The sequence below is a fragment of the Corvus moneduloides genome, chromosome 6 (assembly GCF_009650955.1).
Source record: "Corvus moneduloides isolate bCorMon1 chromosome 6, bCorMon1.pri, whole genome shotgun sequence".
Classification (NCBI taxonomy): Eukaryota; Metazoa; Chordata; class Aves; order Passeriformes; family Corvidae; genus Corvus; species Corvus moneduloides.
Window position 1 is genome coordinate 10219309 of NC_045481.1, and position 236866 is coordinate 10456174.

General features: G+C 44.4%; 3 protein-coding genes across 21 annotated transcripts; 1 reads left to right on the forward strand and 2 right to left on the reverse strand.

The window, feature by feature from the left end:
• Positions 1-41941: 41941 nt before the first annotated feature.
• On the reverse strand, positions 41942-64523 carry LBHD2 (LBH domain containing 2). Its single transcript, XM_032112280.1, has 5 exons — positions 64380-64523; positions 55040-55142; positions 50300-50390; positions 46335-46536; positions 41942-45215 (listed from the first exon to the last, which is right to left on the reverse strand). Exons 3-5 carry the CDS (start codon positions 50387-50389, stop codon positions 45139-45141), a joined length of 369 nt encoding a protein of 122 aa, XP_031968171.1. The 5' UTR covers position 50390; positions 55040-55142; positions 64380-64523; the 3' UTR covers positions 41942-45138.
• Positions 64524-110979: 46456 nt separating this feature from the next.
• Positions 110980-202549, forward strand: CDC42BPB (CDC42 binding protein kinase beta). Of its 18 annotated transcripts, none has more exons than XM_032113484.1 (40): positions 110980-111405; positions 139721-139812; positions 152129-152212; positions 155765-155860; positions 160198-160346; positions 162312-162405; positions 163731-163931; positions 165786-166034; positions 166995-167074; positions 168048-168214; positions 168304-168423; positions 170223-170356; positions 172052-172294; positions 173861-173971; positions 174431-174675; positions 174858-174963; positions 175473-175597; positions 176331-176436; positions 178027-178175; positions 178799-178893; positions 178982-179061; positions 180517-180567; positions 181661-181750; positions 182177-182266; positions 182665-182770; positions 185151-185287; positions 185866-186005; positions 187187-187210; positions 187547-187628; positions 190877-191093; positions 191492-191554; positions 194317-194913; positions 197879-197976; positions 198088-198172; positions 198319-198439; positions 198532-198649; positions 199580-199618; positions 199748-199856; positions 199948-200018; positions 202050-202549. In XM_032113484.1, the coding sequence occupies exons 1-40, from the start codon at positions 111228-111230 to the stop codon at positions 202179-202181; spliced, it is 5274 nt and encodes a 1757-aa protein (XP_031969375.1). In that variant the 5' UTR covers positions 110980-111227; the 3' UTR covers positions 202182-202549. The 18 variants fall into 18 exon arrangements, with proteins under 18 accessions (XP_031969375.1, XP_031969376.1, XP_031969377.1 ...); XM_032113485.1 differs by having other exon boundaries at positions 111228-111405; positions 198322-198439; XM_032113486.1 differs by having other exon boundaries at positions 111228-111405; positions 182192-182266.
• AMN (amnion associated transmembrane protein) lies at positions 197889-231454 on the reverse strand. Of its 2 annotated transcripts, XM_032113504.1 has the most exons (13): positions 231275-231454; positions 229112-229230; positions 228953-228997; positions 219126-219213; positions 217402-217637; positions 215699-215836; positions 215510-215618; positions 214415-214497; positions 213264-213450; positions 212343-212517; positions 210195-210297; positions 209881-209928; positions 197889-200161 (listed from the first exon to the last, which is right to left on the reverse strand). In XM_032113504.1, exons 1-13 carry the CDS (start codon positions 231333-231335, stop codon positions 200123-200125), a joined length of 1431 nt encoding a protein of 476 aa, XP_031969395.1. In that variant the 5' UTR covers positions 231336-231454; the 3' UTR covers positions 197889-200122. The 2 variants fall into 2 exon arrangements, with proteins under 2 accessions (XP_031969395.1, XP_031969394.1); XM_032113503.1 differs by lacking the exon at positions 197889-200161 and having other exon boundaries at positions 202774-209928; positions 231275-231450.
• Between the last annotated feature and the right edge of the window lie 5412 nt (positions 231455-236866).

Here is a 236866-nt window from a genome sequence, read left to right on the forward strand (position 1 = left end):
TGTGCCTCAACACACCAATCCTACACTGGTTCCCAAAGAAGTGTAGGAAGCTGGCGGTCACATCCTGCCCCCAACCTGCTCCCTGCAGCCCCTCTCTTTTCATACATCCTCCATCACTGGATTTTCCCTGGGAGAGGCTTACAGCACCTATGCCTCTTGGAATTGAGCGGGTTTTAATCCCAAGATAGAAAGCAAAGTGCACTAAATTTAGGGAGACTTTTGGCTCTGCCTCCAGGAAGATTTAACACACCAGGCCTGTTAGGCAAAGGTTTTCTTGTGTTCAGGCTGAACCAGTGCGTATTTGAAATTGTTACTGGTATGGACAGCTAATTACCTGCTTCCCAGAAGCACACTGGTGGCCCCTACCTCTGCTCCCCTGGAGCATCCATGCTCTGCAAGAGGCCCCTAGAGATGATGGAGGGCAGAAAAGGCAGCAGCGAGTGGGGAGAAGAGACAGGAATATAATACATTTTGTGAAGCAAAACAAGTAAAGACAACAGAGGAAAAAAAATGAAAATAGCTGTCAGAAATAAAAATGCTTTCAGCAGAGGAAAGAAGACAGATGGGAAGGCAGAGAGAAACAGTGAACAAAGAAAGAAATGCAGAGAAGTCAAGGAGAGGTTGGGGGATAGGCTGTGCAATCATTTGGCACCAGCTCCTTGCATTAGTTCCCTGAAAATTGTGTGAAGCGGGGGTAGAGAACTGAGGATTACTGGAGTGCAGCACCACAATATCGTGGGCTGGCCACTAAATTACCATTCAGAGAGTCTCTTCGCTTAGCCTCGCTGCTGCCATGAGAAGGAGCGGGATGTAAGCTGAAAAACAGATCTATGGAAAATAGGGTTGAGGCTAGAAATTCCATTATATTCTTGGCACTTTGACATTTTTCCTCCCCTTTTGTGAAATCTCAAGGGAGTGCTGCCTACTCTTGCAATAATAATAATTAAAAAAAAAGGTAGCATATGAGTTGGCATGGTAACTTCATCTGCTAAGTAACTAACATGTAGGATTTGCTTTTTGATCTAGAATAATAATGTCAACAGCCCCCAGGAAGATGCTTCCTTTTGACTGACTGCCTATTGTCACCTGGATTTCATGCTTCACTCATGCTCGGTGGCCTTGATGAGACTCACTGTGGTGTAGGGGCAGACCTGTGCTACTTTGACACACATTTGCTGGCTTCCTTTGTTGCACCCTTCAGGCCTGCAGTATTTGGACATGTCCAGATGCTGGTTTACTTTTAATCACTGTTTGACTTTCCTGAAAGGTCAAAGTGTTTCAAATGTGCCCATACTGGGAGCATTGGGCTGCTGCCCAACATGGCCAGCAGCCCCAGCAACTCCTTCTCCTGAGCCTTCCCTGCCCATGGGAACAGGCTGGGAGGCTCCAGTGCTCCTGCTGAGCCTGCCTGGGCAGGACAGACCTCCTCAGAGCGATGCTGGCCAAGCAATGCTCTGTTTAATGCCTCCAAATGGGGCATGTGCATTGCTACCTTGGAGCGCCCAGGCGTGGAGAGCTCAGTGGAAGCAGCAGCAACACAGGGAACAGAAGACGTGGGAATTACTTCTTGTTGCCAGTTTCAAAAGATGGGGAAAAAAAAAAAAAGAAGCAGCCTGATACTTTATTTTGCCCATGTTTGTGGCTGAGGATTATCTGTATGGTTGGACTCCACACACCTGTGCCCCTCTGCTCATCCACCCAGGGCAGGCACTCCAAGAGAAACAAGTACAAAATGCCCAGTGCAAAGAAAAAGGGTTGCCTGTGAGGAGCACCAGGGAGTGGTGAGACCCTGGACCAAAATGGAATTGCTCCTTTTCTATCTGTATTTTTATGTCCCTGCAGATGGCTTTCCTTCTGGGGCTGGTGAGGGGACTGTGACCATCCTGGTCCAGGAGCTTGTGAGCTGCAGTTGTCCTCATCAGGGCCCAGGGATGCAAGGTAAGGGCCAGGGCATCATCCAGAGAAAACTCTGCATTCTGTAGCATGGCTGCTCCTGGAACCTGGCTTCTCTTCTCACTTCTTATTTTAGATTCCTGCATCCCTCAGCTCTTCCTTTTCATGGGTCCCACGTAGTTTATTTTTGTCCCAATGTACAGACACTGCCATGCCGGTGTAAAGATAACTTGGATCAGGGTGGCTTGCTTTAAAAGACCACAGGTCTGGCAATACCAGTCCTGGCCATAGGTCCATTCAGCCCAGCACCCTGTCTCTGAAGGCATCATAAATGGATGCGCAGAGAAAAGTAGGAAGAAAACAGATACATCAGATACTCCTCCAGCCGCCAACCATTTTCGTCTCAGGGGCTTTCTGAGCTAAATGTGGTTTGCAGCATGCATGTAGCAACATTCTGTAGGTTCCTTTTCCAGGAACTTCTCCAGCTTCCTCCTGAATGCATGCAGACTTTTAGCATCCAAAACATCATCATCAAGGGGTCTCATAAGGCCATCTGCTCTCTGAAGAGCAACTTGCTTTTGCTTGCTTAGAAGCTGGGCTTCACTTCAAGGAAGGCTTCAATTTCTGCCCCTAATTCCTGTACTGCTAGACACAGAGAATATTTCCTTCAATGTACAGGACAAAACGGTTTCAAACGACACTATTAATTACTGTGTGGCCTGAACAGTGAGCTATACTGCCCCAGTGACTTTGATTTCAATTCAGTGCAGCTAAGCAGCACCAAGCAGGTCACATGCCAGCCCTGTGTGCTCTACACAGCCTCTGGAGGCTCCATCCTTGATGATAAATTAACATAACTGCAAAAAAAGACAAGTTGTAGGGTATCCAAACCCTTTCTGGACTAGAGTTTGTCCAGTTCTTCCAATATCAGCTGTTACAATATAAGACACAGCTTCCTGCACTCCTTACCTCACTTGCAGCCTGGGTCTGCCACTGCCTTAGCACAACTGCATGTTACCAACAGTGTGCTGGCTTTGCAGTCCCAAAGAGAGCATGGTGAGTGCAGAGATACTTGAATGAGTTTTGAATGGGTGAACTCTGCTCCTGTTAGAGAGGCCAGCAGCTAACCCCACCAGGCTGCAGTATCCTTGAGCCACCATATTTCTGCCTGGCACAGCATCCAGTGCACCTGGGTTGGGGAGCTGCTTCCCCCAGCCGGCCCTGGAGGATTCCACTGATGCCCAGCTCTGCTCTGCCCTTTCAGGGCTGGCCCAGATCCAGTGGGTCCTGGTCCACATGCCAGCACTGAGGATCTGCTGCAGGATAATTCAGCCTCAGCCTTCTGTTGGGGAGGGTGGCTTCATCCATGAGGGTGTGTAGTGTTTTCCAAACGCTGGTCCTTGCCTCTCTGCAGGCATCTTTTAAATGTGAGCGATATCTGGTTTTAAAGATTTTTGTAGCACACAAAGCTATTTAAAACAGCTGAGTGCTAACCTCCTCAAAGGAAGATTTATAAATATTTGCATCCAGCTCCCACTGGTACAATAAAAATATATTGTACTTTAGGTAAATGCTTTACCCAGAGGAGTCCCAATAAAATCAATGATCCTTTTTTTTTTGTTTGCTTTAAGTGACCAACAGGCTCTAAGGCCCTTTATTTCCTTCACTGATCAGTGACTTAGAAATATTCCTCAGTGCAATCCCTTCCCTATAGAGCTCCCTTTATTTTTTCTGTGCTGGAGAAACAGGCTATCAAAAGCCAAAAGCAGATACTGCACAAACATTTTTCTTACTTTTTATAGTCTCTAAAGAGTGAGGCATACAGGATTTTCTGAGAGTTGTTTCAGGGTTTCCAGATGAGCTTTGTAAATGCAGGATGATGAGGCTGTGTCTATACCTTGTGTGGGTGGCAAACTCTGATACCTGACTCCTCACCAGAGGGGTCTGTGAGGTGGTCCTGTCCTGTGATCCCCCAGCACCCCCCTGCTGGGCAGCAGTCACACACGCACAGCAGAGCAAGGGTCCAGCAGCATCCCTGTGGGAAGTGGTGAGCAGAAGTGGGCAACAGCCTTGGGACACTGCTGGCAGAATGGGTGATGGCGTGGATTTGGTAACCTGGAGGAAAACGTGGGCTTGAAACAGAGAGGTGGAGAGCGTGCTTTATGTTTCTTTTGTGAGGATCACGTTGTAATGCAAGGGAAACAATCATGATTTGTGTGCGTGGTGCCTCCTCCTGCCACTCCTGTGCAATCTCTGCTCTGACTGCGGTGCTGGGGCTCGGTGTGTCACCACAGGCACCACGCACCCTCCTCTGGTGACTCAGGGATGGTGGGGGAGGCAAACAAAAGGAAGTTCGACTCTATTCCGTAGTTTTTTTTCCTTCCACGAGACAGGAAAGAGGCTACAGGCAACCAGGCTGTGCCCAAAGCCCCACCACTGATGAGGGAGGGGGTGAGGGAGGTGTCAGGCCTTGGGGGTGGAGATGGGCTGCTGATGAAGTGTAGGTAACCTGTGAAACAGCTCTGCCAAGAGACTTTACATCTCGTTCTGTCTGAGCAAGAAGTCATCCTTCTCTTTGCATGGGGTATCTGTAAAAACCCAGAGTATAACTGACTGTGGGTAGCAAAGGGCCCCACTGAAGAGGAGTCATTAAACCCACATTATTTTTGGAAGGTGTGAAGTGATACAAAACAGGTGAAATCCCTTCACAACTTTTCTTTTTGTGTGTCCCTAAGAGCTTCTTAGGGTTATTATTTAATTGGTGCTAATGATAAGTAAATACTACTGATCAGCTGGTGGTTTACAGCTGAAATATGTGAGCCAACAAAACTCCTTAACAATGGTGGATGGTAGCACTGCTGTTTTCTCTACAGCTATGTGCAGTATTAGTAAAGTAAACCAAGCAAGAGGCATCTCTGATGCCTTGATTTTGTGCTTTATAATAGTGTTAGAGTGAGGTGAGCTATGATGCTGCTTGAACTTTCTGGAGACCAGGGTGATTCTTCTCTGACCCTCTGGAAGAGCAGGAGGAGCCAGAGGGAAGGAGAACTGAAGCTAAATGCTGGTGTGTACATGTACAAAGATGCTGAAAGCTCTGGTGTGAAAGGGCAGCTGGAACAGAGGACCTTAGGGTGAGAAAACAAGACTTTCTGTTTTGCTTTGTATTAGGAGCATGAGGATGTTGAAATGTCAGGTTGTGGACATTTTGGTGCCTGTGCCTCTACGTGAAAACGAATTTGCTGTAGAATTTTGCTTACTGCTGCCTATATACTTACTTTGGAGTTTATTTCAGAGTGACTACTTCTTCTCTTCCTCAAGCCAAATGTTTTGCCGAAGATGCTCAGAATGTTCTGTGAATGAGCCTAAGGAACAGATTTCCTGGCTGATGGAAACTGGCAAGGCTCCTCCAAAGTCAGGCAATATTGGGAGACAATAATTTTGGACTGCTATTAAAAAGCTTACGAATATGTAAATGATTGCACAAAGTTGTCTAGCAATATTATTTTGAGAAGTTATATAAGTTTGCTATAGAAAATATTTTAAAAATTGGCTCTCTTTGCTTTCCTAATGCTGTACCAGGAGACAGAAGTCAAAGTAACATCAATGCTCCAATTCAAAGGCAAAAAGGTGGGGGGTTTTAGGATTATATTTAACACTATGTAGACAGATAAAATCAGGTCTTTTCTTTGGCCTTATGAACAGCTGAGACCCTTTTTATTGCAATGTCATTAACACTGAGTGTCGTGAGATTGGACTCATAATTGAGGCATCTCAAAGCCCAAAAGCTGTAATAAGGAGGCTACAGCAATCCAGAAAGTTCATCCTTGCTGATACTGCAGGGAGTGTCTTGAGATCAGTTTGGTTCTCATGCTCCTGCTGAGCTCCAATCCACCACCCTGGTCATCCTGACACATATCTTACCTGCCAGGTGCAGGGTGCAGAGCTTCTCCCTGCCAGGCAGTCCTACAATGGACAAATGCTTTTTATTTTCTCAACGTGTTCCAGTATAAAATCACTGATGTCTTTGCTTTTATATTGCTGCGATGACACTAGGCTGATTTTCACTTGGGGTTTGCCTGTAACAGGCTTTGTTCAGAGACCCTTTTGCCCAAGTTTTGTAGGACTCACCCAAGACAATTCTTCCCTCCCCTGCTGCTCGTACAGCTGTGTGTGGATTTGTGCACTGTAAGATCTGAGCAGTTTTCATTGTGCCTGGCCACTTTATTCTGAACATCTGCTGCAGGCATTCATGATAAAAGCTCCTTCACTGCTGTTAGCTGGATTTGCCTTTCCTCTAACACTCTGACCTATGCTTAGTGCACTACTGCTGAAGAGCTGCAGCTTGGTTTTGGAATTCCACTACTGATGGGGGGGGGGGGGGAAACCCCAAAAAGTGCTATCTGCAGTGGATGAAGATACTAGATTTAGGAGAGCTGCTGCAAAGCTAAGTAAATGCATAAAAAAATCTCAAGAATCCTGTTTCTAGGAGATCCTTTGAGGACAAACTGACTTTTTTCCCCCTCTGATTTTAAGATTTTGTTTGCTGCTGGCTCGTTCAAACTAGGCTGTTGGTATGCTGTTGCATCCTGTTTATCACTCAGGACATAAATGTTGTTAGATAAGCCCAGATCACTGACTATGCTGTCCAAACCTGGAATTATAGTTGCCATGAGAAAGGCCAATCCCTTCCAAGGAGTGAGTATTGGTTCCAGCACAGAGAAGGAGAAGCATTTGGTCTTGTTACACAGTGGTAGCACTGAGCTTTTCTTGGTGTCTGGATGGTTCCTCTAGACTTAGGTAACTAAATATTTCTAGCTTATCACAAACCTTCAGCCTGAAAGAGAGAAACAGGGGTAATAAAGGAGAGGCCTGTGAAATCATAGGAGGCAATGGGAGAGTTGAATCTATGATGGTCATACCCTTTCTCTTGTCAGTATGAGAACTGAAGATCATCAAGTGTAATTAACAGGAGGTTGCCTCAAAATGTAAAACAGCTTAATTTTTTCCACACAGCTGATCTGTGAATTGCGTTGCCAGGGGATGTAGATGACAGAATTTTACGAGGACTCAAAAAGAGTAGGTAGTCAAGGAAAATTAAAATCCACTGAAAGCAATTAAATACGAGGGTGGTTTTCTGGCTCATTAAAACCTTAAATCATAGGTGTTTGAGGTGGGAAATGAGAGTAGTACACCTTGGGGGTAGATTCCTTTCCCAGGTTCAGATGAGGAGATATCTTGGTTTCAAAGATTTCTTTACAGAGCTGCTGAGAAAAAGTGTCAGGAATATTATGGTGTGTTGCTCCCTAAGTCTCTGCTTTGTTTGCAATCAGTTTGAAATCCTCTAAGGTGATATTTGCTCATGATTAATATAAAATTCTACCTTTATGATGATAAAAGTGAATTTTGATTCAAGTAATATCTATTCAACATAATGAATTAAAAGGTCTACTTAAAATATTCTTTGTCCTTCATAAATAGAGAGATTATCTCCATGTCAGTGGTGATTGAGTCACTGTGGTTGCAACTTATAGGTCTCTGAGGTTTGGGAGGGATATCACACACTCCTTTGTGCTTGACACCTCATGTTCCTGGGCAAAGCTGTCAATAACTTTTAGCTTTTTCTCTAGATGATTTTTTGCAGCTTCAATCTAGAACATACTTTTCATTAGTCTTTTTCTTCTCTCTATTAATAATGATGGCATCCAGAGCAGCCTGTTTATTTTTATGAGGACTTCTCCTATGGTATTTTGACATGACTTTTGCCTTTTATCTCCTATCCTCAGGAAATCACAAAACTCTGCAATATTCACATGTGTGTGCCTGGCATACGTTATTGAGAACTGGGTCCCATGTGGATAAGTTATTTGAGGGCTGGAATTCAAGTTTTCTTGTGCATCTTAGGAGTTTTATTTACTTGCTTTTTACACAGTTACTTGGGAGGCAGAAGAAGCATTTGGATTTCTAGCAATACTGTCCAGAGCTGCCTTGCGAGCTCTTCGTAATGGTGAGAAAATTTTTCTGTTAATACATATTTCACTTTTAATTTTTCTCAGGGAGAAAAGTGAGAAGTTACAGTGATTTGTTGGCAAAGTTCCCGTCTTTATTTCTAATGTATGAAACAGTTCCCTGTTGTTGATGCCCACTGTTGTTACTTAGTTCATTGTTATCTTTTTGCTCGTGCAGCCACCTTATCTGTGGAAGGTTTGCTATTGGAACCTCGCTGTAACAGCGGCTCTGATGACACGACAGTGCCTGTCTCCATTTTCTGTCTGCGCCCTTCTTGTTTAGGGGTACTGCTGGATGATTTCCAGCAGCATAGTCCACATCAAGGGTCTTGCACCTATTGCTGGTCTTTGTGTCTCAGTGTCACTCAGAGGCAGGGCAGTGTCCCATCTTCCTCCAGCCGGGGTGTCTCAGAGATTCATCACTTCTTTGTTCTTCAGTTTGGTGCAATCTGCTCCTGCCTGTCTGTGCTCCCTGGTGTTGAGCAGGTCACTTCTCTCTCCACCATGCCGATGACTTGAGCTGGATTTCCAGCTGGTGCTCCTGAAGGTACATAGTGGAAACTGATCTGCAATTGGTCTGTTTCTCCAGGCTTGCTCTTCAGCATACTGCCTTCTGTTCAGGATCAGTCAGTAGGGGACCACTAACTGGTTCAAGGGTCGTAAGTAGCCATCAGAATGCTTTTTTCTCCATCTAAGAGATACCTTCTGACAGGCCGAGTTGTCAGCCTTGTCCTCCATCTAGAGTCTTCAATCATCATCTGCATTTCTAGGCCTGAGAAATCAGTTTTGCCCTGCCTGTATACTTGTACTTCCTAAACCCCTGCCACTGTGAGGTCAGAAATCCCCCTGGTCCTGTGCACTGGGAGCACACTGAGAAGAGGCTGAGGCATCTTGTACTGCAATGGGTTGAAGTGTAAGTCCCATGGGCTCCTTTCTCTTACGGTAAGACAAGTAGCAAAGAATATGCAGAGTTAAGGAAAAATGGGCACTCAGTCATCCTCTTTGTGAAGATGGTATGAAACTTGGTTTTTTTCTTGTTTTTACATTAGCAATTCAGGTCTTGTCTACCCTGTTTGTTTTTTCTTCACTGGAGAATTAATAGTATTATGACAGTGCAAGTAAAAGCTGATGAATTTCAACTCAAATTGCTTTTCCTACAAAATGTTTTAAGCAATCTGTATTTAGCTAACATTTATCTAACTCCACTTCCAACCAACAGTTGGAAGAAAAAAAATCTTTGCAGTTCAACACCTCCTCCTCTCCCCATTTCACTAGAAGCTGCAAAACCTCCCACTCTACTTCTCTAGATCTTCCGAGGAGACCTCTGGCAAAACACAACTTGATGTTGGATTTATTTTTTTTTAAGTATAAAAAGCAGAAAACAAAACACTTCCAGCTTCTCATACACAAAGAATTAGAACAGGGCATGAGTCCAACTTGTTTCCCTTCCTATATTTCCTCAATGTGTACTCTCACAGAGGCAACCAAGGCGCTCTGCTACAGCTCTATCCTCCAGCCTTGCTATGGCTCTCTATATCAAGCTGTCTCCAGTGTGACCCTATTCTTCGGGGTGGGCATTAAAACAGGGACTTTCCCAGGCTTCTGAATGCTTGGCACAAAGGAGATACTGTCTTTGTGAGCCTGAGACAAACTCCTCAGTGATGGCACCAGCCTACAGTGAAGACTCTGGTTCTTCCTCGTGGGCATTGTTTCCAGAGGCATTAACCATTTCTCATGCAATTTGTGGGTGTAGAGAGGTTTTTTGAAGTAGAGTATGGACAGGCTTCCTGAGGCTTTCCCAGGAGGTGGCAGGCAGGGAGCATCTGCCCCACAATCTCCTGACAGGATCAGGGAGAGGCTGTACTGGAGTGAAATGGGCTGTGCCCAGGGCTTGGGAACAGGCCTCCTGTTCCACTGTGGGTAAAGTCTGCGTGAAGGAAATGGAAGAGGCTCCCAGCCTGGGCTCCAGGCCAGCCGGTGGGTGAGGTCCCAGTTGGGACAATTGAACAAGCCCTGAGTAATCACTCTGGCTGGTGTGGGATGATGCCTGTGCCAGGTCACTGGGCAGTCTGCAGGGCAGCAGCCTGTGCATGCCAGGTCAGAGCCAGCATAGGAAACTGGGATAGTAGTCTTTTTTAAAGAGGTTCTTTTTCCTGTCTAGAAACTCTTTTCCTTAAAACCTGCTGATCAGTTGGGAAGCTTCACTGGAGGCTCCTAATCCCTAACAGCAGCCAAGCTGTTTATTTTCCTACCATGCATGAGAAGTTAGCGAAGCCTATTCCCATTGACATGTAGACAACATCAGCTCCAAGAAGACCTTAAAAAGCTCTTTTTTTGTCCACAAGTTTCTTTACCTATAAGGCCACAGCTTCCAAGAAAGCTCTTACCTCTTTCCAGACTTTACCTGCCACAAGGGAGCAATAGCTCTGGCGTCTCACTCACATTGCACAACTTGTCTCTGCTCAGCCAAAGATGCAGGTACAGTCTGGGACAACTCAAAGCAGATTTGTCTGGGAGGTGGGCTCACCCCTACCTTGTTTCCAGTCTCTAGACATCCTGAAGGATGTCATAGGATGCCTTCTTGCATGAGAAATCTGATATACTCCTATGAATTGGCTTTACAGACTCACTGTATTGCTACTGTTGCCTCACAGGGCAGCTGCAACCATAGTTTGACTGATGGTCAAGAAATACCAATATTTCCAGTTAGCTCTTAACAAAATGGTGTGAATTCATCAGTCTCTCATGAGACACTCATCAGGTGCTGCAAGGTAAAATGAAATCTTCAGTATCTGGTAAGCAGGGCAATGCAGTCCTGGTGCATCTCTGAATTCAGCATGCCAAATTCAATGGAAACTGAAATGTCAGTACCCCCTGCTCTTCCAATTTCTCCTCAAATACCCTTTGATCCCACTACATGAAACCTGCTTCAAGCTTGACTTCTTTTGCAGCCTTTCCACAAGCAATAGTGCGACCTGACAAACATCCCACATCACCCAAACCTGTCCCAGGACAACTCAGATAACACTCTAATGCCTCCAGGCTAAACACACAAATCTGTACAGAAATTTCATTACTTTAGGAAGCATAAGTGAAAAATCCCCCTGTCACTGATAGCTTAAACCAGTGGTGGGACCTTTCTTCCCCATCACAAAGGCTGTACAAAGAGCCCCTCTCCAGAAATGCTTTCTGTGAGTTTGCAGGTTTGAGGTGCTGGCTGCTGCCTTCCTGAGTTGATTGTTCTCTGGAAATCGTGTTGGTAACTATGTTAGAATGACAGTCCTGGAGACCTGTCCCTTCTGATTAGCTTGGAGAATAAAACTTGACAGCTTGCAGGTTAGATGCTGGGTTTCCTGATCTATCCTGCCTGCTGGGAAATGGAGGGAGAGATAGGAGACTGAGCCTTGTGCATGGCCTCAGATCATCCTGCCTAATATTAGGCACCAAACCATGGTGTTGAAGGTAGGAGCAGGAGTCCTTGTATAGTTGGTTAGGAGAGAGGGGGTCCTCCTGTGCTCAGCCCTAAGGCATAACTCTGGCTGTGGTGCCCTGCTCAGCTCCCATCCCAAAGCACTCGAAGCAGTTAAGGGAAGACAGCATCTCTCTGCACATCCGCCTTCCCCGGGAGCAGGCTGGAGGTGATGGATGAGTGTGTGACTGCATCTCTCCACTGCAGTGCCCGTGGTGTGCTGTGAATCGAATTGCCATTAACCTCTGCACTGTTAACTGCTGCTCGTTTGTCTTAATTACACGCACAAGAGATGATGGTGCCTTACAGAATTGTACACAGCAGTGACGGAGCACAGGGCTGATGTGCACTTCATCCAGCCTGAAACCAGAGGGGAAAGGTGATTCCCTTCTGAAACAAAATCAAGCCCTTTAAAAGCAGAGGAGACTAGAAAGCTCTGAGAGTAACCAAGCTCTCTGGCTTTGATGGAAGATTTTGTCTGGACTGAAGGAGACACTTCATCATGAATTTTAATAATCCCCAGCAGCAGTGGAGCATTTGCTAGGAAGATGGTGTTCCATGAACACATTATGTGCTTTATCAGGTTTTGGTTGTTTAAATTTAGTGTTCTATTGGATAACTCATATTCTCCCCTCTTGTACCTTTAGGGTGATGTACTGTGGAGATTGCATGATATGGAGACAGATGGAGGGAGGGAAACTTCTGTCTGACCATGTGGTTCTTCACCCCTCGATGTTCTCTTATCAAAAAAAAAAAAATTCGGTTTAAAACAAAAAATGCTGTTTAGTGGTTTTTGTCAAAAATGCCAGTGTGAAACCTTGTTCTTTTTTAAAATGTCTTGTCAGCTGGAATTGTTGTCTTGAACTGACTGGAGTCAGGTGGGTGGGTCCCAGGCTTTGCTTCAGGCCAGGTTTGGGCACCTGTGAGTGTCAATGGAGGTGGGTGATGTCTCCAGAGGTGACAGAGGTCTATGCTGAGACTGCCCTGTGCTCCAGTCTAAGGCAAGTGTGAAAAGGGGTCAGGACTGCAAAGCACTGGGGCAGGCAATAGGCGTGTAAAGCCAGGCTGTACAGAGGAAGTAACTCAGAGATAATTAACCTTACGCAATGAGGCTGAAAGCCAGTACACATAAAACTGCTGAAGGGAGAGAGTCTTTCCCTGGTGTGTTGGTTGGGGAAATTATTGTCTCAGTGCTGTGGGGGGCAAGTCTGAGAGCTGAGAAGGAAGGTTTCTGCCCCTTATCCCAGCTGCAGGGGCCAGGTTCGGGCTAGATGACAGGGGAATCCATCTGAAAGCACTTTTATTTTCTTCTACACACTAGAGAATACATAACCGATGTTGAATTCGAAAGGTTTCCACACAAGTTGCTCTCACTGAGGCACAACTGAGATTCAATTGCAGTTGTAGGAAGGCGGTTTCCTGGGATTTGCTGGTAAGTTTAGTAGTCACTGGTACAGCAGACCTAAGCAGTGCTGATGTGTGGCTGACCTCGGGCAGGCCGGGTACCCACACCTCCTGGCACATTGTTACACCGCCACATGCTCGGCTCTGTCCCTGTCCTGCTGGCCTGGAGGAGCTTAAGGGCGATGCTCCCTCCCATGCTGACATTTCAGCTGGGTGCAGATGGCATGAAGTCGTCCTCTGTTTAGTAGGGAAGGTCATGTCTGGGCACTGTTTCAGGCTCTCTGCAATTCCCAGTTGCTTTAGCAAATGGAACAGCTTGAGGATGATATTTCCATTACAACTTGGGCTGCTAAAATAGCTGTCTCCTGCTGGCCAATGGAGGCAGGGCAGCAGGTTGGGGATTAATCCACAGGATTTGGGAGGATTTCATTTTAAATTTTTAAAAATTATTTTACATTTTACGCTATTTAAGTCTTTTTTCTGCAGTCTCCTGACATTGTGTACTTGCTTTTACAGGAATATGAAAGAGCTTTTAAATATTAATGGCAGACTTGGAATGGAGCTGTATGACTGGATATGGCTCGTGCACAGGCAAAGCTGGTTCAAAAAACTCCAGAGGTAAATCAAGCATGTGAAATTCGAGATTCTATAAAAAATTTGGCTGAGTTTGCAAACAGTATATCTAGCTCTAAAAAGACTTAAGGGTTTTTTTGGTTGTCAAAATAGCACAACCAGATGGCAATAGGCTATTTTTGAACTTCAGTTACATAATTTTGCTAAATATTTTTCCTTTCCCCTCCAATTCAAAATTATCTGTAACTCAGACTGTACTGGTGCTGTGTATGGCAGTCTCCTGACAGAAGGGCATTCCTAATGTGCTTCCTGTGTTAGGGCCAGGCCGCCTGTGAGGGGAGTGGAGATAGGAGCAGAGATAGCCCCAAGTGGGATGTGCCTTCCCCAACATGGTCCCCAAGCACCAAAAGGAGGGACAAGTGGTTGTGGGATCCACGGGCAGTCCTAAACACAGCAACACCAATGAGCCAGGCCAGGCAGAGTGTGGATGTGGGTTCCAGGTGAGGAAATTAAGGGCCAGGAAGGAGATTTAGTGCTCAGGAAGAAGGTTCATGGACATTTCAAGATATCTGAGGGGAACAGCAATGCTTGGGAGAAAAGAAGGTGATGGATATGCAATTAAAAAGAGCCCTGAGGGGTTCAATAAATGTAACCAATGCAGAGGGACACTGCTTTAGGGGAAGGCATGAAGCTGTTTGTGCTCCTCACACCATTCTCCTGCACCAGCGTATGATGGTTTTTGGAAGAAAAAATATTTTTTCTCCTAGTTTTAACCATCCATTGCCACAACTTGAATGATGAGAAGGGGAGAAACTGCCCTTTTTCAGTGTCGAAGTGACAGGATTGCAAAGCTCCAACTGGAGCAAGCCTTGCCTCAGAGCATAAGGGCCTGCTGACAAGGTAGAAATCACACTTCCCTGAAAACAATGTAAATAGCTTTTATAGAGCTTTTTTCCTCTTTGAGTTTTCACTTTGAAGTCTCTCAATTACATTTTAAAGGAGAAGCTTAAAACAAGTTTTAATAAATACCAGTTAAAGACCGCCTTCTGAATTTTGCTTTAATAATGTTAAAAAAAAAAAAAAATCAGGTTGCCAGCATCCTATTACTCCATAAAAATAACCAGAACTCATGATAAAACAAACAAAATTTGTAACTGTTTCTCCCTCTTCCTAGAAATATTTTCCTGTGGACTTGGTCATATGCATGCATTTGTAATGGGTTCCCAGTTCATCATAGAGAGTACCAAATAACTCCTAGCACTAGAGCAAGTTGGAAAAAGTACTAATAGATTATTTCCCACCAGAAAAATGAAATCTTCTGCAGGAAAAAAAATTTTAATGCCTATATTTTGATAATCTAACTGATATTACTTGGATGAAATTGCTGAGGATGGAAAACAGGTCAGAAAACCTTTGTTCTCTAATGTGGCTTTTATATCAAAACAGATGCCCTAAAATTCTTTAAGAATTTGACTCAAATTTTTGATTGAAGTCTGGTCTGTTCTTGAGATTTTTAAATAGGATGTTTGCTATAAAGCAGAATTTTTGTTTCCTACCCAGCAACTGACAAGCTCTCCTCCTCAGATGCCTCAATTCTGACTTTTTCGCAGCAGTGCTCCTGTATAATCACCCTGTGATGGCTCCTGGGTCATGGCAGTACAAACCCCATTGGTCTTTGGATGAGTGAGACAAGGGGCTCCTTTAAAGCATGGGTTCAGTCTTGATTTCTCCCTCTCTCTGAACTCCCTACAAAGTTGCCATTACCTTCTGTGTGCTTGTGACTTTAGCCCTGGCTTGAGTGCTCCCGACCCTGATCTGCACCACGGTAACATCTTGATAGGGCCGAGAGCCCCAGCACACCAACCACTTGCTGTGAAGAGCTCAGGGAGGGAAGTCTCCTGAAGTTATTTCCAGCAGGGGGGAAGACAGCCCTCTCTTTTCTTTATTTCTTTTATTTTTTTTTCCTTTTTCTTCAAGTGAACCAAAATAAGTGCTTCTATACATAAATATTTCTGCAGTATCACCGTACAGAAGGAGAGGGATGGGTGGCTCAAACCAGCCTACTTAGCCCAAAAGAATAACAATTTTTTTTCAGGTTGTTCTGATTTCTTAAAATATTTTGATTTGGGATTAAAGCCAAAAAACCTCAGCTATTTTCACAGCCCTAATTTGAGCTCTCAGGAGTAAGGTGTTGCCTAAGTCTACTGGAAAGAGAGATGATTCATCAACCTACAGAAGTCTCATTGCTCAAATCTCCTCAAAACATGTCTCTGCTGTCACCCGCGGTGTAACATTACCCCACACCACACATCGTGTGTGGATCTGCCAGTCTCTCAAGGTCTTCTGCCTTCTTCCTGTCTGTGGGACTACTGGCCCTGTGCATGTTGGGCAGCCTTTATGTTTGCATCTCGGGCACCTCGTGAGAGCTGAGGGCATGGCAAGGGGACTGTGCAGCTGTGAAAGTCCTGTCTGGATCTCTGGGTCTGTCCTCTCCCCCCTTCCATCATAGTCTGTAGTTTCACGGCTGTGCTAACTGCTGGCACACATCTCCTGGGAGCAAAAATGCAGACCCCCTGGAGCTGCCTTGGGTCCAAAAGTTGCCCCAAGTCAATGGCAGCCACATGTGCAGGGATGTCTCACTAGAAGGGAGATGGTTACCCCTGGTCCCACTGCTGGCACAGTACAGCTGCAGAACCAGCTGAAGCAAAGTGGCTTTGCTGCTTTCCCCGCTCTCCTGGCTCTTTGAACCAGCTGGAACGTGAACCAGCTATAGGAGTTGCCTGTAGACAATGTCCCTAGGCTATAATTCAGAAGGTCCAGGATGTTTAAAATAATTGAATAACCCACTTGTCTGAGCCTTGACAAGGTGGGAATTGCTAATTACTGTGAGGAGAGAGTGCTCAGAAGTGCACTGGCTGTGAGCTAACAGGGTGCAGAACCGTTCTCCTTCAGGCCGACAAAGTTTCTTCAGTCTCATGGATATGGGCTGGATCTCCTGACACCTCACAAATGTGCCATTTTCTGAGGTCACTGGTATGCTCAGAGCTGGTCTGGAGTTACCAAGGAATAGCTTTTTCCATAGCAGTTACCTGTTTTTATGCATGAAACATTTTATTCTATGTTGAATGTCCTGTTCTGCTTCAGCATAACACACTTGCAATGAGTTGAGATATTTAAGAACGGGGACTGCACTTACAAGTAACATCCTACTCGAATCTGATTTGTCTTTCAAGTATAGGCATGGCCCAAAAGTCAGGCCAGGAGCCAGCAGGGATGGTTGCCCCAGAGGGAAGCCTTTGCTGTAGCAGGACTGAGCTGTGCTGAGGGGGTTGATCAGTGGTGTTTGGTGTCAGAGGGAGAAACAGAGGGTTTCATTCACAGCGGTGGTAAAGGAGAAGTCTTTCACCAGCTTCAGGGCTATGCCATTTTTTTTCAGAAGCCAGTATTTCTTTTTAGATGTGTCAGGGTGTCCTGATGAGGAGATGAGCTCAGTGCAGTGATTTACTGAAGCAGTTACAGGTAGAGCATGGCTGGTTGCTCCTGGTCCCAAAGTCCATCACCCAGGTGTCCCCAGGCAGTGACAAACCTGTGTTAGACCTGGTCTGAAATGAAACTGATGCAGCTGGAGAGCTGTTCTGGCCCTGTACCTACGAATTGGGAATGCAATTCCCCTGGCACAGACAGACACACAGTTTTGGGCTGGTAGATGACTTTTCTATTTTTATCATGGGGAGGCTCTTAATTATTTTTTGTGGGTGTGTTTAAACCTCTAGGTGAGAAGAGAAGACTACTTATTTTTCAGCTGTGAGAAGTGGAATACCTTCTATTTGGTGAGGATGAGCATGTGGCAGCAGCAATCTACATCTGTCTCTGTCAGGTCAGCAGCAAAACAGCAAGAGGCCAAGCTGTGCCGTGGAGATGATGGCTGGAAAGGTGCTTAGACTGAACGTCTGTCGCCTGTCCCCTCCCAAGCACAGGGGCAGTCAGTCAGTCCTTTGATGCTTACTGGCCATCCTTCTCCTCAGAGATTTGCAGTCCTGGGAAGCGACAGGGCAGAGGAGAGACTGAGGATCAATATTAATTGTGGCCCCAGGTGGTTGCTGGGTCCTCATTAGAGCAAGTGCTGATAATGTTCTCATCCTTATGGTGATGTCTGTTCTTTCATTCCCCCATCAGCAACACCTCCCACACCACCTGAGCTCAGTGTCCTGGAGAAGGGAGTGCTTAAAGGTGAGGTCAAGGTAATTTCAAGAGGTGCTAAAAGAAAAAGTGAGGGCAGGCTGGCAGCCAGGAAAGGAAAATTAGCCCCATTGTTAAAGGAAGAAAAGAACATCAGAGAGCTTTTAAAATGTCAGGAATGGAGTATTGCTGTGTGCTCTTTACTTATTGAGTAGAGTTGGAGGGACATTTGCCTTAAATATGCCTTCCATAAAAATACGCAGAAACATGCTTTTTAGTGTACTTTAAACATAAGTTATAATAGTCTCTGGATAAAAAGGCAGTCATTATTTCTTCGAGCACACTCTCTACTGACGAGCAAATGTTCCAGTGTGGCAGGATGGTGGCTTTAAAAATAGCTGTTCACTCCCAAGGCTCTGAGCGTGGCTGGGAGGTAAATTAAATGTTTAACTGTGAGCAGTCATTGATGTGGTCCAAGAGCTGCAGCCAGCAAATCCTCGTTTCACTGAAGCCAGTGGAAATACGAGGCAGTGGGAAAAGCTTGCAGAGAGAAGGTTTGGGTGTCTTCAGGAAGCTCCAAGTCTTTTGGGGGCTGTTTTAAAAATCATTACTTGCTGAACTGTTAAAAATCACAGAAAACTGGGTGGAAGGGCACTGACAAGATGCCATCTTGGATGCCATACCTGTGCCATTTCTTGAAGTACTTGTCCAATCTCTTGTTAAATATCCAGAGACAGAGACCCCATGTGCCTCTGCTCAGCAGCTCCAGCTGCACCAACCCAAAGTTCTGCCCGGTTTTGTCTGAATCTCCCCTGCTGTAACTTGAGCACATTATTTTTGTCCTACCCACAGTTGTAATGGGGAAAAATGTACTTTTTTTCTTTTCTTTACATCCTTTGAATTATTCCTCTCTTCTCCAGGAAGAACATACTCACCTCTTCTGACCTTGCCAAGGTCAAGTTCCAGTTTTGGGTCCTTGCTTACCGTAGCTGTTGTCTCCTCTGAACTCCCTTCAGTGAATTCAAGACCTTAAAATGCCTCCCAGCTGAATGCAGTAGCTGAAGTAACTGATGTTAAACAGACTTGAATTACTTCATGTGTCTTATCAGCAGCAATCCTGTTTGTATGTCACAGTACACTATCTGACTTCTTTACAACAGCAATGTTGATTTGCAGTCAAGTTGTGACCCACTCAAACCTTCAGCTCCTTTCCTACCCAGCTGATACCAAAGCAGCTTCTTATCTCCCATAAGCAGGAAAGCCTATTCCTTCCTGTAGCTGAGTGCTTGAATTTGTCCTAATTGAATTTCATCCTGCTTTTTTTTCAGGATACTTCTCTGATTTTTTGGGGTAACTTTACACTCACTTATGACCCCGCACAGATTTGCCTGTCCCATGCTGGAGCTATTTGCAAATATAATAAGCATCTTTTCTATCCCAGCTCTACACTGCACCCACCCCGTGCCCTGGGCACGGTGCTCCAGCATTAGTTTGTTTTTCATCCCAGATTTGATACACATATATTTTCCAATGGAAATATACTTAACTGTGACAAGAGGGAGGGGCCTCATTGGAAAGTTTCATTTTTGGCAAAACTGCAATTTCATGAGAAATTTCAGGAAATGTGAAAATATTGATTTTTGTCTCCACTTGTCAATTTTCAAAATAAAAAGTCTTTTTTTTACTTTCAGTCAAGTTGTTCTTTTCCACTCCCTACCCTCATCACCACCTCCCCTCAACTTTTCCTCCATCTGTTTGCCAGGGAAAGTACAATGTTCAGACATTTTTTCCAAATCTTCCTTTTTCCACTGTCTAACATTTCAAAACTTCAATTTGGAAAAGTTAAAGAATGGAAAAAAAAAAAAACCCCTTGTGTAAACAAAAATTGCTGATTTTTCTAGGACATGTGTGGAGCCACTCTTGTGCAGGGACAGAAGTAGGAGAGTCCTAGTTAAGGAAAATTAACATTATTGTCATTCAGTGGCCAAGAGCAAGCAACAGGGAAGAACAGAAAGCAATGCTAAAGTAAAATGCATTAAAAGGCTCGAAAAGAGGAGGTGTTCTGCTCTGACTTGGCAATGCTTAAACATCATTTGAAAAGGGTTGATAATCTCCCTTCTCCCTGCCTTCCTTTGCCCTGAGCAGGTTCTTCTTCTCCTCAGTCTGGTTCTGCTTCCCATGGGGGTGTCTGTGACAGAGGCAGGTCTGAGGCACTCTGTAGCTTTCTGTCCCATCTCTGTGGGATTAGTTACATCATTTTCATACCATGGCAGCAGTAAGCATTTTCAGTGACCATACCACAGAATTCTTTTTGTTTTTCCCTTAACATTTCATGCAAAGAAACAAGAAAGAACTGATTACAAAAGTACCAGGGATAAACTCTTCCATAAATTTAAAAAACAGCACTATTACTTTTGGAGAGGGCACAAGCTGTGACTCAGAGCAGGACTGCTGACTGGAGTTCAGCTGGCCCATGTGTCATCCCTGAAAGCAGCAAGGCTGCTAACCTCATGTGCTGGATAATCCCACTGCCTGCTGAAGGCCATAATTAAGGGCCATGTTTTCAGGAGCCCTGCAAAAATAGGCTTGTTCGACTGCAGGAACTAGACAAACTGCAGCATATGTAGATAGCACCATGGCACAAGTACTGATTTTCCACGTGCACCCAGTGACACCGAGGACTTATGCTGGGTGACCTGTTGGAGATGTGGCTGAAGCTGCCTGTCTGCCCTGCACTAAAGGCTGCAGCTGTACCTACAGCCCTCATCCACAAGGACAACTCACTTCCCTGGCTGAAAGGACAGCTGTAGGGGGTGGTGGGATTTCAGGACCCCTCGTCACATTGAAACAGGAAGAAATTAATTACACTGAGCGTGATGAGGCACTGGCACAGGTTTCCCAGAGAAGCAGAGAAGCTTCCATCCCTGGAAGTGTTCAAGGCCAACCTGGACGGGCCTTGGAGCAACCTGGCCTACTGGAAGGCATCCCTGGCTATGGCAGGGGATTGAAACAAGATGATCTTTAAGACCTCTTCCAACCCAACCTATTCTGTGATTCTTCATGTCTTGAACACAAGGCAGCTCTTTCTTCCTACTTTCCCATGAGTTCAGCCTTGACTGTGGCTGAACACCAGAAGAGATTGCTCAGGGACATGGTGCTGTTTCCATCCTTGAAGATATTCAGAACCTGAGTGGCCCTGAGCAACACGCTGTCAGTGTTCTGGCTGTGGCTGTTGCCCTGCTGAAGGCTCGCTGCCAGCTCTGTGGCTGTGCCTAGGGCTTATCAGAGAGGGAAGAGCATAAGCTCTGGGTTTTTCTGACAATAAACAACTTGAGTTTCCACCACCTTTTTTCAAACAAACTGATGGATTTTATGATGACTGTTGATAAACTGCACTTATTTCAGAGTTGTTGGAAATGCCCTGGTGAGTTTTTTTTTCATGTCCCTGTTAGAAATCTTTTGTTTTCCTTTTCTAGGTAAGCAAGCAAAAACATGACTCCCCCATCTCTGTCTTCAGATTTGGAACAATTGAGTTAATTACCGACATTCTTTATGACACTTGCTAATTTCAGCCTGAAGACATTCTGAACTTGATGGCTCTGAACACACAGGGATAGTGGAGAGGCTGATCCATTCTCATCTAGACTGAGGTGAAGGCACAGTAAAAAATGAAAACTTTAAATATTCTGCTTCATTTAACTATCTCAACAACCATCTGTTTACCACACAGAAAACATTTTGTAGGGTTTCTTAAATGTTTGTCCAATGTTTTGGGCATCTTTTTTTTCTTGTCAAATGAAGACCTCATCCTCTCACCTCTCAATCTGATGGAGCTGGAGATTTGGGATAGATATAAATTGTGCAAGACAACATTTACTAAATAACCTGCAGCAGAGAGGTAAGTGATTGCAGACATTTTTATCGTCTACTATTAATTGGCATACCTGTTGCACAGACCTGTTGGTACCATGGGATGTAACAGTGAAAGATGAAATCATGGTAATTGCAATCTCCCTGCAAGCTATAATTTAATTTACATTTTAATTAATTTATGTTGAAGCAATTAAAGGCATGAAGGAAAGAACATGCCAGTGTCAGTTAAGGACTGTGAGCCAAAGAGAAGAGTTTGGTTCAATACAAAGTTCATGTGAAAAATAATGCTTTGTAATTTACAGTTCTGTCTATGTGACTTTTCTAAGTTCTTTGGAAACTTGAATAAAAGAAAACAAAGTTTCAGAGTCTTGGCCATTTTGACTGGCTTCCTTAGTTTTCAGATGGGGAAACTGAAGCAGGGAGTATTTTAACATCAGCTCTTTGAGCCCAAGGAGAAAAACCACAGCAGAGCTGGAAATAAGATCCTGAGCTGTAGAGCAATCCAGGTAAGTATCTTCCTTACAAGAGCATTCTTCCAACTGGCACTCAAAAAGGAATTATGAAAGACGTGTTTTTGTGAGTAGGGTGATGTCTTTGCTACACAGACCCCATAACCTGGCCTTTGGCTGCCCAGCCATTCAGCGTTCTCAGAAAATGGCTGTTACTAATGAGAGTGTTGATAGGTCTTGTGATCTTAATATTTACTGTTTTCTTTAAATCTCAGATCCTAGATGCAGAAGCTTCATTTCTTTTTAAATGAAATTTAAAAGAACTTAAATCTTTGAATCACACCCAGTGTGGCACACCTCGACTTTTCCAAGACACCACCTCAATTCTGAAGGACAGATTTGGGACTTTCAGTGTTGCTGCTGTTGCACATCAGATGGGAATGAGCCTGGAGGTGCTGAGCTGCTCTGAGTAGTTGGCTAGAAGTGGCTGCCCCTTAAACAGGGAGACAGCAATACTGACTTCATCTTTTTGGACAACAAATTGGTTCAGCTCTAAGTTCCAAAGTGGGGAAAGAAAGGAGCTGGGTTTGCTATCATGGGAAATGCAAACATCAGAGAATCAGGTGGTTTCAAAGCAGCAGCAAACACAGGAAACTGCTTACACTGGTGAGGAGGAGGTATCAGGCTAAATCTGTGCTGAGATGCAGCAAAGATATGACAGGAGATGTATGGTGTTTTCAAAGGGAATTGTCTGTTCCCCTGTTATATTCCTATAAATTGTATAAGGGAGGACACAGAGCAGAAAGCTTTCTCTTCGTTGGATACAGACAGGAATAGCACACACCCCAGCCTAGGAGGTGATGAAGAGAGAGAGCTGGCCCCAGAAAGCACTGGTCTCCATGATGCAGGAAGACACACTGGGCTGGGAAAATGCTGGGAGAAAAATCATCTTTGCAGCAGCAGTCTGAACTGAAAACATAATTTACTTCTATTCTGACTAATTTTGATTATTTTCTACACCAAAGGTGTTTCTGTTCTCTTCTGCTCACAAAATGTGGCTTTCAAATTTTGTGTATTTGTAGAGCTCAGGGTGGGCGAAAGGGCCAGGCGGGTCTCTTCATGATTTGTCTGACTCATGACTATTGTGAGAGGCACTGACACCAGTGGAGACAGGTCTGACATGGATGGCCGGGAGCCCTGTGAGTAACCAGGCTGCAAGGACACTTCTACCAGCAGCATGGACATGGTCAGAGCTGACTTGCACACCCTGTGTGTGCTTGTCTGGACACAGCTCCAGTCCAGCAGCATGTTCGTGCTCTCACAGGGGGCTGTCAGAGCCATTGGTGTAGGAGCTAGCCCACTTTTTCTGGTTTTCCTCCCTGCACTGTACCTACAGGGAGCACGTCTCCATCGTTCCCTGCTGCTCCTTGGCCAGGGCAGGCTGCAGGTCGCTTCACCAGAGTTTGCTCCCTGCCTCCTCCCAGAGCCCTAGGGATGCTGTCTCGCTGCCCAGCCACTGCCTGGATGGGGCTGCTCTGGCTGCTGTGAACCTCCAGTTCATGAGCATTTTCACACCGTTACAGCCAGTGAGATGTGGGCTTCCCGAACCAGTCCTGGGCTGGGGAGAGGCTGTTCTTTACCTTCACAGCACGGCGATGCAGAAAGCTGCTAAAACCAGGAGACTCGTGGCTGGGGAGGGATGGGAACAGGCGGGAGCTTCCTGCCGGGTTTCAGGTTGTGTCCCACGGCTGGTGGCAGCGCTGAAAGCAGGGGCCGTGGTGGCTCCGGTGGGGACACATGCGTGGCACCAGCTGCTGAGGGGACAGCGAGGGCAACTGCAAGGAGCAGCCAGGGACACGATTATCTTTGTCCTGGAGGGAGGAGGTCGGGTGGAAAAAACCATGAGAGAAGGGATGAAAACCAGTGAGGAGAGCAAGGTCCGTGGGCCAAATCTGCCGCAGCTGCCAATGTCATCAACGGCAGGGCTGGCGGGAGCCACCCTTTCCAAACACGGCAGAGGACGTTGGATGCTCTCCCAGAAGCAGGGCTGCAAACCCACCCAGAATGTACATGACACAGGCAAAGAGAAATATTATTCTCATATTTTAAAAATAAAAAGTCTGATAAGGTATCAAGAAAGTGGTGCCAGCTCAGCCCTGCTCTCACTCCTGGGGGATCCAGCACGTTACCCCAGTTTGGGGACAGAGACACAGATGTTGCCCTGTGTGTGGCAGTGCAGGTGCCCAGGGAATAAAGGGATGCTCTCTGCCAGGGAGCTGCTGTGGGAGTGAAGGCAGAGTGGGATGCATGGGGCCTCTCAGATCCTCCCCCTGCAGAAACAGAGCTGCGGCTTGGCCTCACTGCAGTGACCATGAGCTGCCAGCTGCCTGCTGCACCTCCCTTCTGACGTGGCTCACGTCCTCACCCTGTCCCTGTGAGACAGCCCCAGGACACTCTGCGAGGTGGAAGTTGAGCTCCCAAGTCAAGCCGGATGCAGGGACTGAGTGTCTGCTTGCATGACCCCTCAGTTCACCCCTGGATTTTAAGCCACAAAAAGCCCTGCACTGCCAGGCCGTGAGCTGTAGAAGATATTCCCAGACTTTCCTCCTCTGCCCCTGCTCCCATGCTATCCTGCCCATCACCTTCCCAGCTGCCTGTGGAGGGATCCCTTGCATTTTCCAAGCTCCAGATGTTGCAAGCACTGACACTTGTTCAAATCTATCTCTGCAGATCATTAACATGGGAGAGCAGTTTAGTGAGGAGAGGTGAAAATTTTATTAACATTCTTTTCATGTGGAAATTATACTTCTTCTCCATAGGCTGAGTGATGAAAGAGAACAGCTGTGTCAATAGTCCATAATGGGAGAGAAAAAGAGTTGTTTACAGCCATATTGGCTCTTAGAGAATGTTCACAGGCTTTGTTTGAAGCTGTGTGCAGCTCCAGCATTAAAGTATTGAGGGGGTGGGGGGTACAGGTGTGCTCAGAGCATCCCTCAGCCACTGTAAGGCACATGTAAAACTGAGAAGCAGGAAAGACCTAAAAGGTGAGGCCAAACTGTCGATGAAGATCAGAGCTCAGATGCCAACCAAGATTTCCTGACTGGGACTTATGGAATGCAAAAGGTGCTCATCCATGCTGCTGAGAAAGTGCTCCTTATGGGGGAAAAGGAGCAGATCAGAGCAGATGTCACTGAAGGAAGAAAGACAAATGTCTGGGGAAATCTCATGCATGAGGTTTATCCTTGTGCTAGCCAGAAGGTTTCGGACCATAGGTACCACAGCAGAGGTAAAGAGCAGTGACCGCTTGGTCCTGCAGGGAATACAGCGGGCAAAAGGGTGCTGAACTCATATCTCCTGCAACCAATTTGTGCAAGTTGAGGAGGATTTTGAAAAGAACTGATTTATTTTTCCTTTCAGATTTTTCAGCTCCATATCTACCCATTTTTCCCTCAAATGCTTATTACCCTTGCAATAGATATTCCTTTTTATTGACTCGTACAATTCCAGGGTAATAAGAATTGCTTACATTAGAGTTCAGTTGTTTCTTCACTGCTTTCTTGAGCTGACAAACCTTAGAAGCACTTCTGTAGATAAAATACTGAAGCTTCACATTTTTGGTAAGTTGACAAGTGTTGCAGAAAGTTTTATTCTGAAATGTAGTGACATCAAATTAAAAACATCATCTTTCTGTCATCTAAATGAATGCTTTTCCATGTGTACTAGTTTGAAAACAAACCAGTGGGAGGCACTAAGTCAGAATAACAATTTAATGGCAATTAAAGAAAAGGGAAAAAAAAAAAAAAAAAAAAGGTAAAAGAAAACACTGTCAAAGTGACAGAGTCAAGGTACAACCTGACACCCTGTTAGGCAGGGTGGTGGTAGCAGTCTGGTAGAATGGTGGCTGCAGTCCTCTGAAGCAGTGATCCTGTAGTAAAACAGTCTGCTCTTCCTCAGGAAGTCCAATGGTGGCTGTGTAGCTCCTGTCCTCTGGAAATCCAGTGGGAAGCCGGTGTCTCTGGTGTTCAGCCTCAGATTATATCCACGCTGGGATGCTTGGTTCCTCCCTCTGGGTGGAGCATCTCACAATGGGGTAACAAGTCATGAGGCAGAGTGTTGATTAGGCTCATTAACAGAAGATAGTCCGGAGGGAGTTATCTCTGAGTCAGGTGGCAGGACAATGATGAGCCATTAACAGAAAGATAGTCTGGGGGGAGGAGGCAAGGAAACACTGCCCCACCTGATTTTAACAGCTGATGGGGATGGTAATAGAATACACTGCAACCCAGGACACCATGCAATACCCAATGTGATTATGCCAGAGAGGGTAGAGAGAAAATATTTCTATGTTCTTTTCAGTTTTTTTGGAAATCCCTCAAGACCCCGATGTCACAAGTTTTGTATTTAGTTTTCTTCATATCTTATGCAGTGAGACTCTTTGTTTATCTTAATTTTAAACACCCAAAATCTCAAAAATTAAATGGATCTTCCTCTAAAAACATCTGTTTTTCTCCACTGACTTCAAAGAGAATAGCCTGGTGTCACCTGGCACATCACCATGGGTCAGGGAGCGAGCAAACAAGGTGGAAGGAAGCCCTCCCTGCCCACAGGTACATCTGAAAAGTTTGGTTTGTGTGTCCTGTCTATTTCATGGAGCAACTTGGAGGTGCACAGTTATTTGTTGTGATAGTTAAGCTGTTCGATGCTCCTTTAGGCAAATGCACACCACTTCTCCATGGTCTGGGAGAAAGGCGGGAGCCTTTCAGAACAAAATGGCAGAAATTAAGAAGCTCATCAAAAATGGCACTTGATTAGCGACCCTGTTCATGCCCTATCCTCTGCATTTGATGTGGGCAATCAAGAGAAGGTGTTGCCAAGGCTACGAGATCTTGTCAGTCTGCCTTCCAGGTCCTCTGTGGCTTCTCTTCTCCCCTTAATTGTGCCCACACGTTCTGTTTAAATACCATCTGCCTTAGCTGCAATTTGCACAAGTGAATCAGAGGGCTTTGCTCTTGATTTTCCGATAATCTGCCCTTTGTATGCTAACCCTCTACAAGATGGTCTTGTTACAGGGAAAATGCACTTGTCTTTGAAGAATGGTAAAATAAGGATGTGAAGTTACAAAAGACAAGCAGGTCAAATCTGAGATCAATGTTGCCTGAGCCAGATTCCCTTGCAGATAATTCATGTAAACAACTTATGAGCAAGCAGCAAAGCAAGAATTTGTCATAACCACTGAAAGGGTTAATAGAAGACCCAGTCTGTATTGAAGACCTATCTGCTGCCCATTACTGTTTATATTCTACAAGTGAAACCCTGACTGGTATCAGCAGGATGGTCAGATGGCAAGTAACAACTTTGCACAGTGATCCACAGCAGCAATGTGGATCAAAGCAGGTTTGAAACTGGCTGAGTTTCACAGGTTAGATGCTGAACTCTGTCTGCTTTCAGCCTCTCTTTCCACAAGTTTTGTCTATTTTACATAAAAATAAATTTGAGGTGGGCTAGTGGGTTTGGTGCTGACATGTAACATCCCTTATACACCCAGTCTGATCCCAACACCATTAGAAAACTATTTAAATTAGGCATAGTCCCTTCCCAGCAGGTACACAGTAACATATTTTTCAGTGTCTAACCAGTACCTGTGCATTTCTTGTAGAATACAGGAAGAGTGTATAATAACCAAATCAGTAGACTTCATTAATAATTTCAGGTTCCTCCTTCTTGCTCTTGTACTCCTACAGCAGGTTTAGGAATACTTTTGCTGAGAGCATTGTCTTTGGTAAGGCCCACAAGCATTCTGCTCTGGGCTATCCTGCTAAGGCTACCTTTTATTCAACCTGCTTGGCTGAAACTTCTAATTAGAAGACCCTTTTTTTTTGTTTGTTTCATTTGCAGTCTTTCCTGTTTGGGCCAAAATGTAACATTAAGAGCATTAAGAACCTTCTGGCTAGCGCAAGAATAAACCTCGTGCATGAGATTTCCCCAGATATTTGTCTTTCTTCCTTCAGTGACATCTGCTCTGATCTGCTCCTTTTCCCCCATAAGGAGCACTTTCTCAGCAGCATGGATGAGCACCTTTTGCATTCCGTAAGTCCCAGTCAGGAAATCTTGGTTGGCATCTGAGCTCTGATCTTCATCGACAGTTTGGCCTCACCTTTTAGGTCTTTCCTGCTTCTCAGTTTTACATGTGCCTTACAGTGGCTGAGGGATGCTCTGACTGAGACAGGTCAGAATATATTTACTGTACACCTAAAAATGTCAGCTTAAAGTAGGAGTTTCCAAGAGTAAAGTATAAGAAAGCATAAAGTTTTGCCCATTTTGTGAAAGAATGGCAGGAGTGATTTGAAATTTGATGGCTGTCTTGCAACAAGATGGTATTACTCTGTAAAAAAATTCCCCCAAATGAAGCCAAATGAGTGAACTTTCAAATATTCACAGTCTGCACAGGAAAAGCTTTCAGGAATTTCACAAGTGATTTCTTCAAGCCTCTCCTTTCCACAAGCTCTGTGCACTGCAGGGAAGGCTGCCTCAAAACTCAAAGCAGTGTTGCAGTCTCAGTTCTTCACAATCACTTCTGCACATCACCAGAGCTCTGGGTCCAGTCTGGAGCTTCCCTTACGATCCATCAGGAGCAGAATTTTTCTTCAAATGGAGCCAGCAAAGAGATTTTTCACTTCATGCCTTGTGATGATGTCTTATATCACTTTGTATCCTGCAAACCAAGTGCTGTGCTTTGTGTCAAGTTAAGGAAGTGTGGTTAGGGAAAAACTGGAGCTGCAAGGATTCTCTTCTGAGTTTGACTCTGTCAGCCTGGCAGAGTCTTCCCTGCCTCTTGGACTTTCCCACTGGTGATTCCAGGGGTCTCTTCCAAGGCAGCAACAAACCCCTGGAAAAGGAGCCCATCTCCCCTTATCTCTGGGGAATGCCTTTACTTGCTCTCGATGTCTCTGCACATTCAGCTGTGTACCTGATTCATCAGGTGCCTTCATTCCTGCATGCCCTGGGATTTTTCTCTCAGCTAAGAAGATGGGAGAATGGTGAGAAGGAGCAATAATGGACAGAAGGCACTGTGAGAAGGAATAGAGATGAGCAGGAGTCAACTCTCTCAGAGTCATCTGCATGGCTGAGGAGAAGACGGTGTGAGATCTGTGCAGGAATTTCCAAAGTCCTTGCCCTTTTGTGTGGGACTGTAGGTTCAGAGTGAGACAGAGGATAAAATGGTCTTTGATCATGGGAGGCTCTTAAACCACAGGAAAAAGAAGAGTTAGAGAGTTGGTTATACAGGAATAAAAGAGTTGCAGGGACCAGGGTTTCATGGGCCTTTGACTGACACCTTTAATGAACACACTTTGCCCCTTCAGGGATGTTAAGTGTTTATCAGTGCATTGGTCAGCAAAGTCTTGAGCTGGGTGGAGAAGTGCAAACCAGGGAGGAAAAGGGGGCATACAGGGCAGAAAGCTGGACACCCTGCCTGAGCACAACCAGGAATAGTCTCCTGACTTCCATCTGGAGTCCAGGTCCAGATCTGTCTCTGTGTGTGGAGGGGGAAACTGTTCAAAACACATTTAGAGGTGTGATCGGCTCTGGGTTCCCTAAAGCTGTCACAGAAATGGGGCAGGTCGTGGTGTGCTCTTACAGACCGCTCTCCTCCTGGAAGACTGGACAGACTGGAGCTGACACCTCTCTCCCCTTCAGCACATGACACAAGAGGACTGAAAGGAAATGGGACTGGACCCGAGTGACCCAAGCTTAGTAGAAGTCAAATGCTGGAGAGATGAGTAGAGGGTGGTTTGCTTGCACACCCAGAGCACAGGGATTTCTGTGCTGGCGGATTCTGCTGGGTGTGCTGAAAGGTCAGCAGTGTTTCAAGCCTACCAGCCAATAGCTATTTTTGGCTTCCATTTTGCAAACACTGCATCAGAAACAAAGAGTTATTTTGGTCCATCGGGATTGCTCTGATAACTTTGCTCAGTACAATGTTAAATAACCAAACCCCACAGGAATAACAGCACTGTTTTATAATCCCATATTATCAGATATATAGAGGCACACAGGGGTGGGTGGGTGGAGGGGAGAGCTTAAATCTTTTAACAATTACAAAGGAAGATTTATGTTATTCATATCATCACAGTCCACATATTACAATGATTTGGAGTATTGTAGGTGTGCACAGAGGTGGGGATTTTTAAACAAGGAGGTACTTGTCCCAACAGGAGAAAACAGCAATAGCTATTGTCATCCACCACTTTTTAGCAATGCCAGTGCACAGTGTGGCAGTGTGACAAGGAGCAGCTGAGGCACCTGTGGAGCCCCCCTCCCACACACACTGTCAGCATGGCTTCCTCCACATCTGTGCTGTGGAAACACCTCCTGTACCCATGAACATTCTGGTGGAAGTGTATCGATTTGTGAGTCACTGGTAGCACAGCTACAGCAACAACCACCTGCTTTCTTTCTATGGTTTATGTCACAGAAGACGCAAACAGAATCAGAGTTGCCATTTGCTGAACATTGTATGGACTCAGGAAAGACAGCCCATACACAAAGACCTTGAAAATGTCCCTGCAGAAGACAGATAAAGGGAAGAGAAAAGGTTTTATATTGTCTAGTTTATGACTGGAGGGGTTAAGCACAGAGAGCTCACAGACCTTACTCCGCACTTATCAGATCCAGTGCATTTTTTAAAAAATTTCTATTTAGGTGTCAAAGAAACACCTGCATTTTCAAGCACAATCTTCATGGCAGATGATCACCACATGGAAAAAAACTACTCCAAAATGTCCAGATGGAAGCAGTGAGAAACCAACCTCCTCTAGTAACACAAAGGGGTTCCTCTGAGAGCTGGACACTTTGGAGCCACGTTCCTCTGATTACCTGCCAACAGTGTCAGGGAGGATGGTGCTGGGTAAATCACTAAGCCAAGATATCCTGAGCACCAGGCTGGGACAATCTTTTTGTTAAGCCCACCTTTCCACCCCTCAGAAGGCTAAAGGGAGATCTCCCTTCTGTCTCGTCTTGTCTAATCAGCAGTGGATGGTTATGGAGAAGAGGCAAACTCTTCTCAGGTGTGTGCAGTGAAATGGCACAAGGTAACAATCACGTTGTACAAAGGGATGGGACATAAGGAAGAAAGACATCCTCATGTGGTAATTCTGTCCTTTAAGGTGTTCTAGATTCAATGGGACACAGCCATGAGCAGCCTGCTCTACCACCAAAGGTAGCCATGCTTGGAGCAGGGTTGGACCAAATAAAGTCTATAGACTTTATCTATAGATGCCTCCCAATCTAAATTATTCTGCAGTTCTTCTGAGTTGAAAAAGGTCACTGGCATGCTCCCCATCCTGCCTGAGTGGCTCAGATGCCCCAGGAGGCAGCATCAGGATGAAGCCATTGCTTTCAGACCCAGGGGCTCAGCTGTCTGGTGCACACACTGGAATGTGAGGAAGCCTCAGGAGTTTTCATGTCTGCCTGACGGATTTGACCACATTACCTGCCTCAGATTGCTCTGTAAACCACTAGGGAGTTGCAAGGCTGCAGATTATTTTCTATATGTTAAAAAGCAAAAAACCTGCTACACTTTGCATGCAACAACAAACAGCTGTTCATCTGCGAAAGGAAAAGAAAGACCCCAAATGCTGCTGCTCAGGGCAGCCAGCCGGCAGGTAGATGTGAATTAAAATACATTTTGGAGTGAGGATTCACTATAGCAAGGGTTGAAATCCTGGAGTCTCTTTTCCCCTTGTCCCCACATCTCCCCAGACTGCAGTCCCTGAGCTTTGTGTTTTCCAGCTGACCTGGTGGAGGGGAGGCCCTGGGATTCCTTTCCCTGCAGGACTGTCCCGTGTCAAGTTGGGAAGTGGGGAAGGCTGAGGCAGCCCCAAGAAGGCTCCTGGCCGCAAGAGCTGAGCAGAAGCAAACACCCCTTGACACCAGTGTAAGTCATGGGGAGAGCTTAGACTAGAACCACCTCTTTCCTCAGGATTTCCTGTAGCACAACTTGAGCTTCCTGGTGTGTATGAGGCTGGCGGTGCTGAGTCCTGGTCCCAGGCACTGCATCTTCCCCTGTGCCTCCTGGGGAGCTGCTGTGAGCCCTCTGGTGAGTCTGCAGGATGCGCAGGAGTCTGGTCCCGAGGCTGATGTCCTTGTGTTGGTTTAGCACAGAGGCACTCAGAGACTGGCCCAGCATGACAGAGTCAGCCTGAAACAGTGACAGACCATGAGTTTCCAAGGCAGTATCACCAATTAGGGCTTTTTGCTCTCTAGATCACATTAGCTCTCTGGAAATCTAGCAGCTGGAGTCATGACACATGATCAGAGGGTCACAATTTGGGGATTTTCTAAAGGTAGTTTTCAGCCCTTTGTGCAGTAATGACTGAATATGCAGTACCTCTCCTGTTCCCCTGCTGTAAAAAGCAGTTAGGGAGCCCAGATCAATTTGTTTTAAATTTTGCACTTTTAAGCCAAAATTATAGAACTTTTGAACACCTGGATTTGACAATCCTACAGCCCAGAGGTCCTTGTGCCTAGACCACCCAGCATTTGCAAATATCTGCACAGATACAGGTGTCTTCAATTTGGAATGTATTTTGCAAAATCTGTTCCAATTTCTTGAAACAGGCACTTGTTAACTTGAACATTCACATTCCTGAGCGCTGGCCCCTGTTGAAGTATTCATGTGCTTTTTGTCTGTGTGATGGAGAGGCTGCTGTCACTCGGTCAGAAGGAAGATAATATATGCAGTTGCATATTTGGGCTGTTCATCTTCTGGAGTGTTGAACAGACTTCCTAAATGATGCTTCTATCCTTTGTTCAACTTTCAAAATGAATATCCCGAAGAGGTCTGCATTTTCTGGCTCAGAAAGGCTTTCAAAAACAATGAATCAAAAAGGGCATGATTTTCAAAGAACTTGCATGGGGAATTTACAGCTTTGCTTCTTCCAAGATGAAAATCCTGATGTAGTCTATAAATTTGTTTAGATGCTTGCCTCTAAAACTTAGCTTGTGACTTCTCATGGGAAACAGAGGATGGGTAGGTATAAATCAACCTGTACTAAATGGAATGAGTAAGACTTCAGGAAGATAAATCCAAAGGACATGCTCTTAGTGGTAGAGCTAAGCTGCGCTCAAACCTAGTGTTACCATTTCACTCATCTGTGCACACAAAACCCTCTGGCATGAGTTCGATGGCACTTCCAGCCAGATGAGCTGGCATGAGTAGGAGCAGAGTCAGCCTGCAGAGAAGAGTCAGGCTCATAAACCTTCCTTGGACCACTCCTAGAATTTTCCACCTGTGCCAAGAAAGACAGAGGTTTTCCCAGGACTGTTCGAGGGAAAGAGCAGGGTACATTGATTTGGGGCAGCACAAGAGGCTCATTACCTCATGACTCACACCCAGCCTTGGCTACCCCACATGCAGTGATGGACATCCAGTGTAGATGATGTGAAAGCAAATCCTGAACAACTCTGCTGGGACAGAGAGAGGAAAAAAAATTTGAACTGCTACTGAGAAAGTGCCGTGTATATTCCTGATTCGTTTACATGGCTGCTGACAGGTTATTTTGGAGGAAAGGGCAAGAGCTCATTGTGTCCCTCACTCTGCTCTCCACTCCACATGGGTGGAGTGTCACTGCAATCAGCTGGAGCCCTTCCACATACAGCAAACGGCAGGATTAGCAGTGATGTTTTGCAAATATTCTTCTCACTCAAATAACTTATTAACTAAAATGCTCCATTGGGCTGTAATCACTAGTAGGATTGTTTTAGTTTACAGTTTCTATGGTGAGTAGTGTGTTTCTGGAAGCTGAGCTGGGTACATTTTTTTTCCTCCAGTTGGAAACCTTGTGTTGAAGAAAGTGGAGATTGTTAGATGTTTTGAAACGTGTTCTTCTGCAAAAAAAAATTCCCTTTTGAATGAGTGATAATAAAAATTAATCTGCATGATGCTACAGGCTGCAGGCTAAATTGCATGGCTGAGTGGTTGTTTAGGAAGATACAGAGTTGCTAAAACTAGATTCAAGTTCAGAAACAATCTGGCATTGCCCCAGTTTGCAGATCAATGAGTGATCACAGAGCAGAGGAATGCAGGAGCTGGTGGTACCACGCAGGATGCTAGGCAGTGGTGGGACTGAATGCCATACGATGCAAATGCTGGTATTAAGCACAGAATCATAGAACAACCAGAGCTGGAAGGGACTCATAAGGATCATCAAGTCCAGCTCCTGGTTCTGCACAGAACAGCCCCAAGAATCACACCATGTGCCTGGGAGAGTTGCCCAAAAGCTTCTTAAAACTGTGAGGCTTGGGGCCATGACCACTTCTCTGGGCCACCTGTTCCAGTGCCCAACCACCCTCTGGGTGAAGAACCTTTTCCTAATATCCAACCTAAACCTCTCCTGACACAGCTTCCGGCCATTCCCTCGGGTCCTGTCACTGGTCACCAAAAAGAAGAAATCTGTGCCTGCCTCTCTGCTCTCCCGTGCAAGGAAGCTGTAGACCATGGTGAGGTACATGTGGGCAGAAAAAGGCCAATAATTCAGCTTGAAGGTGTAGGTTTGGTGGCACTCAGGGAGGGCTGAGCACTGGCATCTGCTCCAGGCAGGCAGCAAGGTTATTGCCAGAGCAGGTCGTGGCTGACCATCGCTGTAGCAGCAGGTTTGGCCTGTCAACACTCCAGCTCTTCATGTCCAACAGAGGCAGCTGTGTCCCAGAGAGGAGAGAAGGGCGTGTAGCAACATCAGGCGACTGCTGATCGGAATGTAGAACATTTGAGCTATTTCACTCTTTGTGTATAAAGCTCAGTGTCAACACCACAAAAGCAAACGTCAAAAGGAGAAGAGTCAAGAACTGAAGAGTAACAGTTCTGGTAACTACATGCATGTTTCTCTACCATCTAGTTTGGAGATGTAATCCCTAAATCATGCCATCCTCACCAGTATGTTTTATGCAAACTGTTGCAGTCTCCAGGAGCTGCAAGAGAAAACACTGTTGTTAAACACATATTCTTACATCATGTGTGATTCTTGTCCAATTTGCTAAGCAGCAGTGTACAGTATCACATTGTGTGGGCATTATTTGGTAGTCTTTTGTGATTTTTAACATTTCTGAAATTCTAGGCATATAAATTGCTGCTTTTTTTGTTTGGAATGAAAGGGGAAAAAACAATAGGCATGCCACTTTAACCATCATGTCATCTCAGCACTATGCTCTTAGCAGGGAACACTTAAAAACTGATCAGCAACCTTCCTCCTGCCCCAAGAAGAGGCAGCCAGAACCTACCTGTCTGTGAGGGCACTGTCTCCTGGACAGACCCCACTGATGAGAAAGTTTGTCAATCCCACAGGTGTAAGCAGTTGTGGATGTCAGGTGTAAAAACGCAGAACACTACTGAGGAAAGGTGGATACTCTCGTGACAGTAAAGATGGAGGTTTTCAAAATCTGGGGTCTGACTGTATAAATCTTGTGTAACTCCAGCTCAGACAGATAAAGTGGCTATGCCTGTGTTTGTGGTGGAACAGGAACCAGAACAGAGGTCTAGGGTCTCCTACAACCCGGCAAGAGACACTTCTCCCTCTTGGTTAATCCATCTTCTTCTAAATCATTTATGGATGTTTTGAGGCTGCTTATGAAGTTCAGAGGCATTAGGCTGAAGAAGAAAGTGCAGAGAGGCATTGCATGTGCTGTCAGCCCCCTGGGGTGCGTCCATCTGCTCTCGTGCGCTAACGAAGACCTGCTGCGTGATGCCTTTCAGGAAGCTCCAGTCTGCAGGGTCTTTTGCATTAATCTTTTATATGCACTCGGTATTCTAATCATATAGGAATTCAGACAGAAACTAGGTTGCTTAGCAAAGATGGGGCATATTAGCTGACTTCTTCTCCAGGCTGTGGGCCAAATCCACCAGCCTCTGGTGCAGGAGGCCAGCTTGGGTTAACATTCCCTTTTGCAATATTGTCTGTTTTCCAAAATGGAGAAGGAAACATGTCAGCACTGTAAGGGATCCCATTCTGTGTTTTTTAATCCTTCCTTTGGCTGAGCTACCTGATCTCTCAAAGAAGACACTTGAGGAAAGTCCTCAGTGGAGGGCCAGCAAAGCTGCCAAGAAATGCACACCAGATGAACAGGGCCACAGTCACTTCAAAAGTAAGATCCAGTTACAGTCCAAATATCCAAATTCAGTGTATTACTCATGTAGAATCAGGTCTACAAAGTGACTAGAATTACCTTTGTACATACCTGATCTTTGCAGAACATCAGGTTCGAGGTTCATGAGCACAACTTCACCACACCTAGCCCAGCAGCATGGGCACTGCTGGGGCTGGTTTGGGCCCTTGTGATAAAAGTTGAGTATGTGTTAGCTGTTTTCACATTAGACACTGGAGATTCCTGCTCTGTCCTGTACACTGTATGCAGGGCATTTTGCTTTGAGTTGGTAGCAAACCATAACTCAGAGGATAATGGTATCCTCTGAAGCAGAGCTGATGGTCACCCTAGGAAAGTTTAGTATTTGATTTTGGCACCATGTGCTCTGTGGCAGTATGTCTCATTCATTTTGTGTGTGCTTAATGTGTGTAAATTCACTACTCTGCAGTGGTACAGTATTTACAAACCTACCTAGTGTGAGACAACCCCTACAGCATATGCTGCTACAGAAGCTCTGCTGCTTGTGAACACTCCACACGGTCACACTACAGTGAGAGCTCTATTCTGCTCTGGTGTAAAGCATGGGCCTTACCCTGCCATCTGCAGTCATGCATCTGCTAAGGGCTCACATCATCTCATGTTAATGGCACAAAATCATCGCCTGTTGTGGATTTTTCTTTCTAAGTTAAGAGTAGTTCCACAAGCAGGAATATTTTGCTAAAATATAGAAGCATCTGGTTCTCATTTTGGGAATCAGCCATTTTTCCAATTTTCTATGAGTAAGACTCAAGAGGTCAGATGACTTCAGGCACAGAGCTGGTGGATCAGGTTGATTTACATCTCAAGATGCTCTTCATTCTCTCCTTTGGCTACCAGATGTTACAGAACAAGACAAGACAGAGTTTCCAGCACTGAGGCAGTATTGCCTGTCTCTTCTCATGTAACCTATAACCACCAATGCATTAAGACTCTGTAAGATCCCATCATGGTGTTTTCCCAAGTGTGTAGATGTTTTCTGATTAGGTATGTATGCTGGATTTAGCCAAATCCCCACTTAAGTGCTGCACTCTATGTAACTAGGTCATTTGCACAACATCTTTATTGTAAATCTGGAATAACAAGCACAGCTCTTGGCAGAGTTCTGCATGGCAGAAACACTTTATGTCTTTGAATAAATACATGGGAGCTTTCCTGGACAGAAAGAAACAAAACAAAACAAAACAAAACAAAACAAAAGAACAAACTGGTTAATTTGTCTATAGTTTTTCTGGCAACTCAAGAGTAAGCAGGAGAGAGAACTGGAGAGACTCTGAGCTGTCGCTGTTACTCTACTTTTAGGCAAAAGTGTTGTGCAGTTCTTGCACCATTTCACCTGCCTCCTCTTGTGCCAGCCCTCTCTTGGTTTGGCCCTGGGCACCTGCAGTGGTGAATGCAGCAAAACCCTGCTGGGTTTGTTCTTGCCAGAGCCAGCTCACCCACACCACTGTGCTCCCTGGGTGGGCTGTCGAGGGGAGCAGGGCTGGTGGCAGAGGGGAGAGGGGAAGTATCCAAAAGGCACCCAAAGGGAGGCAGGCTCGAGCCTCAGGCAGGGTATGGACCAGGCACATCTGTGAAGGGAAAACGCTGCAGGCAACTCCTCCTGGTTTCCCCCCAACCCTTGTGCTTGCAGAGCAGAACCCACTGCCAAAGACACTGCACTCCTGAGGTATCTCCAGCACAAAACAACCAAAAGGTAGTTGCTACCCTTAAAGAGGTTAAAGTCAAATCACTTGGAAGGAAAGCTTTGGCTTGGTTACATTAGTGCTTATCATGACCCAAGCTAGATGCCAGGTTGTGACAAAATCACCTCTTGCGAAAACAGGGTAATTACACGTTTGGGCTATTTGCGAGTTGAATCAGTTCTTTCCTATTTGCTGGAATGAGTTGCAACCACCTAAGCAATGTAGTTTGCTGGGTTGTTCACAGAGTGAGGCATGGCCAGCAGCACTCCTGCCCAAACATGCTGAGGCTCTGCACGTGAGAAGGGCACACATCACTGTTAGAAGCCTGAAAATCTTTGGAGAATGCAATAAAAAGTGAACTGACTCAGCAAGCTGGCCTTGCTTGGGACAGCAGCTTAGCATGATAAGCACCATCTCTCGTTCTGTTTATTTCAATAAATTACTGAGCATTTCTATAAAGCAGGGGTTTAAAATACCTTCATTTTATTCCATCTTTTTTGATTCATCCCCTTGACACCCAAACTCATCCCTCAGCTGCAGTGAACCTTAAGCAATGCCAGCAAATTGAAAGGATTACTACCAGTGGATCTTCAAGCAGGGTTTGTACCCACACACCAAAATTTACATTTTTTAATAGCTTCTTTTTCACAAAATGCATATGAAAACCATACAGATGCTTTCTAGCAGGACAGTGGTACATGCTGAGCCAGCAAATAATTCCCTAGTCTTATTTTGAATCAATCTTGGAACAAGTTTTAGCTCTGCATGTACAAACTGGGCCAAAACAAAATGGGTGGGAAAAAGACACAAGGCCCTTTGTCCTCTCTGGAATTTGTTTAAAACCTCAGGGATGAATAAGGCACTTTATTTAACCCATCTGGCTATAAATAGGCAGCAGCACCTCAGCCTCTGTGTGAACCAGGGAAGTCAGATGTGCCTCCTCAGTTGCACTTGAGGGCACAGCTTCAGCCTCAGATGTGTTCCTGCACTAAAGGGTCATTAAAGGCAACTGAGGGCAGCGGGTGTGGTCCAAAGGGAGACCTTGAGCTAGAAGGAAGGTGCTGAGGCCAGCAGGAGTCAAATGGCTGCTTTGCTTTTGCTCAGGTTTTCTGGTTGCTTGGTGCTTTAAGCACCAAGTCTTCCTGCCATTTAGCATCCCAAAACCCATCTTCATTTTTTTTCTTTTTCCTACTGGAGCAAAACTGGTTTCAGCACTGTGGGAGTGAATGTTCATCCCTGTGGTATCATCCCTCAAGGGTTTCATGATGGAAAAAGCACCGAGAGTTGCTCTTCCCCCTCTGCAGACCTTTCACAGGAATGGGAGTAGCTCCCACCCTGCCAAGGGATGCCGTCCCAGCACCTCCACGTCACACCTCGGGGCCACATTAACCAAAACCAGGATGGAGAGACACACCTGAGATTTAGAGAAACCTCTCTGCAGCAGATCCTAGCCCCTGGGCTCATGAGGAGGGGCCACATGTGTGTCCTGCTGTGGGATAGGAGTGCTGGTGTCTGTTCACAGCCACTGAGAATCACAGAAACAACCATGGTGCTTCCAGAGCCAGTGCACCCCAGAGCTGCGTGGACACCTTCACTGTGTCCAGTTCACTTTGTCCTGCTTCAGCTGTAAATTTTGGGGGAAAAAAGCTAATTGCTTCCCATCACACTTCTGAGCTAAGCTTTATAGAACAGTACCAGTGACATAGCAGCTGAATTGCTTGCTTTCACACCAGGCTCAGTTTATGTTGTTCCATCTCTGTATTTTTGGTTGCAGTTCTGTATTTGCCAGATTTCACCAGCCTGAAGGTGGATGTACAAGGCTGCCACAGGAAGGCTGAGGTGATGAGAAAGGTGCCTGTGCTGTTTCTTCTTGTTCAAGTCATCATCAGTGAATAGCTGACAGTAACAATAGGTTATTCTTAGATTTCCAGCGCCGGAAATCTGGAGCTTTCTCCAGATCCTGAGTCTGGCTGTATGTCCCAACAGCATCCCATCCCCAAGGGTTTTCATGGCTTCATCTCCTACTGAATAGTAATGCGTGGGGTACAGTTGTCAGGGCTATGGAGAACACGTGGATATGTGACAATATCCAACCTATGTTTCACAAATGAAATGACTAATTCATAAAGACAATTTGTCACACTCCAGGAGCCACGCTGAAGCTGAATGCTGGCTTGATTGCAAACATCCATTTAATGGCTGGACTCACTGCAATCATGGGCATTTTAAACAGATTTTCTTCGGTGTGTGGGCACAAATCCTCAGGCAGGATGAAAAGATCCTTGTCCTTCCTGGGGTAAGATCTGGGGTCTGAAAGCTGAGTGTGAGCCCCTGGTCCCTGTCCCCACCTCCCTGGAGACCCCTGCTCCTCCACTCCTGCCCACCAGGCTCAGGGAGGGTCTCTGGGAGGGCGGCCTGCTAAGGTTAGATGTGAAGTTTTTGGGCTCTTCATGGCAGAAATATTGGAGAAAATGAAGGAAAATATTTTACCAGTGTTTTTAGAGGAAAACTTTTTAATGTTTCAAATTTATTTTTCCCATTTTTTTTAAGAGGGGAAAACAAAAAAAAAAATTGTTAAAAGTCCTAATTTTCCAGAACTGAGTGGATTTAAGCTATGGAGAGTTACTGTCTCTGAAATGAAAGCCATCTGTTTTAAAAGACAGAGGGAAGAAGGGTGTCTTGCTTTAATTTGTGGTGGAAGGAGTGCATATGACATAAGCTTTTGTAACATGAAAGTGAGGGATCTGCTGTTTGTTATGGGAGTCATGGCCCTCTGTGGCTGTCAGGCATCACCTGTCTCCCAAAAGGATTCACAGAAATACTGGAATTTAAAAAAACTAAAAAAGAAAAAAAAAAAAAAAAGGTAAAACCACGAATTATGCTTGATTTAATTTAGATGTTACATTTTTCAGTTTAACATGATTTAAAAAGTCAGTTTTCATCTCTTACTACTAGTTTAAATAAAAGCTAATTCCACTGAAAATGTTACTTGCTTCTTTAGACAGAAGTGTCAAGCAGAACACATCTAAAAGAAAAACACTGAGCAGATGTCTGATTAAAAAGAAATGAAAATGTCTCACGTCAATGGAATAATGTGCAGATCCAGTGGACATAAGTTTAAAATACAAATGTTAGAAGCAAGACAACAGTGTTCCCACACTCATCCTATTTAATTAATTACAGATAAACTCCTCCTGCCTTCAGAGTAAAGGAAAGAAAACTGCCAGGACTCCGCAAAGATCTCACAGCAACATTAAGATCGGCACCAGTTGAAATTGCATCCCCATCAGGTAGCACCTGCTGCATCCTTATGTGGCTGAACACCATGCAGGAAAACCCCAGATGGAAGAGACAGCTCCTAGGGAGGTGAGGAGACAGCGGTGTCAGTCCCTCTGCCATCCCACCCTCAGAGTAATGTATGCCTGGACATGAGATTTTCCATGCATGGTGCATGGAAACTCCAGTACTGAGTGACATTAAGCATCAGGTTTGCAAGCGGTGTCGAAGCTGACTCACTGCCCCAGCCTGGGACACAACAAATTCCCCTTGCCATGCCACCACTGCCCAGAAGGCACAGCCATGCAGTGGCAGGGAACTGGCTTTGACCCCGAGCAATGCCTCTGTCATGCTGATTTATCCATCTCAGAGAGCAGCAGCTGCTTTTGAGCTGGGTTAAGTAAGATGCAGCTTCACCCTCCAGTTATCTGGTCCTTTGCTTTTTTGGCAACTCAACATTTTGGGAAAAAATTGGTTGTTCACTGGCAGACCATCTCTGCCTCTCATCTCCTCTGCCACATGACCCTGCTCTCTCTGCACAGGGTGTAGGTTTCCAGTAATGTGAGTTCCTGCTGGGCTCCACAACTGCCTTTCCAGAAAACGTTAAAAATGTGCATTGCATTAAAAGGGGAATGAAGATGAGCCAACGGGCTCTGGTAGCACAGCAAGGCAGGGCACCAGCGGGGCGAGCAGGGCAGAGAGGAAATCCCAAAACAGAAGCAGGGAGTGTTGAGCTGCCTGGTCAAGGAAGGGCTGGAAGGAAAGAGATGGCAATGGCAGCTGTTACTGATGTAAATCTGAATTTATCTGTGTGGGAGCATGTAGTTTGGAGGGCCTGGGTGAGGATTTGCGTGGAGCAAAGGCAGCCTTAGAGTGGGCTGCATTCCCTGTATTAGTGGTAGGACGCACACCACCACATATAACCCTTTCCATGTTTAAACAAAGACACTGTGGATACACTGCTTCTTCCAATCAGTTCAGTATAGGCATTTAATAGGCTAAATGGTGTAATACATCTACAGGACATACATTAGTCGAGTCTTATGTACAGGTGGCATTTTACAAAATTAGAAAGAACTGAAATAGAGCAAAATTCAACAATGTCTTACTCCATAAAACTTCCTTTCTGCACTACATGAAATATTCTACAAGCTAGACTAGAAAAATATGACTGAATGTCTTTTTTTCTTTTTAGTTTCTACAAAGCTTTTAATCCAGAAAAAAATACAAAACAACTATTGAGTTTATTAGAGAGACAATGATTGCACACAGACAAAGTAAGTGGACATTCATAGACCTGCAAGTTGAATAAATAGGGCTTGTTTGTATAAAACAATTTTCTCTCTATCTTGCTCTCCTGTTTTAGGGCCTCTGGCCCATGGTCAGAAAAATAAAAATGGGAGGAGGAGTTTGGCTTCGCACGGTTGTTAAACTGAGGCCACACAGCTTTAGGAGAAAGCTTTAGTTTGAAGCAACCATTTGCTTCAGGTAAAATACTTCAGGGGAGCAGGGCAAAAGAGGAGAAATGAAAGAGAGGAGTAATTAGGCTGGAAGAAGGAAATCTGGGATTTCTATACCAGCTGCAGCTTTACGTACAAGGATGAAAAAAAGTAGTGGTGCTAGCGTGGCATTTTTTCAGGGTGTATGTAGAATTTAGTTGTTTCTTTGGGAAACATGTTTAGGGAAGTGCTATTGACCTCAGGTGGAAATAGGATAAGGGCCATCCAGAGCAGGAAGGGAGGGAGCGTCTGAAAGCAGATAGAGAGCACAGAAAATTGGGGGAAGTGTTTCAAACAACTGTTTTTCCTTTTATAAAGCAAAAAGCAAATTAAGTGATACATCTAACGTCATTCCTCACAGAGCTGGGCAGATGCAGATTGGAAGGAAATCACACAGCTAAAAATATGTCGTCACTGCTGTTTTCTCCCCAGAGCTTTGTAAAACTTCTTGACAGTCGATGCAAAAGCAGCATTTAAAGAGCACCTCCCATCAGCCCAGCTGCCTCTCCAGCACAGCTCTCCTCCTGCCACGCTGGGTCCAAGCTGGGGACCTCCCTCCCCTCACTGTTCGAGTGCCAACACATAGCTCCAGCTTGTTCTTGTTTCACTGGCTTTACCAGAAAAATGTCACCAGTGAAGGGGGTGACAGGGACAGCAGCCAGATTTAGGAGGTGCTCCTGAAACCTTCAGCTACTCTGGTGAAATTCGGTGCTCTGACCAGAATCCCACTTCACGAAGAAATTCTAACAGTGTAGGCAATAAAGTCTACATCAAGAAGGCAAAACAGATTGTTATATAGATTGAGAGAGCAAAGTATAACTTAAGTATCACATTATACTGTACTACACTGCTTATAAAAAGGGTCCTAGATCCCAAACACCCCAAATAATGAGCTATAGTTTTGTACATAAATTAATGTTGCTTTGAAGTAAAATAGTCTCTTTCCTTTGTAATAAACATTCATTGCACAGAATTCTTTGTAAGTAAATATATTAAATTTGGTTGCTAAGAAGGTATAAACTTATTAATACATCTGGCCAGTAAATTTTATCGACCATCACACAATTAAAAGTTGTTGTTAGCGAAAATTATTACTGGAGAAAAGCAAGCACTTAGAAGTCAACTTAGGAGTTAATGCTTGAAGAAATCCTGTTATTTTGTTCCACCTACAGCGAGCAGCTTCTTCTGGATGCAACATTAATTGGAAGTACAGACCCCATCCAGCCCTGCAGAGAGGGAGAAAGCCAGCTTTGCAGCTTACAGGACACTCGTCACTGACACAGTCAAACCCCTCTGAGTACAGGCAGCATCCACCCCACCAGCCCATCCAACGGGTCGTGGTTTGGGCTGAGATCGGTGCTTCTTCTGGGACAGTGGGAGGGAGTCTCTGGGAGGTCCCTGTGCAGGAAGGGATTCACTCCTGTCAAAATGACCCCAAATTCCCAAGGAAAATCCACTGGACGGCAGAGGTGTCTAGAGACAGCTTGTCCCACCATGAGCTCTGGGCTCCAGGAGGTGACACTGCAACCAAAGCGGAGGGGGCCGTGCTGCAGGCGAGGAGGGCACCCCTTGGCACATGTGTTCCTGCCAGCAGTGCCAACATGGGCGGGAGGGAGGCAGGTGTCTGTCCTTCCACCATGGCTCTCCTGCACACCCCTCTTACTGCAGGTGGCTCAGTGGAGCCAGGCAAAACGGAGGACAGGTCTGGGATGTGCTGTGGAGCTCCTGCCACCTACCCCCTACCACCACCCAGCTCAGGGCAAGGGAGGAGCAGCTGTGCCTCCGCACCTACGTTACACACCAAACATACCAAAGAAGTAATGTCACAACAATCTCTATTAACAAGGTGGGACAAAGCCAGCCCTGGGGGAAGCAGGAGCCATCTCACTGGCTTTAGGGGTGAGAAATGCACCCCACACTATGGCCGGACCTGGTCTGCAGAGTGCACCAACAGCATGATCCAACCAACCAAGCCCAACACAGCCAGCCTCACTCCACAAACGCCAGCGACCAGCTCATCTCTTCGTCAAGGTACAGCAAGAAAGCGCTTCCAAAAGGCATCAGCCTTGATGAAAAGGCAGCTAAGGAAAGGCTGGTTCGTCCAAATACGCGCAGGTTAGCCAAAGGGAGAGAACTGCTCTGGGCTGCCCCAGGGTGGCAGCCTGGAGGCAAACCTTGCCCTTGCGTCTCTATACATAAAGTTACAAAATCAACTGGTGACATTATATTACATCTATTGTCCATAATATCACAGTGCTAGTTTTAAATGGCTAAAAAAAGAAATTTTTAGATTTAAGACATTCCTCCTGTAGAAACGCAACCCCTTTGTCCTGCTGTTGTTACCTGAAAGCAGCCTTTCTTGAAAAAGATAAAACCAATGAAATGCACTAATTAAAATTAGGAGCATCTTTTCCTTGACAGCTTTATATTTCCTAACACATCCCATTGTTTCCCAAGGGGAAATTAAACAAATAATATGAATCCCAGCCTGAAAATCAAAATGTTAGAAGAACAGTTCTAAAGCCCAGATGCTTCTTACCAGGTACTAACTAAATAAAACCCTTGCAGATTGAAATACAGATTACTTTGACATGTCTTCAAAGTGTGTTAGCTTTCCAACAACATTCACAATGAAGTTTCACTTCTGAGGCCATCGAGTTCCTACTCATTCTCTTCAGTTCTGCTTTCCAGAGTATCTGTACTGTCTTCCACTTCTTGAGCCGGGTGTGCTAAGGTATCTGCAAAGAAACAACTCATCAGTATTTATTTCCCCATATAGATGCAGCCCTTGATTCCCTGCTCCACCTGGCAGTTCATCTGGTAAGGTGATCAGACCTGATACAAGAAATCTTCTCTGCTTGCAAACCAGTAGTTAAACCTGGAGTAGGGAATTCTGAGTGCATCACAGTCTGACTTTACAGGGAACCTGAGACCTCAGGTAAGATATTACTGAGATGAGGTGATCCCTATGGACAGCCACTGTCATGGGAAGGGTACCTGGTCTCTGAAATCTGCTTAAGCTGTCAGGCCTGAAGACATAATGAGTCTAAATCAAGGCACAAAACCAACATGGAAATCACAATATATAACCTGGAAGTCAGGAAACAGATTTGGCTCATATTTCTTCTTAAATGATCAAACCCTTGGTTGTCACCACCCAGAAATGCCAACTGGAATAGCAGGTGATTTTACACTTCAAGACCATTTGTCATCACCCCTTTGAAGGGAAGGGGAGGTGCATCTTGCACCCTGTCCTGGCTGCTGTGTCTGGGCGTTTGGGTGGCAAATTCTGGTGCACTGAAATGGAAACTGGGTCACTCTATGAGAGAAAAGGACAGCACTGAAATGAAATAAAGGAAATAAATAGACCAGTTTCCTACTGGAGCACTTCCTGTGCAAGCTACACTTAGACAAGGTCTTACCTTTAACCGTATTTACCCCACAGTGACACTGCTACTCGGGTATGTATTTGTGAGCTCCTGCTGCACTAATACACTCCTGAGACACCAGGACGCTTTGAAAACGTGCAGCTCTCAAAAACACTTCACTTCTAGGCTAGGAGACAGGGTGATATACAATACATGCTATTGACCAGGATTACTGTTCCCAAGAGTGAACTGCTAATGTGCAGTGCACTGGCTGCCTGTTGGCCATGCAAGTGGCTGATGTGGATGAAAACACCATTGCTCAAAAGCTACAAGGAAATTTTCAGTCCACAGGACTCCTCCAGTGCAGATGTTTTCTGGGCACCTTCAAGTGCCTACAGCTGTTCGGCTCACTGTTAACTTCAGTGCACAGTATGGTATGAAACAGCTACTTTCCTATGGAGAACAAGGATGAAAATTACTCATTCAGACCTTCCAGATCCATCTCCTGCTGCTGTTGCTGGACACAGACTCTTTGGTCACCATGAAGACCCTTGTCCTCTGCTGACTTGAGGTCTTCAGGAGGCCAGCGCAGCTCTCCGCTCTCCACCTCCCCAGATTCAGTCGGCTCCACCACAATCGAAGGCAGTCTTTTGGACAGCTTGGGGTACTTCTCACGTGAGTCTGGGAAGGCCTGGTGAGACATTTGGGGAATGTACATCAAAGCTTTGTGCAGGGATGTATATTTGGAGCAAGCAGAGTATGTCCTTTCTACATGTGACATGCACTCGCATGTCCATAAAAAAATTCTCATCCAACTGGTGCAGAACAACAGCCCTGCACAGGGAGGATTTCAAAAGCAGCTGAACCCAGCTCCTTGCCAGCCAAGCATGGTGCAGAGGGGCTGTAGGTCTCAGCACACTCTCCCCTGCACGTGCTGTCCCTTCCTGAGCAAAGAACCCACTTTTCTTCCCGGTGTGTTGAGGAGATGATTGCCTTAACTTGTGTGATCTGACATGAGCAGTGAAAATGGAAACTTGGGAGACAAAATCTGTTATGCTGCCAAACACTCATGTTTCAGTTCTGGTGGGGTTTTGGGACACATAAGTCATTGCTGTAAGGCTAAGCTAAATGGCTGCTGCAGCCCTTCTGGCTGCTGTCCTTTGTCTCTGATATGATATTCATGTTTTCTTGCAGTGACAGTTTATTAAGAAGCCACCATTATGCAGAGATACTTTCTGCAATGTGAAACACTGCATTTTATGATGCATTCATGCAAAACAGGTAGCCCCAGAGAACATCTTTACACAGAGGATGGTGCCAGCTATTTATTTTCATTTGTCACATTGAAGTTGCAGGTCAAACACTACACAGTGGTTAGAAATTGAAGCTGAACTAGGGCTTTTTAGTGAAGGATATTGTAATACGTAAAAGTGCTTTCCTGTTTTCAACATAGCTGGATCATTTAAATCTCTCAGGGTACTTTGTTTTGAATAGTTTTATTTTTGGTTTGGTTTTTTTTGGTTTTTTTTTGGAGGAAAAATCATTCCAGCTCCTCCAGAACATTACCATAAGAAACTCTGTTGTTGCTTCACTGAAAGCTTTTCTCCTGGATTCTCCAACTTCCATACACCTGCATTAACAAGCTACAAATCTCTCCATGCTAGCTGTGTTTTATCTTTATTTTATTTCATCACATTTCATTTCTAACAATAAAATCAAGGTGCATGTGAGAGGGCTGAACCAGGACTTGAGAGCAAGAATGATCCCAGTTTAAGTTCAGACGTTGCCACAGGTTTGCTGTGTGCTGGTGGGAACCTCCCCACACATCTGCACCATGGTCACCACTGAATCAGGGTCTCTGCTTGCCCAAGCCCTGCTGGTTATGTGAGCCAGTCTCAGCACAGCTCCTGCTGTGAGCACGGGCAGAAATACACAGATACTCCCTAACCACCATAAAGGTGGGCACAACCCCCAGGACACTGACAGTGTTTGCTCCGTGGCTTTTGAAACCTTCCTTCATCTCAGCAGCTGCACTCCCTAAGAGCTGAGGGTTCAGCTGTCCCACTTGGCTCAGAGCTGGTATGGGGAGGCAAGAGCTCAGGAAGGGCTGTGCATTTAGGAAGCAGCAGGCACATTTTAAACAGTGCTGTGATGCCAGTACCTGACTTCTCATGATAGGAAAGGACAATAACCCTCATCCTCACACCCTTGCTCCCCATGGCAGTGTCACAGGGATTCAATACATTTTGCAAATCTTACAAAGGTGAGAAAGACTGCATACTGTTGTTAGTGTTATGAGATACAATTAGGAAAAAATTTCTTTTGTGAGAAAGCCCCTTTAGTACAATTAGACCAAGTGAATCACTGAAGGCAAACCTTTCTGATGCCACCCTGAGCTGCACCCACAGTTTATAACTCATCCTGACCGAGCAATGCTGCTTATGCTGCTGATCAGAAAAGAGCCGCCCAACTTCCCATTACACAGACTTCTCCTGAGCTGCTCATAATTTGGAAAGACATTTCTATGGCAGCTGTCTTGACTAGGAGGAATTTTTAAGAAGTGGCTAATATAATCCTGCTACTTGGAAACCAAATATGAGACAAGGTCTCCTTGGGCAGGACAGGTCCACTGACCCCCTGAGCAGCAGTGCCCTCCTCTGCAGACCCACAGTGGAGCCCAGCTCCCTGAGCCTCACGGCTCAGCTGGCAGAAAATAGCCGTAAAATTGTGGGCAAATTGCTGCATTTTCTCCCATGGCTGCACAGGCAGGTGACAGTGACTTCTTCCCTGGCTGGTGTGCAGCCTGCTGGGGTGGCACAGGGCTGCACAACAGCCACCCCATCCCCAAGCCTGCTGGCAACCCCTGGATGGGCGATGCAACGCAACAAAAATTCTGCTTTTTCATCTGCTTTCTGAAGTCCGAGGAAATGACACAGAGAGATCTAAAAATGTGCTGAGAGACGATTATTACAGCTGCAAGAAAATTTAGGAAAGGCACCTGTGTGGCCTCAGCTGTGACTATTTTTGTTTGTGTCATTCTCATATGGTCTTTTCTCACACCAACCACATAATTTTTTTTTCCACAGAGCCCAGTATTTACCATGTCCCTCCAGGAATGAGTCAGGACTGGCAGGAAGCAGAGCTGCCTGTTGGGCCTTGCTGTGTTTTTCTGCAGAAGCTGGAGCGTGTGATGAGTGGGCAGGAGACTGCAGGAAGAGAAGGACCAGTCTCCTGGACAGAGTACTTGGAAGTTGCTGGAAGAAACCTAGTTTTCCCACTGAGTCACTGAGTTTGTGCTACATCTCATTTCTGTTTGACTTTTTTTTGCTTCAGGTGGCCATCACTAAAACGTGGATGGTAGCACCTTCTCCCAGAGGGAAAGGTAAAGGAGCTGGGGGAAGAACTCTGGAGCATATGATCAGAGATACCATAGAACAGCCCTAAATACACAGGTGGAGTTGGGGCTGGGACACAGTTTGGGCAGCATACACCAACATTGAAAACCCAGAACTCAGGGAAGAAGAAGAAAAAGAATATTGAAAATCTGCTCCTTGAGTGAACAGCATCCATCCTGCGCAGTCTCTGAGGCATGGGAAAGCCCATGGTATGCTCTCTAAATGCACAGTGCCTTTCATTACATGTACAAGTGATTCAAAAGGAATTTGCAAAATTTCTGTTCTGACTTCCCTGGCTTCCAAATGCTTGATTTTCACCTGCAACAGGCTGCTCCTAGGGTAGCTCTCTGAGTCTGCTTCCCATGTTATACATTGTGCTGAGAGGCAGCTCAGGTCCACCAGGACACATTAGGTGGCTTGTCCTCGGCAGTGACACAGAGTCATGAGCACAACCCCAGAGTGCGAACCGCGATGTGGGGGCTGCCACAAGCGGGGCTTGGGACATCGTGATCCCTCCTGCTGGAATGCGCACCACGGGTGGGCTTTTGAGTGGGTGTGTGGAACTGCCTGGGGACAGAAAATGCTCTTGCACCTGCCAGCAAATGGCCCTGACCAGTGGTGCTGCTATGATGTCACAGCCATTTCTGTGAATTACCCAATCATTTCAAATGGTCTCTGCTCTAAATAGGGAACTCCCTCTGAGCCTAAGGAAACTCAGTTCATTTCAAGGGTGGCTGTATAAAAGCTTGGCACAGTACCGGCTGGATGTCTTCATCGCACAGTAGTTGCTCAGATCTGAACCCTTGGTGACAAACAGCATCCCTGCAGGATCTGGGCACTGCTGTCACTGTGCCCTGCAGACCTGGCACCCCACAAAACACTTTAGCCAAACTCTTAACTTTTAATAACAAAACCCAAGTAGGATCAAACGTATTTCAGTGGTTGTTCTTCTGGCAGCAGTGCTCTGCAATTCAGTATCTACCCTAAGGACAGTTATGGGTTGCATTAAATTGCTTTTGAGAAGCAACTCAGGACATTTCTCAGTTCTGCTGAAGTTACCTGGCTTGAAGGGCCTCCTTCTTCCTCAGGAGTCTGGCTGAGTGCGAATTCCTCCATCACCGGTTCTCGGGTGTTCATCACCTCTGTCATGCTGTGAATATTAAAACAGAATGGGACACCTCAGCTCTGAGCTTTGGCCCCACAGCTAATTTAACAAAAGATATTGGCTTTTCATATTGGTTAAAATAATTGTGTTACACTGTCCTTCCTAAACAGTCCATGAAATGTTTCCTTGGCCTCCAAGCCAACTGTTACTGCTGCATGTTGTGATGCTGAGCAGGGCATTGATCCCAGCTGCCCCTGGAACAGCAGAGAGGACCCCCACAGAGTCCCAGAGCCATCAGCTGGAAATTGGAGTCCTCCAATGTTATCAGCAATCAGTTTATTACTGGTATATGAGCTCAGAAATTGCATCTGTTGACCAAAAAAAGTTACTGGTGAAAAGATCAGCCTTGAATGAAATCCTTATTCTGATTCTTCGTAATGCCTTCAATATTTGCTCTTCCAGATGTCTCTTCCATTTAGTAATGAGCCAGCACTTCTTTTTAAGCTCTTAATTCCAGACACACCAGCTGTATTGGTGTCTAAGGACCAGATTTTCAGTAGTCTTTACTTGCCTGAGTGTTCGGGGAGGTGTTGAGTGGGACTTTCAAATGCATCAGGGACTGTTTGGCACCTAAATCTCATTTAAATCAGGGACTTAGGAACCTAAGCTGCTAATGTGCCCAGTAAGCATCACGCTGTGCCATTTGGCACCAGAGGCACTCCAGTGCTGGCCCTGGAGCTGGCCTGGTTCTGCCGGGCATTGCAGCACTCCAGAGCAGAGAGACGGAGCCGGCTGCAGCCCTTGCTGTGTAGCTCAGCCCAGCCCGCGGCCGGGCAGCTGCACGTCTCTGTGGCCTTGGGATTTTCCTCACATCTGCCATTTATAGATACAGCATTCCACTGAAAAATCTGAGGATGCCTGAAATCTCCAGAATGCATATGAAGAGTGTAGGAGCAAACAGAGCCTGACCCACTCTGAGCTGAAGGGGCCATTTTAATGTTAATACATCAGCCCTGGAGAGATTTGGCATGGGGCTTTCACTCTCTTTAGCTGGCATTCATCAGGTAGTGCAGATAGTGGCTGCTGGAGCTTCCTGCAGCACGCAGAATGTAGGCATCATCCATTAGGCTGCCCTGCCACCTGCCACAGCAAACACTCCTTTAGGCACGACTAAATGCTGCCATTAATTCTGGCCCTGCTGCACACACAAAAGCCTTCTTTGTAAAGGCTGCACCTACTGAGAAATGCCAACTAAAACATCTTAAGGATAGCTTGTTTCAGGTTTATATTACCAATTACCCCACAGAACTAAATTTTACAGTATCTGCAATTACTACGAAACCCTTCACAATGACTTTAATTAGCTGTAGCATGGAGCAGCATGACAGTGCAGAGACTTTCACTCCCACTGCATCATATTGAAGAAAAAGCATGGCAGAATCATGGGACACTTGAGCTCAGCTGTGGACCAGGACCCAAGCCTGTAGGCATCTGTCAGCTTACAGAAAAGCCCTGAAGGGTCAGCCTTTGACCCAACCAACACTAAATTAATTCACATGCTTCCTGGTACGTACACAGAACAGGAGAGCAGAACCAGGCTCTGAAACTCAGCAAAAGGCTGAAGTAAACCCCCAATCTGAGGGGAGAATCCTCAGAGAGCCATGGCACAGTAGAAGAGGGACAGATTCTGCCTGCTAGGAGGAGTATTTTGAGCTCCCAGACTATTACTGTCCCTGCCCAGCTCCGTGGGGTCCCGTGTGCACCCACAGAAGCACGGGTGGGTTCAGTGCTACAGTCGGTAGCAAAGAGTCGAGAAGGGCATTTGCGTGCGTTCTGGCAGGAGCATTTATTGCTGCTACACTGTCAAAGGTTGCAGAGGCAAATACCAACATGATCCTGAAACTCACAGTTTTATCTGGGGGAGGGGCAAAGGCAGGACCAGAGAACAGGGACCAATGGGGAACTCTGGGGGAGTGATGAGGGGTAGAGGCTGACAGCCAACCGGGGAATCCAAACAGGGATAGATTAACATAACAGAACACGCATCCTGGGAGAAGCCTTTCTGGACACTTTAACATAAAGTGGGTTCTTGTGGTACTAGGGACTTGTCTTACTGAGAACTCTGTCCCTTGTAATGTATGCTCACCGGCCACCACACTGGACCTTGCTTGGACCTGTGTCACTCCCTAGGGACAGCACAAACCACTTAATCAGTAACATACATAGATATTCTGGACACATGCTTTTATTCCTGCAGCATCCAGCAGGCCATACCACTGGGCACCTGTGGACAACAGCACTGAGGGAGCGGTGACCTGGAAATGGGAGACCCCTTCCACGAGTGGTGACTGTGAGCCCTGCTCTGCCAGCTGCTCCTGCCACCTGAGACAGCACTTAAAAGAAAAGAGATGTGCCCCTGGACCAAAAGGAAAGTAGCACTCCCTCTGATATCTCCTCCCTCTGATCACCCCTGGTGCTCATTCCATTGTTGCCTTTTTTCCCCACTCTGGTCCCAGTCTCTTCCTTGTTCCCAGAGGGATCCTTTTCACCCCTCCTGCTGCCCCTCTGGGGCATGACCACACCAGGCAATAGCAGGACCATGCTCTCCCAGCCCAACTCTTCGGGAAGAGTTGTTTTGCAGGGCTTTCACACCCTGTGTTAGCCAGACCCAGCTGTGAGCCTGGAGGAGCACACTGGGCCCACCACTCTGAGCATGTCCAAGATGAACATCTTTCTTTTGACATCCTTTTTGGGGTTCAGCGCCCCATGCCTGGATTGCAGGGAAAAGGAAATGAGAAAGTGTGTGTCTAGATGGAAATAATCTTGGAGGCTTTGTGTGGGGCTGGTATTTATGAAGTCTTGGTCTTGGCAACCACAGATAAGCCATGCCCCACCGCTGTGTGTCCTGGGGGTGGGTCCCTGCTAGCGAGCAGCAGACTCCTGCAATCACTTATAGCTGGCTGGTTTATTTTAGCAGCTATTCAATACACAGCAAACACTTAAAATATTTCTCTGTCCTTGTTCCATGGGAAATTAGAGATATACATCCACACATGCACTGTCAAACATGTCATATGAGCTCCAAGATGTTAAGACCTCATGAAATTCTATTATTGAGCAATAATGGGCTCCGTGCTTCCCTAAGACCACATTATACCCTGCAGATTATTTGTAAATGACAAAGACAAATGATTCGGGCTAGAAAAATGGTGACAGTCCTGCCAGTGTTACAGCAGATGCCTCAGTGAATCGGCTCCCAAGCTGTTGAAGCCCAGGCCATTTCAGAAAATCTGTGCAACTTAAGGCTTTAACTGAATAGGATGGCAGAAGTGATTGTACTTGATGTGTTTCAGAACAGAACGGGGGGCCATGCAATTGGCAAAATAATTAGACTTTAACTGGAATAGATTAATTATTCCCAGTCTCCACTTCGAAACAGTGAAGGAAAGCAGAAGAATCTATATGGGCTGTGAAAGCAGTGATGTTTCTAACAAGCTTAACTAGGTCTTTAACACAAAAAATAACTAGATGTAAAATAATTGAGAATGCCACTGGAAATCAGTTCACTGAAACTTCAAAATCACCTGTAGGACATCACTGAGTTGTTTATAAAGCCATATAATCTGAATAATGGGCTTGGTGGTGCTGCTTAGGGCTTTTTAAACTGTGGTAAGATTTATGCGCAGGAGAATTTTTCACTTTTCAGCCAGTGTTGACGGAAAATATTAAGCCACTTTTAGTGTTGCTTTTATGAGCTATACTGACATACAACAGAAAAGTGGCTGACACAAACAATTTTAAGAACTACAGCTCTTTAATTCAGTCTTGCATTCATTTTATGTACGGTAGATGTTGGTATCACCAATGACATACAGTAGCCATAGTGATGCAAAACAAGGCAATAAATAGCATTTACAAACAAAGGATAAATTCTGTTCTGGTGGATGAGTCATCTACTCTGAACCTTAAAATTCTCGAATCAGTGAATTAAGAGATACATTACTTCCCCTAGGTTTAATTAAGCACAAATGTAACAAGGCGGGGGGGGGGGGGGGAGAAAGCAAAATGTGTTCTTGCATTTCTGTGAGAAAGCTACATTTAGAGAAGATTATCTTAAATTCAGTGCTGAAGTGCTACAGTCGCAGGATCACACTGTGCTGATCTTTTTCCAGAGGCATGGAGCAAAAGCTCAGATCACTTTCTGCTGCTCGTGATGGCACTAACAAGGTCAGTAACATACAGAGCAATATATAGCCTGACAAGTGCTAAACCACCTCCCATGAGAAAGGCCTCAGAAACAATGCACACATTTTTATTCTAGGTTTTGAACGAGGGCAAAACTGACCTGTGAAATTCACGGGGGAAAAACAGTATCTGAATGAAGACTAGCTTCAGGACTCAAAAATGTGCAGCACTTATGGAAAATAGGCACGTTGTGTGATGCAAGCAAGTATTTCCTTAAGGACAGGGGCACAAACATGTTTTATGGGACAAGCTGAGCCATGGTTAGGAGGAGCTGTTACCTGAAGCAAGGATCAGTCTGGGGGATTCTCAGACATGCACTGAACTGAGGCATGGTCCTGCTCTCACTTCCCCAGCCAGGACAGGCAGCAAAGGGGACACCGGGCCAGAGCATGAGGCTCTGTGGAGGATAAGCAGCAAGTACAGGGCAATGACAGAAGAGAGCACGTTACCTTCAATCACATCAACGGGTGTCACTTCCAAAAACTGTCCTTGCTGCAGGCGTCTGCGTTGCTGATGAAGTGTCGTGCAAACTCAGTCAAATCCTAGAAGTGCCTGGAAGAGACAATACAGCACAGTCAGAGCTCGTGACCAAAGGGACAACGCTGGCAGGCACTGGTGTCAGAGAGTTCTGCCGAAAGCTTGCTGCAGAAACTCCCACTGTGAAGGTCTGTATCATTTCCTGTGCAAGACGGGATTTGATCTCACTAAGAACCAAGCTCACAGAGCACCTTCTGAATTACTGAGGCAATTAATGTACCAAAGCCGCCTAAAGCTCTCAGCTGAAACACCTCACAATCCAACTCTTTGTGATGAACCTTACTCCTTTGTGTGAATTACACAAGAACTGCTGAAACTGGGACACTCTGAAATCCTCCTGTACAGAAATTGTATCGATAGTCAGAAAATTGGAAAATAAAAATGTATTCCCTTATTTGGCAGGATCAGTTTGTTTAGTGAGACACAGTTCTACTGATCAAGATGCAAAGAAAACAACATACGCTCAAGGAAGGATCCGTTAACACTGCATTACTGCACGGTTCTTTCAGAAGTCACAGGGGAAGTGATTTTTTGAAAGATCTACTCCAATTTGAAGGTAATACTTTGACTGGTATTAGGACAGGGAGCCTGCTGAGCAGAGGTGAGGATCCCACCATTTCAAAGTGTGAATCACTGATTTCTGATGACTTCTCTGTCAGAAAGCCTTAGCTGATGAGCCTCAGGAGTTACAGTGCATAAATATAGTCAGTATCTAGGCCAGAGATGATTTTCTGAGAAATTTGTTTAGCCCTACAGCTTTCCAAATATATATTCATGCCAGCCACAGCTATTGCCTTGGATGGGAAAAAGGTGTTTTCAGTGAAGTGAATGGCACTAGTGTATATATTTATATCCTCCAGCAGTCTGGAGTCCAGCCCAAATGATTAAACAAATCTACCTGCTCTGGAAGCCTTCCTACCAAGATTTATAACACTGGATTAACTGCACACTGATTTTATTCAAAAATAGTGACAGAGGAAAAACTGTGTATTGCATTCTGGAGTTTCTTCTCATGCCATAGGCCACACTTATTAAAAATTAGGGAAGCAGGAAATCACTTCTCCATCCCCAGGATTCAATTCAGAAGGTTTAATTCTTGTCTGGCAATTTTTCTTCCTAACCAATGACCAACTTCAGAGAGGCTAATGTTTTGTCCCTTAAAAATTCATGACTAGACTCAATGCTTGTCTCTTATAAAAACAAGGGAGCATCTGATACCATGCGATCCAATGCTCTGGGAAGAAGATTTTTATCCCACTACCCATTACAAAGCCGCTGTTATTAAACCTATGAAAATTCAGCTCGAACTTTTCTACCTTCAATGTCTCCTTCAGAAAAGACTGGATGTAATAAGAACAATTATTACACTGAGTCACCTGTCAACGAGAGACAAAAGGGTGTAAGAGATAAGGAACCAGGCACCACATGGTCACTGGCTGGAATCCAAGCCAGGCCACTTTCTATTTTCTTCAGATGACTGGTTACTGGTATACAAGGATCCAAGCAGTACTGAATTAATTAAACCCACATCCATTGCTTTCCAGTCTCAGCAAAGGACTTCTGGATGTAACTGACCCAAGCCCAATCCCCACTCTGGTGTTTTGGGCAACTCTGTCCTATGGTGCATGCAGTGTTGGACAGGGGATGTCAGCCCCTGGTGCTTGGCTACTTGAAACCTGTAATAAAAAATGAAAATCACTTCAGGACTGCAGCATGGAAAACGTCCCTTCTCTCAGTACCACAGCCACATTTAAAACCAGAAAAACTTCCTTCCAGTCAGGACTGTTGTAGAGTTCAGTGTTTCCAGTGTACAGAACTACCAGAATGAATTTACTCTCTGAAGAGAAAATACTCACTTTACCTACCAATAGATGTGATTACCTTCTTTGGCTGACCACAGAGGAAACATAAACTAAACCCCTTCCTTCTGTGATACTGCTTTATCTTTTAAAAATAAGGCACAGATACTGAGACCACGCAAAGAGCTTTTACTGCTCTGAAACTGCAATGGAAACCATCTGGAAATCACCCAAGTAAAGCCTTTCTCTGGGTATCTCTTCTTGTCCCTTTTTATTTTTACCCACCTTTGCTGCTTTCCAGCCTGAAGCCCATTTGCTCAATGCACCCTCTTCCAACCCACCCATTTTCTGCTGCCAAAATAATTTTCCCTCCTTTGCCTCAGCTTGATAACCAGCTTCTTCTCTGGCTGCAGCAGCACCAACACAGCTGTACTGTCACGAAAAGGAGTCAAGTCAAGTCTCAAGTCTCAGAGACCAGTGGTACTGCCTGGCCAACCCTCATCTGGGCTTGCAGAGCCTGGCTACAGATCCTAGCAAAGAACATTTAATTTAGGGAGTACTCCAATGAACTGGTCATGTCTTCCCTCTTCAGGAGCCATAGCATCAAGCAAGGGAATCCTAAGATTTTAGAAGTTTTCACCAGTGAGACCAAGGAATGTTTCAGTGGTGGCCCCTTTGCCCAGACCAAGGGCCCTCAGCTCACGCAAGGGGATGAACTTCCACCTGTGCTGGTGGCATGGGTCACAAGCCCAGGCACTGAAAGGTGCTTTCTGGGCTTCTCTCCCACTTTGGAAAGCATCTGGAACACACTGCATATTTGGAGCTTCTCCAACCTGAGGACACAGCCTGTCCCAGTGGGGTGGTCTCACCACCCACGGGAGAACTAGCACTGGAGCAGAAGCGGGATATTGGGCAGCAGCTCTGGTCAGCTGGGGTGTATGGGAAGCCCAGCCTGGCTGTCTCACCTGACTCTGCTCTCCATGTGGAGAGAGGACTCCACAGGCACAGCTGCAGAGGCCTCTCCTTGGGATAAATCCACTGTGAATTGCAAAGTAGATGTTTTTAAAGCAAGTGTGCTTTATCAGGCAAAACAGAAATAGGAGCTGGCCACAGGTTTCAATCCTAGCAGCCCACAGATCATCCACTTGATAAAGGAGCATGTTTCAGAGGCTCCAAGTCCCAAGCTCTTCCCCAGCAGGCAGCAGCACCTCCAAAATCTGGGAACTTCTATTTAGAGATTCCTCCTACTCTGAAAACATCACCCCTTCTCCCTGAGCTGCCCCAGTGCTGGGGACAACTGGGTAGCAAAATGAGACCTGACCTCAGGATGCCAGGGCTGCTGCTACATTAGCAGAGGCTGCAGGACACCCTCTTCCCTTCCCAGGCTTTCCAAAGTAATCATTTCCCACTGAGCACTCATGGAAATATTATGATAACAGCCTAACAATACCACATTGAAGGTGCACCTTCTAACAAAGTGTAGATAGGAGGCAGAAACCAGCCTTGAACCACTGCTACACTTGCAAATCCATCATTCTTCTGGCACGGCAGAAACAGGAGCCCTCTCCGCCTCATTTCAGCGGGACAATCCCAAGGGCTTTTCCAGCCCTGTGGTTAGATTGTGCTGGACAGATGCCCCCCACATGGCCCTGCTGGCCCAGCCTCGTGCGCAGGAGCGCCGCAGGGAGAGCTCCGGGTGCTGCCCGCGCAATCGCAGCACACACGCGGCTCCCACCGATTCAGACACCGCCACAAACAATCCGGGAGCTCAGCCTTGGGCACCCGGGCCCCACCTCACCCCACCACAGCCCCTGGATAAATGCAAACTTTTCTTCATTCAAGGAGTTGAGTCTTTGTGTGTGCTACAAAAAGAAACCCCTGCTATTGATTACAAGGAAAATTGGGACAGGGCGTGAATAAGAATGGCATTAGGTGGGAGAAGCAATGGTCAGCTGCTTGCATTTTGCAGAGTGGAAAATTTCAATGGGTCACAGGAAACCCTGCTCAGCAAGTCCCAATAAACAAACAGGTCAAAGGAGGTTTTTCCACCCAGAAGAAGAAAGGGTGCCTTATTCGGGCCACTCTGCTGCAGCAGAGCAGGCTGTCAGTTCAGCCAGGGTGGAGGAGTGGGCAATCTACAGCAGAGCTACAGTTGTGGTGGCGGATGAAGCCATGAAGGGGCTCCTCATACAGTAGAAGAAGGTGCATATGCCTGCAAGAAATGTCAGCTGGCCTTTTCCATGGCCAGGTGCTTCTGTGGATCCAACTCTTCTGTGTCTCAGTCTTCTGTTAGTCCTAGGAGGATGGAACTATGGCTGAGAGCCACACAGGTGGCCTGGGCCACCCACAGGCAGGACTGCGCCTAGTACTCTGCTGAAGGTGGGGAATAACTTCAGCATCTTGGCACAACCCAAAACAAGCACTTACCTCAGTGACACCCCACAGCCTCCAGTTTCCCTGACTGCTACTCAGCTCAGCTTTTGCACAATGCAGGTAGGAACTTGGACAGGGTCTTTGTTTTCCCTGGTTGCACGTTTGTAATGGATGCCCTTTATGAAGCGTTGTGGATTCCATGGGACTAGAAAATGTAAATCACTGTATGGACCACAGAAGATAAATGTATGAACTCCTTTTTAAACCTCCCACTTCTTTTTGGATGCAAATCTCTTTCCTAAGCAACTGAGAAAAGTGCGATATGTGTCAGAGTCTGGAGATTAGAGATCTGTTCTGTTCCCTCGTTTCAGAAGCTCCGGTCTTCGGCCACCCACGCAGTACTTGAGTTCTGCTCTCGACGGGCCAAAGCTGCCTTCCTCTCCTCGGCAGCGTGTGCTCCAGAGAAGATGTCGATCTCTCTCTCAGGAAGCAGCGAGATGAAACGACTCTCAAAGTGGAGGAGCTGAGGCATTTCAGCATGAGACACAGCACGTAGTTTGGGAGAGTGAAAAGGGGTAGGAGGCTGCTATTTCCAGACCGCGCTGCCTCTCACCGCTAACTTCGCGGTGAGCTGCAGTTTTTACTGTTCCTGCTCCAAAGAAGCTACTGGGGTAAATATCACCCTGGGGAATTTCTCAGACGCTCATCTGCGGACACCCAACACTACAAAACACAGGCTTGCAAAGGGCCAGTGCTGGCAGATGTCTCTAACTCAGCCTCCTCGACTCCTGGTGTTGCACAATGAGCCACTAGGGAGCCACTGTTCTTAAACCCCAGATCCTGGAGAACCGTGCCTACATATAAACCTCAACTTCCAGTTTGCTGTAGTTGTACAAGCTCCTACTGGCCTTCTTGGCAAAAAGGAGCTAAAAACTAGATTCATAAATGGTCAAAGAAGTAAAAAGAACTAAAATGTGCCTGTGGTTAACTACCACAATTCTTAAAGCAATCTCATGATTTGGGGGTGATTCAACTCAAAGCTTTCTCAAATGATATTTGCAATGCTGCTTCCTATGGGTGCTTCCTTGGTGGAGTCTTCCTTTTGCTTTTTCTTTTCTCCTGGGTGCTTTAAAGCAGCTCATTTTTTTCAGCTCTTTGATCTCAGCACTAAACTACCTGAGCTTCCTCACGGAAGGTGCCACAAGGGATAGGTACGGCAGGAGGGGGGGGGGGACAGCCAGACAGGATGCTTGGAGATAGGGAAGGGGAGCAGACAGCCAGGAAGCATGTGTAGAGCAGCGGAGGGAGGAAGAAGTAGAGCAGATGGGAAGAATGACTAAGCCAGCTCCTCTGAATGCTGGTAGACCTCGATATCATGGAAATCTCCACAGAGCACTCATGGAACCATTTGCCAGGAGAAAGTTTGGATTTATTTTAAACATCAGAATCGACAACTAATTGATGTGAGAGGAACTCATTACGGAAAACACCCCATCAAAATTAGTGATAAGCCTCAACAAGCTGTTAAATGTTTTAGAGGTATCTCTTCTGGTATATGCTGTGCAAATGCTGTCTCATCTGAGAGCTTGCTTTTGGGATCAGAAACACCTGTGCTGAGCAGAGTAATTCTGCATAGGCTTTAATTTCCCTTAACAACCTTATGAAGCCGGCACCTTACAAATAACTATATTGTTCCTTTTAACTCAGAGCAACCCTTACTAAAGGCTTTTAGAAAGAAATGGTTTTGTTTCTGGGATCTTCTCTGGAAGACGATGATTCTCTCATGCCTAGTATTTCACGCCACAACTGTCGCTCACCTTGCAGCACCCGTGGGAATCAGCAACAGATTAAAATTGGCTTCCTGTGCTTCTTTCTACTATTCCCTAGGTATTTTTGGATAGTCCTGAATTCAAACCACAGTCCCACAAGTAGGGGAGTGGGGAAAAAACATCTTAGAGCATCAACATAGAGTACATGATTCTCAGATGGAAATGTCATGGGAAATGGGTTGCAAAACGTTTGATGTCTTTCTGGCACCATGAAAGAATACTCTGGATAGTCTATAACTCATTTCTAGGTAACAGAGTAGGGTAAGAGATTATGTGCAGTCAGAGAGAACAGTATTTACTTAAAAGACATATTAGTTATTTCCTTGTAACTTTGGGGAAATGAGAATACAATGCTATCAGTATTGTAATGCGATACAATATTCAGCTTTTAGCAGAGAATTTAGTAAGGCAAATGAAGCAAAAGTGTAGTAAAAGTGAAGTAAAAGATTTTTTAAAACCAAGCAAACAAGAACCCTCCTAAGAGACACTCCTAAGAGAACAAAGACAATGAAATGGCTATTAATATTCCTTCTTGGCAATTAACAGCACAACCACAGGTGTCACAATATCACAACCTAACACCAGAGATGCAGCTGGTTTTCTCCAGGAATTAAAACTCCGTCACCTCAACTGAATTTCCAAGCATGGGAAGGTGCCCTAGTCCAAGATGGAGGATACGAGAACACTGTCTCCTACCATAGCAGGAATGGAGAAGATGGAGGGTAAGGAAAACACAGCTAGAAATTAAGAAACCACTTAAAAAATAATAAAAAAAAAACACCACGAAAATTCAGTGTGCTTTTTTTTAAATGAGTCATTAACACTGAAACCAGATATGCATTAACAAGGCTGTGAGTCTTCCTGCCAACCAATTAACATTCACCTTCTGGATCTAGAGGTCTACTAAGTATTTGCACAGAGGCAGTCTACATGTGTGCATGTCAGAGACTGAACTCAGCTGAAAATTCAGGTTACATCTTACACAAGCTGCAGTAGTCTCAGCGGAGGAGCTGGACTTGGACTATTTTCTCCTAATCCTATGGGGACATGGGCACTACAGGGTAAAACCCTGTGGGATCAGTCAATGCACGCTGATGAGAGAAGGAGATTGTCCTGCTGGACCACAGCTTCTTCCAGCACTGGTATCTGCTCCGCAGGGGACTGGTAATGCTCTCTCCAAACCATGAAGGAGAGGTGGCCCCAGACCGCAAGGACTTGCAATCAAAGAAGGACAAAGACTGAGATGAGATTTTAAGGACCTGTTGGTATCAATCAGTCTACTTCAGTCTAGCTGGATATTATTGGTTGGCAGCTTTCCTGGGGTTTGCAATAAAGCCTTCCCTTGAAGACTGAAAATTCAGAAACTTGATTATTTTACAGAATTTTCCAGAGAATGTGCGTATTTGACAAGCAAATGGAAGGGCTGTTGCTGAGGCAGGTACTGGTCTCCTTGAAGTCCTGGCAGAGCACTTCCTGCCTTGAACGACATAGGATCAAGGCAGGAAGCTTCTCTGACCAACCTCTCCAAAACAGGACGTTAAATGGGCTCAAACACAGGGGCATAATTTCAGAAATGAGAAAGAAGGAGCAATTTCAGCCTGTGACACTCTGGGGCTGGTACCTGATCTACGCAAAAGCCTGTTGCTTAATACAAAGAGATCATTGTGAGAAGGGAAGGAAAGTAGTAACTATGTTTGTATATTATTTCTTCTACTAAAGTAATGTACCAAAGACGTTGGAGGAAATTCCACCTGATTGACAAATTGTCAGGCTAGAATGGGAAAGTGACAAAAGTGGGTCAAGTCATCCCCTGTTTGCTTGTTTTCTCTTTGTAATCATAATGTTGACTCTGAAAACATGTTTTTTAAATGGTGTATTAATTATTGAAATCCTGAGCTGTGAGCTGGATTCTTTTCTGGGCAAAAAAATTGTTGCTCATTAAAACTAAGAGAAGGAAAACACTGGCTTGAGCCCGGTTGTGCGTAGGCAGAATTTCCCTGCTTCGCCTTCCTTTACAGGCTACTCATAAGGAGGCATTGTGCCGTGAGCCAGGCAGGCTACAGGGCAGGTGTGAACACCAGCTCTGGATCCTTCTGTAAGATGTGAACCTATAGCCAGGAGGGCTTCCATTGCTGTACTGACTGTACAACTGCAGTAAAGATCTCAGTCAGGAAAAGACTAATGGAAACAAATTTCCCTCTGTGTATTGCTTATTGTGGCTGGAGGAGTTAATGCTACATCCAGGCTAACCCAACTCCCCTCCACGACTGTAGCCATATTCAGAGATGCACAAACACAGCTCTGTCCCAGATGAAAAGAAAATTTTTGTGGTATGTTCATCTGGCAGATGGAAAATACTCACACCCCTTGCTCAGAGTGAAACATAGTCCTCATTTACAGAGCAAAGTAGGTTCTTTCATTCTGTAAAAGAAATCGTATGTGTGGCATTTGCTACCTGATGGGAGACGCAGCATTTCAGTGTTCAGTTCAGCTCGGCTGCAAGCAAGAGCATCACTGTCTTAAACTTGCGCTTTGTTAGTCGCTCTCTCGCCTCAAAAGTTGTCTTGGAAAAAAAAAAATGTATAAACGAATAGCTGAGGCGATCACAGCCCAGAAACCAACAACTCCCTCAGCGCTGTACTCATTCATCAGGATTCCTTCACACAGCCCTTTCGGCTGCCGAACGAGTTGGGTGGTGTTTTTTTAAACAAAAACCCTTTTTCTCAGTGAATTCTCCTCAACACCCCTTACTCGAACAACCAACCATGTGGAGAAACAAGCGGCGGCGGCGGCAGAGGCGCGCGTTCTGCCTCTCCCTCTTCCCCCGTTACTCCGCAGCCGGCCGTGGGACTGGAGCGCTTCTCCCCGCTCCGCGCTCCCCGCTGCCGACCCGCCCCGCACGGCCCCGCAGCGCCCGACCCGCGGCACCGCGCTCGGGGGCCTCCCGTGCCCCGTGCACACCCGACCCGACCCGACCCGACCCGACCCGCACCGCGCCGCACGGCGCTGACCCGACCTGATCCGCGCTGACCCGACCTGATCCGCACCGCACTGACCCGACCCTCCGCCCCTGCGCCCAGCTCCGGCCGCCGGCTCCGCCACAGGCGCGCTGCCCGGGCCCCGGGGAGCTGCTCCCGGCCGCCGCGGGGCTGCGAGCGGGGCACTCACAGGTGGCAGCTCTTCCCCTCTCCGCACCCCGCCCCGCCATCCGCACCCCCCGAGCCCGGCGGAGACCCCACGGCCCGGCTCACCGGCGGGGCAGGCAAGGCGAGGCGAGGCGAGGCGGCAGCCGCCCGCCGCCCATGCACGGCGGCAGAGGGGAGCCGGCAGCTCCGTCAGCGCGTCCGCATCCTCCCGGGCCGGGCGCTGGCACCGCCGCCGCGGCACCTCCCCGCCCGCAGACCGGCCCCGCCGCCGCCAGTGCGGGGAAACCACTCCCCCGGCAGCGCCGGCGGGGCGGCGCGCAGACACGGCCCGGCCCGGCACAGCCCGGCCCGGCCCGGTCGCCCCGCGGGGAGGGGGCACTTTCCGTGGACACGTGTGGGACCGCACGCCCTCACCCAGCCCCGACCCCCGCATGGTGCCGGTGTCACACAGCGCACCGGGGGCGGGACGAAGATCCCGGAGGGGTCACTCTCCCGGAGCAGTTCCCCCTCTCCCCGTGCTTTGCTCATGGGTGTCCCGAGCCCGCCCTGCAGCACTCCTTGCTGAGAAAATGTCGAATGCGGGAGGGACAAACTTTTTGGGGTTCTTTTTGGAGGGGTTCTTTTTTTGCGGGGGGCGAGTGCTCCACTCCGGGGCGAGTTTCTCGGCTCCATCCCCAGCCCGCGGCAGGGACACGCTCTGCCGTGCGCAGTATCGCACCAGCGTGTCCCGAGGGGCTGCAGAGCTGGGGCTGGCAGGCAGTCTCTGCCAGGGCTGTGATAAGGGGCTCCCCCCTGCCAGGGGCCCACTGGAGACAGGCTGTCAGGAGGCAGCTGCAGCTCTGCATGTACTGGTGGTGCTGGTGATGGAGGCAGAAAACACACACAGTGGCAAAAGTCACACTGGTGGCAGCAGCCTGAGGAGCAGTGGTGGAGAAATGTGGATGTACAAAGCAGCATGGTCCTCCCCACTACTGAGCATCCCCCCAGGAAGCAGCTCAAACTCGGGTGCTAAGGGATGCGAGGGGGGCCGCACATCCAGCAATGGGAGCTGTGGCTTCAGCCTGCAGACCTGCAGCCCTTGGGGTCTCCTCTTTGCCAGGCTCAAAGGAGGGACACGCACCATGGCTGCTGGAACAGGCCTTTCCTTTAGATCCTTTCCTGAGAGTGGTACTTCCAGCACAAGCACACAAGAGCACGATGGAGCAGCAGGAACATTGAAAGTGAGATGGGTGTCAACCAGGGGAGACCCTTCCAGCATTTGTTTTGTGTGACGTCCTGTAAAACGAATGCCAGCATGCATGGATGGCACAGGGTGCACGGAACATCCAGGGGAGACACAGCTGCAGGTGAAGAGGAAGCAATGTGTAACCTCTGCTTCAGTCTCCTCTGCTCCATCGAACATTGAGTTGTCAGGAAATAAGGAGCTCGGCCTCCATTTCAGGGGTGATTCATGCTTGGCTGGTGGGGGTGAAAATGTCAGCTGCTGTTGATTTAAGGGAAGAGACTGCCTGTTTCCGTGGGTAATGGTGGAAGGTAATTCAATTAGGGCAGTGGGACAGTGCTGGCACAGCTGCAGTCAGCTCTTCATGCACCCAGGATAGTGGATGAGAGGAATCTGTGCCCATGCCCAGTAAGCCCATTTTGGGAGTGAAAGCAGCTCCTTCTAAAGGATATATATAGATATATGTACACTCTCTACACAGTGAGTGTGTCTACTGGGATTTTTCCAGTGCTGGGGTTATGGGTATGAGTTCCAACCCAACAGCCACCCAAGAACCAGTTTGTAGGCTCTCCTTTGGGAGCTGCTCTTGAACTGTGAGCTTTTATGCACTTTGTGCTTTTTACAGACTCCTTCTTGTAAAAGTGTGTATAAAACATAGCTATTTACTATGTGGTTTAATCCTATATATTCAATGTACAGCTTTACTGTATAGCTCAGTGTTCTGAGAATGAACCCCACGTGGCAATGGGCTGGCCAATTGTTTCTGACAGTTTTGTTCCCAGACTCCTGGGTTATTCTTGCCTGAGGACAGAACAACTGCAAGGGGAGATTTATCCTGTGGATGCTAAAACCAACTTCCCAATAACATGATGCCTTTTCCTGGTCTTAAAATCAAGAGTCAAACATGGTTAGAAGGGAAAAAGGGATTTTACCTTGGTATTTATTTTAAGGATCCTTAGGTGCACTATGTCCAGGTGGAATGCACCTCAATGCACACCACAATGCTTCCCAAAAGATCTGGTCTAACATGATAGGTCTTACTAATTAGCATATCTATCAAAAATTCCCCAATGAGAGGCTTGAATGAGCCCCCCTCCCCAAGGAACCTTCCCCTGGATGGTTCTATCTTAGTTTACAGAATATGTTCTGGAGAGGACCTTGGGGTCTGGGGCACACTGATCCCTAGCTAGGAAGCTTCTCAAATGTTTAGTCTCTTAGCTTGACAAACAAGTCCAAGAATGTAGGCAAAAAGCACTAAGAATACGGAAGTTGTAAAAAGGTATAAAAGGGGTATAAAAGAAAAGGCAAAAAATCATCATGGCATCAACATCGGGTTTGCAGGAAATCTTTAAGAAGAAGGTGTCCCTGGGACCAGCAGCCCAGGGAGATATTAGGGTGCATGTGTACCCTATCAGGGAGGTATCCTATCGGGGAAATACCTCTTGTGCAGTGCAGGTGCTGGGTGGGACAGGGCAGCATCTGGACATGGGGCTGGATAAGCTGTTCCACTGTGTCAAACAGAGAATCTGCTGCTACTGCTTCTGCCACCTGTATTTAAGGGCACCAGAATCTTGCAGGGAGGTCGGTGGGGAGAGTGCAATTCCTCCAAGGGACTTTTCCCCCTCCTTTCACTTCTACTCTCCATGAGCAAGTTCCTGCCTGTGCATTTTCCCAAGCTGCTTCACCAGGAGCTGCAAAAGGCAAGGTGAAGAGCAGAGACAGGCAGTGACTACTGTAAGGGAAAACAATGGTTTAAAGCTATTTTGAGCTCTGTGGAAACAACAATTTATTTTGGTTTTGTGGCCCCAAGGAAGAGAAGAGCAAGCTTCTGTCTCCACCACAGATCTGTTTAGTCCTGGGTGGCAGATAGGCCTCAGTGGCACACAAAGGCTGCACCCAGCCCAGTGGGCACTGTGGGACATTCTGTCTTCTGTCAGCCCCCACAGTGACCTGCAGAGTGTCTGTGGCAGCTAGAGAAAACATTCAGAATCAACTAACGTCTGCCTGGTGCTCTCTAAGAGAACTTTGGAGTTGTGTTTCCAACCCTTGAGGTCTCGAGTGAGGAATTTGCTTTGCTCCATGGGCAAGTTCATCAGATCCCAGTTGGGAAAGTAGAGGATATGGGTGGGATATCCTCTGTGTGGGCTCCTGGAAGTCCTGTACTGGTAGTTTCTGAAGCCCACTGCAGTTTCTAAAAATAGGCTGTATGCAAAGACTCTCTTGATGATGAACAGGGTAAGTGCCAGTCAACCAATGTTATTCCTGTGTAACCGATCTGAACACTACACAGACTGAATTTAATTTCATGATTAATTATGCCAGGAGACCACAAGTATTGGATAGGTGCCTTTGTTAAATGAATCTCATGGAAATAATTATTGGCTCCAAGAGAAGGGGGTTGCATTTTCAGATCCAGATAAGACTGGTGTGGGAAGGACACTCATCCTGCACACCAAATCCAGATGAAAGCCCATGGCCAAGATGCTTGGTGAGAATTGCCAGTGCTGAGGCCAAGGGTGGCACCCCATGCACATGCCATCTCTGAAATCTTGGGAAAAGGATCTGTGCAAGCCCCCATGTGCCAGCACTGTTGCATAAGAGGTGCCCCTGTCTTGAGCCTCAGCCAAAATCTGACTTGTTATTATGGCCAAAGACACCCAGGTTGGACATGCAATTTCCAGAGCTGGACGTCTGCAGCAGCACTTGCACACAGGTGTGTCCATTCTCCGTACCTGCCCGTAGAGCTGTGTGCAAGAGATGCAGCTCTCACCTTGCTTCTTCATGGCGTGTCCTGCTGTTTCCACATGCCTTCACAAGTCAGTGCATCAGCTGAGCAGAGGCAACTACCCATCTACACAGCATCTGTACAATATGCATCTCTTACCATAAACCTTTTTTGCTATAGATTAAAAGGAACCAAATCCTTTTGCCTCTGTTGGAGGGAAACATCAGAAGCAGGGACAGCTGGCTCAGCTGAAGTGAAGGAGTCGGATGAACGTTGCACGTTGCTAAGGCATTATTAACCTTGTGAATTTAATGTCGTAAATTTGAGCTTTCTTCTCCCACCTCTCCCCCCCTTTGTGGCTCGCTGTCCCTCCTGGACACACCTCTTGTGAATTGTGAGACGTCACACCTTTTTGTTCGCTGTGCAAGTCACCACGTGAGTGCTCCGAGACAATTAATCACTCCAGTCCTGATTGAAAATTCTCAGTCCTTCAGTTTTCTGGATGCATTCGACTGAGTAATGCCCTTGCAGAGACAGGGAAAAGAGTTTCCAATTCATTTGCAGATCTTTGATTATTTTAAAAGCTGGTTTTGTGAAGCACCTCATAGTACATAAGGTTTTATGCCTCCATATCCTGCAGGAAAACCCAGGCAGCACAGCTCCTCAGTCTAAACAGGCGTAAACAAGCTGGCCAATGACAGGCTCAGCTCTCACACAAATCAGGCAGCAGCTAAAGGAATCAATTCTCACCTGATACAAGGGCGTTTGGGTCAGAAAATCTGGTCACGCTGTGGTTCTGTTTGAAGCAGGGGAGGTGAGGTGTATTAACCTGCACCAAGCATGGGAATCGCAGAGGCTTCAGGTGCCAGGGCTCTTTGGGCTTCAGGCTGGAGAAATAATAAAGAATCACACAAAGCATGCTGATATTAAACAGCAAAACCTTACTGGGAGGAGAAGAGTTACTTTTTATTAAAACACATGCTGTTCCTTGGCTGTAGAGCTCCTACTTTACATGCTTTCCCCATCCTCAAGCTTCACTCCCTGATACACTTTCGAGGCCACACATCTTCATTCCTTGCTGCTGTGCAGGAAATGTGGCCCTGCCTACCCCAATGTGGGTGCGCAGCACTGCAGGGGCTGTTGGTGGGATAAGATCTGCGGAGATTGCTGTAACAGGAGGCCTCCTCCCCCTACAAAACCAAATGTCCATTTAAATTTTTATGCTAAATGTTGACTATCATAATGAGCTACTATGTTTTACAGTTTTGGCTTAATTTCCTTCTCTGAATTTGGTCCCTTCTGGTGCTGCAGCAAGGTTTTATCTGTCTGAATCACTGCATCATCATCAGATGTGGCCTATAGGCACCGGACTGTGCTCCAACAGCCCATCTCCTCTCCTGGAGGCTGTGGTCGGGGGTATGGTTGCCATCGTGGTGCCAAGACAATTAAAATGGCTTTATATTCAGCTGAAGGTATTGACTGTTTCCAGGATACTATATATCCTAATCAATCTCAGCTCCAACAGACCTTGGGGCAAAGCCAGATCCAATGGTGGCAGTTGGTGGTGTTTAATTTTTTTCTTTCTCCTCCAGCCCCCCAGGGTTAGCTTTCCTGCATGGTTTGTAGCTGCAGTTCAAGGTGAAAAAACCTACACCCTTTCTTGGTTGTGGTATCTTTCATTCTGCATCCTTAATTTGAGCCACGCAGCACACAAAATGTGTGAAGTTACCACCATTCCTCTGACCTCCTGACCTGCCAGAAGCTGAACTGGCTTCTTTGCGTCGCCTGATGTGGGTGCTGCCCTTGTGATGAGTGCAGGGAATAAGGGATCTCTTTGTGGAAGGCTCCTCCTAACAGGCTGTGCTTCTCCCCTTGCCAGGCCATTCCCCGTGGGTGGTGGGGGCTGGAAGCAATATGTTGGAAGTCACACTGTATCCCAACAGCTTGGGATTCAGAGCTGTCAAGCAGTGGCTCATTGTTAGTACAACTTCTTCCAGAACGCCAGAAAAAGAAAAGGAGACTTGAAACTTTTTATGACCTGCTGACACATGAGTCTGGTAGGAAACTCACTGTGAATCAGGAGTAGCGGAGGGGTTTGGAAATTTGCTGCTGCTGCTCATTACAGGGTTGTTTTTTCCTACAGGTAGCAATGTGAGCCAGAGGGCTCCTCCGATTTACATCTGGTTGTTCCAGCTGGCTTACATGGATCTACTTTGTGGTGTAGGTGCTGCCCTGTGCTTGGTCAGCACTTCGCAAGAGTGTGTAGTATTTCTTTTTGTATTTTTGCCATGATTCAAGAGCAGCTGAATTCCCATTTTAGAGAGTTTATGACCTACATGAGCCCTGAGGTGACTGTATAGTCCCAGGCAGGAGGCTGGGCCAGCTGTGTCCTGCAAGTCTGGATGAGTTTGCAATGTGAGACTACAGGATGGCACAAAATGCAACTCCTGATTGCTACTACTAAGAAAACTTAACTCAGGGCTGCTCTGGCACTGGGCACTTCCCCAGTGCAGGTGCTACAGTGGGTTTCAATTTCAGGGCTATTCTGCATTTTGTGGTGACACTGTCTAGCTCAGTGTTCTTTAATTTTTCTTGTATCCTCCTGTACAAGCAGAATGCTTAAAGCATCAACAACTATCAGCATTAAAATAAAATTAACTTTAACATTACTTAGGTTTATGGCCCTGCTTAAGCCTTCTAGAGTTGTGAACCCTGCTTTGGAGGCTGCTATGTCTTTGCAATCAGTCAATCAATCAGTCAATCAATCAATCCCATGCCATCAACCACTGTAACGCTTTTGCTTTAGATAATCAGATCTTGCACAAATCTCCCGAATTTTTAGCATGCCCATAGATTTGCTAGCTCTTCACTCTCTGTTGGGATTTACCTGATCCCTCAGCTGGAAGCATCTGCTAACAGCCTCCACTTCACAGACGGAGCCCTCCACCCGGGCCAATGCTCCTGGCATCTGCTGAAACAACAGATCTGGAAGCATTAGCCTGCTCCATTAAGCTCCAGGTTAAAGGGTCAGTGAAAGTCCCCAAGGTATGCCAAAAACCTTGTCTGGAGACTCTTTCTCCCTTAAGGAGCCTGCTACCTTCAACACTTAATCAGGGACCAAAGACAACAGCTTGAAAAAGCCCCAATTTCCAAAGATAAGTAATTTAGCTATGTAAATGAAAAGTTGCGGGTTTCTTTAAAGGCTCTATTTGAACATATTTTTTCCATGACTCCCCCTTGACACCATTAGGTATTTCTGGCAGCTCATTTTGGATGATTTTGTCTCAAAATATGTTTAGAAGCTTAGGTTCTAACGAAGGATAATAATTACCCAAGTAACAATGAACTTAACCAACCACCCGAGGAGCTGGAATGATTTACAGCTTTCAAAGGAGCTGATGCTAGCTTGCCTTTTGTCTTTCCACTTAATGCCTCTCTAATATTCTTCTCCGGACACAATGCCTTTATGAACTGTTTTTTCTCCATTTTTTTTCCTTCAATAGAATGCCAAGTCCCTCCACCACCTAATTCTCTGCATACAAAAGAAGATTTAATATCCTCTAAATGACTCTAAAGAACAAACCTACCAGATGGCAGTCTTCATTGCTCAAGGGGGATGCAGGCTGCTTCTCTTGGAGAAGCATTTCAATGTGGTTTTGAAAGAGAGAGTCATTAGGTGTATTCATATTTTCCTTAGTGAGGTGCTGTGATATAACTCAGGAAAGGTGCAAGAAGAGGGAAATACATTTTGTGATCCAACAGAGGAAACAAATAGAGCTGCATGAGATGCCTTTTTTGCTAATTTCTTGAATCTCTCTGAGAAACGTGTTGACTGTGACCTTGAGCATCTCTGCAGAAGTTTTGAGATGTAGTGTCTTGATGCTATGTATGATTTTACAAACTCGAAGAAAGGTTTAAGAAAGTTACTAGCATTCAAAGACTTCTCCTCCAGATTTAAAACAAGGATGTTGCTGACATATAATCAATGCTTCTCTGGAAGAAACTGTTCTGCTTCATTCTCTTTCCATTTTTCCTATGTCAGAAGCTGACAAGATTAGTTGATTAAAAGGATTTCTTTAAGAACAAATGTTTGCATCTCACTTATTTTCCAAGTATTTGGCTGAATAATTCATCTGACACATAGCTAAATCATTCATCTTTGTAGATTATCTGAGAAGAGATCACAATATTTATGTATGGACTTATTGCTCAGATTTATTTGCTAAATAATTTATTGGAATAATCTGTGCTTTGTGTCTCATTTGTGGCCAGTTCTTTGGGAGATGTTGATATTCTGATGATGTGATGTGTTTCTGTTCCCGAGTGGGTGAGTGTAACTTTCTGGAATTATTTTGTGATGTAAGTGGCTGTTATTATGAGTCTGAAATGTGTTTTCACGCTAAATTCACACTTGGTGAGTATTCCTTCCAGAAAATGTGTTCCCTAGGATAACTGTGGAAAGCAAACACAAAAAAAAAGGAAGGAACACAGTCAAAGCAAATCCATAAAAAGATTCAGATGCACAGAAATGTGTTTGCAGGACACACTTATCTCTGCTGTGAAGCAATGTGATAAAGGAGACCTCAGATTTACAAGGCAGAGATGGTTATATGCCAACCAGCTACATATCCTATGTGGACAACTGGAATGATGATCTGCAGCCAGACCTGCTACCAAACAAATATGACCCACAGTCACTTGTGTTCTCCTTGGGATGTAGGTTACACAGCAAAGTACCAAGCAAAGCAAAGTGTAGCATTACATATCAAGTGAAAGAGAAAAGATAAAAAGGGCGTATTAATGGGACGGCAACAATCTTGGTATTAAGGGTGAAGAAAATAGGGTATTTTATGTGTCTCCAAAATGACACAGTAGCCTGTCGTAATGGCCACTACCTGGTACCTTGAAAGCAAGAGAAAAATTTCCATCATGATTTAGTGATCAGCTTTCACGCTGAATTTGGAGATCTGATCTCCTTATCTTTGCAAGTGCTACTGGGAGACCTGCTTGGTAACAAGAAAAGAATTCAACCTAACAACAGCCCATTCATCCTGGTGCTGTGTCAGGCAAAATCCAAGCATTTATCTAGAATATTAATTCTCTACGGACCTTTGCTTCAAATCGTGTTTGCTGTGCAGCAGAATATATTTTAACAGAGCCAAAGAGAGGCCTTACTCTCACAGAAATTCAATCAAACTATGTTTCTCCCCACAATGAAAAAGTAGAGTCAAATAATATACCTGTCACAATATAGTCATATAGCTCCATGGGGAAAAACAACTATTTCATGGATTTAATCCCAGCTACCAGTCGGGAAGACAGGTTGCAGTTTTTTCTCCCTCTGGTACTCACATATATGTCTAGATTTTTAAGGATGTCTTTGGGCCATCTATAGAAAAGACACTGGCTTTTTAGAGCTTTGGCCATGTCCATGCAGGGATGGTATTTTTCAGTGCATAAATATACACACTGTACACTCTACATCAAACTCCCTGGTGCACCCTGCTAATTTGTCATAGTCTAAGGTGGTTCTTTTGACAATCCTTGTGCATATGCTATTTTCTCAGTACTTGGGAGATATCCTGAGGTTCAGAGGTCCCTTCCTCTATTCTGTACTCTACAAATTTACTGGCAGTAATTTGTAGGAGGCCTTTCCAAAACTACAGGAATACTGGTCTGGAGGCGTAAGTGTATTAAACCGCCAAACTCCCGTGATTCACATCCTTTCCTGACACTCATTAATGTTCCTGGCACCATTTTCAAATTACTATTTGGCAGATGGAGGACATGCTGCTAAGTGCTATGATTATGAGATTCATTAATATGGAGGGAATTATGCACATGCATTTGTAGTTGGGCAGGCAGAAGAATTTACATCTGAGGTTTCCAAAGACACTGGATACTGAGGTGATAGAGCTGTAGGAAAGGATACCATAGGAAGATGAGACAAAATTTTGTGGAGAAGTTGCATGAAGCAGTTTTACTTGCTGAAATTTTTGTTTCAGGGCTCACCTAGGCAGCAACAACTGGTGAGAACAGGTAGTGGTTCAGAACTGGATGGTCACTGCCACTGGCAAAGCTTTTGGATGGCAAAGACCAATTAGATCTGTGAGCAGAGCCTAGAGCTGCAAGAGAAGAGCATGAATGTGCCCATCTAAGTGGGCAGCCATATCACCATTACCTCTGGCATCTTGCTGCTGATCAGGAGCTCACCAGCTGGGCTTGGGAGAGCAGCTACAGCAAATGCCACAGGGATTTGAAATGGGGAGGTTTCTGCTCTGTCAAAAGCTTGGAAATGTGCAAGAGTTGGAGCTGGTTTTAAGGGTTGTAAATGACAGACACATACCTGGTCTTTTCCAGCAGGACCAGCTATTTTCTGTGGGTTTTCAGAGGCTGACTGATCACTATAAAATATTCACTGAGAGTAATAGGAAGTGGAAAGGTTTGCGATACTGTGTTGTTGCAAAAAACAGGTCTTGGTGCTGGAATGGAGTGGGACTATTTGCTTCTAGAGATATGAACCTTATGGTTCCTCTCCTTGTTCTGGGCACCTGGATTCAGTGTATGCTCTGTTTCTCTGGCCAAGGAGGCTCTTTGTTGGTGGTTTCAGTATGAAGGAAGAATTATTTAGCTTTGTGCAAAGTGGTTGCAGATGATCACTGGCATGTACTTCAGGAAGATGGATAGGAGGGAGGTGGTACTTCATGAGAAGGGTGGGTGTTTCTCATCATGATGTGCTTCATGTGATAAGTGCCTGCAGTTTTTTTTGCACATCCATAAGAAGATTTCCTGAAGGAAATATTGGAGGAGGAATGTGAGTGGGAGCAGGAGGAAGGAATTTAATGTTTTAGGCAGATGAGGAAAGCAAAATGACCAAAATAATCATGACCACAACATACTGGATGTTTGGTGTGCTGAGGACAGAGAGTGATTTTTGGCCTGTGAATGCATTGTAACCAAGGAAATGTCTTGCTCTTTGGAGTATTGATAGTGTGTGGGCATGATCTGTCATTTAGGGGTTGAGCTGGATCTACATGACCTTTTCCAGTCAAATGCACCAATATGAATTTGAGTAATGAAAGTAATACATGATGTGTTGAATAAAACCTCCGAGACTGCAGTGAGGAAGCACACAAACAGAACAGCTGCGACTGAGATGCCTGGTTGGACTAAGGACATACAGGGTCACAGAAAGGTGCCAAAATGGGGCTGGAAGTACTGAGAGCCCCAGGATGGCACGTACCCATGAGTTCCATGGGATTCTCCATGCCAAATCCTGTCTCCCCAGGTGTTTGGCTCTGCACTGCCCATCCTTCCAGGGCACCTCATTCCCATTCTTTGGGAGCACCTCAGGAAGTGCCATCTCCCTGCTGTCTCTGCAGCCCCACTACCGAGATGCACTCAGCTGGGATGCCCTGGCACAGAATCTGTCATGATTTTTTTCCCATTCAGGTACCTGTCAGCCTCCCTGTACAGGATAATGCTTCTCTTCACACAGGTTCTGTGCTACAAGTGCTAAGGGACATGATAAAACATCTAAGTGCTTATTGTCCATTCCCAGTTTCCATGGCAACCACGATAAAACGTTTCTTTTCCCACGATTCAGGAATGCCATTCACCTCCTTGCTTCCCACTCCTCAGTTCCCTTCAGGAGGAGGCAATGCTCCCTCTGCTTCCTCAAGGACAGACCGCTGTGGCAAAGGCTCAGTGCTGCCCACACCTCCAGGACAGATGTTACAGGGCATGGGGCAGCACTGGGTAGCTGGTACATCACCTTGTTCCAAACACCCAAGACCCAAACTGGTCTTGCCTGAAGATGCAATGGTCACTCCAGGACTACACCAGGAGCCAGCTCTCTCCCAGAGGAGTATCTTTGCCTTGCAGAAGTGTGCTGTGCCATCTGGGCTTTGATTTCCCTTACACAGGACCTACAGAGTAGCACAAGTGCACTGCAAATTAACTGAGTTTCCCAGAGGTCTTTCTAAGCACCCTAAAATCGTCCTGCACCTTGGTCAGCCTTGGGAGCTCGGCTGCAGGAACTCAGTGCTGACAGCTCATCTTCTTGATCAGCTGAGTGAAATAATGAGTTGGAGAATCTTTCCTAGAGAGTTTTTCTGCCCGGGATGTATTACTGTTATACACATACTGGGTTTGCAGTGTGCTTAATTATTTAATCAATGTGTTGTTGGTCACTGAACCCTGCATTGTGTGAGCTGCTGCAGGTGTACAGAGCTGAGCAAACTGCTAGCAACATGGGAATGGGATGGATAACAACTGCAGGGTGGTGATGGGAGGCAGAAAACCTCTAAGTCTTGGGTGACTTCATTTTGAGTTGTGCAATGCATTTGGTGTCTTCTTCCAGGTAACAAGTGACAGGACAAGAGGAAATGGCCTTAAATTGCATGAGGAAGAGGTTTAGATTGGATATTAGGAAACATTTTTTCACTGAAAGGGTGGTCAAGCACTGGAACAGGCTGCCCAGCAAAGTGGTGGAGTCAACATCCCTGGAAGTGTTCAAAAAACATGGGATGTGGTACTTGGAGACATGGCTTAGTGGTAAACACAGCGGTGATGGGTTAATGGTAGGACTTGATAATCCTGCAGGTCTTTTCCTGCAAGATCTTAATGATTTTGGGATTCTCTGTACGGGAAGAAAGAGGGTTGAATGTGAAACAAATAAAGAGTCAATACCTGGAGAACAGAGGTTTTATATATTATCTTAATATTTTAATATATATTTTATAGTTTACATGTATTTATACTTACCTGCTACTGGAGGCTGTCTCTGTACTGTGTTTGATGAAGCTCAAGGCATTTGAGTGCATTGCTCAAATCTGGTAGGTCTCTGCCCATCACTGGCTTCCTCTGCCAATGTCCACCTTGGCAGACCCTGGGGCACTTCTAAGGTGAAAAAAACCAAGATGCTGGAGGTTAATTTTGCCTTGTTCCTCATTGGCAACACGGTGGTTCTGGGAAAAGAGTCTGTCTCTCCACTGTCCTGTCTGGGAGCATAATCTGTTCAGCACACTGATAATGCCGGGGAAGTTACCTGCAGAAATATAGTCCAGCACCCCATAAGCTGAATCAAGAGTGGGACCACTGCCTGCCTGCCTGCCAGAGTGGTCTTGCCTTCCTGCAGCACTGCACTGGCTCCAAGAGAGCCACCCCTTCTCTGTGGCTCTCCTTGTCCTGGTGGTGCTTCTCCAGGTGGAGACAGAATGTGCAGCTCTGGGGAGGAAGCCTCGGCAGGCCCCTGCAGGGTGCACAGGGCAGCTGTGCAGTGCTGCTAAACCAACATGCTGCTCCTTAAGCACTGGGAAATGACAGCCCCAGAGAGCTGGCACCTAGTCAAGGTGTCGCTGGAGCTGTGGTGTGCTCACATGGTACCAAGGAGGTCAGTCCTGATAAGGAGCAATCACCTGGCTAACGTTTGGAAACGAACATGAATGGCAATGTTAGGACCAGAGCTGGCTGAAGATCAGGAATTCCAGTTCACTAAAAGGAACATTTTTCTTGCCTCCCCCTCCTCTGAGTTTCAGGAAATTGGGGCCAGACCCTTAACCTCAAGGCTTCTTAGCCCAGGAAAAGACTTTCCAAATACATCTCTCTGATTCCCCAGTTTGCAGTACCCCCAGCCCAGGGATGTTAGGGATCCAGAGGAAGGCACCCCAAAGCCTTGACCAAACCTAACTCATTCTATATGAGATATTCAAGTCCTGAAGAAAGCAGCTGTTGCCCTGTAACTTTGCTGGAAAGTTTCCAGCGAACCACAGTTTGAAATTAGCCTTCAGGAGCCCTAGACACCAAATGGCTTCACTGGGAAGTCAACCAGCACCTGTTCATGGAGGTTTCTTATGGATCTTTTAGCATGAGCAAACAAAATGCCCCAGGTGCTGGCCATCATTTATACTCTTTAATCATTGTCTTGCTTCCTGGCCTGGTGCCAGCTGGTGCCCTGACATGGCATGGAGGGCAGTATGCACTGAGGACTGTTCCCAAATAAGAGGTAGGGAGGGATAGACTGTACCAGTTTCAGTACTATCCTCCCCACACAGTGCCATTCTTTTTCCATAGCCCTGTTTTCACAGAAATAAAATATCACCCTGCTCCACTGCAATACTATTTCAGACACTTAGAAGTGGGTGAAAAAAACTAAATAAGAAGATAATTCTAAGAATACTGTATTAAGGCCATAGGTACAGCACAGGGGTTCAGGTGAGACCCAGAATCAGATATACTATGGACTGGAAATGGCTAATCTGTGCCATTTGACTTCAGAGACAGAGAATGGTCCCTGTTTTGATTTCTTTCTTTATTTTAGACCTAGACTAGCCAGCAAATTTGGTATGGAAGTGAGCAGCTTGAGTACATCAGGCACTTTTTGTGCAGACTAAGTTAGTCCCGCTGGTGTAAATCTCCTTAATGAAGGTTTTGTGGAAGCAACAGGAGGTACAGATGTGTTGTTTTGCTTGCATAACAGGCTCTTAAGAGTGCTCAGGATGAAGTATGCTGCATTAGAGGCTCTTCAAATTGCCAGAATCCTGAGGGGTGCCCAGCTCTTCTGTACATATTGGTGGTCATTTCAGTGGTAGTGTTACAGATGGTCCATAATTTGCCTGCTTTCTCACAGACTTTTTGTGGGACAGTTACTACATGGATTTATCCCCTAGATGGTCAGTGTACAGAATGGGGAATGGGAGTGATCCAAGGCTGGAGGACATAAACTAACTTTAGTTTGGATTTTCACTCCTCTAGTGGTTCTTTGGAAATCAGCCTGGGATCCCTAAGTCTGTTGAAAGAAAGGTATTTGAAAAAAGACTACAAGAAAAGGGCTAAAGAAGGGATTGGTTACACAACTGATCCCACATCACAGCCACGAGCATCTAATCTATCTCCCAGCCATTCCTATTCCATCTAAATAGACCTGTTGTAGTGAAGCACTGAGAGGTGAAAGAGGGGGTTAATGTACTATTCTGTTACTGCTGAAGGTATCATTTACAATTTGGTGGAGGTCACACTGGAAATTAAGTGTGGTTGTCTCAGTTGATTCTTCAGGGCATGTCCGATGCCTAATTTTCCTGAAATCTGCAGGTTTTGCATTTGTTAAAAATCTGTATATGTGATGTTGAGAGAGGAGATTGTAACGAACCTGTTATGCAGGCAAAACAACACATCTGTACCTCTTGCTTTTATTTAACGCTGTATCCTTATTACTTGGGGTTTACCCTTCTGGTGTAATCTGTTTCCTCCCTCTCAGATAAAGCAAAGTAATAGCTACCTAGGGCCTTGTGAAATATATTAATTGTGGTAAGTTGGAAAGGGCAGCCCTACAGATATGCTGGACTGGGCCAACAAACAAGGTGAGCAGATTAAGCTAAATAAATATTTAAAGAGCTGTAATTAGGACTAACATGGCCTCGCTCCCAAGGTTCATTATTATACATGCACAGGGCAGAAAAGCAACTAATCATGATCTTTCTCCACTTGCTTTTTCTTACATTTTTAACAGTGTTTTTCACTCCCTATGGTGTTCCTGGCTGGCACCGCCTCCCTGAGAGAGGACAGGAGATTTGTCATGGCTTTCTGTGAGACCAGGAAAAAATCTCAGAAAACTTTCATAAAGAAGCAAGGGGGAGATGTTTTCTCTCACCCAGGCACCACCCTGTGCTGCTGGGATCTGGGGCAAGGGAGCAGAGATTTCCTTGCATGGTTATAGGTCTCATCCAAAGCCCAGCAGGACTTGAGGAGCCCTTGCTGAGGGCACCAAGTGTCCCAGTGTCACAGTCACACAAACACCCTCCTCCTGTTGGGATGACTCCAGCTCATCCTTGGCTTATATTTGTGGCTCCAAGGCTCAGCTGTTACAACTCTCCTCGAGGCGTACAATCTCACAAGCTGAGAACACTCATGTTGATACAAAGCACAATATCCTCTTTGCTTAGCAACACACATTTCCATGAACACCTCACAACATGAGGCTTGCTGCTGCCTCAATGGTCTTTAACTGAGCCTGATGCCAAGTCTCTTCCCAGGATGGAGGTAAGTGACACAAGGGCCAGTGAGACAGCCCATGGGCTGGGCCACCAGGGCAGCTATCCTGGGTTTTATGCTCCTTGCAGTGCAGCAGGAGCTCACCACCTTGGTGCCACGACCTCTTGGCAGGGAGAGCACAGCAGGCCAGTCACTGAAGGAGAGTTGCCTTCTCCTTCAGGAGAGCACTGAGCTGTCTTCCCCAGGAGAAGAGGGTGAATGAGGGCCAGAGGTTTTCCAGATTGCCCATGAACAGACCCTGATGCTGGATGGGAACAGACCCATAAATTCTGTCTGCAGCATCCCATGCAGGGTTGCTTTTGGTGGGGACCAGCCCCTTCAGGGCTGGTGGTGTGGGTCAGGGCTAAAAGCATACATACACAGCACATTTTTAGGCCTCCATCTTTTCCAGACATAGCATTTTAATTATCTGTTTGTGCCCCTTCCTACCATGCACACAGCTCAGTTTGGATGGCATTTCCATTGAGAAAGACTTTCTGGTCATCTGACCCAAGAGAAAGACAGAAAGAAGGAGGCAGAGTGGAAGGGAACATGTTCCTAGAGAGTCGGGAAGCTGGTGAGCACACCTGGGCAGCACTGGCCAGCAGCCTGCACCCAGACACACTTCCCTGGAAGTGGCCACAGAACAACAAAATTCACATACAAGCACAGGGGAAAAAGAAAAAGAAAAGAAAAAAAAAAAAGAAAAATGAAAACAAGAAAGGAAAAAGGGTTGTTTGCTGCCCTACTCTTCCCTGCAGCTTAATTAATTGGGTCTTACTCCTGCCGTCTGTATGCCGGCAGTACTCCCACAGCACCGACTTTAATAGGAGTGCAGATTGCAGGATCAGGCCCACAGTGTCTTGGAAAAAATGAATAATAATCACTACGTGGAGAAATACTGCAGTTTGCAACTCAAAGAACACTTTAAATCTGCTTAGCAATTTGTAACGCCCACAGTAGCACACTGTGTAAAGCTGCAGTTATGAGACAAATCACTTTTCCATTAAGCACAGCTCCAGGACGTGCCTTATGGCTGCACACAGGGAGCAGGGAGAGATGGAGGGGAGGGGAATGCTGTGCATGAGGTGGTGCAAGAAGCCAAGAGGTTTGCTTTTTCCAGCAGCAGCTGTGTTATCCCTTTACGGTTATTTTCTGGGCTCGCAGCAATTAATCCCCGTACAGCCTGACTCCAATGTCCATCCATCTGTGGACCGTCGTGCCGCCTCTCACATCTAACCATCTCTCAGTACTGATTACTTTCCTTCAACAGCGAGCCTGGGAAAAGCAAATTATATGAATTTTTTCAAATTACAGTATTTTTCCCAAGTCCAGATCTCAGTGTTTTTTGATGAAGTCTGACCTGGCCACCCAATGTTCTGCCAGCAGTTATCTGACCTCACCTCTGCCCGAAACATCACTCTGCCATGCCAAAACACAACAGTGGGGCTATAAAAGGTCGTTTTAAGGGCCTTCCTCTTTCTTGCTTAAGCATTTGATATCCTGCTGATCTTCTGGAGGCAGAGAATATCTCCAGATGCAATGTGTCCTCGTTTGACTTGGGGCTGTTTGACACTAGCAGAAGGCATTGAGCTGCTCAGGGCAGGAGTAAGTGGCAGGTCCCAGTCTCAGCCACCATGAACTGGTTTAACTGGTGGATTTAACCCACCCTTGCCAGCTTTGACCCTTTTGTCCCCAGACTCCCCCACACTATCCGGTTATAATTTGATGGGTACCAGATGATGACAAAAAGCACCAGCAGAGACAACACCTAAACCACAAGCATCAGTGGCAGGAGGCCACTTGCAACAAATTCTTCACCGAAGGCTTGGGCAAGGTGACCTAGCTCTGGAGTGCCATGACAGCAGAGTGGCCTGCTGAGCACAGATCACTACTGAGAAAAAGGAAGACCTTGGACACACTGGAAATTAAAGTGTGGTTTGAAATGCAGGGAGAAGGAGGACAGTGAGCTATCTTGAAGCATCTACACAAAAGTACAATGACATTTAAGCCTGTCGAGGCCAGTGAGGAAATCCAGGCAGACTGGGGAATTAGACAAAGCAGCCAGGGTCTGAGTGCAAGCTTTTATCTCATTCTTAGAGAAGGTGTTTGGAGACCTTGAATGAGAAAAAAGGGTAGCAAGATAAACAGAGCAGGCAGCTGAATCCCTCAAGATTTTAAAACAATGATCAAAGGAAAATGCAAATGAGAAACCTGCCCCCAGAAAGTCAGAAGAAAAAGACTCATAGCCCAGTGGTGGGAATCAGGTATTAGAAGAGGTATTTCAGCTCCTCCAGGGAATCCAGCCTGTCCCACACCAGGAAAGCACGTGTGCGCTGTAGGGAGAACATGGGCAAGGCTTAACAGATAGGCCAAACTTCTTTCTGCCTAGGTTATGGGAAATGCTGCAGGTCCCAAGTGTTGGATCTAGGATGGCATGGAAGGATATGTGGAAAATAAGATATTCTATGTAAAGGAAAAATTATTTGTGGCACAGATGGTTAAATGATGAAACAGAAGTCAAACTTCCCCAGTTTTCTCTCAGACAGGGGTCTGTGCTGCCATTGTGAATTAGGGATTCTACCAGCCAGCATTTCCACTGGGCAGTGAACCTCCACTTCCAACAGAGGAAAAGAATATCTCTACTTCTTGCAAGCAGTCAGATATTTTTACCTTACATCCCAACGCAAGACAAGTTTTACTGCTGGTTTTGGGTAGTGATGGGGGAGAAGCAAGAACATACCATACCTCAAGGTCTCTTTGCAGACTTCATCCTGCCAGCCTCAGGAGACAGTGTTTGGCTATAATGTGTTTCAAGAGTAAGCCCTAGGTCATGAACCGTGTTGCCCTGACTCAGAGCAGAAGCTAGGGAAATAAAAATTAAAATAAACCCAAAAAATAAAAGTGGAAAAGAAAAATCCCATGACACAGGCTAGTCCTCAGTGACACCAGTGGCAACATTTGATTTCAAGCTGGTCGTGCCTTGCTTAATGGAGCATGGCCAGGGTGCCTTACCTTGCAGCTGTCAGTCACTCAGGGCTGAATACCCCAAACAGATCACATTTGATCATTATTTCTTCAGAAATACCTTAAGGTTTCCCTATAGGACAAAGAGCCTACAGAACCAAATATCATGTACACAAAATATACCCCACTCCTCCTCCATCATCATAGTGAAATTTCCCATCTCTTTTCTCCCTCAACCCACATTTTTGTAGCAGAGCAGGTGCTTTTAAATGAAAGAAAGAAAATGAGGAGCAGCTGTTTGATGGCTACTGAACGGCCTGGGATGGCAGTAGCAGCCCGGGCTGAGAAGGATTAATGGGCAGCATGTACATGAGGAGGTCAGAGGTGGCAAATAAATGCAGTTTATCAGAGAGCTACAGAAATAAAGGAATGAATCACATTGCTCGCATCACTATAGATGAGGCATAAATAGAGTTAATCAGCACTGAAAGCATATTAACTCAAGGAGAATTATTCATGCACTGCAGGTGTTTTCCCAGTCTCTGTCCATGAAGTAATGAGTGAGAGCAGTAATTGGTGTCCAGCCCATCTCTAGGCAGCAGCTATTGCCCCTTCTGGACTGAATAAAACTTCCAAATTGCTATGCTGCTTTACAACACATATTTCAACATAATGATCTTTTACTTATTATTATTTTTGGTAGCTTGTGAGTTATAGAGATTGATAGCATCCTTTGCAAAAGAAATAATGAACCCAAGGGGAACTGATAATTCATTGAACTTTTGAACTGCCTCCAAGTCACCACTCTGGGACTTGAAAATTGTAATGTATTATTTATTCAGCCCTGACTGTGCCTCTTTCAGTGTGGTAGGAAGCTTTGGGAGAGTAATAACACAGGCCCTGTACACTTTCCCTCAACACTTGCTAGAGAGAGCCTGCTACTAATTTGCTTTTCAATAGGGGCTGCATTTTACCTTTGTAGCCACCTTTTAAAATACCATTTCTATGTGTCAGTTTATCAGTGCAGCCTCAAGAGTTTCCCTCACTCTGGTCAGCTGAGCTGCTGCTTCCTAGCTGCGGCACAGGAGGTGTTTCAGAGCTCTCACGGGGAGGTTCACAGGCACTGCTGACCTCCTTGCTCCCTGGGCCAACACCACCTCTTCCCACAGACTTCAGCAATACAAGAACAGATCCCCAGATAAGTGGATGTACCTCCTCTGGGTCCAGATCCCCCCCGCAAGGTGCTCAGCTCTGTAACCAGACTCAGAAAAGTGCTTAAACTGAGGCTTAACACAAGCATGTGCTCACCTTCCTCGGGAGCTTAGAGCTCAAAGGATCATCCCTGCGCAAGTCCAAGCCCCGTTTATTTCCCAGTGAAGTGATAAGGTGAAGACTTCAGTGGGTGCTGAGAAAGCAGCTTTCATCCACACCACCAGCGCTGAGTTTTCTCACCCTCTCCTCCTCATCCTCCCTCCACGGTGTCGGGGAAGATGCTGGCTTTAGGGCGGCTGACGGGACCATCCCCAGCCCTTTGGCCCCTGCACTGGGAGCGGGGCCATGACGACGGGGCTGAGGTGACACCGCTTTGCGATGGCAAAAGCCCACTTCCCCGAACACCTGAAGCAGAGCAGCAGGAGGAAGAGGGGCGAGCACCAGAGGCGTCCACCCGTGCCCCTTGAGTCAGGTTTAGCCTTTGACAGCAAAGGTTACTACAGAATCTCTCCGGCGGGTCTTCACCTGTGTAAATGAGTTGTTAACCCTTCGGGAGCCAACGCCAGCTGCGCAGGTCGTGCCTGGCGCGGGGTGCGAGGGTCCGGGTACCCCGCGGCGCCCCCGCGCATCCTCCCCGCGCACGCCGGCGGGACACGGGGCTCCGCGGCGGAGGAGACGCCGTTCCTTTTCTCCTGGCTCCCTCTCGTGGACCTTCCCAAGCAGCACAACTCGGGCCGCCTCGCAGCCCCTGCCTCGGGGACTCCCCGGCCCGGGAGCCCGCGGCCCTGCGGTCGTCCTGCAGGCCCGGCTGGATGGGATACACAACTGGAGCTCGGGCTGCGGCACCTGGCTGCCAGGCAAAAGGCAGTAGTTTGAGTTTTCCAGAGTGTGTTGGTTTCACAGCTGTGTTCACGTCCCCAGCAAGAGGGGTTCCTCATTTAATGCTTCTGCCTTCACGCCTTAACACCAGATTTAGAGACAGATGTGCTTTCTCCCAAGCAAAAAGATCATTCATAGGTGTCGCTTCTCTGCCCTTTCCTGCATTTCCTTAAGCTGAAGTCTTGCAGTAGCTGTGTTGCTGCAATTCCTTTCACTGCTGCTACCCTCTGTCCCATGGGATTGAGCCTGCTTGTCCTTGTGGGGTCCTCCATCTACCCTACAACCTGGTTTAAATCTTCATCTAAGTCTTCAGCTTGCAGAACTTCCAGAGAGCTGTTGCCTTCCTCCTTGTTCCCAGCCTGTCTGCAAGCTCTTCTTCCCCTTCTTCACCCACTTCACCCCAGCTTTCACCTCCCTTTTCACCAGCCATGACCCTACACCTCCTTGACAGCCCTTTTCCCCTCTCTTGCTCCTCTCTAGACACCTTCCAAACTGTTCTCTGCCAGGGCACTGTCAGCACTGCCGTCTGCTTCTGTCAGCTGACCTCTTCCTTTCATCCCCGTGAAGCTGAAACACCTGCAGATGTGTTCATTGTCCTTCACTCCCCTCTATTATTTTTTCCCCTCATGTTTTCATGTTTCAGTTCCAGCTGTATCCCTCACTCCAGCCATAACTCATTCTGAGACACAAAGAGTGACATGCCATGCCACCCAAAGCTGTGCTGGTGATTACCAAGATGTGCCTGCAGCTGCAGGGCTGTGAACTAGGGTCTGATGCTTTGCTGCATGAACTCAGGCAGGTAACTGAACCTTCCCATGCCTGTCTTTCCCCCTTTCATCTGTTCTCTGTATTTCAAACATAAGCTGCCCACTGCAGGACAATTTCTTAATCTCTTGTGGTAAGGTGTCAAATTCAAAGAGGTCCTATTTTTGTAAAATTGAAATCTAAGGCCTGATAACAACACAAATAATGAGAGAGCATATAGCACTTGTGAAATAATCCTTTGCAAATGAATATCTTGGAACTGAAGTGATGCTTTCTAATCTTTTACACATTAAACACCCACAAGCCTGCAGCTGCCTCCAGGCCAATTTATTTCAATTCTACCTCATTTTCCTGTGAGATACTCCATGAGATTTAGTGACAGAATGTGACAAAGGAGCTAGAAAACGTTTTGGTGTAGAACAGTCACTGAGCCATCCAATATGCTTGATGTGCTTATTCAGAGACATAAGTCACTAGGTACTGAAAATTTATGGAGAATTATACCATTTGGTGATGTGTCTGCCTTTCCCTTCTCACTGGTTGGGTTTCTTTGGGCTTACTGGAGCATTTAGCAGGGAGGAGCACACCCTGCCAATTGATCCAAGAGCTCCTCTGCCTCACGGTACAAAGGGTGTTAGTGAAGTGGAAAGCACATGTTCTTTCTCTGTGAGAATCGTTGTTTACATGTCACTTTCTCGGAAAATTTTGCAAGGATTATGTGTGTTAGAAATGTATGAAGACTTTGGAAAACAAAGCAAAACTATTTTGAAATGGTATCATTCAGACTGGAGGGTTTCCCCATCAAGATGGAACTTCACTAGTAGATAGCAAGGTAGTTCACAGCTGACAGGGAGAATAAAGTTTGGTGTCCCTTTGGTCTGGTCATCCAGGTCTCAGCAACATCAACTGCACATGAGCCGTCCTGGGATCATGCAGTATTTTGGGTAGGAAGGGACTGTTAAAGGCCATCCTTTATGGATGAAATGATCAGGGACATTTTCAACTAGATCCGGTTGCTCAGAGCCCTGTCCAACCCGACCTTGAATGTTTCCAGGGACGGGGCATCTTCCACCTCTCTGGGCAACCAGTTCAAGTGTTTCACCAACCTCACTGTAAAAAAGGAGACAATACAAGGTACTGGACTGAGGGCAGCATGTCTTTCCAACCACCCCAATGAACAATCAAAGAAGTGCAGGAGGTAAGAGAGGTGAACAGAAAGATTCAGCTTTCTTTCATAGTCCCTTGGTGCTAGGCACCACAGATCCTTCCAAAGGATCTGCTAGGCACAGATCCTTCCAAAGCACCACTGGCACCACAGAGGACAGCTGACCCCAGGCAGCACAGCACCAGCCACTGCCCACTGCCCAGCCACTGCCATGTGCAAACCCTTTCCACTTGAAGCAGAGATGGGATGCCTCCCATTGTTGCTGCCTGTTCTGAGCTTCCCCTCCCCCCTCCCAAAGACATGTGCTCATAGCTCCTTTGTTCCAAGCGCGGGCAAAGCCAAATGTAACTCAGACTCTTCAGCAGTGTCTGATTGGCCGCTCACCCCGGGTCCGCCCCCAGTCCTCCCCCTTTCCCCTTCTCCTAATAAAAGATGGTCGAGGGGAGGCAAACGCCCTCTCTCAGCTCAGCTACTTTCCTGTAAACATCTCTGGTCGTCTGTCTCATTTGAAGGCTTCTAACTGCAGGGAATTGAGCGAGCAGGGAGCTATATTTCTCCCTCTTTGCTTCTGCTGATGGTATTTGCTCTGCAGCTGATTCGGGTACCGATTTTAGAGCTACTAAAGTGCTAGATTGCCTGTGCTACCTCTCAAGGCTGCTCGAGGCTTTCTAAGGCATTGAAATACAAGCGCTAGCCGGTATAAAGCTGAAAAGATACCTTCCGCCTCCCATCTCTCATGAGATGCCCTCATGAGGTGGGGAAGAAGACTCTGCTCCTGCTGCCAGTGCCACCTGTGTGAGACGTGCTCTCAGTGCTGATGGCATGGGGTCCAGCACAGAGCTGGCCACATCAGGTGGCCAGGCTACTACCTTAAAGCATCGGCTTGGCTCCCATGGAGTCCAGCTGCCAGATTCCCACTGCAGTCTGCAGACACTGGATTTGACCCTTGATGGAACAAATGCCCTGAGGCACAGGCCCTTGCAAGACCACCAGCAGCCAAACCCCTTTCCTTGCCCTTGTTCCTGATGCTGACCATCCTCCATCACAGAGCCCTGTGTGGCTCAGACATAGGGGAAGGTGTGTGACATTTGTTTGCCATTGTTTTCCAGAGAGAGCAGTCACTCATGTCGCTGCCACCTCCATCCTGGCAGTCTGCAAGCCACTTCCCAACACATTCTTGTATCAGAGGGATAAATGCTGGCCAGTGGCATGGCCGCTCAGTGCAGTTAAAGTTGGGGATGTGCTGCTAAATGAAGCAGCATGTGTTCTCTGTCTGCCACTCTCCATCTCCTTTGTCTTCAGCAGGAATTATTTACTGCTCAGGAGCAGCCATGAGGGGCTGGGAGTTGGTCTCCCAGCTGGAGAAAGGCCGGTGCCTAGGCTGAGCTTTGCCTTTTGATTCCTTTGCTGTTGGATTTATTTTTATTCCAGATGAGCAGATATTCTCTTGATGTATAATAGAAATGAGTGAAGACATAGTTCTTACCCCAGAATCAGTCTCTATGAATTCAGGTTTTTGATCAGCAGACAAAGAGGCAGACAGCAGGGGAAGAAGGGGACATCACAGGACCATAAGAGTCCTGAGGAAGCCTTGCCCAGCTTTGTGCTGTTTCCATCAGCACAGGAAGGGGCAAAGATTTTGATTCTCCACATCAAAGGTGAAGGCAAGTAAATGAAGTTCATTCACTTCTCATTTGGGCAGAAAGTTTACTCATTCCCCACCAGGTACCTGGAGCCCTAGGCAGGGTAAAGCACTGACTTTTATTCACAGCTCTAGCACTGATCCTGGTTCAAAGACAGATAACTTAGGTTTTTTCTATTTAGTTTTCAACTTAATATTACGTAAAATGGCTGAACAAAGTCCTCTCTAGCCTGTGCCCTGGAGAGGAAACCAGCTGTACTTAGGGGAGACAGAAGCACATGCTTTCCTTGCCCTGCAGCTGCAGGACTTCATCTATGGCTGTGCACTGAGACCCCCTTGGTGGCACCTATGAACCTACTGGGTGTGCATGCCACCCTCACTGCACCTTGGGGGGCTCCTTGGTGAGTCATGGGGGTGAGGTGCTGTGCAAACACCCTCCCAGAGACAGTCCCCTGCCACCCCAGGGTCTTCATGCCAAGATGCAACAAAGCAGAGGGCAGCAGCAAAACCAGCCCCTTTGCTGCCCATTGTTAAACTCCTCTCCGTTTGTCCTCATTCACCACAAAACCTCTGTTAGAAAATTTTGGAGATGACTTAAGAGAGACCTCTGCAGTCAACAGGCAGATTTGGGAAGGGATTCCAAGTAGCTGCTGAGTGGGGAAAACAAAAGTGTAACCACAAGCAGCAGAAGATCACAAATCAGCCATCAATATTGCCTACCCAGGGGAAGCAAAGTGGCCAAGAGGGGACAAGGCAGCATGAATGACTTCAAGACAGAGCCTGAGGTATGGTTGTAGGAAGGCTTCCGAGCTGAGAGGGAAAATGGCATGACCTTGGTGTTATGCCAATCTTATGATGCAACACAAAAGTTACCTTTCCTTCCTTTTTATACTTACTTTTTGTTTATAATTTGCAAGGGGAAGGTGGGGAAAGGGAACTGTTTTGGCCTACATGTGGCATGCTGCAAAGCTGAACCATTAAATCTATGAATGCAGGGCTACTTAGGGGAGTCGGTGGCTGCGAGCTGGATGCCCTGCTCATCCCCACGCCCAGGCTTGTGCTCACACGTCGGCTCACACGAAACCAGGAGTGGCACCATGACTTGGTCTGCAGCAAACCTGAGTGCTGGAAGCTCTGACACTCCCCAGGGACTCAGGGCTGCTGACTTAGAGGAGCATTTGATGTTAATCAGACTGGAGAAGTCCAGTCACAGGCCGCAATGTGGCATCTTATTGCTCAGTTAATTCATCTTATTTGCTAACTGTTACAGGGGAAGAGACACCCTGGAAGGACATAGCCTCTGACAGGCAGGGAGCAGGCAGAAGCCCTGCCAACACAGTTGCTGCTGCTGCAGCTACAACGCAGGGCTGTGGTTAACATCCCCATCACAGTTAGAGGGCATGGTTATGGTCTTCTGCTGCAGCAAGCAGGATCTTCAGCACTAAAATTGGATTTAAGGGTGGGGAAAACGACACTTTGGAAAGAGGGTTCTGGCTGGAAATGATGGAGAAATACTATCACAAGCTCCTGTCCCCTCCCTGGGCTGCTGCTGCCAGGGTGATTTATGAGCTGGTTTATGGACTGAGACATGCAGGAGTGATTGCCTGTTCCTCTGCAGTGCAACACAGGCTGCAGATAGCATCAGCTGAAGGGGGGAAAGCGCTGCTGTGCAGTCCCCACGGCTGGGAAGAGACAGGCCCCCACTCCTGACTACCAAGAGACCCACCCTGGGGTCCTCCTTCCCAATAACATCCAGCCCAGTAGTCACGGCAGTCATGCCCTGGCTTCTCACAGGTAGTCAGGGTTTGAAAAATCATATTCACAAGACATCTGCAACATTCAAGGGGTCAGAACTGCAAGGATGCTCCTTTATAAATCAAGTGCAGCTACTAGCTACATCTTCCCAATCAGAGTTCCCAGGGACAAAAAAAGGCTTTTTGTCTGGAATTAATGTTTGAGAGTTTGCTTTATAGTTCTAAGTCAATATCTTTAAATGCTTTGCAAAAGAGCAATGGAAGAGAAAAGCTCTGCAAACTGGCCATGCATATTAAAAGCCTCATCCTTCAGCAGTCTAAAGCCAAGTAATAATCCACTCAGCTCTCAGTTATTTTGAGCTTGCTTTTAAAACAAAATCATCAGAATATTTGGAGGCACTAGACAGTCCAGTATCTCTGACTGAACAGGTCACAACCTGCAAACCTTCCCAATGACCCGTGTGTGGTTGATGTGAACACCCCCCACCTCCTGTCACTGTGCAGGGCTGTGTGTTGGGATTGCAGCCTACTTGGGCCAAGGACAGCTTATGGGATCAGCTCAGTGGCATTTTGTTCTTATCTTGCTTTGCCACAATAAACACAATCATTACAATCAGCATTATCACCCTAGCTATTTATTACTGTTATTTGACTTACAATGATAATTTGCATTATTGCATGAGAGCTTCTTTCTATTCCAAGCAGCCACATTGGATTAGGAAGATATACTGGCAGTCGGGCTGCCCATTTGAACTGACTCCCTCTTCCTAGCAATGGCAGTGCCGGTCCAGCTGGCACGTGGAGTGAAGGCCTGCCTGATGAGGACACCAGCAATTTCCTCAGCTGAGTGTTTCCTCATTTCACTTATCCAGTAAATGGATTTTCACCAGGAAGCTGAGGAACAGGTAGGCGCCCACCCGAGCCTGCAGCAGTTGCACAAATGTGGATGGAGAGACACACCAAAGCCACAATAAAAAACACGGAGTTGCCTGGGACAGGTACAGTCCCCAGGCAGGGGAGAGCTGGAGGAACAGAGATTTCACCCTGGCTGTGTGCAGGGCTGAAGGGAGGGAGGGAGGGAGAGAAGCCTGGCACAGGGCAGTGGGCTTTGGCCCAGAGCCCTGCTGGTGTGGGAGCAAGGGGAGAGGGCTGAGGTAAGATGTCACCATCCCCTCGTTTACCTCATTTACTTGAAAGGTCAGCTGATGACAGAACTGCGAGGAACATTTGTCTGTGACTTTATCACTGGTTTCCATGGAAAATATCGTGTCACAGGGTAGTTTATGAATTCAAGGCAGGAAAAAGCTGAAGAACCAGAGAATCTGGGTAACAGGATTGGGAAAAGGCACGTCATGGACTATGCCTGTACCTTACCAGTGGGCTTTGTACATGGTCAGCGTGCTCGTACGCTCATACCCGAGGCTGCACGGCTGCCACAAACAGGGTTTTCAGCAGGCTACAATAACAAGGCCACGGGTTATTTTTACAAATCCTCACACTTTCAAAGGTCTTTCCCCCAAATCACCCCTCGAGGCCCCTCCGGGCTCCCAGCACGCCCCTCGGGCAGACCCCGTGCCCAGCAGCCCGGCACGGCTCCGGTGCTGTGTCACTAGAGGGCACTCGGGTTATTTTTTCCCTCAGGCCTCGAGCATTAATATTCATTGCATGCGCCGCGCTCTAGGGGCGCGTTGGCAGTATTCTCTCACGGCAGCAGAGGGGTTTTTTTCAGCTGTTTTGCAGGGCGCGGGAGCGATCACAAAAGCAGCTCCTGTGTTCCGAGGGGATGCCACAGGGGCTGCCGGCAGCGCCGGGAATGGTGCATGCCCGGCGTGGGCTGCTGCGGCCGCCACGCGTGGGACCGCGTCCTGCTGCACTTCCACGTGGTGCCGGGGGACGAGATGGGTCCTGGCCCCGCAGGGTGTTCAATAAAGTGTGCACTCCCAGCCTTCCGGAGCTCCACATGAAGTAAGAACACTGACACATCTGAAGCTAGATGCCCAGTGAAGGATGAACTAGCAGCGTGAGCTTTTGTTTTCTGCCTCTGCAGCAGATTGGTAACGCAGCAGTGAATACACTTCTGTAGGGGCCTAGAAAGGATCCTTCAGAAAGAGATGTGAGTGGTGATCTGCCTGGACCGAGGGGTTGTGCTGCGTGCCTTGCTTGGATGGGCTTTTTTCCTCTGTTTTGACCTGACACTAAAGCTCCTGGTGTCCTGTCCTGACTCTGGTGTCCTCAGCGGAGCAGAGGATCCAGCCACTGCCCAAACACTGTCCTGAGCCGGAGCAGCAGCAGCAGCTTCCCCAGCTCGGCACCGTGCCCTACACTTCCCCAGCTGCAGGATGCCCCACGCCACACCCTCCCCACCCTGTCCTGCCCACAGGTGTCTGTGTGCACTCACACACACCAGCACACAGGACACCATTGGCACATGCCCCAGGAGCAGCCAGCAGCTGGCATGGGGTACAGCTCCAGGGAGCAAGGCTGTGAGAGAGGGGCATGGAGGGTCACAGCTCCTGGGTTCCCCCAGCTGGTCGGATCCTCCCTGACCCAAGGGATACACAACCTGTGGCAGATTCCCTGGTGCCTCCTCCACCAACGGCTGGAAGCAAAGCCTTTGTGCCTTCCCACCAGGTGCTGGAGCTGGCACACTGCTGTCACAGGATGGTTGGTCTCACTGTGACCCTTGAGCCTTGGCCAGCAGCGAAGCACATGCCTCTCCTCTGATGAAGCACATTTCTCTCTCACAAACCACATCTCATTAACTGTAATTCTTTCTAAGCTGTAACTGGTATTCAAATCGAAGTGGAGTATTTTCCCTTATTTATTGCCACTTTATTTGTGCTGGAGTAGCAGCTAGAGGCTCTGATTGGGACCCCCTCATGCAAGATATAATGAAAAGATGGTCCCTGCCCCAAAGAGCTTCCGGTTTAATTACAGAATGAGCGACAACAGATGGATGCCCCATACAGACAGGGAGGAGCACAAGGTAACAGGGAGACAATTATGATTAGCTTAATAACCCACGGTCACAGTACAGCAGCTGCCTGCCATTGTCACTAATTGTCACTCCAATTGCTACAAAAGAACTATTTCAGTTTAATCCCAAATTGTTCTCTGTCTCCCAGGGGCAGAAAACTCAGATATTTTCCAACACCTCACCTCTCTATGAAACTGTCCCACCAAGCCTGAGAATGAAGGACACGTTGCCCCAGCAGTGGTGCTTTTTCAGGTCCCCCCCTGCCCCTCTTTGCTTCCCACATGGCCCTGAGACATGACAGCTGTTTCTGTCCCCTCCACTCCTGTCCCTGCCTGGTCTTACCATAAAATCGATGGAGGAGCTACAAATACCCATGCTAGCAGGAGTGCAGAGACAGAGCACCATGCACCCAGCTCACACAGGAGCGAGTAGCAGGAGGAAGTCTTGCTGCTGGAGGTCTGGCACTGTACAACCACAGCCTGAGGATCTAGCCCACCTTTCTATTTTTTTCTGCCTTTCTCACTGCTGTGACTCAGCTGCACGTAAGTCCTCACTCCCAGCATCCCTCCTGTGCTCTGACACTATGACTGTTGCAGTGTAAGACCAAATTGCCCTTTTGTGATTCAAGTAACCATCACAATTTAAGTGGTATTTAATTGAAAACTACTCCCCTCTGTATCTTTCTTGACTAGGTATTTTCTATGTATTTCTGTATATTTTTTTTTGATGTGTTTTTATGTCTACTTCCAAATGTCCTGCCTGTAAAAGCCATTTTCACTGCTTGGATTCATGTTTGAAATATTTCCAGGAATCTGGCTTGTCCATGTCACACACAAATACACATGCACGTATTGCAGGACCTCTCCCTGCCCAGAGAGGAGGAGAAGTAGGGGGCACATCTGGCCACCCAAATAGGATTTCTGCTCTGACTGAGCCCCAGTCAAGCAGAGGGAGTCTCAGGAGACTGAGCCTGCTGGTCTTAAGTCCAGGCCCCATCAGGCACAGCTGTCCTGCCTCCTCCATTTCTACAGGCACCAGCTGTCATCGCTTTGTGTGCACAGGCACAAGTCGTGGCAAGGTGAGGTGGCCATGAGGTGACTTGGATCATCCCACCTCCTTTCTCTACATCTGCCCATCTTACCTCAGACTGGAAAAAATGGCCTGTAGTGCCTGCTGGGTTATCCCAGCAGGATCCCTCAAGGATCTCCACTGGAGTGGAGTCATGAACTCATGTGACCATGCCAGCTCTTGGTACTGTCTTCTAGGAAGGAGCAGAGCTGTGAGCATTGCCCTTGCTGGCTGCGGTGGTCACTGTGTTACAGAGACCTCAACCCACACTCTCTCCCTTCCAGGGGCTTGTTTTAAGCTTTGGTTTCCTTTGCTGGCTCCTCAAGCTGAAGTAAAAGACACCTGTGTAGAAAGCATGGGCTAGGGAGGGAGGATGCACTGGTCTGCACCACAGAGGGCATGGCCCTGAGCTCTCCAGTGCTCAGGGGATTCCTGCAGCACCAAACCTGCTGCTGCAGCGTGGCAAAGAGACAGCCAGCGATGAGGAACAGAGGCTGGGCTGGCGTCTCCTGCTTGTGCTCAGAGGCTTCTCCAAAGCAGGACCAGAAGGCTCCTTCAGCCACCACAGCCCACAGGGAGCCAGGAGAGGCTCTGGTGGCCGGGCCAGGTGAGCAGTGGGCTGCAGCACACCCCTGCATGCTGGCACAGTGTGGCAGCCACACACACCAAAATTGCTGGCTGCCAGCACTCTGCTGTGGCATGCAGTGCCAGAGGCCTGGAGAGAAGGGGATTGACAATTTACCAGGTACAGTGGAGCCTGGCCAGCTTTGAGGGAACTAAGTGGGAGCGCTCGCACCAAAGCAAAGGTTAAGCTCATGAGTGCTATGGGCAGCTGCTGGGCAGGCCTGGCTGTGTCCTGCCTGTAAAAGCCATTTCAAGGTACTCCATCCACTTTGTAGTCTTCTAAAAGCAAGAAATAAGTTGCTTGAGCCTTGCAGCTCAGATCACTCTGCGTCCTTGGATACTCACATCAGGTCAAACTTGAATAAATTGTACTTGCTGCTTTCCTAGATATATTGCTTTTGTTGGAACAGCAAACTGGCAGGTTTACTAGCAAGCTGAAGAAAATCTCCTGGGTTTGGTTTATATTTTTTTCCTGAGCATTAATAACTTGTTATTTATTCCACTATTATTAAAAAAATATATTAAAATACGCAAAGATTTTATGGCAGCTACTGCTGAGTCATTTCAAAGTGGACAAACTCTCGCAGTAAAAATTAGCCCATGACATTTGTTAGCTAGGTTATCTGGGGTTGCATTTCTTTCCTTTTCCTACCTGGTAACTATTGACATGACAAGTACAAGCAAGGTATGAAATAAAGAGTAAACGTAAATTTAAAATAAAGCCTTCTGTGCTGAAAGGTGGGAACTATATTGCAATCGATCTGCTGCTACTGTTTTCCTTCTGCTGAAGTGCATATAAGTCAGGAAAAAGGAGGGTGCCACAGAATGTGGCGATGTGCTTGCCGCAGCCCAGGCTGCTGAACGAGGTATCTTGCGGCCTTAAAGACCATGAGAGTTGAAACTGATTTGCTGGCTCATATTTTGCACCATATGTCCCAGCAGTTGAAGTACCTACAAAGTGTGCTTAAGCAATGATATGCTGCCAGGACGAAGGAAGGCTGGTGTTCCTCAGCCTTTCAGCAGCTCTGCTGAGGGAAATGATTACAGAACCTGCAGAATCTGTTGATTTTTTTTTTATGTTGGGAATGCTGAGCTGATTGAACTTGCCATCCAGCCCGGCAAAAAATGGTGAAAGGCATCAGAGACAATAAAAGGCAAGTCAGTGTAGAACTTGCAGAGTTCAAAAATACTTGAACCAATCCTGTCAGTGAGACAATATTCCCAAAAGAAAATGCATTCAAATAGAATGGGGGTGGGGAAAACCCAACATAAACATGTATTAGGAAGAAAATACTGTTATTTCTGAAGGATGCAGTAATCTGTTTGAGACAGGTCTTGGTAAATCAGTGCTTCAGTGCCTTATTTGCAAAGATGAGACAGATGATGTGAAATGATAAGAAGTCTTGCATAACTAATTCACCGCAATATTTCAGAGCTGTTAGTGGGATGATAGTAAGAGAAAATAGAGAAGACATTTTGTGCCAAGATTTTTAAAAGCACTTCATAAAGAGAAAAGTTAAAGATTAATTGACTACTGGCTGTGGTATGATAATGCAGTAAAGCATTGAGTTAGACAACTGGCTTAAAAATAGCTTATGATGGGAGGCTAGGACGTGAGCACCAGCAAGCATTTGATTTGAAGACTTTAATTATCTGTAATGTCTTGTATTTTTAAATGACTAGGTAGGGATATTGACATATTAGTTACCAAAATTTGCAGGTTAAGACAACAGCTGGATTTAATAAGCAGGAAGGGCTGGTATGTGTGCAATACAACTCTGCTCTGAAAGGTGACTGTGAAAATTACATACTGGAATTTTTTTAACATGGTTATATTTCATGATAGTTTCATAACCACCTGCCCTGCAAACTGAATGGGAGATCCTTGAACGTCAGTGGGAATATTTGCAGATTTGGGTGCTTCTCAAAGTGAATCAGGGCATCAGTCTCTGACCCGAAGCCAATAAAGGAGAGATGGGGTTTAAAGTTGACGACTAATGTGAAACAATAAATCAGGGAGAAGTGCCAAGCTGCAAATAGCACTGTCATGCAATACACTGCCAAGAATTTCTGAGTCCTATTCAGGAAAGTTTTGAGCTCATCAGCATTGTATGTCACTGCAATAAAACTGGGAGAAATAATGCTGTTGCTGGGGGTACAGAATGCAGAATCGGTGCCATATGGCCTGTGGTAGGTGCATTTTGCTGAGACTACAGCACAAAACAAATGCAGTAGTTCCACAAGTGCTGGTTTAGGACTGTGTTAAATCTCATGAGCTATGGTAGGTTTCGACTCTGCTTTTCCATTTAAGGGATCTTTAAGATGCAGTAAACATAGGCTTCATATAGGGGAGGCTGCTCAGGAATTCAGCTGTTCTGGGTTGCATGGTTTTGTCTGGGTAGTGTTTGAGGCTGAGTGACAAGTGTTGAGAGGCAGAAAAGAAACTCACAGGCCATCCAGAAACAGACACAAGAAGATGTATTAAAAGCACAGTCTCAGCAGTCGGGGAGAGAGTACTTGCCTTGTGTGTCCCTATGTCTGTCCAGCCTGAATCCAGAGAGCTGCTCATTCAGATCAGGGCACTGACTGAAAGGCCTTCAGGGATGTCAGCAGCAAGATTGACTTAGACTGTCTTGAGTTCTGTGTTTGGGAAAGCCTGGCTAGCACCCTGGCATGAGGGGTCTGACTCTCTTGAGCATCACAGCTATATTTTACAAGCCTTAAAGAGCAGCTTCTGATGTTCCCACAGTCTTGTTTTCCTCCCTTCTCCAAACTGGGCATGCAATTCAGGTCACAGTCAACCCTTCCATTATTGTTTCAATCCCCCAAGCCAGGAAAAATAGCTTGTAAAGGCTTTCATGTTATCTCTACCAGCCATTTTTTAGTAATTCTGCAGGAACACTCTGCACCCTGCTCCCTTGTTGGGCCTGAGCCTTCCAAGTGTCTTTTGCATCTTTTCTTTTTTTCTTTTTTTTTTATTTTTTTCAAAATCCTGCTGCAAACAGCTCAGCTATCTGGGAAATGGCCACTTACTCTTCACCTTTGCCCACTCCTCTCTTAAGAACCTCATTAAAGTGTTCTTCTGCCTTCCTGCAGTTGAATTCTTTACAACTAAAAGCTTCCATTTTTCTTCTTTATCGTACTCACTCCCACTTGCTATCTTCCCTTCACTGCCACTTTTGTAAAATGCTCACATGCTGTTAGGACTCCTACTCTGCCCCATCATGTCCAGAAATCCACAAAAGAAAGATCTTTTGCTTCATCCTGTCAACTTTTTGTACCCACTTTCAGCAATATCATATGGCTCTGCAAGAAGTTGAGTTGGATTTTGAATGCAAACAATCAGTCACACAGGACATTAATCCTCAGCTGCTTTTGTGTCATCCTCCCCACGTTGGGTATATCTTGTAGATACCAGGATCTTTCACAACTCTCATCCAGCACTCTATCAAACCCTCAAATTCTTAGCATTTCTGTGATGTCCCTTTCTAGATTTCGGTTTCTCAAAGCCTCTGGGGTATTTCTATGGCTGTTCTGCATCTACTTCTTCATCATGCAGGTATTTATGCTATCGGCATTCTTACAAGTCACAGTCAGAACTCCTCAGGAGCCTGGTGTTCTGGGTTTCTGATTTCCTTAGCATCTGTCTCCTGATTATGGGTCTGGTGCTCTCCCTGCACCTGTACCTATGGAACCTGATTTCTACCGAATTTGGCAAAAGCAAAGATGTTGTTGTCCTGCAAGTTCTGTGTAAATGGGTGATTTAATAGAGGAGAGAGAGCAGCTGGACTTTTACCCTCCCAGAGAGAAAGGCAAGACTGCCTCTAGGCCTTACCTACCAGGTCTGGCAACCAGCACAGCCAGGATCCTTGTGGCACCCGGCTGGGAGCCCACAAGAGGTAGGTGAGAAACAGAAAGGGAGCTGGAAATACTGGCATTAATCAGAAGGAAGTGGTAAATTCTTTGGCATACTGCAGGGCTGGAGGACAGAGCCATGGGAAGCACGGGTGGGAAACGCAGGTACTGGATTGAGTGCTGGACACAGAGCAGTTCTGGGGGTGCTGCTATGGAAATGACACAGAGAATGAGTAGAAGAATGATGGTTAGTGCACAGGGCACAGATCCGCTGGAAAAAGGTTCCTTAGTTCTTCAGCTCATGAACACTCTCCATCCTGGGTCACTATTGACAAACGGATTGACATGACAAACAGTGACCTGATCTCTGGAGTTCTGCATCATATCTCTAGGTGTGGCACACTTAGCAGATCTCATTCCCTTGTAACTACTCACAGCCCAAGGACTCTTTTAACATGTGATTGGTTTCTTCCTGTATTTTAGCACTTAGTTCTCTTGCCCATTTCTTATGACAAACTTGAGAAAACCAGCATGTATCTGTACAGTTCTTCATGAACTGTTCCTGTTTTTCATCACTCACTTCTGCAGTGACTACTGACAAAGCAGATACCATACTCCCTTTTTTATCCTGAAACAGCAAATTTATTCACTGAGGGCTTCCAAACTGGTGACTGCTAATAACCCAGGCTCATCATAATACACGCTCACACTGCATATCCAGCTGGCTTGCTTCTGCCACAAAACTGCGGCTTTGTGCATTTTTAAATGAGAGTATTCCAGCTCTCTCAACTTTTCCATGGCTGTGATACTCCTCTGGTTTCAATGTTGTATTTTTGGGGATGTCTTAACTGCATAGGATCAAAACATCCCACATTCCAAGATCCACGTGAACGTATTGTTGTTGGGTGATTTCCCAAGGTGTATTTGAGTTTCACACAAATCAGGGCTTTTATAGGAGAAATGTTCAGCATATGCCCAGCCTGCAGTCTAAAGAACCAGGCTTCTTCACCTGGACACTCTCATTCAGTGTGATGAGGAAAGGAGCCTGCAAACAAAAACTACTGAAGGAGTAGGTGTGTGCCCGTGGGAATACTAAAGCCCTTCTGCAGGGTCATACACTAGCTAGAAAGGGCAATTAAAACACCATTAAAGCTCATGCTTTGTGCTGAATGAGGCCCACAGCCCTGCCTCGGGGTAATGAAATTGATGCAAACCTTCACTGGAGCCTCAGGACTTATTCTCAAGGGGAAAGGTGGAAGAGGTGCAGGCAGAACAGGATAAGCTGTAAACTTGCAGTACATCTGGGTCTAACCTGAGCTGCAGACTGGTGACTGCATGCCAACTGCATTAAAATCACAGAAGGATTTAGGCTGGAAAAGATCTTTCAGTTCATCAAGTCCAGCTGTAAACCTAACACTGCCAAGTCCACCACCAATGTCACGGCCTGTCCCACAGAGACAGGACAGCTACTCACAGCTAGAAGGGAGATGGCCACTGACCAGGCTGTGTCTGACCAGTCAGGCACCTTAGACATGAGCCTCCCTAATTGCCATCAGGGACAAAATCCTGGAATGGCTGTCCACCCAGGGCTCAGCATGGCTCAGACCTTGGGTTGCTGCCCCACATTCCTGTGTGTGCCTCTAGCCAATGCCATCCTCTTGCTTTGCTAGGGGTCCAGGAGGACCCCACAACAGGAGCTGCACATCACTTTGCTCAGTAGGCTTTTGCAGTAGTAACACACCAGATGGTTTTGGGGCAAGATAGATGAGTGGACATGACTAGTGAGGACCTGAACAGTTAAATCCATTGGTTAGCTTAGTGCACTCTTTGTCATGTTCAGAGGAGAGACTCTGTCAGCCCTGCTGAGCACTGTCTCTGCAGGTTCCCTACCTGTGAGGCCTGGCTCCAGGGGTGATGTCATCTCACTCCTGCCCAAAGCCCATTTGCCCTAGAAAAAAAGGCAATTACATGAATCAGCAATGCTTCCCTGTGGCACAGAAGGCCAAAGGTATTCTGGGCTGTGTTGGGAGGAATGTTGCCAGCAGGGAGAGGGAGGTGATCCCCTCCTCTCATCCCTGGTGAGGCCCAACCTGGAGCACTGTGTCCAGCTCTAGGCTCCTCAGTACAAGGCAGACACGGGCATAGTGGAGAGAGTCCAGTGAGGGAAAACTAAAACAATTAAGAGACTAGACCATCTCCCTTATGAGGAAAGGCTGAGAGCCTGTTCAGCCTGGAAAAGAGAATGCTCAAGGGGATCTTACCAATGTGTAATAAAATAAATACCTGAAGTGAGAGTGTAAAGAGAATGGAGCCAGACTGTTTTCAGTGGTGCCCAGTGATAGGACAAGAGGCAGTGGGCAGTGGAAAACCTGGAACTTTCCATCTGAACATCCAGAAATACTTTTTCTCCCTGAGGGTGACTGAGAATGGGCACTGGTTGCCCAGGGAGACTGGGGAGTCTCCACTCCTAGACATATTCTCTCACCCCTATAGATATTGCCCCCTGCCCTGGGCAACTGGCTCTGTGCAGCCCTGCTTGAGCAGGGGGAGTGGGACCAGATGACTTCCAGAGGTCCCTTCCAACCCCAACAGAAACAGAACAGTAACAGAAATACTGAGGATCATGTGTAACACCTGGACTTCTAAAAAAGGTGACTTCAACTTTCTACTATGACAATGAGTGATTACATTTGGAAGCTGTCTCTGAGATTCTGCTTGAGCTGAAGCCTGCTGTGAGTACTTTGCATTTACTCTTAGAAACTACACCCAGGTGGATGGTTCAGAGAGCAAATGTATTTAAATTAGGCATGTGGATTTGCACCCTAATCATGTTATCATGATTAAGTAGTACCTCAGCATTACCTGAGGCAACCATAGACTACACACCTAACCGAAACCTGAAATAGTCAAAGCCCTTCTGCTTTACATATGTCAGTGCAGATTTTCACATCTGCAGGGCAAATCACAGATTGGTAAGCAGCATTTTAATGATTGAAAGAGACAGCCTTGTCCAGGACAGGCCCCAATTAACTGCAGTAACGATGAATGCTTTGAAATAATATATCCTGTTCCTGGACCATCACAAAATTAAATTTAGGTCTTGTCCTACTCCTAACATAATCAATAACAAAACCTCGGGGTCAGATGGACATCAGTGGATTTCAATGAAGTTATGACTGATTCTATAAGCCCTGGGGAGTTTAGTTATTGACAGAGTGAGTCTCTGCAATTTGCTCTTGACTCCAATGAAGTCATGGCAATTTACTGTAGCTGAGGACCTACCACCCCCCACCTCCTGCGTAACATCAAGAACAAAAGCAGTATCCATTTAGAATAGAATAGAATATTTCAGTCTATTAGGAAGGGACCTATATTGATCATGCAGTCCAAGCCTGTTCCAGTGTTTGACCACCCCCTCAGTAAAGAAATGCTTCCTAATGTCCAGTCTAAACCTCCCTGATGTAGCTTTGAACCACGTGTTAGGTCACTGGATCTCAAAGAGAAGAGACCAGCATCTCCCTCTCTACTTCCCCTTCTCAGGAAACTGTGGAAAGCAATGAGATCACCCCACAGCCTCCTTTTCTGCAAACTAGACAGGTTCAAAGTTCTTAGCCACTCCTCACAGGACATTCCTTCCAGCCCTTTCACCAGCTTTGTTCCCCTCCTCTGGATGCATTCAAGGACCTCACACCCTTCTTAAATTGTGGGGACTAGAATGGCACACAATATTCAAGAAGATCCTCTCAGAAAGAGAGATCACTTCATGCTCTCCTGTATCGCACCCACACTTGCCACATGGTGTTTGGTCTTGTCTGGGAGGCTGAAATCCCGAGGCAGTTCATAATAGATCGAATTTTCAGAACTTTAGGTTGCTCTAAAATGTGTGGAACATTTCAATACTATGTGGAGAAAGCTAAAAAGAGAACAAGATAAAAGAGCTGGGGCTGCAGATAACTTTATATTGCCAGGAGTGGTTCAGGGCTGGCAGTTACAGAGCTGGCTGGAGACCTGTGTGGGACCAGCAGTTGTCCTTTCCTTCTTCACTGGAGCTGGAGAGCAAGCCTTGCTGCTACTCCCTCCGAAGCCAGGTGAATGCCCTACTAGGGACATTGCCAGTCACCATACAGCCCCCATCCCAAAATTAGCAGGTGCATGTGCAGCTCTTCAGGATCCTCCCTGGCTGTTCATCTGCCCTTCTCCTTGATTCCTGCAGACAGTATGATCTCCACAGACCTCTGAAAAGTCCAGGTGTGTGCCACTGGAGGATGAGTAATTCATCACTCTTCCCAAAAAGAAAGGGATTTACATGGGGAATGACAGAGAGCCAGCCCTCAGCAGAGAGTTGGGAAGTGGGGGGATCAAATATTTCTGGTGGGTGGTGGACTGGCAGTGTCTGGGAGCAGGGGAGTCAGGCAGGGGTAGTACTCACCCTTGCCTGCAGTGCCATGAAGTTCAGGTCTCTTCTGAAGTGCTGTCAATGTTGTTACAAATCTTTGTAATTGCTAGCGTGTGAGATGAGACGGAGGGCTTTGGCACAGCTCTCTGATCTGGCGGGATAAGTCTGCAAATCCAGCCTGAGTGCCTCTGGATGTGCAATGGTGCAGTCAAGATCAGCCTGAAGCTTGGCTGAAATCTTTATTCAGAGCAAATGAATAGGAGCAAAATGTCTTTTTTGCACATTGTCAGAAAAATCACTTTGTTTTTGAAGAGGTTTTAGCGAACAGAAAAGTGAGAATTATCAGGAGCAGTCTTTCAGGATATTTGATGCTGGTGCTGGTACAGTTATTTTTTCACTGTCCCAGGATGCTGTGAATTGAAGTCATTTTGGTCCCACCTCTGCCTTTCTGAACAGTGCTCAGAAATTTATAATAAAGAACCATCAGCTGGGAATGGCTTGCCAGGTCATCATTACTGAAGAAGTAAAAGCATTTTTCTGCACAGTGTCTCCTGATGCTTTTAGGGCAGTGTACAACTGCATTTCTCCTGCATGCTATTTATGCTCTGCCTGTATCTTAGAAAGGGACTGGAATATTTTCTGATTTCAACTTCTCATTACCACAAAATTATTATCTATGGATTGTCCATTGTGGAGAGGGAACCAGGGAAGAGAGTACCATAGAAGTTGCTCTTTATTTTGATTACACATTTTCTGAAAAATCAAAGAGCACTTTGTCAGAGAAGAATAAAGTATGTATTAAAGAAACATTACTTAAAATGCAAAAATATTTCATTCAAAGCAGATTAGTCCTATTCCTTTTAGAGAGACTTAGTTGTGCTTATCTCCATGGGAACACTACTATTAAAGTCAGTGACAGATTTTTAAAGGTTCAAGAGAGAAGACTGAAGAAGTTTTATTTTTCATCTCCTGTCATTCCTCTCAAGACATAAAAAAAAATTAATAAAATGCAGTATTAATTTAAAATGCAGTATGAATAACACCGCTACTCTCAGCCACCCAGGAGGACTAATCCTACAGATTAGCTAAGAAAAAGGAACACATTTCCTATCTATTTATTGCACATATCACCTAAAACTCTCTTATTCTCTGCAATGAACAGTACGACTGTCAGCTTGGCTGAACCACAGTGCCAGAGTATCTAGCAAAAAAATAAAAAAACCCCACAAAACAAAATCAGATAATCTTAGTCTAGCGTCAACCCAAGCGCAAAAAATCGCCTCCAGCAACATGATGCTTTTCACACTTCGTACAAAGATTGATCAGACCGAGTCTGGCAGGTGCGAAGTTGCAGTAACACAACACTATTAAATGACAAAATGGCAGCTGTACAGAGAGCAAGACATGGTACTGTGACTTGTAAGATGTCATAATTGTTGACAAGTATTTGGGGTTTTTAACATCATCTCTGTACCACTGCCTCCACCTTCTTGGAAGATCCATGAAGAAGTATGAACCTAAGGAGGATTTTATGTTTTGTTTTGTAACTCTTTCAACGCTGCCATGTGCCTAAACAGATTGGGTCATTGAGCCAATGTTTTCCTTAGGATTCTGTGGACTTGAAATCAGAACTGAAATAAAAATGAGCTGTTGTCTTGCCTAAATGTGGTGATGACATTCTGTTCCAGATGTCCATGACAATGACCTCATATAAACCCCTACTTCCCTACACTTCAGTCTTTTTCAGACAAATACTGTGGGGGAAAAAAGAAAAAAAAAAACAAGAAAGAAAAGAACAAGTGATCTTATAATGATTTTGATGAAAGAAGCTGCCCACTTCAGTTAATGCTGCACTCAAAGCGTGAATGGAATGGGAAGCCTTTTAATTTGATGGGATCCATTTCAGGCTCCTGATATTAAACTGCCCGTAATCAGGAAACACATAGATCAGTAAGACTGACAGCTTCCTGAAACAGCAGCAGGGAGGCAAGATCCCTTCTTTCAGGTGAATTTATATGGGCATAAATTATTGAGTAAGACAACTATATGAGTATGAAAAAATGCTGAGGGATAAAATGATGTGTTTGGGAATCTGCTGCAGCTAGACTGGAAGAAGTGAGGAATTAGCATGGTTCCTTTGCTTATTAAGGCACCCTGCTCGCTAAATCCTGCAAACCAAACCAGTCAGAAGTGACAGTATCCCTAGAAGTCTCTACTAATACACCTAATAAATTTTTGCTTCTTTTTTTTTTTGTTCTCTTTAAGAAAGCATACAGCAAGTACAAAATCTTTTCATATCCTAGTTTGCTTCACCTTCAGTTCAAAATGTTGGGTTATACCATCACTAAAGTCTAGATGCTTACAAGAGCAAAACAGAAGCACTGCCAACAAATGCACCAAATGGCAGAAAGTACTCATCAGGAGGCAACCTGCCAAACTGTTTTGTTGCTCTCTTTTTTCTTTTTAATTATTGTTATGGGAAAGCATTTTAGTGAAAATTGGAAATGACCAGACTCTCAGCCTTTCCCAGCACTTTCCTGTGAACAACTGTCCGTTCTTTCCTCCCACTTCACTCATCATCATGTGCAAAGGCAAGAGAATTAGTGAAACTCCCTTGCTCAGAGAGTGCATTACCAGAGAGCTGAAGCAGACAGAGCTCCCTGGAAGCTGAAGCACAGTTCTAGCATTCACCAACAAAAGAGCAGACTTTGTCTCCTTTGAGAAATTTCCTATGTACCCTCCCACCATGGCTAACAAGCCAGTGGTGACTTTGCTGTTGTTGTTTTTAATATTGACTGCATTAGCTCAATGTTCAGGCTTACATGGTGCAATGTCATCAAAGACAGCCCCCATTGATAGATTATTTTTGGTTCCCAGTATAGATGACAGCTGTGTATTTACTCTGCCTTTGGCAAGAAGGGATTTCTTAGAATATTGCCAAACACAAACAGAGCTGGAAAGGTGACAGTTTCCTAAAAAATAATTCCAGGAAGGAAAGTCCATGATAACAAGAAGATACAAAGCAGTCGTGTGACTTTTAGGCATGTTTAACTCTTTTTTGTATTCTACCTTTGGAACTCATTACTATGAGCTTTCTCTGATTTCAATTTAATTATATTTTGCATTCTGGATCCTTAGAAAACTCCTCCCTTGCTGCACATTAGTCATCTTCTCTCTCAGTTAAAAATTTCTTCTAATTTCCTTAATGAATAGAATATATTTAGGTCTTCTAGCTAGGTTTTCTAGCTCTTTAGACTCTCCCCTTTGCTTATTACTATAAAAATCATTAAAGCAAAAAGCAAATAAAATATTGCAACTTGATGCTTTTTTCCTCTTTTTCTAGAATTATCTGTCTGAATGTATCAAAGGAGATATTTGCAACTTCTTCACTTTTTATTTTTAGCATGGTGTTTTCCTTGTTAATGAGCTACGCTTGCAATTTCTATCCGTAGTCTTTATATTTCTTTATTTTCCTCAATTCCGAAATGATCTGTGGGTGGATTTTCCTGAAGTCATAAAGCAGTGACACAGCTATTTCCTGTTGCCATCAAAATTCTGTAACAGAATTTCTTCCTCTACAAGTTACTAAGGTACTTGGAGTACAGCCAAAACCAAAAAATGAAAAAAAATAAAAAAGAGAAACACCCCCCCCCCCCCCCCCCAAACTTAAGTTGATTGAGTTGATTGGATCCATAAAAACTTTTCAGTAGCCACATGGACTTTGTGCCTTCAGTTCTGCAGATCTCTAATGATTTCAGGTAAGTGAGATAGCTAAGAACCTGTCCACTTGCCAAAAAAAAAAAAAAAAGAAACCTTAAAAAATTTAAAATCGGATCTGTTCCAGAAAAAGGGGCTGTATTTTTCCACTTAAATATGCCATAGGAAAAATGAACTGGTAAGATGGCTCATTTAATTCATTTTAGCCAGATCACATTTATTTTTAGCCTATGGAATTGGCACAGATGAGTAACAGAAGCAGAATACCTTCAGCTACATTTCCAAGCTTACATACAATTCCTAGTAGGAATACCAAATGTCACCTTTCAGCTCAGTAGGGTTTTTTTGTAGCCGAAACCCTTGCTGTAAAAACCCAGAATTATTTACAATGCACAAGGCTTTTAACTCTTTGCAAGGGTTTGTATTGTTTTGGGTTTTTTTAATAAAATTTCAACTAATTCTGGAATGCCTACAGTATTGCTCATAAATAATCCTGCACGTGCTGGTCTGATGTACTAAACCTTCCATAGCTGTTAAAGCCGGATTCAATATCATCTGTCACCCATCTGTCGTTTTCCCAGCACTGGACCCGGTTTTCCCTGCTACTGGAGTAAGTCAGGAATAGCTCCTGAAACCCCTGAATTCTGCTAATGTAAAACAGATTGAGGAGACTGGAAACAAGAGGGCGATTGGTAGGCAGAGATGGCTATTTCTTCACCAAGCTGCAGTCTCCTTTATCTCTTCCTTGCTGAAGAAGGCGATGATAATCACCACCTGCAGGAACAGATAAGAAGAGCAAAGACAGATATTGTAACACTATCTTTAAAACTCTGTTCTCCCCGGCCATTACTGTGATCAACTGCCCGAAAATGACTCTCCAAAGTGGTAATAAGCTGAAAATGTTAGGCTCTCCTTTTAAATAAAGCAACAGCACCAGAAGAACAATTGTGATTGTTAAAATACCAAGGATCCTCTAAATGAATGTATCTGTGATATGTCACAGTATGAGGTCAGATGAAACAACTGTAACCAAGGAGGAACACTGCGAGAGAACAATGAAAACTTCGAGATCTGCTGTGAAATATATTTTTTTTCCAAGTGGATATTTGCAGAAGGAAGTACAAAGAGATAGAAGTTATTCAGGAAAAACAAAACTATTTTAGTCTACTGTGGGTTTTCTTTGTTTTAAAATTATAGGTTCTCTGTATGATTCACAGGATCTTCTATCGACTTGCATTTTTTAGAATTAACAGGTTCCAACATGCCTGCATCTTCTTGATCCAGGTACTAGGTCCAAATGCACAGGATGGCATTATTATGAACTGAATAGCTTTCAAATGTAACAGATACCTGGTGTCAAAGAGATATCAAACATGCCTGACGGCTGAGGGCTCCAAGAAGCAAGTGTTTCTGTAATGATCTGCTGGACCTCTGTGTCACATGGGAAGCAATACTTTCTGCTCCACAATACGCCATCACTCTGCCTGGGTATGCTCCTGACCCTTGGGAAAGGGCAGGTCCCTATGTGCAGCACCGGTTGGGTTTGGCCTTGCCATAGGCCCTGGAGGTGACAGATGGGAACGTTCAGGTCTTCCAGCAGTGACTGACATGGCACGTCTGACCATGAACAAACCCCAGACTGGCTCCTGCTGCCAGAGGCAGGGTGTTCCCAGCCCAGACAGAACCAGCACTTGGCTGCTTCTTTTCCGGTGTGATGGTTTTGAGTGCACAGCGCTCCAACTACCTGCCGGGGGAGACAAGCAAGGAAACAGCATCCTTGCCAGTTCAGCTTTGCATCAGGACCTGAATAGCTGCATTCCTACAGAAGTAAACTCCCATCCCAAGCTACTCAGCATCTTGCCTTGAGGTGCTGCAGCCTCCAGAGAGAACAGTTCTCAGAATAAGTTGTGATGGGAAAAAAGCAGCGCTGCACAAAGTTTTGAGTGCCTTACACCCAGCTCCCTTCTCCTTCAAGGGATCAAGGACAGCAGCTGTGAACACACAGGGCTCTTTTTGCCTGGGCTACCTGCTGCTGGGAAAAAAAGTCCTGTCACCAGGGAGGTTCTGAAAGGCATAAAAAGCCACAGCTTCCAGACACCACATCCTGCTGCAAAGACACGCTACCCAGCCAGCCCTGTGCCTGTTGCCACTGAGCCAAGTCATGGAGCAGGGAATCATGACCAAAGCTGGGAAAGAGAAGGCCCTGCTCCAGGTGTGGTTGGAGAAGTCTCCCAATGGCCACAGTGTCCGGTGAAGACCGGTGGGGATGGTGGCCCTGGGGTCACCTCATCCTTCATGAGAAGCCATGGCCAGGTGTGGGGCTGGGTGGCTCACGCAGGAGCTGGGTGGCTTGGGCAAGCTGCCCGGTCCGCAGTGCACCTGCCTGACCAGTGGGGAGGGACTTTGCCCTGGAGCCCTGTCAGGATGGCACAGGCCAGGGCACGCACACACACTGGACACACATGAAATGGGATTCATTACCTGGTGTGCAAATAGCCAAGAATTGCACACTCGAGAGAGACATTAATTATTTATTTCAGAGTTGTGCAAGCCTGGATGTTCAGTGATATTCCACAAATCAAGTACAAGCCACCAGAGTTTCTGCACCATTATTCTTAAACAGACATTCAGAGATAGCAACTTCCCAGGCTCAGCCCCTCTATTAGGATTGGTTAGTCATTTCCATACAAGTTACATAACCCCAGCTAACTCCTACAAGTGCTCAGAGAAAGGGTCTTCATCTGGGCAGGGGTCTTTTTGACCTGTAGGTGTGATCTTTAGTATTATGCTTAAGATAGTTCAGAAGTAGAATACATGGACCTTGAGTATTTTGCCAAAGTTAGCAATGTATAGAGAGACATGGAGCCCTTGGAGCAGGTCCAGTGGAGGACAGCAGGGATGACTGGGGGACTGGAGCATCTCACGAGGAAAGGCTGAGGGAGTTATGCCTGTCCAGCCTCCAGAAAAGACAGCTGGGAGAGGATCCCATCAATGTCTACATGTGTCTGACTGGAGGGTGGCAAGAGGATGGAACCAGGCTCTTCCTGGCGGTGCTGAGCAATAGGACAAGAGGCAACAGGTAGAAACTGATGCCCAGCAAGTTCCACCTGAACATGAGGAAGAGTTTCTTTATTGTGCAGTGACCATACACTGGAATAGGTTGCCCGGAGAGGGTGTGGAGCCTCCCCCACTGGAAATACCCAAGAGCCCTCTGGATGCAATTCCTATGCCATGTGCTCTGGGGTGACCCTGCTCGAGCAGGGAGGCTGGACAAGATGCCCCGTTGTGGTGCCGGACCCATTTTGTGAGCCTGTGATTGTGTGCACGTAGACAGACGCGAACATCGCGATGTACTGCGTGCTCGAAGCTTGTTAGTGCCAGCACGTCCGTGAGTGAGGGATGCTGGCTGCTGCCTGTTCCACTGACTAGGGCTCCTCTGTCGTGCTTGAAAGCACATACAGACCTTACACCAAAGAACCTGCTGATGATCACACACACAGACACAGACATACACACAGACGAAAGTGCGGACGCGGACACGCAACCGCGCCGCCCCTCGGCCCCTCCGCGGCGAATCTGCTGCTACGGGGCGCCGCCCAGCCCAACCTTCCTGTGCGGCTTCGCACGGCCCTGCCCACGTCGGAGCGCGCGGGCGCCGGGCGGTGGGCGTGGCCGGAGCCGCTCCGAGGGACGCGCCGGGCCCGGGGAGGAGGAGCGGGATCGGGAGTGGGATCGGCCCTTCCCCGCCGCCGGGGCGAGGCCGGAGCGGAGCGGAGCGGGGCGGGGGGTGGCTGGCCGGGTCCGGCCCATGGACCGTCCGTGCCCGAGGCGGAGCCCGTGGAAGGAGCCGCTCGGCCGCGGGAGGCGGCGCGGGGCGGCTGAGCGCGGCTGAGCCCCGGGGCCTTCGCTTCGCCCCGTCCCGTCCGTGCCCCGCGCCCGCCGCCCGAGCGGCACCATGTCGGCCAAGGTGCGGCTGAAGCGGCTGGAGCAGCTGGTGCTGGACGGGCCGCAGCGGCACGACAGCGTGCTGAGCGTGGAGACCCTGCTCGACCTCCTGGTCGGCGTCTACGCCGAGTGCAGCCGCGACTCGCCGCTCCGCCGCGACCGATACGTGTCCGACTTCCTCGAGTGGGGTGAGCCCGGGCGGGGGCCGCGGGGCCGGGTGGCGGGGGCTGTGCGTGGTGCCCGGGTGAGGGGCGGCGGAGCGGTCGGGGGTGGCCCGGCCCCGCCGTGCGCTCCCACCGCCGCTCCCAGCAGCGGCCGGAGACGCCGCCCCTGGATGCGGCGCCTCCCTGGGGAACACCCCCGTCGCCAGTCGGGCCTTGACCCTCCAGGTCTCCTCCCTCGGTCTCAGGCGAACCGCTTGGCAGCCGGCAGCAGGAACCGCACCGGAGTGTCCTTGGCCTGAAACCCTGCTCGGCTTAGCCCGAAATGTCAGGCTAATCCGGAGCTCCTCGGAGGGTTTCCTACCTGGGGGAGGGGAGGAGGGGAGAGCACCAGGCTCAGGCTTTGAATGTTGCTCTGGTGCCGGCTCGTTGCTTTAGAAAGGGCGTGTGTGTGGCTCGAAGAAACAACAGTTGCCGTTCATCCTACAGTCTTTTTTAATTTGGGCATGCCCCCCAAGGACAGAGTATTTCTAGGCAGCTTTTCTAAGAAAGAGCTTTGTTTAATGGTTCCCTACTGTTAAGCAGCCTGATAACGAGAGACCTCCAATAGTCCGGAGCGTGCTTACAAAAGAAAATGTGGATACTTTTGATAGCACTTAGGATAAAAGTTTTCTGTTAATGTTGTTTAGTTAAGGCTATTGACTAGAGGTATGTGGAGAGCAGAGATCCTTGCCTGCCGCATGTCTAAATGAATTTATGTTAAAACGGCCATGGTGGCTGACTGGTTTATTCAGCTGAGTAAGTTATGAATAATAATGTATGACGAAGGTGACTTAACTTCTCCATGGAATAAGAATTGAAGGGGAGGGAGGAGAGATCATTGGTCACGAGTATATTGTCCCGTTTATCAGCTGTTCTATGCATGTACAGTTAATTAGGCTTTAAAAGAGCACTCTTAAAAAATAAAAAAAACCCACCCCTAAAAACTGAAAAAACCCAACCAACAAAACAAAGGATTTCCTAAGGGAGAGGGAGGGGCAGATTTACTTCAGTAAATGCAAATGTGTGTCTTTAGCACTAGAGACCAGAGCACTAACATGAAGGGACAGCTGGTTCTCCTTAATTTCTGTGGGGACCACCACTCTTTGTCATACACTAGCAAACTAAGAGGATTCACTTCCTGGACTCTTCTATTGACGTCAGTAATGCGATTGCCAACTGAATAATTAACCACTTTATCACATCTGCCCCGCAAGGCTGCAGCCTGGGGAACATTGATTATTTGTTTTGTCATGGGAGCTTTGTATGTCTTCTGCAAAGAGCATTCAAGGTGTTTTGTTTTTAAGCTGATGGCTTGAACGAGTGAGCACCAGCAAGCTGTTAAGTATGATAGATCAGACTACAACATACTTTGAAAACTGAAGTTGGAAGTATTTGAGGCAGGCCAGAGAATGATATGCTTTTTCTATAGCACTGCTGGTGGTTGTGTCTTACCGATTGATCCCAGCGTTGTCATTTTCTGTGTGATGGAGAGGCTGATTATCCAATTGTTTATAAAATCGCTTCTTTTAATTCTATTTATTGTGTTCACTGAATGTGAAAAGGTTACTGACTTGATGAAAAGTATAGCTTGCAATAAAAACAGTGTGTAGTTTTTACTGCAGTGTGGGATTACCCTGGTATAACAAAGTGCCTATTCAATAAATAATTGAAATGTATGTGAGCTACCATCTGGTGCTGCAGAGTAGGGATAAAAGTTTATAATCCAGGCTCTTGATGGTAAGGGGGTGGGCCTAAATCTGGACTGCTGTATATTTGTGTTCCATCAACAAGGGATACCCTTAAAACCAATTACAGTTGATACTGTGTGTTCCTTCCTTTCCTTCAAGCTGTTAAAAACAAATAAGTGCCAGGAATGAGACACCTTTTATCTGTGTCCTAATGCCCTCACAGTGTGTTTCCACTGACAAGGAACTTGTTTCTGCTTCCAGCTAATAAGGAAAATATCATGCCAAACATGCTAATCTTCCTCATGTCATGATGTGTCTTAATTACAGCCTGATTTGCTGTTAGAAGATATTCTGGATTAATGTGCACAAGTTTTCTGTGCTGTTATGTGTCTGTAGAAGCATCAGAGTGTAGTTAAATACCTGGGATATACTTTGAAGATCAGTGTTTCTTTAGCAACTGGAGACAGAAGGAATTTCGTTTTGACAAAATGGAGACTCATCACTGGCAATGGAAATAAGCTGCACAGGTGTTAAGTTTGAATTAAGCTGAGCTATATAACAAGCATTTTTTTACAATTTTGATTTTTAAACTGGGTGTGAGGTGTCACATGTAAATTCCCTTGAAATGATTCAACGTGGCTAATGGACTTGCTAGCCTTCTTAATTGCCAGGGGAAAATAGACTTCAGGTGTGGTAGTTGAGGCAGGGGTTTTTTTCCTGACTGTTGGGTGCAGAGGAGGTTTTGAGTTGTGTGGTGTAGTTGCTGGTTATGGATATCTCTGCTTTCTGACAGAGCTTGGTGCTGCTTATATTCTGTAGCTGGTGGATGCTGGAGAAATTGGGAGTCCAGAAAATCAAGTCCCATGTTCCTCTTGTGAGACTTATGCCACCTCCTCTCTATTCAACCTCTGTGGAAGCCTTGCACCTTACCTGTCGAGGGTGATAAAGTCCAAATGGTGGATCCCATTGCTTCTGTCTTATTAATTCCTCTGCTGCTTCCTGGCAGTCCTGCCACAGGTTTATTTCTTCAAAATCATCTTCCTATTTGCTAACCGTGGAAGAGCGGAGGGTGTGGTCCTTTGCCTTGAGGCAGCTTGTGGCTTCCATTGCTTTACAAATCTTGTAAGAATCTGCCATTTTAACCTTAGCAATTATAGCTTTCCCATGGTGAGTGGAGCTTTCAAACACACTGTTTATTCCCTGTAGTGGATGTATAATACACATATCTTTATGCCAAGTGTCTTTGGAGAAGAGCTAGCTGAACTGCAAGTGAGGAGTCAAAGTCCTTTTCTTCTAGTTATTTTTATTTATAACTTCTGTTGAATAAGCTCTCATAACCCAGTTGGTTATCACTGTTACATTGTTTATATAATAGATATTGAAATAATGCTCAGTATTCTTAGTGGGAATTAAATCCAAATGTGTTAGATGACAGACCCATGTCTACACGTTCAGAAAGAACTTCCCAAATCTGTGCTTAGCGTCTTTTAAACTGTTGCTGCATCTGCTGCTCTTAGAGTGAGAAATAGTTAGGAGTCCTGTTTATTCTAATGGGTTTTGCTCATTCCTCTCTGAAAGTGAGACAACCTAAAGCTATCAGCAGGCACAGAGGAGGCTGCATGAACTTTGGACTTAGCTGATAGACATGAGTGCTGTGGTGTGGTGTTGTCCATGCACTGCAGACGGACCTCCCAAGAGACTCTTCCTGCAAAAAATGCTGTCCCTTGTTTAACTTGACAAGGAGAGAAGTGCAGGAGTGCTGGAGCAGCACAGCTGCAGCTCAGGTGTCTGTGTACCACCTGTCCTTTAGCTTTCAGGTACAGCGTGTTCCTCCCTATGGAGCCTCTTGTTCTGTCATACTGAAGCATCTGAGTCTTGCATAATCCTATGCTAGAGTGGCTGCTTGCAGGGCACCTTGCTGGCTGGCATTACTCCTGTGCTGGTTTGACATCACCTCGTTTTCCAGGAGTTATCTTAGTTGGCTGTGGCTGGTGCTCACTGCCCCTTCCTTCCAGTCAGCAGGGACTGGCGCAACTGGCTGCTCCGTTTTGGACAGCTACTTGTCGCAGTTTGCAGCCAGTAGTCAAACATGTTCAGAGGAGAGTCTCACAGGAATGGGCCTTATTTGTATTCAAAATTATCTTGGTGCTGCACAGCCTCTCTTACTCCAGCCTTTGTTTCCTCTGACTCTGTTTCATACTGCTGGCCTGCTACAGAGGGCAAGATGGCACCTGTCCCCATACACTTCATTCAGTGTTGTCTCACTCCCAGACTGGGTACTGGCTGGTTCTCTCTGTGGGAACACCTCAAAACCTATGTCAGAGTAGTTTAGACTGATCTGTGTTTGTTTTAAGCAGGCGTATGAGTTACTTCTGTGGACTGTTTCTCCTCAGTTGTTAGGAGCTGTCTGTTTGAATGCTGACTTACCTTCTGTGTTCTCAGTTTGTGCAAGGTCTGCTACCCAGCTAGGGTGGTGTTCTGCTTTTGGATGGTGGTGGTGGGGTTTTTTGTGTCTGTGTTTGTTTTTGTTTTTTCCTGAGAGGAACTTTAAGGATGCTGAAGCTGTGGGGAAAATGAAGAAGATGCAGATGATTAGCACAAGTAGGCCAGCCTGGCACCTGCTGCTGAGCTCTTGAAGACAGTCTGGCATAATAGACAGTGGATGCTGTTGTAGTAATATCAATATATTCCCAGTCTGAACTAAAGGAGAGAAAAAATGTACACACAGAGTGCTCAAAGCAACCTCTAGCCTATTCGTGAACTGCCACTTTTGGGTATATATTTATTACACTTGAATCTGGACCATACATGGAAAAAATCACTCTCAGAACATTCACTGGGAAGGGCTGCTGTCCTGGTGCAGTGATTCACAACTTTAGGTCACTGTCGGGACTGGTGCTTCAAGTTTGGATCTTGCTGTTTGGAGGGGCTCTGTGAGCTTTGCAAATTGACTCTCAGGCCCACTCTTTTCTCCTTCCAGTTCTGCTTAAAGAGGCACCGTAACCTTTCAGATAAAAAAATGCTTACTTAGGGAAGGGATAACCTTTCAGGGTGGCCTTTCTTTCAGGACAGTGTAGAGCCTGTTCTCTCAGCCTGAGAGCAGCTGTGTTCAGAAGTGTACATGTGAGCCTGACGAAGGGTCTTTCCAGCCTGCATTAGAGCATATTCTAAACTAGCTGCAGGGTTGACCTAGTCCTCTGCCACAGCAACTGCTATACTAGAAAAAGTACTAGGTAAGGGCAGGGGCACAGTGTGTGGTGAGTGTGCTGCTAGTATAAGAGGCAGAAACTATCCTTAGGTATTTTTGAGATGACCTCAGAGTTGATGGACTTTCAGGGTTGCTTATGAGGATCTGTTGGTCTTTTGGGGTTACACCAGGTAAAACTGTTGCTTGGTAACACATCATATCTCTTGACTTGAGGGCTTAAATTCCTCTCTTCATTCCCTTTGGCGCTTCTCCCTCCTCCTCCCTTGCAGAAATACACATAAAAAGCCAGGAGGGGACCTGAGGTTCTGCCAGCTCTTGTAATGTCCTTCTCTGTGCAGGCAGAAGCTGTGCAGTGAGTGATAAGCCTGTTAGGCATGTGTATGAAGTGACAGTAGTTGGCTAATGAAGGCAGCTAATGAACAAGAAACTGAATTTCACATTTTGGCTGAGTTTCCTCTATGTCATCCTCTCTCCACCAAAGCCTGTTATGATCCATTACACCAGAGCTAGTGGCAGGAGGGCCCACTGGGGCAGGGTACAGCTACAGGTGCCTTGCAGGTGTTCTGGAAAGGTGAGTGGTGGTAGTGACCGTGGGTTTTTTTGTGCAGTGTGGATGCAGCCAGAACTCTTCCCTGCTCCTGAAGGCTTTCCTGTGGTCAGAGACGGGGTACCATAGCTTGGATCACCCTCAGTAACAAGGTCTTTGATGGTCATCTGGCAGAATAGTGTGACCATGGCTGCATGGAATCCCAGTTTCCTGCATTCTCTGCTTCCATTAAACTGGTTTTGTTCTTTTCAAAAATGTATGTTAGGATTAATTAATGTTGAAGTAGCCCAAACTGCCATGTTAGCTTTGACAGCATTGTAGTCTAGGCTAGTGACATGAGGGCATGTGGTTAAAACCCTGCTGCTGTATGATGGTGGACTCTCTACAGGACATCTGTTTTAATCTGTTATTTTTAGAGTGAGGCAGTATCTTTTAATGACTTTTTCTGTAAAACTTCATGCTGTGAAGCACTGGCACTGAATGCTGCAGTCATGTTTTAGTAGTGGCAAAGTAACAGGGTCTGGAGGATGAGAGGCCCATTGGCATTTGCTGTTAAAGTGACAGATGTCCTGGGTGAAGATTGTCTTTTGTCCCATAGAAGGAAGTCAGTATCCCTTTTCTCCTGTGGATAAAGGGGCTAATAAATAGCACCTGTCTTTATTTAGGGCTTGAGGAATTATGTGGTATATTAAAGGCTGTGATCTATATTTTGCATTTAAATTTTGTTTATCTACGAAAACTCAGAAGGGGGTAAATAAGTCACTGATAAGTTTGTCTTCATTCAGGAAAATGTGTGCACCTAGTAGTTTCTCACTGATGGCATATGGTAAGGTGTAGAATGCAGAAGTAAGATTTCATAAGCATCCATAATCTAACTCTTTTCTGTCTTGTTTCACTTGCAAATCTAAATTATTTTCATATTGATTTTTCACAGATAATATTAAGATATAATACTTTGCAAAAAAAAATTACTTAATTTGCATCCTTAAAACTTCATGGTCGGCAGAGTTATGCATTATTAGTGGAAATGGCTTGAAAGTCAGTTTAGATCCAGTACAATTCATTTTTTTTATCAAATTAGATTGAACTAACCTATTTTTGCAAACAATTAATGCGTGGGAATGAGTCATTTTATTCCACACCTACTAGAACAAATGATTTTAACTGTGTGAATCAGAACTGAAGAGACTTGTTTCATTAGCTTTTTTTAGGAAGTTACTTCTACTTTATGGTTATATATTAATGTTTTAGGTTTTAGGAATGTTGATCTGTAGTTGAGATTAGCTGGGAATGTTAAACTACAGATTCTTTAAATTTATAAAAATTACATTTTATCTCTTGCATGTAATTTGAGGCAATTCATGCAAGCTAGTTTAAAATGGGTATTACAAAAAGGAAGAATTATAATACTTAACAATTGCAAATTTATCTGAGCCATTATCAGAATGTAATGCCTAGGATTATGGGTTCATCTTTTTCATTACGAATGTCTGAAAAGATTAATAGGGTGATGTACCATAAGCAAACTGCTTAGAAAAATAGAAGGGACTTGTTAAATCTTTTTACTGTATTTTTGCCTTTGATAGTACTTTAAATAGAGTTGATGTTTGTTTCCTAAGTCTTTCATAAGGCACACTTGAGAGTTCCAATGTGTTCTTGATGTTACCAAAGGGCTTGTATTATGCTCACTGTTACAGCCAACCGAAGTGCTATGGGGTTGTGTATTTTACCTTTTTTTAATTTTTTTTTTTTTTTTTTTTAAGAAAAGAGATTTAATTTAAAAAATTCTCCAGGTCTGAGAATTTTTATGTATGTTTGCTCTGTGGTTCAATGCGATCTGTTCATTTTTTAGCTGTCTCCTAACACTAAAAGCTTCCAGCCTATTTTTCTCATCAGCATATGCAGATTACCAGAATGCAGGCTTTCATTTATAAAGATCTTGTTCACTATAATGAATGTAGCTTTCTTCAGTAGGAAACTACACACTGTTTTCTTAAGCCCTGATTTTGCATAGACCTCAGTAATCATGTCTGTAGATATACTTAGAGTGCATTCAGATTAAGTGTGTGCATCCATCATTTCCAGCTGAGGCCTTAGGCATCCTGAAGTGCCTGAGATCTTAATTTCTATCATTCATGTCATCAGGGTCTTAACACTGAAACGTGTTATTACTTAACCATGGCCTAAAGCTTCAAATGTGATTAGTACCTCTGGATACCCAACCTGAGACCTCTATAAAGGAGTCTGAGCTTTAGAAAATGCATTAAATCATTGAAAATGTGTGGAATTTATTAATCAGATGTGCATTAGCATAGTCTGAGGTATAGTTCTTAATTTGCTTAAGTGCACTACTGTTGAGGGGTGAATATGTATATAGCTGCCTTTCTCCAAAAGGCCAAGAAGAGAAAAGATCAGAAGCAGCACCAATTTCAAATATATCTCAAATTCTTTTTATAATTTGTAATTGTTCTCCAACATAAAAATAAACATGGATAATTGCTTTGTGAAGTCCTGTTTGGAATGTGTTTATGCCAGTTTAGTGAGATGTGCATGCTCAGGGTTTTGGAAAAGTCAATACCAAGTTCTGTCTGGGCTTTTAATTCAGCTTAAACCTGACTTGCATTGTTCTAATTGTCATCAAAAGATTTGGTGAAAGATGAAGTAACAAGTAAGAAGACACCTGTTTTAAACTCGCTTGAGTAGGTATATGGAAGTCAGTGTTAAAGAGGTGTTGCAGCTATTCTGGCAATACTGTACTTTTATTTGGGACTGTGTAGTTCATGGGATGTGGAGTCATTCTTTTTACAGGAGGTATGATTTTACCCAAAGCATAGCAACCACTACAGTTGTATGGGAGGTTGTGTCTTATGATTTCCTTGCCAGTAATGGTCCCTTAGCCTAAGAACTGAACTGTATGCTTATGAAATCTCTGGCCTCATCTGAGGAAGGACATGGTTTCTAGTAATTGCATGGTAATAATTATGGGGCATCTGAAATTTTTTTCCCACTCTTGAGGAATTCCTCTGTCCCTGGTTCCCCCACTACTTCTTACAGAGATTTCACGTGCACCTTGGGGGTGGATGGGGATTGTCTCCATTGCTTTGCACACCTTTGGATTTCTGCTGTTGTTACAGTATGGCTTCTATGATCTTCATTTTGCACATCCTTCCTGAAAAGTTGGCTTCTTCATGGAGCTTTTTTGTGTGCTGCCGGCCTTATTGCTGCCCGCGTGACTTGGATTATCAGTACAGGAAGCTGGAGTGTTCAGAGTGCCTTTTATTTTACTGTAATTAAGGCAGAGTAGAAACAGCAGGAGGGTGACTTCAGGCATGAAGATCCTATTATATCATTTTGAAATATGTTCCCAAAGGTTTGCTTTTTAAGATGCATGTTTAGTCTTTAGATTTAGCTCTTTTTCTGACCGGATTAGTTAGGTTGTCATGTGTTGTTGTTCTCTCCACCTCCATTTCAGTGTATCATGGCGGTGTGGCTGTTGTCTGTCTCTTATTAGCCCTGAGAGATGGACACCCAGTGTGCAAGCCCTGCAGGCTTTGTTCTCCAGGCTTCTGGCCATTCTTGGACTCTGGATATGAAAGAGATTTAGCAATTTTTTTCTATAGTTAGGTGTTTTTCTTATATTTAGGTGTACTTGAGTAAGAAGTTCATATTGAAATTTTTAAATTAACGGTTCAGGTTTCTGTGTGTAGTCTGTGATTGTTTGCATTATGTCAGCATGAAATGGGAATGTAGTATCTGACCACATTTTCTTTCTTTTTGTTTGTGTGCTCTTTAAGCCAAGGAGGGAATCTCACTGTGTTTTCCCTATCAGTGGTTCCTTTTAGGGTGGCATCGTTGCCATGGAATAATCCCTAGTTACACACCTTAAAGGAAATGACATTTTTTGTATTTCAGAACCATGGGACTTCCTCCAAGAGGCTGTGAGAAGAAAAGTTTTACATGTACAAGAGGCTAAAAATGATCTAGTGGTCCTAGTGGAGTAACTGGTAGATGTTGGGTTTAAGTGCAGAGTGAAGGCTGGAGTCTGTGGTATTTAATATTTCTGCCTTTAATGGGTAATAGGTATTTTTCCTAAACTTGCAACACTTCACCTGTCAGAGCAGACTCTTGCAGGTTAGCTGTGTCGCAGGGAAGAAGCACAAACATTTTCCTTCCGGGCCAGTTTGAACTAGTTGTAGTAAAACGCCTGAGGTCATGTGGCATCATATCACTGCTTGGAGGAGTTAAGTTTGACTGCGTTAACTTACTCTGTTACGTAACTGAAGATTTCCATTACCACTTAGTGTTCAGCCTTTGGTTTCCTGAACAGTTGATATTTAAGTTGTGAATAATGTCAATATACACACAGCTGTTTTTAAACTGTGGTTCTTCTGGCCTGGTACTCCAGATAACATGGGACAACATAGTGTGGGGATGCCTTACTGGAGACTGTATCAGGCCCACAGACTGTCTTTGTCTTACCCCTAGAGGTATTTACTGGTCATTAAGGCAACTGAACTCTGGTTATCAGTCTGTGTTTGTGATTGTGGGCTAGCAGGATTTACTGGATTGGATGTAGTGCTGTACCAACAAGGCTACACTGGGCAGGCTTGACCCTGTCAGGCACGACCCAGTCAGGTTTACATCCATGGCTAGAAATAACCAATCCTTCTGCATCTTGAAATTGACTCTGATGTGAATTGTAAACATAAAAGACCTGACATTTTGGGAAGGAGGGAAGTGGGAGATTTTTAATTAAGAAAATGAAAAGTTATTCACGGAGAAGCTTTTACTGCCCTTAGGAAAGGGCTTTGCAGTAATTTTCATCGGCATTAAAGGTATGAATGCATTTGAGTGGTTCAGACCAGGAGAAGTTGCCCTGCTTGATCCTGACAGAACCAAAGGTGTAGGTTGTCTAGGTGTACACTTCCTGTTCTTGTGGGTAGTGTTAAACATTATAAAGATTGTGTTTAGTGTTTTCAGGCATGTTTTGAGGGTGGGGATAGCAGATACTACATTCCATCCTGTACCTTTTGTATACAGCATTATACTTCCTTCACACTGTGAAACATCACAAAATTCAGCATGACAAGTGCAAAGTCTTGCACTGTGCATCTGTGAAAGCTGGGGAAGGACCATCTAGACAGCAGCCTTACAGAAAAGGATTTGAGGATCCTGGTAAACAATTGTAGAAATGGAAGCTGCCTGTGTACATGACTGCATCTGGAGAGTGTAGCCAGCAGGCTGAGGGAAGTGGTTGTTATTCTCTTTACACCACTCTTCCGAGTCCATTTCTTTAGTACTGTGTCTAGTTTAGGGCTTCCTGGTATAGAAAAACCCCTGGGAAACTGAAGTGAGTCTAGCAGTAAGCCACTGATGTGGTTGAGGGCCTGAAGTACGTGATACGCGACAAAAGCCTGAGATACCTGAATCTGGTCAGCCTGGAGAAGGGAATCTCATCGTTATCCTCAACTGCCACATGTGTGCTTAGGGAGAACACAGAGGCAGATGCTTCCTGGTTGCACTGCCAAGAAGGACATACAGCGGAGACAGGCTATGGCAAGGAGGATTCTGATTCTTTGTGAGAGAAAAATAAAAGTACTCCTCCTAAGAATGGTCTCAGACTGGACAAGTCACCCAGGAGGGTGATAGGCTCTTTATCCTGGGGACAAACCTCAGCTGGACAAGGCCTTCGTCACCTGATTGAACTTTGATGTTATCTCAGATTTGAGTAGTTGGGTGGACTCTGATATCCAGAAGTCCCTTCCAACCTGAATTGACTCTGTGGTTCAGTATATTTTTTTCCTGTGTCCACAAATGTATTTAACGTCATCGGTGCTCTAATAAAAAACAGTTGTTCTTCCTACTTCTCAGAATGAAAAGCAATATGTGAAATAGCATCTTCTTCTTGTTGTAGATAAAGTAGTTCACACAACTTATTTTTTTGATAGTCTTAGGTGGTTACCTTGATTGGCTGGCATTTTACCACAGTCTGAACATAAGTATTGACAAGCTTGTAACTAGGCTTGTAAATGAAGGGAAACTAAATTCTCTTCATGTTGTTCTTCCATGTATTTAAAGAAAGCACCAGTTTCCTTGTTCCTGGCAGTGAATTGCCAGAACAGGTTTTAAGAACTTTGCACCTATGTTTTCTGTCTAATGCTATTTCTCAAGTGTTTCCTTATGTCTAGTTAGCCTTGATAGCACTTGGAGTATTTTAAAGCATTCCTGCGTGGGGCTGTCAGAAGAGCCTGCCATCCCTGCATGACTGCGAGCCTGAATCATCCTTTATGAAAAATACAGGTTTAGTTGTTCCACTAGATATGTTCTCGTATCACAAGGGATCTCTATCTAGTAGGGTTCCTAATATGCTTATATCTGACACTGTAAGGTGTCTGGCTAAGCAGTTGCTACCAACAGGGTGAAAGAAATCTTCCTCCTAAGAGCAAGATCTAATGGGAGATACTAGCTGGGTTTTTTTATTTCCTCTGTAAACTAAGAACTCATATGACTTACATGAAGTTGGATTCACAACATGGTTTTAATGCTGATATTCTTGATTGATGATAGTGGACTCAGCTAACCAAAATGCACAACAAGTTCAGTGTTTCAAAATCATATCGGTATATGGAAGTGCTGTCAGTGATGAGGATAACAATTTACAAATGGGACAAAATGTAAGAAATGAATCCTTTATAAGTGGTGTTTTGTACTTAGATGGTATCCAAAGTGGCGCTTGACTTTCCTTACAATGAATTTGTATCTGTGTCTTTGAGTATTTTGCTTACAGCAAAACCCTTAGAAAATAAGATTCTTCAAAATTCTTATATTCCTAAATGCCTGGAAGTCTGGTAGATCCCCTTCTCGGAGAATATATATTGTCAGCTATGTCATGAAGGCATTCATTGACAGCACCATATAATGTAATGGTCCACTGCCCTTCTGGGGCAAGGATTGTCTGTGAGCAGTTTATAATGTGTGTTCATTTTTCAGAAGAAACTTTTCTCAAAGTGTTGTGTACTTGTTTCAGATGCTCTGGTACCTGCACACTGTGCAGGTACCTTGGGACAAAAAGCAGATAGTGAAGTAATGGCAATAACTTTCTTGCAGACTGAGTCTTGCTGCTTAAAACTACGGAGAAATATCACTTTCATCCTCTTATGCCCTAATTTCCTCTTTCAGTTAATTATTCAGACTCTTCACTTTTCATTTCTTATTTGTATTTAGAGAAGGCACTTTGCAGTGATGTCTTTAAAACAGCAGTGCTCACTTGTGCACACGTAGCAGCAATGATCTTTTGTGTCAGTGGCTGTAATATGTTGTATTGCACATTGGTAAAGATAGTTCTTTCTTCAAGTATATGGTTGGTAACTACAGAATAAATAATACAGGGACTTCACTGGAAAATGTGCTCCAGTAATTCACCTTCAGAGCTCTGTGGGTGACAGCTGGTGAAAGATAATGGATTATCTTTCTGCAAGAGGAAAGCATGGGCAAGACCTACTTCTTACTTCAATCTCCTTGCCCTCGTCTCTTCCTCCCCCCTCATGTCCCATATAACACTTAAGAACCTGTCCTCTCCATTTTCTGAGGGACTTGGGTGGAGACTGCTTGTTATCACTTCTGTGTTTAAAAAAATAAAACTAATTGGCAAGGAAATAAATTTAGCTGTGCGTAACAATTCATGGAAGAGGAAATCAACACTGTCTGCTTGTAATCTTTTAACACATATCCAGAAATAGATTGTTGGAGAGTCATGGTATTTGTTTTAAAATTTGTAGTATTGGAATAAAAAATAAGCAGGTCTGTGAATTAGAAAGCAGTGGAAAAAACATCATTTAAAGTCCAAAATATTGGTCAATATACTACAAACATTGGTCAGGCCAGATGTCTTTACCTGGTGCTTCCAGAAGCTTCTGTACTTTAAGGTAAACTTTATGTTGAGCATTTTTACTGAAATGTCTGTTAAGAAAAATTTTGAAGGAGAGATGGAACTGGTGGTAATTAAAGAAAAACTTCTCACATGAGATAACAAAGATTCTTACTAGACCTTGGGGGTTTTGATCTGTTCAAGTACGTTCACGTAAGAAAGGTGAAACTCCAAAGTGACGTTTTGGTTCCTTGAAAATGGATTCCTCAGAGAGTGGCTCTTCAGAAGAGTAATTCCTTAAATTTTGATTTCATATAATACAGTTGTAAATGCTTCTGGTTTCTTTCCTTTCTTTAAAATATAGCTGAATAGTCAGGAGTGAGCTTTTGCCAACAACTGCACAAACTACTCTCCTATTGTAAAATTTCTTAAAATAATTAGGTACATTTTTGTTCCTATGTAAGAGTAATGACTGGTGTAGTCTGAGCATAGTTAATAGACATAGTGACAAAGTGACCCTTGCTGCTCATGCAGGTAAATACAGTGGAATAGTTTTAGCATACGACTGTTCCTTCTCTTTTATGATGACTGATACTTGTTTTGAAAGATTTTGTGGAGCTAGATTTTTGTTTTTAATGATCCTTCTGTGGACTTGGTTTTAAAATTCGAATTATGTAAGAAACAAGAGTTAAGCTTCAAGAAATTATTATAAAAGTGAAATTTTGTGGCTGTTAAGGTATAATCAGTAGGACTCTTGCCAGAAGCGAAGCCTTCAAGGCTTTTAACTCCTATACAGACAATTTGATCAACAAAGAAGCAAGTTCTATAAGCAGAGTCATCCTTCCCCTCAATGCTGTGGGGCATTTGTGTCCTGCAGATGATTGTCACAGACCTGTGTTGTGTGTGTACCTGCTCATGAGAACCAGAATGAAGCTGTATGTTAAAGACTGTGAAACTACCAAGAGATTAAAAACATTTTTGGTAAATGTCATGTCCTTGCTTGATTCATAGTGGCAGTCCAAAGATGGAATAGTGTATTACTGAACAAGCACTCCTGAGCACCTTTGTCACAAGGCTGGGGGGGGGGGGGGGGAAAGGAGCCCTAAGTGACATATATATTGAGTATCTTATGTAAAGTAAGGGGAAAAAAATCGACAACTCTTCCAGACTTTTCTGTTAGAGAATCCCAAGGAAGTTTATGGAACAAAAGGATTACATAGCCTCAGCTCCACAATACTGGTATCAAAAATGAACCTAGCTTGCTTGAACTACAGTATCAAGGATGAAGAGTTTGACAGTCTTTATAAGACTGTGGTTTGGGACTGAATGTGTTTTTAAAGTGAGTCCATGCAAGTGGAAAATATTACTTAAGAGCTAAAACAATCATGAAATGGGCAAAGTACTCAAGATTTACTTAGACGACACTGGAGGCAAATTAGTAAAGGAAAATATTAAATTCTGTATGGAAAAAGAAAAGGGAACGGGATATAACTAAAATGACATGTAAAAAAGTAGAAGGGCAACCATTTGGCTTTTCTCTGTGTAAATATTGGCTCAATATCTATACTAGTTTGCAGTTGCATTGAAGTAGATTAAAGCATTTCGTAGATTGACTGAAATTCCTTGGTTTTCTGTTTGTGGTCACCTCTTCTGCTTGTGGTCTCCTCAGAGGCCGAGTACTATGTCAGAAGATTTCTGGAAAGAAGTTAATGTGTCTTTACTGGTTCCTACTCTGGAAATGAGAAGCTGTAAAAGCACATCTACACCAGCAGGGTTTTCCAGCTGCATCTGTACTGGCATGCAGGTGCTCACCCTGGTGTTGCAAAGGAGCTTCCAAATGTTTGGTTGTTATTTCCAAGTATGAATAAAGAAAAAGGTTGGAAGCCAACAGAATGGAGCCTGAGGTATAGATGAAGATTTGAGATTGCCGGCCTACTACAAGCTTGTTCTGAATGTCCTAGTACTTGATTTTCTGTTTTGAAATCAACACACCTGTCTAGATGGGCTGTAAATGAGGAAGAAAAAAAAGGAATTCTCTGCTTAAATGCATGGAAATAAATCTTAAAGCAAAAGGATCATGGTTGTAGTGTTTATTAAACAAAGATGGCATGTGGATAATGTTACACTTTAAGTAAAGAGGAGTGTACAAAACGGAAAACTTGTGTTTAAAATGACAATCTTAAAAGCAGAATGTTCTATCGGATACTGCATCTGATATAAAAACTTTCTGGGATGATCCTCACTTGCTATGTCTACCTTGAAAAGCTGAGGAACAAGACCTAGAGGTGTGACGTGGTATTTACAGTTGTGAGTATAGCGATGGAACAGGTTTTTGTTCCCTACTGCTTCTGGTTTTAAGAATATGTGAGAAAGAGGGAGCGTCTAGAACCCAGGGATCTTGGACTGCTGCTCGTCATGCTGGAGTATGCAGTAACAGGAGGTATGTTCTGGATTGGAATGGTAGTGTGGAGGATATAAGATTCCAGGAGCCTACAAGAGGTTTGGGAATGCCTAGAAGCATGTCCATTAAACAGCATGTCATGTGGGCTGGCAATCTGTTGAGAGCTTTCCTAAAATCATGGTCCAGAAACTGGATTTAAGAATTTCTGAAAGGTGCCATGGCGAAGATGCTAGGAAGAGATGGGCTATAAGTACTAAACAAAACTGAAACTGTTCTTTGATACACAAAATACTGAGATAAGGGGAAAGCACTTATTCAGTGTAATGTACATAAATTAGCAAAAATTTGGATAGGAAAGCATGATAAAAATACAGAATGAGGGGGAGAGAAGGAGGAAGAACTTCATCCTGCATGTACAAGAGAAAGCTGAATTTATAATGCTTGGAGACTTGGAAATGTCTCTAGGAAGAGGCATGGTGTTCTATTTTTAGATTCTTATTCTGTATGCTTTGCATATACATGTGATGTTAAAGCTCTTTAGTCATGCTCTAAATCAGTTAGATTTTAAAAATTCACTCTTAAGTGTTCCAAGATTTGCCTCCCCTGAGAATGATTTTTTGATTTGAAGGAAAGTTTAAAAATATGAACCTGTATAAACTGTCATGTGTCTAAGATTCTAGATTATCATATATCCAAAATGTTTTGTTTCGTGGGTATTCACTGTGTGTTAGAAAACCAAACCCTGCTTTAAATGGATTTTTGTTCTTATTTAACAGCAGATAATTATGGTCCTGGTCAGTTTGAAACTTCAGAATGATTAGCTGATGTTAGCAAGCTGATGGCTTAAGTGGGCAATATTCTAAAACAGAATTCTGCAGGCTTCTTGGTTTATTTCAGTGGTAATTAAAATTTTTGGCTTTTTTTTTTTTTTTTTTTTTTTTAGCCGTGAGCACTTTAAAAAAAACTGTACTGCTAATGATCTGTTATCATACAGTTTGACTCCCATTTTTTGAAAGCTACATCTAAGGCCAGGGGTAGGATTTTCTCAGTTTTCCAGTAGATTCTCCCCACCCCCCACTCCTGGTAGAAATTTAGACATTTCTTACCCATTTTAAATTTTAACTGTATTACATGGAAAGCCTGGGAATAGATACAGACAAATTTGGAAATACACTGAGTCAGTGTCAGACATTAAGGAAAAGTTGCACAGTGAAATTAGAAGCATGTTGTCTTACCCGGGTAAAGTTTTCATCACGCCTTGGAAGGCTGAGAGATGTATTCCTCTTCCATTTTGACTCTCTTTACCTCTCCTCTAAGCAAGTAATTGTCAGGAAGCATCCCTCTGGAGATGTGTTTACCTTCTGAATATCCCAGACCCCAGCGATTTTTGTGTAACAGGCAGCTGGCCATGCTCCTGATGCCCTGCTTGCTCTGAGTTTTGTTGGTAGTGACTTTTAGCACTTTGAGTTAATGAAAATAGTGCTGCTGTATGTAAATGGTGTTCCTCTTCCTTGTTGCCAGCCAGTGGTATTGGAATGAGTAGCGCAAGACAAAATAGCTTTGGCTCTAGATCCCTGGTCTAGAGAGGGAACTGAAGAAGTGAGAGTATTTTTAATAATAAAAAAGCCATTCTGAGCCATCCACTATAATGTGTAGCAAATCTAAGCGTGGGACTTGTTAGTATTCTCTGCAGATTTAAAGACAATGCTCCTCTTCTCTGCTTCTGAGTGTAACTTGAGCTACTGCAAAGATTCTTGTGCCTGGTTACGGTAATTGCTTGTCGCATGTCTTCGTGGCCTTTTCCTACGGCAAAAATCTGACTTTCAGTGACCTTTTAATTAGATCTCAAGCTCCAGGCAAGTTTTGAAACAGGGTGAGTAATGTCTGAGAAAATGTCCTCCTGCCCGCTGCCATTTAGAAGGAAGTGAAGAGAAAGATGTGCCACACCTGTTCTTAAAGTGGCTGTTGCTACCTGAACTATTGAAAAATAGCTCAGGGTATTTATGTGTGGTGTTGCAGCCTTGAGCCATCAAAAAAAAAAAAAAAAAAAAAAGTCAGGTGCAGTTCTGTAGCACTGTAAGCTCACCTAATTATCCCATCCCCTTAGTCTTGTATTTCCTAGTTTAAGGTGTTGATCTGGTTGGGAACTGAAGCATCAGGCAAAAGGTAATTGTCGTTTGGCTGTGCTTCCTTATCCAGCTTTCCGTGGAGCTCCCTGTGTGTTAGCAGCCAGGCAGGCCACCTCTGCAGGAGCTGGACGCGCTGCAGGCCGGTGCGTGGGCAGCTCATCACACCCTGTGCCACTTAACAGTGGCTTCTGAAGAAATGCTCCGCTCCTTTACCCTCCTTGCTTGTGCTGGCGTAGCAGCCTCTCCCGACCCTTCAATGATGATGATTCAGTTTGTTCAGCTACAGGGTGATAGCTGTGTTATGTGTCTTGGTAGCTTGGGATCCTGCTGGTTTCGTGAGGAGAATCAGGTCAGTGAGGTGAGACCAGCTGGATTTGTTGGAGCTGACAGAAGGAAGAGAGTAGATCTATGGAACTGCCTGTCTGGTCACAGCGATCTGCTACAGTTGTGTCATTGAACTACTTTACTTCACTCTAAATTTATAAGCAGAGAAAAAGGATGCATCCTAAGGTGGATTTCACTCCTGTCACTGTAAGTACATTTGTGTAGGATGTCTTGGCAAGAACAACTTACTGGAAACCTCTAAGCTGTAAAAATGAAGGAGGTGATGTGGTAAATACGGCACCAGTGTAATGTGTAAATTGTTCTGTTACACAATGCACGTATTATGTTGATAGTAACTTGAGAGAAAATCTTGTCTATATTGGGGGGAAAAAAGTGCATTTACTGTAAGTGATTGAGAAAACAGCTATGCTGCTTTCTTAAGTTTTACTTCTAAGATGAAATAAAGCATGCAGTCAGGAACTAGAGCTTTGCTCATACATCGATGATGTAAGTGGTGGCTTAATTAATGTAAGCGTGTGTATGCTTATATCAGCATAGTGTGGTCATCAGATTGGAATTGTTTTACTTCTTAGGAGGTGCAAGAGGTGCTGGGTCTGATGAAATTTAATTTCATCCTATGTTATTGAAATTTGGGTGAGCTCAAATTTGAGATTTTCTTAATCTCTTCTTTGAAACCATCTGAAAAATACGATTTTTTTTCCTGAACAATTGTAATTCTCAGGCTATTCTACAAAAAATTATTAACTATGCTTTTAAGATTATTCATCATGCAGTAAAATAAGTGGATTTCAGCAATATTTGGAATGTTGTTATGGAATAAAAGAAATGCAATCATTGAGATTTTACTGTTTGGAACTAGTGATTCATGCAAACCCCCTGAAACAATTTTTCCATTACTGATGTGTTTCGATATATGATTACCATTTGCTGTGGCGTAAATGGCCTCTCTAACACCTGCAAAATCTGGCCCTGAAGTAGGAGTACAGAAAAACTGAGATACAAATAAAGCTAAATTAAACAGGTACTGCATTCTGTGGTGTTTCTTACAGTGTTTTGACGTGTTTTGGAAGAGCCTATCCTCGTTTGGTGTGGGTTGACTAGAAACAGGCTCCGGTGTAGCCACTTCCATGGTTGCTGCACTCCATGCCACGTGATCCTCAATTCCAAAAGCCTTTTTGCCCTTCTCCAGCCTCATCCTGGTTCCTGCATTGGGCTGGGGCTCCAGTGCTGGACCTGTATGGGAGTCACATTGGGTGAATGGTTTGGTGGGAGGGGGTGCAATTGGATAGACAAGTTAGCTTTTGCCTGGAAATGTTTTCTGGTTTGACATACCTCATGAAGGATGATGATGTAGACAGTAGAGTGGAGTGTGGTGGGAAGGAACAAGGAGGAACTCCTTCAGCAGTAGGATGAATTTCCTGGATTGAAGTGCTTGTGTACCTTCCTACTCAGTTGTCTCAAATTCTGGGATGTAGACAGTCCCAAGGAAAATCTGTAAATGGCTTAATGTACATGTGTCTTCCAGGCTGGGTATTATCATCTTGAGGAAAATTAAAGGACTGAAGATGAAGCTTATGAAGGCATTAGATATCCACAGTTATAAAAGAGCAGAAGAGTTTATTGTGAAATAGTAATCTTTTCTTTGCATTTTTTTAGCAAGACTTAAGGGAAGGTATCATTGAAAACCTTGTGAAATTTGAGTAGAAGCAAGATTCATTTGTTTTGGTCTCTGCAGAAAGTGTCAGCTTGCAGACATTGTTGGACTTCTGCTCAGTATTTTAGTCAGTGAAGGTTCTAAGGCTGAAGAGGCTGATGGACCACCAGGGAATCCGTGGTTGGTACATGGTCTGATGAAAGAGCTGGGAATCTTAGGGAAAACCTCAGGAAAAGGTTAGAGAAGCATGGCAGCTTTCCCTCTCCCAAACAAATGTGGCAAGTTGGAAAGAGATATGAAAAACTGGACTACTAAGTGCAGTCAGGAGCACTGTTTCTCTAGGGGCTTTCTTCATTCTCCCATGAGAGTGGGGCTAGAGTTTAATCTCAAACTGCTGTTTTTTTAAATGCCCTTATGAATACATATAAAGGTGCAGGTTTTCTTGTCCAGTCTTTCTTCCTGCTTAAAAAAGTCTGTGTCCTGACAGCAGTATCTTGAAATACTACATTTTGTGAAGCTTCACCAGGTTTGTGTGCATAGTAAGTCACTTCTGGCTTTTTCAAAGTAAATGCTATTTACAGTCACATTTTTCTTCAGTGTTAGTACTAACAGTCCCATCTTCCAAGATCAACTTCAGTATTAATAAATAAATAAGACAAACCCTGCCTGGACTGGCTCTAGAAACCAAGTCGTAATTCCCTAAATTTGGATCATTCAGTGACAGTAACATGAGTAAAATAAGAAATTGGGCAGTGAGCTTCACCCTCTATTTGTTACAGATGTAAGCTTCCTCTCCTTGTACTTGCATCCCTTGTTGTACTAGCACATGCCATGGTCTGACTGGCATGTGGTTTTTATTTTATCTGTTATTTTTCCTTTGGTAAATGAAGGTCTTGCATATATGAGTACAGCAAATAGTCATTTGGTGTGTTTCTTTGGATGTGTGAGCCAACACTTACTTCCTCTCACCTGTTAGAACTCTGTTGCTGTTTAGTTCTCAAAGACACACAGTGGCCTTGGCAGGAGTTAAATTGGCAATGTAATTTGTCACTTGGACTACTGGAAACCATCTGGTGTTCCTCAGTACTTGTCTGTACAAACCTTGAGTATCATCTTTGATGTCCTTTCATTGTAAGCATGGAAAGCAGTGAATGGGCCAGGCAGGCAGATAGCCAGCTATTAAGTGTTTGTGGTAACATTCATCAGCGAGCTGGCATATTGCTGCTGATTGAGTCCTTCTGTGTGGCACTTGCTTTTGGGGCTTGCCACACAAAAAGAATAACAGTGAGCACAGATGATGTTTCAAGGTAAATGCCTTGCTCTTCTGCTGGCAAATTTAGCAACACTAATAGGATCAACATCAGAACTACCACTCAATATTTTTCTTCAAAGCATTTCCCAATGCCATTAGCCTTTAGCTTAGTGATAAATTTTTCATGCAGTTACTGCAGATTAGTGTACAAATTCCAACTGCCACAATCAGTTCTTCTGTAACTGATAAAGCCAGTTATGGAGCAAGATGCCAAAGCTATGAGCACTCAGTCCTGGTTTATGCCTAAAATTAATGATGTTTTTATCCTTTTAAATGTTTGAGGAGTTTTGCATGTAATTATCTGATCCAATTGTTATCCAAAGTCATAGTTCTGTTAAGTATCAGCAAGGTGTCTGATCGAAGGTGCTCAGATACTCTTTTACATATGTCAGAAGACTTTCATAAAATGAAGCAAAATCCATAACTGGCAGCAAATGGATGCCTTTGTACAATAGTTGTTCAGAAAGCTTGAAGTTTTTTAAAGCATTTATATACCAAATAAAGACTAACAACTTGATATTTAAATAATTAGTTACCACCTTCTGTCTTGAAAAATCAGCCTCAAGAAGACTCAGACTTTCTTGCTATTGTGTTCGTGTATATGTCTGTTTCTACTGGCATTTTATTTCAGATTAATACTGTTAGAAGAGAACATGTTAGAGTTAGGAAATACTGAGTACCAGCCACTGTAAACCTGGATGGCAGTGCTTAGGGAATAATGACTCTTGACAGCTTGTGAAGCAGTGTTGTAGCAAGAGGCTGTTCTGCAAGTTCTGTAGGCACTTCGCAAGAGGTAACCGGGTTATGCTTCTGTGGGTTTAAAGGCAGTAGAGTTTGTGTCATTGTAGTGATAACCAAGAGCCTTGCACCACTGCATTGGTCCAATGGATGCTGATGAATGATGAAGAATTGGATCATTGAGCAAGAGGCAGAGTAAGTGAAGTGTGTGTTTGTACGTCATAGAAACAGGAGGGAGGGCATGGCAGAAGTCAAAGGCCCAGGAGAAAATGTGTCAGAGAACACAGAATGTGTCGCCTTTGACTGTAAACAGCAGAACTTTGGTGAAGTTTGTCTTCCTTGAGAATTTGTATTTATCTCCTTTACTAGGCTCAGTGGAATAACGCCCTGCCCTTCCCACTGCGTGACCTTCCCTTTTCTGCTGCACACTTCCTTTCTTCCCTCTTCTGTGCAGTATTGTCCCACTGTCCCTGCATGACTATGGACAGTGAGGTATGTCTGCTTTGCACATGGGTGTGTGCTGGCTGAGCAGGTGACTGCTGTATTTCTGCTGCCACCTTTCCCTTAGTGGAGGTGATACCGTGAGTGTCTCCTATTCACTGCCGTTTTTTAAATAAAACTTGTAGGAACTTGGTATCTTCCAACAGCTTCAGTGAAATTTGGTAAAGGGGATGTGTAGGGTCTTTATTGGGATCAAAAGGTACTGGGTGAGAGGAGTGGCCTCAGAATGCCCAGCAATGTGATCACACATACCTTATTTCCTTAGGAAACAAGACTGAAAAAAAAAGCATTCACAGAGGTAGACAGTAAGAGGAAACAGGCCAGCACAGGAAAAGGGAAGCAAGGGTCTATTGGAAAAATTAAAACTCAGTCAGCATAGGATGGAAGAATAAAAAAACTTGCATTTCTAAAATACAGAGAAAATTTCACAATCTGATACAAGAGGATTGTACTTCTTTAAAACTCAAGTGTGGGTTGTAACAGGTATTTATCACCTTAGTAAGCAGGTTGGGGCTACCTGGGTGTGGGTATCTCTCAAGACATGTATACAAGCACTAACTTGTTAAACCTGCCAGCCTGCTGTTTTAGTAGCAATATCATCGGAACACTGTTTCTTTGAAAAGGGTGCACAAAGGACACACAACTTACTTGATTTCTAGAATATAAGTTAAGAGGGATGGCTGAGGGAAATGGTAAAATTTGCTGCTCTTTCATGTTCTTTCTCCAAAGAAAACATCTTAAATAAAGTACTGGACCTGCCTGGTGGGAGTATGGGTCCACAGACAGTTATCTGTGTCATTTTGTTTTTCCCGGACATTAATATTTTGCAATTCACATAGTTTCCTACCACAATGTTTTGTAGAGGGGATGAGGAGATAAAGGGAGCATGGTGGCAGATGAATTTCTGTCTGACCAGACAGTTTGGACATACCTTCAGGCCAGATCCACCTGAATGTTATCATGTTATATTATGACTTAAACCCCAAATCACTTACAGGATCAGTTCTGAACTGTGAAACTCTCTGGTGTAGTCAGTCTAGTATATGAATAGGTTGTCCCATGGAGTCTTCATCCTTGGAAGGTTTTGAAACCTAATCAGGCAGAACCATAAATAACCTGGTTAATATTGACTGTGATTTGAGCAGGTGATTGGATTAGAGACCAGCTAGTCCCTTTCAACCTGAATTGTGAGTCTGTGTATTATTTTCTTGCAGTTGTCACATTTACTTAAAACTTAGAGCTGCCAATGATACAAAACATCAGATGTTCTTGAACATTTGGCTTCTTCAGCTAAGTGATTTTTTAAAATTTCTGGAAACTTGTACTGCCTGACAAAATATGGAGGAGTCCTCCAGTGAGAGTCCTGGGCTAACTCCACCACTGAAGCAGCAGTCATCATAACCCAGTGGATTGTCTTTTGCCCACTGCAGCGTAAGGATGTTAGCTTTTGTGATTCCACATGGTAAATTACTGACATAAATGGAATGATCCAGAATATGAAAAGAGAGTAAAAATTTGAAACATACCTTGACTCTTCTCATTTTTAACTACATTCTAGGTGGGAAAAGTTGACCTATTATTTTTTGAGGGTGATGTTGACAATACTGCCATCCTTCCCTGACTTGCTTTCAGAAATGAGAAGACATCTGACATATGAGGCCAGTGTGCACCCATTCCTGGGGTAGCAGTGCTGAGTGCCCAGTCTGCTGTGTCAGATCATCTCTGCTGGCGTTTCCTGCAGCTTTCAGTCATTTTGAAACTGCCTCCAAGTATTTTCTATCAGGTGCCATAATACAGATTGACTGCAGTGTAGATGGCACCAGCTCTCAAACCTAAATCACAAACCTATTTACCTGTGACTGTGTTTAAATTATGTTTTCAAATTATTCAAATTGATGTTTTCTTTTTGTGTAAACAAAATATCCTAATCCCATCTATCTGTGGAAGAGGAATATATGATCAGAATAGAATTTGTATATGGAGAATTATGTCTTTCATATGCACCCTGCTATTCAATGAAGAAATAAATGCTGGCATTTCACTTTCCATTATGAATCAAAACATCAACTGTTACTGTTTTGTATTATTTTCTTGAGAGCATACATTACTTGGCTTCTTAAAATTTTTTGTTTGGATTTGGTTTTTTTATTCCTTGTCTGGCGTTACAGAAAACACCCTTCTTCCAAACAAAAATAAGTACAATAATGCAAAATCAGCTTGAGAGAAAAGGCAATGATGCATACAAAGATATTGCACATAGAGTGTCTATCCCACATTCTGATTACATCCTCACAGTTGTGAATAAACAAACTCTTGCAATTATTCTCAGCTAATGTTACCCTGACAACAGTGTGTATATATAACAAAATTCAGTAATCACTGCCAACAAAACCCCCACTACAGCTAATGCTTCTGTTTGCCAGGATGAAATACTTTCATTAAGGATTAAATCAACTCCAGATCATAAGTTCTGTCTTCAATATTAGGATCAAAAGTAATTATTCATTCCAGTTTATGGAGATAAGTTTGCTTTGAGTTCCCTGTTCATCAAATAGTTATATTTAAAAGGAGAAGCTGTAGCTCTTTTTACCAGTTAGGTAGTGATAAATCACTTGGAATTGTTCTGGCAAGCACAGTGGACACTGTCTCTGATGCTTTTTGGTGCAAGTTTCTCCTCACTCAGTTTTGCCAGTTCTGTGCATGCTACTGATACGCATATTTGCAGATTGAGGAACAGCAGCCTCCTGGGACAACTGCAGGAAAGCGAATTGGAAATAGTTTTTGATTTAACTTATTAAGAGAGAGAAATTGTGAAATCCAGTATTTAAATGCAGCAGGTCACATCCTGGTGTAAACAGGGTTCTACTTCAAAATGCCAATAAAGTTTATATTGGTTTAAATAAATTACTGGTCTGTTGCCTCCTCTGTGCTCTAATCTGCTCTGTAACGGCTGTTGTAGTCTCTGTGGTCATGAGATTCTATTGACATTCAGTTTAATTTTCAAGTTATATTTACTTTTAAGGCATCTTAGATACATTGAGAAATACTTGGAATTTTTCCAGTTCAGGGGAGGTCCTGCAAAATTTAAACTTTTTCTGTACATTCAAGTGTTTGTGTTCGGTGCTTTCAAAGCAGAGACCACTGAAGCTGCTGTGTTTCCGAACATGATCACCTGCTAAGTACTAAAAGCAAACATTAGTGAAGTGCACAAATGGCTTGTAAAAATAGTAACTTCCTTCTAGGAGTGAATATTTCTTTTAATTTACATATATTAAACTAGTTGATTGTATTGACTAGTACTTCAGTTGACCAATTGAGATGGAAAAAGCAGGACCAACCCAGGACTCTTGTAGATTTTAACAGGAATGGTGGTCAGGAAAATGAGGGCTGCTCATCCTTCCTTCTTCAAGGATACAATTTCTTGAAAGATAGCAGTAATGCCCTTCCCTCCAGGCTCCATTTCTTCTGTGTACTGAAACTTAAGTATGTGCTCTGCTTGATATATAATATTTATTAATATTAAAATACAAAACGAATCAAATTAACTTGCTTTTATACAACTTTATGCATTTTTAAACTGAATTTCAGTTTTAGTGGTGTGAAGCTTGATACACTTCCAAGCAGGAAAATTTGTAGATGAAATAATAAAACATTTTGTCATCAGTCAGCAGAAATGTAAGATAAAAGGGGGTTTTTCTGAGTGTACAGGACAGCTTGAACTTTAGTAGATTTGTCTCTTCTGGCTTTGAAAGTTGCTTGTGACCAATTTACAGCAGGAGGGCTTTTTATACTTAAACCAATTGTTTCTTTTGCCCAGAGAAGTTGTGGATGCTCCATCCCTGGAAGTGTTCAAGGCCAGGCTGGATGGGACTCTGAACAACCTGGTCTAGTGGAAGGTGTCCCCGCCCATAGCAGGGGCTTGGAACGAGATGATCTTAAAGGTCCCTTCCAACCCAAATCATTCTATGATTTTCTGATTTTGACATTTTGTTTACTTAGTAGAATTTTTGCTAAAATGTGCTATTTACTTAAAACAAAAGTTATTATTGGGTTAGTGTCCTCTAGAAATAAATACTAGATTTTATTTCCCCTTGAGTTTTAATAACAGAAGCTGGTTGTTTTGCGAAATTAGTTCAACAACCAGCATTCTGTAGTAGCAAACCCATACTTAATAAGGGAACTTTCATGTTTATTTCTTGTCTGCAGTTGTGTTTCCTCAATCTGTTTTAATTTGATGGGAAGGAGGTGAGAGAACCTTGCAAAATAGTTGATAGTACCACTGCTGATGGCTGTGGTATATTACTTGTACAGGTGTCTGATTGGACTGGTATAGGTCTCTAACTGGTTGGAGATGGTGGTGCTGGGGAACTTCGGTGGAAACAATTTTGAGTTTGAGGTGATAGTCTCAGTGACCTTGTGGTGAGGGAAAGTGTGGTAGGCATTTCTGCCCAGCTGAAGTAGGGAGTCTAGCAGAAAATGTAGTAGAGTCTCATTCTTTAAATTTCATACTTTGGATAGACAAGAAACTCTCAGTGAAAGGGGTATTACTTCTGGAGGAAGCCTTTTCAGTAGCACCCTCCTAAGTACAAGGAAGCAACATGACTGTTCTTCAGTACAGCTGTTTCTTCATTATTTTAGCAGTTACGTTTTTTTGCTGAGAGGTTTTCAGGCATTCTTGGTTAGACTTCATAATGAAATTTTCAGTCTCCAGTTCAGACTTCTGTGTCTCTGTGTGGTTATAAGGTTTAGTTTGTTTGTCTTAACATCTGAAATACACCGTCAAGGCAGTGATCCCTCTTGTAGGAATTCTGTTTGGCTTATAACTTACTAGCTTAATCGTAATGTAAGGTGAGGTAAACAGGAGTCTGGGCTGAATTACAAGTAGTAGTTCTATGATGTTTTATTCAGTTGCAGATGGGAAAAAAATACATGTGTTTGAAAACTTTGGTCTTTTTAGTCTAATAGTGTTTGTGATGAGGTGAAGAGCAGCAATCTTTTTGTGCCTAGTTTGAAGAGTAGACTGCTGCTGTGCTTGTGCAAACTCATCCTTGTGCAGTTTGCTTGCACTTGGCACCACTGTTTTTCCTTATTGAGCTGGTCTTCAGAGTAGAGTCTTGTAATAAACGTTCTATCTAAATAGTAATCCACATGCTGTGATATGCTAGAAATAAAGTATTCTTAATGGGATCTGGAGAGGAGAAAACTGATGGATCTGCAGGTATAGTGGAATTTATCCACCAAATATTTTGAGAAATGTGGGACCACCAGAACAAAGTAAGTGTAAGTTAGTTAATTGCTGGACCTCTTTTTAGATTGCAGCCCTTCAGTACTTGGTCTAATTGAGATCTGGTGAATGTTGCTTAACAGAAAAGATAGTTCAAAGTAAAAAGCTTAAATTAGCCACAGATCTTGTGGGAAATGGTTTCACTGCTGTGGAGTAGAGACAGCTATCTCTTGAGATTGGCTTGTTAAAGCCTTAGCTGGTACTAGCTGAAATAATAAAAAGTAAAGCTGCACTCCACTTAAGAAGAGACTTAATCTAGTGCCTGCAGGGTAGGACAGATTTTCCATAGGGTTTACCAATAATGAATGAGCTCTCCCTTTCACATGGTCCTTCACTGATTCACAAAACCCTAAAGAAAGGAGGGGGAAAATCCTTCTGAAAGACCACTTTGCTCTATATTCTTACTATCAGCAAGACAGAACCATTCATGCGATTGAACTTTTTAAAAAGTGTTAATTGTTAATTAAATAGTGTAATTAGCTTTTTGTCCTTCTGTAGTTTTAGTAGTTGAAAATCTGCTATTGCTCTGGGTATGCAGTGAGTATTTTTGACCTCCAGTTTATGGGTTGGCTTGTGATGTTTCTCTTTATAATTGAATTTTCTTTTTTCTTTTTTTTGTTAAACAGCAAAACCATTTACAAAATTGGTAAAGGAAATGCAACTCCACCGAGATGACTTTGAAATTATAAAAGTGATCGGAAGAGGTGCATTTGGAGAGGTAAGGGATTTTTTACTTTCAGTTGTAGTAATAAAACTTTCATTGTTTGTGCATCTGATTTCTTGTTACAGTTGACCTGAGGACGAAAGGTTCACATAGGTGTATTAAAATACTTCCAAATGTGGGATGTAGCTAGGTACCTGGTGCAAGGTCCCTTTGAAGCAGGAGATTCGGTGTCCAGGTGTGCCGTTTCTGTGGCTGGCTCTTTCTGACTTCAGTGTAGCCAAACAAGTGTCTCTTGGATGTGCGTATGGATGGGGTGGTCCCACCTAGCAGCTGCACAGCTGAATTTGGGATCTCTTCTCCCACTTGCCATATGTGCTGCTCGGTGCTGCTCTAATTTAACACAGAGCTGGGCTGCTTCTATGGTAGGAGCGAGGAGGCTGCTCCGCCCATCTGCCTGTCTCTGTAGCAATCTGGTAATGCAGAAAGACGCATTTGGCTGCCTCAAAGGCTGTTCCCTGTCATCTTTGAAGATCAAAGGCTGCTGGATCTGTTTTTTGGACAGCAAGTCGAGTCATGCTGCGATGATAGGAACGCCTTGTGTTTTGAGGACTCGTCAGTCCCAGGACCCTGCACTGAAGCTTTACTTAATATGTTTGTTGAAAGTCTCATCAATTACACAAGCCCGATAGGGGTTGCCACTGACAAAAGCCGTCATGGACAACAGGCATTAGATAACTGAGAACCTCAAAGACAACCTTTTCAGCATTTAAGAACAGGTAAAGTCATAGATGTCAGCAAAAAAGGTTATTAACTAGAGAACTTCTAGAAGTAATAAAACCGTTATATTTCTTTCCGGAAACTTCTTCGAAGTAGTGCCACACTAAAGTGAAATGCAGAGACTGCCATTAGTGGCTCACTTCAGCCCATTAGCACCTGGTTGCAGCTTTTGCTGCCGGTGGCTAAGGATAAGCTTCCTGATCCCCATGTCCTGTTGTCTCCACAGAGCAGAGAGCAGGGCTGTCTGCTGTGCTAGGCATTCCTTCCAAGTGTGGTGTGCCCTGGACAGCTCAAACTCTTTCACATAGGGTTTGATTGTGGGACAGGGGTAGCACAGGCCAACCAGAAACTCAGCTAAAGAAACACCAAGACCCTACTTGACCTGGGTTCAGAAAGCAACGAGGTTTCTATGTGCATATGCACTTGGTAATGGGTGAAGTAATGACTTCATATCCATGTGATTTTAAGCTGCTTCAGAAACTGCTTTTGAGAAAAGTGGACACCTAAGACAGAAGTTAATGTTTCAAGAATATCTCTTCATCTCTACCATCATCTAGTGATGTGATGAGGTAACATGTGGTTCACATTTAATCATCATGAACACAGCTGCTGAAGGAACTGGAGCATTTTAATAAAATGTCCAGATAAGCAATAACATCTTGCCCTATAAGACAAAAGTTCACTTTCTAGTGGATGTTGAACTTGATGAGTGCATCACTTGTTACAAAAAAGGAAGTGTTATCTTAGAATAGTGGAAATACTACATGAAAATCAGTTCTTTCACTTGAGTGATTCACTTGAGTACTATTTGAACATGAGTTTTAAAGAAAAAAGGTCACTGTAAAAAGTTTGTCAGAAAAAAGCAAAAATTGAAAAAAAATTGGTAAGTCTAAGGAAGGACTGAGAGCTACAAACTTAGTCCAGAAAAGAAGTCTAAGAAGGGAGGTTTATAAGTAGATAAAAGGCCTAAAGAATCAAGACAGTAGTAGTTACCTGTCTGCCTCTTTGTTAGGGTCTTGGTTCAAAGCAGCGGCACACTTTTGAAGACAATGCCCCCACGTACTGCGTAAGGATTTTACTCTGCAGGAGCTGGGTTTCTTCTGGAGGAAACTAACCAGAACCTCCATTCCAGGTGTGGACCAAATGGCCTTTTGGATTCAAGGAGTGCGCAAGAATCAATCACTGGGTTTGACTCTCCTAACAGCTTCAAAGCATGTTTGGTCCAGGAAACCAGGCTAGATACAGTGTGAAATTAAATTCCTGAACTGCATACAATATAGATGGGAAAGCTCAGCACAGGATACTTTGATGTTGTTCTGGTCTTGCTGTGCCAAATGACTTGCTATAGTGGCTGTCACCACTGATATCTAAAGAATTTCAGATTAGTATTTTGGCAGTTTGTGTTTTGGCAGGATTAGAAGTGGTTTCTGGATCTTTTCAGAACTAGACTTGTGAATGCTATAGCTATCAAAAATGGGAACCCTTTATAGTGACTTCAGATGGAGTCAGTGTTGGGAATGCCTTCCCACAGTATAATATTCAAGGAAGGCCTGTTTTCCATAGTATTTTTTCTGTTCTTTTTTCAAAAGATGCTCTACTTCACCTATGGAACTTACCAATTGGAAATCTCAGTACAACAGCAGATGAAGTATTTATATGCACTTCAAGAGACTTTAGTTTATATTTGCGAGGGCGTTTAGGATGGTCTTCCTTAGCTGTTAATGAAAAGTCTTAAGGTGCATAAAAGATACAAATTCTAGGTGGAAACTTGTGTTAATAGTGCTTGGAGTGCCAGAACCAACAATGTGTTTGATACTCTTTTCATTTGGAAAAGCATGGAACTTCGCAAAAGCAGTTCACACATTCCATCCCCTCCAGTGGAAAGGAAATTTCACAGAAGTGAAATGAGAAAGTATCTTAGTTTCATCCTTCTGTTAGAGTTGTGAGTGCTCACAGAGTTAGTGGTGTCAGTTACCTGTCAATATCACATCTTGTTAATCTCTTACCTAGAAAAGTTTTAGTTTATAGTTGCAGCAGCTTGAAACTTTTGATCAGTTTAAATTATACAGGAATCATTGATTTTAAGTTCACTGTACTTTAATCCCTCTTGCCACAGAGTATTTTGTGTTTTTTGCTTATGAAAGAATCCTTTGACCTTTGTGTATACCACACTGCTATAGCTGCCAGATTTTATAGTTACTATCAAGTAGTATGTAAAGGTTGACCTTCCATAATAAGAAAATGAAACATAATTTCTTGAAAGGAGCTTGTGGCATCTGACTTGTATAAAACAACACTTAAGAAAACTGAATGGAGGAGCTGTGATTAATTTTTCCATAGTACTTTCATACATACATGGGACCTATGTTGGAAACTACTTGATGAGCTTAATCTGCTAAAAATACATTTTAAAAATACCTATAAAGTACTTGTTTAAATGTATAAAGAAATTAATCAGAATTAAACTAAACATATTCCTATTAGAATTAAGTAGCTTAATTTAAACTGAACAGCTAAACAAGGTAGATTTTAAAAAGGATGAAAATTATATTGCATTCTTCTCAGTTTAGCTTCTTTGGATTTTTTGGAGAATGCCAGGGGCTTTATTCTTACCAAACAACTTTTGCATAAATCAGTAGCTTTGAAGAAATATAGTTTAAACAAAATAAAAGCATGATATTAGTTATTAGTCAGGATCAGTGATCAGTTTTTGCCAGGAAACAATGTAATCCAAGGAAATGTGGTATTTGACCAAAGAGGATTGAGACCACATACGAATTTATCCCTGTGAATACAACTGCAAAATCAGTATCTAAGACGGATTGATACAATCACCAGTACACATCTGTACTGGCATGTCAGTACCTTTCTCTTTCTTTCTCCTTTGCGGACCAACAGAACTCACCTTGGTGTTCTTTACATTTTTTCCAGCAATATGAGAACTACACCCAATGCAAAAAAACCACCTGTATGAAACTTCTTGTAGCATGGGATGTCTGAGAAAGCAAGAGGAAAAATGTTTCTTAAATTCTCGTTACTATGCTAGGAGAGAAACAGCCTAACTTAGAGCCTAGAGATTTCTTCCCTAGCCGCCTGGACTTCTCCTTTCACATAAAGGAAGCCAGCCACTTTGCAAGAAGTGTGAATTGAATGTCTGAATATCCCTTACACCAGCATGTAAGGCTCTGACTCAGGAAGTCACTGCCTTGAGAACATAATTTATTTTTTTCAGAAGTTTCATAGTAAGGAAGGAAAGTTTGAAATGCTACTTGAGTGCATGACAGTTAGAATAGCTTATAATTTGAAATGCTAGCTGGAAGGAGGATAAACTACTCACGGTTCTTCCTCATCACCTAGGCTGTATTCACCTGGCTATATACCCAGCTGGGTGGAGCATTTTCATGAGTGCCCCAGTGTTAATTTCAGTCTTTCATTTCCCAGGTCATACAGGCAGGTAGTTCATGTATGGAGGGACAACCTCCACAAGGGAATAAAACTAATAATAAGTGAAAAGCCCCCTGAAATAAAATCGGAAATAAAATGGGTTTCTGTTATCTTAATTCTGGTTTCTAAGAATAAAATGACTGCAGAAGTCTGTGTTTGTAGACAAGAAAAAGAGTATTCTCTGTAGCATGAAGTTTTTTGTGAACTATGCATAAAACACACAAACTACACAACAGTGAAAAAATCACTTTTGCAAACTGTGCAAAAGTGAAAATACACAGTCTTTAGGAGAGAATGTAAGGAATATCAGCATAGAATGCAAAACTCTTCCAGATTTTCAACCTTTAGAAAACCACACCAAAACAACAAAGAAACCAAAAAAGCAATCCACCTGTGGTTTGAAGTTTGCCTGTGCCTGACTATCCCTTTCATCTAGAAACACTATGGACCGTTACTTGAAATGAAAAGGTGTCCTGAGAACCTGTGCTTGATGGAATTGTGCCTACCTGGGAAACTCAGGCCAGCCTGAGAAATGCTTTCTGCGTGCTTGGTGTTTGGCTGCACATGCCAAAGGAACTGGGAGTAATTGTCCTTACAGCAGGGTGAGAGAGATAGGAAGAGTACACTGTGCGTGGCGACTGTGGCTCTAAACACTTGCATGTGCTCCATTGCAAGGTTCATCTGCCCTCAGAAATGTGCTTGTGCGTCTTTAAGGTCACACGTCCTCATTTTGTGTGAAAGACCATTTAGGCACACTGCTGTAGATGAGCACATTCCAGTTAAAGAGCAGTTGTTGAAGGAAGAGCGTGTCAAAATGTACCTTGTTTGAGAATTTGGATTGTATAACGTGGCTGACACCTCCTGGAAATTTGGCAGCGTGGAACTGAAACAATTGTTTTCCTTCCCTTTTTTGTTAGCAAGGATTTCTTGAATGAGCAATGCTTACTGTGGTTCCTGCAGAAGGGTGGAACTGCTTGGTCTTGCTTAGCACAAAAATAACTAAAACTCTTAATGTGCCCCACCTAAGTATTAATGCTCTGGATGGATTAGAAATACCTTTTCATGTAAGTGCTGTTGTGTACAGATTTGATCTGTGCAGTGTTCAGTAATAATACGTCATCTCGACTCAGGATGCTTAGTCAGAGTCTCAGCTGGGATCAACAGACAGAAAAATGTGTTTCCAAAAGAAAATAATGGCTGAGAGAAAGTAAGACTGATCCATTGTGTACCACAGGTTCTGATCAGTGCTGTGGTTTCTAATGAGAGATACTGGTTGAGGTTGCAGTGAGAAGTGAACGTGTAAAACCGAGGCTTCCTGCGGTCAGTCGTGCTTGGCAGTGAGAGGCAGAGCTCTTTGTGCCCTTTCCACCTTGTAATCACAGCTGTAGGGTACTGAGTTCAGTGTTTTGATGTACTTCTAGAAATTAACCTGAGGCACAGCGAGCCTATGGGCTGCAATTAAGGCTTTCTTACCAGTTCAGGAGCTTTGGTGGTTGGTGTTAGGTGCCCAGCAGGGACTGTATCTTCCTACATTGTAGATTAACAGAATTCCAAAATATTGCGCACCACACATGATACTTTTCATTCAACTATTCAGAGAGTCAAAGCGTTCAGAATACAATGCAGAAGTATTTATTTAGTTTTGCTTTTCTTCAGTGTGCTCTTCATGAAAAAATAAAATTAAATCAAAGCAAGCTATTTTCTGCTGTGGAAATGGATGAAGAAAGAAGCTGCTTTGTTTTGAAAATGCTTCAGATGAGCTGGTTGCTATCTCAGTCCTCCTCAGCTCCGTGTGTTTGTGTGGCAGCACCAAGTAACTATGGAGACAGGCAGGTTGCAAGGAGCTGGAGAGACACAGTTCATTGTGGTGCTGCTGTGAGAGCAGCCATTTGTCTCTTCAAACCACCCCACGCTTCCCCCCCACTTTCCCCCCCCCGCCCCGGACCTGAGGAACAGCTTAGGTGCTATTTGAGGCCTTTATTCTTCTTCTGCAGAATCTTTCTGGCTGGTGCTTGTAAGGGATTTCTTATTTGCACAACATGAAGATACACACTGCATGCTCAAAAACCTGATACTGCTTTGTAAATCTGCACCATGGCATATGAACTCTATCAAAAGACACTCTGGCTTTTAAATTTAAATGTAAAATAGACATGAAAAAACTGATAGAGCAGCCCAGACCAGTTTTTCCTCAAAGATGTAATATTAAAACTATCAACTAATGAGCTCTGTATCAAAGAGTTTTCCTATCCAAGAGTACCAGGAGGATAAAGTAGATCCTGCAGTGTTTTTGCAGTAGCTGGTGTGCAAGCATGAGACAGAAATAGTAGAGTAAAAGTGGCATAAACAAGCTTTAAGCGAAGGAAATGAATGTAATATTCAATTATGAATCTGGTAATAAGACATTATGGATAAATTGTTTACATCTGAAATGACATTTTGTCTCTTTTCCCAGTTGAAAGGCTTGACTAAAATCTCTCCTCAAATGTCTAAAGCCTTTCCAAGTTCCTGTAAAAGGTTAATTCATGATATTTTACACTCTTTTATCCATGCAATTTTATTGTCTGTTAAACTAAGGAGATCTTTTATCGTCCACATTTATTGATGCCCTTCCTTCCAATTTTATTTTTAGAATCATAGAATGGTTTTGGTTGGAAGGGACTTAAAGGATTTTCTCGTTCCAACCTCACTGCCATGGGCAGGGACACCTTTCACTAGACCAGGTTGGTCAGAATCCCATCCACCCTGGCCTTGAATAATAACAATAATATATGCTTTTTTTCTCTTTTTTTAGCAAGTAAGGCCTTTTCTATTCCCACAGTAGCATGAGAGGCCCTTTAGTTCCTTGATCACCTCAATCGTCCTCTTTCACACCTGCTCCAGGTGAAGTTTATTTTTCTGAGGTGTGGCTGTGTGTGGAGTTTCCAGTGAGTTTGTATTGCAAGGCAGTAATGTTTACCCATCCCCAGCGGGTGTGTATCTGCCTGTGAGTTCCAGACTCGAGTTTCCCTTTTTTCTTAACTACCTGCCATTATGAGAGTATTATCACCTGTATGCCTGTGTTCCTCTTCTTTTCAGCTGAGAACATTTTGCAGTTGAGTTTCACCTTTTTAATTTAAGTCCAGTCCGTGAGAGTAAGTTTCACATGAAAGTTTAAGGTGCCATGAGCATGAATAGTGTCCTAGTGAGCTTTTTTTGTCTTTGCTTTGAAATTAATGCCAGCATGATTTCCAAGAAGTATTTGTTAGCTGGCTTAATTGTTTTTGGAAAGCCAGTCTTATATTTAAATGATTTCTGCACTTTAATGCACCATACTTATCGTTTATATAAAAAATTTGTAACTTGATGCTGCTTACTAATGCTGATCATGTCGCTCAAAGGGCAAAGTACAGTGGTGGGAAGTTCTGTCATGTCTGTAGAGGCTTATTTGGCTCAGATTCCCACCCTGTAGATTTCATTGGAACATTAGGAAAGGTGGAACTTAACCTGGGATGGCTTTGCACAGTGCAGCCCTAAATGTCAGTATGGAGTGGGTTTTGAAGATCAAAACATAGCAAAATAGTCCTATAAAACAATTCAAGAAGCAAAATACTAACTCTTGCCGAAGTCTAGAAAAGCTACTTTGACTATATTGGTTCTTTATTTTATTTTATTGCAGTACAAGTGAAACAGAGCTTTGAGACACAAAATATGGGAGGGAAATGTATGGCAGAAGCAATACGAATCTGATGGGGTGTTGTGGCTTGTAGTTACCATAGCTGGATCTCACTTATGCTTTAGCCCCACTTGTCATACTTTTTTTTGACATAAATATGTGTAAAGTTGGTTGAAGTGTAGGCACTAGGATTCATTAGGCTTTCTGAAATCCTCGAGGAAACATACTTGAGCTTTATTGCAGTTTTCCTGTTGCCTCAGCCTTGAGCATGACAAGTCATAGTGATGCTAATCAAATCAGATGGTAATCAGTCCATCCAGGCATGCCTGGAAGGGGGGTTACAGTGGTGGGGGAACCCTTGCATCTGCAGTTTTTCCTTGTCACTTTTTGAAGAGTTAATAAAACATAATCACCTAAATATCTACCAAACTATTCTGTGATTGTTGAGGATTAGGCCCCCCTGATTCTGCATTCCAACCTGGCATTATGAGATGCAAGTTGGGAGTAAGTTTTCATTTCCTTAGTTTGACACAGGTATTAAAGGTGGTAGTTCTGGGGCAAAGGTGTGTGGATTAGTTAGCACCCATCCCACCCCTTTGGCCAGGTAGAGAGGTGTAGGAAAGAAATCCAAGAACGGAGCAGAGCTGAATCCTCACAGTTTCAGTGGCTGAGGGTTCAGGGTCTCCCCAACCTACATCTTTAACTCGGTGGTCAGTAGTCACTGAGGCCCACACTGCAGTGTGTGTTACTCAGGTATTAAGCATGTATGTATTTAAATACTTTCTAAATACTTAGATAGCCACAGCAGCCTGTGGCTGAGTTCCAGAACTTTTGTGTGACAATAATACTTTCTTTCATCTTGTTACCTTTCTATTTTATTTGATGCTTTTCAATGTCTGTGTTATGAGAAACAGCAAATTATTGTTCTCTGTTCCATCTTCTCCATGACATTCATGGTTTCCTGTGTCTGTTGTAGCTGTTATCTCTTGCAGGCCTGGAATATTTTAGGTTATTAAATCTTCTTTGGAAGCTGTTTTATTATACCTCTGCTTGTACATTTTTTTCCTTTCATTATCTTTAGCATACTTCTTTTTGGGTTTTTTTAACTTCTCTTACAGTGTAAGTTGTATTAGCCTTGGAAATGAAGAGTGAACACCAATATTAAATCCTGGTCTGTGCATAACATGAGCACTTGTTCAGCCAGTAGACTTTTAAACTCTGAAGATAGAAACAATGCCTTTGTTCTTAAAGTAGGCATTTGTAGCAGTGTACAAATCTGTGTCCTTTGGAATACCTCTGAACACCAACTGAATGGTTTTTCCTTATGTTCATAGGTGTGGTGGATTGGTATGTAGGATAAGAACCATCATATTTAAAACCAGACATCTTGCATGGTTAGCACAATTGCAGTATAAGAGACCTCTGTTTGATCTCGCAAAGTGGTCAGTGTGGTTATTGTAATTGAATTTGAGGTATGCCACAGAAGGAGGAATTGATACAAAAGTAAGAAAAAACAACTCCACTATAACATCTCAGAAGCAGACAAAGCATTAGATGACAGAAGTAAACTTAGAAATGCTGCCACCTGATGAAGAAAGTAAAAGAAAGGTAACTCAAGGAATTGCTGAAGTATTTTATGGAAGAAAGGATCTTTTCCAGTATTGTAACAGTACTCTTCCTCACAATAGCATTGAGTTTATCAGGGCATAATCTTGTTTGTGCTTCCCTGTTTCAGGTCAGACATCAATGAAGTTTGGATTATGCTTTTCTGTTTGTTTTCTTTTAAAAAAATTCTAATGATTCGAGCTGGTTGAGAAGTCAGGTCTTGTCAGGCAAAAATTCTGTCAGTTCTGTGAGATATCTTCAGCAGCCCTAAGATTTCTTTCCAGAGATAAAAATCATGGGGAATTACCTAATTTGCTGTGTGGTTCAATGAATTTTTTTGCTGACATGAGAAGCTGTCCCACTGTTACCCTTAGAACTAAAGCAGCAGTGTGTTTACTGGTGCCATAACTTGATAACCACTTAATGTGAAAGTATGAGTCAGCTTTCTTTTTATGAACTATACTTTTTCTTCCACAGAAGACAATTATCTTCCTCCAGAAAGTTTAAATTGGTCTTTTTAAAGCAGTCTTTTCAGTTGAAAATAAATAGCACTAATATAGTTAGTGGCTGGGGAATTGCTAAATAAGTCCTACAGATTTGGCATCCTTTCTTCTTTTCCTTTCTTCTTTCTCCAGGCCTGTTTCATTTGCCACTTTGTTCTAACATTTGCAGAGCTCCTCTGCTGTGCTTGCCCTCTGTGATGCCAGGCTTCCATCGTTCCTCAGCAGTTGAGCACACTTCAAACTTGTGCTATTCTGCAATGCTTTTGGACGGTGATGGCCTTAGATGAAGTGCAGTAGATGCATATCTGGGTTCTGATTTGTGTGCTGTATTTGTACTTAAATGGCTGAGCAGTTCAGTGTTGTAGTGTTAGAAAACTTCAATGTTGCTACTCCAGGGCTTGCAGAGCTACGCTTGAAAATTGCATCTGCTGCAGAGCATTGGTTCATTCCTCTGCAGTAGGTAACCTCTTCTCTCCACCAGGTAACCTTGGTGCTGCTCTGTCCCTGCACTGGAGGTGGGGGCATTTCCTGAGTCACCATGTTCTGTCTGGAACTGTTTAAAAAGTGTAGTGGGTAATGTCAGCATCTTGCAGTTTCTCCAAGCTTTTACTGTGCTGTTTGACTTACAGTGTGCCTTCAGCTGGATCAGGGTAATGACCCAATTAAGTGTATGGAGAGAGGTTTTTACAATGACTTTTACCTGTGATGAGGAGAGGAGCAAGGCTGTTTACATTTTAGGGCATTACTGGAGGTCAGTTGAACAGTTTCATATGTGCCAAGGAACCTCATGTGTTTGGTTGAGACTTTCTTGTCTTGCTCATCCTTCCACCGCACCAGGAGCAGTGTCTGTGGGAGTTGTTTGTAGGCCAGGAGACGCTGGGGTTGCAGTGTAGCTCTGGATATTCTACATTGCTTAGAGAAGCTGCTGCTTAGTGCTGTGCCTTTTCCAGCTGTGTCTGGGGCCAGATTCCCATGTCTTTCCTGCAATGGGTACCTTTTTTCAGAGCTGTGTGTCTGTTACATGACTGTGCAGGTGTGTACAAGGTGCTGTCATCCACTATGTGACCTGGTGAGTGGAGCTTCGCTCACTGAGAGGTGGAAGGCTGAGCTATGCACCTGCAGGGTGAGATGTCTGTCTAAATGTGAATATGCTGTTCTTGTGTTAGTGGAGAAGCAGTAGTTTACCTGCCCCTGACTTGGAACTTCTTTACTGGTACTGTGTAGGGTGATACTACATTTCCCTCTTCCCTCCTCAAGACTTAAGACTTTTTATAATGTTGCTCTGCTTGATGCACTATTCCAACCTTTTTTTTTTTATAGTCAGCAAGCATCTTCTTAAAGCTGCTGTAGCTGAATCCTTTCTAGATAAGAGTTTTTAAGCAACAGAAGAGGCGAGGTGATGTCATTCCTGTTGCTTTTCACACGGCTATTCAGAGCTCTGTTGGAAGCAATGAAAGCTGGTTGGTTTTCTGCTTCTGAAATAGAGATGAGCTGAGAAGCAGTAGAAATAGCAGTAGAAATATTCAAGCATGTATAGTCCTGTAAAAATGTTGCTGTCTTAGTCATGATGCCTGTTTTTCTTTTGCCAGCTGGAAGAACTTTGTGGAAATTATGGCTTTACCACAAGAAGAATTAGTTTTGGTCTTTGAGAATACAAGTCTTGGTCAAAATAAAGTCTTCGCATTCCTTAGCCTTGAAGTTTTTTGTATTCTTTGTTTTTTTTCTTGCCCTGTTACAGCTGTGTGCAGAGCTACTGTTCATAATAGATCAGTGTAAGCAAGTCTAATACACAGGATGCATAGTAAAACACTTCAAGCAAAATGGTGAATAAATAAATGAATATTTTTTTCTTTTAATATGCATACGGTACACAAAAGCATGCTAATTTGCAAATATCTTTCAAGTTTCTGAGACTTGAAATGTGAAAACAAATTAGTCAAATGTAGTGTATTTCTATTGACAGCTGCCTTTCTTGTTTTCTCAGGCTGCCCTTTTAAATGTTGCCCCATTGGCTGCAGTAATGACTACAAGCCCCACTTGTTCTTGGGAAACAATGCAGCTTTACTACACATCTTCATATGAAAAGCTTCATGCTCCTCCTGTATCATCCCCCACGTACTGCATCATGAGCTCTTGACCACACATGGTGCATCAAGCACATAGTAGTAATGTTGGAGGAATATAGAAGGAGCAAAGACTCAGACTGTAATTTATTGATGTGTCAGTTGATCACTGATGACTCCATAGTAACTTACTTTATTGATTTGTGACCATTAAGCTATTTGAAAACTGTATTTCTCTGACCATGCTTTTGTGTGAGTATTGATCTCTTTAAATATTGTATTTTTCTGACCATGCTTCTGTTAAAGATATCTTATTTTTTCAGGTTGCAGTTGTTAAAATGAAGTGTACAGAGCGCATTTATGCAATGAAAATTCTAAATAAATGGGAAATGCTTAAAAGGGCAGAGGTAAGTAATACGTTTTTTAACACAGAGAATTTTTAAAATTAGGAACATTAGGAAGATTACATTGAAGCTCTTCCAGATTAGGAAGAATTATTTCATGGACATAGGAGCTTCGTTCTTTTCTCTTTTTTTTTTCCTTAAGCTGTTTTAATGCAATCAAGTCTGACAGTCCCTTCCAGGCATCTGTTGTTCTCAGCATTACTGTGTATTCGTTTACCAGACAGTCTGCCCTAGTTCTTACCCGGAATTTATTGGGCAGATTTTTGTTTACAGTAAAGGCACGTTAAAGACTACATGAAAGCTGAGATTGGTGGTACTATGACATTCACAGCTGTATACAAAAACGTTATGAAAAGGTCTTTCTTCTCTTCCATTCAGAAAGCATGCATTAAGGAGCTTTGCATCCTACAGTTTGTAACAGGATTTGTATAGCTAGTAAAACTATAAATATTTTTGAATCAGAGATTCAGATGGTAAAACAAAACGTGTTAAGAAGGTAAATCTGTTTAAGAAGGGTTTTTTTGGTGAAAGGCGATGTTCACTGTCACAACAAATTGTGTAAATGTAAAGGCGAATGGGTACATCACACATTAGGAGAAAAATACGAGGAATACACAGTGGGAAGCAGCTTCTTAGGTATTTCTAGGATACATACTCCCGTATGATAGAGGAAAACCTTATGGCAGGTATATAATATTACATGAGTTAGCAGATAAATGAGCAATAGATTTGAGGAGAAAAGACATGTACTGCATCAGGACTTGCAGCAGTTCTGTAAGGGGCAAGCAATAGCTGCTTTGCTGAGGTCTGAGCTTGCTGACCCTTCCCTGTCCCATTATTCTGTCCCTTTCCTGACACTTCCTCCCCTCAGCCTGCCCTTCCTAGTCCCTCCCTTCCTTTCAGTGAGTCAGTGCCAGGCCTTTTCCCGTGACAAAATCTCCTCCCTCTTGTTAAGTCCCTCTTCACCACTGCCTTTGCCCGATTTAGTCACAGTCTGTCCCTTCATCCATCCATGCACTTCTTTAGAGGCAGCAGCAGCCGCTGCCACCCAGCTCTCCTTTGAGTTGTCAGGAGATTTCACACCCTGGGCTGTGCTGCATCAGCGGTTCTGCATTAAGCCTTTCCCTGTATGAGGGAAATTTGGTGCCTTTTCTGCGCAGATTTCACTGTGTTAATTCATTGGTCAGTATAGAATTATTTTAAACAGAAATCTTTGCAGGGGTCTCCCAAACTCTAATGGAAATACAGCTATGCTGGCTTACTTCTGTCATTTTTAAAGTGATTTCATTAAGTGGCCTAAGTAGATGCAGCTTTTGCATGTAGAGAAGACAGCTGTTTACAAATTGTGTTCTGATCATGCAACTAACTCGTCTTATCCTCTCAGCAGGCATGGAGGATGTATAATGAGCAATAGTTTTCCCAATACACATTTAGGAAAAGTAACAGTCAAAAGACATTTTCTTTCTGCGGATTTTCCCCGCTTACAAAGGACAATAAAGGAGCTGTCTTCTCTGTGGGACCGCTTTCTCTTTTCATGTTCAGTTTGCTCTCTTGATTTGGCTTTTCTGGATAAGCAGGACATTACAACCTGCATATCAAGTTCATGCAACATCTGATTGTTAAAAATTTCCCAAATGTGGTAAAACTTGTTAGCTTTTAAAATGAAGCCTGCAAGACTACACTAGCCTCTTAAATGGAGAGTTCCACTGAAAAAGCAGACTTCAGGTATTTTATTAATCCACTTCATCTATTATTACATAGAAATGTTATCATCATTATTATGAGTGGTCTAAGAAGCATGTTGTTAACACTGGTTTATGTTTGTTGTGTATGACATAAAACATATCAAGAAGTTAGCAAAATACTGCTTATTCATGTACCAGCTGCAAGAAAAAAACCCATATGGTTGGAAGCCACTGAAATAAAGGAAAGGTTAGTGAATATCACCTGACATCCATAAATGGGTTGGAAGCAAAAATAGGCATGCCATTTATGTTGATAAGGACCATTTGTATTCGTCGTTCTGACAGCAAAATATATAGTCATTAGAGTATTACTGTTGACAGCTCCAAATAAGTCCTGACTGCCTGATTAGGTAGCCTGTCACACTTTCTCAAGTCACGTCTCAAGGCCTTTTAAGCTAGTGTAAGCAAAGAAGGAGAATTTTATGCTCTGAATTCATGATGCAGTGTTCAGCAGTATTACTGGGTTTTCAGTGTTCATAACATTCCCTCGCTGTTTGAGGTTGCACAGTGTACTGGATCAAGGGACTGATGTCTTCAAAAATAAACAAACTAGTTTTCTGCGTTGGCAGCCTCCTCACATCGTGGTGCCAGGAGAGCTGAGAAGTGCTGTGCTCTGGTGCTGCGGGAAGGGGATAGGATTACTTGGAGCTGCTATAGCTGCCAGCCTTTTTTGCAGAGCGCTACTTTGGCCTTGCATTCATAAACCATTAAACAACTCAGTTGGCATTTAATTACAATTTGCTTCTCTTTGCACCAGTGATTACTAATTTATAATGTGACCACAGCATGGTCTTCTCCAGTAAAAATATAGATTGAATTTTGCTTCCTTTGGGAGAAAAATAGTTGGAGATACATTTGTAAGGTGCAATCAGTATATGATAAGGCTTGGGCCTTACAACATTTTCTAATACATCTGAAGAAGTGGCAGTGACAAAAAAAACCAAACAGTTCTTGTCTAGAACCCAAACACTTCAATCTGCAGCTACCAAATATCCTGACAATGCCTGTCTGGATTGAGAGTAGTGGAAGAGTTCCAAGGTCTGTTTCTTGATCGTTTTGATCCAATAAAAATATTAATATATTTTTATTGGGGAAGACTCGCTTGAAGTTTATGAAAGTTGGTTTTATGTAAAGATACTGAGAAAACCTGTTACACAGAGCTTGCTTCTCTGAAGTGTTGCAGTGTGCCGTTTGAAGTAAAGGAAAGATTAGTAGAAATGAAAATGTATTATACAGGACAAAGATAAGACAGTAATAGTAAAATCTGCTTATTTCCCATAGTGTGTTAGCAGTGTCTGGAACTGGGACTGTAATGTAATAAAAGTATACATGAAACTGTTTTCATAAAGGTCTTTATCGGAAGAATCAGACTTACTTTTGTAGAGCCATTATCTTTCTGCTACAGATGATAGTGACAAGTTCTCATTTTCTGACTTTAAAAAATGTTTTGTGAAACTAAGATTTGGCTTTGACTTGAATTGATATGTGGGCTTTTTGTTGTTTGGTGTTGGGAGGGGTGTTGTGTGTTAGCGTGGAGTTTTTGGGGATTGGGGGGGTTGGTGGGGTTTTTTGTTTTGGTTTGGGGTTTTTTATTTTGTTTGGTTTTTTAAAGTCACAGTCAGGATTAGAGTGACTGAATGCCTAAGACCTGCAGAGATTCCCTGGCATGTCACTTGTGTAGACTGAATTCCAATGAATAGAGACTTCTGTTCAGTAATTTGAAATAATCCCACAAAACATCCATATATATTCATCCTGTGAAAACTACTTGTTGATGTTGACAATGGCTTTCCCCCCCTCTCTTCTTTAGACAGCTTGCTTCCGAGAGGAGAGAAATGTCTTGGTGAATGGAGATTGTCAGTGGATTACTACATTGCACTATGCCTTTCAAGATGAGAACTATTTGGTATGTTTGATTCATCAGTAAATAAAAGCTTTGGGTAGTGAAAGAACTTTATTTTTGGTATATTTTTAAAATATTAGTGCATTAAATCAGTCCACCTCATGCCTCACAGCAGTGTTTCAACATTCTTGTTTTCTCCTTGAAGTAAAACTTCAAAGGGACTAACTGTAACTCCAGAAGAGTGAGAAAGTTGTGTAGGACTGTAGTATATAGAGCTTTAGTTAAGAATCTTAAATTAACTAATCTCCCCTTGCATAAAAAATACCATGTTCAAATTTAGTATTTTTGATAAGGTTGTGATTAAGTAATCTGAGAGGTGTTAACTCTGTGAAAGTAACAAATATTTTTATTTTATTTTAAACTTCCAGAATGTCTTTTGAAGCAAGATTTTGTTTTAAACTGGCGAAAGTAATTTAAAAGTTTGGTATTTTAAAATCCTTAGGGGAAAAAAGAGCCTATTTCTTAAAAGTATTTCTATAAAGTATGTTTTTAAATCAGCAGGTTGGTCATCTCAGTAATTTGAGAGACCTTAGCAAACATTTATAAAGAAAATCTGTACTCCTGTGACATTTCTTCATGATGGGTTACTAGAGGTGTGACATACAAGCCCTGTTTACTTTAGTCACAGACTATAGCAGAGTACTGGTTAGGAGCAAAGTCAGTAAAGCCCCAGTATTCTGCAGTATACTACCATACAGCTTCCCTGTGGCTACTTCAGGCTGGTTTTGCAAACCTGCTGTTTCTGTAACATCTGACACAATTGTAGTGTGAAAGTTTTCACCTTCCTAACACTAGTAGCATGGTAGCAAGTCATGAATATAAATAAGAAAAAATGTATTGATAAAAGCCTGCCAAAGAGTTCAGGAACTAAGCAAGAGTTAGAAAATAATCAATCATTTCCACAGATGCTGAAACAAAACATGTTACTTTGTCATGTCCGAAGTATTTCTAGAATAACAAGCATACAGTAAGAAAATACGTAGTCACATCTTAGGCCCTCATTTACAGGCTGTTTCCATTCAGTGGTTTGTGATAGGTCCAGGTTTTTAATCTCTCACAGTTTAGTTATCTCTGGTACTGTTGTATGATTTCAAATCAGCTTATAATTTCAAATCCCTACAGAACCAACCTTCAGACTTGCATAAAAAGCATCCTGTATTGTATTTCCAAGTAGCTTGGAAGAATGGAGCTACCTAAGGAAAAATCATTAGCTTTGTGAGGTAACAAGTAGTAGTAAAGACAGCACAGAGGGGGAATCTTTTCCCAAAGTTCCCAAAGGCGTTTAGATATTGAAGTTTCACTTGACAGCAGACCGTAGACATCTAGCATCTAATTTAAGATCCAGTATCTGAGAAGGCAACAGTTCTGCCCAGCAGCCAAAGTCAGCAGATTCCCAGCTTGCCTGAGGTCTGCTTCCACATGTGCTGAGATGCTGCCTTCCAATTTGGTCTGTTACTCAGAAACCATCTTCTGTAAATGTCTGGTGCTCACAGATGGAGTGGATCTGCATCGCAGTCACCGTTGTAAATGATGCATGAAGAAAAGGTGAAACGCATCAAGAAATCAATTCATCCAAAAACCTGGACAGAAGGTTCTCTTCCATACCATCTAGTACTTGTCCAGGGACTGAGATCTCTGATCAATTCTCTTTGGAGCTTGAAGAAGTTTATAGCTACATTTTTCCTCATCCTGGAGAGCGCTGCCTTGTTACAGAGCCTGGGCAGATCTGGTTTACTTTTTAGCTGTGCTGTTCATCCATGATCCTTGCAGAATGGAATACAAAGCTGAGATCAAAACAAGAACAGACAACAGAGCTTGGTTTTCCAACCTGGTCCTCTGCAAGAGAAAGCTCTTGGTTCCGGCATTTCCTCCCAGTGGTGTTGGTGCATTATATCTAGTGATTCTTAAATGCAAAACCACATAAGCTAACCCTGAGCAGAAGGAGAGCCTTGTGTCTTCCCCCACCTAGTGCTCTGCCATCTCTGGCTGTATGATGAAGGGTTCAGAACGAGACAAAGAGGAAGTAAGATACTAACAGAAAAATGTAGAAGCTGCCTTTGGAGAGTCTAAAAGTACTTAGGGTTTTATTCTCTCTATTTAATATTAACAGAGCATTTGATAATGCAGAACTTATATTTAAGCAAGAAATACAAAATTCTATGGAATATGTGTGTTCTGGTGTCCATTTTCTGGTTCTGCTCTTGTAGTTTTAAAACCTTTCAAGCAAATACACGATGTATTACTGTTTTCTAAACAGCCAATTCTTAAATCACATGACATGGAAATGGTAGCATAACTTTTTTCTGGTTCTTAAAAAGCTTTCGTAAGAGACAGCCTAAGTCAAGATGGGTTAGATAAGCCTTTGGTGATTTAGCTGAAGCAGATGCGATGTAAGTGCAACATAGTCCATGAATATTGAAAATTTGTATGGGACTTGAAGTTCTCCATCTCTTCCAGATTTGAATCTCTTAATTTTCTTTCCTAGTCTCATTCATGAAGAAGGGCATATGTGTATCCAACTGCCGTCAGCCTCTCAAAGGCTTCTGAGTACTCATGAAAGTATTTTGATATCCTTTTTTCCTTTGATTTCCAACTACTTTCATCCTGTTTGATGTAGTCACTTCCCTGGAAGAAATGCAATACCTCTAGATTTCAGCATCAGAACAGCCTTTGTTTTAATCCCATAAGAAGGGAGAAGCACCTCCTGGCAAGCAGATCATTTTGAATTGAAAAATTAATACAGTTCCACTTCCTCATAGAAGAGATCTCACCATCTTTCTGTGATCCAGGTGCCTTACTTCATGTGTCACCTGAGTTGCTGTTGAGCTATAAATACTTTGGGAGCTGACAGAAGTGCACTACCTTGTCTCTGAAAGGGAGAATATTTCACTTCCCACAGAAGGCTCTATAAGGTGTCTTTGCCTTGAATTTGACAGAAAATGCTTCAAGATAATATCCCTTTTAAAAGATTTATGGTTTCTGTCTGTAGCATTTTGTTTTCAAGCATAATTGTTGCATGTGTACAGTGTTCAGTACATGCTTAAAGTTTCTTGGAGCAATATACACAGATCGATTTCAACATAAGTGATGCAATTTGCCTATCAGATTAAGCCGTAATTTGAATAAGATAGAGGAAAATACCAAAACTTGTGGCTTTTGGAGTCGCTATTTTAATCCAAAAGATAGTGAGGAAATTGTTAATATTGCACTTTATGTTGCTTGCATTCCTATCTTCTTTAATTTGCTTCCCTTGTGGAAGATGAATCTGTGGCATGGACAGTGGATTCTAGGTTGCTTTTACTTTGAGGAGAAAAATAAGATGACTGCTTTGGAAATTTAACTCCAGAATAAGCAAAGTTAGTCCTGAAACCATGTATCAAATCATCTTGGGAAACATGAAACAAAATTGCTCAAGACTGGTAGTACTACATGAAGTCATTATACTTGAAGTGATGCTCTGGATTTAGGTGGATGTTGCTAGGAAATACCTGAAACATAATCCTTGTTTTGTGGTATGAGAAACAAATAGCATGCCTGAGTCTTCTTCTTTTATGTCACCCTATCAGTTTTGGTCTTTTCCATGGATAGGGTGATGGCTGATTGGCCTAGGAGGCTGTTTACATTTTCATTGAAATATATTCAAAGGAACGTTAATCTTTGACTTCTGAATTTCCCACCTTAGTGCCTCTGGCTTGGCAGTGCTTTTGGCTTGTTATGGGCATCCATGTATAGTACAGTAATGTAATGTATAGTGTCATCAAGTGCCTGCCAGCTGTGGTATGCATCCATGATGTGGAATGTGCCAAGATGAGCATTTGAAGATGTTGATGTGATAAGTGCCACTTTAGGAACAACGAGTAGTATTGAAATGGTACCAAAACTGAAAGTAGTAACTAAATGTATATTTTAGACTAAGCTGCATCAATTATTGAGTTTAACTATACATTTTCTTTCATAATCCCCTGAATGTTTGCAGTTTAAGAGTTGGTAACCTACATTAGTTTCGATGATATTAGGTAATTTTCTTTGTGATACTAGTTAAGACAAAAATAAACTCACCCTGATTTACTTGTTTGTTGCTGCCATATTTTATTTTGGCTTTTTTTATCATAGGAACTAAATGCTGATGTGTCATTCTTACTGTGATTGTGAAAGGAATATGTCTTTTTATACTAAGTAAGTAAATAAGTAAAACAGACGACCACCAATTTTGACTACTTTTCACAGGCATAGAAAAAAAATAGTGAAAGGGTTTTTTTCAGGGGTTCACTGATGAACTGTAATTTTTTTTCTTGCCAGCTGTCTCTCAGTACTTGATTGCTTTATTTCCGTATTTTCAGTATCTGGTGATGGACTACTATGTTGGTGGTGACTTGCTGACACTTCTCAGTAAGTTTGAAGACAAGCTTCCTGAAGATATGGCTAGGTTCTACATTGGTGAAATGGTGCTTGCTATACATTCCATACATGAGCTGCATTATGTGCACAGGTAAAATACCTTCTCATTTGGCAAAAAGTACATGTACAGTTATATGAAGTTAATCCCAAAGACACTGCTGTATATGCAAATGGACACAGTAGCCAAAGGCAAACTGCTATGGATACATGCTTACTTTATGCTGTACAATAGCTCTATAAGCTACTTTATTTTAAATATCAAGTTTTGATGGATTGATATCAGAAGCAGTGACATTTATCTGACTAACCTTTTAAAGTGTCTTCTATTTTTAATCAGGGCTCTTGACTTATTCTCAATTCACTTAATAAATATTTATCTGCCTTTGTCCAAGCAACCTAGAAGTTTGAAGGGGTTTGAAATGGTTTGAACTTTCTACAGATGTTTAGATATTCTGCAAAATTTATACACAGTAAGCCCATGATAACATCAGTGCATGTACTTACCTGAGGTCATTCTCAAACAGATTTTGTAATCAGTGGGCATGTGCTGGTCTAGTTTTGCACACAAGACGTGTATTCCAAATTAGTGGCTACCATCAAGTAAACTTAGGTTGTGGTTGGTAGTAGCTTGTACAGTTAAAGTTTAAAAAGTATAGGGAATTCTCAACTATAATTCTTTGAACTCTTCCGTTTGCACTTTGATTGCTGTTTCAAAAATTAAAAAGAAAAGACATTTAAACTCTCTAAAACTCCTGTGAGTAAATGTGGGCAATATTTGGGGATTTAATAATGTTACTGCCTCAGAGAAGTTCACCAGAGGCAGCATTGCACCAATTTCCAAGGATGGTGGCCTGACTTGCTGAGCAGCTACATCTTTTCATGGGGCTGAATGAAGGTCTGTTGTGGCAATAGGAGTATGTGGCTCTGTGGCCAAAACACGTGCTTTGAACAGGACATGTGCCAATGCCCAAAAAATTACTGCTTGGCAACTGGAATGGATTAGGAGGAAGCATGATTGCTCTGGAGAGGGTTTCAAGGACCCTTTAAGGGCTTATACGACCTGTCAGCTGTAGAGAGGAGACAGTGGAGCTCAGAGAGGAGTCATTAAGCCTTTGTGAACAGCAGTACTGGTCCCTGAGGCAAGTGAGAGCTGCATGCCAAGCAAAGATTGGCTCATGATGCAAGTGGCACTGTGAGGAATGCTCTTCAAAAAACAAACAAACAAATCAGTGTATACTTGTATATTAGTTTTCATAGTCCCCTGCAACTACTGAGCTTGACTGGTGCTTGTGGGACTGTAAGAGAATGCTGACAATATCTGGAACTGAAATGTATGGAATAAGTTTAACAGTACAGAATTACTAATTAATTTGCTGGGGAAGCATAGTGACATAGTCCAATTGTCTCAGCACATATTTTTGTGTATTATCATAAGTAAATATGCATTTAAATTTATATAGACAGGCATAGATTAGCATTTATTATTTTGTATTAAGACTGCTAATGAGTAGCAGTATTAGTGACATTTCAGTAATTAATTTCAGAGCATTAACCCTTGGTTAAAAAAGGTTAATTCCAGTTTGTGTTGGAAAAACATATCAAGTTGGCAGAATTTTTACACATATGAGAAGCCTTTGTTAAGTCTGTCACAGTTTTTCTCACAAATCTCAAGTGTGAGTCTGGAATTCAGCACCTTAAAAATCAGCCATTGTCAGCTTCCACATCTGTGTAGTAAGGTGTATTAGAACACCTTATTTTTGTTTACTCCTAGTAATTCTAGTCTCCTTCTCAAAGATTAAACTGGAGGTATTGTACAATTTTTAAGTTTTTCAACACATGTAGTGGCATTTGGAACCTCACATTTGAAAAGAAATACAGATTTCATGGTGCAACAAAACTGGTGGGTTTAAGGTTGGTCAAGAGGAGAGAGTCATAAATTGTACCATAAAAAGAGTTTACATCAGTGGGTAAAATTCTGTGTTGATCCAAGATTAATATTTACAAGCAGAGCTAATATTGTGTGTTTAAATCTTCTCACGTCTTTCTGTTACAACAGGGACATAAAGCCGGATAATGTTCTTTTGGACATGAATGGCCACATACGACTGGCAGACTTTGGGTCCTGTCTGAAAATGAGTGAAGATGGCACAGTATGTATAAAGCAAAATTTATTTGGGTTGCTGGTAGTGGAGCCTTAGAAGTGAGTTGCTGCTTTTAAAGAGATTTAGACATCATCAGTGTGCATAAGGGAGGTGATAGATTGGTAACTTTCTGACACGCTAAAAATTGAGGGTACAGTATAACTCAACATACTTAAATGCGTTTTTGAAACCTTCATCTCCTTGTTTTACAGGCTGCTAACTTTTAAAGTTAGCCTCTGCTATATTTTTCTAATGTTCACTTTTTGTTCTAATGACCGTTTAAGTGGGGGGAACGGTCAGTGACCAGCTACACCAGTTAGGCACACACAAATGTGGAGTCGCCATCCAAACAGATGCGTAGATGTGGCACTTGGGGATATGGTTTAGCTGGACTTTGCAGTGCTCAGTTAACAGCTGATCTTAAAGGTCTTTTCCAACCTAAATGATTGTCTTGATTCTATAATTAATAAGCAGTTTGTTTTATATGCCTCTGACAAATGGAACAGCAACATGATGGTAATTGGCCATCTTGTGCAGCAGATTGGATATACCTCTAAAAGATAAATGTGACGGGTTTTGTTTGTTTTGCCTCGTTTAGGGCACTTCCAGGGTGCCAGTCCTGCCAAGGTATGACATGCAGCATCGTTCACTGATTTTGGCACGAAGTCACATCTTGTTGATGTTCTCTAGTCATAAATGCCTGTCAAAGCTTTACCATAAAAAATGCAAAATGAAGGAGCCATTAGAATTGACAACATATTCCTAGAGGTTAGAGCTGTGCTGCCCTGATGGTCAGGGCTTCCCCACTACTTGGGCACAGAGTAATTTCCCCACTTTATTCCTGTAGTGAATCCAGTTGCACATTGGGCAATAAACATTAAACTGATTTCAGACATAATAAAACTTACCCAGGAAATTTGTTCTGTGATCTTCAAATTAAACTGTAAAATTCAAGAGTAGGACCTGATCTCTCTACTTAGTCCTTTTTCATTTCAACTTCTGGCAATGAATTGCAGTTTTAAAGTATGAACAGCCACAAAGGCAAAATATATTTTGTCTTTCTGCTTTCACAATATCTGTGATTATTTTGGGTTTCTGCTGTGTTCAGAATAAAACATATCGATGTTATGTAGCAGTAGAATGGAACTTAATCTCTGCAGTCTTTGTTACTTTCTTAATATTTTCTTTGTTATGTTGCTGTGATTTTATAGATATCTTCCTTCTCCATAATCATGTCATGGTGTCTCTGTTTTCCAGAAATACTAGTGTTTGAGTAAAAAAGTTCCTGAGAGATACTGGAAACTTATGAGAATTATGTTTGCCTTATTTTTAAGGTACAGTCATCAGTAGCAGTGGGTACTCCTGACTACATCTCTCCTGAAATACTGCAAGCGATGGAAGATGGAATGGGGAAATATGGGCCTGAATGTGACTGGTGGTCACTGGGTGTCTGCATGTATGAAATGCTGTATGGTGAAACACCCTTCTATGCAGAGTCACTAGTGGAAACCTATGGGAAGATTATGAATCATGAAGTAAGAGTTGTATTAAATCTCTTGTGTTCTAAGTTTATAATGTTTACAGAGCAACTTGTCACTTACAGATATTGAAGTGATGGTAGTTTTTTGCTTTTTCACAGTGTTTTAGATTCATGTTGTGTAGGTTTGTTGGTTCAGATTTTAGGAATGCTTGCTTCTCTGAACTGCAGAAATTTAATTCTTTGACAAATTGGAATTTTTCTCTAAATGCTGATGTTCTTGTTGGAAAATCTAAGCAATCATCACAAAATCAAAATTAAAGTCTGCTCTTGTGTCAGCTTCCTCTGGACTGTGCAGGAGAAATTAAGTAATGCATTATTTGCACAGCTGTGCACATTTTCTGTCACACTGATAACAGTATCAAAAAGTGGACCAGCGTAGACATGAGCTGCACGAAGAACCTGAGTTTGGGAGGAGTTGCCTGGAGTGGCAGTGGGTAGAAAAACATGAGCTGCATGAAGAACGTGAGGTCAGGGGGTTTGTCCAGGGTCAGAGTGGTAGGGAAACATTGGAACTTGGGGGTGCATTTTGAACATTAGACAGTATGAATAAAGCAGTCCCTGGTGTCCTTTCACGAGCTCTGTTAGAAGGAGGTGGTCATGTGCATACTCCAGGTAGCCAGAAGCTGTTGCATAGGCGAGTGTGTTCCTCCATTTTCTTCTCCCCGGGTTTACCGTGCTGGACTCTCACCATGAAGCAGTGATGGATAGGATGTGAAATCCTTGCCAGAGCTGACACCCTTACTGTCATGAATATTAATCTCTTCTGTTGCTTGAATTTCTTCAATGAACTAGCTGATTGCAACTGTAACCAGTGTAAACTTGTTACTCTGTTAAAATATGACTGTATGCTTTTCATTGAAAGTTTTAAAGTTTCATTTCATTTATGAGGGTTTGGTCCTTAATTATTTCATTTTTAAACTTGAAAAGTTGTATTATAATATATGTATTTATATATATAAATATATCAGCAGCTTGATCTACTGGGCGGCATCTCTGCCCAAGAAAGAGGGGTTGAAACTAGGATGATCTTTCTGGTTCCTTCCAACCCAAACCATTCTATGATTCTGTGATATGTGTAAATATGCTACTGTCTTTTATTGGAAAGCAAACAAACAAACCAATAACAAAAAAACCCCAACCAACCAACCAAAAGACCCCCCCAAAAGCCCTTCCTGGCTATACAGCAGTAGTAGTAACATGCTAAAATACAAATAAAGTTTTCCCAGTTTTTTCAATCTACAGTAATTTCAGTTGTTAGTGGTAATTAGAATTTTTAGATCTTATGTTTGTTTATGATAATAGAAATACTTTCTAAATGTAGATTATATTTTGGTAAGAAAAACAGGTATTTAACTTAAAAATTAGAAAAATACATTTTAAATATGATAGCATAAAGAATTGACCAACATCATGGGGTTTTAAGAGCTGAAATTAATTTAATCTCAAGGAGTACATCTCCAGGAGATCAACGGGACCTCTGACTAAGAATACCAGTGAGAGTCTGTTTTTATTGTACGATCTTTAATATATTGTTGTGTGTAAAAATTCTGGTATGTCTTTTTAAAAAAGTTTACTTTTCCTAACAGAGTTACTGTAATCACAGATCAAACAGATCTGTTTTAAAGAAATTGAAAAATGATTTCTTGTCTTTGAAATCCAATTTAAGACAAAAAATCTGTCACTGAATAGATTGAATTGTGCTCTGTCATTGCTCACTGTAACTAGAACAGTATTTGACTATTCATCTCCAGTTTTATTGGTGTAATTTTATGGTTTTTTTGAAACTACAGTTGGCAGTTTTGGAATTAATTCCTTCTCTAAAAATTTCTCTATTTGTTTTGTTTTCTAGGAACGGTTTCAGTTTCCATCCCATGTTACAGATGTATCTGAAGAAGCAAAAGATCTTATTCAGCGACTTATCTGCAGCAGGGAGCGTAGACTGGGACAGAATGGAATAGAGGATTTTAAGTCTCATGCATTTTTTGAAGGACTTAATTGGGATAACATCCGAAACCTAGAAGCACCTTACATTCCAGAAGTTAGCAGTCCTTCTGACACCTCAAACTTTGATGTAGATGATGATGTACTAAGAAATCCAGTGAGTGTTTGTTTTAAAATATTACTAATGGAAGTGTGCATCTTGCTGCACTGTAAGGTAGTAATGAGAACTTACTTCAAAATAAATAAAGTAAGAGATTAAAAATAAGTCGCTCCAAACGTGAAGAATTCAAGTTTTTCACCTCTTTGGCATTTTGTGCTATCAGAAATCATAAGCTGCTTTTTTAAGTGGTAGCACTTGCCAAAATGCATTACTGTTACATGGTCGGAGTTAAAACATATTTAGGTGGGGAAAAAAGCCCATTAGTTGCCCTTTCAATTTATCTTTACAGGGAGCTAGTATTTGGATTTGTTCCTTCTCAAAGGTGAAATAAAATCTGCCTTTAGAAATACACATATATTCTCTGTGTAGCTTGCAAGCACAGCTGTCCAAGTGAGAGGACTCATCCTGCTACTTCTCCACTCACTTAAGAACCAGGAGGTTGGTTCTTGGAGTAAGGAACATTGGTGTTCCACTCCTCCATTTCTGTTGTCTTGTAGTTTACAAATGGGCCAGGAGGAGAGAGCTTTTGTGGTAATTTGTTCACCAGCTTGTACTCCAAGAAATGAAGAGCTTTTGGCATGTTTTTCGATTACATGTCTGACAGTAACTAGAACACAATGACTAACAGCATGCATTTTGGTGCCAGGTCACTTTTAATTAGGAACTTGAAATTTCGGGTTTCCTTTTACTGGCTGCATCGTGCTTTGAACTTGTTGAAATGCTGCCCTTTCAAGTGCCAGTTCAAGAGGCTCCGAAATTCAAGTCATTCTGTTAGGTGACCTAATCTGAAATAAAGCTTGTCCAGAGGCAGTGGAGCATAACTGCCAATTGTCAGTTGGTGTATTAAGAAAAATCTTTCCATTAGCTGTCTCTCTTTTAGCTGTTGAGGCTTAATGAAATGCTTTTCACTCTGTATGGGTTCTCTGTTGGGTTTTCATGCACATTGTTTTCATGCAGGAAGTGGTGCCACCAAGTTCTCATACAGGCTTTTCTGGATTGCATTTACCATTCGTTGGGTTTACATACACAACTGATAGGTAAGCAAAGGATATGTTCTTCATTAAACTTGTTTCCCAAATGCAGCTGATTCCTGGGAATTCTCATTTTTATAAACGTGTGGAAAGGTTGATGTCCATAGGTAGGTATACCTGTGGCTAAACTTTTATCCCTTGTTTTTTGTTTTTCAAATGTCTGAACATATTTTGATCCTGTTTGCCAAGCTTAGGTGCGTTTGTATTTGATATTTTATCTATTTGAAATGAAAGAAAGTTAAGGGACTAGATGTGTCAATTGCAGTTCCTGCGTTGAGAGGCTGAGAGCAAGTCTTGTCCACAATGGACATCTGCCAGGAACTGTTCAGGATTATCTCATTGCTCCACTGTCCTGCTGGTGTAGACCAAGTTAACACAGAAGGTTCTGAGCCTGGACAAAGTGGCTCACTTTGCATATCTTTGAAATGTCCTCCCTCTGACTTCAGAGATCTCTCAAACATATGCTTATCTCTGATCTTAAGGTATTATGGCCTGTTTGTTATTCTGTTATTTCTCTTTGCTGGGGTTTGTTACCCCATGAACCCAAAACATGCATGTCATCCTTTTCACAGTGAGATGATGTGCCGTAACTTAAATCCATCTTTGCCTTGCTTTAAACTAAACTTTTGGGGTTGTCCCTCAGCTATCTTAGTGCAGGTACATTTACCTGCTTCCTTTCCTGCCAGGTGCCTGTAACCTTTGGCATGGGAGAGTTAACATTTTCAATCGTAGGCAGTTTGTGAAGTGAAGGTACATCTGCATCATTGAAGTCCTGCATGCAGGTATCTTAATTCTACAGCAATTGCACAGTAGCTAGGGAATAATAAGTTTACCCTGAGAATTGTCTCTACAGTAACAATTACTGCACTAATTGTACTTGTCAATTTAAGGTGCGTATTTGGTGGAATCCCAGCATGTCCCAGCTATAGACTGCTGTGAGTATTTATTAAAATGTCCTAACTTATGTATTTCTGTTCAGCTCTTTATCTGATAGAGGCACTTTAAAGAATGTGCTGCAGTCTGACACTGTAACCAAAGATATGGATGTACAGCGCGACTTAAAGAACACTTCACAAATAGAAGGCTATGAAAAGAAAATACGGAAATTAGAGCAAGAAAAGCAGGATTTGAACAGAAAACTGCAAGGTTAGTGGTTTATATTTGTTTGGATTCTTAGTTCTGCTCATTGGAACATATTTGATTGAAAATCTTTTCCTTTCTTTTTGGATTTTAAGAATCTACACAGACAATGCAGAACCTCCAAGGTCCAGTATGTGTTACAGCAAATACAAGCCGTGATAAGGAGATTAAAAAATTAAATGAAGAAATTGAACGGTTGAAGAACAAATTAACAGGTAAGCCTCTGGCATGGTAATTATAGTAATGCAATTTATTTTGCAATAAGTAGAATTAATGTTCTTGAAGTATTTAAAAAACAAAGGGTTTTTTAAACCCTAGTTCAATGTTAAGAGGCATTTCAGTTTTTTCTAGATGAACGCTTAACTAATTCTTCCACTTGCTTGGCTTGATTGCACATACTAGCATGGAAAGTCCAGAGTGTGATGAATTGTGTGGATGGATTTAGTTAAGTATTTTGTGTGATACTTGTTTCCCTAAAAATCTCAAGAGATCCTGTGCTCTTACTCCTCCATTTGGGGAGGAGTATTGAGTTGGAAAGGTTTTATTTGGAGGCAGGTGTAAGAGAGGAGATAGAAGTCTGGCTGCTCTTCAGTAACATAAAGGAGTAGATGAGGGAATGTGTAATAGTAGTTCACATTTAAATATTTCTGAGCTCCTGCTCCCTTTGTGTTTCTGTGTTTGGTGATGCATTAATTAGGAAGCACTGAGCGTTGCAGAAAAACAAATACTGGCATCTGTCCTGAGGGAAGACTGACTCACCCATATCACTGAAAATTTGTTGCTTGACAATGCTGTTAGTTTATCCATGCAAACCTCCTGTTAGCCCCTAATTTTTAAGTGGGAATCAGTGATAAACAAAGTGGTAGTTTTGAATCCTAATGACTTGGCTGAGAGTTTTATAGAGGCCTGTATACTGTGAGTTCAGATGCTGAGTTGCTGATGCTGATTTTTTAAAAATGTTTTTTCCCCATTTCGTTTGACAATATACCCTTTTTGTCTGTGTATGCACTGCAAAAATCAGCTCTGCTCTCCTACATAGATTATCCTTCCAAAAAAAGCTATTCTTGTGTATTCTGAAATTAGGTTTGATTCACAGCAGTTAGATTAAGGTTCTGCTTTTGCAAAGGGTTTGGGTTTATCTAGTTCTTCAATCAGTGATGTCCTGTTAAAATCTAGCAGTATGTTCTGATTAAAAAGAGGTATCATTGGTTCACGTAGGGTGGGAGGAAGTTTGTTCTGAGGTGAGGAAAGGAATAATACTTCAAGCATTACAGCAGTGCTGGGGATCCTGAATACATGGGTCCATTTTCCTGGTCTGTCACAGACATCAGGGAACTTGAATGAGACAGTTATTCCCTGTGAAATTTCTTATTTATTTGTTTAATGGAAGTAGTAATTAAAACCAAAATAGAGAATGGCAGTTCATTTTCTTAGAGTTGGTAAGACTGAGCAGAAGTATATAAAGGTGGCTATGCTGGGTTTTTTGCACTTAAAACCAATAATTTCAAATCAAATTTGTTTATTTGTCTTTGAAAGTAAAGAGAGAACAAACTGCTAGGTATAGGGGCAGTCAGGTCTCCAGATTGCCTTGTGCAGGATGGTATTTCTTTCCCAAACTATTTATTAGTTCTTATCTAGAAAATAAATAGTCCTTGCCTGTCTTGCTGGATGCACTAATGACTGTAGCCCTTTTGTTGCATAATGAAAACTATTTAGGAAACACATTACTAGAACTGGAATTGGAACATTTGGAGTTTATTTTAATATTTTCAAGGGCTAGAAGTTGTGTTCATCAAAAGCAAACAAAGCCTTGTGCTAAGGCTTTTCACTTAGAGATCACAATCTTTGGGGTCTGAAAAAAAGAAAATTATTTTGAGGTATCAATGCCCCAAAGTTACTTTAAACAATCTAAAAGTTGATTTTCCAGGCAAAGTGATGCCAGTTTGCGTGAGTAACATGGCTTGTTTTATTGGTGTTAATTTTTAAGTTACCTTTAATATGTATTAATCTACAGATATAAGTAAACTGGAAGCACAGCTTGCAGATGCAGTGGCTTTTCGACAAGAACATGAAGACTCCATTCACAAGTTGAAGGGACTAGAAAAGCAGTGTAGAGTACTGAGGCAAGAAAAGGAGGACCTTCATAAGGTATTGATCCAAAGATAGGTACTTCTAAAAATGTAAAGTAGTTCTGGAACAGTTATGTTGTGATTTGCAATTTTAGTGTTTTAAATGCTGCTTTTTAAAACTATGCTGTGATGTTAGGGAACATGTTCAGAAGTACAATAGCTTTCCAAATTATCACACTTCCTTCTTTGGAAGTTGGTGGGCTTTTTATTTTAAATGTGTTCTGCTAGATGAAACAAACGCCTTAAGAATGGTTTTAATTAGGCAGTTTAATTTTTCTTAACTTTTCCAATAGAAGTCTGAGGGCAATCAAGAGAGACTTCAGAGCCTTGGGATGACTTGTTAAGGGATCAGGAACACAAGTATTGTTCTCTTCCATTCTTCTAGTTTCAGGCAATGATGGGAGACGAAACAGCCCCAGCAGATACCTGGCTGGTATCCCTGGCAGAATTCTGGGGGTTTTGGCCGTTGGTCAGTTTACATGACACCCAGCCTGCTGCTGACAGCTGGGGTGCACCTGTCTATTTAGGGGGAAAGGATCTTTGCACAGAAGTTAGCAGGGCTCATTGAAAGAGCCTATTTACTACCTTTTATACCGAAAGGTTAATTATTGCTTAAGGTTGATGATGACTTTTATGTAATCACTGAGTTTATTTGCTGCTGTGTAAATTATCCCTTCGTTTGCTTCCTAAAATTCAGCAGCATTTCAGTTTTAAATCAGCAACATATTCTGCACTAAAATAAATAGGGATTTGCATATACTACATACCACTTTCAATAATAATTTTAAAAAAGCTACCTGTATTAGAATAACGAGTTTTGCAAAAGTCTACCAGTCATATTGTTCCTGAGCATTCATATGGATCCAAAAGTAATCCATGGGCCAAAATCTCTGGGCTGTTTGTACACTAGAATTTAATATTTAATAGTCTCTCTTCTGTCTGTTAACCACCGGTAGGGGTTATTTGCCAGAGTGTATGAGTAGCAGAGAAAGGAGATCTGCTGCTTCTGGTCTGAACACATGCTTTTTGGGAAGTTAATCCTCCTGCAGTGTCCCTACTAATGGCAGAAATTTTTAGAATTCCCTTGGCCAGTATACATCTATTTTGTTGTATAGTTCTGCTCTTTTTCTCATTTTTTCCTCCCACTCTCAAATGATTTTATGTTGAACATTCCATTTGTATTTTAGTTAATTAGTTAATTTTTGTTAACTACTTTCTGTAAAGGAAATAGTTTTTATACTTTCAATTAAAGTATTAAGAGCTTCACAGTTTATTTTAAGGAATCTTGCTCAGTTTTCTGAAAAACTTCACATTTGCTGCAGCCCACCAGTGCTGGTACAGTGTATTTGATGTCTCTCCTGAATCTGCTGTCTGCTAAAGCATTCCTTTAAAAAAGGTTACAAATATGCAGATACATGGTATTAATCTAAAATTAAGTTATTTAGAAGTGAGGTGGCCTTGTGTACTCACATTTATAAGAAAGACTTCTGGGACACCAAAGGTAGTTTGCTGGCACACTAGAAGCAAATGGCTGTCTTTGTATGTCTCTGTAGCTGCTTAGGTAAACAATTGTGTAAATTAAGAATTAGAAATCTTTAGTAGTTACATGAGGTGGTCAAGACAAGCTTATGTAGGTCCAGTTTTCTTCTTCTTGGAAAGAATATATGGAGTTCAAATTACTCTTTTAATTTTTTTTTTTTTTCTTTTTAACCAGCAACTTGTAGAAGCCTCAGAGAGATTAAAGATGCAGTCCAAAGAACTGAGGGATGCCCACCAACAAAGGAAGCTGGCTGTGCAGGAGTTCTCTGAGCTCAGTGAGAGGATGGGAGACCTGCGGTCCCAAAAGCAGAAGCTGTCCCGGCACCTTCGCGACAAAGAGGAAGAGTTGGAAGTGAGCATGCAGAAAATTGATGCTCTGCGACAAGACGTCCGTAAATCAGAGAAGATAAGAAAAGAGGTAGCTTGATAAAATAGCTAGTACTCATGTGTTTCAGCTGCTGCTTACCCAGTATGTCCTATGTGACTGTACTGAAAAACTGCGAGTGTCTTCTGGGGATTTTGGGGTTTCTTTTATTTGCACTCAGACTGATTTGAATCTTGAGGAAAGTATTCTTGCTATATGCCCAGTTTATTGGTTCTGGTGTTTTGATTCTTGCAGAGTCTTGACTCACAGTCAGCTTGAAACCAATAAAGCTCAGTGAGTGTCTTCATGTGCTCTGAGGTTGGAGTATTCTGACTTCATTGGGTTTTTTTAACTGAATGTTTCTCTTCAGCTGAAAGGAGAAATAGCGATACAAACTAAGTATGTGGTTTTCCTTCCTCTGTAGTTAAGTCATTCTAAGAGTGTCCGTAATATCTTTAGGCAAGTTAATTTCCAATTAATATTCTAGGCAGTTTATAGTTTTACATGAGATTAAGTGGATAGCCGGAAGAGGACATAAGAAAAAGCTGCTGTGGTTAATCTGGAGTGTTTTAATCACTGAAAAATCATCATGTTTTCTGTATTCTCTGGGTGAAGTGTAGAAGAGAAATTCAAGAGCTCTGTAAGCACTGCTAGAAAAACTTCTGGCAAATTGAAGGGCAGTCTCTGAAAATGTAGTAGATGATGAAGTTTCTAAGGCTTTTATCCATGAACAAGAAGTGATAGTTAACTGGGAACGGGTGAATTGCTGTGGCATCTCATCTCTAGAGCAGAGTGCAGCAGACATTCGAGTATTGTTGCTTATTCGGTTAAATACTTTCATGCAGAGCTCTAGAAATCTCCAGTCTTTGTTCTTAAAAATTCCTCTGTACTCCCTTTCATAACAGTTGTATCAATCTTCTATTCAGAGCATAGTCTAGAGGTTCATTATCTTGTCCCACAGTTCTAAGTACAGTCCTTTTAAAAACAACTTTGCTAGTTTAATTTGAACACAGAAAAACAAATCTTACTCTTCCTGTCAGGTTTTGAAACCGTGTTGCTATTGCTTGAATTGCAGCAGTTACCTTAGTTGCCACTAAATCTAAATTGTCTTTCTGATAAGCTTTCTGAAGTCAGTAAATGGATGATCAAGCTTATTTTGTGCCATAATTGCAAAGTAAAAATATTCAGTGTTCATATTTAAAATGCTTTGCAGTAATTTGGCTCAAAGGTTGAGATTTTTAGGCTGCATTACTTAGATACTAACGCATGGAGCTGACCTGTAAATGTCAGAGACTTTCTTCTTTCTCAGCTGCAGTGTCTTCCTAGTGCCATTTCCTTCTCTTTGCTTTAATAGGAGCTGTGCAGTTATCCCTGAATGGGCTTGATGTAGTTCACATCAGTACAAAGAGTCATAAAATAATAGTTCTCTGCATGTGACAGATGGATGCCTGAATCACTGAAGGCAAAACAATTATCATGACATTCTGAGATGGTTGTTATAGTGGTGTAACTGAAAATAGAAATAAGTAGAGCTTGCTGCTAGGCTGTGGGGAGGAAAGGAAATGAATGATACAGATAGTGCTATCTTGTGTTGAAATGACCCAAAATGACTCGTTACAGCTGGAAGCCCAACTTGAAGAAGTCTTAGCAGAAGCATCAAAAGAACGCAAGCTCCGTGAGCACAGCGAGGTTTTCTCCAAACAACTGGAAAATGAACTGGAGGCTCTAAAGGTTACATGGTTTTTGACAAATATTTACTCATGGCCCAGAAACTGCAGTAGTTTGGCTTACTCAACTGTTGATACCAGTGGGAGACTTAAAAACTACAGCATTACTAGAAACCTGACCTATCCCATCCAGATTTACTTGCCTTTTTTGCTTGAAAGCTTGTAATTGCTGGATACCAATGTCTTGAAAGTGCTCGGTTTATATAAATTCTAAGCAGCTACTAAACCAGTGTGATCCAAATCTGTTATCTCTGCAACCCATTTCAACCGCTTCTTTGGGTCATGTAAGCAGAACAGTCACTTATGGGCTTAATGCTTGGAGACAGGCACCTTTTAAATCACTTGGTGCCCAAATAAAAATTTTTCCAGAGTGCCACCAACTGGACAATTCTGACTTTTAAAAATATTCTCAAAATATAAAGATCATAGCTTCTCCGTGATGGTTTCTCCTCTTGTTCTGCAGTTGAAGCAGGGAGGCCGGGCAGCTGGTGCCACACTAGAACATCAGCAGGAGCTTTCCAAAGTTAAGTCTGAGCTGGAAAAGAAAATCTTATTTTATGAAGAGGAGTTGGTCCGACGGGAAGCATCACATGTTTTGGAAGTAAAAAATGTGAAAAAGGAAGTACATGATTCAGAGAGCCATCAGCTTGCACTCCAGAAAGAGATCATGATATTAAAGGATAAATTAGAGAAAACAAAGCGAGAGAGGTAAGCTTTTGGGCATGATTCCCTCACTATGGATTTCTTTTTGTTGTGTATATGTATCGCATTGCATGGGTGCCTGTGCAGGCTGGTATTTCACCCTAACTCCATTTATTCCTTTTTGAAAATTCCAGTGTACAGGTTCAGCAATGTGACAGTGTGTTTCTATTTCTTGCCCTTCTCTTTAGGCACAGTGAAATGGAGGAAGCAGTAGGAACAATGAAGGAGAAATACGAACGTGAAAGATCTATGCTCTTGGAAGATAACAAAAAGCTAACAACAGAAAATGAGAGGGTAATTATTTCAGGAAACATACAATTCTTACTTCATTAGTCTCTGATGTTGAAGTAGTCTACTCACTGCTCAGAACAGGATCTGTGAGTGTTCAGGCACTATGAATTTTAAAAATGTCATTTTTGCCATATAAACATTAGAGATTTGCCTACATAGTAGCTTCAGCATCTTGATACTGCTCTTTGGGGGATTGATTCCCACAATTCAGAGGACATCACCCTTTGATTCTTCATGAAGGCTGCAAAGAGAGGGAATCATTGACACACACACTGCCTGCCTTCCTGCCGGTTTACAGTTAAACTTTATTCCTCTTTGATCTCTACACTTGCTTTTTTGTTTTCCTTTGTTTTAGATTACTGTGTGTAAACTGATAGTTCATAAAAAAGAAGCCCATCCAGATAGCCCAGGGTGGTCTTGTTTGTTCAGATTTTAAAGGTGTGTAGGCATACACATATATAAAATGTCTGAAACTGACCTAAGTCACAAGTGAAACTAATCTCTTGTTTCAGCTCTGCTCCTTTGTGGACAAACTAACAGCACAGAACAGACAGCTGGAAGATGAGCTCCAAGATCTAGCAGCAAAGAAGGAGTCTGTTGCTCACTGGGAAGCTCAGATTGCAGAAATTATTCAATGGTATGTGCTGATTAGAGCTCCAGATATGGGCACTTTCAACTTCTGAAATACTGATTGGCGCTTTTTTTAACATATAGCTAGGCCGTGTCTGAGATCAGCAAAGGCATGGTACTTCTGAGTGTTGATTTTGCTAAATTGCCAAATGCCACTGAAACAAGTATGAATCAGAGTCCTGGTGTCAACTTCCTTCAGTCTCTGAAGTGATTGTTGTCATCCAATCTGGAATATTTTGATAAATTCATTCAGGAAGTTGGTCATGATTTAAAAGGTCAGCATTAACATATAGAACCTCACTAGCTGTACTAGACAAGCACTTAGTACTTGCACTGTTCTTCCCTCTATAATTCACTGTTTTAGCAAGCTGTGTGCAAGAATTTCAGTGTGCAGAACAAAAAGGACTGGAAGGTAGCCCTTATAAAAATTGAGCAAGTAATATGCAGATCATATTCCAAACTATAGCAGTCAATCTCTGCAGAACTCTTGCTAATGGCAAAAGGAAAGCTTCAGTTTCCCTAGCAACTGCCACAATCAGGAAAATCAGATAAAAGAAAAATCTAAAGCAGGCAATCTGAGATGTATTCAGTTTTCTGTTGCTGGGAGAGTTTTTCCTGCTCTGTTCATTCCTCTTATGTCCCCAAACCCAGTGCAGACACTCTGATAGTTTGGTGGTACAGTGTTTGGTGCTATGAGCCATGAAACTGCTAAGTTACAGGTTATTGTAATTGCACAACAGGGTAAGTGATGAGAAGGATGCTCGTGGCTATCTCCAAGCATTGGCTTCCAAGATGACAGAAGAACTAGAATCATTGAGAAGTTCCAGTCTGGGGTCACGAACACTGGTAAGGAAATAGGAGACATTCAAGATGTTCTGGGCATGTCTGAGAAGCTACATTTTTGTCCCTAAAAAAAACTAATCCTCTGCTCTGCTTTCTAGTTTTTAGCTACTGCTTGCAAATCCAACTAGGTAATCTGATCAGAATTTGATAATTACAGGGGACAGTTGTTTCATGCTAATATCTGCCATCACAGATATTAAACACTACAAAGCAGAGAAGAAACAATAACTTAAACCGTCAAAGGGGAGTACAGAAATATACCTTACCATGTTATGTGCAATTGAATAATTGCTGTTACAGTGGGATAACGAAGTAAGTTTTCTTCTGTGAAAAATTACTGTCTGGCTGATACCAGTGCAAACGAGGGACACGCTGAGAGCATGTGGCATTATTGACATGCAGAACAATGAGACCTTCTGCCATAATTTTCCCATACAGTAGTAGCATGAATTCCTCAAAATCTAATAGAAGAGCTCTCAAAAAGGAGTACGATTTCAAAGAGAAAAACACCTTCATAAGGAAAGGAAGAGAGCCATTTGCAGCTTGGCATGGGAGCCCACATCCCTATCAATGCAAGTCAGCAGTCTGCCATGCAGAGTCCATCTGCTGCTGGTTTATACATAGGAGAAGTTAATCATCCCTTCCAAACCTATGAATATGAGAGAATAAGAGAAAGTTTTATTTCTGTGAGCTAACACTTGTCTGCATCATCAGGAGACAATTATAATACTGAGAGGTTTAATGTGAGGAAAGATTGGATCAAGTGCAGTTTGCATTTTTATCTAAGCTACTGCCAGAATAAAAAACACTGTCTGTTCTTTATATTATAACTGGTTTTGTAACTTCTACAGAACCTGCTCTAAGGCAAATTACATCTCAACATAAAAAGTGCTTCTCAGTTTTCATGACTGTTATTTGCAAGTTCGTCTCTGACTAGGGAGGTATTCATTAGGGAATATCAGAAATGTAGTCCACACTGAAAAATGGCTGGAAAGGCTTAGAATAATAGCTTTTGGGGTAGTAGGGAGGAATTGCGTGGTGTATGCTGAGGTATAGCATATATATATATATATGCTATATATATAGCATCTATATCTTAGCAAGCGTAAGAATTGCTTAGGCAAACATGCAGGTATCTTGGGCATCTCAAGACCCAGATTCTTTTTTTTCTTCTCATGGTTTTGCTACTCTTGGTATGTTTTATGTTAATATGTTTACATTAAATGTTGACATTTGTCTCATATTTGAAAGTCCATTATATCACTGTGCAAGTTTTACACTTGGTTCTAGATTGGACAGTGAAAATTAGTCATTTTCAATGGGTTCTGTCTGTTTGACTTCCATGCTCAGTGATCCAGCATTTTGGATTCCAGCATATTGTGTTAATGGTGTAACTAATTTTAAAATTGCTTCTTACTTCATTTTTGTGTAATGAAGTCTGACTGTTGACTGATTTTCATGCAGCAGGTATGCTGTCCATAACTAATTAAAAGAGCATTCTCTGAACCAGTGTGAAAGCGAATTTATGCCTTGAACAAGAGCAGAAATATCCTCAGACAGTTAATAGTAATATTCAGTAACTTACTGCAACAGGATCCACTTTGGAAAGTGCGACGCAGTCAGAAGTTGGATATGTCAGCAAGGCTGGAATTACAGTCCGCCCTTGATGCAGAAATTCGTGCCAAACAGCTAGTTCAAGAAGAGCTACGGAAAGTTAAAGATGCAAACATATCTTTTGAAAGGTAATGAGGGATGTGGTTCTGTTTGGGGATTAATATACTGATCTAAACTGCTGATTAGAATAGCAGCAACTTTCTTAAAATGGCTCCTTGTGCCTGGGATATTGGACTTTGCCAGAAGGATCCCATTCTACAGACTGCACATTTCTTACATAGTCAAATGAGAACTGTAAAAATTTCAAGTAAACATTGCACTGCTATACTAAGTTACGAATCTTGGGTATCTGAGGAAGAGAAAGTGTAAGAGTGAATTCAAAGCAAATTCACTACCATTCCTTCAACTAACTGGAGAGTTAGACATGTTCTTGGGAATTAAAAGTCAAAGTACTATTAAAATAATTTTGTTTAGCAGATACCTGCTGTGATAGCAGAAGTCTTAAGTACAGTTTTAAATATCTAGTCAAGTAATGAGGTGTCTATTCAGGGGAAAAGTAAAATTAATCATCCTTAAAAAAAAAAAATCACTTAAAAAAGCACAATGCCCCACCCCCCTCCAAAAAAAAAAAAAACAAAGGCATTTTCTGAAAGTCTGAGATGTGGGACCAGAAATTAACAACCTTGTGTACTGGCACTCCTGCCTTTTAAACATTTCAGATTACATTTTGACCATATTTTTTTACTGTTAGTAAATTAAAGGAATCAGAAGCAAAAAATAGAGAACTGTTGGAAGAGGTGGAAGGTTTGAAGAAAAAAATGGAAGAAAAATACAGAACAGATTCAGGTAATTAAAGTTACTGTGTTCTAACATAGTTCTAACACCACCTGTGATTGTTGCCTTTTAGCTAAGCCGGTTCTGCTTTTGGTTTTAGGTCTCAAACTTCCGGACTTTCAAGATTCCATTTTTGACTATTTCAACACCTCTCCTCTTGCACGTGATTTGACTTTCAGAGTGAGTTATCACATAAAATAACTATAAAAATGAGATAACTGAATTATATTTTTATCATGTAAAAGTAACTCTTAGGCACTGTATGGCAGATTGGTATCTTGCATATTAGCCAAATCAGTGTGGCACAGAATTGGATGCCCAGTAGATGTTAGATAGCTTGGCATTTTGTAGAGAAGCTGGCACCTCTGGGGAATATTCTCAGAAGTTCACATTAATTATTTCCCATTCTAGCTTCTTTGTGTAGGTTAATCTCAAACATTTGGCTAAATGAAATATATTCAGGGTTTTTTGGAAGTGCTGGCACACCCTGTTACAAATAAGGAATTAAATGCTTTGCAGTTGGAAGATGCTGATTATTACGAGGAAAAGTGTTCACACAGTTCAAGGAGTGCTTAAACAGATACGCAAAATTGTTGGCTCCAGATCTTAATGGAGTGGTTAGAGGAGAAGGATCTGGGAAGAGAATCAGAGGACCCACAGATGTTGGTATAATAAGTTTATCATGACACACCCTGTGATCCCTAGAAAGCTAATCATACAAATCACAGCTCCAAGTAGGCGTTTCATTTTAAATGATTTGTGCATTCCCCGAGGAAGCAGCTGTTAAATTCAACATTGAATCACATTTCCTTACTTCATGAACTCTTGATCCTTGAAGATTTTTCTGGAGTTTTTTAAAATTTTGTTTTGCAAAGCATAGACAGTTTAGGATAAAACCAAGGGCTTGAACTGGAACAAATAATCTGTTTATGAAGTGGAGTTAAAAGGGCTCAGGTTAAAACCTCATCAGTCTCATTAGATTTTCTATCTGAGATGTGTACTCTCTCTTTTTTCTTTTTTTTTTTCCTTTTTTTTTTTTAATTTTTACTGTTGCTAAAAACAAAAAAGCCTATGGACATGCTGTGATATTTTCATACAGTTTGTGTATTTGCTGTTCCCAATCACAAAATGTCTGTGCTGCCTTTCTGTTGAAGCAGCAAGATGTGCACTATGGGTGACGTGGAGGGAAGAGAGAAGCATGATATATGCTACTTTCTCAATTTTTATCTACTGTAGCTTTTATCTGCTGACCTTGATATTTTCAAACATTGCTTTAAAAAGTACCAGATAGACATTAGACAGTAATATGTAGAATATCAAGCCCATAACTAAACAAGGTTCCATTCTATAGATCCTGAAATACATACCTATTCGCTATGGAAATGCAGGTGGCATTTTCTGATGAATTACATTAGAATTGCTGATACTGTGCTTAATGACTTACATTAGCAATTTTTTTTTCACATGTACTTATAAAGATATTTTGTATCATCTGCACTGGGGTTAATTTAGTTTGAATGGGTATCATTTGGCCATATAAAATATTTTATTTAGCTAGCCAACTAATATTCTATCTGAAGTTTTCCTGTGGGTGATAAGCGATCGTTTTTATCCCTCATATCCGTTACAACAAAGGATTCTGTTTCTTCTTCGTCTACATCTTCTCTGCTAGCCTTTTGGGAAGAAGTAAGTTTTTGCTAGTAGTTTTGTGTCCTTATTTTGTTGTGACCTGTCATAGTAAAAATGGCCCTCTAAAACTAGATATTTTGCTTCCTTCATCTCTCTGTTACTTAATCCACTAAACCTCTTTGAGGCTTACTGTTTTATAGTTCGACTATCTATAAAGCTAAAGCTAAAACTATCTATATAGCTAAAGAATCACACTATTTTGAAATTGTTCATATTACATAATGATGCAATTTGATCTTAAATGGCCCAGCCCTTCCAATCAATTTGGAACAAAACAGAAGTAAGAAGTATCTGAACATATTTAGTGAGCTAACTGAACTTGAGACATCTTCCTGTCTAAACTGGCTGGGAAGTGAGTGATTCATTACTTGTTGCCTTTAGTGCTACTTACATCATTGATGTGAAGTCTAATCTCATGTTTGTTAATCATAGTTTTCATGATGTCCTGAGAGTACAGTAATACAGAATCCTACTTCCACACCCAGCTGCTTTAACTCTGGAATTGTAGCATACTTCCCCCTTGTGCTGGCAATTAGTAGTTGCTAATTTAAGTGTGAAATTAATAGATGGCTTGTAATGGATGCTAGTTTTAAATTTTAGTGAAATATGAGATACTGTGATTAATTAGACATGATTCTTTTAATGACGGGGGCCAATCATTTTAAAACAACTTTTTAAAAGATTGGGTATTATTAATTTTTTTCTTGTGGCAGACTTGCTGGCTTCTGTATGATAGAAAAATCCTAGCATAGTAAGCTACCATGAGAAATCAGCTATTTTAGGGATGATTGCCAAGGTACTCAAACATCATTCCATACCTGCAAGCAAGAGATTAGACACAGCCTTGCTGGGAGAATTTGACTGTTAGAGCATTTATGCTGTCTACATGAGATTTTGCATTTCAGTACTTCCCGCTTTTCCATCAGGTGTCAGGGTTTGTTTGGAGGAAAGTTCTTTTTTCAGTGAATGTTAAATGTATGTGTACATCATATAAAAATTGGCACTGGGTCTTGTTTCCGTTTTGTTGACATGAGGACACTTTGTCAGATATATGGTATCTAATCTAACATGTTTGCTGTCGCTTTTGCAGACCAGCTCTATTAGTGAGCAGGAAATGCAGGGTCCCAAGTCAGAAGTTTCACCATCTACTTCAGTTGTAACTGCAGAGCAACAACAGGAAGTAAGAGACCCGTTATTTTACCCTGAAGAGTAATTCACCAGAAAGTCTCTCTGTCTTGTTCATAATAAATACGTATTGCAGCATTCATTATGAAGAAGCAGGATTGAATGCTGCGTATTTGCAATGCCTCAGTGCTAATTGCACCTGCTTTGAGGACACTTGCAAATGAAATCTTTTCACTGGCTTTGTGTATGTTGATGTACCTCATTTTCATGTTTTCTGTATTGCTGCGTGTTTGTTAGTATGCAGGCTTTCCTGTGAGTGCTTTAAGACACAATCTGTTTCTATAAAATCAGAATGGCAGTGTTTACAATGATTAAATTTTTGATAATTTTCAAAAAAGGAAAAAAAAGAATCAGAGAACAATAAGCTTTGCCACCGCAATCTTGAAACAAATTCTTGAAGCCTTACTTTGCTCAATTACAGTTTCTTGTGATTCAGGAACCAATTCGGCTTCAGAGGATGCCTGCTGCTCCTTCCCCCACCATTCAGTCCATTTCTCTAGCTGTGCCAAAGGTAGGGGGACTGTGCTAACCTTATTCTAAAGAGCAAAAGAAAAAATACCATTTATAAATGAGCCCTCTGTGTTTTCTTGTCCTGTTTGGGTTTGTCATGTGTGTGTTTTTGTTAGGTCTGTGTTTTTAATCAAATGTTTCCAAACGCATATCAATGGGTTTTGTTTTGTTGGAAGGGATGTCAAAACATGGTTGTAGTTCTGGGTTTGAGTGTCTTTTGGAGTTGGCAATAAAACTGTTACTGTTGTCTTGCAGCACCTGCTACAAGCTGCACTTACATTAAAGAAGCCCAGGCTTCATAATGTACACACTGATGTACTGGAGGGTGGTGGAGGGTGGTGCTTGCATTACTTAAGTCCAGAAAATGAAGTTATTTTTTATCCTGACTGTATCTTCCAGCCTAAAGCTCACCAGCTCAATATCAAGTCGTTCACAAGCCCCACTCAGTGTAGTCATTGCACCTCTCTTATGGTGGGATTAGTTCGACAAGGTTATGCCTGTGACGGTGAGTCAATGAAACTTTTTATAGATTTTCAGCAAGCCCCTCAAAAAAGCATCCCAGTGTATTTTAAGGCAACCATTTCTTTGTGGAGGGAATGATAGAGAGGGGTGGCTGCCACTGGAGGATTTTCCTTTCTTTTTTCATCATCAGCATACTCATGAAGTCTCTTTAGGAGTATGATGATGATGTATGATGAAGCATGGTTTCCTTGCATATTGTTAATTAATTCTACTACCATTAGTGCTGTTATAGTGCAAGGGAGGGGGTGGGGAAGACAGGACTGGTTTCTGTTGCTGTAGTAGAGAAAACTACGGGAATGATCTGGTGACATGCATCTGATTATGTCTATTTATGCAATTCTGGTCATAAACCCCATATGTTGGGAGGACTATTTGCTCGTTTATTTGGCCTGTAGCCTGTCTTGCTGTCCATTAGTTTTATTTAAAATGCTTTCTCTGATGCATGTATCACTACTGAATTCCATGTTTGAGTATATGGAGGTATTTTCATTTGAAAATACTTACTGTATATTGATTAGACACATGAACTCAGTTCAATAAGCCACAAATCTGTTGAAGACACTACAGTATTAATAACCTTATTTCTGTGCCCAGCTTAGCTCTTGCTAGTGGCAGCCTCTCCACTGTCAGCCTCAGTATCACAATTAGATTGCCTCATCTGTCCTTCAGGGCTTTTTTCCTGGCAGATCTTCTGGTGGCAGTTCTTCCCCAGGAGGACCTATCACTCTGCCAGCACTTGCCCTGGGGCTGCCTTTTGTCTCCTTTTGCTGACAGTTCTGAATTCTTGTTTTGCATCTCTTCCCTTCAAGCTTGAAACTGTCTTTTTCCCTTAGTGTAGCTATCGGCTTCACTCTTCTTTTTGTCTTGTGTGTTTCAAGCTCTGCATCGTTAGTTTTCCATTTTGCCTAATCTACAGCAGCTCTTTATTGTTACAGTAAAAACTAAAATCACATTGATATAAAAACAGAGATAACTCCAGTAGAACAAAACTTTGCCATGTTCCACTTTCAATCACTTGCATTTCCCAATTCCTCCTCTTTCTAATGCTGGAAGCTATGGTAAAATACAGCTACACTTACAGAAGACTGGAACTGACTCTGTCCTGTGGATTTTCCCTATTCTGTAACTGGTGTACCTTGATATCCACTGTCACAAATAATCATGATGCCTCCTCAAAGAGCTGAATTTATTACCTAGTCTTTGGGAGCACTTACAGTACTTTATGTGCATGACTTTTTGGTAGCCCTCTGTCCTCCTGGGAGCAGACAGTAGCTCAAAGAATAAGCCAGGCAGCCTGCTCTGGGCTCTCTCCTCTGCTGTCTCTTCCCTCAGGTGTCATGAGGGACACCTGTGGCTGTAGCAGAAGCAGGCTGTTTCCAGGTTTTTTTGAATCCTTTGACACTTCATAATTACAGGCCTAGATGTACCTAGGATATCTGCCAGATTCTCACTTGTGAGAATATAGTAGGAAACACAGGACAGATGAGAGTATTGTGCCCCTCTCTTCCTGCCTTCCCAAGCCTACTGGTAGAAACAGGGTAGCTGGGACAAACCAAGCAAAATCTCTGTGAAAAGATCAGGCCCGTAAGCTGTGGGTCAGATGCCTCGATATAATACATTAACTCACTCCACAGTTCTTGTCGCCTGTCTCATGTGAAGTGGCATATGAATTTTTTCTGTGTACTGCTTCTGTGTGAAATGCTCTGTAGATGAGATCTAGAGACCTCTGTCCCTTGCTGGTGCAGCACAAAGTGGTACAAAATGGTGCAAATGGTAAGAAAGCATGCAATGCTAGTTTGCTCCTTATTTGAACTTGAACTCTGGGCAGTAGATGTATATGCCTCTTTCATCATGCAGCATTTCACTCCTTGTTCCTGGTTTCTATTTTATTTATGTTTTATTTATGTCTATATCTTGTGTTTAATAGTTTGACCCTTTCTGGTTTTTTAATCCATTTAGTTTTACTTTGTCTTTGCAGTATTCTTGCATATGTGGATCAAATTAAACACCTATTAGCACTACCCTGTAATTTTTATTCCTCCTTTATTAATACTGTTTCTCTTCTGTGACTGGGTTAGTTGGTGCTTAACACCAGCAAGGCTGCCCAACTCATTTTCCTTGAAATGTGGACTCAGTTCCTGCCCTTTATGAATGTAATAGGCTAAAAAGAGGAAATAAAAGCACTTTGGAGAGTCTCACACAATATCTAGGTGTGTTCAGTCCTTCAGCATAGTGAGCTATTGCAATATTTGACTGCCAGTTTCAGTGTGATTAATTAATTCACTGAGTGTAGACTGTGTTAATCAGCTGTTATGACTGACTCATACACACATTTCACTGTGAATTTTCTCTTTTGTACTTAGTGTGTTCATTTGCATGCCATGTTTCCTGCAAGGATAGTGCACCTCAGGTCTGCCCTATACCCCCTGAACAAGCCAAAAGGCCTCTTGGAGTAGATGTGCAAAGAGGAATAGGAACAGCCTATAAAGGTTATGTCAAGGTAACAGTCTTTTGTTCTTGGACAAGAGAAGAATACTTAATTTCACTTAGAGCTCTACAGCATGGAACCTCTAAGTATGTTTAAACACATCTCCTAAATAGTGCTAAAGCCTTAAGGCTTTGTGTGCCATCTATGTAACTTATTTAACCTTCGTTGCTTTAGATGTGGGAGAAACACTCGGTTTTACTGCAAGAGCTGCAGGTTAGTAGATTAGTAGCTACAATGTTGATAAGCAGCAGGGAAAAAAGAAAAAATGGTTTAAGAAATAATTTCTGTCATTGTTTGTGTAAGCATAATGTAAAAGGTAAACTGTCCTACCATTTTGGCATTGGTGGAATATCCAAGCCTAATATCTTTATACAAGTCTTAATACACTTTTACAGCTGTAACAAGGAATGGTTGAACTTAAAAGAGGAAAAATGATTTCTTGCTTACTTGATATTTTTCATCCTATTTTGAAGGACAAGTAGAATGTGTTCTAATTCTGTTGATCTAAGTATAAGCTTTTCTAAATGTCCTGCTTTCTGTGTCTCCTACATGTGCTTACATGTATTAAGCAATCAATTATTTACCCACAGGTCCCAAAGCCTACAGGTGTTAAGAAAGGGTGGCAGAGGGCTTATGCAGTTGTCTGTGACTGTAAACTGTTCTTATATGATGTGCCTGAAGGAAAATCCACCCAGCCTGGAGTTGTGGCAAGTCAAGTGTTGGATCTCAGGTTTGTATTGTTATGACAGAGTAGAAATCCTCTCTACATTTTTTCTCAACAGGAGTATTTCTTTCTAGTACACAAGAAACTATAAGATTTTGAGAGCTCTGGTCTAAGAATATTTGTGTATTCTGTACATAAACTGCAGCTAAGTTTAGGCTGATCAAGTTGGCTCAACAAGAAACTACTTTTGTGACTTTATAGTCAGTCACACTGCAATCACCAGTATTTACAGCATTAGCATGCTTCTTCCTGCAATTCCAAATGCATGTAAAAAGCAAGTGTATTTTGGTAGATTGCTTTTCCCATGCACTCTGACCCCAACACTGAGTCACAGATCATCCCATAGCCAGTAAGTTCAGGAATGATAGAAAAATTGAAGTAGTCTGCAGAAAAGCACCAACTCATTTACACTGCAAATGGCTCTGACCCTGCCTTCTCACAGGAGTTATTACTTCATGGGGAACCATCTGAACCAGTGAACACTGTCTGCCAAAGATCTGAGACTTAGTAGTAACCAAGGAGGTTTTTGTATTTCAATTTATGGAAATACCAAGAAAGTGTAATACCTTTTAATGTTACAGCACCTTTGTACCTGTGTTGAATATAAAGTTTGCACCTTGATTTATATTTTTTCCAGACAGTAGTACCGTGGGGTTGCAGCAGTACTGCTGTGCTGTTCTCACACTCACTGGGATCTGTCAGTGTCAGCTCTCTGACATGCTGGCAGCAGGAGCAGGAACATGGAAGTACTGCAAATAGCAGCATTCACATTAGTGCATTGCTTGAAGCAACTCAGCCAGATCCTAATAGACCAACTGTCCCATGCTTTATCTGCTTATTGTAGCTGCCTCTTTGAGGCTGTCATCTGAGGATTCTTAGATGTTTTTAATAGATGCTAACCACCACAGCTATGAATTCTAGCATGGACAAGTTTCAGACATTAGTGTCATCTTTGCACCAAAATTGGCAATTATGGTGATCAACTTGGTCAAATTCAGTTTAAAAAGGCTAGTGTAGACAAGCCCTCTGGGGTGGAGCACTCTGAAATGCAAAAGTTGTTCTGATGTCTGTTTATTTTACTGTAATAGAGAATAAAATCTAGCTGTTTTGAAAACACTTATTTGAAACCCACAAACTATAATTATGTTGCCAAGAGCTTTTTATGTGATTTTTCTTTTTTTCCAAAGGCCCCTCTCTTGCTACACATTGAGGTATGAATTACTAATTTCTAATGTGTCTGCTGGGCTGGAAGAGCAATATTCTTGCTTCTAATTGTAGAATAGGTGTGGTTGGGACACCAAAACTACAGAAAGCCACCCTGCTTAACTTCAGGTGGACTGACTTACACGTACCAGATGCTGTAGAGACATAAGTGAGGCTTGTGAGTTGTTTGGGTCAAGGATAGTTAGAGCATAACAAAGCAGCTGTGGCCTCTGTGCGGTGTTAGGAGATTGCAGCCTATTGAAACAGTGGTGATACCCATTAGATTTTGCTGAATAATCCTAGTGTGTGCTTGTATGTGATGCTTTTGTTTCTTTTCTCACTAGAGATGAAGATTTTTGTGTGAGCTCTGTCCTAGCATCGGATGTAATACATGCAACTCGTAAAGACATCCCTTGTATATTCAGGGTATGGCTACCAACTGACTCTTGTAGATAATATCAGTTAAATACCAGTGTTTTGTTTTGATAAATGGCATGTACTATCCATATCTAATGTTGATTAAGTTATGTAGAAGTGTAAGAATTTACAAGGGCTGCTGAGATACGTAGAAGAACAATATGGTGCTCCTCTTATAAGTGAACTGTAAAGAACAAAGTTCTCCTTCTTTAGCTGCCGCTTCGTATATGAAGTTTGGCTTTTTTTTATTTTCTTGACTATAATTCAGTATATTTTTTATATCTTTTTCCATTGCTATTACCAAATTCTGTTTTTTCTTGCCTAGCTTTGGACTTTTGCATTAGGAACCAATGCTGTAACAGAATATTCTGAGACTGATCTAGTTTGCCATATATTGTCTTGTATACAAGAAATACATTTCAAACTTTAGTTTCCTTAATTTCATATTTAAGTATAGTAGAAAAAAATAAAATAAGAGAAAATAATTAGCTGAGTTATCCCCTTCAGTGTATGTTCTATTTGAATACTGCATTTTGTTTTTAACAACAGGAACTTAATTCTTATGTTTTATGTGAATCATATGAAATCTGGAATTCTAAAATGTAGAAAGAAATACATTAGTAGCCAGTATCTATATTCCCTTACATTTGAATACAGAGACTCACTGTTTTCAGCATCTATGATCTTCATCCATTTAGAATCAAGTCAGTCAAACATGGAAAGCAAAGACCTGTCAGTCAATTGCAGTCCCTATCATTTGGTCCTTCAGGATTTTACTTGGCAATTGTCTTTGCTACTTGACTGCCTCTGTGTCTCTGCTTTTCTGCTTTTTTATAAAAATATTTTCTGCAGTGAATTTTCATACTTTGGTTTACTATTACCTTTACCTTAAGTTTCCTCTTGTTTCTGTTTTGGTTTTGGGGTTTTTTAATTCCCATCTGCCTGCTCTCTTCTTAAATTAGCAAACATAGAATACTGTAGGAAAGGACTTCTGAGGAGAGAAAATATGCTGTGCAGAATGGTGGTTCATTCATTTAAGAACAAGGCATCCATACAGTTTAGCCTGCCTGACTTGCTGCTCTAGTTTCTGCCTGCAGGTTTTAACTGAAAGGGTATCTAAATAATAATAACCATTTTTGTCAAATATCCCTGTGTAAAAATACTTGTCTGGATAGACATGACCAAATATGTCCATGGTTTGATCAGATTATCCCCTGCTAAAGAGATGTGATGAATTAACTGGAAGCTTGATGGGCGAATATATCCATTTAGGTATGGGACCAGAGAAGCTGCTGCATTACACCTCTTTTCTCAGTTCTGTGTCCTCCTTCAAAAGCAGGAATTTGTAAAACTGGAAACCACTAATACCTGATGAGAGAGTCTCTTTTCTCAATTTCATTTAGTTCTATATTTGCATCTTGCTGACACAGTCGCATAGAGTAGCTTGTACACAACAGTTAAAACTGTTAATTCACATCATCTGAGTAAAAATGTGGTCCTTCTTTTGTGTGTGTCATTGCACATAACACATGATGATACTCGTGGCCTGCAAAAGACAGATTTTCATTTTTTCTGGATCTTCCAGCAGCAGAAAACAATACCAGAATGCTGCCAAACACTGAAATGTTCCCACCTCTGACCCCCCATGAATTCAAGAAGAGTAAGAATTTCTCTCAGATTCAAACATTTCTCCTTGGTAACCAGTTTTTAAAGCTGGATGTTAGGCCATGCTGACATTCAGACACTGCAGTCTCAAGTGCTGCCATCGACACACATTTTTAATAATAGTGTAAGAGAGTTGTCTGTGTGCTAAGCTGAGTGCTTCCACAGCTTAGCAGTTCGAGTTAAGAAGCCTTGAGTTTCATAGCAAATAATGGATTTTTGTATGATGAATAATGCTATTTATATTATGACCAATTGCTCACTTTTTTTTCTTCATTTGACTATATGTAAGCTGCCACCTTCAAAAGACTGAGGAGTAATACATGGTGGTACTTCAAAGGGAAAACCATTGCTGGAATCTGTTTTGGTGTTGTTTTCTAAGTATATTATCCATTATGCCTCCATCTGTCTTTAAAATATTAATGCTTTATTACAGTTTAGATAGGAACAAAGCTTTACGCAGAGTAGTAAGAACTATGAGCAATTGCAACTACTCAGTTCTTTCCCTACCTCCCTTCACCTTCATCTTACTTCTGAACTTCTGTCTTTTACATCCTGTTCTTTCCAGTTTACTTTCAGATACATTTTATCTTCAAGATGAGAGTTACTCTTATTCACTCTGCCAGGAGGTGTGTGTGTGTGTTGCATTACCACAACATCCATCCTTATGATGAGTTTCTTATCAAGGCATGTAGGCCGAAGGTCTGATACTCCATGTTACTGCCTTCAGATTTGCGCTTTTATACCTCTTGTTGCTTTTTAATGTTTAACTGTTGTTATTCAGAGTCTGTGGTGAGAGATGACCCTGGCTGTTGGCCTGTTTGTCTGTGGCTGAAAGTGTAGTTCCCATGATCCCACAAACCCTTCAATCTCTTCATAGAGTACAAAAAACCAAATATTATGAATTACTGAGGCCATTCTTCAGGCAACAGAAGTTCCTGGATAGTTTTTCTCTTTAGAACACATGCTGCTTTGAGATCTGTGGGATGATTTAGCTGAAAATTAAGTGAAGCCACAGTGATTTTCTTTTAACATGGGGACATGGGAGAATGCAGTACTTCAGTTTCAAATATTGCTTTCCTCCAGAGCTTTGAATGCAGATATGATGTGGTCTTCCCCTGAACAAATATTTGGAAATTTAGGTAACAAAATCAAAATCTACAAGAACTGATGATAGCAGTGCCTTTGGGTTTAAATGCGTCTGGTTTGCAAAGTATGTGTGTCACTTTCAGTAAGTTATGGGTGGGTGGGAGGGATCAGGACAAACTATGGTATGCCACTGAAATTCCGGTTCAGAGCAGGAAGGAGCCTTTTACTGCCATGTATTGATTATTGTAGCATTCCTTGCCCATATTTTAGGATTCAGAATATTAAAGCAAGACTAAATACTTTTAAACCAAACCACTGTGGCTTGTGCAGTGGTTGTTTTTTGGTTGTTTTTTTGAAGCACCATGGCTGTGTTGGCTGTGTTGTGCATGCCCCTCAGGTATATCATTCCATTGTCATAAGAAAGTCTACTTTATTTTCACAGTTCTGTGTGATAAAAAAGGGCTTTTATTACTTTAACTAATTTCACTGTCTCTGTCTGTTTAAAGGTGACAGCTTCTCTCTTAGGTTTGCCTTCAAAGTCTTGTTCTCTACTGATCCTGACAGAAAATGAGAATGAAAAGAGAAAGTGGGTTGGAATCCTAGAAGGGTTGCAGTCTATCCTGCACAAAAACAGGCTGAGGAACCAGGTTGTGCATATTCCACAAGAAGCCTATGACAGCACACTGCCTCTTATTAAAACAAGTTTAGCTGCTGCTATTGTAGGTATGTTTGTTTTAACTTTTGTAAGTGTTAAGGTGTGAAGGTTGTTGGAACTTTTAGATGGGCTTCTATAATGACAGCACTGACGCCTTGAAATAAATTCCTCAGCTGAATTCCTTCATAGGAATTTAATAATGGACAAAAAGTGCTAATCTTGCATTGATATTCAGGTTTCTTCATCCACTTGGAGTAAATAATACTGCTGAGTTGTTCAGCAGGTTGTTCTAGCAATATGGTATATAGCATGCTTTTGACAGGCTGTGTGAGCTTAAGCAAAATTGATTTGCTGGTGAAAATCAGTTTATGCAGAAATTTTTTCAGCTGTTCAAAGCAAACAGCCTGTTTTAAAGATCAGACTAATTGTATCTGAATTAATGGCCTTTTTTTTCCTCTTGGTTTAGATCGAGATAGAATAGCAATTGGTTCAGAAGAAGGGCTGTATGTGATAGAGGTGACCCGCGACGGTAAGTTAGGCCGTAATGCATGCAGCAATTACATACAGAATTATGAGCTCCATAACTTTTAGTGCTGCTGTAATATAGGTTGCACATGTATAGTAAGTATTAAGCACTCAGTTAATTGATGAGAAGGAAAAGTGAAAGTGAGATATAAGCACTAATTTGGTCATTATCATTACATTCAGTTGACTGGCAGAAATTAAAGGGATGAGGCACTGGGCATATTCTGACACATTCTCACTTTAGCTGTATTCCCACAGCAGGTAGCAAAATGCTTCAGCACACAGAGCATGCACAGCACACACAGTTTGTAGACTTTCTTTTAAAGCCTCCATGTCTCGTCGTCTGTTCGTTCCAGAAATTTGGCAACCACTCTACATTCTCTTTCAAACTGATGATGTCCAAAGCAAGTGATTGGTTGCTCCTTCCCATTATCTAATTCCTTGACTCTGTGCTTCCTCCTATACCTGCTTTTTCCTTCCTGTTCTTAATGTACTTTGCCCTCTGCCTAGGGAAAATGGGATCAGTATAGTCTGTTATTCCTGCAGTCTTACTCTGTCCATTCCAGAAATTCACACAGAGCCTACTTCGGGCACCACAGGAAAGCATATGCTGTGTAGTCACTGGGCAGCACAGGCATATCCCTCTACTGTTGAGTTATTAGGCATCACAGGAAATAGGGGAAGCATTTTCCTCTTTATTTGGATATACTGAGGACAAACACAAATAACAATGGGAGATTTGCCTTGGTATGGTAGGGAAAGCATGGAGGCCAGAAGGACATGAGCATGGGGATCAGTCAGGGTCAATCCATACAAAATGCAGTTTTAAACATGGAAAAGCAGAGAACAAGTCTGGTTCACCAATGGACAGTCTTCTTTCCACCATTCCTTTGCCCTTGTCTCCTGGGTCAGAGATTCCTGAGTGCTAGTCTTGTCAGTGATTTCCTTGATTCCTTCTTCTGTGTAATTTAGTTTGTGGCTATTTGAAAGTTGGATTTTACTCATGCTAAAGCTTGCATTTCAGTGTAAAATAAAGCAGTGAATATAGGCTTTTAAAGACTTAACTTTCAAAATTAAATAACATCAGGGATATGGTTTTGGGTCAAAAGAAAAATGTTATTGCTTCTTCTTGTTTAGAATAAGACATTGCCCAGTTCCAGGAGAAATTGCTTTATACATGGATACAGCAGATACTTGAAATTCTTTTTAGCAGTAATGAATGCCATTCCTTTGAGTTAACTTCCAGTCGTCACGATTCTTTGATTAGTTAGATATAAACATAACTTGAGGTGCAAATAATTCCAGGGATTCCAGTACCGTTTCTTGCATAAAAGAAAGTTGTAAATTTAATTTGAAAGGTCATTTCATAAAGGAACAATTATCTGCATCACCATGTCATATGTAAATGTGAAAATTAATTATCAATTCTGGTTTTAAGTTGACATGTTTAGCAGGAGTTTTCTATGTCCAGTTCTGTGTGTTAATAGCATTTTTATAAATCATAATCTGTTTTTCATTTTATGGCAGTTGTAATTTTTAGTGTTAATTAACTATCAGCTGTTTGTAGCAAAGGTCTTTGGTTAGAGTATTGCTTAATTCTTGACAAATAAGCTGGAGTTGGAGCTAGGAAGAAAAACATTTCTCTGTGGCAAGCTGGTTATTTCATATAACATTTCTTAAGACATTTCATCTATTTATGCAAGTGGGGGGATACCACAACAGCACTTTGTGATTTAAACAGCTAAAGTCTTATTACCAAGTTTACAGAATTTGTTTACTTGGCTACATTACTCAACTGTTACTGAAAAAAGGCAGAGAATTTCAAATTACTAATTATCTTTTTTTTTTAACCTACGATTCACAAATATTTTTAATGCATTCAGCTAGCAGAAAAATTAAAGTTACAATTTCATTTAATTGCTTTATGCTTATTAACTTCCCTAGTTTAGAATTGCTCTTCTGTTTGTACCCCACAAAATACGCACTGCTTTCTTGAAAATTCTTGTGTAGACAAGATCACCAGAGAGTACACATTGCACCTAACCCCCTGCCCTTAGCTGCCTCTAGAGCCCTGCTTTAAAAAAAAATGCATCAAACAGCAAAACTCCCCATGGGTAGCCTGACTAGTCCTTGCTCTGAGAAGGGTTTTCCTGGTGCCTGTCCTAAACCTCTCTTCCTGCAGCCTAAGCCCATTCCTTCATATCCTTTCCCCATCACACACAGCATTTTTTTGCCTTTCCATATATGTGTTTTACACCCTCTTAACTGGACTGCTTTTGTGTCTGGCTGAGAGATCTGCCAGCAGTACAGCATTTTGTATCCTCACTTATCAGGATTAAATACTTCATATTTCTTGTCTTTATCTTCTGCTAATTTGGTCTTCCTCCAAAATTCACTGAAGATGCTGATGTTTTCCTGAAGGTGGGACCCATTTCTGAAGATGCAGCATCTTGCACTGTACAGATAAAATTACATAAAAAAAATTTCTCCATTTATCCTGCATGTTAAGCAACACAAAAAACTTTGTTTTCCCACAAAGCGTTGTTGAGATATTTTTTATGAATAGAGAGGGTTACAGGAATGCTTTGTTTCACTGTTTGCTCTGAGAATTAATAACAGAGAATCAAACGTGTAGTAAGTGCTCTTCCTCACCTGGTACACGTCTGTGTTTAGATTAATTTTCAGGCATGACTGTGTAGCACTGCAGTGTTTCCAGGCCTGGTGGCTCTCCTGTTTAACTCACAGCAGTTCTTGTTTCCTTTGCAGTGATAGTCCGAGCTGCTGACTGCAAGAAGGTGTACCAGATAGAGCTTGCTCCCAAAGAGAAAATCATCATCCTCATCTGTGGTCGGAACCATCACGTCCACCTTTACCCATGGGCCTCTCTGGATGGGTCAGAAGGGAACTTTGACATTAAGCTTGCAGAAACTAAAGGCTGCCAATTGATTACAACTGGAACACTAAAGAAGAGTTCTTCTACTTGTTTGTTTGTGGCTGTCAAACGACAGGTTTTTTGCTATGAAATTCACAGAACTAAACCTTTCCACAAAAAATTCAGTGAAATTCAGGCTCCAGGAATTGTACAGTGGATGACAGTGTTCAAGGACAAGCTCTGTGTTGGCTACCAGTCTGGGTTCTCTCTGTTGACCATCCAGGGAGATGGACAATCTATAAACCTGGTAAATCCTAATGACCCCTCGCTTATCTTCCTCTCACAGCAGTCTTTTGATGCCCTTTGTGCTGTGGAGCTCAGTAATGAGGAATACCTGCTTTGCTTCAGCCATATGGGAGTTTACGTCGATTCGCAAGGTCGAAGGTCACGCATGCAGGAACTAATGTGGCCTGCAACTCCTGTTGCCTGTAGTATGTATATGTTTTTCTGTTGCCATATCCCTGTTGCTGCTTTACTTGTCTAAAAATACTCAGCATTGTATTCAATTTTGCTTCGGTTTGTCTTTGAATATCGAGTGTAAGTTTTGATGAGTTAACAGACACATGTTCTTCCTGGTGGTAGTTGCGGACTTGGAGATCCTGGATGCTGCAAGAAATGCTCTGTCTTATTACAGGACACAGAAGAATAAAGAGTGGAATGCAAAATAATTTCTACAGAGAGTAGTCCTGGATGCAGGACAGTGCAAGGACTAGCTGTCTGTGAAATTCTATAAAGATTTTTGATCACTTAGAGAATATAAATGTCCAGTTTCCTGTAGGGTGTCTTCTGTGTTCTGTACTCAAAGTACAGTAGAAAGTTGAAGAAGAAATGTAACTGCAAGTCTAAAGGTTCATAAAGATAATAAGAGAGAAAAATTTTGGCAGAAATGGTAGCATTTTTTCTCCTTTTGGTTTTAATTTTAGGGGGCAATATCCAAAAAGAGTATAAATGGAGGGTAGTATTTGAACCATTCTCCTTGTTTCAGGAGCATTGGTTATCAGCTTGGTAGAACAGAGGTACATGCAGAGCGTTTTTCAAAGGCAGTTGGTGATAAATCTGGTATTTGAAGCTCAAATAGCAATTAAAATTTTTTGAATGATTGAAGGCAAGAAATAGCTTTTTGTTTAAGTAATACAGCAAGGAGTTAAGTGCATGTTGGTTTGATCAGGCCAGGCACTAATAGGAATTTGTTTAATTTTATTTGACTTGAACTGAAACTGTTTGCTTGCTTTACTCTGACCTAGTTCTGTACATAAGTCTGAAGCAAAGTCCCAAGGAAACAATGTAGTGGCAAATTTACTTTAAAACACCATTAGGTAAAACTAATGTTTCCTTTTCCTTAATCAGCTTTACAGTTTTTTGCATTTCAGCAAACTAGACTTGCTAGTTAATGGTTTTGTCTGTTATTATTAGAAGTGTTCTTACTGTAAAGTATTTTATAACATTTTTGTATGTGCAATCCTGAGTGGTGCTGGCCTCGGGCTGTTTTTGTAGAAGAAGCAACATTTTCTGCTGCCAAAGGAAACTGAATTACTTCCCTTTTCATTAGACTTGTCCTCCCTCCTCAGTCCTAGTGTCTGTCACTAGTGATGGTGGCTTTTTTTAACTATCCCATCAGGAGGCTGTAAAATTACAGAATGGTTTGGGTTGGAAGGGATCTTAAGGATCACCTACTTCCAACTCTCCTGCCGTGGGCAGGGACACCTTCTACTAAACCAATTTTCTCAAAGCTCCATCCAACCTGACCTTGAACATTAGCATGGATGGAGCAGCTTCTTCCAGAGCTTCTGTGAACAACTTGTTCCAGTGCCTCACCACCCTCACAATAAAGAATTTCTTCCTAATACCTAGACTAAACCCAGTCTCGATTTAAAGCCATTTCTTCTTGTCCTATCACTCTGTGCCCTTGTAAAAACTCCCTCTCCAGCTCCCTTGTAGCCTCTTTAGGTACTGTGAGGTGCTGTAAGGTCTCCCCAGAGTCTTCTCCAGGCTGAGAACAACTCTCTCAGCCAGTCTTCGTAGGAGAGACCAAGAAAGTGGAAGTGATTCTGCTGTGCTAAAGTACCATGTTGTAGAGAGGTTTTGGGATAAAACAGAGAATTTGTGTCTGGGGCATTCAGTGCCCTTGCCCTGGGAGAAGGCAGGGTGAGCACTAGCACAGCTCTGTTAGCCCAGGTGGCCTGTTGGGGTTGGCCCTACACCAGCTTAGTTCTGGTGTCCTGTGCTGAGCCAGTGTGGGTGTGCTAGGGCTGCTTGGCTCCCGTGCAGCCTGGTGGAAAGCCTCGGAGCCAGCTGGTCTCGAGGCTGTAGCGTGGGCAGGCCCAGTGCAGGCACTGACACGGCTCTCGGGGAGTCACTTGAGATCTGGTCAAGCTCATCAGCTCTGACTGCCAAGCACCAGCCTTGGCTACAGATGGTGTTTCTGCCTGATGCTCAGTTCTCCCTCTTGATTGGAACATCCAAGCCAACTAAGACCACATGTAATAATGCTTGACCATAAATCACTTTTGTGTTACATTTTTATGATAGCTGTCCAAGGCATTCTTAGAATGAATTTAAAAAATAGCACCACAACTGTACTTTAGTTCTTCTAAGAAGATTCTGTGATGTGTTTAGTGCCCTACTGGGTTATTTTCATTTTGTTTATTGAAGCATCTTCTCTCTATTAAATCCCTTAAGTTTCTAGTAACTGCTTTTTACATCAGGAGACAGTCTTTACATGAGCGGAAGCATGTTGATACAAAGCTCTAGAGATCTCTGCTTTTCGTTTGACCTAAAATAAACTTGTCTGCTGATGCCTTTTATGCTTTTAAAAAAAAAGTTGAAAAGAGAAAATGAGTTATAGGCTTTAAGCATTGTGACATTTTTCTGTCAGCTTGATGAAAGCAACCCATACATGAATATCTAAAGCTAGAAAATTGTAAGCAAAAGAGGAAGGAAATTGAGAGCAGATCTGCATCATGAGGTCATGACCCAGCTCACAGATGGTGGCTCTCTCATCTCCTCTGCACACAGCAGATGTATAGTTGGTTTGCTGCTTCTGAAATGAAGTAATCCATAGCAAAGCTAGCTGCTCAGTTCCTACCACCTAGCAAATTTGTATGCATCTGAAAACTTCAGATGCCATTTTGCAATTTAATGAAATGGCAGTGTGAAGTTTTAAAAAACATTGAGAGGGTCAAAATTAAATCTTTCCATGATGCTGGTAGTTGTCATTAGCAAATCTATTCTCACCAAAAAAAATATCTGTTTTAAACTGGGGCTTTGAAAATGTTTTTTAAAATGTATCTTGCATGTAGTGGAAAACTTGTAACTACTGAAATCTGCTCAAATATTTGTCAGTTCTGGACTACTGAAATGACATTAGGGTTTTCTGTTTGTTTTCAATCAACACAGGTTGCAATTCTTCATATGTAACAGTGTATAGCGAGTATGGTGTTGATGTGTTTGATGTTAACACTATGGAATGGGTCCAGACTATTGGCCTGCGAAGGGTAAGTAATTTTCTTTGACTATTGAACTTAATTGGGTTACTGTCAAATGAGTTGTTTCTTCACAGTGTATGCTAGACTTGAGGTAATTCTCTGTCTCCTTCCTCAAAACAGATCAGACCATTAAACATGGATGGCACACTGAACCTCCTTAACTGTGAGCCTCCAAGGCTAATATATTTCAAGAACAAGTTTGCAGGTGAGTTCTGAGTAAGGGGGTAAGTCAGAAACTCATTCTGACTCAGTAATTTTCACCATGTTAGCTTCGCACTAGATGAAATTGGCATTGGATGTGTCTGGGTCAGTGTGTACCTCTGTATGTGAAACTGCTTTGTGCTGTTACAGCAGGAGCTGGCCTCAGTGTACCAGAAACATCTGACAACAGCAAGAAGCAAATGCTTCGAACCAGGAGCAAAAGAAGATTCGTATTTAAGGTTCCTGAGGAAGAGCGGTTACAACAAAGGCGGTAAGAATTTATTTGTGGTACATAACTGAATATACATGATGACATGCAGAGACTGGGAATGCTAATAGTAAAAATCACTCTGGTTTTTTTAGGGAGATGCTTAGAGACCCTGAGCTAAGGTCAAAGATGATTTCTAACCCAACGAATTTCAACCACGTGGCTCATATGGGACCAGGAGATGGAATGCAGGTCCTCATGGACCTCCCACTGGTAAAATACATTTATAAGGGAGGGATATATATGTGCATTTGTTCTTGCTCACAAAAGCTGAAGATGAGCTGGATGGGCTCAAGTATTACCTCTGTACCGAATTCTTCTTTAAATCCTTTTGAGAAAGGTGAACCTTCCTGCTGTGCAATGCTTCTAAATCCTGTGCAAGGAAATACTGTTAGCTGACTTACGAATGAGACACTGAAAGACAGTTATCACTGCCAGGAGCTTGTTAGTAGTTTTGTAAATAATCAGTCTGTCCTCCTTCCGTTTTCTTGTTTGTCTTCTTAAAATAACAGAATGAATTTCCTTTCCCCTCATCCTCTCAACATTCTGCTCTTGATATCACCTCCAACAGGCTTTGAGCACGTCTATCCCATGAGCCCTATCTCTGCTGAAATCTCTCTTCAGAGTGACCATTCCTCACTGCAAGGCTCCCCTCTGCTTTCTTCCTCTTCCTGTCCCTCCTCCGCTTCCCTAGCAAGGGTAGGAGTAGCTACAAACTGTTAGGAACTGGAATATGGTATGCTTGTGGCACTTCACCAATTTTAGAGCAATAACAAGGGGAAAAAAACTGATGCTGGAGGTAACTAAAATGCATGCTATTTGCAGTGCTTTACAGCATTAATTTTATTTTGTATTTAACCAATACAGCACTTTGTGAGCTATTGTAATGTTAAATCCACAAGAGGAAGATGTGAAGGTACACTTTTTATGTTCTGTATGTACCCTCCGTTTTCGAGCTGTTAGTCAGGCTTTCCCTTGTCTTTCTCAGATAGTCCAGATGTGGGTCAGGCATTTGTCATTTTAGCAGGAGGAGGAAGGAAAGCAGAGCTGCTAAGTACAGTCCCTGCCCCTTCATAGAGGGATTGCTGGCTGACAGGTTCCAGTGGCTGCTATGGGGCTTAGTTCTTTCTCTGTCTTTCTCAGGGTTTGTGTCTGTTACTGAAAATATGTGGATGTGGTCAAGTAAGTTCAGTTTTTCTACCAACACTGGGTTGTAATAGCTTCAAAAGCACAATAAAGTTTTCATGAGTAACAACTTCTCGTTGGATAGCTTTTGTTGCTGGCTAACAAGGTGTTTCATTTCAACTGCAGAGTGTCCTACCTCCTGCACAGGATGAAAAAACCTGTCCATCTTCAGCTAACCTGTCACGGCAGCAGCAGCAGCAGAGAAACAAAACCTACATCTCATGGCCCTCGTCAAGTAAGACTGGGAGCAAGCTGGTCACTTCTGAGCTGTAATCTGTGGTGTCAGCAAGAGGTGTAAAGTGCCTTTTGTCCTTTACTCTCTGCAGGTGGCAGTGATGTGGGAGCAGCCATGCCTTCCCGAAGTATGTCCGACCCTGACCAGGAGTTTGACAAAGAGGTAAAACAGCTTCTGTTAAATGGAGACTGAAGATATCCTGTTGACGTAGATTGTTCTCTTCTTCCAATAAATTACATTCCCAAGGAAATACTTCATAAAGACATTTATGGAGATGTTTTCTTTCCACAAGTGTTTTTCCCAGCCTGTAATTTATATTTGCAAGTTAGATATGCCAGCACAAAAGCAAAGCTGTGAAAAGATCTTCTTACGGTGATATTTTAAGAACTATTATGTCTTCAATTAAGCTTTATAGGCAACAGAAATTTGACTAATTGATGAAATGTCCTCAAAGCTCCTAAAAATGTTCTCTGGGATATTAGCATAGAATAGCAAAGTAATATGACTAGTTAAGTAATTTTCAGTGCTGCCTTAAGGAAGACTTTTTGTCATATAACTTGAGAAGGAATCATATCTATAATACATAGAACTGCTTTTAGCGAGAATAAGAGTATGTGCCAGTAGTCACCAAACTTAAAATGTCCTGGCTCTACAAAACTGGTGTTCCTGGATCTAAATAGAGAAGACAGAGGATTGTTGTTTCCATGATTTATCATATGTATTCTTCCCAAGCTTTGCTGAAGCACTGTCTGTGCAAGGAAAGTGTTAGGAATTATTCTTGGGAAGCAAAGTGCCTGATAAAGATCTTTTTTAGTGCTTTTTGGTACCCAACTGTGGGCCCATATAATGCTCTGAGTTTTGAAGCATGTTTTCGTGAAGCCAGACTTTTGCAGGATGCCTTAGCACACGCCAAGTCCAGAGTTCTGATCACACCTGTGGTCTGACTTCTTTTGTCACCTTCAGTTAGCCATTAAAAGCACATGAAAGTGGGGATCTCTAAACACAGGTATTTTTGAAACAGTCTTGGTTTTCAAAGGTGGTTATGATGGACTATGTTAGTTATTCTGCACACCCTTCCCAAACTCCACTATATTCCATGCTGTAATGGAAACTGTTGTTTGTAGGCACAAGTAGTGATAGATTCTGAAGGGGTTTTTTACCATCTTTTCTCTTTTTGGTAGCTCTTAAAATTTCTTACGGCTTCTTAAATTTAAAAAATAGTAGTTTGTAACTGGAAAGAGGCTCTAATAACACCTTTTGGCTTTATACTATTTCCCCCATGCCTTTTGGCTTTATGAACTGGATCATGTCAGGATAATCTTGCTATAGATTATCTTATTACTGTTCAAGCAATGCAAAATCTTTTGAACAGCATTCTTTAAGGATGCTACCTTTCAATCTATTTGCTAAGTATATATTTCCCTTTCTTGAAAATAACTTGCTGCAATGGTACCAGGTTTTTTTGTGCAGTATTTCATTAGCTGTGAATGTGTGCAGTGCTCAGAGTTGTAACACACCAAAATAGTGGGAAGCTTGCCAGCCATCCTGTTGAAGTGAGACCAGCCTGTGAAGGCAAATACCCAACAACTAATATAACACTGGGGAAATAACTGTGGATAGTCTTTATTAGATATTAACGTAGGAGGTACCCACTAAGCATATTCTGTTTCCAGATCTCCAGCCTGAATCTTGGCAGCCTTCACTCATTTGTCAGACACTTCACAGGCTTGTTGCTGTTTTGTAAACAGTTCATACACGTGTTTCTTTCCTCCTCACCAAACTGAAGATGATTTGACCATGGTTTTTAAATGTTTACATGGGCAGATAAACCTACTCCTGGGCTATAAAAATTGCCTAAAAATTGCAGGCTGGTAAATTCTGAACAACAGTGAACAGACAGATGCATTCCATCAGGAAAGCTTTGCAATGGCTAAAAGAGAGGAGCCAGAGATGTAGCAATTTCCACATACTTTACCATAATTCCTGTTGCATCAGAAGGTCACCTTTGGGACTGCACTAGAGACTGTTCATGGTAATGGAAGTACTTGCTTGAATGTTCAACTGTGGAATTAATCTAATGCACACTGCTTCGTAGGTGTTGCTCACCCTCATTTTTAAGTGCATTTGAAAGCTTTTGAGTGTAAAGAATTCACTTCAAGTAAACATAATTTTTTTCATGTTTCTCGTTAACAGCCTGATTCAGACTCCACCAAACACTCTACTCCATCTAACAGCTCAAATCCAAGTGGTCCCCCAAGTCCCAACTCTCCTCATAGGAATCAGCTTACGCTAGATGGACTGGACCAGTCGACCTGTGACGCATAATGCCACCACTCTCACCATTCCAGCTCCGGTCATCCACTACTCCATGGTGTTCAACAGCAGGGCAAAGCTGTCTCAGATGCTAGTGCCAAGACTGACACAGACTCTCTAGTGTTGTACAAGAATAATTATATATCCAGATTGTAGATACAAACTATGGAAATGAAGAAAATTCTTAACTAATAGCGATTGAGCTTTTTATGCAGAATTGTTCACTGCTCGGTTACGGTTGATTCCCTTCTGCACAGCTGTGACACAGTTTTATTGCATAGGAGCATTTAAGGCCACCAGTAAATAGTCTTATGGTGAAAGAGAAATAGAGAGAGTTACTGATAATGTTGCTACAGTATCAGGAATATTATTTTTCTATAGAATGATGTAATGTCTGATTAGCAGGATATCCTTTTAGACAGAATTTGGACTTCTAAATAGGAAATGTGAGCAGGTCTAGTTACATCCTCAGATGAATACACTTTTCCCTTTTTCCCGTAACTGTTTTTTTCCTAAATCTTAAGGAGAATGGTAGGAAGCTGTAGGTTGTTTCCAACATCAATAGAATCACCAGGAAGTCAAAGACAAGTTGGTTATAGTTTTGTGGCCTTTTAATTCATTTAGCCATTACATATACAGCTGCATAACTGTCTTTCTATCTTTCTACCAACTTTTTAGTCTTGTACATAGGACTACTGCCAGTTACCTCTTTACCCATTCCCTGCTTTTTAGTCCTCATCAATCAGTCGTTAGTCAGGGCTTTAAAAATACTGGTAATTACGGCTGTGAAAAAAATTTTACTCCTAGTTCCTGCCTTTCTCTTCCTGAGAAGTTGTTTCTCCTGGGTTTTTGGTGTAAGGACACACTACGCTGTTCAGCTAGCAAGCCTTCTCGTGGACACATTGCCCTCGGAGTCTGCTTGACTAAGGGACTGTATCGCACTAAAACATCAGTCTGTTCATTGGTTACCAAAGTGGAACGTGAAGGATGTGTAACTGGGGGTGCTGCTTTTCTCATTAATTGTATCCTCACCTGCATGAAGACCCCATGATTATTAATCAAGTATTGATCATGTAGAAAAATGCACAACACACTCCTGTATATTTTGCGATGGCCCACGTGCGGTGATGTTTTGCGTGTATATTTAATCTCATGCTTCCATGTATTATACATTTAGTACTCAAAGATTTGTGACCATGTTTCATTAAAAGCTTGTAATTAATTCAGTGGCTGGCATATCCAGTTTGTCATTGTCACACTAGTGTGCCTTCTGTGCCAATTTTATGACAGTTGGATGTCACTTATTTAAAATTCAGTTTAAATGGGCTAATGATATACCAATGGCTAATGTTCTTTTCTGAAACACTGTATAGGACGTGCACTTATCTTTAGTTTAAACTGAGTGTTCTAGTCAACATTTAATCCTGTTATGTTAAGTGTTCGACAGTACTTGCTCTTTTTCTCAGATTCTTGATAAAGGGGCTCAGTTAGAGCTGGACACTACTGCTTTGGGGGTTTTCTGGTTTTTACTTTTTTAATGTAAGTCTAAGTCTTTGTAATTATTGAATTGTGAGAACATTTTTGAACAATTTACATGTCAATAAAGCAGAAGAGGGAGGTTTTAAAGTTTACAGTCGTCTGTCTTGACATCTGAAAACAATCTACCACTGACACTTGCTTCAGTCACATGGTAAATTCACTTTGTTCACATGGACATTTTACATAAACTGAAGATATTTTGGAGCTCTGTAGCAAACCACTCCAAGAAAGGTGAATGAGTGTTCAGAAGCAATGGAAGTGCTTTTGGTGGAATACAGCGCTGAAATTTTGTGCCCTCAGTTTTAGAGTTGTCATTGCATTGATTTGCTGGCCCTATTAATTCCTTTTAAAATGATTTATATGACTCATTCCTTATGGCCAAAGCATAGTAAGGAGGCTGCAGGATCTATTTATGCATCGTAAGTATCATAAAACAATAAATACATTTCACTTGTTGTCAAAGCAGTACTCCCAAAGAAAGGCTTAGGAACGTTTCAAAGATTGGTGTGTGAACGGTGCAGCCTTTCATATAGGGGATTTTTTTAAAGATCTCCTCATGCTCTGGTATGTGAGCACCATAAAGCCCACTGTAGCTAGACAGTGCCAACATCTCCTCTAGGGTGTCCTAGGTAAGCATCCCTCATCCCTTATGGAGTGCCAAGTGTTCCTGAATTGTTTCTCGGTTTATGTTGCCTTTCACAGGAAAGGCCGAGGTGGGTGTTTTGGACCCCTGCTGTTCCTTGCCTGGCCCAACCTACCTGAGCAGGCTGGGCTGGGTTGGCTTGGGAAAGTGCACCCACACTCTGCCCTCGGGATGGGGTGATAGCTGACAGGAGGTTTGAGGGCTGTGTGCCGGAAGCCTTCTCACAAGTATTCATGCTAATCAGCCTTTGACTTTTAAAAAATATTTCTTCTGCTCTTGAGCTGATTTTTCTCTGCACACTGAGGACTTGGGATGACAACAAAGTCTTTAATTATGGGGGTATTAAATCATAGCACTCAGCAGTGCCAGGGCTTGGTTATAATTTAAGCAGGAGAACGTTTCTAGAAAAATAAATTAATTGCTCATATGAATACATTGTTCTTTTTTTTCCCTGCCTACGTCTGGGCAAGCAGAATTCCTTCCCAAGTCCTCCACCACAGCCCTTTGCAGACCATTTTGGCCCTTATGGATTTTGATTCTAGTTACCTAAAGAGACCTCTTGAGCCCTCAGGAAAATTTTCATAAATGCAAAAATTCAGGATGTGAAATGATGCTCTGACAATGCACTTTCTTATCCCTGGAGGCTACCAGTCTAGGATCAAAAGTGAGGAATTGAGCTGTGCAAGGAATGAGGGTAATTTGGTCTCTGCCCATTTCTCTGCTCATTCCATTTTCACAGAGGCATGACATCAGGTCCTGAAGCTGGAGTGGTGGGTGTACCACTCACTGGAACAACTGGTCACTTCTAGCACGTATCTTTGCCCCAAAAACTGAGTATTTTGGAATACATCATGGTGTCACTTGCCACCCAAGATGTAAACTCATCTGCCACCATCTCTCTCTACAGAACAGGTGTGCTGAGAATAAGCTTCCTAAATAGGTGCAATCTGCTGGAGAGGGGGTGCATTAAAAGCTCGCTTTATCTTTGCAGGAAGTGCTTAACATAGCTAAGGCACAAGGAGGGGACTTCAATGTGGAAATGCTGGAGGTGCAGGCACCCTTGTTCTGCACAGCGCCAGATTGGCATCCCTGGGAGAAAGCAGATGTGTAAAAACCTTGAAAGCTGGCACTGGTAGCCTAAAGCACTGAGAAGCAGGAAAGTGTTTGAGGGAAGAGATGACTGTGGGAGTTGAACTGCACCTTGAGGTGCAGTTAAGTGAAGTATTAGTCAAAGGAAGGTGGCATGTCATGACCAAAAACCTTGTCTTGCTGAGTTTAGCTTATTTTGAAAGAAAAAGGACACATGGTGTTCTTGCATGCCAGGCTACTGGAGCATCTTGTGTTCCAGTTTGCACCATCTGCTCTGGATGAAGCTGCTCTGGTAGGCAGAAGGGAGGAGGACAATCCAAAAAGCAGTGTTCACCTGCCCAGCCCTTGCCATCCACTGCTGTGGCAGCAGCTCTGACCGGCCTTCTCCTGCCTGTTTGCACGCCTGTAAATGTGGCTCCCCTCTCCCCTTCTCCTTAACATCCCTCCTTGGCAGCCTTGGGGCTCCTGGCAGCTCATGGAGCAAGAGCTGTGGCCACTACCACCCTCACCCAGTGCAGGGCAGCCCCTTCCTACAGAGTGAGAGCTGCTCTCGTGGCCTGGGCTCGCTGCTGGCAGGGCAGCGCGTGGGGCTGGAGGGGCTCTGCTTGAGGGGAGGGGGTACCATGGGCACAGTACCGTGTCAGGAAGGCAGGATGGGAGGCACAGTGCCAGCGCCATCTCACTGCTTGCAAAATGTCCTAAACGTTTTTGGGGACGGGGGTGATGACGAGACCAGGCATCAACTGCAGGCCTGGTGTGGGATGCCCAGGAAAGCCGAAAGTTGGCAAGAGCATGTCCCAGCGGTGCCTGATACTTGGGCCAGCGTTGCCGGCAGGGTTAGCTGAGGACAGGAGCAGAAGACAGCAGGACGTGCTCAGCCAGCGGGAGCTGCAGTGCTGTGCTCCAGCCAGAGGAGGAACATGGACTCAGGAATCAGCCCCTTCCCTGTCCTTGCAGCAAATATTTTCCCTGCTCCCCAATAAGCTGCAGCGCTTTTTTGTCATCTGACTGCACAGGTTCATGCAGGTTTATTGGTGCTTTCTCATAGTTAAAACCCTCAGATCTTTTTCAGCCTTGCCTCCTTTGCTGTTTCTTATGCAGCCCCTGCTCTGCGGTCCCGTGAGGACGAGCAGTGCAAAGCCCTGCATGCTGATGGACACAGCCAGAGCTCAGCTGCCACCCCGCAGTGCCTTGGCCAGCTCCTGCACTCCGGTGAGACCAGCCCCTGCCAAACGCCCTCCCACCGCTGCTACCTCCTGCTAAAAGAGATATAAAAAACTAAATTCATTGAGCCAAGTCTGTCTTTAGGCTTGGGGATATTTTGAGGACTCTGCCAGTCTGAATCTGGGTTTGCACAACTTCTGTGAGCGGCTGACTCATGCAAAGGGAAGGCACTGTGCTACGAGTTGTGTCCATTAATAGTGTGCAGGTTGCTTTTCCCATTGAGACCCTGGGAAGCAATGACTCCTGAGATCTTGCCATTAACACTAATGCATTTTGAATTAGTCTGTCGCAGTGGGGAACCCCTGACTCTCAGGACCAGAAGCAAAACAAAGCCTTCAGGTGCCCAGACGTGCTGCGCACAGCCTCGGTGACATGAACCACCCACCCAATGTGCTGCTTACCAAAGATGCCTGTGAATTAAATTCCTTGTTTAGGCAGGATCCCAGGAGACACCCATGTACCAACCCCCTTTGCGCTGCCCTGCCTGCACCGTGGGCTGTCTGCGTGCGTCGGTGTGCAGCAATCACGGATACAATCATGGATACCGCTGTTTTTCCAGCAGCTGTTGGTCCCTAGCATTGCAAACTGACTCTGGTGCTTCAATTTTTTTCTGCAGAGCTCCCCCCTCCCTGCGGCGCGTTCTGTACGAGCGAGCGGACGTGGCTCCTGAAGGAAAAGTACAGACTGTGCTCTGCCCGTGCACTGACAAAAATTGATCTCTGCTTTAATTAAAGCCTCTATTGTAAGTGACCTCGAGCTGCTAATGCATTTTAAAACTGAAGCTTTGCCAACAGCAAATCCATACACGCCAACACACAGGGGTGACCAGGTGGAGATTCCTGCCACAGAGTGGACTGCCTCCCTCTGTGCTAGTGATGTGTCCCAGGATGGTGTCCCATTCCACAAGCACACACCTGCCCATGGCTCACCCTCAAACCCCTGTGTGTCCAGGCAGGACACTGAGCTGATGTCCACAGCTGCTTGCAGGGGAAGGACATCATCCTGACACCATATTGTACAATGGTCCCTGTTGTAAATGAGATGTCTTTTCTCTCCCTTACTCCATGGCCATGGGATGCTCTTACCTCTCCCCTGCTGCACACATTGTGGGGATGCAGCCATCTAGACCCCTCCCAATCCTCACATCACAATCCTCACTCCCAATGAGCAAGGTCCAAAAATAGCCAGGGAGGGAAGAAATTCACGCTGAGGTGAGGGACCAGGGGCTTCCTGGGGGACACCCTTGAGCCCCTTCCTTGTGTGGGCAGTGCTGGTGTGATGGGCTGCCTGGTGCAGCAGCCTCCAGCGTGCAGCACTGCATCAGCCCCAGAAAGATAACTCCTGTGTGTGTGTGTATTTGAGGGCTTGTGGGCTGGAGGAGACTCAGTCACCTGCAATGAACTGATGTGAAAGGGGAAAAGAACACAAAAAGGCCCTCACAGGCAGAAAGTAGGGATGTAGCTGGTGAAGCATGCGAGTGCTCTCACAGGCACCATGGTAACACCACGGCTGCTGAGCTGCACTGAGCCCTGTCCAGCCTCGTGGGGTCAGCAGGAGGGCTTGAGGTGGGGGCTCTCCCTTGGGCTCATGTCACAGGAGTGATTGTGTGTTGTGTGGCGAGTTTTTGAGTCCTGCCCCTGGGACACTGCTCCCCACAGTGATGCACTGGTTGTAGGACCACGGGATGGTGGGGATTGGGTATTCCCAACCTGCCCATGTCAGCTGCTGCAGGCTGATGGCTTCCTCTGCTTTTTGACCTGGCTGGTGACCATTTCACCCAGCAACAAGTGCCTGACAGATGCAGCAGAAACTCCTGCCCAGGCAAGTTGCTTTTCATCTCAGTACTGGCGGAGGAGCGCCCTCAGGAGAGGTGTGCATGACAAAATCCCAAGGGTGTGTGTGTCCTGAGCACAGGACGACTTCTGGCTCTCCCCCTCTTGCAAATTCACCACAGCAACCAGGAGCTCAGAGAGGCCTTGCTCCCTGCCTGCCTCATGCTTTTGTCCTGCCTGTTTCCAGAGGTATCTCCAAGGGCAGGGCTGGTCCCACTACCACATGCTGCCTGTTACCTTTGTCAGGGCTCTGATGCACCTAATTATCAACTCCCAGGCATTTGAGAAGGGATTATGTCTTCCAGAGACTACAACAAAATATTATAAACTTAAAATAGCTGCTTCCTTATGGAATACGCCAACAGACCCTACTGAACACCCAGTAGAGTGTAAATTTGCATCCATTTGCATACATATCCATAATTTCAGCCTCACACATCAGCCCTGCTCCATAATGATGCACTGCATGACATTGTGGGCAGATGAGGGTCTTTGACACAGGCCAGGCATAACGAGGCCCCTGAGTGCCACTGTCCCAACCCTCATCAGAGATGGGCCAGTGTGATTGTCCCCAGCCCTCAGCTCCTGCCTGCATCCCTCCCCAGGGACCCTGGCATCAAACTGCTTTCCCCTTGTACCATGAGAAGACTTTCTCACCTCAAGGAGGAACAGAATAAATCCCCTAAAGGGTCCGAGAGGGTTTCTTACCTACCAGCCCAAGCACAGAAGGAAGGAACAAGCTCCAGAAGCTTCCCAGAGGAATTGTTTGCTCAGGACTGCACCTCACCAGCACCCAGTGGATGGGAGTGAGAGGAGGAATGGGAACCCTGAGCAGAGATCCCCAGCACTGAGCACACTGCTGGAAAGCAAAACAACCTTCCAGCTAATGGGTCCAGGACCTGAAGGCCCTGGGTCATATTCTGAAATGTGTTTGAGCACTTAATTTCTGTCATGCATCCAGGGATGCTTCCTTCAACCCGCTGTGTGCCCTGGGCACAGTGCTGGCTAAAGGGTGCTGAGCTAGACCCCAGCTTCTCTGGATACCACCTGAGACCCAAATCTCAATGTTGAACTATCTAAAAAGAACTGACACCTAAAAAAGACAGTTTAAAATCCAGAAGTAACACCAGGGACGGCATGTCCATGTGACTGAGTACCAATAGTGAAGGTTTGCTACGGTTTCCTTCACTGCATGGACACTTTTATTCAGGTGGGATCTGCTTCTGGCTTAAATCCCACCAGGAGTGATGCAAGGGACTGTGAGGGGCTGTGAGGGCTGGAGAGGCGGTGGTTTCCCCAAGGGAGTGGTGTCTGCCCCCAGTATGAGCCCACACCATCAGGTCTCTGTCTCGCTTGCATCATACAGAGGGTTGAGGTAGAAGACCTGGAGATCTTTAGGTGTTTCCTCTCCAAGGTCAGCCCCTGGAGGCTCCTGCAACAGCAAAGAGAAAAAACAACTTATGGGGAAGAGAAGCAAAGCCCTTGGCACAACCCACCCAGTGCTGAGTCCCTGCAGCAGTTGAGAGGCTGGTGACTTGAGGGAGAACGGGAATGTCCCACAGACCCCTCCCAGCCTGGGGAAAGCAGGACCCCTGTCAGGGTAACCCCAACAGGCTCTCAAGAATGTCATGGCTGGAGCCCCAGCAGCTCCTGCCCACACCCCTGAGCATCCTGGTGTCCCTGGCAGGGCTGACTCACCACGTTGAACATGGGGTTGTTGAAGCCTTTGTCACTGGCTGGTGCGGGGGACACCGGCTCCTCCATTCTGTCCCAGGACCGGGACAGGCGCAGGGCAGGCAACCTGGGGAAGAGCTGGGCATCACCTTCCACACCCCTCCCACCCCTGCAGCTCCCCCAGCTGAAACCCTGCATCTTTAAGAGGCAGATGGGAAAATACAGGGGCAAAGTGTCAGGCTGTCATTGAAATGGGATGATTGTACCCTTTCCCAGGGAAAAGCTGCTGTATCCAGCAGAAATCATTAAGGCTGGAGATCTGGGACCTGCATTCTGGAGGGAGGAGTTTGCAGAGGCAGACAGCTCTAGCACAGGCTTCACTTTGGAGCAATCACTCCTTCCCTGTGGCCTAAAGTGAATTGCCACAGAGCTGACACCTGTTCCCACTGCAATCCCAACGAGCACTAATTACTTTTATCACGTTACCATTTTTTCACCTTAATCACCATCACTACTTGTACTATTCTCTTCATTACTTTTGTCCTAAGGTTCCCAGTCATGGAGCATCCTCCCCTGCACTGGGCATCTGGTGCAGGTGGGCTCAGCAGCAGGTCCACGCACATCACCTCAGGAGCTCTGAGGGAAGCTCTGCCAGGCCCCTTTCGGAGGAAATTAGGGGATCTGCAGCAGCAGTGGGTTGGCCAGGGACAGACCCTGGGCTCGTGTTCAGCTCTGTCTCCTGTAGCTACACCAAATTCCCTTCTGCTGCTGACAGAGCTGGTTTCAAAGGCCTGTCCAGCATCCAAAGAAGAGTCAGTGAAAGATAAATCATCAAGCAGCAATTATGGGTCTGGGAGTTTTATTTAGAAATTAGATGAAGGCATGGGTTTACTGCTAGGAAATACCATGTCAGCACGTGTCAAGCAGCAGGGCAACTGTCCCTGGCCAGGGCCACTACTGCACAGTGACAAAATCCGTGGAAGAAGTGGGAGAGAACAACCAACCTGACTCGTGAGCCTCTGACACGGCAGCCGCAGCACGGGGGAGCTCAGCACCCCCTGGCAGACACAGGCGCACTTTGCACATGCAAATTTAAGCAATTCCTGGCCCCTGATTATAAAATGTGTGAGGTCAACCCCACTTGCCCACAGCTGGGTGAGAGACAACTCGCAGTGCCTCAGCAGGCAGCCAGTAAATACTGCAAAACCCTCCATGTGAAGGTGGGTGCCCCAAGCACCTGCTGTGGGTACTGCTGGGATGCCCTAGTCACTGCCAGACCCCATCTCCAAGCTTTCCTTTAAAGAAAAAAGGTGATGGAGAAGGGGTATTTCTGACTAGCTCCCAGCTGTGGTGCAGCCAGGTGTACCCTCCAGCTCTCCCCTGGGACCTGCACTCCATGTTCCATGCTGTGTGAACAACTAATGCACCAGGAGCTGCACTTGCTTTTGGATGCTCTCTCTCCCTTTACTGGTTATAAAGCTGTGGGACAAGTGTTCTGCATTATTTTGATGCATTTCTTTTTAGCAGCTGGCAGTTTCAGCCCTCCACTCCCCAGCAGGGCTGCAAACTAATGGTGCCAAGGAACCCACGCCACCAGGCACCATGACTGGGCTGTGCAGAGCTCCAGCCGAGCTGCAGCAGCTCTGCTCCCACCAGAGCACACTGCACCCTACCAAGAGGCAACTCCTCCTGGTCACAGAGGAGAATGAAGCAGCAGTCCAAGAGTACAGAAGTGCCTTTCAGCCACCTTACCTCCAATAAACCATGAGGAGCAAGGACAAGTTTTAAACTGACAGAGGGCAGTTAGATATTGGGAAGAAATTCTTTACTGTGAGGGTGGTGAGGCACTGGCACAGGTTGCCCAGAGAAGTTGTGGATGCTCCATCCCTGGAAGTGTTCAAGACCATGCTGGCTGGGGCTTTGAGCAACCTGGTCTAGTGGAAGGTGTTGCTGGCTATGGCAGGGGGTTGGAACTAGATGATCTTTGAGGTCCTTCCAAACCAAACCATGTTGTGGCTCTATGAACAGTAATGCTGGGGGTAGCAGGCTGCCAGGCTCTGTGGGAGCTCTGGGCAGCACGGTGTGCCAGGCTGGAAGGACAGCCTGGGCTGGCAGCTGCTCCCAAGCAGAGACAGCCTGAGTATTTGCTGCTGGCAGAAGCCCCATCCCTACCTCAGATTTCCCCTTCTGTAGAGAAAGAGGATCCCTCCAAGGAACAGGAGACTGAAGAGTAGCCCCATGACTGTCCCCGCTGTGATCCTGCTCACTGGGTGGCTCCCCACCTGCCCGCTGGCAGTGCTGCCAGTGGCCACTTCCATTTTGCCACTTGAAATGCCAAGAGCTTCACCTGGGAAGAAATATGGATGAGGATTGTACAGGGCAACACATCTCCACACCCATGGCAGAGGGAGCCTTCAGCTGGGTCTGGCCCTGCTTGCCTGGGGATCACCTTTCCCTGAGAATGGCGATGGCATACACAGGTGGATGGACTCAATGGGGACAAGCCCGTGTGGGTCTGGTATCCACAATGACCACCAGGTCCCCTGGCTGTGACCTGTGTGCCCATCAGCATCTGTCAGCTTCCATTGTCTGCCTCCACAAGCAGCATTCTGGCTGCAGAGCAGCTCTGCAGAGAGGGACCTGGGGGTCCTGGCAGGCACCAAGCCGGTCATGGTCAGACATGGCATGGGAAGAACACCAGTATCCCAGGCTGCATGAGAACTGCCAGCAGCTCAAGGGAGGTGACCCTTCCACTCTGCTCTGCTCTGCCCTGGTGAGCCACAGCTGGAGCACTGAGCCAGGCTCGTCAGCAGTGCCCAGTGACAGGGCAAGAAGCAACAAGCAGATACTGAATATGCTAAATTCCACTTAAATACCGATATTTATCTAAGTATTTATATTTTAAAAACTGGTTTACTGCAAAGATGATCAGTTGTGGAGACAGGCTGCTGAGAGACATTGTGGAATCTCCATCCTTAGAGACATTCAAACCCCACTGGACATGTGGGCTGGTGGCAGGGAATACGAAGCTCTGGCCAGTGGTGGGTCTGGGCGCACCTGCAGGGGACCTGCTGTGGAGAACAGGGGCGTTACCATGCTGTGCTATGTTCTCCATGATGTCTGCTGCCAGCTGCTCCGCAGCGGTGCCCGCCTGCACTCCTGCTCTGTCATCGATCAGCACGATTTGGATCAGAGGAGTGGAGCTTCGGGACAGGATGCCCAGGAAGGTCTGTGCTTTGTGCACCTTGGATATGGCCATCTGCACACCAGCGTACTTGGGCTTCCCAAAACACAAGGAGACACGTAAAGCCCATGAGAGGGTAGGCACAGATTAGTCACCTCTCCAGACAGCCACGACGGGGCAGCTGCAAGGCCCACCTGAATCTCCATGTGAGCCCCATCGCAGAGCTGCCATCCCTGTCCCTGCAGTGCCACTGCATTTCCCAAAGGAGAGGCTTGTACATCCCCTCTCCCTCTCTCCCAAGCTGTGACCAGTACCCAGCACACAGTGAGCCCCCACAGAGGAAAGCATGCTGAGAAAACAATTTCATGTATAACACCCATTAAAAGCTGTATTAAGACGTGTGGCTGTAAGGAGGGCAGGCAGACAGCTTTCAGCTCAGGATCAATAGAGCAATACTCCAGTATCAAACCTCCCAGCACAACACAGAGCACACCTCCTCCCCTGGCAGCCCCTGGCAAGGAGGAGGGATGTCACGTTGTCTCTGACAAGCAGCAGCATGAAGTGATGCTTTGTAGAGCATCTGAGAGCTGACCAGTGCCAGTCACTCACCCAGTGCTTGCCTACTGGGGAACGGCAAAGCAGCTCAGCATTGCCCAGAGGCCAGGGGATGCCCTGCTGCAGGTTTGCATGATCCCAGCTGCGTGCACTGAGCTCCCATGTTACCTAGACCTGACCTCCTGTGTTTTCTGGAGCAGGGTTTGCAGCAAGCCCCCCGGCATCCCTCCCCACTGCATGTCGGCAGCCGTTCCTGCCCTGAGCTGAGCGGGATGGTGGGGCTGTGGTGGGGAGCAAGGGACCCAGCACCCACAGCAAGCTGGCACATCCAAGAGGTCACACGGGGAGGGTGGGCCCTGCAAGGTGGTGGGGAGTGAGCTGCACCCCTGGCATCGCTGGGGCTGCATGCCAACCACAGACACTCCCACACGCATCATGTCACTGGCAGATGTGGCCAGTGGCTTGTGGTTTCATTAGCCCCTTCCGATCTGACAGGCTGATGTACCTGGCTCAGCAACTCTTGTACCAATCTGTCCTGGTACTTCTGCAGGTCAAAATCAGGAGTGAAATCCAGGTTAATGGTGGCCCCTGCAGCCGGAAAACAGACAGACATCAAACTGTCACCAAGTGTGGACAGAGAGCTGTCACGGCAGCACAGCTCTGACTGCCATGAAAGGCGCTGAGGACTCTCCAGTACCCCTGTGCAACCTCTCCCTCCCTTGTTGGTCTTTTTGTCAGCTGGGTTTGATGAAAGGCATTTGGCTTCCAAGAGAAGCTTTGCCTGGAAAGCTTTCTCCCAGTTATCCCTCTGGGAAGCTCTACATGTTCCTGGTTTTGGGGCCACGAGGTTGTAGTTCAGCAGCGCTACCCTGGCTTTGGGGGGAAGGCTGAGAGGAGGGAACACCTCTGCTCCCCGTGCTGCTGCATTGCAGTCATGGAGACAAATATTTTCCTTGGAAAAAATACAAGTAAGAATTAGCTGAAATTTTAAATTGTCCTAACGACTGTGAGGGACTATGCTTTCAGGAGCATGTTGGAGAAACATGGTGCCATTTTATTGAATTTGGTATGATATACCAAATATCAGATACCAAGTATCCAGGTACAGATGTGCATGAAAAATTGCCCCTAACAACCTTTCATGCAGATTAATGGAGCAGCACCCATTGCAGAGGGAACGCTGCCAATCTGCATGTTTTTATTTTAAGTGAAATGAAACAAGCTGGCTGTTGAGAAGCTGACATTACAGTGGAAAAGGCTGCATTTCCTCTGAGTGTTTTCTGTTGCATAAACTCAGCAGAGCCCTATTAGCTTGACGAGCTGTGACATCCTGACAGGATAAACCAGAGGCAGGGACAAAGGGCTGCGACTCAGAACAGGCTCCCAAAAACCAGGATGATGCTTCAGAGGGATGTGCTGGGAAGGTGGCACAATGGGATCTGCACACGGGACCCCTTGGGAGCAGTGATACAGCAAAACTTCAGCTTACAACCAGCAGCAAGCATCCCCTGCACCCAACTTTCCCCCACGGAGCCAGGGGAAGCAGGGTGGGGCAGCTGGCGTGGCAGGGAGGAGGAATAGGGCCATGTCCCCCACTCACCACAGACCCCACAGCAGTGGCCAAGGGGCTGCAAAGGGCTCTGGCACGCTGGCTCTGGGCACTGCCTCCCTGATGCCCTGAGCAGGGCTGCGCAGATGCGGGGGCCATCCTAAAGGAGAGCAGGGCAGCGTCAGTCCCTCACCCCGTAACCTGCACTGGAGCCCCCAAAATGGGAAAGGGAAGACTCACCAGGGTGTTCCCGCAGGCACAGCCGGACTTATCAGGACAGCCAGTGCCTGTCACCTGGAGAGTGCCATTGCCATGAAACTGCAGCGGGGCGGAGGGGCCCCCCAGGTACCCAGCCCAGGATGCTGGGGTGTTCAGCTCCTGTGTAAGGAAGAGCAGCAAAGCGGGTGAGTGTCCCAGGACAGGTCCCAGTGCTGTCCCCAGGCACCCAGCCGTGCTGCTGGGACACCTGATGTCACATCTGATGGACATCACTGAACAGCCTCGCTGCAAGCAGTGATGCAGCAGGAAAACCCTGCCAATACACCCATTCCAGCTTTTCCCCTGGACCAACAGAAAAACTCTCTCTAAAACCAAAAACAATGGCAGTGAGATGGCTGGGCCTTTTCTTCTTTTGCTTTCCATCTTTCTGCTGGCCCAGAGAATTCAAGGTACCAGCTTTTCACTACCTGGAGGAAGGGGGCTGGATCTGAGCTGTTTTCCTCCTATCTGGGAAGCATCTCCATGTGCTTGGCACTAGCAAAGGCTGAGCTGGATTGACCAGCCTCATCCTGCCAAGCCACCAGTGATTCCCTCACCCACTCTCTTCCACAGGAAGCATCTCCATGCTCTGGCACAACGGGCAGATTTCTCAGGCCCTGGGGTGAAAATAGTCATCACACAGCACAGAGTAGGCTGGCCTCAAAGGGATAAAGAAGCTCACGAGGTCAGTTCTTAGGAAACATGCTATGATCCTAAAAAGCACCTTCTTCCTTCCTTCACCTTCTCATCGCTCAGCAGCAGCCTGAGGGACAGCCAGCAGTGGTCCCTGGGGGGGATGATGAGCCGTGGGGTGGTCCCCAAGCATCAGCAGGATCAGCATCACTCTGAGCACCAAACAGCATCCACCTCTGCATCCCTGGGGCTACGTGTGCCTGGAGTGAGTTCTGCTGGGGTGCTGCCTTGCTCAGACTCACCAGCACCCGCCTGGACACCGACTGAGTCTATTACTCAAAAAGCAGCTACCTAATGCCTGGCCCTGAAATGGCAGATCCCAGCCAGCACAGCAGTAGAAATAATAAATAACTTATGAAACGCCTGCTGCATCTCCCACTCCTGGAAGGAACCTGTGTTTACTGCTGCAGTGCCTGTGATCTTCTGCTCCCCCGACCAGGAGGGATGGGGCTCGTGGGGAGCCTGATTCCCAGGCTGAGGCACAGCAGGCTGCCAGCGCTTCTATAATTATCCCTCTGATCAATTAAAGAGCAGTGCTGAAGCAAAGCTGGGAGATGATCACTGGGCCACAGGCCATGTTAAGGTCGGGGGCAGGAGGGAGGTGTCCCCAGAGGGTCCCTGAGCAGCACAGCTGCAGACACGTGCCTGGGAAGGGAGAGGCCCCTGGGAGCCAGAGAAGATGCCATTTGCTGGTGGTTTGACCCGTGCACATTGGCCCTTTCTTTAAACATGAATAGCGAGACAGCCTGTGCTCCCACACTGCAGGGAGGGAGGCGATAACAAACTGGTCGATGCAAAAAGGCGATGGAGGCCACCCACAGCAACAGCAACAGCAGCAGCAGCAGCAGCCCATGAAGCTGCAGCCCCACAGGTGTGCCCCATCTCCCTGCACAGCGCTGCTCCCCCATCTCCAGCTGGTCCTTCCTCGCCTCACCTACTTTGGGGCTGTGGAGAGAAGGTGCCGAGCCAGTTTCTCATCCTCCCCACGTTACCTGGCCCATGACAGAGATGCTGCGGAGGTGAATCACTGGCTGCGATGAGTCGATGTTTACCCGGAAGGAGGTTTCGGGCTGGAAGACAACATCATCATAGCAGCACGGGACGCGCTCCTCATCCACAGAAAAGATGGGCCCACTTGGCTTGGGCTCCCCACTGGGAAGAACATCCTGCCACAGTGTGGGGTCGAACCACGTGTGGTGCTCAGCATCGGCAAACCTCACTGTTCCACCTGGAAAAGCGATAGGAAAGGCTTAGCATGACCCAAACCCAAACTCAAAGCCCCAGCAGATGCATCTGGGTTGGTAAAACCAGGCACTGTCTGGCCTGAAGTGAAGGATCTCACCCTGTGGTCAGGGAGCCAAGGGCTGGCCCTGGCATCACCCTCATGGGCAGCCACTGTAGGCATTTCCCAGAGCTTGGCAAAGTTTCCCAGCACTCAGAGCTGGGGTCTCAGCCCAAACCCCACATCTGCCTGCTGCTTCCAGGCCCAGATCCCACAGGACAGTTTTTTCCCCCTTTTTTAAAGCTCACCCTTCTTGCTAAGGAGGAAAACATCTGCCCGAATGCTGAGTAACAGCTAAACCTGATAGAAATGGGTATGATAATTCATGTCCCGGTTTCCCAGCAGCCTGGAAGGTCTGCAGAAACGTGACCAGCCCTGTTCCCTGCAGCAGGTAACCCCAAAGTCAGTGCTCCATTTAACTATCAATTATTTAGCCATTAACCACTTCCCTGCTGGTTAGTCTCATCATGCAGCGCCCTGATTCCTCCTCCCCCTTCCCAGCAGCTGAACCTTTACCAATTCAGCCAGCTTGAGGGTGTTTAGTGACTGAATTACTCGCATTCATTTTGAAATCGTGCTTTAAAGAAGTCCATTTGTGGAAGTTGTCCCAGAAACGCTGCTGATTTCAGGGGAGCAGGGCGTGGTCAGCAGGAAAAGCCCAGTGCAAAGCACAGATGCCTGAGCTTCTCGGCGGGGGGGGGGGGGCAAACAGCCCCAAAGTAAAAAAATGATAGGAATGAAGGATTTCAGAGTGGCTCCAGACAGTCTTAAGCTACAATCCTTCCTCTGGGAAGACTGATTTGGACTTTTCCTCCATTTTTTTCTCTTTTTCTTTTCCAGTCAGAGTGCAGGCACAGGCACTCTGCTTGGACTCTTCCTTCCCTGCAGAGGAACTAAAAAGTTACTTGCCACTGAAAGCATGGGGTAGCTCTTAAGCACCCAAAATACACCTCCCTAGAAAACAGCTTTCAGATAATAGCAGGCACCAATGACACAAACCTGCTGTCTCAGCCATGGGCTGGAGGCTGGGAGGGGAGGGGAGGATGCATGTGTGAGGCCAAAGGCCAGCTTGCTGCGATGGCCATGGCTTGGCTCACCAGTGTGTAACTCCTAACTGGTTTTCTTTAGAAACACCATGGCAGAGACAGTAAGGGCTTTGATGTGGCTACATGCTTAATAGGCAGGGGAAAATACAAACAATATTTGCCTCTCTGCTACAACTTCAAAGGCTTCCCTACCGTAATTACTTTTTTAGAAGACAGGTGATCTAGCAGGAAAAAAAGATCTGATGTGAGAGAGGCCATCAAAGGAAAGGTAAGTACTGAAGAGGAGTGATTCACTTTGCTCTGAGCTGGGACCTTTGTAGAGGTGTTTGGGCTGAATTTGCATGGTTCATCACGGGCTGATGGGGTGCCTGGTTTGGGCACAAAATACCTGAGTCACAGCCTGGATCCCAGCTGCCATCGAAAGCTGTGAATCCTGCGCCAGCTGCCAGCACGAGTTCTCCGTTCAGGGGCAGGTACTAGACGAAGGGATGCAGAGTGTTACTGTGTGGTCCTGCTGCCAGCCACCCAGGCTTGTAACCACGGAACACTGCTAATCATTAGGCTGCCTATTACCCTCACAGTCTCCAAGGCACTTCACAGTTATCAGGAGCTACCCTTGCCATGCCCCATGTAAATGGAAAAGTATCAGCTCCCGGTTTTACGGACGGGGAGGCTGCAAGGGGGAGGGGCAGTTTGATGTTATCTTCCATAACACAGAAGAGCATTCAGAAAAGCAAGAAAAGGAAAAAGCAAAATAAGCTCTTTTGACAGCTCTTCCTCCTCTTGCACACACTCCCAGCAGCTCAGTAATGGATTTATACATTGGAACACCATGAAAAACCCAACCTTACTCTGCAAGTGCCAGAGTGCAACCCCTCACTTAATGGGTTCCCACCTCCAGGGGCTGTGCTTGCCCCATAAAATGTAACTCAGGGACCCAAGCTATGCTTGGTGCAGTGTCAGGTAGGGAATCTGCACTCAGCACAAGCTAAGGGAAACACACAGCGGCATTTGGAGAAGCTTGCTATAGCCACACCCTCTTCTTGTTGGGTAGGACATCACCAGCAGGTAGTCACAGTCATGGTACTGACCTGGCTTCAGCCTGGCCATGGACAAACCTCAGCAGGCACAGCTCTGCCACGGGAACCTTTTCAGCAAGAAACTGTGGCCACCTGGGTCACGAGCCACCACTGCCAACACTGGGACAGGCCCTGGTGAATGATCAACTCAGGCAAATCATTCACAGCACACAGGCTGTTCAGCCCAGCCCGTTTTATTTTACATTTAGAAATTGCAGCGGGAAAGTCATGGTTTCTCCCAATATTTTCAAGTCAGTGATGCTCAAGGCTCCCTTCTCTAATTCAGTCTATCCAGTGTTTTAGCACCACTCCTCAGACAGCAGCTGGGAGCCCTCCAGGACTGCATTATGCTGACTTACTGGGTCCTGTGCTCAGGCAGAAAACGTTAAATAGGATTTTACGGTTTCATCTACTTAATTGGTCTTTAAATATGTATGTAGGTTAGAGAAAGCAAGACTTATAACTGACTGCTGCAGGTGGCTGTGATAGCTCTCTGTCCTTGGCCAGTCTTGCCTGAGGATGCTCAGTCCCACCTGGGCCACCATGGGGTAGGCAGACCAGGCAAAAAGCTCATCACCCCTGAACTGTAGGCACCTGTTAAGAAGTTTAGTATCTTGGTGGTGCAGTGCTTTGAAGGCCATAGCCCAGGTGCTCCTCTTGGTTCAGGAACCATGAGAAGCCAGGATAGAGAGCAGAGGGTGGTTGCCACCAAGAAGAGTCGCACAGTGCTCCTCTGCACCATCTGCTTTGGACCCAGCAACGCCATACATTGGGCTGGACAAGAGGGGATGACACTAGGAATAGCTGAGGTTGGGGCAACATGTGCCCCAGGGGTGTGGTGTCTCCCCCCAGCCAGGAAGGAGCCTTTGCCTATGGACACTGCTCCATCAGACCATAGCCTGTGTCCTGCTGTCAGGTTCTCTGCATTTCTATTACTTTTGAGTAAAGGAAATTTGTTCAATACTGAAGCACTGAAAAAAGCTGAAAGGTCTGCCAGGATACAAATGGCATCATGTCCTTTAGCTGCAGATGTAAAAGCCATGTCTGTTTTGGCCTGCATTCAGCTGGGTGAGGGCAATGCTACCAGCTTCAGCCACAGAATGCTGTACTTCACTTCAAGTGGCCTGGCTTGTTTTCCTGTGAGCTCATGCGGGAGCAGGCAATGGGACATTCTGGAGCAGTCAGCTGTCACCCATACTCAGGCCAGTGCCAGAAGCACTGCCAGCCAAGTCTCTTCTCCCAGACTGCCTGGGCCATGGCAGTCTGAAGCCCCTGGGCACTGCCTCTTGCCCAGTTTGCAGGCTGGCCCCCTGCATCACGGCGGGGCCAGGCAGGAAGGGTGGCCAGCCGGCTGCTGGGCCCCATCTGAGCTGCCCAGCGTGGGGCTTTGGATGGGACGCAGCAGATCCTTCCACCAGCACAGGGTACCAGCTCTGGGCACTCAGACCCAAAGCTGCAGGGATCTTTGGGTGGACAAAAGAAAATCAGCCAGCAGCTGCTGCTGAGGGGGATGGTTACACAGCAGGATCATGACTGGTCTCCACTTGCTTTCCCAGGCTGCTGAAGTTGACATTTGTGAGTGTTGTGGCTGGATCAAGACCACTGGGTTGGGAAGTCCCTGCTCTCATCCCTGCCTGCCTGCCAGCTCCCTCTCTGGTTGTTACCACTTTGACTACAGCCGTGGGTCAGAGCTTCCCAAACACCCTGTGGTAACCATGCAGGACACAAGAAGCTTTTGTGTCCAAGGGGATTGTTCATTCAGATCTTCACAAACTAAGTAGGAGGGAAGGAAAACACACTGAGGATTCCCATGACAGGGCTGAGTTCAGTGTGGTAAGAGAGGAGATGAGGTATAACAGGATAGCTCGTTCAGTTAGGGATGCATATATGGATGCATGACACTGATTCCAGGACGAGGTGGTGCATCATGCATGTGCTTGGGAGGGCAAGCACGTCTGGATGGGCCAGCAGCACCAGTTCTGCTCAAGGGGAGAGCTGGGGGAAATGCCTCATGCCAAATCTGCCTCATGCCAAATCTGCCCCATGCCTGCAGTGCCTGTGCTCTGGAGACACTGGCCTCTGAGCTCTCTGGACAAGATGGAGCTTCTCCAGCTGCCGCAGGAGATCCCCTTCCACTCTTGAGGCCAAAACCCCAGACTGGCTGGACTTCCCAAGCCCAGAGGAAGCTGCTCATGTGACTGTCAGAGTGGCAGGGAAATGAGAGTGAGCACACACAGTGTCCCTTCACACCCTGGGACTGCCCAGACACTGCAAGCACTTGCCCTGGAATTAAGATGGCAACACAACACGATGGAAGACAGGGGATAGAGTCACCCCATCTTCACAAACATGAAGCTCAGGAAGAGCTCTGTACTTCTGCTTCATCACAGGAATTTCTGGGGCTGGCCCCTGCAGCTATGGCTCCTTGCCCACTGAGGCAACTGTGCTGCACATCCACCACCAGCCCTGCCTGAGCTTCTCACCACTGGGCAGCATTCCAGGAGTGTCTCCATTGTCCAGTGGATCTTTGTAAATAATTTGCCCTTTCTTTTTTCCTAACATAAGTTAGGCATCTCAGCTCACTGCAGAGGACAAATGGAGACTCTGGCTGGGCAGTGGTTTTCTACCTTTGGGAGTTTAGTGTAGAAATTGCATACAGGTTGGGCCACTTTCCAAGTACATTTTGAACTGAGCAATGACAGGTACCAATGGACCAGAGCCAAAAAGCTGGCAGTTTCATCTGCTTTCCCTTCCTCCTGCCAACCTGTACTCCAGGGCCATTAATACAGCAAGTGCTTAGAGTCCCATTAGTCATTTCCCATCCCTGATACTAGTAAATCACTTATCTCCTCTGTTATCATTATCAAGTGTAATGACAACTGAAACACAGTCATCATTCTTCTTATCAAAGTCAAAAAAAAAAGGATGAAAGACCCCATGTAGCCCTTGGCCCAGCCCCAGCACTGCACCACTGAGAAGGAATCCACTGCCCCAACAAGTAAGTGGAAACAAAGCTAACCTCCAAAATGTAAAAGAAAGAAATAGCAAAGTCCTGAGAGATGGTTTTTCAATCAGATGGCCTTAATCACCCTCTGGCACATCCTGGCTCTGCTTGAGTCACAAGCATTGGGCTGAGATGACTGACAGGAGCACTGTGACTGGCATGTCACCATCATCAGCACAGGAAAAATGCAGCACTTGTGCTTTGAACCTCAGTGAACAACACTTGTGACTGCAGCCGGGTCTTTCCCCAGCCTTGCTTTTATTTGCAGCATCTATGCATTTAAATTCCTTGCCTGGATGAGATGGTGCCACCATCCCCCATCATTCAACACTAACACTGCCTGGGCACACTGGGCTCCACAGTGCTGCATCCACAGCTGCACCAGCAGGCAGGTCAGCAGCCATCGGCCCCCAGGTACATCCCCTTGCCCAGCACCCAGCCCAGGAGCAGCTCTGGGGCTGGAGCTGCTGGCCCTCCATTGAAAAAAACTGTGATAGGATGCGAGTGGGCTATTGCTCCAACACAGATTGCTGTAACCCACCACAGGCAATAATGTTCCAGGGAAATGATCTCCATATCACCTTTCTCAGTCCTGCTTTGTTGGGTCAGTGGCAGCCCATGGGCAGCAGCAGGCAGCCACGGTAGCAGGCGGGCGACCCCAGCCCATGCTGCCCACAGGTGCGAACAGCAGAGATTTCCCCAGTGCCTGCTGAGGCTGGGGGTCTCAGCGCAGCTGGTGGTGGAGCCTGGGTGGTATCCAGCTGTTGGGTGACACCCCAGAAAGCCACAGGGCCAGGTTCACCCACAGGTGAATCCCTCTGACAACTCCAGAGCATTGCCAGGGGCTTGCTTGCAGCAGCACTTCTTGGGTTCATTACTGGGGGTTCATTTATTCACTTTCTGGCCCAGATGAAGCTTCCACCTGCACCCTCAGGACAGTGTCCTTTGCCCTAGCCACACATGCCACCTCATACCCCCAGTTTGCTGCCAAAGCCAGCCTGCCCCCACCACAGCTCTCGATCCCACAGCAGCTGGTCCAGGTTCCCAGGAAGGCAGGAGAACCTCCTGCCACCCCAAGACCTCCGTGTGAGCCGAGGGGGGCCACCTGCTGCTGGAGCAGCACCTTGCTGCCCAAACATCTCCCTCCAGGCACGTGGTCCTATGAGGAATGGGGCTTTAGCTGCCCAAGGAAGGCAGGCAAGAAATGCAGCCTGTATCCCCATGAAGCCTATGCTCACGAAGGCTGGTGCAGCACACCCGGGGCACAGAAGCTGGGGCTGCTCTGCATGGGACCCACCAGTGACAGCGGGGGATGCCCACAGCCCTGATCTGATCCCAGCAATAGCTCGCCCCTCTGCTTCTGACCCACAGCAGGCAGGAGCACAGGCACAGGAGTGGTGTGCCAGGGGATATCATCATTTCAGTGTCATCTCCTGCAAGCTAACAAGGTGCTTGGCTGCTCCCCCTGCCCGCATCCCTGCCTCCCCTCCTGCCCAGAAGCAGCAGCCCAGCCGCGCGTTCATTAATGCCAGAGCCAGCTCCCCTGCTGTGTCTGCTTACCACATTTTAAGCTGTTTCAGTGTACGGGCTCCCCACAGCACCTGCCCAACCTGGTCTTGCCCCCACATCCCCTGGCATAGGAGTGACCTGACACATCAGGTTCCCAACACATCACAGTCCTGCCCATCCCTACAGAGAAGCCACAGCTCCTGGCCATCCCACACAGCCCCTGCCAAACCACCCCACAGGGCCCAGAGAAAGCCATGGGAGGATAAAAACAAACAACAGACACAAAAAGCCCATTAACTGGATTGCAGATCCCCAGCATACACTTCTAGTTGCAGTGCCAAACAGGTCCCAGTGTACAGAAATCAGGTGTCACAGGGACATGGGAAGCCCTTTGGGTAGCTGAAGACATTGAGCTATGGCTGCAGAAGACACAGAGAGGATTAAAGCCATTTGCCAAATCTATTTCAGATTAGCTAAGATCCTTTTCCTGAACTTTCCTCTACAGACAAGATCAGAGAAAGCTAGGAAGAGGCTCGAGGTGCAGGCAGGGGGGCCATGCCCGGCAGCGAAGGGATGGCAGACGATCCATGGAGCAGCTTCCCAACCAGACGGGCTCCAGCATCCGCTACAGCCCAGGATGCTGGCAAGCTGCTCTGCTCATTGCAGACTTTAGTAACTCCTCCTGCTGGAAACCAGCCTGAAATGAGGAAATAGACTCGGCGAGATGAGTGTAAATGGCTGTTTTACCACACTCCTTTCCTAGCACACACCTTCAGTGTGAATACTGACACAGAAAAGACTGCAGGATTCCGGATTGGAATTATGTGCTGGCACACACTCCCCTCAAATTTTTTACCTTCATCTCAAGTGAAGGAAAAATAATCCCTTTTCTGGTTGTCTCATTATCCCGCTGTCTGGGAAGCAGTGGGGGAGGGAGCACCGGTGCCTGGGACTAGCGCGAACTGTGGCAATTCATTAGAGCCGGTGCCCCTGGAGAGCAATTGGCATTTCAAGATCAATCTCTGCCAGGAACCGAGCGGGAGCATCCTGCAGCAAAGCCGAGTACATTCTGCTCTCGCAATTAGGCAGCTAAAAATATAAGGCTGGGGGAGGTGTCCCTGGTCAGACCCCAGTGCCCTGCACACTCCGAACCCTTGCCCAGCCTTGCAGCCCCTCATGGGGCAGGCAGGGAAGGGGTACGAACAGCTGCCACCCCACAGCAGAGCTCAGGGATGGGGCACAGCTGGAAAAGAGATGTCAGGGCTGCTGAGCAACCCCAGCCAGTGTCCTGACCCTGGGGTGGAGCAAGGCTGCTCTGCCCATGTGAATAAAACCCACTCCCGCCACCCCAAAAATAGAAGCAGCATCATCCATCCCTGGCCTGCACGTCAGTGCTGGCCAGCTCAGGCACAAACTGCACAAGGGCTGGTGTTACTGGGGCAAACACCAGGCTCACTGCTGCAGCCATGCCCTGGCCTGGCTCCCTTCGGAAGCACAGCCATAGCCAGAGGGTCCAATCCCTCACAGGAGTCTTACTCCCCCACCAGGAGACAAGCAAAGCCAAAGTCTGCCTTACCCTGGAGCACCCATGCCAGGCATCATCACCTCCATTTCCATCCTTTCTGCACATTTAGTCTCAGGCACCTCCAAAAGCTGGCTAAATACTGATCTGCATCTTTAGGCAGCTAAATACCATAGAAAATCCAGCCTAATCACAACGGTTGTGCATCAAAGCCATTTACGCTTAAGCTGGATTTGGATTTAGTGTGTGACTGAATTAGGGATCCATTTGAAATTTCAAATAACTGCTGAGCTGGGCACTCAGTGGGTGAGCTCTGAGCAGGGAGGCAGGTTCTGTGCCCCAACAGCCTCCTCCCAAGAAGGCATTTCCCAGCACTTGGCTGGTGCCAGCATAGTATTGATGGGAAGGGGAGCTGGAGAGCTGACCACACAGAAGTGAGCTTTCAGAAAAATGTCTAGGAGAGGAGCGATAGTGACACATGAGGACCACCCAACGCTCCACTCAGCTGGGGAGTTGGGATGGGAGATCTCATGCTGTCCCTCCACCACCAGCACCAAGCATCCTCCCCTACACTTGCCACAGCAGGCACTGTTCTCATGAAAGTCAATGAGAGCCCAATCCCTCCTCAGCTGTGAATTTCCTTCTAGGCTACTATAGCAAACAACATTCTCCTTTTTTTTTTTTTTGGCCAAAGGCTGTATAGCATCTCCATGGTGACTCTAAAGCTTAATGTATTCTTGCTGATTTAAGTGATTAATGCTCCAGTGCGCGTGGCTGGCAGCCGAACAGGTGCAGCCCAGCCTCTCTGCAAAAAGCCTCATGACCAATTCATTTTCTAACCAGCTGGTTGCCAAATTTCATGCCATTTGCATGAGTGGCAGCCCAGCTCAGGTGGTGGGTTTCATTTCTTTTTCATCCTTAACCTTGGCAGTCCCTGTATCACCTGGTGACAGCAGAGCAAGGCAGTGAACAGGAGGGAAGTGCCTGAGCTGAAATTAAAAAGAAATATTAACCACCTCACTAAGAGACATGCTGGGACAGTTCACAGGGAATTGCCGGGGCAGCGATGCTCAGAAGGAAGGTGTGAGCTGCAGTGCAGGTTACAGGCAGGGGTGGCTGCTCACCTGCAGTGCAATTCAGTGCAAGAGCAGAATGGTGCCCTCAGCCCATGCCATGCTTCATCCCCTCATGGATCCCCCCAGCAGTCCTCCGCACCTGCACAGCAGCGGGACTATAAAATTCACTGTAACCCTGAAGCCTGTGCAGCTGCCTGCCATCAGTGGGGGCCCAGAGAAACCCCAGGACAGCACAGGGGCCCCAGGGGCTCCTGCCAGCGCTCTGCACCCGTTGACTGGGACAAGCCATGGGTCACTCGGGCACCCTGACCCATCCCTGAGTCACGATGAGAGCCATCAACCCCAGCAGTGGGCAGGGCCGTGGATGCTGTTTTGTGTTGTGCAAAGGTTGTGTTGATCTCCCTCTCCTCAGGCTGCTCAGCTCTGCTCTCCAGCTTGGCTGCGGGAGGCTCAGCCGTAATGACTGACGCTGCTCTGCAATTATGCACTTTGCAGGCCTCTAATGAAAGTACTTTAGAAATATTATACATTCATCTGTAAGTAAAATAAAATCTGCTGGAGTGGTATTTTGCTCTTTTCTTCTCTGGATAAATTCCACATCATTTATTACATTATATTTGTACATATTTCCCCAGTACATTCTTTCCTTCAAAAATTCATATTTAAAATGCCATATAAATAAAGTATCTTCTCCAAATATTTGTAGAGGGATTAAATGTGGCACATGGCGTTATTAAAGCATCAAAACTATTAGTGGCATAGACAGCCTGAACAAATTACACCACATAAATTTCAAGGGCTTCTTCAAATTTAGTGGCCAACAAAAGAGCAAAGCTGCCCTAAAACCGAGAGAGGAAACTTGTATGCAAGCTCATCAGGTCTAGAAGAGGAGTTGGAAACCAAACAGGATCCAGCCCGTCTCTTCTTGTCCCAGCACTGGGAGAGGGCTCACTGGTGACCCATCCTCCACTGGCATGTTGGGGCATGCTTTTCCATTTAATTCCTCCCTGTTAAATTTTACCCTCCAAGCCATGGAGATTGAGATGCCATGTTTTCATGGCTGCCTGTCAGCCTGCTCTGGGGCAGAGTTCCTCATGTGGGGCAAAATCAGGTTGCTCAGAAACCCCTCTGAGTTGAGACCCCCCCAGTCTTATATCACTCAACACACACACTTCAGCAGGGTGTCATGCCCATCTTGCCACAGCCAAGCTGATAATGCCACAGAAAAATATAAAACCCAATGGCACTTGAAAGAAAATTTCTTAAGCAACATTTTGGGATTTGCCAGAACAGTTTGTTTTCATTTCAAGATATTTTGATGTCAGCTTCACTTAGCCTCTGCCCAGGGCTAGTGCCTGCTCTGTGTCAGCAATGCTGTGGGTTGGTGCTCCTCAGCCAACTACTGCCAAGTTTTCCATCACATGGAGGGAGTTTTATCCCTCCCTTGAGGAGGAAAAATCAATTTATTTCAAATGAAATTGGGTTTTGTTGTACTCTCTCTCATCTCTCCTAATTAAGAAAAGAAAAGAAAAAAAAAAAAAAGCCCAGAGATGGCCTTTTTGGTTCCATGATACAGAGAAACCCAGACTGCCATAGGACTCCCATCCCCTGCCCCAGATGAGGCATCCTTGGTCTGGCTGGACCATGGAGAAAAGTGTCGAAGTCCATGGAATGACTTTAAACTGACAGAGGACAGGTTTAGACTAGATATTAGCAAGAAATTCTTTACTGTGAGGGTGGTGAGGCACTGGCACAGGTTGCCCAGAGAAGCAGTGAATGCCCCATCCCTGGAAGTGTTCAGGGCCAGGCTGGATGGGACTTTGAGCAACCTGGTCTAGTGGAAGGTGCCTCCGTCCATGGCAGGGGGTTGGGACTGATGACCTTTAAGGTCCTTTCCAAGCCAAACCATGTTATGATTCTGTGGAGATGGGGACAGGGAAATGTGCCACCAGGCAGAGCTGCAGGGCTGGCCCTGCCCTCACCCACTCTCTGACAGCCCTGCACACCATGCACACCACGCCTTACCATGTCCGTCAGCGCGTGGGGAGACCTGACGAAGACTGAGACAACCTGTAAGAAAAGCAAGAATAGAGTGTGCTTTGCACTGTCAGGTAAAGGGGCTTTTCCAATGCCTGACAGCATTTTGCAAAAACAAAAATAAAAATAAATCAGAAGTGTCTATACCTTGTCCTTCTCAAAGTGAACCACATCGCTGGCACAGGGGACTCTGTCTTTATCCCAGTTGGAGGCGGTTTCGAAATTGGTGTTGGGAATCCACTGCTTGTACACAGCAGCAGTGGCAGCTGGGAGGGAACAGAAGAACCAGTTTAACCCAGTCCATGGGAGGCACCAGGAGCCTGCTCTGGGATGTGCTTCAGGATGGCTTGGCCTTTTTATGCCAGATTTTTCACCCAAGAGCAGCTCCTGAGTTTTCCCAGCTGAGCAGTCACAGCCCTTCTCTACACAGGGGATTTTTTTTGGCTGGGTGATGGTTTTTACCCACCAAGACAGGAAGAGAAGCAAGGGACAAACACCTGGCAGGCAGAGAGAAGGCAGGAAAGTGTCCTGCAGGCAAAGGGCGAGAACAACATACACCTGGTAGTTAAGCAATCCTTGCAAGGGGTTTTGTTGTCACTCACTAATTCAACAAATAGAGATTCCTCAGCCTTTGGTTTCCAGAAGGTACAGAGTGGGCATGCAGAGCTGGGATACCACAAAGACAGGGCAAGAGAAGAAAAGGCATTTGCTATGGGACATGTAGCACAAAATACAGGCTAGTTTCATGTGTTTGGAGCTGGAGGGGGGGATTCAACGGTGTATTTCAGCCTGAGGCATAAACAGGTTGGGTTGGAGGGTTCTTCCCCTTGGGGTTTGCTGGGACAGTGGCAGTCCTGTCCTTGGGGCCCCACAGGGATGAACCTGATGGCCAGGGACAGGACAAGGGAGAGGGGGTTTTCACTCTGACCTCCGTGATTGCACAAGCACAGCAGAGCAGCCTCCCGACCTGTCATTGCCCAGGCTTGGCTGGGGGATGCACATTCAGCTGAAGATGAATGACTTTCCAGCAGCCTGAATTAAATGGCTTCAGGCAAGTAAGTATGAGACAGAGAAGAGAAAATGACCAAAAAACCCCCCGACTTTCGCCGTTATTATGGATCATCTCTTCTGTAAGAGAAAGACCCACAAAATTACAAAATATGTAGAAAATCCATGGTGGAAGGGACTGGGGCACTGGAGGGGGCGTGGAGAGGGAACGCCGGCCCAGCCTGGGGCAGGAGGGGGGTTCTGAATGACTCCAGCTGACAGAGGAAGGTGCACTACAGAATGCCTTGGCCCGGCTACTCCAGGTGATGGGGAGGGATGTAGCTGCAGAGGCTCTATCAGTACACAAGGATTGCCTTGGGGTGTAATTTGCGCTGTCTTACTCTGCCAGGGGCTCTGCTCAGACCACGGGCTGTAGTAGCCATCTCCACATGAACAGGAAACGATGTATTTTTAACCGGAATAAAAGTCCTGGAGCCCAGCTACAGAGCGCAGAGGGGCTCCCCTACCTCATGCCGGGCTGCGGGTGCCTGACTGAAGGAGTCCTCAGGCAGAACAAACACACCCGTGCCGTGTCCTCTTTAAAACCCTCCGAGAGGGAGAAAGACGCTGCCAGTGGTGAGAACGGGAGCCAGGTAGGTGCTCGCAGTGTTCTGGGCACAAACACCTTGCTAGCTCAGAGCAGAGAAGAGCTTAGGAAGGGAAAAAGCCCCCAGATAGTAATGGCAAGTTGTTCTGTCCTTGCTGCGGTTCCCTCGCGTCCCTCCCACCTCGGGCAGCTGGGGAATGGAGAGGTCAGAGCTCCAGCCAAAAGGCTCGGACAGCCCCATCACACAAAGCCTCACGTCCCGCAGGTCAAGCGAGCTCGCACCCGGGCACACCCTGGAGACGGCTCCGCATCCCACCTGGCCGGAGGTTACTCCTTTTGCCCCGTGCAGCAGCGCCGTGCATTCCTGCACCCTCCCCAGCTCTGGAAATATCAGTGTGCTTTTTAATCGGCCCTGTCTCCCGGGAAGCGCAGTCCTTGAACATCAAAGCTACATGCATATTCAACAGGGAGCGTGTCCTGCAGCGCAGCGCTGCTGACTTCAAATGAGAGGCACAGCAGGCTGGCTCCCCACGGCTATCCCAGCCTCAGCCCCCTGCTCCCCTGCTGCCTTCCCTCGTTTGCCTTACGGGTACGCTGTGAGTGACAGAGCCTGCAGCTCTGCTCCGAACCAGGGCTGCCAGGAGCATATCCGAAATGCGGAGGTCGCCCAGCGGTCACCCGTGCTCGCCACAGCGGCCGGGCCCTGGCGTACTCACCAAGGAGCTGCAAGATTCCCAGGAGGAAGAGCAGGCGCTTCATTTCGCAGCCGGCTGCCATCCCTCGGCTCCGCGCTCCCTGCCCAGCTGGACCTTGCACCTTCCCGGGGCACGTGATGGGCTCAGCCCGGAGGAGGCTGGGGGGAGCAGGGAGATAACCAGTGTGGGAGGCAGGTTTCCCCAGCACGAACCTCAGCCTTGGTCTGTTCCAGAAGCTGGTTCGCGCTCAGCTCCTTTCCCAATCTCCCTGTTTCCTTGACATCCATGGGGAGCCTGAGAGCCACTGAGGATGTAGTTGGGGAGGCAGGAGTGAGGGTCCCCCCAGCTTCGCTCACCAAACCTCGCCACCCCCACTCCCCCCACCCATCCAGGTCCAGCTGAAGGGTGTCAGGGTGAACACGCTGTGTGCACACCCCACGCCGCTCTCCCCTGCTGAACAGCGGCTACCTCATAATTACTAATGATGGCCTCCATGTATTTTCAATTAGCTCTCTTGGAAGGGAGCAGCTCCCAGCCACGACTCATAATTGTACTTTGGCCACCAGCTGATTTGATCATTACCCGGCAGCGCCAGCACAGCCCCACGCTGCTCCTGTGGAGGCTGCACGGGGCTGCTGGCAGCGGCACCAGTGCATGGGGATGCAGCAGGAGGGGGGACTGCACCATCCCCGTCGCCTGTCACAGCATGGAGCAGTGCTGCGTGCCGGTCCAGGCCCATGTCTTTACCAGAGGTGTGTTAGGAGCAGAAAAGGATGTGGGAGAGCAATGACATCCTGGCAAGGGGACAGCAGAAGGATTATGGCAGAGGCTCGTGCCATGGAGAGAGCTGTGGGGCTCAGTTGCCCTTCAGCTGACACTGATAGCAGCAGGGCAAGGGTAGAAGATTGGTGAATGCAGGGGTTTACTAGAGGCCAGGAAGAGACTGGAGAAGTTCTTGGAAGGGTCATCCAATGGGAGGGTCACAGATCACAAGAAGCTCTAACCTGACACCAGCAAGGATTTAGGAGTGCAGGAGTGGGAAGCAAACTATCCCTGTCCCACCATTTGTGCTTTCCCTGCTTCCTAGCTTCCAAGTTGGCAGACAGACTGGGGTGCCGGGAGAGAAAGCTCCTGAGCTGCAGCTCTAAGCCTGGGCATCAGCCAAAACACAGTCAGCACTTTCTGCCCAGGGAGCTCGATGCTGAGAGATGTCCTCGAGGTGAAAGGCTCCTGCACTCTAATTACCACTCACAAATCTCTCCCAGGGGACTCAGGGTGAATGCTGGCTGCAGTGAGATGTCCTGTCATTATTAGAGGGGGGAAAAATTATAAATCATGGATACTCAGCAGTCAGAGCTTGGAGAAAGGACTGCAGTGTGCAGAGGGCACACTTTCTTGTCTGTAGCCTCAGCATCCTGCAGCACAGCCAGAACGGGAGAAACCACTCACAGGACCTTGTGCAGAGAGCAGTGCCACAGCTCCTGAAACCCAGTGTGCCGGGATGTGCTCCACACCCTCAGTTTTACTTTTTGTACCCTGCAGCTGCTGCTTCTCAGCGCTACTTGTCCCACCAAAGCTGATACTTGATTTTTAAATGAGCTGGGATTCATCTGGCAAGTAGGCAGAGGTCAAAAATCCCCTGTGAAACCCTGCTCAAGGATGGACAGTCCCTGCTCCAGCATTAGGGTGGGGCAGCATAGGATAGGGCAATGACAGAAATTCTAGCAAAACTTATTACTGAGGCCAGGTGCTCACTGTGGCACTGCTGAATAACCTGGCCCTTGCTGCGGGTCTCTCCCCATGGCTGGAGCACGCTCCTCTCCATCCCAGATTTTGTTGTTGCTACTGTCCCAAGATGCTGCTGTGCCTCAGGACCAGACAGGCACAACAGAAAGCTGCATAGGAGCAAGGTTTGAATCATGTGGTCACAGGGAGAGTGAAGCAAAGTGGAAAGGAAGGAGAAATCAGTCCCCAGAAATTAAAGCAGCAGCCCTAATGCACAGACAGCACATTTTACTCCTTGCTGCCCATCCGTCCTTCTGCTCCCCCATGCTGGCTGCCCACAATGCCCCTGAGGTGGGGTGAGCACATCACCGCCACAGAGGGGAAACAGCACTCAGTGGATGCTTGACCTTCCCAGCATTGAGTTATAAATGGGCATCAAAGCCAAAATCACTGTTCACCTTAGCCAGCCAGCAGAGCCACCTCCTAAAGCCCTTCAGGGATATCCAGCACCTCTCGGAACTTCTCTGTTGTGCAACTGCATCTCTCCTCACCACTTAAAAGTTGTATCCTGCAACACAAGGGACTTCCCAGTATGAGTACTCAGCCCCAGCACTTTGGGAAAGGGAGCCCACGGCTGAGCACAAAGCAGTGATGGTGTGGGCACCAGGCCCCAAGGTGGATGACTGCCCCCCACATGCACACACTTCCTGCAGCCCTCCAAACAGCCAAGCAGCAATGGCACCATCTCTAGAAAGTCATTAAGGGCATGGAAGAATTATTCGGTGGTAACTGTGTTACACGCCATGGCCTCAAACAGAGAGAGGGGAGAAGGCAGAGATGTGCCAAAAACTGGCTGCAAACCCCCAGTGCTGAAATACCCCCTGTGGGGGCTGGGCTGTACCCAGGCAGACAATGTTTGCCAGTCTCCGTGGCACAGTGCAGCATTGCCGAAGGTTTGAACCTAAAGCTAAGCTTAAATAAATGAGGAGAAATGTCCTGGCAGGCGACAGCCCCTCTAGCTGTTGCATCTCATGGCTGCCCTTAAAGCAAGCAGCCCCTGGCATCAACTAGAGAAAATCCGCACATGGGATTTCCTTTAATATAAAAGAAATACAGTCTTGGGTGCAACAACCCCATCTATACTGCCAGAACCAATCTCTGGTGGCAGAGGAGCTGTGTGTGCCACCAGGAGAGGCACAGTCTCATTTCAGGGCTGGTCAGGAGCTGAAGCTGAATATCCAGTCAATCTGTGGAGTTAAACCCTCTTTGGAGCTCCATGCCAATTCAGCAAGAGGAACTCACCCAGTGCTTACAGGCCTCCAGCAGCCACACAGTCACCTTACCCTCAGGGCAGCAAGGCAGGAGAAGTCACCAGAGGGGATCCCATTTGATCTCAGAGCTACCTGGAAGCCACACTCCAACTCACTTCTAATCTTGTAGTGTGAAGCAGGGGAACAAAAGCTTCTTGTTAGGGGTGGCTGCAAGGAGCAGCTACGGAGCGAGATCTGTGCGGATGCAGGGATGTGAGCAACCAGGTTTGCTTCTCAGCTCCGAGCCCATGCCAAGCTGCACAATGGAATCAGCCCACTCCATCCAGCCCTGTGCACGGCTGGGATTTCTTTTTATCCTTGGAAAACGGAGTGTCTTTAACCAGCCACCACTGCCTACCCCAGGGACACCTGCTAAAGGGGCCACAGCTGGGGACAGGCTCACGCCTCCCCTGTGTTCCTGCGGGCTGATGGCACAGAATATGCCAAGACAGATGCCATTTCTACCAGCCAGGTAGAAATACCTGGTAGAAATCCAAATAATCTCCTCTGCAAAGCTACTGTGTTGGCACAAAGCAGCCATTGAGTGTCCACAGCAGTGTCTGCAGACAGCTCCTGCCTCCACTCACACAGCCACGCTGCCGAAACACAGCTGCAACCAAACCAGCTGTGCCCAAACATTGCTTAACCCAAGGTGCAGCCTGCGGGGTGGAAGTCAGTCCCTGAGGTCTCTTCTGTGTTTGCTAGCCCAGCCAGTGGGAATTCAGTTCCTGGCTTGGGCCATTCCCCATTCTTGTGAGCCTACAGAACACAGCAGAGCATGCGCTGAGGTCCAGCGTTCACTGCCAAACACCAGCCTGAAGGAGCCGAAGAGATCTGAGTGGGCTCAGCCTCTCCAGGTGCCTCATTTGTCAAGGGGGGTAGGGGAGACACTCGGGTTTTCACCTGTTTTGGTTAAACAACAAGCCAGACACATTACTCAACAGGAACAGCCTCCAGGGCTCAAACCAGGCGTGCAGGAAGGAACCACACAACTGACTCACAAAATAACTGGCTTTGGGAAAGGCTGGGGGAAATCACCTCTTTCATCACTTCTTTTGATCACTGGATATTTCCCTATTCCTCAAACAATTCCAGGACTTGGTCACATCAAAGCAAACAAAAAGCAGGATACACAGGACTAAGCATTTTCAAAACCTCTGACTTCTTATCAGACAGCAAGCAAACCCAAGGCTTGAAACTCTGGAAAACTTCCCAAAAACTTAAGAAAAAGCCCCGCAGTTCTTCCAAGAGATGGCCCTAGCAGCAGGTCCAGGCTCTGGCAGTGTTCACATCAGCCAGCACCCTCTGTAGCCCAGGAGCTCCTCACCCTGTTCTCCCCAGCTATTTGGTGCTCCCAGAGCTGGCACTCTGCTCCTGTCATCCTAAGTACTGGATGGCCCACTGGGGGAAAGCACCCCACGAAGCTGACAGTCACCCTCTCGGACCTGGCATGAAGGAGAAACCTTTATAATAAAGCCTCACTGGAGCCAGGAAGGGCATCATGTGTCATTTCAATTATAATTCTGTGCTGGGGGAGGAGGAGCAGGGAGGCAAGGAGAGAATTAGTGAATTAGAATTTGCCTTCATGTTTAAAGGAATTTGTTTCCTCTCTGTCTATCCTGCTGCTCTGTAATGACAGGAGTGTCACATCTGAGCAGCACTAAGCTCCCCAGTTTGGGAGGAGGAGTCTCCAAGAGGACTCTGCTGGAAGGTAACCCACTTCATTAAGGAAGCTCACCACCCCTTCACACTCCACAGCAGATAGGAAGAGCTTCAGGCAATGCAGCCTCAAGTGCCAACGCTGGGAGTGCAAGTGGAAAGTGATGAGCAGAACAGCGCAGGCTGGAGCATCCAGTTACATCCAGTGACTGCTTTCAGCAGCAAAGGTAACAACCACCTCAGCACATTCTGCAAGAGATGAGGATGGCACTTCTTAGCCACCCTCCCCTCACACCATGGCCACCTGCCTGCATTTGCCATTTCTCTGGCATCCCCATTTTATCAGAAGGCACTCAGCTGCCTGTTCCAAACACTGGTATGGGCTGGCCAGGTCGTTCTCACATTCCAGTGCCAGCAACGCCGCCGCGGCTTTTGCCCAGACACTGCAGTCTCGTGTCTGAGCACAGGCAGGGCAGTCCTGCATTGCTAAACCCCGTACTACCCCTGCAGTGATGGGAAAGAAGGGAAATTGCAATTTCAGTAAGAAAGGGGTGAGAGACCATAGGGAAGAAACAACAGCGTGGTGCTCAGTAGAAGTGGCATGCTTCATACAACACCCCAGGGGATCAGGGTTTTCAGCCCTAGGGTGAATCTGAAACGTGGTGGAAATATTATTGTTCCACTTGTTCCAGAACTGTCTGTTGTTGTTACAGACTGCATCATGTTCCGTGACTTCAAGCACACACCTGACACGCAGTTCTGAGTTGAGAAGAGTCTCTAATGACTTTCTCTAATTATGAGAAGAAACAGTAACAAACTTACCTCTTTAGACATTTAAGCTCTGCTTCAACTCTCCCATACCTCTCTGGGAAAGCAGTGTACCACAAATGCATGAAAAGCCATTTCATTTATTTCTACT

What these genes read in the sequence shown, in the direction of transcription:
- LBHD2 (XM_032112280.1), bottom strand. Translation starts at nt 50,389, where the DNA reads ATGACAGAGGTGATGAACACCCGAGAACCGGTGATGGAGGAATTCGCA. An exon ending in AAGGAGGCCCTTCAAGCCAG is followed by an intron (nt 46,537 to 50,299) that starts GTAACTTCAGCA and finishes ATGTCTCACCAG; the next exon opens with GCCTTCCCAGACTCACGTGA. An exon ending in GCAGGAGATGGATCTGGAAG is followed by an intron (nt 45,216 to 46,334) that starts GTCTGAATGAGT and finishes GTTTCTTTGCAG; the next exon opens with ATACCTTAGCACACCCGGCT.
- CDC42BPB (XM_032113484.1), top strand. Translation starts at nt 111,228, where the DNA reads ATGTCGGCCAAGGTGCGGCTGAAGCGGCTGGAGCAGCTGGTGCTGGAC. An exon ending in AAAAGGAGGACCTTCATAAG is followed by an intron (nt 170,357 to 172,051) that starts GTATTGATCCAA and finishes CTTTTTAACCAG; the next exon opens with CAACTTGTAGAAGCCTCAGA. An exon ending in ATGAACTGGAGGCTCTAAAG is followed by an intron (nt 173,972 to 174,430) that starts GTTACATGGTTT and finishes CTTGTTCTGCAG; the next exon opens with TTGAAGCAGGGAGGCCGGGC.
- AMN (XM_032113503.1), bottom strand. Translation starts at nt 231,335, where the DNA reads ATGGCAGCCGGCTGCGAAATGAAGCGCCTGCTCTTCCTCCTGGGAATC. An exon ending in GGGAATCTTGCAGCTCCTTG is followed by an intron (nt 229,231 to 231,274) that starts GTGAGTACGCCA and finishes GTTCCCTCCCAG; the next exon opens with CTGCCACTGCTGCTGTGTAC. An exon ending in TACAGAAGGGGAAATCTGAG is followed by an intron (nt 210,298 to 212,342) that starts GTAGGGATGGGG and finishes GCTCTTCCCCAG; the next exon opens with GTTGCCTGCCCTGCGCCTGT.